Genomic DNA, 288,358 nt, shown 5'->3' on the forward strand with positions numbered 1-288,358 from the left:
TGATCTTATTTGTCAGAGAGGCCTCAGGAATATTGCAGATATAAGGGATTGCTATTTCTATCTCTACCACTAAACCACATTCATAAAGCAATGCTTGGTCACATTATAGTAAAACACCAGCATTTTTGAAAATGCTGCAGTTTGTGAATTGGGTTTGTATTTCTAGTAATGCCAAATATTAATCTAAGTCAAAAAGAAACTGAAGCTCCTCCAGTCAAGTCCAGTGAAACCAGAGGATTACCAAAGACAGAGAAGTAGTTTTTTCTGTAAGCCAGTACCCCTGCAGCTGCTGTTACAAATGCAAGTTGAACGCAAGTGTACACAAGCAAGTCAAATCTTTCCTTACAAGCACTTACAGAAGAAAATTCAGCAGCAGCACCTGAATTCCACTCACCTCATGGCAGCATTCAGATTTGCTTTGTAAGCAAATCAGCAACAGCATTGGTTTTGCTCCACATGCCCTGGAACACCACAGGCAGCCCTGTGGCCTGACACCCCAGAACATCACTCACCTCCTAGCTGCAAGTGAGTGCTTTCATAATTTTTAATGCCGCTGGTTTCACCTTGAGCATTAGGGGAAGCCATGCAACCTCAGCCAGACACTTGCTACTTTTTCTTAGGGATTATTTAACTGTTGGAGTTCACTAAACTGCCCTAAGACATTGCCTTTCTTTTAATCCTAGTTATTAGAGCTAGCCCCAGGCATGCCAAGGGCACAAGACTACTGAAGTGACAGTCCCCAGCAAAGCTGCCTGGACAGCTGCAGGCACCAGACAGGGACGGCCTGCCACTCACTGCCCACCCAAACAGGGACATGCTCCCAGATCCAGTCAGTGATGGCAGCTTTCCAGCCCTCCAGCAGCAGCAAGCTGATCCCCTTTCTCCTCTCCTGGCTGGCCCTGCTGCCACCCCCTTCTTCCCTGAGCCTCAGGAGCTGAGGCTGGCTCAGCTGAGCATCAGCCCCTCAGACCCAGGCAGCGACTCCTGGGTTTGCCGACGCTGCTCAGAGCCTTAGGCAGACTCTGTTGCTTGTTCTGTAACTCTTGAAAAGGAGAATATTAGCTCTCAGCCTCAGCTTCTGTTTAGTTAGATCACACATGCACGGGTGTGATAGCTAAAAACTCAACAATTAGATTGCTGAAAGAAAAATGTGAACTTTAGCAGTGACATGAAATGATCCGGTGGGTTGTCAGTTCTGTTGCCCTTACTGCATCAGTGGTGTGCTGCTGGCCCAGGGACATGGCTTCACTCTGCCCCCAACTTTGCCTCTTCCTCCTCTCCCAGCTATAAGCTTCACTCACAGTATCACAGGATTAACTAGGTTGGAAATACCTTTGAGATGACCTAGTCCAACCTATGACCTAACACCACCTTGTCAACCATACCATGGCACCGAGTGGCATGTCGAGTCTTTTCTTAACCATCTCCAGGGATGGTGACTCCACCACCTTCCTGGGCAGCCCTTTCCAATACCAAAGCGCTCTTTCTGTGAACAATCTTTTCTTTATGTTAAGCCTAAACTTACCCTGGGGCAGCTTAAGGCTGTCTCATCTTATCCTCATGTTGATTGCCTGGGAGAAGAGCCCAGCCCCCACCTGGCTGCACTCTCCTGTCAGAGAGTTGTAGAAAGTGATGAGGACTGATGAGCTTCCTCTTCTCCAGGATCAACAACCGCAGCTCTCTCAACTGCACCTCAGAGGACTTGTGTTCCAGACCCCTCACCAGCCTTGTTGACTTTCTCTGGACATGCTCCAGCCCCTCCATGTCCTTCCTAAACTGGGGGGCCCAGAACTGGACACAGCACTCAAGGCAGGAAGTGGAACGAGATGGGGTTTAAGGTTACTGGCCACCTAAACCATTCTGTGATTTTATGATAGATGTGGGAATAAAGTGTGGCTTCTCTAAGCAGGGAGGAGTGATGCTCTCCAGTGTGGAAGAAACCAACCTGGTCCTGTGTTGTCATCATATTGTGAAGCTCCCATACCTTCTCAGTGATTTCTCATGGCCAACTCCTCACAGCACTGACTCCTCCTCCTTCACAGTACAGCCAACAAACTCCATCTCTCTCCTCAGCCAGCTAACCCACTCTTTTGTAGCACTTGTCTTCTTATTGGACGCAGCTGTGGCCCATTCCTAATCTTTGGTGATTAGCACAGCTGCAACTCCTCAGGTGTGAGACTACCTTCTGCACTATATTTTCTTACATTCTATCCCTCCACAATTCCCCCTTTTCTTTTAATTACAGAGTTGCACCATCTCTGGAAAGATATGTTTGAGTAAATTGATATTATAACATATTCACATATCTCACTTAGGACTAACAGTATACAAATGTTCAGGCAACATGTCACAGCAAGAACATCAACCTAAGGCTTTTAATAAACTAATGTTGTGTTTACTATCTTTTGCAGGGCCATTTGCAAAAGATAGTAAACCCAGTACAATCATCTTTTGTGTAATTTCTGTTTAACTCTGGAATGTGTCTGTGGGCTGACCTTGATTTATTACTCAAACTTACATTACATATTATCAGAAACTTACACTTCTAGAATATTGACAATATCCATAGATGTACAACTTATAAGGCAACTCACAAGAATAAGTTAAAGGCTATGTATTAGGATAGTAACAAATCAACAGTTACAGAATTTTATCAATAGCTATAGAATTTGAAGAACATCGATCCAGTATCTGTCGAGTGTACTTATGCTTATGGAATATAAACTTTTACATTTATGCCTAATCAAAGATTAATAGTTGCCATTCACAAACAAAATGCACGTTTCATCAGCAAACAAACACACCGTACTGAATGATGGAGCTACTCTGTCCCCAGCTCCAACTGCTCTTTTAATAATTCTCTTCTTTCTTCTACAGTTCTTTGTTGTATTAGTTGGCCACCTCAAGCCTCTCTTGCTCTGTTTTCCATGTTGATGAAACAATCTATTCTTCACTTGATATGTTATTTCCCATTGTGTCTCCCGCGGCTCACCTGTGCTCCAGGTGTTGAAATTCATCAGGTGCGGACCAGGCAGCATCCCCTGCTGCTCTCAGTGCTGCGCTGGGCTCCCTCTCTGGCTGCACCTTGCCCTTCAGCCCAATCCCCAATCACACCGGGCTGCTGTGGAGATGGCCACGACACAGTTTTAGAGAACTTCTCTTACGTGCTGTCTGTTCACGTAGTAGCGCCTTTCCCATTGTGCCCTGCTGCACACACTGCCACTCAGGGGGAACCCGGCACCGTCCTGGGTCCCCTCTGGACTGCAGCCATACCTTGGCAGGGGGCACGGGGCTTGCTCCAATGCACCAAATAAGCAAAGTGTGTGGCATCTACTCCTCATATCCAGCACTCTTCTTCTTGGGGGTAATATCCCATACATTGTCCCAACTTCTAGGCTCCCAGGTCTGCCTAGCTAATGCTCACGCGGATTTTTAGGCACTCAGGCTCTTGGTCTACCTGACTCCACTGTCTTACTTAAGTCCTTTTTCCCCAAACCACAACAGGATCACCTCCTTACTGTTCTCTCTACAGTTTTCTACCTGAATCACCACAGGATCATGTCAGAATCATATCAGGGTCGCCAACAGTTGCCATCATATTGTGAAGCTCCCATACCTTCTCAGTGGTTTCTCATGGCCAACTCCTCACAGCACTGACTCCTTCTTCACAGCACAACCAACAAACTCCATCCCTCTCCTTAACCAGCTAACCCACTCTTTTGTAGCACTTGTCTTCTTATTGGACACAGCTGTGGCCTATTAAGGGCAGGCCTGTTCCTAATCTTTGGTGATTAGCACAGCTGCAACTCCTCAGGTGTGAAACTACCTTCTGCACTATCTTTATTTTCTTACATTCTATTCTTCCACAGTCCTGTACCAGGGAATACAGCATGCAGGGACCTGGAGAGTCCTTTCTGCCAAGGACACGCTGTATGCCCATGCCCAGCTCCATTTTGGCTCCTCTGGTGACTCCCCTGGGCCATCAGTGGCACAGAGCTCTGCTGTGCTCGTGTAAAGATGGCTCATGGCTGATTACATGTGACCTGCTTGCTTGCTGCAAACTCCAGTGTGTTTTCCTTGTTTCTAGTAGGTGTTAGGGAGATGGTGGATTCAGCTTGGGGCCACAGCCAGGAACTATTTTCTTGTATTACCATTAAGTGCAGTCCAGTGGCACAGTATAGAAAAACACAGCAGATATATCCCATCCGAGCCTGAAAACGCTAAACTAATTTGAGGAGGGAACATTTTTGTTCCTTCTTTTATAGAAATGAATAAATACAGTGTGACAGGCCAAGTGGCATCAATACACATTCTGTTTGTCAGTAGCTTAGAAAAACAAACACTCTGAGAACAAGCATTCGTGTCTTCAGTCCAAGATATAATGTTGCTGTGAACACTCACAAAAGCTATCTCCTCCAGCATTGTTTGAGGCTAATCAGAACAATTCCAGTTAAGCAGACATGGCCTTACAAATTCATTTATTAATTTCCTTCTCCTAATATCTACTTTTTACAAATGTCAGGATATTCATTCTATACCTGGTCATTCTCTACCAGAGATGAGATTTATATTTTATAAACTTCAAGCAAACAGAAACAGAATGGTTAGGGGACCTTAAAGTCCATCCAGTTCCACCCCCTACACTGGCCAGGGACACCTTCCACTAGCCCAGGCTGCTTCAAGACCCTCCAGCCTGGCCTTGGACGCTCCCAGGAATGGGGCAGCCACAGATTCTCTGGGGAGCCTGTGCCATGGCCTCACCACCCTTCTAGTAAAGAATTTATTCCTAATATCCAGTCCAATACTGCCCTCCTTCAGTTTACAGTTGCTTCCCCTTGTCTTATTGCTCTATACCGTGGTGAATATCAAGTAAATTTCCCTCATTTCAGAGAAACACCACTCACTTGGTGGAACCGGCTCAGAACCTGTCCTGAACCACTGCGCCTTGGTAAGGTTGGTGTGGTGAAGTTGGCACATGTGATCAAATCCTGGGGATCTGATCTGCATAACTCAGAAGAGGATTGAGCTCATGTGACACCAGCAAGTGCTTCAGACCCTTGCATGAGATGCATATTAGATTTGCTTTTATCCTTTCAAAACAGCAAAAGGAAGCATTCTCTAAGGAGCATAGTAAAGCGTTAGTGTACTGTTCCTGAGTGACAATTTCATTACAGACTTATAGAAATGCATTATTATCCTAAACCTACTGCATACTTCAGAAATCAGGGAAGAATTGCTAACATGCCACAAATTTGACACAAAATTGATCTCAGGCAAAAAAAAAATTAGCAGCTATTGGAATAATACTGTAGTGTCAGGTTTTCTCCGTGCTAGGAGAAATGGCGGGAAATCCACCGTAGAGGGAAAACATCAACTATTTGCAAGCCAAGACCAATGAAAACCTGCTGGGTCTTGTCTCCAAATGTGGCGCGGACATCGTGCTCAAGTTTCTTGTGCATCTAGGGACAGCAAAAGCTGTGCTGTAAATCGCTGACTATCTCAGTCTTGGTAGGTAGCAGAAATGCTTGAAGATCAAACAAAACTATATGGTTGGATCCTCAGCTAATTCAACAGAGAGCTGTAATGAAATCCATCAATTTACACCAGCCAAGGAGCTGCCTAGTGTCCATTCTAGCAAATAAAGATTTCTTTTATTTTATGGTGGACGCTCAGTACTTTTCACAGCTCTGCATTTCCTCCGTGAAATTTTAAATGGATTGGTGTGTCACCACATTTCTCTTCACAGAGAAAAGCAAGGCACAATTCTTCCCAAGCATATTTCTGCGTTTCACATTCTCTGAACCTCAGAGAAAGGAAAAATATTTTTTGTCTCATTTGCTGTGCCTGTGTTTGTATAAAGGTAGAATGCAATATGGAGATTGTTTACCCAAAGTGATGTTTTGTTTCCTTGGCCTATCAGGGCCGAGGGAGTGTGTGTCAGGACTGTTAGCTGACAGTCACAAGATGCTGTGCAGTTGTGTGCAGTTGAGTGCTTGGCAGATTCAGTTTAGATGTAATATAATATAGTGTAATATAATATAGAATAATATAGTATTATAAAGTAATTAATTAGCCTTATGATAAGATGGAGTCCTCCCTGCCACAGAGATCCCTGCAAATACTATATTGTTGCAATTCTATTAAGCAATTTTTATTTTAACCTTTTGCACTTTTCAATTCACATAATGGATTTGTCAAGGTCTCTGAGTGGTGCATTCAAATGTAATTGCACAGATGCTCTGCAACATTGTTAGTTTGCTCATTTAGCAAAGGGCAGTGATTGAAGGATATGCGTACACATGTCCAGCATCAACTTCAAAACAGACTGAACTGATATTGGTTAATATTTCTTCTTCCAGCTGGCTTAAGGGACTGAACAAGGGAAGTATTGCCCACCAGCAAAGCCCTGGCACATCACTATTGTTCAAGACAGTCAAAATGGCACAAGATGCTGAAAAAAGAGAATATTCAAGTATCCTTTGCCCCAGATATAAACAGTCTGGGACAGAAATGTGAGAAAAAAAATTCCCTGCCCCAGCATCTGCCCTTGACCCACCTCATGTCCTGTGTGGCCAAAGAAAAGAGACTCAAGGAGGGGAAATAAATGTGATCAGAGCTACCCAGCAAGGAACAAAGAAACAGACTCTTTAGTTACAGAATGAGACACCTGGGAAGACCCAGGAGAGTTCTGTGCAACCTCAGGGTCCTGAGGAAGGTTACAGGGAAGCTGTTCAGTGCTGCTTCCCAGGCCAGGCCTGGAAGGTGCCAGCACTACAGATTCAAAAAAGGGAAGAACCTTTCTAGCCAAAGTGGGGTTTAGGTACAGAATTCTTTGACACAAGATATTGTGGATATTAAAAAAACAAAAATTACAGTGAAAAATATAATTGGCTAAGTTCTAGGTCAGAAATCCTCTACGGGGTTATTAAAAGCCAGGCCATCTCTAGCTTGGGATATCTTTGAGCATCAGGCAGCTGGCAGTCACACATGTTCCTTCACATCTGCTTTGGAGACAGGTTCCTCACCTGGCTAAGCTGTGTGCTCTGCGCAGGTACAGGTGCTCACCTCCCAAATCGACAAGCCTCATGTCCACATCAGTGTTGGAGAAGGACATACACACAGTCTCAGTGTGCTCCAGCACACAGTGACTACTTTGTTCCGTCTCTGAAGATGCTTAAAATGGACATAAAAACATATCCCCCATTTTCACTGCTCTACTGTATTTTATCTCTCTGAGCAGCTTCAGCAAAAACAAGAAACTCACAGCTTTGTCATCTTTCTCTCTCAAGAAGCTGTGAGCATCTGTCAGTGACAAGGAATTCCATGAAAACAAAAGATCTGGGATTCCCTCCCTTGCATCACCTTTAGAAGCAGTTTTACAGACATGTATATGATTGTCCTCCCCTCGTGAGGACTCATGGGGTTCAGATTTAAGAAATAAATTAATTCTTCCCTGTGAGGGTGGTGAGACCCAGGCACAGGATGCCCAGAGAATCTGTGGCTGCCCCATCCCTGTGAAAGTCCAAGGCCAGCTTGGGCACTGGGGCTTGGAACACCCTGGGACAGTAGAAGATGTCCCTGCCCATCGTAGGAGGTGGAACAAGATGATCTCAAAGTCCCTTCCCATCCATACGATACTGTGATTCTATGATTGAGCAAAAACCCTTATTTGATCACAACCAGGCATTGATATGGTGGCACTAGTTCTCCTAAACCCTCAGTCAATGAACCCTGTGTAACCCATCACAGCTGGAAGATGAGTAAACCAAATGAGCACACTGAAATCTAGCCTTTTATAAGACATTAAGGCAAATAATAAATAGTCCATCTGAATGGATCAGTCCCATTTGCCTCTGTGAAAACCTGGCCCAGATTCCCTGGTGCTGACGGTCTGCAGCAGACACAGCAGATTTCCCAGTTTTCTTGTTTCTTAGTAGATTTGTCCATGCTGACTTTGCCCCTGATGGACCCTGGACACAATACCCCTGACACTTTAGATACCCGTGAGCAATCTGGGGCCAGAGATACTAAAAGGTCACACATCATTTAGCAAAACCCCAACTTCCTTCTTCATCATTTTGAATGGAGACACTGATTTCAAATAAAACCTCTTAACTGACTGGTTTGATTTTTTGTAGTCTTGGTGTTGACAGTGAGTCTCGTCCAAGCTCAAAGATGACAGCGGTAGAGCTCAGGTATTGCTTGTACAGTACCAAAGGCTCAAATGTAGGTGAATCAACTGGATCCAGATAATTTCTGGAATGCTGTGTTTCTCAGAGCTGTAGTTCAATGTCGTTCCTCATCCTGATCGCTTCACTTTCTCACCATCTACAAAATAAGCCACCCACCAACATGCATCCCACCTCCAGGAAAGAAAAAATAATTGGATACTGGCCCCGTCTGTCTGCTCTGTCACTGCCTTTTTCTCTTGCCAGTTCTTTGTATTTTTGCCTTTACCAGCTCTTATTTCTGAAGGCATAACACCACATTTTAATAGGAAAATTAATAAATAAACACTCAGAATGAAAAATTTGTGGAAATGAGATTAAATACAGCTAATTGATTTGTTAATGAAATCTTCCTGAAAGAAATCCAGGGTTGTTCAAACCCTTTATCTGTGATTGCCAATTTACAGAAAAAAAATGACAGACATCAGTTTAATTCAGGCAAGAGATGATGGGCACCTTGAAGAGAGACAGCAGCTCCTGGAGCAGCAAAGCAAAGGAAAGGTTTATCCAGCTGTTGACAGGAAGGACCAAGAAAGCTCTCTCAAGATTTGTGAGGTTTAGCTCCCAAACACAGCAGAACTTTGGCATCCTGCAGTGCCTGAGAGCCCAGAGCACCACAGCTTGGTTTAATTCTGCACCAGCCATGCTCAGAGCAAGAATGTTGTGTCTATCTGGCAGGTAGGGTCCAGTGCCTTGACCTGACAGGCAGATTCAGAAAGACCTGGTGCGTTTTACTTCATGGTTGCAAGCAGCAAAGTGGAGAAGATTTGTTGGTGCAGCTCCACAGGTCACATCCTTCATGCACAGAGAAGGTTCTTGGCTTATTGTGATATTTTGGCATATTTTGTGAAATCTGCTGATGTCAGGACACCACAGCTATGGGTATTGCGCTTTTAATCCCCACTTAATCAAAATTCAGTCCCCTGGTTGAACTTAACTGCTGCAGCCACATTTAAATTTTTTTTTCCTCAGGTCTCATCATGGCCAGCATATATAATTCAGCTCTATGCAGAGCTAGAAAGGGGCTATTAGCAGCTTAAATCTTATTTATGCACTAATACGAAGGCATATGTAGTATTTATGGGATGCTTAATCCCTGTGCTAACCCTCTGCACAGAAGCAGGCTGAGCTAAGCAGCACAGCTTTTATGACAAAGGAAAGTCTAAAGCTTACAGCTTTTATGACAAATACTGTCAGCAACACCTATTTCTTCAGCTCTGGGAGTTCCTACTTCCTTCCGAAGGAGAGAAGATGAGGAAGGAGAATGAAACAAAGGTCCTAACCCTCCAGCCTTTGATCTGGATGAGATTAGATCCTGCTGTACATTTAGGACAAGCCTTCAGAGATGTGTGGTGATTTCTCAGAGCTTGATTGTGGTTTCACAGCAGCACTGTATTCTGGGGCCTTGTGCTAGTCAGTCAGTGCCGACCAAGAGAGACTCTCCTACAACAGCATTCTGTAGCCTAGGGCTCTTCTCTGAGGGTGCTTTGCTCTTGCATTGCTGCGTGTTGGTTTGTTAATGTACTCACTATGCACATTTCCCTTGATTTGCTTAAAATCACAGAATGAGAGAATGCTAGTACATTGTAAATAAACAAAGAAACAAACAAAAAGCCCACCTCCAAACCAGAAATGTTTCTAAAAGAGTAAATTTTCAAGCACTCTACATCATTATATTTTCAAGGAAGCTTGGGAGAAGAAATAACACACACTGGAAAAAAATCCTATTCATGGTAAAAGCTACTCTTCAAGAAGTCTTTTCTGTGTAGACTGTTGGGAGAGGGTGGATAGGGAAGAAACATGCAAGTCTCAAGAAAATTTTCCAGTAGATAATCAAATACATGGCCTATAATTTTTTATCATCATGGACTTCAGATATATGATTTATTCACCAATGTAAAAAATAAACCAAACCCCAAACAAGGATAAGTCCTCTTCTGTAGGTCTGAAAAATACTCACTGATGCAGATCACTAATTTTTAATAATCCTAAAAAACTCTGTCTGTATGGAGCATTTATTCCTCTCTATCAATATCAGAAAATGTAGAAGGCTGAAGAGGAAACAAAAGTTAAACCAAACCATTAAAAAATACAGTACTGTGACAGATTTTATTTCATTTTGATCGATACTACATGCTTACTACGACTAGGAACAAACATGCCTTTTTTTTTTTTTGTTTGTTTTAGACTTTTATAATTTTTTTTAACCTATATTAAATGTTGACCTAAACTTTGCTGTGCCTAGGAAATCTGGCTCAGGAGTTAACTGCAGGAATTTTTATTTAAATAGATAAGCATTTATGTTTGAAAATAAGACAAAAACAGGTGAACAGGAAAATTAAATTACAAATTCAGTTCATACAAATATCTCTTACACTATGTAATAAATCCTGTTAATTAGCCGAGGTCTTTTAAAAATTCTTAAAATACTTATGAAACATTATTTACAAATTATATAAATAAAATCTAGGCCACTTTAATTAACCAATACAACAAAAAAGTCACTTTTTTGTATGGTATGTACTAAAAATGTTTTTGTTTATTGATCATAACCCAGTTTGCAGTATAAAATGTTTGTTCACTTACATCAAAATGAGTTCCAATAGAAGGAAGGAAGGTATTGTTTCCAGAAGAAAGCAATCAATATAATAAATGCTTAAAATCCATGAGACTTCTTAATGTTCTGTTCTGCACCACTTGCAGTCATTTTTAGAAGTCCCTTCTACACTATTTGTCATTTGAACAGCTCATCTCAAAACAGCAGAGACATGGTTTTAGCAACAGGAAAATACTCAGTACATTGCTCACACATCACAAAGACCTTACCGGGAGGGCGAGGCAGAGAATGGAATGTCAGTGGCCAGCACAAGCCTTTACAACATTTAACTTAAAAGGCAGCATTTATAGAACTAATCACAGAATATACACATCCTGCACTCAACAGCAATCAAAAGGACTGGAAAATATACATTTAGGAAAACAAGACTGATGATTTTCCATTACCTTTGTTAAAATTAATGCTTTGCTCCTTGCCTTTTGTTTTAAAACCAGCATCGACACCACCAACAACTATAACTACTTCTTTCTTTAACATAATATATGGCAGGTAACTACTGTACTTGAAAAATGTACAATAAAAGGTGAGAAACCACTGAACTTCCTATGCAGACACATGAAAATATAAAGCCATGTAGATTCCAAAGTGCCATGAATACCAAATTCAAGTGATGGTTTATAGCATGTAGGAAAGAAACTAAATGAAACTTGCTCTATGGGTTGCTGAGCCCTTCAGCTGTATCCTCAGTCTCTCCTTTGGCAGCTTTGGTGAGAATTTCCATCCATTTCATTTGCAGCTCTTCATCTTCTGCACTGAAATAGAGAGTTTGATGGGACTGGCAAAGCTTAAAAACGTGCTTCAGATCAAACTTCTCACCAGAACCTGGTAAACTGACTTCATAGCCAGGCAGAGGGATTGGACGTGGGCTTCGTCCATCCTAAAGGAGAGAAAACAAATGTGAGGGTTCAGGAGGAAATGCAGTCTGAGGTGGGAGGGGGGTACAGTGCATGGAGCCAGCAGGCACACACTGCAGGAAGCACACAGACGCAGTCCCAGCTCCTCGTTCAGCTGCAACGAAGGAAGTGGGACAAGGCAATACCGACTGCTCAGCTTAAACCAGCAAAAAGCAATGACCTAGTGGTGCTTTATTCTTACCTCACTGATTTCCTTTCACAGTAAATATGGCCAGGGATTTTCATATAATTTCATGTAACTTATGCGTGTGCCTTTTGCACAACTACCTCTGCATTAGGTACAGGCAACGGGAGCCAGCCTAGAAGAGTTTGATGTTGTCCCTTTTGAACATCATGGGATATTTTGTAGGATTGGTTAAAAGGAAGCAATTGAGCAAAGCTGGACCCTCTGAGATACCTAGGCAACTAAAGGGCAAGGGAAAAGTCTTTGACAGAAAAGACAATTTTTGATTTTCAGTAATTTATGATGCTTTTGGGAGATGTCAAGAAAGCCAGTGCTCAAATTCTTGACCATGCTTTCAAAGCCAGATTGACTCACAGATCTAAGGAGCAATACAGCTCTCTAACAGTCACATCTTGAGCATCAACCAACTCCTTTCCTAATCTCTCAAGAAAGACATATTTTAGCAAGGCAAGGTGTGCCATGGCCAAGCAACCTCTTCAACTGCTCCCAGCAAAGTGTTTCTAAAGATGAGTCCCCAAACTGAAGTCTGAATCACACAGGCATCAAGCATCTGTACAAAGCTACCTCCTTCTATAGCAGCTGCTTGTGTTGCAGCCCCATACCAAAGCTAACGAAGCATCCCACAGAGAGGTGGCAAAGTCATTCTTTTGTCAGCCCACACCAAATGCAGATGACTTGGTAAATCTGGAAGAGGACCAAAACTCTGAGAACAATGGTCAAAAAAGTTGCCTACTTTTTCCACATTTTGTCTAAAATAATTAAAGTACCAAAACTGCTCACATTAATGCAGACACATACATGAACTAAATTGGCAAGAAATACAGTAAAAAATGTATCACAGTTAATTAATAGTTTATCAATACAGGCTTCTTGATTTATTCACCCGTTGCTTGTTATTGTCATGCAAAAATGCCAGAGTCCAATTGCTTGAAGATCAAGCACTGTTCAACAAGATTTAAGGCGGCTTTAGACTAAACACTAAAGTTACACTCAGTTCCCATTTGAGTGTAACTAGTTGTCCTAAATTCAGCACAGTTTCTATTCCCTGAAACCACAGCAACATCCCTAAAAACAGGAAGGTCTTGCCCATGCAGAGGAACTGGCATGTACAGAGCAGCTCCTGCACACGTGGCACTGTTCAAGCAAGCAAACATGAGACTGATGAACACAAATGCACAAGAGCACATGCATGCTCAACCATGCCTGTTTCACTGGTCTTGGTTTGGAAGAGCAGACGTTTAGACTTGTCAAACGGAAAATTGTAGGTTGCCCATGACAATGACAAATGATATTATTTGTAGCCACAAAGTGCACTGTAGGAGCAAATTGATGTTTGAATTGTATGTGTTGCACCTACCCAACATGTGCAGACACAGGCAAATTAAGCAGTCTGCCTTTGGTCTTGCATCCTCCCTTAATGTGCTGCCCTTGACACTTTGTCTGTACCTGCCTGATCCAAAAGGAAGGGATTTACATTATCTCTGAAAAGCTGTACTACTGAGAGGTAAAGGTGAAGCACTTGGCCTTGAGGAACACCCCACCCCCAATCCAGACTTCTCTTTGGGACCAGCAGCATCCGTGCATGTCCTTTGCCGCTGAGCCCTTCCCTCCTACCTGAAGCCCAGCAAATCCAGCAGCTATTATGCACCCATGAGGAATTCCAGCCTTATACTGAGTATGTAAGTAGGATTTAAAGGCCCTATAAGAGAGATGAAATTCATGTTTTTAAGAGCCTACAGGATTTGGCTGGTTGGACTGTATTAAAAAAAAATATTTCTGTGTGCGACATAGTACAACTGCAAGATACTGGTATTTCATCAAACCAAAATACCCAGTGCTGAAAGAGCTTCACTTTAGGGCTGATTACAATAATTTTCCTCAGATAGTGTGAGTGATAGATAAAAATTTAGTGGATGTGTAATACTGTCAGCAATCACATGCACTGTGCACTCATCCTGGCTCTCAGCAGCACAACACAAATGGGTTATTTATCTAGGTCATTAGAGCAGCATGTATTTATTGTTTTGTTACGGCCATTGCAGCATCCAGGGATTAAGATTTGGGAACAGAATACTCAGGGTCACCAGACAGGCAGTTCTGTTTCAGGCACCCCTGCCTACAGACACACCTCTGGCACTGCACAGTTCTTTGCAGTGTATAAGCCCTTTGGACAACAATGACCCACCAAAGGCATTATCCACCTCCTACTTCCAAGTGGGCTTAGAAAATCCATGTTTTTTTCTACCCAAACTCTACTCTTTATCCACTCATGATCTAACCCCAACCTTACACAAGTCATCGAGAGACTTCTGTGATCTTCAGAACCAAAAAAGGGCAAGCAGAGTTTAGTGTAGGGCAAGGTAAAGCTTCTACTAAACAGGATCAACAGGCAAGCAAAAAACCCCAAACTTCTCAAAAAACCCTGAGGTCAATTTCAAACTTAGCTACTCCCTTATTTTCTAAAAGTAAATCACATTTACATGATGAATGGAAAATTTCTCTTCTTTATAAAGCAAAATTTTCTCTTGGATCAAGCCTGATCTGAGAGATATATAAATATAGCTATATATCTGATATATACATAAATATAGCTAATGTACTAGTACAGCTCTAGCTATACTAGTTTTACCCTTCATATTTCTTCAAAATCCATTACTTTTTCAGCTATCCTGGAAGCCTTTTCACATCTCACTCAGGTAAGTTCATGTCAGAGCTTTGCAAATAGCTGTGCATTTTACAAGGCCAACGGGGGCACACGGTCCAGGTGGAGCCCTTGAAAAGACTAATTTATCTTAAAACTGCTGCGCCTTACACTTGAAGTGGCCTTTGCTTATAAGTAAACTCTTATAATTTCACTGAGATGAGCACGACAAACAGCTGTACAAATTGTGACGCCATTTGAGGACAAATCAAATTCATATCATTCCCAAACCTAAATAAACTGGGAAACCTGATGCGTGAAGTCTTATGCAAGACTTGAACTGTGAATGCTCAGGAGATTAATTCATTCTCCTGGAACAAAAGAGTAAAAAGAGCAGTTTTCTTGCTATTTTAAATCTGTGAGTCAGGTTTGTACCTGCATTAGCATCCCTTCTTTGGCATGAGGGCCCGGGGCACAGAGGAAGAAGCTTTCACTGTATTCAAAGCTCCAGATTCAGCTTGGTTTGCTCCTTCTTCCCAAGAGGCAGCTATTCTCTATTCTTTCTGTTCTTCTTAACAATAATCCCCCGACTTTCAAACTTCTACAGTCATGCTTTACTCTATGTTTCAAGAGTTTAATAATATTGTTGGCAATATTATTCCCAAAAGACACATCTCAGGCACTGAAATGCTTCTTTGCAGGTCTAAAGAGGTCTGTGAGATCCACAGAGGTGGTTATGCAAAAAAGAACTATGCCTGGGAAAAGAATATTTAAGCATATGAGTGCCTCCCAACTGATTCCAGACATTCAGACACCAGTAATGAAGCTCTGGAAGAGATTTTCCTCAGAATTTTAGTGTATCCTGTGTAAATTAGAATTAAGAAGAATGTTGGATTAATATAAAGAAATAGAACTTCCTAATTTTTTCTTGCAGTTGGATGCAAATTGAAATATACAAATGGGAATGGCAGGCTCTTGAAGAAAGGAATAACTTCTTGTTCATAGTCTCATTCCTGACAGTAAATGCTGGTTTTGGAATGTAAGATAAACCTTGTTCTTTTGCTTTCTTGATACTTTATTGGGAGAATTCTCTCACCCCTGAAATAGTTGAGGACACTAACCTCTAAATTTAACTGTCATAAAATTGACAATCAGTGCCAAAGGCACCCTTTTTCCCTAAAAAAATAGGATCTCACTAATAATATCAGCAGAGGCTCAAGATCAAATTTGGCAGGACATGGACAAAGTACACAGCAACTGAAGCAGAGAAGTTCCCCCAGCTTCCATCTGTGGTTTTGCATGACTGTCAGGTGGGGCCTGCAGAATCATCGAGTTTGCACTGAGTGCAGGCGATTTATGTCCATGGATTATTATTCGTGCTGTAGTGCAACAATCGGTTGGGCAGTAAGAGAAATTCTCAATCATACTGTGTAAGGGGTGTTGCTTCCTCCCAACCTCTCCCCCACCACCTCTTAGATGACACACGTTTCTGTGTGAGGAAGGCTAAAGAATTTAAACTTCTCTCCCTCTATTCCCACTCTCCTTGCCCAAGTGTGAGGCAATCTGGCTCGCTTGTGTGGATGCAGGGCTTGCACTGGCCCTTGGCTGAGGCACAGCTTGCGCATCAGTTGAAAAGTTCTGCGGGTGAAGGTGTTCTCTCTGCTTGGCTTTTGAAAGCATTGTTCCTTTCTCCAGACCCTGGCTCCAGAGAAAGCCAGGCTGTTTGTCTGAGGCTGTTTGCTTTTCCAATGTATAATTTCAGCCACGCTGTCTGCAGGACAAATTGGAGGCTTACCCATTGCGGGGCTGGAACCACAGATGGAGCCAGGGGGCATGAAGCTCCAGATTCAAGCTTTCAGCCTTTTGGAGCACCATGTTTCAGACATTACACAAACTTTCTAAAAGCCAGAGCTGCTCCTGCTGACAGGCTGCAAAATGAACACAGCTCTAACGACAAGGTGTAGTATTTGTCAATCAGATAAAGGGTGAGCTTTACTCTGAAATGCTTTATAAAATCACAGGGAAAATTTATTTCCTTGACTGATCCTAGCCACAAGCAGACGCTAATAAAAAGAAAACCTTTTTATCGCTACAACTACAGCAAGGTAATTGCTGGCTGAATTCAGTTCCATTACTACTTCCATCCCACACAGGAGATAAAACAAAGCTGTGTATAAATGTGTCAAATGCCAAATGCAAAACTGGATATGGGGAATCTCCTTTCAGCACTGTTGTTCTTCAGTGCTAAGGAAGCATGAGAGATATTTCTGGTTTGGATATAGATGTTTCTATCCCTTGATTTTCATCACACACAAATGCTAGTTAGCTTCAACAGTACATTTAGAGACAAAAAACTTTTATAAATGTCAGTATTTCCCTTAAAGATAAAACCCCATGATGCTATGACAAGGAGCTTTATAATTTTTCAGGCTGAAGAACATCTACATTTTCACAAATTCCTCTATCTCATCAATCCAGAACTAGGTTTAAAAAAAAACGCCTGAACCAGCAGCTCCAGCAATTGCAATATCCAGCCTCCTTTGCAGCTCTATATATTTAACAGGAAAGTGCTTTCCCTAATGACAGCTTAATATAACCTTCGATTACACCTGTATAAAACCTTAAAAAAGCTAAAGCATAACCTAATTATCCTTGTTTTGTCCTCTTTTTTTAAAAAAAATTGAATGAAAAAGCAATGAGCTTTAATATTTGCTCACAATGGTATCAGCAGTAAGTACAGATAACAAGGTGTAACCTAAAATCTCTGAGGCTTTGTGCCATCCAGAATAGGAAATTCAGTTCTGTTGTTGAAACCAAGCCAAATCCTTTGACCCATTTCTCAGCTCGACATGTTTAAACTTATGCTTTTCTTTTTCTGTGTGTTAGCCCTCATAATTGCCATCTCACCTGGCTGCTTCCTTGCAGATACAGGACAAGAGGTTCACTCTTGGGGATGGTCACCCACATTTTGTTCCAAGTCTTCCCTTTTTCAAGGAACTGGAGGTAGCTGCTGAAGAGGCTGTTTTCAGCCACAAGGATGCTTTGCTTCTGGATGATGGGGAAAAAATTAAACAGAGCTGTTTCCATTTATGTTTAAGTGTGCAAAATACTTAAAATTAAATATAAAATACTCAAGTGGTGCAGAGTCAAATAACACTTGAGGGCAAATGTTGGGTAGGCCAAAACCAAATAAGAAATTAATAATTATTATATACAATTAAGAAATAGCATAATTCCATGCAACAGAGGCAGAACCACCATTCCCAGCAGACATGAAGCTAAATTCAACTTCCACCCAGTAAATTGAAAATGGTAATTAAGATGATGCACCTCATTTCTTGCTTAGCAAAGTAGGCTGGGAGATGACTTCAAATTAATGCAAAGGGTTTATTAACAGAACCTCTTGTGCATGGTGGAGCCAAATCAGAGTGCAAAACAAAAAACTGGAGGAAGCAAAGAAAATCAAAATTCCTGTTTGCATTAGGATTTGCACAGAAGCCTTCCAAAGATTTCTGGCAGCTGCTAACAACATTTGTTAAGTGGCAATCTCTTCAGATTCTACTGAGCTTGTTAAGAAAGTTTAACGTCAATAGAAGGGAAAGAAAAAGACTGACTGATCTTTTCTTTCTATACCCTGGCTTTCTTGCATTTTACCTCATCCTTTGAAGATTTAACAAAAAAACTAGCAGCCTGAGTAGAGGAGGGAAAAAATGATACTTTTCCTTGGGTTTTTACAGCATTTTGTTGTAATCTGCTTTCTGAAGTAAAGCCATGGGTCCCATTTCATTGGTTTGCTTCTCAGCTTTTCAGATCAACAGGGCTCTCTCTTCCTGTGTAGGTGCAGGTTTGCACTGAAATAGTGCTGCAAAGTTTGTCATGAGATATCACAGACTGTATTGGCACCCATAAAGAGCTCACAATCTGTAGTCACAGCTGGAGCATATATCACAGAATCACAGAATGGCTGGGGTCAGAGGGGACTGTAAAGACCATCTCATTCCAACCTCCTGCCTATCTGATACCATATCTGAAGGTTTTGATGGGGTCAGCTTCCAGATCCAGAACTTTTACTGCACTCTGCAGACCTGGCAGCTCATGCCAAGGGGGGCTTGTGGCTTTACTCCACCCTATTGCTGAGATCTTGGATGTGTTTAGGCACAAAACTGTCAAAACCCCCAAGCAACAGAGTTGCTACGTGGAATTAAAAGTGAAAAAACAGATCTTATTTTTTGAAAAGTTACTATGCACTGCTCAAGATTGGAAATACACCATAATAAAAAGAAGTCAGAGGGTTTTCCTTTTTTTTGTAAGTTTGGAAGCTGAAGCTTAGCTGCCAAACCTGTATGCATCCATGTGTGATGAGCATCCTATGATGAATGCTTACCATCTACAAACAGCATCCAGGCTACAAGCGTGTTCAATAAGATTTACAGGTCAGAGGATTAAATACCATGGTGGAGCAGAAAAGAAAACTAATTTGATTAGCTTTTACTAAATACACTAAAAAAAGAGAGAGTCTCACAAGGTTTCTTAGCCAAAGACTGTACCTCTGCAGCTAGTCTTTTCTTCTGTTCCCCAGCTGCTTCCACGGCAGGGCTGCAGGGGCTTGCAGGGAGCTGCAGGAAACACTCTTTACACACGCGGTTGTGGCGGCTGTTATCTGCAAGCGGCTTGAACTCAGAGCATTTTGCACAGATCACCTGCAGCAGACAGATGGTGTTTAATGGTGCCATGTTTAAAGCACAATCCTTTATCTAAGAAATTGACTTACAGAGTGGTTGTTAGTAAAGCAAAATTCAATGAAAGCTAATGTAAATGTAAGATAGAGAGATCAATAGAATATTCACTATATCTACCTCCATTAATAATTAATGTGCTTGTGATCCCATGCCATATACCAAAATACCAAATTAAGGAAAACTTATGTCTTTGGGGAGATACTGTATGACTAACGTCATGCAAGTTTGCTTTTCTTGCCTTTTCTTACAAGCTTTTATAAGTCAAAAAGAGCTTAAGTTGACAAAGCAATTAGTGCTTTTTAATGGTCTAAGAAAGACTCATTTTCAGAATGAAAGTGGCTGACATTCCTCATCAATCAAGGGCATCCTGGAGAACTGAGTAATCCAGAAAGCACCAACTATTTTAAGAACACAGTCCAATATATTATCCATTAAAAGTGATTTGTCTGTCCCAGCTGCCAAGAGCACGCAATAGCACATTGGGCCCAAGGAACCAGTGCTTGGAAACAATGCTGGATCTTCAGCTCCAGAACCTGTTCTCATGCTAAAAATTTGTCTCTAATACACCTGCTCCAGGGAGACAAACTGTCCCCAGGTGTCAGCCTGATGGACATCCATTCTGACTTTCTGCACAATAATAACCAAAAACCCACAGCACACACATATGTTGTTATATGGTTCACTGTAAGACTTTATTTACTATATGAAGAAGACTGCCTTAATTCAGGCAGTGTTACCCAAACAAAAGCAAGACAGCATTTTTAGCAACATGATAGTCTTTCCTTCAGAAAAATTAACTTCTTTAATTCGAATGCTATTGTCACACCACAAGGCATTGCACAAAAAATGGCGGTTTAATGATAAATCATTAATTTTGTATTTCTTCTTATCTCTTTGTTCCTGGGGGAAAGCCATTATTTCATTTCTTTAGTGGCACTGACTTTGCAATGGGATATTTTAAACCCCCAGAAATGTATTTCATGATTTAATAAAAGCAAACCCAGAAGACTGAAAATCCCAACTCTAGGGTAGAAATGCCTCCTCCACAATTTAATTTCAGTTGCTAAGACTGAGGTTTCCTTTAACACCTTAACTATACATTTAGATCTCTCTGCAGCTGAAAATTTATCTCTACTTCAAATTACTAACGTTATTTAAATAACATTACTCTTAGTTACATTAGGAACACTGAATGAGGTTTCAAATAATTTTGCAGAAACCCATCTCATCTTGGCCATAGTTGATTTACAGAAAACAAAAAGGGAATTCAGGCACTGATAAATGGCTCTAGGGGAGGTGGCTAAGGGCCTTCAGCAACCCAGCTCTGGGATGGATTTTCTTTGGTTTTTCAAGCAGGAGGAAAACACTTTTGCACAACATTTATTCAGGGAAAGAAACGCAGAATCACAGAGTGTGCTGAGTGGGAAGGGACCCACGAGGATCACCAAGTCCAGCTCCAGGCCCCACAGAGGGCATCCCCAAGCGTCACAACCTGTGCCTGAGAGCGTTTTCCAAATTCTCCTGGAGCTCTGGCAGATTTGGTGCTTTGACTGCTTCCCTGCAGAGCCTGTTTCAGTGCCTGACCACTCTCTGGGGGAAGAACCTCTTTCTAACATCCACCCTAAACCTCCCCTGACACAACTTCAGGCCTTCCCCTTGGGTTCTAGAAAGAGATCACAGAAAGAGATCAGAGTCTGCCCCTCCTCTTCCCCTCAGAGAAAGTTGTTGACCCCAGTGAGTCTCCCCTCAGCCTCCTCTTTTCCAGGCCAAAGAGAAGAAGTGCCCTCAGCTGCTCCTCACATGGCTCCACTTTGCCATCTTCATTGCCCTCCTTTGGATGCTCTCTAATAGCTTAATACCGTCTTTAATATTGCATGTTCAGCTGTTCATTTTAGCAGAGCTGCTGTCTGGGTGAAGCGAGGCTGTCTAAAGGCCACTGTTTCTGCAAGCAAACTACAACTCCCTTCCCAGGTATACGCCCATCCCCACAAAAAGCACCACCTTTCTTTCTGTCCACTGAGGCATTGAATTTGCCTTTAAACCGGCACAAACTAGGACCCTTGCACCAGTTTGCTGCTTTCCCCCCTGATATCCAGAGAGTAAAGCAAGTGGAAAAACCTGCTCTGTCAATGACTTGCCATGAACCAGGATGTCTTTTAGTCCCTGTACTGATAAAACAAAAAATTGTCTTCTATGGTCTCTGCAGAAGAAACCCAAGAGCTGAGCGTGCCGGGATACTTACAGCCCCACACTGCTTACAATGGTGCCGCCTCTTTGTGATGGAGTTGAAGCTCTCGCTGCAGCTCTTACAAGACTGCTTCTCTTTGTCTCGCTTGGATTTGGAAGATTTCCTAGAGGAATCACTCTGAAATTAAAAGTACAAGTATGTGGTTAAAAAATAATGGCAACATTGTTCGTAGATCCTCTTTGGGGTTCGCACCATTTTGGGAAAGAATTTGCATGACTCTGCTGCTTGCCTCAGCTGGAGGGCTGGCTCAACCATCAGGCGTCTCGGGAGGACATAATGTGGTCTCAGCCCCTTCTGCCCACTCATCTCCTTACCACCATGGAGAAATCTCCTCTCCCTGTCTGTCAGCACAGAGGTGGAGGAATGGCCAAGGTGGGCATCTCAAGAAAACTTCTCTTCCAGCACTCATCCCTTCCTTTTTCAAGGTTGACTTTGTGAGTGCGCTGTAAACTTCCCTCTCTTGGTGGGAAGGAGATGTGAAGATTTGGGGGAAAATGGCTTGACTGAAGAAGGAAATGGTATTAGGAGTGGACTTGGCACCACCCAACTTCAAATGCTTAATTTAGAAGTTTTCTTAGTCTCCCTCCCAGCACAAGATGAAGCATAAGGCTCCTCAGGAAGGCAGGGACACCTCTGCTGGGGACCTGCACTCTCTGGGACCTGCTGTCTAGGTGGCCAGGCAAGGTTAGCCTCTAAATCCAAGCCAATACCTAAAGTCACTCAGCAAACCTTATTGCACAATTTCCTGATAAATTGAATAGCATTACTGGATCCAGCATAAACTGGACTTCCCATGCCTGGACGTGTTTAAGGCCAGGTTGGATTCATCTCTGAGCAACCTGGTCCAGTGGAAAGCAACCCTGCTCATGGTGGAGGTTGGAACGAGATGATCTTTAGGGTCCCTTTCATCCCAAACCATTCCATGATTCCATGATTAACATGCCAACATGTAGATCACAAAAATACAACACGTCGTATAAAGATGTCTTTAAGTGTTTGAAGAATGGCAGCAACATTTCAGAGTATTTCTCAACATTGTCAGAATACAGTGAGAACAGAAGAGTTTTAAACATTGCATTGTAGCTGCAGAAAAAAATAATAAAAATGAAAAAGTCTTTATTACTTGGCAAATTCCAGAGAGCTATTATAAAAGAAAGACTTTTTCAACAAAATGTTATTTAACTACTGACACTGAAAAAGAATTTTTAAAAAATCCCTTTCCATTCCTGTGAAAAAGATGAGACCTTCCTGCACTGGCAGTGCCCTCATGCCACCCAGTGATGGCTCAGGTGACTTTACCACAGACTCATCACACGTGGTCTGAACAAAGGGGCTTTTGTAGCAAACAAGGATACGCATTGTAACTCACATTGTTCATCCTAGATAAATTCAACAGTCACTTTGCAACTGTGTCATTTATTACACAAGCTACTTTATTTACTGCTGATGCCTTTTAAAGGAGGTGCTAACACAGAGCTACCCTTGCTTCAGCATCTTGATAATAATGAGCTTGAATAATTGCCATATTGCTCACCTTTCTCAATATACCCAACTCTGTTTTGAAGCTGCTAAGTCTGACAGGAAAAAACACTCACATAAAATTTGTTCAGAGCCAGGATCTACTTCTTTCAGACTAGGCTGTTTTGACTGCTAATTTGCTTTTACTCTACTGCATTTAACTCTCTAAATCTTGACAGTTTCCTTGAATTTTAAAATTTTGGTGGAAAAATAGCATATATACCAGCAAGAGGTACAACTCATGTGACTGCAAGATGAAGGCCTGTGGCAGGCCTTCTTAGGTGAGCAGATATCTTGAACTTAGTGAACTATGCAGCCTCCATTTGCTTCTGAAATGCAGGGGAGAATCACCAAAAAGCTGGTAGGAGCAACAAGGAAAGCAGGGGGCTTAGGAGGCTGCTGTTAGCATTATTTATTACTTGCTATACAGCCGGAGAATCACGCAGTCCCAGAATGGTCTGGGGTGGAAGCGACCTTAAAGTCCATCCAGTCCCACCCTGCCTTGGGCAGGGACACCTTCCACTAGCCCAGGTGGCTCCAAGCCCCAGTGTCCAGCCTGGCCTTGGGCACTTCCAGGGATCCAGGGGCAGCCACCGCTGCTCTGTGCCAGGTATTTCATTCTGTCTGGGCTAGCAGGTAGAAATTCAGCCCCAATGTTGTTCATGTGACCCATAAATACAGTCTGATGAGACTCTAACATGAGCAGACACATGAGCTACAAAGCAGTTTCAATTCTTTTCCTTCTCATTATTCTCTTACAGGTGTATTTTTCATTTATAAATTAACTACCTGAAGCAGCCCACAATGGGGTTGCAATCAGCAAGTGTTTCTGGAAATGCTAACTATAAGTGAAAAATAATTTTAAATTATATAACAGATTTTATACTTTGTATCTTTTAGTTTGTTTCTCTGCATGCCAACATTATATTGGCAAGATTATGTGTAAGACGTTTTAAACACAGGCTCACATGTCCTCCTGCATACAGAAGTCTGAGCATAACCTGCACTAGCAGTGCAGAGCAGCAAGAGAATTCAGCAAAGAGGTACCATGACACAATAGACAAGCAGATGATCCTTCCTGCAGCAGGACTTCATTGTCTGGTTATGCAAGCGTGAACGAGAATGCTGAAGAAAATGCCAGAAGCCTCTCAGGCAGGCTGGGGAAGCACAGGAAGGAGCTCCCAGTGTGCTGGCCACCACTACCACCGAGTGACCACACAATGTATTGCTTGTGCTCTCACTGAGCTGCACTAAAGGGATGCCAGCACCAAAAATTCATATTTTCTGAAGCTGCAACTAACATTTTTATTCATTATTCTCTTGATATTATTCATTTTTAGCAAAATTAGAGCCCAGAATCAATACTAAAAAATTTGGGGTGTTTTTGTCTTTTTGATCAACTCCATTTTTTTTTTCTATGTCAGGAATTAAATTTTTCTTTAAATACATGATTGAAGGAAAATTACTTAACATATCAAGATATGCTATCATATGTAAATCACTGACACAAAAATTTATAATCAACTAAAAGGATACAAGTTTTTTATTTAATTACAAATAAAATCTATATACTTAAGACCACCCAAAATTTTTATGTAGGCTTGGGGTTTTTTTAATACTTTAAAACATATTTTTTTCTAAGTAGTTCACTAAATACAGCATCTACAACATAAGGCACAAAACACTAATCACAAAACTGACTGTAAATAAAGTAAAAATTGTTAAGTGAAAATATTAAGTGAAGACAAAAAATTAACCAGCAAGGAGCACACTAATCACAAACTCTTATAACTTGGTTTTTTTTATAGACAGGTTGCTGGCTTGTTTAACAGCTTTGCATTGACACTGTGCACTCTACCAGAAGGTTCCAAGCTTGGCCAGAGGTCTGGAGGTGCTGCTAAATGGCTCCTTAGTTCCTAAAATCATCATGCTAATACATAACATCCTACAGCATGTCTCTACAGGTAAGGGTATTTTTGGTGGTTGGGTGTTCTTGTCGAGGCTAATTTTTAGTAAATTCAACTAACCCTACGCATTTCCTGAAAATCTTTTATTCTAGAAGAGAGAGATAAGAACAATAAAAAATAGACCTTATTAAGGACTCGAACCCTTGATTTGATTCAGCAGCAGTTATAGCCATTTTACTGAGCAAAATGAATAATATCTTGAAAGTATATTTTGCTTCCGTGGCAGCCAGTGTTTTACAGGCCAGAGATATACAAAAGTACTATCATCTCTTCCTCTGCAGAAACATGGAAAGCATACTGTGGAAGAAGTGTTATTCAAAATGTGGTTCTGGAATGAAATCCTGAGTTATACAATGCAACAGCATTAATCAGATGGATTTCCTGGTATGTTTTTGCCCTTCTCCCTTCAATCGGTGTAGCTCCCTATCACAATTTAAATACATGCACATAAAGCCAAACAAACAAAAAAAACCCCACCAAAAATCGCCAAAAAACAACAAACAAAAAAAGCCCACACAAATCTCCCCCTCTCCAAACCCAGTGCTACAAACTGAAGGAATCAACTCTGATGTGTGTGCAGCATGTATCTACTACCAAAGGAGTTATATTGCTCTAAGAAGTCTATTCATGCTTTGAGGAGAAACCCCCTCACATCCAGCACTGTTAGTAAAGTAACGTCAACTTTCTAACCCAGCACATTGGTAGAAGAGTTTATTTCCTGGTTTTTGTGACGCATCTGAGCAGGATTCAAATTCCCTGATGCTGCAAATGGCAACTAGCTGTGGGTATAACTTAGCCAGGAAACTAATGACAGCACAGCTGAGGCCACAGACAGCCGGATATAAACTCTATAAAACCTATATTGAAGTATGATTATTTTTTCCTGCTATAAACATAACCCACCTCCCAACACAGCTCTGACTAAAGTATTAGCTTCAAATTACTCACCCCTCCTAATGCACCACCACCATCTGCTCCTGGCATTGATTCAACTGAGCTGGTGCTGGCTATCTGAGGAGAAAGAGAATGACACAGAACAGCTTCAACATGGACATTCTTCCTCAAATATATAGGGAAGGGAAGGGAAGGGAAGGGAAGGGAAGGGAAGGGAAGGGAAGGGAAGGGAAGGGAAGGGAAGGGAAGGGAAGGGAAGGGAACAAGGTGGGGGTGGTGGGGGGAAGAGAAAAGAAAGAGTTTGCTTTCAGCCCGTCAATTCTTTGCTTGTGAGCACACTTTAATTTATAGAATCAGATCACAGAATCATAGAATGGTTTGAGTTGAAAGGGATCTTACAGCTCATCTTGTTCCAGCCCCCTGCCATGAGCAGGGACACCTTCCACTACCCCCAGATGTACATGTGCTCAGCCATCCTCAAATATGGGGTGGGCTGTGATGTGGATGATTTTACAGATGGCACTGAACTGCCAACCTTCCTTTGGGTGCAACCTGTGCCTGTCCCTTACAGGCTGCAGAAAGCCAGTGCCAAAGTTTAAAGGACACTTTGGCTCTATTGGAGCCTGCCAGCCACACTAGCAAAAGCTCTGTGAAGGTACTTGATTCTGAGAGGAACAAAATTTACTCTATTAAAACACCACTCCGTTAAGTTTCTCTTCTTTGTAATCCATTTCAATCCCTAAATAAATGTGAAGTGGCATCTCCATTTATACAGTTATGGAGATGTAAATGTACTAAATACACATAGATGTTTGTATATCAATATATATATATTCCTATAGAGTTAATATATAATATTCATATATCTATATGTAAGCCATATATATACATTCAATACTATTCAATAGATATAAAGTGCAAATAAGCTTTGTACATTGAGTACCAAAATCACAGGCTACATTCTAAAAAGAATGGAAAACCACCTTATCTGCAAATGAATTTACAGGGAGTTTGCTAGTTTACACAAGGTTTTCAAACTATTAGATTCTTTATGATAAATTCTCCTGTTATTCCCATAGGTCATTCTTCCTTTGCCAATCAGACAGCATCTCTTATTTCAAGATTATCCAAATGGCCAGTGCATTTTGGCACTCTGGCTTCATTTCATTTTAAAGCAAGAAGGTTTAATCTCTGTTTGAGTGGCCAAATTGAAGAGCTATTCATTCTGATGCCTGATTGAGTCTATTTATATTCTAATACAATCAATCAACTCTTTAGAACAAGGAAAGGAGCAAATGCATCCCCTGGGACCAGGGCTGTCCCACCCTAGAGCACTTCCTAAGGGAATACAATTGAATTAAGGGAAGCATCACTACTCAGCTCTAACCAGCTATTTCTGCCTCTGCAAAAACCCAGCAACCCTGAGGTGTTCACATCATCTGTTCCTCAGTCCTCTGCAAAGGGGGGTCTTTTCAGTGGAATCCTAATCAACCCAGGGTTTTACTCTGCCTAGTAAAATGACATCTCTGTGCTGTGACTGGACTTGGAAAAAGAAAAATGTGGAGGAAAAACAACATTTGAAGAAGAGCTTGAGAAAACCCCCAGCAAATTTAGGGAAAAGAGTAAATTACTCTAGGTGCCTATTGAGATCCCCTTGTCTGTTTGTTTATTTGGAATAATGGGCTAAAAATCAAATACCCTCTACTCTTACCTGGAAAATATTTCAAAAGGGCTTCTCCCTGTTACATTACCATTACCACTCACACTGTCTCAGAGCTGGTAACAATACAGTTATTGACATGTTTGTCAGAACCACTCAGCTCTATGGGGAAAGAAACAGCAGCATCTAACATTCATGATTTAACTAACAGAAGCATTCTCAATCTCAGATCCTAGAGATGTCACTTCCACAGAGCTCAGCTCTCTGCAACACCTTTCCTTGCCAGCCTTCCAAGACTGCACAAATTGGGTCCATCACCACACCAGGTGCCTCCAACTCTTCTGAGAGGAAGCAGTGGTGAAAGAGGTCCTTTTCCTTGGGAACACTTTTAGATGGTTTTAAAAACACCTCTCACACAACCTGAAAATGCTGCAGGTGAAAAATGAGGAACTAAACCACAAAGGAACCCTAAAGCTTTCTAAAAACCCTTCTTAAATTACTACTGCTACCACACAAGCATGTTCAGAGTTGCATGCACTGGTCATGAACTGCAACCAGTCCTAAGCACCCTAACAGAGAAAATGTATGGCCAAGGATGGGAAAAAAACAATGTGACTCTTTTTGCACAGGCTAATTTCTAGTGGCTGTTACAGATCCAGACAGGAATCCATGAGTGCATATCCATTTCTTGAGAGAAAAACAAGGGTCACTTTTCCCTCTAAAGTTGCTGCCCAGTGTTCCATAGATGATATGTCTGGTGGATGCTACCTAGTGCAGTGTATTGCAGTTAGAATGTTCTCAGTATTTGTCCAGTTTTCCTTACAGAAATACTTTACCTGTTTTAACTGACAGCAATTTCTGTCACATTTAGCTGTGACATCAGTTTCAAAGCTGATTATCTAGAGAAGATAATCTCCTAAAAAGGCAGGTTAGTATTCTGGCATTTAAGAAATTACAGTACAGACTGCATTAATATCACAGCCAGGGATAAACCAGACTCCTGCTCTGCTTGGCTTTTATGAAGAGTAGAATATAAGTAGGAGGCTACACCATGAACACAGAAGCATAATCAAATTGAATTTACAAAGTAAGGTAATAATAATGAACTTGACCAGACGCTGTGTTTTAATTCCATAGAAAGAAATGTGTTTATTAGTTTGCTTGTGATTTGGGCTCTGAATGCAGCCTGGCTGTGAATGCAGCCATAAGTTAACTGAAAAATATGGGCATGAATTGACTATTTTCTATTTTTTTCCCCAAGTATTTTTAGCTGATGAATAGTTCAGGATAAGTAAACTACGCCAGATTCTGAAAATGGCTCATTGCTGGCAGCTATCAGTAGCAGTATTCTAGACTCTACAGTGTGTTCAGAAGATCTTCACTGTCAATCTGACTATGTGGGGAGGAAAGGCATATCCAACATCTCTCCTGAGGCCCCTGGAAAATCAGGCAGATAAAAAATCCAGATTTTTTATCTGAGTCACCAAATCAGTCCTGAATCTCCAAGGAGAGATGTCAAAAATGGTTAGGTACCAAAACAAAAGAACCCCAAACAAACAATTTAGTTGGCAGGGAATGGGGAAAATAAAAAGCTCCCAAAGTTCAATCTCTGCAGATGGACCTTCTCTCCCTCTGCTCCAAGATTCACCACGTGAAGTCATAAAAGTCATAGGCAGCACCATATGATATTCCTAAATATTTTGCTCTCTCAAGCCCCATTCCTCTTTAGTTTGTAGCAAACGCCTGTGCTAAGGTTATCACCATCATTTTCAAGTTGAATGGAGAGATACGGTCCTGATGTCAATACTTCTAAAACAAAATTCCTAGCAAACACAGAGTGATACCTTATGGCTGTAGAGAAACAACAAACTTTTAAGACTATATTACATATTCAGTTGAAGAGTATTTTTCTGAAATATATTTACTATCTAGAAGAACAGTATTTCAAGATCCTTTTAAAATGCATAATTTTCCTTCCGAGTCTTTAAAATATTTTAAATAATAATAAAATAACATAAAAGAAATAATCCCAAAATGCATCTCTGATGAGATGGGGAAAAGTAATGAATAATATCTCTCAGGGACACAAATAACATTCCAGACTGCTAAGCACTTATAACATTGAGGAATTATACCTGTTCTGCTAAAAAAAGCCACCAGCCTGGAAAACATGCCTGATGGGTCTCAGGCAATTGAATTGTCCTGGGTAATTTATTCTGTATCTGCAAGGCTGACTAACTGTGACTGATACACATTTGAAAGGCAGAGAAATGGAGATTACTACCCTGGAATGTCATATAAAAATCCAGAACAAGACTCCACTATTTTAAAGTTAGCTGTGCAAGTCTCAACTGCTGGTAAAACTGTTCTGGCAAAGGAGAACGAAGCACTGAAGTACTTACTGAGGAATCAGGAGGATGCTCCTCCTCTTGTGAAAAAGAGCTATTGAAAGCTCTGAAGGTCTCGCTGTTCTGTTTGTGCTTTTCTATTGTGGCTTGAATGACCTGAGACAAAGATGTCAACAAAGATAAGAAGCATCACAAAAAAAAAATTTCTCTCATAGGAAGATCGGTAGGATTACCATTTGGTGAAAAACCCTTACACTTCTATAAATGAAAGGGAAACTTAAAAGCCTTAAGTGGTGGTGTTAAACCCATTATTGTTTCAGTTAAAAACTAAGACTGCCATCAGACAGTATTTCTACAAGTCAAACTGGAAGAATATACAAGGTCTGGTGCCTCAGTCTCTTCTCATGGTGAGCTTGAGGAATGCAGGGAAGGGGAGCCCAGCTGGAGCCCCCAGATACTTTCTGGGGCCAGCTGGTCCGCACCAGGACCCTGACTGAGCTCCACACTTCTCCATGAGCAACTCCACCACACTGGCCCACCCAGCTTCCCTGCACAGCCACATTAATTCAGAACCCCAAAATGATGATTTCAACTGCTGCCTGCATGGTGATTGCCCTCCTTATCATTGGTGCTTTGTACTAACATGAATCCATTCCCTCTTCTCCTCTTCTGTCCTGTTAAAACAAAAGCAAAATACAGAAAACATCATTGTTCTACTTAAAACATTTTCAGTAAATTCAATTCACAGCTTCACAGCTTTATATCCATTAGATTTTTAGCTTTGCTACCCACTATTTAAAAAACATTATTGATAATTATTCACAGCAATTATTACCAAATTCCAAAAATCCTTGAATTGTTGACACAGCGGACCCTACAAGCACTACTATAAACACTGCATTCAATAAAGGCAATCAACACACTTGGACTTAGGGCCAACATTCTCTTACATATCTGTTACCCACCTCTGCTGCTCACCTCGTAATTTAAAGCTCTGTCACACTAGCACAGCCTGTAGATCAATTTCACAAACCTTCAAAGACAGAACAAGTATCATACCTGGCTTGCAGTTCCAATGATCTCTTTTTTCCTGTTATGGAAAATGTATGAGCCACATTTTGCTTGGCAATTTCTTGGACCTGTAAAAAGCACATCAGCTTTTTCACTCATTGAACTTGTCTTTCCAACATTTTTAATGACTTACAAATACAGTCATTCTTAGAAATGCTTAGTCAAAAAGATCATTTGGAATAAAGTATAGTAGTAGAAAAAATAAGGGACTGTTTCCATAGTTACTCGTCTTGTTGCAAAACTCGCGTGTCTGTATCACCAATCAGACACCTATGGCAGTAGGGGGAGGTGTGCCAGCCAGGGAACAAGGTAAGGCTCTCAATCCAAACATGTCACACAGTCACCATTACTATGCTCCCTTTTTGAATGATTCTTATAAAAATTTCAAAAGCCCAGCTGTCAGAGACTGAAATGTTATAATTTATGTCTTAAACATCTTCATGAAAGACTTTTGCTTGTTATAGCAAAACTGTACAAAAGATGCAGAGAAAACCACCAAAACCCTGAATGGAGCCCTACACTGCTCATTGATGAAGATAAGATAAAGTGACTTAGGGGAGAAGAACACATTCAGAGAGAGATCAAGCTTAGCACCTTCAGGGTGGAAGTCACAGCCCCAGGGCTATCAGCTGCCAGGCTGGAACAGACCCTCACACCAAAGGCTGGGGGGAGGAGAGGTTTTGGGTGTGTGATGAAAAAGCCTCTGATTCGAGCAGTGAACAGCCATCCTCCGCTGTGCAGAGGAGCTCAGCTCTGGGCTCCTTCACCCTGGCAGAAACCGCATCCACATGAAGGACAGCAGAGTCGTGGTCCATCAAACACCCCCCTACAAAGGGGTCCCCAGACCCTGCACCACAGATGATGCAACAGATCCATAGTGTTGCAAAGGACAGTGTCAAATGTGCCCTACTCAGGGGAGGCATGTGGGTGCTCCCACCTGGCCCAAACCACTTTCTCAATCCCCTGGATTCCACACTTTCCAGCAACAGGTGGCAGTGGGACCCTCACCACCAAGAAGAGCAGATGGAGGGGAGCAATGAGATGTTGTTGGGACCCTGGGAAGGGTGATATGTTTCCACCCAACTGGTGTCACCTTCTCCCTTTCTCCCCACCCATGCACACCTCTTTTTCTATTTCTGTCCTTATTTTCTCTTTCTCTTTGCCTCTTTTACTATTAAATAAAATATATAACTTTTTTTTTGGCACCAACATCGAACTTCATTTGGTTTTAATCACGTTTTGGGGTACATTTTGAACCTTTCTGGGTTTGATCCATTTTATTCAGAGGCTTAGTTTACTTTGGTCTTCTGTGTTAAACTGGTTCATAACACCAACCAACCAAAAAAATCCAAAAAGAGATAAAATCATAGAATCACTAACATTGGAAAAGAACTTTAAGATCCTCAAGTCCAACCATGAAAACAGCACCATCACATTCACCACAAAACCATGCTCTCAAGTGCCATATCCACATGTTTTTTCGAACACTTCCAGAGATGGTGACTCCACTTCTTCCCTGGGCAACCTGTGCCAGGTCTGGAAAACCATTTCAGTGAAGAAATATTCCCTAATATCCAACCTAAGCCTCCCCCAGTGCAACCTGAGGCCGCTTCCTCTCATCCTGTCACACGTTAGAAGAGGCCAACCCTCACCTGGCTACACCCATCTTTCAGGCAGTTGTAGAAAGCGAGAAGGTCTTGCTCCTTATCTCCAGAATCCCCCCAGCTCCCTCATCAGATTTGTGCTCCAGACCCTTCCCCAGCTCTGTTGTGCTTCTCTGGACACACTCCAGAACCCTAAGGTCTTTCTTGTCATGGAAAAACTGCATTGATCCAGAGTGATCCAAAGCTGGGTTTTAGAATTCTACTATATTTTTACATTCATACAATGTTATGTATTTAGATTCAGCAGGGATCCAAAGCTATCAAGAACATTAAAAAAAGAGGAAAGAAGAGATGCAAACCTGCAGTCCTGCAATGTCCATCTTCTCTCGGACACTGAACTTCTGGCCGATCAGCCTCAGTTTTGGCACACAGTACAGCACCATGCTGTTAAACTGCAATGAGGCAAGAGTTTAACTTAGGCAGTTACATGCTAGACACAGCCTGCACTGTGAAGGTTTAGGGCTCTGGTGTGTTTTACTCCAAGAGACAGCTCTCAAGAAGAGATTTAAGGTGAAAGTGAGACTGATGGATCATTACTGAGAGAAGTGGGCACACAGAAACACCTCAGCCAGTCACTTCTCCCTTCTGCCCCTCCCTCTGAATTGGACTGCCTTGAAAGCACGAGAGCTCTTCTCCCAGTGCCAGTGAGAGCTGGCCATCTCCTGCAGCAAGGTGGTTTGGCTGGAAACCACCTCCTGTGGCACTCTGCAAAAACTCAGCCTCTGAGGAGGGAGATGGAAAAGACCCCTTTGGGCCAGTAAAGGCACAGCATGAAAGAAAGAAGGAAATCCTTGAGGAAAAAACTGCAAGAGAAAACTGCTGCTCAGAAGGAGTAGCTGGGCTCAGCTGGTGAATGCTTTTTGTCTTTAAGCTTGGGAAGATGTAAACATACCACAGAATCATAGATTCAAAGGATGGCTTGGGTTGGAAGGGACCTTAAAGCCTATCTCCTTCCACTGGCTGCCATGAGTAGGGATCCCTTCCACTAGACCAGTGTGCTCTAAGGCCCATCCAACCTGAGCACAGCCCTGAAAATAATATAGCAGCTGAAACACTCACCAGGAATAAATACCTATCCTGTGCTGTGCCATTCTTTGCTGAAAGTTTCTGAATTTGTCCTTCTTTAATGAGCTCATTGGCTGGGTTAACAATATCCTCTTCACCACCCAGGCGCTCATAGACTTCCAAAAGTTTGTGCATCTTTTCCTGCCAGTACAAACATCGAGCAATTTAAATTAAAAAAAAATTATTCCATGTAGTCTATTTTCCACTCTTTAATTTCTGTGGTAAATGTATGTAAGTTGAAAGAAAACAGTCTTATAGCTTTGCATTTATATTGAAACGCATTGCATATTGTTCAGTGCTATTCCCCACTCTGGATTAGTCATACTGGATTAGTTATACTTGGATTGTACCATTTAATGACACTTTGAGATAAATTTATTTGATACTTTTAAACTATTACTATTCAACACTAAATATGTATTATAGAATCATAAAGGTTGAAATAAATCTCTAAGATCATCAAGTCCAAATATTAATCTTTGGAACTTTAAAAGCAATGTCCAATAAAATCACTGGCCAAGCTGGAGACCTGTACGCTACCAAATAATGGAAGCGTGATTTATTTCTTCTACTGCACCACAACAAGAGTAAGCGGCCAACAATTAATTCAACCCTCCACTAACTTTTGGGGATATTGCTACAGCATTTACTTTCCTTTCCGTCTGGCTTGGACCTCAAGCAGCAAAATTATTATAACAGCCTTTTCCAATGTGTTCTTGTGTACTAACAGAAAAAGCAACCGACACAGAAACCAATGAGCCAACGAGTTGTTTCATATTCCTGATATCTGCAGAGATACTGTACAAAGCTCCCAGGAGTTAAGAGGCCCAAAACCAGAAAAATTTCCACCAAAATATATCCTTATCAAGAGAACATGCCAGACTCAAATAGAAACAGATGGTTTCCTAACTATGCTTTCAGACATACTGGAAATACACAGACATCAGCTGGCTACTTCCCCATAGCAGCCACAGGAAACATGGTCTCATGGTGTCCCCACCAGCTGAGAGAGGAAGTAATGGTCTGATAGAGAAGTGAACATAAACCTTGGACCTAAGCCAGATACACAGCATTTCAGGTCTGTTTTATACAAAATATCCTGAGACACCTGGGTGCACCAAAGGGATAACATCTGCAGCTGTAAAGCCCATTTACTTTAACAGTAATGCACTAGTTCTTCTATATGTAAAACCTGTGCTAGTGTCCAAAATCTCCACATCTGACTGCCCAGCTTTTGAAGCACAGCTTTCTGAAGCTACTGATGCATGCAAAACGCACATTCTGTGCACTTAAGATGGGCCAAAATCAAATCAAAGCAACCTTCATTCTGTTGAAGAACTGTAGGACTAAAAAAACAGTGTGAAAATCTGCAAGGACACCTTGTGAATGGGTCTAATTGGAATACTTCCAACACTTCTCAAGGACAAGCAAATAACGAGTTTTATGAAGACTTCCTTTTTCAACTCATTGGGTCCTTAGGAATGAGGGAGGTGGAATTTAAGCCAAACAAGCCACAGAAAACTGCAGTTGCAATAAAAAGGACTCAGACATCCAACACATGTTTAAAGCCTGAGTGACAGGCAGATTTCCTCTCCAGTTACCATGCTGAGCCTGTTGCAACGGGAGGCCCTCAGCTGAGCCAAGTGTTTCAGTCAGATCACAATTCCGTTCTGGAATTGCTACTCACCATCTTCCGGATGGCTGCATTGGAATGGTTTGCTGCTGTTGATATCAGCTCCAGTGACTCTGCAATAAAGGTACCAAGAGTTATGCGTTCTCTAGATTGTATCTTTTAATAGCACCTTGGGAGACACGTTCACCTCTCTGAGTAGTTTTTCCTTCAAAATTGATGATACATAAGCAATTATGGACACAATCAGTTCTGCCTGTTCAACTGATCTATGTTTCATCCTTCTCTCCTAAAAATCTAGATGAGCCAAAGCACACAGTGACAAAGAACCCTCACTTTCTAGGAATCACCTATTAAAAGTCAAGTTTCACTTAAGTCTTCTCAAGCATATTTTTAAGATTGTTTTCCTAAAACAGGGATTGCCAGCTTATGGTGATATGGACACTCTTTTGGTTGCGAGCAAAAACTCCTTGTAATCAAGAGAAGTCCACTTCTCCTGTTTCACCATATAAACAGAGTCTATCTGGTTTTCTTGGCAAGAAATACACATTTAAATTCAATACAAATTTAAAACCATTCTTCCTTTCTTCCTCTGGCTACTGCAAGGATGTCTTCCTGTCTTTGTCCTTAGCCACACAATGGAGTAAACAAAAAAGTTAGATGTTCTACTACAGCAAACTTCAACATATTGTCACTGTTTGTTTGCCAAAGCTGCTTTCATTCCTAGAGCAGGTATTCCAACCCTTTTCTTCTCAACTCCAAAAGCATTCAAAATCCCTTTGCTTGGTAATAATTTGATTAATTCAAATCTCCATTTCTACCATAGTCCTGGCTGTAAGTATCTGAACACAAATAGAAAAACTGCCCAGGATTTCATTGTGCTTTTAGACAGAGAGGCGTTTACATGTACTTTCAGCATCTTTCCTGTCTGGAGATTCTTCTGGAAGTTTCTTTAAGTAGTCCTTCAGGAGAAGCTCATAACGAGGAATCCTTTGCACTGGTTCAAGCATATGATGCTGCAAAGTCAGGTTTCCACACACCTCCTGTTTCTGTAATGGAGAGAAAGCAAGAACAGGAGGGTTTGAATTTTTTTCTGCCTTTGGTGTATAACAGAATGAAAAATGACCATTCACATACAGCTAGAAGAGTGTACAGAAGCTTCTCAAGCCATCATAGTTTGACAAACTCATTAGGTTGGAAAAGACTGAGATGATCGAGTCCAAACATAAGCCTAACACTGCCAAGGCCAACTAAATCAAGTCCCCAAGCGCCACATCTGCATGTCTTTTAAATCCCTCCAGGGATAGTGGTTCCATCACTGCCCTGGGCAGCCTGAGCCAGGGCTGGACAACCCTCTCCATCAAGAAATATTTCCTAATATCCAATCTAAACCTTCCCCTGGCACAAATTTCCTTTTGTCCTGTCTCTTGTTCGTTTGAAGCAGAGCCCAGCCTACCCCACATCTGCCTCTTCCTGTCAGGGAGTTGTGCAGAGCCCAGAGGTCCCCCCTGGGCCTCCTTTTCTCCAGGCTGAGCCCCTTCCCAGCTCCGTTCCCTTCTCTGGACACACTCCAGCCCCTGCAGCTCTTCCTTGTTGTGAGGGGCTCAAAACTGACCCCAGCATGTCCAGCACAGGGGTGGGCACTGCCCTGGCCCTGCTGCCACGCCAGTGCTGAGCAGCCCAAGGTGCCCTGGTCCTTCCTACCCACCTGGGCTCCTGTTCAGCCACTGCCACAGCACCCCCAGCGCCTTGCCAGGCCCTCTGGCTCAGCCTGGAGCTGAGGGGGTGTTGTGACCCAAGGACAGGACCTGGCACTTGGCCTTGTTCAGCCTCAATCACTGGCCTACGATCCAGCCTCTCCAGAGCTGGAGAGCCTGATAGCAGATAACAGAGCTGGCAGCTTTTATGTGAATCTTCATCCCATGTTGGGCATTTTCTGCTGATATGCAACTATCTTCTTCCAGAAGGCTCAGAAAAGCTTTTCCCATCCATGGCTCTGTGCAGCATTGTTCTCCCAACTTCCTGAAATCACAATGCCCCCAGGAATGTACTGCTTGCCAGAGCTCACTGTATGAGCAGTAGGCACACTGCTCACACATCAGCTTTGAAAGGCAGAGCTCTCTCAAATTCTGCTTCTTTTTCACTTGGCCAAGAAGGGGAGGAGATTTGAGTCTGGTTACACAAAACATCATCCAATAAGGCACCAATGTGCTCTGTTTACAATGGCACTGAGTATTGCAGTGTACTTGTTTTCATAGGATCCCGTGAAGCAAAAGAATATTTTCATTTAAAAGAGGAGAGATGAGAATCTCAGTAAGAACCAGTAACTTGCTTTAAAGCACACAGGAAGTTTCTGCTAGTGATGTAATCTGACTCCACAGCAGCATGTTAACCACAGACACACACAAGCTCTTCTACACAGCATTATTTTTACATCAGCCCACTAATGTGGTCTGCTCTCATGTAAACAACCTCTCTATAACCATGTTAATCTCACTGTGTATTTCTCAGAGAAAGGAACTTCTTTCAAGCATCTGCAATTTCCTCATAAATATTCCAGCCCACACCACACTGCTGACTCGCTCCATTCTCACAGCAAGACTGGAGATAATGGGATAAATGTCTGAGAGAAAAATATTAGCTATCTTTCCAGAAATTCAAAGGACTGAATTTGGTAAGTCACAGTCATCAACTTATTAGTAACATTTGATTTTTGTTTTCTGCTTTCCCTAATTTAACATAATTAGTAACAGTGAATGCCTAATGCTGTATATTATATATACACTATTCCATTAGCAGCTTAGGCAGACAGTGCATCCCTGAAGGATCACAACATACTTCAACTGGTATGTTGAAAACTATCAGTGGCTTTTGATAGTGCAGAGATATGTCAAATAAGTGGACTAAGCATTCTGGGTCCAATCTCTGCCTCCTGCAGCTATAATCACCGAGCAACAGAGCAAAAGGTGCTGTGTAGGTGTGACTAAATAACCTGCAGTGCAATTCTGTCAGCAGCAGGCTTCCGAGGCGCATCTCCTGCCTGCATCACCAGTGCCCACACTGCCTGGCAAGAGCTCTGCTCAAGCAACAGCAGAGCTGCCCATGGTCTGCAACCGGTGTAGATCAACAGGTGATATACATCACTTATGTTGGAAGCTCCTTGGTGGGAAGAGACAGGTGACTTTTAGAGAAGGGAGTTGCCTGTGCTGTAGGGAAAACAGTCCCAAATGGATTACCCTGCAGAAAGCCATGGCTTGCCACTGGCTGAGGACAGCAAAACACAGTGCTGGTGTGTGTGCCTTAGTGGGAGCAGGATGGGTACAGGCAAAAAAGGGTAAGAAAAGGTCCTGTGGAGCAGTAGCGTGGCAGGAAAGGACCTCCCCCAGTCCTTGTTTCTCCAAACTTCTGTTTTGAGTCTCTGACACAGCCCTAAACCTCCACTCAGGGCCTCTCCTCTCCCAGCTTGCCAGGGGATTACTTGATTCCTGACAGCTGGCCCAGGCACAGTCCTCCCATTTAGGGCAGGCAGCTGTGCTCCCTGTTCAGCTTAACCCACTCCTTGCCAGCCCTTCCTTCCCAAAGGATGGTATCTGCCTTCCAAAGACTGCCAGAGAGATGCTTATGAGCATCCTGGAGCCTGCATCCATTCAGCTGGCCCAGGGGACGAGCAGGATAGAACAGTTTTATGGATACACCAGCATAACCAGAGCTCTTCCCCTCTCCCTGCACAGCTTTTTGTGCAATTATGAGAAAACACATGAAAATCCAACTCAAGCATTCTCCTGTGGAGCTGTGATCCTGAGAGCTGCTTGCCACTTTGGAAGCCTCAGAAAAACCAGACAAACAGCAGATGCTGTTAGTAAAATATCCAAACCTAAGCACACCCACCTCAGAATGAAACTGTATTTAATAATAAAAAAAAAAAAGTTAGAAATGAGGAAGACAAATTTAAAAGAGTCAGAATTACTGGGCCAAGGGTGAAGTTTCATTCTGTGATCTGATACTCTTCTTAAACCACAGAATCATGGAATAGTTTGGGTTGGAAGGGACCTTGAAGACCATCCAGCCCAACCCTCATCCACAGTCCCAAGTTGCTCCAAGCCCCATCCAGCCTGGTCTTGAACATTTCCACGGATCCAGGGGCAGCCACAGCTTCTTTGGGCAGCCTGTGTCAGGGCCTCACCACCTTCACAGGGAAGAATTACTTTCCAATATCTCATTTAACCCTGGCCTCTGTAAGTTTAAAGCCATATTAAAAAAAAAAAAAAAGTTTGAGTGGAATAAAAGCTGTGTGTGAAATCTGTGTACCAGAAAAAGAGAAGAAAGGAACGCTACTAAAATTGTGCAATTTTAGTATGTCTTATTATCTTGACAATGTGTGTCATTAACTGGGAAACAAATAAATACACTGAATTAACTGAGGATCTCTCACTCCTGGTTCTAGCCAGCAGAGCGTTAATTTTTTCCAGTAGCCAGGAGGGGTGTGGCCAGGGCCTCAGTGTTAGTGGATAACACCTCAGGTCATTGCCAGGCTGGAAGAGAGGGTTTCATTTCAGAGAAGGTTCCTTATGGTGGAGCAAGTGTGGCACATGGAGCAGTTTGGGTGATGCTGGTCCTGACTGGAGGGAGTGGTTTCGGTGAGTAGCTGCAGCTGGATTGAACTCTGCACTCTCTTTTTGGTACACCTTTATTTTTATTATTAATATTGTTGCTCTTACTGTTTGTTTTCTTATCTCATTGTTTCCAGTAAATTGTTCTTACCTCAACCCATGATTTTTGCTTTTTGGGCCTCCAGCTCTCCTCTTCAGATACTCCCGGAGGAGGGGAAAAGGGAAGTGGGAGAAAACAAAGGAGTAGTAGTGTGGTTTTGGAGTCTCTAAACTGGGGAGTATCATTCCTAAACCATTACAATCTCCCAGTCCTATTATGTGAATTAAAAACTTACCTGTATATTCTGAACAACATCTTTGAAGGGAGAGGACCGCTGCATACATGTGTTCACTATGTCCATTGCCCTGTCAAAGTTCTTTACATACTCTCCATACATTTTCAGAAAAGGAGCAAGTTTCTGCAGGATATCTCCTAGCCGTGGATTGACGCTCCTGTGGTAAAGAGACAGGGAAGTACTGAAATCTCTGGAAATGAATGGTATCTTCAGAGAGAAAACACAGCTGTAAGATTTCCACAGTTGTCTCCCACATGCAGAAGCATTTACACATATGTGCAATCAAGACAGGCTAAGTTCAGTTTATGGTAATCTATGCAATATCCTAGATGAAACTTCAAACATGAATCCTGTTGTAAAAGGGATGACATTTCCCCCCTCACTCTCTTAAGTGAAAAGCAGACTGACTATACATCATTAAAAGAACTTCTGCCCAACACAAAATCTTGTGGGAAACTTTTACTTATTAAAAATAATCTCTTCCACCACAGCCAAACATCTGAATTGGTTTTAATGCAAAGAGATGGCTCAGTTCAACAGGGTAATCCCTAGGGGCTAGTAACCCCAGGCTGGAGCAGCAGTAGCCACAAATCTCTCTCTGCCAAAGACATGGCCAGGCAGAGAGCCAGCCATTCTCCCCCAGTCTGCTTGCAAGCCCCTCTTTAGCCAGTTGACAAGCTTCTATCCTCCTCTGACTCCCAGACTCTGCAGTTTTCCTCTCCTCTGTTACAGCTGTCCCTGCAAGTGCAAGTCAGGCACAGAGGTGCTGGGACTCATTTACTCCTTCTGCTCACTGACAAACGTGTGAAGACTGGACTCAGCCAAGACAGAGGCAAACCCTGGTCTTGTCTTGATCAATCAGGGGACCTGCAAAGGTCAGCACTATCTGCACCTGCCACTGCAGGACACCATGCACCCAGTGTGTCCCCTCAAATTGGATTTCCTAGGTCTGACTTGCAATTAACCTTTCCACCTATCACTGTGTTTCTGCCTTATCTACAGCTTACAGCATCACAGAATCATTAGGGTTGGAAAAGACCTCTAAAACCAATAAGTTCTACCTTCAACCTCATTAAAGCAGCCAAATTTTAAATGGTATTCAAAAATATTTATTTCAGCTATGGGGCCAAAAGAAGCAATTTTATTCCTTCCTAGTACTGTAATTTCATAGTACTGCAATAATAGGAGAGTAGGAATGCAGTAAGGAAAACAGCTCTGGTAATACTTCCAACTATAAAAATGTTCACAGTGTATTCTGGAAGTTTTGAGTGCTCAGGCCTACTCCTTAAGTCAGAAATGTTTGAGAGTTAGTAAATAACTAATGTAACTACTGCATTAAACAATAAAAAATTTGGACTTAGACTAGGCCTTATGGTTGCAACAGTTTCTTGAAAATGTATTTTTTAAATAATTGTAGTGACAGCTACCTACCATTCTTGTGTAATTCTTGTTTTGAGCTCAGGAAGAAGAAATTGTCCATGGAAACAATAGATGGAAGAAATATTTGAGAAGATGCCTGTTATCACTTCAGATGAGATCCCTGCTTCGGACAATTTAGTGCAAAAAACCTGCAGAAGGCAACAAGACAGTACCAACATTTTTTAACGAAAAACAGTCCTAGACATGCTGATTTTAGATTGCAATTTTGCAAAGCTGACTGCTTAGAACAGAGCTGCAGATTTTCACCCCTGGTAGCCACTCCTTGGAGTCTTAAGGAGGTTCACAAAATTTAAGCGGACTGTCACCCAGAGTTAGATTTATCACTATAGGCCATTGAAAAAACTAGGAAATCTGAGCTATAATTCAAAAAAGATTGAAATGACTGGGAAGATCAGACATCTCATATTTGAGTGCAAGCTGCAAACATCATTCAGTCCCTGAAAAGCATTTACTGCTATTTACACAAAGCAAAATAAATAATGTGATTGGGTTTTTCTCAGTAGGAAAAATTACACTACACGGAACAAAACGAAAAGACATTCCCTAGATTTCTATGGTCCAGAAAAAGTTTCTGTTAATCTAATACAAGCACTGTAAGTCTTTCATACAGCTCCAAGAGTTGTAGAGTGAAGCATTCTCCAAGTTACAGCTTCTAACAGTATTTCTTGCCAGGTGACAGTTTTTTATTTTTTTTCTTCTACTCATTTTTAAAAAGCACTTTGCTAGAAATATGTCTCATCCTCATTTTTATTTCTTTCTTGCATATTCATGTTTTTTTTCTTTGAGGTAATTATAGAAATGTCTGAATTGTGTAGCGTCAACTCAAAGTCTATGGGGAAGAAAGTTCAGACTCATCACACCAGTTTCACTTCATCCCCATGTGTAAACATGATGGGCAACAATTACAAAACAGACTGGTAAAAAAATAGTTTGTTGTAGGCTCAGGGCTAACACATGTGGCCCGATTTTAGTAAAACTTCAACTTCTTGCACATCAAAGAGCAATCACAGATTTCATCATTTCTTAGTGCTTTCATTATCCCTGTGATTTCCTCTCCCCATACTCCCAGGGAGGAACCGAATGCTGGCAGTGTCTGTGTCTTGGACTGCTGCTTTCCCATTTCCCTTTCTGCCATCCCAATCCTCTGTTTCCTTTCAGAGAACCCTCTTGCTCAAAGCTCACATCTGGGATCCACGGCACACAGCCTGACAGGCAAACTCCATCTTCCACCTACACACAGCATTTGTACTGAGCTACAGCTTAGGCAGTGGACAGGAGACATCATTGCTGCTCACTGAAAAGAAAGGAGAGTTAATTCAGAATGGAATTACCTGGTCCAAGAGATGGAGTCTTTTAACATACGCTTCTTCTGTGTGGAGCAGCTCATTGGCGATGTTGAATAGCTTTTGGGGCTCTGTACACTGAAAAAAAGAGTTACAAATGACACAATCCATCTGCACTTCCACACTTAAGTTCCACTAACTGTTCTGTTTTTCATTTTGCCAGTGGCCTAAATCCTACCAGCAGAGGAGCCTGGAGTGAAAGAGGTTAACACATTCCAGAATCTGCCCCACATCTCTCAAAAGATCACTTTGCTCCAGAGATATTTTAATGCTGTTTTCTGAAAGAGCAATTAGTAATGCAATCAGTGTCTGGTCAGGACATCACTTGAGTTCATTACGGCTTTATAAAAAGAACCAGAAACATCCTCTAAACCTGGAAATAAGTCTAGTTAATTTGAAAAACAAGGCAATAGATTGTAAATAAACTGTTCTCGTTTTTGGATTCAGGTCCTGTAACTAAAATGAAAACTAGAAATCAGGCTGTTTGGCCAGATTTCTACTCTTGCTAGCACAGCATTACTCTCTATGGCATATTTCTAAGATTTTTGTGCAGCTTTATACACAGGCCAGTTCCCTGGAAAGAATTTTCATCAAGGTAACCCAAATTACTCAGTGAAGCCTTTCATTAAGCTCATTAAAAAAAAAAAAAAAAGAGAGAGAGAGAAAGGACTACTTAAAAACTCTAAATACAGTTTTAAAGCACTGATTTTAGGCACTGTTCAGCCAAAAGCTACATAGACCCTTCACTCCCTAAGTGCTTAGTAATACCTGAATTACTAGAATACAGGTTTGAGCTTCCCAACAATCTTTTAAAGTGTTAGACTTTAAACACCATGCCTACATATAATGAAACCAGTCCAAAACAGTGTTGGCTGGCTTGTGTTCAGGAATACAAGCATGGAAAATGGGCAGAAAGGATGATCAAATGTAGGGAAACTATACTGGGCTGGATCCAGAAAAAGACAAATGCACTGAAGGTAAGAGGTGCATTAACGATTCCTGGAATGCAGAACATTGACTGGGTGCAATTAATCACTATTTCTATGGGAAAACTGAAGGGCATCAAATAAAATCACCAAGGTGCTGCTTCCTCAAGAAGCACAACATTGCTGGCAGTAACCTTCACACAGGTTCACAAAAGAACCAGAAATATCCACAGAGGAAAAATTTAGCTGAAGTCTATTAAACACATGGGGCAATTGCCAGTTCAGGAAGTACCTGGGCCTGTCACCAGTAGCACTGCTCGACCCCAAATGTCTGTCTCTGGTGCTCACATTTGGGGCAAGGACTTGTAGATATAACCCTGTGAGCCACCATCAGATTGTTGGAAAACATCAAATAAAGGCTCTCTTTAAGCTTCTTCAACATTACCGTGTTTTGTTTCCAAATAAAGTTGATGAGAAAAATTTAAACACCAGCCCTCCACAGAGATTCAGACAAGCTGCAGTACAACTGAAAACTTCAACGGTTTTTCAAAGAAAGCCATGAACTCCAACAAATCAGACCCACAATTATCCCACATGGAATGAGGTGCCACTTGGCATGAAGTACTCATAGCTCCATGATGTAAGTATTATTGAAGGAAAGTAAATAGCTTTCCTTTATTTGAAGCAACATCAGACTTTCTTTGAAGCAATCCAGGCACAAATCTGAATATAGGCAAACATGAAGTTCTGACAGGGACTCTATCTGCCCCGCCTCTCAAATTATTCCAAGTCAAATACTCTTTTACACTCTTTCAACATGCTACACAACATCGTGCTCTGTTCACTATATATTAATATTTAGAGGAAGTGAAAAACAAAACAAACCACAGCACAATAAGTCTTGAAATTGTTCCAAGCAAATACATCTTATTACAGTTTACACTGCAGTGCTCTGCTGGCCCAGTCAAACCCAGTAACTACAAGGATCTCTTACTGAGAAAGAATTTATCTACTGGTGTTGCTGGGCACAAAGGAGTGCTCAAATGAAAGGCACTGATGTAACCAGCTGGCATGCCAGTCACCAAGAGCATCCTTTGAGTTGTTTGAATTCAGAATTGGAAAAATACTTATTGCCAACCAAATACATTGGTACTCAGAAGTAAATCTTTACATAGCACAGGTAGTTTTTTAGCTCCTGACCTTCACCATCTGCAATTCAGCTTATATTTCAAGAAAAACTTGCTGGCATCTGCTTAAATACCAAACAAGGGCTTAATAGACTCAGCTTGAGCTCAGTTTTACAGTGACTCTATCTTCAGTTGCTCTCTCTGCTAAGCAGAGAGGTAGGCACATTTTTCAGACAAATTTGCAACATATTTGCCTTTCAATGGGCATAACATTTTAAATGAAACTATAGATTAATTAAACGTGAGGCAGTCCCATTCTTCTAACTTCATTTTGTGCCATGGTGGGATAGCTTTAACAAAGCCCAAGCCATCATTCACTAGGAGCAAGATATTTCATGGTCCATGTTTCTAAAGGAAAAGTAAAACAAACCTGCAAATTGAGATTATGCTCTGCCTTGTGCAGTGTTCTTGCTGAGTGACTGCTTGCCACAAGCCACAGCATCTCCTGTGCAGTCATTCCCTAGAACCTTACACCTACTGCAAAGGCTGGACAGAACAGTGTGGCTGGTGGGGTGACAAGAAAGATGAGAAAATTGAAGAGGGAGGTGTTGACTTCACAACACAAAATTCACTCCAGTGCTCAAGGCAGCATGATGCACTTTCACTTTGTGAATGATTCAAAAATTCATTTTCAGCTGCAACTGTCTATAACACATTTTAAATAAAAAGAAACAACAGCCTGAAATCAAACAGAACCAGTTTCTAATGAAGGTCAGATTCACACTTGGAATGCATTTGCATCTTAAATCTTGCAGCAACCATTTTCCATACAATGGGTGTGCACAACTACATTCAGTCAGCATCAGTCTCACATAGGGCTTTCAGCAAATCTTGCAAGAGAGCTCCTGGGATAGAGCTTAGGTTAAAATAATACATGGTTATGTGTCAAAACTCCATCAGTCAGCTCTGCAAAGACCACAAAAAGTCACAGAAATATTATAGGCCACTTCCTACTCAACAATCCTGAAAATAATACAGAAAAGTTATCCTATGCTTGGTTGTCTTTGTTGCACTGAAATCACATTTTCCTTAAGATACTTAAATCATGATGATGTCATATCTGAATTTTCTCAACCAACATTATGACTAAAACATTGACATACAGACTTTTTTTCTGAATATACATGGAGATAATCTCACCCAAAGGTCATAGTAGCAGGATTACAGGCCAAATTTTACAACACACACTAGACAATGAAATCAGATGTGAAACCCCAGCCATGTACAGGCAGAATGGAAGCATGGGTCCATGAATGCATGAGACCCAAGGGGGGCTCCATTGTTACTATTTACACATCAGGAAGCATGACAGAGGGAGAAAAGCATGCTTTGGTGATTACAAATGAGCATATATGACTCTTAGTGAAAAAATGCCTAAAAAAACCCCTCTGAAGCACTGATACCCCTCCCAGAAGCATTACTCAGGCTCTCAGGCAGTCAGCAGAAGTCCTGGGACTTTGGAGCACAACAGTCCCTCAGTCTCACTTTTATGTCACTTCTTTTCTTTGCAACCATCTTTGTAACCATCCAGATTAATGTGCATCACTTCCTGGAGCTCCTGACATTTTCTGAGACATTATCAAAACTAATAACCTCCCCTTGGTTAATTTTTATTTTGATAAAAGATAACTGGAAATCTCAGTAAATCACTTCTGAGATTTTAAAACATAATTTGTGCTAATAGTGAGCCCTCTTAGACTGCTGCAGACTCCTAAAGAATCACTGCATTGCTAAGCCTAGACTAAATAAAACATTACCACTCACATATCAGGTAAGGTTACCTTCCCCAAGCATGAGCTGTGTGCAAGCTTGGGTGGAAGATAGAGGGATCACTGAAGTAGAAAAGAATAGTTATTCATGATCTTCACTTACACTGATATCCTAGGAGTTACTGATCCATCATTAAACCACTCTGCAGCTGTACTTATGATTCTCCTCCAACTGTAACAGCTTTCATATTTAATGAGACCACTGGCTACCTTCATGGTGCAGCTGCAAAGCCTGGTACTAGGGGTAGGAGGGGAAATGCAGGAAAAATGCTTTCCCAACTTAAGGTTTTTTGAAGGAGATGAGGGCTCCCCAGCTCCCAGGAGAGCAGCTGATGCCAATTGAATTCTGCCTTCTTTCAAGCAGGAAAATTATCAGTTTTGTCAAGGATGATGTGAAATTCCAGCCTAAGAATAACCATGGAACAAGTCAACTTTGAATCATGTTAGCTCTCCTTGCTGGAAGCTGTGGCCCTTCACTCTAACCCTGAGTCCACAGTGCCCCAAATCTGCAACAGAATCAAAGAGGGGAGCAGGAAATGACCTCAAGTTATGCCAGGGGAGGTTTAGATTGGATATTAGGAAAAAATTTATTCACTGAAGGGTCAGGCATTGGAAGAAGCTGCCCAGGGAAGTGGTGGAGTCACCAGCCATGCAAGTGTTCAACAGACAGGTAAATGTGGCTCTTCAGGACACAGTGGGCCAGTCAGTGTTTGAGTAGTGGTTGGACTCAATGATCTTCGAAGTCTTTTCCAACCATAATGATTCTATGATTTTATGTGGACACTTGACACAGAAATTAGCTTCACCCAATGTGTCCCCAGAAGAGGGCACAATCTTTGCACTGAAGAACAGGCAGCTGCTCTCTCAGCCTTCCTCCTCTATGTGACTGCAAAAACCAGGTAACTTAGTGTAGCTTGGTGAGCTTCAAAACTGCCTTTGGGAAGGGGAAATAAACTCAAACTGCATGGGAAAACCTGCAGTGCATCACATAAAGGAGGGAGGGTAATACAAAAATCCAAAACAAATGAGTTTTCTTCTGGAGATACCTCTCATAAATTTACCAGGTGAGCTCCAGAGAATTATAGCCTCATATATATGGACACATAACCTAAGGAACAAGACTCAAAACCAGCCATCAAATCATTGATATCATATGAAACAGTGGTATTTGTCATCAAAGCACTTCTTAATCAGATGGCAAAGTGTTCAGCTTGGGGTTGTTCCAGTTGGATTGATACAGCATTCGTAGTCCAAACTGTAAATTTAATTACCAGATTAAAGATTTTTAATGTAATATATTATTTTCCAGGAGTTGGTCTTTGATGATTGTTATGGGTTCCTACCAACTCAGGAAATTCTACAATTCTAGGCTTTCTTGCTGGCCTGTTGCAACTAATATCTTTCAAATAATATTTCAGTGGCACACATGCACATACATGCACATTATGAATATAAAACAATTAAAGTATGTCACAGTGTGTGTATGTAGGTATAAACACACTTGTGAAGCTCTGAGGTACAGAACTTGCATGCCATTTCATCATTCTTTTATTTATATCAGATGATTGACCTAGAAACTAAGAAATGCATTCTAATGTCCACCTTTCCCAAGGGACAAGCCCTTGACTGGCACAAATCATTATGTACTTGGTGATTTCAACAGAACCACACGATTTATAAAAACTGAGGTGTGGACACTGCATTTCACTAGCTACAGATCATTAGCTGCAGCTGCTGATCATATTCTTTAAAACACAAAAATCCCACATATTAACTTTACTATCATCATGGCTTGGGGTGGGGGGGGGGGGACCCTAACAAACCCAAACACCTGCAAGTACAAACAAAAACAGCCACCAAACAAAAAGTGCAAAAAGTGGAATATTTTGCAGATATTTTGCAATACTCTGCTCTGCTTTTCTGGAAAAATCGAATCCCTTTTAGCAGCACTATTACCAAAAATGACTGTCTTGATAAGCTGATAGTCAAAGGAATCTGTCATTAATCTTACATAGCTGCTGCAAACACACAACTGGACTACATTACTCCGGAATCAAAGAAAAATCTCTTTTCCAGCTTCAGTTTCCTGAAGAGTAATTTGACATAACTACCATTAAAACAACTTCTTTGCACTCAAGAAGTAGTCACATCAAAAACAGCAGAGGTTTCTGTAAAAAAACACTCCAAATTTTGTGTGAGACAAGATTCTGATCCTGCCCATTCTACTCAGATGCAAGGTCCTGACCCTGCAAGATGCACTAGCCAATTAACTCTCTGAACAACAGAGAGCTCCATGGAAAAGAACATGCTCTAACAAGCTGAACCTAGACAAACCCAAGCAACAAACACAAGGTAGGAGTCTTGGCCTACAAAAGTACCTGAATTTTAACAGCTAACCTCTGGCTGTGATGGATTCACTTATATTAAACCTTTTGAAGTAGCTGGGAACTTTTCTAAAAAACTATCTAGGTCAGAAACAAGTTAGGACCTGCATAAAGCAGGAAACAATACTGACTATCATGATCCTTTGATGAAAAACCAACGAAACAAATGATCCAAACAATGTATTAAAGTGATGCAAGTGTCAGGAACTGGTTTCTGAGCGCGCGATAGCAACCACCAACTCCCTTACCTTGTTTACATCCAAATACTCCAACTTTGGCACTTCTGCTATCTCTTGCTCCTCACTGCTTCCTTCATCAATGTCACTGTCATCATCCTGCGTGGAGTCTCTCTTCTGCTCCACAGAGGAAGGTTTGGTGCCCTTTCTGTCAGGTTCCATCTCTCCTGGGTTCCCAGCCGTGCTGGACTTCTTCTGCTCGGCCCCTTCTTCACTGGGGAATGTTTCCCCAGCCACACTACAAGAAGGACTGTCAATGCCACTGTCTCTGTTGGGAATTTTACCACTCCCATTCAGTTCTGCAGTTGAGTCTTTACTGCCAAGCTCTTCTTGGGACTCTTTGCTCAAAGTCACAGCAGTACTGTCTTCATGGCTTTTGCTATCACCTATGCTCAGCTCTTTAATTTTCATTATGTCTGTGTTAGTTAGATCCATGCTGCATGGTATGTTGGGCTCAGTTTCATCCAATTCAGTTTTGTCATTTGTGGAAGAGTCACTGGAAGCCACTGTGTCACGGTCACACAAGCTCATCTGCTTGGATGAGTCCAGGCCAGGTTCCATTTTAAGAGCTAAATTTAGCTGGTTTCTTTGAAGAATATGTACAGGTTGCCTGTGAGTGAAAACAAAGCACCGCAGTCATATTAATACTCAGGTTTCACAAGTGCCCTGAAAGAGAGGGTGTGATTGCCATTTGATTCAAGCATCCCACTGACAATCCCAGAAGGCAAGAGTGTGCACATTTGCAATAATAATGATCACCCAACAACACCCAGTGAGAAAACATCACCCCTACATGCTACTGAAATGGCACCATCAGAATCCTGGGCCTTTAGTGCTTTCCATGTACCTTGAAGAACAGTCTGGTTTGAGGGTTTGGAGATGAAATCGCCTCTAAAAAGAAGCAATTGGTTCTGGGCTCATTTAAACAGAAACTCTCATTCTTCAACAGAACCAAGCCCTTTTGGCAAGGTGTTTTCTGCCAGAGAGGATCTACTGAAGCATGAGAAGGCACTACTTTTCCTTTTTGAAAGACACCAGGTTCACCCAGGTGATAACACTCCAAGGCACAGTATGATGACTGTCTCCATCTCCCTCTTTGTGGAAAAAACCCCATCATTAGCTCCATCAGGCAGATTTGTTCTTCAGAAAAAGTTCTTGATGTGTTTGCAAATTGAGCTGGTTTTACACCAAAATATATATATATTTTATCCAATTTAGTGTCTTTCATTACAAAGTTTTAAAACAGCTGCTGCTCTACATGACATTGTTTCACAGTACCCTATATCCTTCCCTGCCTCCAAGAAGCAAGATCTGATGTTTATTGTATGTTGGACAAAATGCTAAATTAGTTCATGTCATAACAATCAAGTTCCTATTATGCAATTCCCACATCTAGCCAACTTAACAAAAGCAGAGTATGGGCTACTTGCCTTTGTTAGAACCTTAGCAAATTCAGCAGGTCTTAAGCTCCTTAAACATGACTGCATGTTACAAACTAAAATTTGCAGCTTGTATTAAAAATATTCTTTATCCTCAGTGAAACTTTGCACTTCCAGTAGAAAACATCCCAAGAGGACTTTCCAGGGAATCATTATAGTTAATGTTTTCTACTATTACATTCCAAGTTAAAAACGTAGAAAAGGGAGAGGAGAGCAGATCTGGCAAAGTCATATTTACCTAATACTTTCAAATTTCTCAATGAGCGTGTTGACTCCTGCTGATATCGGTATTTCTTCCTCTCCAGGTGCTAAGCTCCTTGATGACTTGGGATCAGCTGGCAAAGGCCGAGATGGTGCAGGAGGAATTCTTTCCTGCCCAGGTTTGAGATGGACAGGCTTAGGAGGTACTAATGAAAGAGAAGGGAAAAAACAGGAGGATAAATCTCCATCTTCTTTATCCTAAACTGGGAACAAAATCCAGACCAAGAGGTATGCACTCTTTCCTCATTTTTTATGAGCGGCACTGGAGCAGTCCTGAAGTATTGCTTACACCAAAGCAAGCTGCTAAAGAAAAAATGGCAGGCTTCTATTTTGTGTCTCTACAGCTGGCTTAGCCATGCTAGCAAACTGAGCAGCTTGCAGCACTGCACTGCTTCCTCATTACCAAACAGGATGCAGAGCTTACGCTTCAGTTTGCAAGTTTGCTTGCTATTTCAATCACACTAATGAGCTTCCCCTTCCATGACTTCTCAAAATTCTGGTACCCCATTGAATGTCTTATATTGGGAAAAAAAAAAGGTAGAGGGATGAACCATATCCCGAAATAAACCTTTAAAGCCCAACCCCAGCATGGATTTCAGTGCCTTGCGTTTGCTTGGTCCAAAATGCCACAGGCTGAACATAATGGCTTTTCTTCCTCTCCTTCTCTCTCCCCCCTCTCTTCTGTGGTGTACTAGTCTTCACAAATTTCCTTCCTCTTTTGGTTCTGTGTTGCGTTGTATATGGTATAAATAAAACAAGTATTGTAAGAACACTCACATTCCTCTTCAGGACTCACAAGGAGGCCAAGGTACAAAGTTTAATACAGTATTTTTTAAAAATGGCATTAAAATGTAATGTCATTCTAAAAAGATTATTCAGATCTTACATTAGTTGCAGAGTAAATTATTTAGCATAGACAGGCAGTAACTCATGGCAACAAGTTCCCATGCTGTCATGGTTTCATATAGGGAAAACAACTCCCATAGGAAAAAATGACATTGGAAGGCAGGAAAACTGGCTGTGGGATTGCTCCCAAAGCACACACTGCATGGAGTAGACTGCCAAGTGTGCCCTCCAATCTAGACTATCCAATGAGTTGACACATTATGTGAGGAAATTCTAACTACATGTTGTATTTTGAAAAAACATTTTTGAAAACAGTTTCTTCCAGCCGTTTCTGACTCTGATCATCCAGTTGGGACATGTGATCAGCATTGTAAATGGGGCTTGAGTTGACAACTGTTCTGAATGTAATTCCAGGGTTACTTTCTTTAGGAGGATAAACTGAGGCATATGCGCGCAAAAGGTAAATTCCAATTGTCCCTTTCTTGCATAAGTCCCTTCATTCTGCATTTGTTCTAAGATCCACATCAGCCCAGATGTCTGCCCTGCTCCAGCCAATGGGGAACTGCCATAGTAGTCCATAGCCAGACAGCGTCTGAGGTCAGTGATGAAGAGGTGTTAAAGCATTTTGGAGTTTTGAGTATAGGTCAGATTTTAGACTTCCTACATTACTGAGTTTATTTCAGCATGAAAGAATAAAATCAAAATTTTTAAAGATTTGAGCCTTAAGAGGTCACTTCCTATAAGAGGACTGATTTGCCCAGTCTCCAAAATCATCTGAAATTCCTATCATAAAACAAAGATGTTAGGACCTCTACAAGCCCTATCTTATACAGGAATAACAGGGAAACAGGAGAAGAAAATCTTCTTGCATATAAATGGGATGGTAAAAATCTGTGTTTTGTTCACCAGGTTTTCAAGTGCACACCACGTGATCAGTGAGCGTCTGACCACGTTTCTCCATGTAAAAATAAAAAACAACCTAAAAACAAGTAACCACACAGCCATCTGGCCCATCAACCAAAGATAAGCTCTGTGCTCCTTACAGAGGGTGCACAGTGCAGCAGGCAGACATGTCAGAACCCACCCCACATACCCCATCAGGCCTTCCATACACCCAAGGTTTTATAATAATATCAAAGCATTTACACGGGGTCTCACTGCTGTCCATGTAAACATTTGATGTCTTTCCTGTTAGTGGATTCATCTGAATCACATCAGACAACAAATTCTGCACTGGACCAAAAGGAAGCAGGAAAACACTTTCGTTAATTCTGAATTTTTACCTACTGAAGTAATGTTGAGAAATGAAGACTTCAACATGGAGGCAAAGCCACTAACCCTACCAAGGACTACTTAGCAAGCAAAATTTCAGCCACACCAGATGTTCAAGGCCACCTTGGTTCAAGGCCAAGTGCACCTGTGTCAGGGCAATTCCAGATGCAGACTGGGTGGAGAATGGATCAAGATTAGCCCCAGGAAGAAGCACTTTGGGGTGTGGCTGTCAAGATGTTTCACATGACCTGAGCACATGCACTGACAGCCCAGAACCTTGTAGTGTCCTGGGCTGCATCCCCACCTATAGCATGAGCACCAGGTAATGCAGATTCTCTGCCTCTGCTCCATTCTGGTGAGACCCCACCTGCAGCTCTGGGGCCCCCAAAACAAGAATGATGTTGACCAGTTGCAACCAGATGAGGCCACAGAGATGCTGCAAGGGCTGCAGCCTCTCTGCTCGGGAGCTGGGCTGAGAAAGCTGGCAGGGTGTTCAGCCTGGGGAAGAGAAGGCTCCAGGAAGAGCTTAGAGCCCCTTCCAGTGACTAAAGGGTCTCCAAGAAAAGCAGAGAGGGACTTTGGACAAAGGCCTGGAGCACTAGGACAAGACAGAATGGCTTCCTGACTGACAGCAGGGTTAGAAGCGATATTAGGAATTAATTCTTCCTAATTCCTAATTAATTAGGAATTAATTCTTCCCCATGAGGGTGGTGAGGCCCCGGCACAGGCTGCCCAGAGAAACTGTGGCTTCTCTGTCCCTGGAAGTGTCCAAGCCAGGTTGGACAGAGCTTGGAACAACCTGGTCTGGTGGAATGCATTCCTGCCTATAGCAGGGAATGGAACAAGATAAGCTCTAAGTTTCCCTTTCCACCCAAACTGTGATTCTTTGGCTCTAATTAAAACTAGAAGTTTGCTACATGGGAGATACCAACATTACAAAGCACTTTCAGGTGCTGCCTGAAGGCTGAAGCCATGTGCTGGGAAGGTATCTCCTCATTCCTCCTTCTCCTGAAGGTTTTACACAGCAGCTCATGGCTTCGAATCAAGCTATCTAGGGCCCCTCCAACTTTCTGAAATACACACATAGAAAAAACATCCTCAGTGACTGGAAATCAGTGCCCATGAATACAACAGCAAAGTATTTGCACCAGATGAATTCGTTCCAGTTCTCACTGAACAGACACTTTTGCTATTCCTTTTTGTTGCCAGTAATAACAACATTCATGGAACAATCATTAATTAAACTTGGGCTACCAAGACCTCCAGGTGAAAGCTCCATAAAGACACAGACCTTGTGAGATGTTTCAAGCATGAAGTAGTATATTAATTTAATGTTTAAGGTTTACTTCCAGAAGCAGAAAATACTATGCTTTCTTTGTTGTTGTTTAAGGCTGAATTGCTTTTGTATAGATATTTTAATTGGGATGGGGTGGTAGTGCAATGGCTTAGAGTGTACAACACAAGAATATCTTCTTTTTCAGATGACAATGACCATCTATCACATGAACCCATATCTTCTAAACATTTTGGTTTATGAACTTAGTATCTTCTTGAGGCTTAGCTTCCTTTGTTCAAATACCTTTCAAGTTCCATGCTTTTTGCATCTCCAATTCCCTTTAGGCAAGCACCCATTACACACATTAGTGTAATTAATTCTACAAAGCATGGGGTGGTGAGAGTAGGACTCTTGGCAAGCTGGCATTACAAAGACGACACATCATTTCACTGATGAAGAAACATGAAAACAATTTCTACTCTTTCAAGAATCTGCAATCTTTTTTGTAGAATTCAGAAGCCTGGGGAGACCAGAACAGCTGGAACACACTACTTCCTGGCTCCTCTTCCATCATATTTTGGGTGTGCCATCTATTTGACTATTAGCTGGCAGTTCTGTGGAAGTACCACAACCCATTGGTGATTGGTTTACCTTCTACGTTATATTTTCAAAATACATTTGCTCCATTTAGGCATTTCCTGTTGCCATATGTAGTTCTTAAAATAAATGGAAAACAGACCAGGTTTTGACAATAAGATATTATTACCTAAAATACTTCTAAAAAAATTTATCAAAAATATAAACAATGTTGTTAAATTCAACTTACAATTCACAGCTGCATGAGGTATACCAACAGGACAAGAAATATAAAGTGACAAGTTAAGTAACGAGTTATTGCTGAATCAATTTCTTCTTGAAGGGTCCTCTACATGGTTATTTAACATTGGGAAATGAAGATAATAAAACCATCCCAGCTATACATTAGAATGCAAAAGTAACTGGTTTGCTGTGACTCAAACTGAAGCAATAATTTTAAAATATTATACTTCCTGTGCAATAGAAACTTGTACAATTTCTAAAAGGACAAAGCCACCTACCTTGGGGTTTCTGTAGAGGATGCATTTTGGCCAGTGCAGTTTTGGTTTTGGGCTTCCTTCCAGCCTGATGGAGACATTGTGCTGAGCTGATGTGCTGCAGTTCCCCACATGCTTCCAACGCAGGACTGGAGTCAATGTGACACTTGATTTGAAAAGGAGAACAAGGGCAACCTGAGGGAGGGAGGGAAGGAAGGAAAGGAGGGAGGGAAGGAAAGAAGGGAGGAAGGCAGGCAGGAAGGCAGGCAGGAAGGCAGGAAGGAAGGAAGGAAAAAAGTTAGTATATGTTCTGTTGATCCTGAAGAAAATTTGTGCTACTTCTGGAATTATATCACTCATTCAAGTTCCTGAAGAAGGGAAGGGGGAAAGGAGAGGGATGAGCCATTCACTCACAAGTTATTACAATCAATATACCAGCATTAATAATCCTGTTAAACTGCCTGACTGATAAGACAGGCAGAATTTCCGCAATCCTGCCTTTAATGAATTATTTACATCTTTACCATAGGCACCCATAATAAAAGAGAAAATATAAAAGTTAAAAAACATTTCAAAATGATTTCTCCAGAAAGAAATACAAGTGTTGTAGCATATAATGTTCTGTTACTTGATAAAATACAACTGTATAAGGATGATTCAGAAATATGTTTCATGTGGTGGGAATGGTACAAGTGCCATTTCTTCAGATTTAATCCCTCCAGTTAATTATTATTCCTCCTTATGTAAAAGATTAACATGCCTGGAAAAGCTCCAGTGTAGAAGATGCCATTAAGATACAATCCAGTGGCAACAGAGAGAAAGAAGTGATTAATATGATTGTTGTTTTTTTGTTTTACATTCTTGATTCAATTCTGTGAAGACTCAGCAAACAAACCAACATGGACCCCACAGTATTTAATTTGGAGTTTTTTTGGATTTGTGGCAAGACTACATAAAACCCTTACATCAGCTTTTCTAGTGTGTGATAAGAAGGCTGAAAAAAGAATTTAAAAAGGAATGTGTTTTAAAGTTGCTGCTTTTGAACATATAAATATATGGGGTTCTGGCAGTATTCAGAAATGGAAAACACATCAAATTTAGAAATTTGACATAAATGCACAAAAAAATAGCAAAGAAAACATTCTTTCCCTATTACTGTTTTGAAATGGACTAGCTGAATTTACCGGAATCTCACCAGAGTGGAGGGTGGCCTACATCACATAGAAAGAATACATCTAAAGGTGAAAAATCCGTCTTTGCCTTTCTGTGATATCTTCAACAACATGGCTTTAGCTTCAAAAATGCAACCTACTTTCTCCCAGATTCCTATTAAGATCAAAAGCCTGAAATGAAAAGCACTCCCATTCACATCAACTAAATTTTCCTATATTTATATTAATGGTATTAAATCAGGATGTGACCTTTTGAATAAAGCCCCTGGAGTCTGAGCCATGCAGACTGCAGATTTTGTTGTCAAAAATAGATTCAGATGGCACAAATCTACTTACTGATCTCTGCCACCCAAATATACAATCCCTGAATTCCCCATGTATGGATGCCAGTTGCTGCTGGTCGAAGCTTCATTAGCATTTCTACCACAAACATCTTTTCAGCAGATTTGAGACCAGCTATTAAAACATCCTTCCAGCTAAAACCAGGAAATTTTAAGTATTAAGTTCTATTCAAATATAATTTCATTTAACAGAAAAATGCGGTGAAAACAGAAAGGATTATTAGAGCAGATTAATAGATTACTGCAAACACATCATCACTGACAGAATTTACGCTGATGGCTTGGCTCTGGGTACCAAAAGCTACCTGTGACAGTAGCAGTGCTGCCACAGGCCAGATTTTAAGGGGAGGGACTAGAACTTCTTCCTTATGAACAGTAGCTCAACACAGCCAGAAATTAAAATAGTGCACAAGGGAAAAGCCTGAATTTGAGAAAATTAAAAGGGCAGCATGCAGAAAACAGAGCCCAATATTTCAGCAGGTATTTACTAGCATGTGACTGGAATGCAATCTAGCAATGTTGTATGTTCTTAAAAACTGCTTCAGTGATCCAATTCCTCAACGGACAAATCTCTGCCCCTACCACAGCTCTAGAAAATATGAGAAGACCCCTCTAATCTGTGCTCTGTTGTGTGATGACACAGGCACAGCACTGGTTTCAGATCTGGCAAAGCACTGAATTCCTGGTAGATGCCAGACACGTCCACAGTCCCCCACAGGCGCTGAAGCAGGAGAGCCACAGCTTCTCCTGCCCTCAGGCACCACATCCCCAGGACATCCCCAACTGGACATCCTAAGCTGAGCCCAGCTACCCCATGCTGGCTTGGGATAAAGTACCAGTTACCCTAAGCATTCCCCATTCTTTTTCAACCACTGTCACATGTTGGTATCATTTTGTGAAATTTCAAAAGGAATTAAACCCCAATTGCTGTTTCTTTCCTCCTGGGATTCATTGCTGTGAGCCACCTTACATTTATACTGAAAACAAAAGCTAGTGGTTCCTTCATTGGTTTAAATGTGTGGCACCACCAGACACCCCTTTTGTCTAGGCTAAAACCTCTTACGAGCTACTTACAGTACTGCAAAGTAGCTGTTTTGACCCTTATTTTATAAATTCACACATTAATTCTTCGTCTTATGCTGCTTTATTAGCTCCAGCATTTTGCTCAAACCTACTTAAAGCTCACCTCTTCCTCCCGTCCTCCTGCTGAGACTTCGGCAGGGGTGTAAGGCAGTGTTTGTGCTGAGGCTGTACAGCCCCGCTATAGAACCCAGCTCAGTGACACTGACAACAATCAGCTTACATTTTTCAGGCATTCCAAAACATCAAATTCAGCAAAAAGAGTGATAGCAGAGATACCACCGTAAGCTTTCAGAAACAGATGCAATCAAACAAACATTGTGTTCCAAAGCAAGCAAGAATCTGGCATGGACTGCAATTCCCCACCAAAAGAGAGGCATATCACTTACTTGTGCTTGAGCAGAGACTCACACATTTTTTCTTACTTGCTTAAGTTGTAAGACAAGTAAAAAGAAGGAAGAGCAGCTCCTGCTGCCGCTTTCATTTCATGGGTTAAATGCCATGTTCACAGGAAGTGACCTCCCCCAGCTCACTTCCGACCACCACTGCGGTTGGTGAGTCAAAGCATATAAACGTGGCAAATGCCCATGGAGGAGCTGTGCTAAGCACAAGTCACATGAGATTACTGCTGGCTTTGACTTTCAAACCATCTGAAATGCGATACAAAGGATGTGGATGGTTTAGAAGCCTGAATCTTCTGAAATAGAAAAGAGAAAGCTAGATTACGGAATCATAGATCCTCAGAATGGTTTGGGGCAGAGGGCACTTTAAACAAAAACTATCTTGTTCCAATCCCTTTCCATTAGACCAGGTTGCTCAGAGTCCTATCCAGCCTGGTCTTGGATGCTTCTGGGTATGGAACAGCCAGAGCTTCTCGGAGCAACCTGTGCCAGGACTTCACCAACCTCAAAAAGAATCTCTTCCTAACATCCAACCTAAACCTAAGCTCTTTTAGTTTGAAGTCATTCGCCCTTGTTCTATCACTACATATCCTTGTAAAAAATCCATCTCCAGCTCTCTTGTAGGCCTCCTTCATATTTTTATAGAGTTTTTTAATTAAATATAGTTTGACATTAATGCAAGAACAGTCAGTAACAGTAGTAACATGTCATGGAAACCAACAAAAACACAGTTCTCAGCATGCAAACTCTCAGTCTGCTTCACAGCCTAAGAAGGGAAATGAGGGACCACAAAAGTGACAATAAGTGCAATTCTGCCAGCATGGGATGGAGCTTGCTCAAAGATTTACATCAAATGTCTTGAAGATGTTCAAAGATTCTTCTCCTATCCTGCTCTCCCATCAGAATCTCCATGGGAAATGATAAAGGATGAAGCAAAATCTAAAATTTTTGAATGAATGCTGCATTTCAGGGCAGACTCCATCTTCGAGGAGACACAGAGGGGCTGCTGCTTGAACTCTTACAAAAAACCCAAACGTGACAAACCCTAACAAATTGCTCAGTCTGAGCAGGGCTGCCAGAAATTTGGTCTATTCAGTTCATCTCACCCCACCACGGAAACACAGACACAAAAAAAGTTTTTTGTGAAAGAAGCACATTGTTGAAATTAACAAACTTGTGCATGCAAAGCACAAGAAAGTACCAAAAGCTTCCCTAGACCTATAACACTAGTATTTGGGAATTTGGGATTTGGTGTACCTTTATCCTGCTCTGACTAATTTTAACTGCCTTAGGTGAGAATGCTTGCTCTAACAGATGTTTCATAGCTTCTCAAGTGTCACTACTGAACATCATTTTCATTGTATCTTCCATAAATCTGGATCACAATACCCCGCCTTTATTCTCATTAGATTTTCCTATGGTACATTCCTGCAAGCTAATCCAAATAAAGGCTGTGCTTTACCAGCACTAGCACACCCCTTACATCTCATCATCTGAATCACAGCAGGCATATTCCAGAGGAGTTTTCAGCTCTGACTTCTGTTCTCCTCGAACAGGTTTTTACATACAAAGAGTAAAAACCTCTTTTACACACTCATTTGAGTGCAGTCTCTGTATCTGTCATTGCATTCTTGTTTTTATTGCCCTATCCAGAACAGCACATAACCCAGGTACCTGTGCAAAGCTTTTCCAACACTTCTCTGCCTCTGGGACATTTCATACTTGATCCTGCAGCAAGGGATTTCTCCACAACTGCTTTAAAGGAAGCACTACAGAATTTTCATTACTCTTTTAATCTGGTATACTTTCAATTGAAGAATTAGCTTTTCAAGAGAAGTACATCAGCCCTTTCCTCTCAACAATAAAGCACACTCCTTGTCCCACTCAATGCTCCCTAGACAGGGTACTACAGTACAGTCCTCATTTTCTATCTTGCATGTAAATAAAAAAACTTCACACTGCAGACCCTCATTTCTCCAGCTAGAAACACTCCTGGCACTGTTAGTTCTACATGAAGCAGGAATGCAGTGTCAGTACAGGCTCTCTGGCCCCCCACCATTGCAGGGGCAGCTTGGGCACTAGGGCTTTTCTCTTAGATATGGGTTAGCTGGCAAACTGCTATTGAAAACTGGTTATAAAAGTGATTCTTAAGTGTTTACTTTACATTTATATAATTACAATGGTCAGGAGAAGATTTCTGAGTGACATAAATGAGAAGCATCCACATCGAATTCTTTATTGCAGCACTAGTTAACACAAATGTGTGAACCAAATTCCTGACAAAATCTTCATACTTACTCAATTACAAGGTAAAGAAAGACAAAATTACAAGCACATCTCAGAAATCCTGCTGCTATAAAGTCATTACATACAATTTTACACTGGGGCAAGGAAAAAAAAAAAAAACAGACAAAAAAAATCAAGCAGGCACTCTACTGTTAGGTGTTTTATGTTGCTCTGAGTGCAGCTGGCCACTACATCCCCCACAGACAGCACAAAGCAAGGATCCTTCCAAGGCCAGTCAAATATGCCCCATAATTTCTACCATAGTGGCAATGATACCATCTCTTGAGACATAATACAGAATCAACTCAAGTTGCCACTGAGTTGCCACAGAGAAAAATTAAACTCTTTTCCAGAACAAAAAATCAGAATCTGTCACTAACTGTATGGAAGGTCATCTTTCCTTAGTTAAGAAGGAAAGTGGTATTTCTTATTTTATTTTTATTTTGTAGCAGGCTGCCAAGAAAATTCTGTCCAAAAAATGAGTGAAGGGGAAAACCACATCAGCTGAATGGGAAGGAGGGCCAGCTTCCAACCCTAGGGATTCCAAGGGGGCCTGAGGAGTGGAAGCAACAACCAGAAAAGCCATACTGAGAACAGAATAAATTCACTCAAAAGGAAAATGAGAAAGAAAAAGCACCACAGAATATATTCTCCTCCAAGACTAAAAACAGGCACAATAAAGCCTCAAAACAAAAATATTTTTCTTTCCTGTATGAAACAGGATGTGGTACTGCAGTTAGCAAGAACTTACCTTCGGCTCCTGGGGTTATTGGTACAAAGTTAAAAAAAAAAGTCTTGTGTTTGTACTGACTGTGTTTTGAGTCCTCTGTTAACACACACACAGACTGAGGACATGCAGTCTGCTGCTCAGCCCCAGCCTCCCTTCAGCCACAGCAGTCAGCCCCAAATTACAGGGCTGCACTGAAACCTCTCTGTAAGAGGGCACCTGGCTCATCCAGCTGCCACTCCAGGGACGAGTCCAGCCTGAGGATCTCCTGCAGAGAAGGAGGGACTGTGGTGAAGCAGCTCCTCCTTGTGCATCACTGTTATCAAAGCTCTACATGGACCAAAGTCCCAAGAGTGGAAAACTCCACATGTAATTATTTCTTTGCTAATAAACTTCTAAGTGATTATAATCTAAACTCTGCTGGAGAGTAGATGAGGATTAATGGATTTTGTGGGGGCTTGGGAGATTTTTTTAAGTAGTCATGTGGTTTAACACAAATGTTGTAATTTCTAGATCTATGTCTGCAGTGCTGCTGAGCGTGATAATGAACTACACAGTAAATGTCCCGAACCAATGTCAACGTTGTGTGCTTCTCCACAGTATCACAGGATCACAGAATGGTTAAGATTGAAAAAGATTTCTAAGAGCACCAGGTTGAACCATCAATCTCCCCATCATCTGCATGTTCTCCACTAAACTATGTCCCCCACGTGTCACCTCTACACATTTTTTTGAACATTTTTGAACACTTCCACTTTTTGAGCACTCCACCACTGTCCTGGGAAGCCTGTGCTGGGCTTGACCTCCTTTTCAGTGACAAAAATTTCCCTAATATCCAACCTAAACTTCCCCTGGCACAACTTGAGGCTGTTTCACCTTGTCCTGTCACTTGCTACACGGGAGAAGAGACTGACACCCACCGAAGTGGCCACGCTCAAGTTCTTCCATGCTATTCTGTGACAAACTTGTACCAAAGTTATTCTTTCAGATTTTGTTTATATTTGAATCCCTTTGGAGAGTATCAGTTTGGCCTTAGGTTTTGTCTCTCAGTTGACTTGGACACAGATGCCCATCAGTAACTTTTGCATTAGCATTTCTGTCATATCTCAGAATTTGCCATATCTTTACAGATCTGGTCCCTGAAACTTTGGCATTATGATTTCAAACCTCCAGTGACATTCCCGTACAGGAAACAGACAAGGCACACGGGAAACAGGTTTCCAATTTGAAAAAAACATGTTTATTATCTTTGTCTAGGGCTGGACACTATTCATTGGTAAGCAAATTCCTGCATTTAGCCATAGTCTTCTCAGTGTTTACATTTGGCCTGCTCTTCATATTGACATACAGAGAATGGATGTTAGGGGATACTGAACATCAAATCCCCATAAATGAAGGCAGTTACAAACTTTTATGATCTAACAAAATATAACAAAGAGGCTGTGAAAATCTCATTCTTCTGGAGGAAACATTTAGCTGATTTTCCCCCTCAAATGAGGAAATGGTTTAATTAGGCAAAAATGATCATCACAGTTACTTTCTGTGACACAAGATCAAAGGTAGAAGAGAAAAACCCCTGAGACTCCTCCATCTAGTAAGAAAAGCAGGTTAGATGACATAAAAAGACTGAGGCATAAAGAGTGACAAAGAAAAGGAGAAGGAGCCTGGGGTAGGTGTCAGCCTGGTTGACATTGAAGGAGACAAAAGCCCTGCCAGAATGCTGCACACAACAGGAGATTCAGCCATCACATGGGACTGTCAAACACTGTTCCTCTACTAGAGAAAATGGAGGTAAGAAGGGATGACCAGTCAGACTCATTTCTTTGGTGCACACAAGTCTTGTCTTACTTTTGTGTGATGAAATGCAAAGCAACTTGTTTAACTTCAGCAGTAGATTTCAAGACTTAATTCCTGCATTGGCCAAGGTGCAGATGCCAAGGTCCAGATATCAAAGTCCATCTTAGGTTGTTGCATGTGCCTAATTTAGAAGGGAAAAGGGGAATTGGTTTTCATTCATATATTTCATTATAACTAACATGAAACCCAGAATTCATTAATTTGAAAGACCGTGTTTTGTTTTGATTTTTTCTTTTGCAAAAGGATTCATTGAAGATGGAAGATAAATGGGCCTTTCTCTAATTTTTTCCTGAGTTCAGGATTGAATATTGGGCAGATAACATGCACAGAGTAAAAATAAAGTAAGCACTTGTAACAGGCTAGAACTCTCTCAAAGGAAGTTCTAGTTATAGTGAAGTATTTCTGACCATAATTTTACCCTCATTGTTCTTATTCTAGCCAGGTGAGCATAAGCAAGGGCATTTCTCTGACTTACAGGACAAGTCGCACACACCACCACTTTTCAGTCTTTCAGCATCAGCATTTTAACGTATCTTTTCCTCCTCCTGCCTCTTTCCCATTCAAACTCACTTTGCATCTCATGTTTCTGGTAATTAACTTGGTTTAGCTCTGGTCTCCAGATTTAGTCTGGCTGCTTCCTCCATGACACAGGGATGCTTACCCACGGACAACTCCTGGTCTCCCAGAAGGGAACACCCCATACCAAACTGATCTCTCTACAGTGTCCCCAGAGATCAGCCAAAGGCAGCTGAGCATGAGGTGCAGTGTGTAGCTGCAACTATAAATGCATTTTCACCACGGATTTTCAAAGATGAAGCTATCATTTTGCCTGACAGCCTCAGAGCCCTCACTGATGTCAGATGTCTATACCACCTCTAAGATGCCCACACTGGATGAGCCTCCTGTAAGATGCACAAACCAGATCCTGGTGAAGGGATGCAGACAGAATCTTTATTCAGAATTCCTGAGGCTTTCCTCTTAGATGAGCACAGGTTTGTTTTTTTTTTTTCTTTTTCCCCTGACAAGTAAAAGGTTTTTCATTATGATGAAAGAGTCCCAATTAATAATTACACTGATTTCTGATTTTGCAAATCAATGAACTATTTCAGCCTAATAATATACCCACAACTTCACATCTGTACTACTTAAACACAGGAATTGCAATACCAAAGCGATCCATTACTGTGAAAACCTAAAGAGATTTATTCTACAAACAAATTACTGCAGTCAAAGCCATCTCAATTTGTTCCTTTCAGGTTACCTGCAGCTGTGTGATTTACTGTCTTTGGGATTCTCTCCCAAGAACAAAGAGAAAGATGGCAGATCTCCAATTCCCAGAGTTGCAGGAAGAGTTTCTCTGTTCTCCGAACAGAGAAAAGCATTACACTGCCCACCTTCCAGTGATTTAAAAGACAAAATGATGAGAAACAGCCCAGTCAAGTCCTATGAGCAAATTCCAGCCTTCATTCAAAACCATGTCAAAAAATGCTTTGTGTGCTTTGTTTCTTCTCTTACTGAAAGCTTACTAAATTATTCCTAATGACAAAAGCAGCATGCAAGGATCTCTCTTTCTGCTCAGCAGATGTGCCTGTGCATCTTCTTAATGCTACACATTGCAATGTGTAAGATCTTATTTAACCAGCAAGATGAGTAAAAATTACCCTCCACTTAAGATTTAATGACAATATAATTCATCTCTAACAGTGTCCCAACCAACTCTCTTTCTCTTTATAATCCTGAATTGTTTCATTAGTTTTAGTAAACCAATAATTAGCCTTTGCTGATTTAAAAGTCTATTTAGGTACTAAATAAAAGCAGGTAAGTGAAAAGTAGCTCAAAACTGAGCTCAGGTTCTTTGCTACAGAAGCAAGCTTTGCAGGGCAGGTCTAGCTTTTCTGTGTGATCACAAAGTGCTGTCACTCCACACTGCAGAAATTAAGAAAATACAACTTCATTATTGAAACACACAAGGAGTATTTTTACACTATTTTGACAGCAGAGCTGCATGTTTCAAAATCCAGAACAATTTCAAAATAATCACTAGAAGAAGACATATTTCAGCTCTCAGTGTGGCTCAGTAACATTCTACTTGAAGTTGAGAGCTTTGATAGAAAATGGCCAAGCCACAGATTCTTTGAGTTTGGAAGGAACTTGTGGAGATCACCCAGTCCATCCCCTCTGCTCAAAGCAGGGCCACTCAGAGTAGGCTGCTGGTTTGACTAGGTCAATCACACATATTACAATGTGACATGTATAATATTTTTTGTCCCATTTAAAACAAATGTAACAAAATAATAATGTAAATTACCAATAAATAACGTTCTCAAATATTGACTCCTATATGGAGAAAAGGACACAGAATAAAACTGAATAAATCAGTCAGATTTCTGACTGATAATCTGAACATGGGCAGCAATGAGAAGCAAGCAGGTCGCTGTGGTGCCTCGGCTGTGGACTGGGTGATTGAGTGCCACGTGGGCTCACAAAAGCACAGTCGCAGTTTGGAAGAGCCTTTAAGAGCCTGGACAGCACTGAGAGGCTAACAGCAAAAGCATCCCTAGTCCTGTGCCTCTTTCTCATATCTATACTTCCAACAAAGCAATCCCACACAATGACTGCAAATCCAGCGCAAGAAAATGCCACTGTGAGTCTCTACTTTTTGGAGACTTGGAGCAGCCTATGACATTGACCAAAGGTCCACACTACACTGCACTGATTTCTCAGCTGACTAGAGAACACCATCTTTACCCTTCTCTGCGGCCTCAGGCTCTGCAGCCTGCTCCTCCAGAGACCTGCACACCCAGGTTATCCCAGAGCCACTCCTGAGGTCAAACTCCACATCTCTTCCAGCTCTGAGGGGACACACAACCACGTTCTGTACATTGCAGATGGAGGAACCAAGAGCAAAGAGCACTCTTTCACTTGCATGACCATCTCCTTCTCTTAGATGAATGCTTCCTCACTCTGTGATCCACAGTCTCTAAGATCCAAAGTGAGAGCAAGAAAAAGAACCTGGGAAAGGTTAAAGGTGTCCATGGGAACAGCACACAGATAAATAAAGTGGAAGAGACTGAAAACCACTGAACCAGCTCCAGTATTTTGGATCCCAGTCACAGGACAGGATAAAGTATCTTTTATTTCAGCCTGACAAGCTCCAAAGAAAGTAACACCAGATCAAAGGCCTGTAATACAGAGTACAGAGAAAAACTGGAGTAAAAGGAATTAGTATTAGTTTTCTCAACAAAACTTCAGTTAATTAATTATATCTATAGCAGCTATTCCATCTCTCCAGTTATCTACAATTGCACTTTCATCCAATCCATAGCCAGTACAACATGAAAACAAAGGACATTTTTCAAGAACCCTAGTTATCATTTGGGACATAACTTATAAATCACAAAAAATAAAATCCGAGTGAATGACTGCTAAATTTTCATTCTAAAGAAAAAAAACCCCACAATCTCAAAACTGAATTTCAAATCTGCCAGAAATTACTTTAAAATAATTTTTTAAAATAAATAATTTTTTTAAAGCTGGACAAGAACAGGCAACAATTTCAGAATCAGATCATTAACCCAAAATATGCATTCAAATTATTATTGTGAAAATAGTACACATTCTGCCTTGCTTAGGTGATAGCTTTCAATTCTGAAGTTAACTTAGAGTGTGGTCTATCATTACATAAAATATAACAGGCAACTAGCATTTTCCAATATGTATGCATAGCTAACGTGGATAATTATAATCTATGTCACTTGCACAGGATAGCTGAATGTTTGTGTTTAAAATTATATTGCATAAAACAGCACATACTGCATGGCAGTCATGTTTCAATAAATTACTGGTTTCTCTATAATTTCTGCAACGTTACTCCATATTATTCTTTCACTATTGCAGAAATCTCCATGCATAAAATGTATGTTTGTTGGCAAAGCTGCATTATTAAGAAAGGATGACTGGAGGGATTTAAAAATAAAAGTCAATAGAGAAATTTAGATGCTATTATGAAAAATGCAAAGAATTTTCACTGTACAAGAAAAACAGTAAAAGAAAATCACTACAAGATTATTTCAGATAATAAATGACTCTTGTAATGAATTTACAATCTTGAGCTCCTACAATAATTGACAGTGAAAGCGTAATTTAGTAATAACATCATAATCCTATCAGTTGCTTAGAACGGGTTATGGATAAATAATTTTTGTTTGGTTGGAGTTTCTTCAGATCTATTATGGCATATTGGCCCCAGAGAGCTTTAACTACTGCCAACTTCACAAGGAGAGGAACAAGACACCTTTCAGAGCAATATCTTTACATGTAAAGTGAGGATCTGAGTTGGCATCCATCAATAAAGAACAAAACAGTAACATTAATACAACTCCCAATTGCCTAGGACACTTCCTGATTCCTTTTGCAGCATGCTGGTGTCAGCAAACACCACTGAGCCCTCCATAGCCCTTCCAAAAAAGAAAACCAAAAACCAGCAAACACATGCATACACGAATTGCAATAAGGCCTGATTATGCCCTGGCCACCCTGCTCCACTCTGGGAATGATTGACTCACCCCAGCTCACGGACTGCCATTGATCACGACACTGTGGGGCACAGTCCTTAGCCACACTCCCCTGCGGCAGCTGGGTCAGCTTCTGCACATGATGGGCAGGCCCCTTAAAACACTGTGATGATTGTCACCACACAAAGTTACTGCTCAAAAGGCACCTTAAGCCACATTATCCTAGCTCACAAATAAACTGAGGCCAATTCAGAGATGCTTAGAGCTCAGATGTCATCCCTCCACATTCAAATCTGGCATTCATAAATGTCTGCACCAGCCATGTCTCCCCACCTGCGCTGCTCAAGGAGGACAGCTCTCCTCAGAGAAGCCAAACAGGATTGCTGCAGTTCTGGCAATTTCTAAGTTAGGCCAGGTGCACAGCCTGTCGGGCACATCCTATCGTGCACAGACCGGCACACAGTCCTGCTGCTCCCCCACCCTCACTCCATACCACACCACTGTGCTGTGGGGCCATTCCTCTTCTGTGTTCCCTGCAAACACTCCACAGAGACACACTCAGAGGGACCAACCCTGAGCTCCAGTGCCTACTGGCTAAAGCTGTGTTCTCAAAATGGAACACTTTGATCAGTTTCTGTGAGGTACTGTGGCAAAGGAAAAATCAGACTGTCAAGCAAAATAGTTGCTTCAAGATGGTTTTTAACTGAAAAGCCCATTTGCACTAATGGTCAGGAAGAATCAGGTATTTTGCTCCCTGCAGAGTTATAGAATCACAGAATGGTTTAGGTTGGAGGGGACCTTGAACTGTGTCTTGTTCCAACATCTGTCATGGGCAAGGACATCTTCCACTAGACTAGGTTGGCCAGAGCCCCATCCAATCTGGCCTTGTGAAAAAAAAACCAAAATAAAACTAGAAGCAAGTTGAAAATCCTAGGTAATCTCTCCAATTTTCTGGTCACAGACCCAAGAGTGTCTTCTTTCTTACCATAGTGAACCTCCTCTTCCTGCCCAGATATTTGAATGCAACTCCTACAGCACTCCCAAACCCAATATCTACAAAGAACATTCTTGGACCAAACAGATCCCTCTTCCTCTCAGAGCAGCCAGTTTGGAATTCTCAGATGCACAAAAAGGCAACATCCCCTGCAACAGATATATGTTCAGAAAGGCATAGAGCACAAGGTGCACTCTACTGAGGATACTATATTCATCTTATACTAATCTTCTACAAGGAGATACATTTGATAATAGGAATGTGTGACTGGGTTAGTATAACAAACATTAAGTGCATCAACCTCCAGTTCTTTTTGCACTTAATAAAAGTGGCTACCCAATACATGTTGTAGCAGTCTTACAATTCTGTACCTGTAATTTAAAAACATTAAATAACATTAGAATGCCAGAGTGTATAGCATACACAAAGCATAGGCAGTTTTCAGAATAAGTGACCCAACCAGGGATGTTGTCCAAATATTTCAGTTTAGTGACCTCATCTGATGATGGAATTACAACAGCTATATTACAGTTCCATGAAAGAATTCATTCTAGCTATGAAAACTATACAAATTTCTTAATATCAAGTAAAATTCAATTTATCACACATTCTAAACTATTATACACTAGGGGTCCTCCTTCTTCTGTACAGTAAGATATGCTTTATTTCAAAACATTTTAAGAATTAAAAATATAATAGTTATATACAAGCCATAACAATATATTGGCTTCTTTGACTAAAGAACCTAAATTGTAATAACTTTTAACAGCATAAAGTTCCAATTCACTCAGCAATCTATTAGAAATACACATGATAATGTTAAAACTACTGGGTTTTGACATTTGAAAATAAAATTTAAACAAACAAATTGTTACATTTGATTGTTTAATCACCTGAAAGTGACAAAGGCTCCAAGCAGTTCTGGTGTTCAAAGAGGATGCAAACAGGCCTTTTAAAAGTCACCACCATCTGGGCATCAGGGACAGCAGGCAGGAGTTGCCTCACTCCCCAGGGACATACACACAGTGTAAGCTCATCATTACCATTCTTATGCAGATCACACCATGGATCTTCAATGACATTTTACAGACAGATAAGACTAAAAAGTCCTGCCCTTAGGAACCAAAGCCTTGGAGGACAGGGCAAAGCCTGCATACCACACTTTTCAAACTGGAACTATCCATGTCAGTGGGAAGTGATTTATGGGTCAGAGCCCAGCAAAAAGTCAGTAAGACATTGAATTTTGTAACCGTTTCCTCAGAAAAGACTACAAATGAATTACCTGAAGATTAAAGGTAATCTTCAAAATGTCTGCGATTACTAGGAAGTCAGCTCCGACTAGTGCTGCAGGACATGATGAAAGACACAAGTAATGGTTCTAGAAAGCCCATTTAGAGACTTACTGAACATCCCACATCTTGCAAAGCAACAGCAGTGCAACTAAGAACATAAACACAACAGAAACTACAATTACAAAGTCAAAGTCTGGTGCTACTACTCGACAAGAAGATATTCCCCAATCCATTACCAACATAAACCCCCCTGGCTGTCAGTAATGTTCTGTATTTCTCCAGTCTCAGTCCTCCATGACCTAAATATTCACTGATTAATACTTCTGTGTATTTAACTCTTTGAGGGCCCTTCATATTTTTCCATCCAGGCTGGTCAGAAGAAACACAAGAGCACTGGGCAGCTCCTTTGGAAGGGAAACTCAACACCTGGTAAGACCAGCACACTGGCACCACGAGCATTCCATGTTTTGTATCTACTGTCATTCTGCTTCTCATAGCAGTACTTTCCATTTTAACAAACCAGACCAAACACCCAATTGCAGAAAGAAATGGTAAATCCTGGGCTAAAGGACAGAATTTTACACAGGTGCAAGATACATGTGGTGGGACTAATGGTGCGGTTTAATACTACCCGTAGCGTCCTCCTACTGAAAGAGTCTTCCTGCCCTGCTCCCCCAACCACAGGCATTACATTATTCTTACTTGGAAGGTTTTGACCCAGCTCAGAACTGATTGAACTGATCCCATACACAGGGCAGTGGTGTGAAAGCTGCACTCAGGATGGAAGCCAGTAAAATCACAGGCAGCAGAAATAGGAATTGGGCTTGGAGGCATCTTCTACAGTGGAACTGCAAGCAGGGCTGCTGTTGTAACAGGTCCTACACTCTGCAGAACCCTGGGAATGACATGGTTTACTGCAACTCAACTGGCCAGCAAACAGAAACACTTCATCTCAGTTATTATTACCTAATGGCATGGAAAAAAAATATATCAAAACCTCTTGTTCTGCAACAAAATACTTTTTCACTGGGAATCAGAAGTATTGAAAGAAGTATTCGAAAACTGATACCATTTTTTCCTCTTAAAAGCAAAGTCACCTTTACAAGGAAAATAACTCTAGTTTGATCTTTCCACCTTCTCAGATCATAGCATTTTTGCCACTCATTCACTAAATAAAACCCAAGTTAAAGCAGTTTGTCTTTCATAACCAAAGAGGTCAAGACCTTGAGCCTTTTCAGTGAAGTGTGTTTTATAGACATCTACAATTTTTGTGGCAAGGGTTTTTCATTGCCATATCACATTTACAGGGGAAATTAAACTTCAGCTGATCCCATGCTTAAGTGAAAAGGCTGAGTTTTGGTTTCCTGTTGGAACTTGCATATGCAAAAACTTCTTTTTTTTTTTGGGGGGGGGGGGGCAAGGCAAAGAACAATAGCTCTAAAAAAACCAAGATTCAGTTTTAACACTGAATTGTGAATTTATACACTATGATGAAGTCTTCCCTTTTTTTGAAGGGGTGGTAAGTGGGACCCAGTAAGTGGGAAAGAATTTTCAAACTTTGGATGTAGTTCTTCATGGCAGTCCATACATCCACACTCTCCATGTACTAGGAAGGGACAAGAAGCAGGATTGAAGTGCAAGTTAGTGCCAGTCTCTGATACACAGCAAAACCAGGTTGTTCCTAATAAAATACTGCAAATTAATTTAATCCTATTTTGTAGGACTGAAACCAAGACTTTTCTTTCCCCACTTAGAAATGAAAAAAAATTATAAGAAAAAATAAGTACAGATGCCTTGATTTCAGGTGACTGTCATTGAGCTCTTAGAGCACTACTGCTGAGAGCAGGTGGAGTAAAAAGCATCATTTTCATCCTCAGAATCCTAAAGTACCAAGACTGCTGTAATGGCATCACCAGTGTCACTCTGCCCTATCCCCACCGGATTTTCATATGTTAGAGCTATTTCTTTTGGTGTTGATTTCCTTACAGCATCAAGCTTGACTCTAACCCTAGAAGTAAGAAGAGGTTTATTTTGTTGTTTGCAGTTGGAGATTTTTGGCAGGGAAAGGAAGGGTGGGTTTATGTTTGTTTTGTTTATTAGCTACTCCTAAATCTGGGACTTTCAAGTTTTTGCCTCTAATATTATGTAACTGTAAGAATCTTGAAAGCAAGGTATGTAACCACAGAAGTCTATATAACAAACTCCACCAGTCTCTCGCTCTTACTTGTTTTTTCTCATAACAGATTTATCTCATTATTTGAGCCTCTAGCTCAAAAGAAATCTTTTCTCAGAAATGTGAGATGGATTTCTGAAGGACTAAATTTTCCTCACATTTTCTATATTCAAAATTATAACATCAGGTAACTTCAAGAAAAAGGGAAATTAGGCTACATCACACAGACATACTGCTCTTCAAAGGAGATAATCCTACCCAGATGTAGAAAATTTCTTTTCAGCATTACTTGAAAATTTTGCTCCAGCTTAAGACAGAACTCAACATTTTTCCAAATTAAAAAAGTCATTTTATTATTCATTTGGCATCAAAGGAAACATTAGATTAATGGGTGTCAAGAGGAAAATGTGTGGTTCTTCACATTCTCATGTTGAGATGTAGTGTAATAATACAAGGTGAAAGTCACTGTCATGTTGTACTTACTTTTCAGTTGCCCCAATACTGAAACATACAGCTCTGCCACAAGGGCAAGTAAATCCATACATTCTCAGAAAACGTCACATACCTACTTTCTCTCCAAGTTTAGATAGGCACAAGTGACAACTGCAATGACTTTACTTTCGTTTACCCAAATTACCATGGCTTTTTTCCATCAAGTATGATGATAACTGAGAAGCATGTAATTACCTTCCTCTGCTGACACTGAAACACCACCTCCACAGAACATCTAGTACATTATTCCACCAAATTCACTATCAATTACATAGGTTGCTGCTACAAGTATGAAACAAACACCTCTCCAACCCTAGTAACCCTGCCAGGAGGGAGCAGAAGATAGCACCAGGGAGATATCTATAGGTAAGATGTCTCCTCCCCAAAGTAAATACTCTTCTAGAAGATTCCTAAGCTGGATCACCCTAAAATATTAACCACAAAACAGGCACATCTAGTTCCACACACGTGCCCATAGCTGTGCAGTGGAGACCAGAAATCAAACTCCACAACTCCCCATCAAAGCCTTTTACTGTGCTGACACCACTGCCTTCCCTGCACACCCTCTCTAACGTGGGGAGTCTTTCATTCCCTTCTGAACAGTGCCAGGGCTTCAGGAGAGCTCAGAATGCCCTGTATGGTCCAACTTCTCACAGTCTGTGTTCACCACTCCAAAATCTGTAAGTGGTGATGGAGAAAGGAACTGAACACAAACCTTACTCCCCTTGGGCCGCATTACTTCACTATGTCCCAACAAGTGCAGAGGAACAGCCAGCAATATATCTCACAAAACCCTCTTCTTCCCTGAGAGCTACACTCAGCATCCCTTAGCAAAGGAGGGTAGAAGAACTGTTTGTTTCTTGACCACGGTCAGTCCCTTTTATTGCTGTCCCCGAGAGCTTGCCCCTAACTCCAGGCACTCTTGTACAAAGATTCTCTTACACCTTAGCTTGCACATAACTTTCAGGAATCTCCAGGCTCTGGGTCCTACATGGGAGCACCAGACAGGAATCCTCAGGACCATGGAAAAGCTCATCAGAAGTTTTCAGATCTGCAACACCAAAACTGCAGTAAAGGCAGACCCTTAACTCCTGCTGAAGGTGCTCATGTCCTTGTTTAGATCCTACCTTAATTATACCGCAAACTGAATAACACATTGGACTGAGCCAAAAAAGCCCTGCAGAAATAATTTACTTTAAGAGCTGGATATCATTGAAAGTCCTGTACCAACAGGAGCTGTAAGATACTCTCTCAAACAGCTTAGGGAATGCCCAAATAACAAATATTAAACAACAACAACAAAAAAACAAAACAGCATAAGCATGGAGAGAAGTCTGATCCAGGTCCCCATGTTGTCATGGTGACTTCCCAGTCATTTATGTACTTCAGACACATTTAGAAAAAGGCTATATTTTCACCCCTCCCTGCCAAATAATGTAAGAATGGAAAAAAAACCCTGCTAGCTTGTCCCAAGCCAACCAAATTGCAACCAAATCCTTTGATCAGGCAGCACCCCTGAAATATTTTAACCAATACTTTTCCTGCACTGTGGATCAGATACTCAGACAACACGGAATACATAAGCAGAAAATTCTAATTAATAATGCATCCAATCCCTTTATCATACAAGACTCAGAACACACTTGAACCAGACAGGTTTCTGCTTTCAGATTATTAAAAAAATAATTACTTACAATATAATTTAATTCATCCCCCATTTGCAGACACTGTTTGCAAGCAATTGGTTTTCTTTTACCAAGTACTATGTGTTCCACATGCCGCTGTTATCATACAGAGCAATCAAACAGTCTTAGCCGGTTCAAAAAGCATAAAATCCTCTCAACATTTACATGCAAATACTGCATAAATATGGATTAAAAAAAGCAAAAAATCAATACAGCTCATTATGGCGCTGTACAGAAAGAGCAAATGTTTTACTACCAGTACTAAATTGCTCACACTCAGCAAGCACTGCCCAACACTGCCAAACCCCCCCACTTCTACACCAGGAAAAGGCTAATGCATAACACAGTCGAGGAGGAGGCATCTAGTAAGACACCATTTTCTACATCATACCTGAAAAAGCATTACAGACTCCACAAGAAAGCGCTATTTGAACAGATCACAGCATGCACACTTACCGGCAGCTCGCCAGCCCAGCCTGGCCAGCCATCTGCCCTTGCCTGCCACCTCCCAGCATTCAGGAAATCACTGCATTTGCTTCACAGACAGACCATTCTGATGACCGTCACCCTCCCCATTAATCAATTAATGAAGCAAGACTTTTCCTTACTAAGCAATGTACGGACACTAAGCCACTTGAAGGTTGCCTGTTCCTTCCTGCTGCAGGGCCTCCCAAATAAAAATTGCCCAGCCAAATTCAGGCTTTTGCTTTTTTTTATATTCATTCAAAGCTGTAGGAATACACTCAGCCCTTGACAATGCCAGCTTGCATGATGAAAGAGCAAAAGTAGTTTTGAGGCTGCAGAATGCCTTCTGTGGGTTACCATGGAAATAAATGTGGGAAGGGGAGGGGGCTTCACTGATGGCAATTGCTGCTACTCGGTGGAGATGTTCTAAAGCCAGACTGCGTGGGAGTGTAGTCCAGGAGAAGAAAATGTATTTTACTATTACTACTATAATTTTATCTGCACTTCCTTTCATTTGCACCAGATTTCACATAGTTGAAAAGCATGAAACTTCCCTGAGATGCTGAGGGGATGCTGGTTGAAACAAGTGCGGTGTAAGATGCCTCCAATGAGGAGCTGAAGAAACTTTATTTACATATTGGAATTTACACAGATAGGAATTAATGCTCAATCGCAATTAAAACTTGATTGACAAAGATGAACATGTTGCAGAGCTGAGGATGTAGCAAGGAGGACTAGTTTCACAAAGGCCTGATAAGAAGCATCACTTTATCATGAAACTACAAGGTAGCCTTTCCTTTACAAAAAATTCTCGGATATAGTATGAGACAGATCACCTCAAGGATCTTGTCCCTTGTGAAACTGAGAAAAGTTCATCAACAAAAGCAGGGTGGACACTGTGGCACACTGCTCCACAGTGCTCCTCCATGAGATCCTGACTCACACCATCCCACCCTTCCCCTCCTTGTGTCTTGTCAGGGTCCCCACGGAAAGTCAACCAAAATAATCCATGGGAGGTGGAAGTCTGGCACCAAAATCCCAGTGAGAACAGCCATTACGATTTCATCAATATATTCATTATATTTTATACAAATTTAATTAGTTTTTTTAGGATATTATTAGTAGTATTTTTTAGATATTAAGGAAATTTCTTTCATTGAAACAAAATGGCTAAACATTAGAACAGGCAAACCAGAGCAGTGGTGGAGTCATTGTCCCTGGAAGTGTTCAAAAAACAAGCAAACATGATGCTTGGTGACATGGTTTACGGGCCATCATAGGATTCAGTCAAATGTTAGACTTGATGATCTTGGAGGTCTTTTCCAACCTCAGAAAGAGGTAAGAGCTGCTCACTACAGTGACATTAACACATTGCTCCAACCAAAGTGCAATACTCACTGTCTAATATTTGCCACACAACAAAGCAACTTCCACAGTCATCAGCTTACCACTGATTATTACCAATGTAATTTAATTTTGCACATCAAAAAATTCTCCAAGCACTGTCTCTCTCTGAACACACAGAAAACGTTTTTTAACAGTAGTTAATTAATAGAGAGCTCCACCTTGGCACACTAGCCAGACCTCCTCCTTCCTCAGCCTCTCTGCAGAGGATACCAAGAAGCCTGCACCAACACAAAGACCACTTTGATTTGCAAGAACAGCAGCTAAAGGCAATCCACTTCAAAATCCACCGTTTATTTACTTGTCAATTCCAATGGGCTTGTTTAGAAACTTAAGCCAAAAAGAGAGGAGGTAAGGAAGTTGTGGGCCATATAAAAAGACAGAGTAAAGCCGGGGTGGAGATACTGTGAGAGCAATTACAAGCCAGCTGGGCACAAGGCTGGAAAAAACCTGTCAGGCTTTGGAGTTTCTTCTGAAAACCCCAGTGCTGGCTGTTCCACAGCTGCTCTAGCCAGCCCCCACGCGCTGCCTGCTCCCTGGAGCTCCCTCATCTCTCCAGTCCCATGTCAGAGAAAAGGAGACACCACTGAGGCCCCAAGAGAAGTGGCTGATATTGTCTACCAAAGTGGGACCAGGGGAGAACTGGTTTGAGAAGTAACCTAGGCTAGGTCCCTTTCTGACTCCTCTCTCACTTGCAGCAATTTCTGTCCCAGTCTGAATTCAGAGAAAGAAAAAAAATATGAAAACATGGTTTTTGCAACATGTCACAGCAGTAAGATGAACTAGTACATTACATTTACACATATAAAATCCCTAGAACACACACTGCCGGGACCTGAGGAAGGCAGGAGCAAACAGTCCAACCCATCATTTCCACCTGTGTTCCTCCTCAGCCAAATACAAGTTCAACATTTCTTTACAAGACCACAAACCAAAAACCCTAATACAAATAAAACACAAATCTGATTTTATGGTATCACAATAAAAATCAGTTTTGCTGATCACACCTGACCCAGATCACACCTGACCCAGATCACACAGTACAACTCTCCATGCTTTCCCAAGTTCCTCCAGGCGGCCTCGCCATCATGTCTTTATAGCTGCCAAGAGCAAAATTTCACTCACAGCAAAATCTCACTTCATACGCAAAGTCAAGGAAGAGCAGAATTAAATCTGCCAATGCAAGCCCAGCAAAGTGCTATAAAATGCTAGCTACTACACACAAGCAATGGAGAAAGGCTGAAAGGGCTTAAAAATCCAAACAGCCGGAAACCAGAGCAAGCCAAAAGCACAGAGCAGCTCTGCAGGGCTCACCTGGCATGGGTTACGTGTTTCTAGCCACATTGCCTCACACCATGCCAGCTTTCCACTGTGCCCCTCTCCCAGCTCCAGCAGGCACCGAGCGGTGCAGGATGGGGCTAGTCCAGAGCAGCTCATGTCCACTGTCCAGCTGTCATCCTGGTGCTTCTGCCCGCTTGTCTCCTCTCTAGGAACCAGTCTATCTGGCTAACAGACTTTAGGGAAAAACAGAAAGGAAAAGGAAAAAAACATTTGCTTAGCTCCTTAGCCCTTCTGTTGACCAGTCTGAAATGAGCCCGAGCAGGAAGAAGGGACAGAAAGCACAATGCATAAACCTCACTTACTCAGGAAACAAGATTAAAAGCCACACCATCAACTACCAGGGAAGATCAACAAGACCAGGGAGCAGCTCAGATTGATTATTCTTTTCTTTAAAAGGCACCTGCTAGGGAGAGACAAAGGTATACAGTGAGGCTGAGCAGAAGGCCAAGAAATTGCAGGGAGAGCATATATTGATTATTAAAAGTCAAGAATATATTGATTTTTATGCGCATCATACATACCCAGGTATGTCTTGGAAAGGGCAGCCAGGAGATTTCTTTGAAGCCACCCTGAACAAACAAAAAAGCATCACTGTTTTAGACTTTCTAACAGCTAAATAGCAACAGACTGACCGGCCAACATTTCTGTGATTATGTGGCTAAAACCTTTGTGCTCCAGGAACATACACATCATAAAAATCATACCTCGTCTCCTAATAACAAGGCAAGGTATCAGATGTGCAAAGCTGAGGGGAAAAACAGACTTTAGTCTTTTATTGCAAAAAAATAAACAGAACAAAACTGACAAATGATTGGCTATTCATTATTACATGATCCTCCTGTAATCTTATTGAAGCTTTTTATCAGAACACTGCATGTGCAAAGAAATGAAGAGTTGATCTCATGGGTGGTGGTAGCTTTTAGATGACTGATAACCTCTTATTGGAAGAACAGACATAAAATTACAAAAAAAACCCCAAAACCAAAAAGGAGACATTGTTAAGGATAAACTACCATTTCAAATAATGTACCCAGAAAAACAGGGAACAAGTTGATAGCTATTATTTGTTTACCTTATTTTTTGTGTTCTGACAACTACATTCATCTGCCAATGAAACAAAGGAGAAGTCAGCTTGCCTAACTCCAACATCTGATGCAGACACTTGCATTGCTGTATATTCCTACTTTCACTAGTTGCATGCACCAAAGTTAAACAAAAAACCAAACTAAGAATATGCAATAAATCTCTCAAGCCACAGTGGAGCAAGACAAACAAAAGAGCTTTTTTTTTTTTTTTTTTTTTTTTTGAGTGGAATAATATCTTTTAAATAATCAACAAAAATACATACAATTACTGATCTGTCTAAGAGCTGCACAAGTGCATCATGTTATCTGGTTCCCAAATAACACCGCTAAAGGTGAAATGGTACACCAGCCCATGGAAATGTAAATTTACAGAGGTCCCAGTTACATCCGAGGACACACTGTGGTTTGCAATATGTATTTTTATAATTTTCTCCTGTGCAGAGCTAACTGGTTAGAAAGGCAGAACGCTCAGGGTACTTTTGTGAGCCGCACAGGTTTGCCATATATTTCAACCTAGTCCAAGTCACCTGAAAGGAAACAGAAGTGATTTTTTAAAAGATGACTTTTCACAATTCTCCTTGAGTTTTCAACATTTTAACACCATCTCTGCTAACACCCAGCATTTCCTTCTCATATGGCAGCAGAAAAATTCCTCATATGCACCAATAACACATATAGGTGCTACCCTACAGACCCTGGCTGCTATAAATAGCAATTTTAAAAAGCTATATGATACAGTGCTCGTTAATTATTATTTCCCCTGCATGTGCAATCACTACAGGGGCACTGCAACTTTAAAGCTTGATCATTCCGATCCACTAGGAGTTACCTTAAAGGCATTAAGACAGCAAGGGGATTTTATCACTGTTCTGTTGCAAGAGCAGCTTTTGAAAACCAAATAACTTTTGAGAAAATAGAAATAGTTCTGCTGTCAATCACTTCTGCTGCCAAAATATATTCCTTTAAGAACCCAATATCTTTGCTCTTTTAGTCTTAAACAAACTAAACAGGAATTTTTGCCTTGGTCATACAAATTTCTGAAACTTATTTTAGAAACTCCCTGCATTAAGGCCTGCAGTAAAAATAAAGAGAGAGGTTTAAATCACTTACATGGTCTAAATGGTGCCAAAAAAAGGTGAAACACCCAAATAACTTCACCTACTTAAACTGGGTAATTTTTCTACTAGAACAACCAAAACAAATACTCCTCAATAAAGCTAGAAAATGGGTCTTCAGACACCTTTGATCCAGCCATTTCATACCACATCTTCAATAAGTGCATTAAATTTCATTGTTCTAATAATAGGCTATAATTGCTATTATCATCACTGACAACAGACAGGCAGTGCTGACCATTTCTTTAAGCACAAACACTTCTGAGTTTCATCCTGGAGCTGTGTGTCCCCAGAGTGTTTTGCTCTGGAATCACACCAGGAGAAAACCCAGAACTGAGCCAGCATGAAGTGGGGAACAGGGGGAGCTGGAAGTTCAACTCAATGGAATCTGTCAAACAAGTATGAGAGGTATGAAGTGCCTTTTTCAACTTTCATTTTATTTTCATAGTCAGAAAATGCTTTGAAAGTAAATAGAACTTATTTGTATGAGGTCACTGATGGGAGCGTATTTTTCTTCCACAACATTTGGAAAAGAGGAACCAGACTTGAAAGCAGAAACTATAAACTATGACATGCACATTTATTCACAGTTGACTTTGCAAGTTCCAGTTTGGTTTTTATCAGGACAAAATCTCATGGTCTCATTTCCTTCAGTTTACAGTGAACTTCATTATTAAAACACGAGGTTTAAAATAGACCATGACTTCACCCAGAAAACAAAGGTAGTCTTTGTGCAAGGGGAACAACAGTTGTATGCTCTGAATGGTGCATAACACCACACAGCTTTAGTAAGAGCATGAGCCAAGCCAATTATTCTTAATTTTTTGTATGTAATTCTTAATTTTCAATACCTGTATATACGCATCCATACACTATACATATATATATGTACTCATATACACCTTGACAACCACTCCTTTTAATAATTTCAAACTTAAGGAAACATAGTTTGCTAATGTTACAGTAATTGTTCATGATTAATTTTATGTATCATCTCTTTAAGAAAAATATTAATATAAATCTATCCATAAATAACATCACTGAACAATTTTCTTCCCAAAATCCCTATCACTGCTCCCATAGCAGACAGCACACAAGAGCAGCACTCTGTGCTCAGGTCTGTGACATACTGAAGTGACCAGAGAGGAGCATGAATCTCTGCAATTAGCTGAATACGTGCGAATGCAAAATGAAGCAACTTGCCGTCTGCATTTCCAGGGATTTCACAGTCTTTTGGAAGCTCAGGGATGTGGAACATCAGGGCTTGCTCTTGGTGAGAGCCCTTTGATAGCAGCTTGTTGGACCACTGGCTGTTTCTAATTTTATTATTCCTACAAAGGCACACAACAATCCCAAAAGAAAGCAGAACCCATCAAGATAGGCACTGTACAAATACTTACTAAAAACAGGCTTTGTTCACAGTTCAATCAAATAATGCTTTAAAATGGAAGAAATTAAAAAAAAAAAAAAAAAAAAAAAAAAAGAGTTAAGTGTTGCCAAGGTTTCACAGCAGGAACAGAAGTGTAGCACGGACTCCTGGCCAGTGTCCTAGCCAGCTCCTGGGCCAGGGCTAACTCCCTTCAGCACTGGTTAGCGAGCTGGTAGTATTGTTTCAAATAAAAAGAAGTAAATAGGAACCTTTGTTCTCCCACCCCACAAAGTAAATAACTGAAGTATATGTATTCTTGGTGCACACAACTCCTCCACATGGGGGAGGCTGGGGAATTCTTGTGGGAATCCCCTACTACAACACTGGCAGAACATCACTGGCACTACAGTAAGCAAATCTGTACATTAGTCACAGCCCTATGCAAACAGCATGCACAATTCTGCAGGAAAAAAAATAAAAGGGAAGAAGCACAGAGAGACTGACACCATGCAGAGAAGTTAGTATCGTTTCATGCAAGAAGCAGTAAAAAGAAGAGAGTAGTATCCCATATTGATTCAGTTGCACTGAGCAGTAAGAGTATTTGAAAGAAATCAGGTTTAAATCAGTTCATCCAAGCAAAACCTCAAGTTTTTCAAAGAATCTAAATCCTCTTCATGGCACACTAAAACAGGGTCATCCCACTGCTGCCATACAAGGCTTAATAGATCAAAGATTTTGTCTTCCACAAGTAGAAGACCCTTGGATTGATTGTCACAAGCCCATTAAAATTGTTTTTAAAGATACGTGTTAGCACATGGAGAGTGTCAGGTGGGCTCATATAAGGATTTATACCAAAGTAACACTATCCAGAACAGAAACCATATTTCTGTAACAATCTATAATGTAAATATGGGATGTCCAAAACAAGGGCCAATTCCCATCCAAATTCCATAATACAGCAGCCTTAGACAAAAAGAAGTGTAAGGATTCATTCAGTTAACATCTATTCTTCATGACTAAGGGTGACAGAACACTGCAATCATAGAATCATTAAGGCTGGAAAAGACCTGGAGATCATGAAGTCCAACTGCCAATCCAGCACCATCACATTCACCATTAAACCACATCTTCGAGTGCCACAGCAACATTTTTTTAGCACTTCCAGGGATGGTGACTCCACCACTGCCCTGGGCAGCCTGTCCAATGCTTCACTTTCAGTGAAGGAACTTCTCCCTAACAGTCAATCTAAATCTTCTCTGGTGGGGAAGAGGTCATTTCCTGTTGTCCTGCCTCTTGTTCCCTGGGAGCAGATCATGATTTACCTCTGGCTGCCCCCTTCCTGTCAGGGAGTTGTGGAAAGAGAGACAAAAAGTCTCCCCTGACCCTACTTTACTGCCCCCATCTCCCTCAGCCACTCCTAGCGCTCCAGACCCTTCCCTAGCTCTGTTCTCTTTCCTGGACACGCTCCAGACCCTCAAGGCGAGGCCCAAAACTGAACCAAGGATTTGAAGCACAGCCTCATCAGTGCTCAGCACAGAGGAAAAGCAGACCTCCCCTCTGGGCTTCTGCTGGGCTCAGCACAGCATCTCCTGCTGGAGCAGGCAGAATGCTTCACTGCTTTCCTCTAATCAAGCATACAACTGGACCACCAGCGGTCCTTCTTTCTCTTACTTAGTTTCCAATTCAGAAACACCAAAATTGGTGTTAAAACAAAACACTGCAGAAATTTGCACAGTAACAAAGAGCCTGTGATTATATCAGCAATTTTTACATGGACTATTGCTCTACTTCTGGTTTATGAAAAAAGCTTTAACACTCAAAGCTTTATTCTGCAGCTTTTGTAATTAGTTGTATATATGCATGCTTTCATGAAAAACAAAGAAAAAGTCTTTTTGTTCAAGTTTGCCTTTCAATTTATCCTTTGCTGTAAAGTAAATGGTTACAATTTACTCAATTGGTCATTTCTCTACCAGGCCTAAAAGGTACAAATGCCCTTGTTTCATTGCCAGCAAACAGCAGCAGCACACTTACTTGACATGGCAAATCCATGCATCTCACTCCACACCAAAGGAAAAGTTTAAGCTTTATAGATACAAATTTAAAAAAAAAAATTAAAAAGGAAGAAAAAAAATCTACTAGTTTCAGTACTGCATTGATCCAAAATCAGTGCCTGTACAAAGATCTGCAAAATTCAAATCAACTCAAGCCTGTAGTTTTTAGAGCCCTCATCTTGGACTTTTAAATGTGTTCAATCAGAATAAATCCGGCTTAATAATAATCTTAATATACAAAAGGTGTTTTTCAAAACCCCCCAAAAATCCCAAAGCACTTCATGAAGTAACATTTCCATTCATATGAAACAATATATCAATTACAGACATTCAAACACCTCCTAGCTGAGATTTTTATAAGCTTTTGGTGAAGGCGCCTAGACAAAGAACTACAAATCAAAAGACTCAATTTTGAATTTTGCCAGCTGCCATTTTGGGCGCTGAGCATGGCAATTTGGAGAGCACTGCTCTGTGACCAGAGCCTGGTCTGAGATGCTCTGGACCCAGAACTAGCTCAGTACCTGCAGAAGGAACATTTACTTTAGTCCTTTGATTTTTCAAATAGCCATGAAACTGCACCCTGGCTTGAGGAACAAGGTCACAATGCATTTGTCTTGCACTGAGTTCTCTATTTTATGGCACACAGGGCTTCTGGTTTGAATGTTGCTCTTTTAAGCACAGCCTCTCACACAGGTTTAAATGTTTGGCACAAGACAGCCCAAAAAGCTCTTTGTTGTAGCTTGCTGCCAAGAGGTTTGGTCTTAGGATGGTTATCATTTGTTCCCTCCATACTAGTGACATCCTTTAGACAAACATTTGGCAATGCACTCTTGGCTTAAAAAAACTCACATTTTCTCAAGAAAACATCCTTCCAAGTTAAATGAATATGAAAAATTAGGATCTCTGTATGAAAAAGGTGGAGAACTACTGTACTGGTTATGAAACTTGGACCTGTTGGACTACAGGAAGAAAAGCAGGGCACAAGTGAAGATAGAAAAGGCAGAACACCACTTCCAATAAATTCCCAAGTTTCCCACTTTGAGAAAATGTGTGCAAATGCAGTCAAACAAACCACCCATGCCCTCAGTTAATGCCAGCAGCACTAAAACAGAGCTGCACTAAACCACCCTGTGACTAGTGTCCCATTCCACTCTTCCTCGACCTGTAAAACATGATTTTCCACACAAGTAATTTCACATTCATATTAAGGTAAATATTTTGTTGTCCTTGGAACATTAGAGTCTTCTGCCTGCCTTTAAGAGCTCTTCAGATCCTCTTTAATCCAAACGAAAATAAATTTTATGCATCTTTTGCCCCCTTCAGTAATACACCTTGAGAATATTCTGGATTTTTTTTTTTTTTAAGTGAAACAAGTTGATTTTAAGACAATTTTCGGGACGCTTGTAGTAAACCTTGCACAGCGGACAGAGCCCCAGGACTGTTGGGACTGGCCCTGCAAACACATCACAGCGCAGCTCCTCCAGAGTCCCACAGGCACCCAGGAACTGCATCTGAGGCAGCAATAATCTGCTATTACTTATTAAGTTGGGCTTCAACAGATGTTTAAACAGGACTGAGGTTTATCATCAATAAATCTGTCATGCTTACTTAGCTTTGCCTCTAATTAGGGATGCATAAACCTCCCCTTGTTCAATTTCAAATCTCTTTTGAACACAGTTTAAAAGCTCTGTTTGTCTCACTTACTGCTTTATGGTTTTGGTCTAATTCTTTTATGGAGTTTTGAGACAAAACTGAAGGGAACAAAAGAGTTGATCATGAATACTATAAGAAAAGTTGTGAAAAAAGAGTTAAAGTGAAAAAGAAAAGATTTGGGGAACAGATGGTAAGGGAGGAGGGAGGGCAGCAAAGAACACAACAAACACATAGCATGGCCTGTAAACTATGGCCTGTAAAACCCCAGCCTGGAGGATCTGTAATTGCTGCCAATATTGTGGTAAAACCTGCAAAGGCACCGGGGCTCCACCACACTAATGGATATTAAAACTACTCACATTCTGATGAGTTTAACAGGGTAAGAAAACACCCTTCTGAGAGTCTTTACTCCCACCAGTAACCTCTCATTAAACAAGAGTATAGAATCATGGAAGGGCCCTCAAGGTTCATCTCATCCCATACCCTGCCATGGGCAGGGACATCTTCCACTAGCCCAGCTTGCTCCATGCACTGTCCAGCCCGGCCTTGAACGCTCCCAGGGACGGGGAGCATCATTTGTACATACCCCTCAAATTTTACAAGTATCAAAAGAAAACATTTTGGAAATAAGATGATCTGAAATTTTTTCTAAATCAACATAGGAATGCAGAATTTTTCATGCAGGACCACTCATGTTTTCATCCTTAAGCATCAAGTGTCATCTGGTGGACTGACTCAGAACTGCACCAAAGAACCTCACACAAAAAATTTTGCTAGGGAGGAAAAAATAAATGAACTAAACAGGGACAATATTTACCTATGGCCTCAGAAATGTAAAGAACAGCAGTACAAACCTCTGCCAGGCGCAGGTATTATGAAATCAGCCATACGATTTTTATAACACATCCAGGGATGTGGACTTAGCTCTCTGAAATTTGGGAAACGCAATTTTTTTTTATGACTTACTGTCTAAAAAGCTGTATGCCTCCAACAAAAACATTGAAAAATCTCAGTCAAATATTTATTTAGTTTTTTAATCTAATCTGAGATCCATAAGTAACTACCTGAATCTAGAACTGGAGCTTTAAAGGAAATCTGTCACCTTGGGTAAAATGTCAGGCTGTTTTCCCTCATCAAGAAAAAAAAAAAATTCAAAGGAATTAAAAATCAGATGCCTTAATCAAGGCAAACAGAGATGCTGCAAACCTTTAAATAAAAGTAAATTTTTAACTGGAAATCAAGCTTTGTATTTCTTTCTGTGCCTTTGAAACGTATATCCTGTGCTTCTGTCTCAACCAATGTTAATTAGCTCTGATATAATGATTTTTAAAACCAGACATCCCCTTTTTTTTCCACTAAAGAGAAGTAAGAGACTGAGCCAAGAAGAAAAAGACAGATTACAAGAAATTCCTACTAATGAAGCTCCTGGAGACAAATAAAAATAATTTTTTTTAAAAAATGAAACCTAAATAAACAAACAAAAAGGAGCAATTGCCAGGATCACCACAAAATTATTTTCTATCAGTTTTAATGCTTCAGTTTTAAAAGTAATCCCCCCTCCAAATGAACATATTACTTTAAAGACATTGATTGTAAAACATATTTAGCAATCTTGATAAGCAAACAATGGGGTATACACCTCCAGGAAACACTCCAGTTTATAGGAAGAAGACAAGTGTTGATCAGCTTAGGAGGCAGAAAAAACAGCAACATCTTCCTGACCTTTCAAACAATTTCATTGCTTATTGTGGAAGGTCATGGCTACTGATGGCACTAAAGCAAGTTTTAATTGCTTGAAATCACAGCAAAAGCCAATTGTCAGAGAAGACAGCCCAGCCCTCACAGCATGGCTTTATTTGTCAAGGTCCTAGAATGATTTGGGCTCAATGGCATTTAAAGATTGTTTCATTTCAACAAGATATTCCTGCCATGGGCAGGGACATATTCCACTGTCCCAGGCTGCTCCAAGCCCTGTCCAGCCTGGCCTTGGACACTTCCAGGGATCCAGGGGCAGCCACAGCTGCTCTGGACAACCAGTGCCAGGGCTTCACCACTCCCACAGACAAGAATCTCTTCCTAAAATCTAATCTAACTCTGCCTTCTGCAGTGGGAAGCCATTTACCGTCACTGTCACTCTAGGCCCTTTTCCAAAGTCCCACTCTAAATCTCTTAGAGACTCTTTAGGCACTGCAAGGCACTCTAAGGTCTCCCAAGAGCCTTCTCCTCTCCAGGCTGAACGCCTCCAGCTCTCTCAGCATAGCTCCAGCCCTAGCTGGTACAATCATGGGACTGTACGCTTTTAATTCCTCTTGTTCATTTCCCAGGCTGTATTCATGTGCATAGGGGAATTTAAGCTGGGTCCTAATGATGCCAATCTACTGGCTTGGAATTGCTTTGCACTGTCCTTCAGATGCTCTCCTGCTGACCTGTGGTCCATCTCCAGGCTCTGGGTATCTTTTGCTGTCACTGCCATCAAACCAGAAGGAGTGCAATGGATTGAGGTTCTCCTACTTTAGTTTTTGGGTCTAGTGGCTGAGTTCTGTGTTAGACTGGCTTGTTCTGTGTTATGCAGTCAGACATTTGCAAACATCAATTTCATCATTATCCAAAGTCAATTTGATGAGCAAAGAACACCTTACAGACACAGAATTAATCTGCTCTCTGACGCTTCTTTCCTATGTGGGATCAAAAAGAGCGGCCAAGGCTCAATTTGAGCCTTGAGTCATGGCCCCACCAAGGTGGCTGTCAAACTCCACTGTGCGGGTTTTCCAGGGGATGACAAGTGATATGTCACCATTGATCCCCATCAATGATCATTAAATGATCCCCATTTTAGTGCTAGCCAGAGGGGTCCTTTGAAGCTATCTCCCACCTCACTTCATACTACTGTGCTTTGGTTTGTAGCCAAGCACAGCCTGGGAGCATATGACCTGCTCTCTCTCAAGAGGACAGGCATTCAGTGAGTGTGCAAGCACACAACAGCAGCTGACAGGCACGTGGTCTTTCAGGGCCTACCGTGAGCTGATCTCAAAGCCCTTCACGCTCACACCCACCCAGGGCAGATGGTGAACCTCAGCACCATCCTCCTTCCACAGATCCAGTTCCACAGGCTGATGTAGACATAGCAAATACAAGCTATTCTTCTTTCTTTGATATTTTGAAGTAAACATCTTACCTAAGCAAAATCTACCACTAAATACCAAAAAACTAAGAATACATCCCAAACAGAACAATGTCCACTATAACTGCTTCTCGCACCTCAATCAGAAACAGAAATACTCCAAGAATTTTTTATACTCCTCCCTTACAAGCCAAATCCAGTCTTTCCCCAAAAATGACACAAGAGAGAAGGCAACCACCAAGTCCAGTCTTGTGAGAGCAAGTGAGATCAGACTTCTTATCAGGAATTTCTAACAGGAAGCATTCACTAAGAAAAGGTTTGTAGAGACTGTTAGTCTCTGCATCCCAAGTCACAGTTGCCACTAATAAATGCCAATGCTACAGAGGGAGAGAATCCATCCAGCTGCAAGGGAGAGCGTGTATCTGCGCACTCTGGATCAAGCTGAAATCTTAAAGGCTATCCAAAATGCCACTAGTTCTTCATGCCAAGAGGTGTCTTGCTAGCAACACACTAGCCTAGATATCCAGCCCAATCTTTTGGGTAGCCTTAAAGCTGATCCAAGTCTAACAGGGTTTTCCAGACAGCTCAAATAACCTAATCCTATTTTTTACAGACTCCAAATAAAGTCCTCAACTGACTAAGATGAATTATGGAAGAGACAAAAAGCTTCAGGAAGTCATAGGAAACACAGCCAATCCTCTTCTTGACTTTCTCAACTGCTGTCAGAGGTCCAACTGAGCCCACAAAGACCAAAAAGCATTACCTCAAAGCTCAATTCAGAAGTAGCTGATTCAGTCAAAGTGTAAGCACTGTATACTAATACCTAAAAGTGAGTTTTTCAATTATACAGTGTAAGTCAGTACTTGAAACAGGACAAGCTTCTGATTCTCCTGATTAGAAACCCTCAAGCAACCAAGTGCAAAACATGGTCTGCCTAACTGCAGAGAAAGCTAGAACACTAGAGCAGCACCTTACCTCTCAGTAATCTCCTAGTTCCATGCCTAGTTGTTTTGGGTGAAATCTAAAAATACTCTAGGTAGCTAAAGAGGTTAATAAAATTGTTAGTTGGTTTTTTTTGTTTGTTTTGTTTTGTTTTTTAATCAGTTTACTGCAATATACCATGCATTTAGTCCTGGTGCTCCTATGTAAATATGATCTTGCTATTAGTCTTAGCAGAATAAAACACTCTCTATACATAATAAGAGGAGTCCTCCTCCACAAACTGCAGGGCAGCAACGTGCCAAAATTAAGCTGTGTTACCTCTCAAGGCATCAGAATGTCTTACCACAGTGCCAAGGAAAGCCACTTCAGTGAGAAGTCTTCATGCCCAATTAGGGACTTCAAACCCTCTGTTTAGATGCATGGAAAGAAGCCGAGAGATTTACAAGAATTAGCAGGACCATGTTGAGTTTCCTACAACATCCACTTTTTCCAGTGAAGGAGGTCTGTGGTCTTCTGATGACTCCATCAAATGCCACTTTATCCAATACAAAAAGATGTAAAGCCACCATGACACCAGCTTCTAGCTCAAGGAATCTTTTCCTGACATACATCTTACAGATTCATTAAACACACATCTTTCTAGTTTTGCCTTTGGCGCTGGTGCCAAGACTGCTGGCTGCCAGCACAGTAGTAACTCAAGTTTGTAATGGGGGGGGGGGGGGGGGGGGGGGCAGAGGACCATTCCGGACAACATTAGCAATTAGGAGTTTCCTGTAACACCAGCAGAGCACTGACTGGTGAACACCTCTGAAATGCAGAAAATTATTTTCTTCTCTCAGACCTGATCAGCCATTATAAGACAACCTCTGTTACCACTGTGACTGCAGGACCCCGTGAACTCTGCAGAGACAACAGTTTAGATGTTTAGATTACTCACCAATGAATAAGACCATTACAAAGCTCTTTTCTTTGGCAGAACTCAAATTCTCCCACTTTTCAGCATCACATTTTTCCCTTGCCTTCATGTAACTATCTTAGCCACTGATCACTAAATATCCTTTGTTTACCTCAAAAATGACAGATACCTTTCTGTGACTGCTGCAATTTTTTCCTATTCTCCCAAACTGAAAGAAATCTAGTGTTTCCAGATGGACCCATGTGCTTCACAAGCTGAAGCAAAAAATAACTTCTTCAATCAATTTCTACTGTAACAAACACACCCCTTCCGACAAAGAGAAAAATGAAGGGGGGGGGGGGGGAGACAAAATTTTGTTCCTACTTTTATTTTCCCATTGGAACAGAGTGGTGTAACAGGCAGTAAAGATTTTTTTTTTCCTGTCATTTCCTGCTCTTATGGACCAAAGTCTTTTATGCCACATAAACAATAAAACTTCTATCAAGCCTGTAAATACAGAGTGGAAAAGATAATAGAAGAACTATTTAGAATAGCCTGGGCTTTTACCTAATGATATTGACATGTTGAAGACAATCCTCAATTGCTAAGCACCCCAGATCTTAAACTAAGATTATTTTACAATCTGTATCCTCAAACACTTTTAAAGATTATCTAAGGAGATTACCCAACATTTCAATGTGGAGAACACTCACAACATGACTTGTAGGGAACTCTACATTTAGTTCAGATCTCTGAGCATACTTGGGACCTAAATCTGGAGAAAATAAATATCTGTTTTCTTACAAAGCTGAATCTGCAAGGGAATATACTGAACCCCCATGAACTCAGAAGAATATTTTTTTTCCCTAACAAGACACACACTTTTCCTCTGCGATACTGGGTCTGCTTAGTATTGCAAGCTGACTACAGTACTAAAACCTCAAGTGTCAGTACTCATTTCTGAAGCGTCATCCCAAAAAGAACACTTGTCCTGGGCTCAAGCCAAGACAGGGTTAATTTTTACTGTAGTGCCCAGAGGTTACGCTGTACTACTTCACATCATTTTCCAGGATGGGGGAAGGAGTCCCTTCCAGGTGGCGCAGCATGGTGTGGTCAGGTATTGTCAAGGGTCCTGCATGGTGATGAGCACATGAATTGTTGGCCTCTTTCCTGTTCATTCTGTATTACCATTGCTGCCTTTACTGTTAATTTTCTAACCTCATCGCTGTTTTCAGTAAATTGGTCTTCTCTCAACTCATGATCTTTATCTGCTGCGCCTCCAATTCTCCTATCCAGCTGCCACAAGGGAGAGAGAGCAAGTGGAGCACGGCTTGGAGAGTCTTGGTGGGAACACTTAGCTGGGGAGTACATTCCCAAGTCATGACACCATGAAACCGAGCATGTCGACAAAGAGCAGAAAACACGTAACCACAACCCTGGTTACATGATATAAAACTATGATGTGCCCACATTTACAAACACTGCAAGCCAACTTTTAATAGTGGGCTAGGCTACCTGAACTCAGAAGATAATGCTTCTTTTCTAGTGGAAAATCCATCCAGGGATCAAAAAACATATAATGGAAACTAAACCTGAGCTTTACTATACTGAGCTATACTGCCAAGGATCTGCTGCTTGCCTTCACTGGGATGAAGCTATTCCAGCATGTATAAAACACATATTGTTATTTTTTAAGGTCTTCTTAAAAACCAAACACACTAAAAAACTCAAACAAACAAAATAACCAAACGAAACAAAACAAACAAAAGAAAAACCCCAAACAAAAAAAATATCACACAAAACCAACCACATCCTCCTCCCACAAAAAAACCCCACAAATCACCCAACAAAAACAAGAAAAACACCCCCAAAACAGTACTTGTAACAAAGATTTCTTTATCTTCCCAGGTAGAAGACCCTTAGCCATGCTGGCTAGACTCCAGGTGAGTTAACAGGGACAGCCCCAAAAAGGAAGGAGCTGACTACCTGCAAGTTGTTTTAGCAGAAGAGAGCTTAATGAGTGCTCCAAATCTGGAGACTAGCACAGGGAAACAAATGAAATCTAGACACAAATAGCTTTTTCTACATGGTCAGTATGACAGAAGCTGCGGGAAGAAGAAACTGGAGGTGCTTGCATTAGCTTTCTGGAATAGTTAGTGTGCTGGGAATGTATTCAGAAGCAGGTCTGCATGATGGAGTGTGGATCTGTCAGCTCAGATCTAACATTCAGGAGACAATTGCCAGCACCGAAAAAAAAATAGAAAGAAGGAAGCCATACTCCTGATTTCCCTCAAAAAGCAATTAGTTTAAAAAAAAAATCCCAACCCTACAAGACAAAACCCTAGTCAAAAAACACACTAGATTGAATATCAGCAATCAACAAAACCAGAAAATCAGAACAGATATAATGTGTAGGATTGACAGAGAGCAGCAACACTGACCTATCTAGGTTAACTCCAAGAGACCAGAGATGTCAATATCTTTATTGAGTATGCTACCTATTTCAGCCAAACAACAGAACCAAACACTGTCACTATCTAGCCTCCACAAACATTTCTACGCTTTCTATAAACTGCTGTAGAAATCCACAGCTGAGCTACACTTCAAATCCTGCATAAATCAGCCTCTATCATTACTGTCATTAAATAAACCTAAAAATAACAATGTAGAAAAAATACAGACTCCCAGTTTTTGAACAAACTAGTTCAAATCTTGCAACTGTGACATCCAGCTCTTTAAAAATGCATTTAATGTATTCCAAAAGGAAGAGGAAAAAAATTTGGGCACTACAGTTTAATCAATATCAGCAAGTGGAAATGAAGACTCTACACCACATCTTGAATAGACCAGCTGGGTGCAGGGCATGGGGACAAATTCAGAGTCAGCTGAAGAGTCAGCTAAAGATGCAGCAACACATTTTCATCACTGAAAACCAAACCCAGTACAAGTCAAAGCCAAAACAAGAACGTATAACAATCTACATCCAGTTTCTGCATATTCATATTACAGAATTACATATGGTTTGCATTGGAAGGGACCTTAAAAACCACCACATTCCAATCCCCTGGCTATGGGCAGGGACACTTTCCACTAGACCAGGCTGCTAACATAGAAAAGACAAACCTATTTGATAAATGCGGTCCTTATGAAGAAAAATCTTGTTAATTACATTTCCTCTACTCTGGACACTAATTACACATTTATTCAGTAGACACATTTACACAAGTCTATTACCAAGTTGCAACATGATCTAAAAATACATAAAATTAAGATGCATCATTTTAAGCAGAACTCTGATTATAAATCCATCCGTAAGTTGAACGTTACCACCATATTTCCAGTTCAGGCTCCCTTTTGGATAAGCATTTTTTCCAACAGATTCCCCTTCTCTGGGGATGCAATCTGGGCATGCAATCTGGCTTATCAGCTCTAGTCCTGCACTGGTTACCCACTGACATTGGAAGACATCGAAGGAGCAATACCCAGGCAAATCTCTGCCTACTCTGTTCAGAGAAGGATTTATCTTGCTCCAGGCTGTGTTAATCCCTGAAAGTGTGACTGCCCTCCAATAAATCTACCTGGCCGCAGAATCATCAGGGGGAAAGCTGTAAAATTTCTTTGGGTTGTGTCTTTTAACACCAAAGTTGCTGAAAAGCCTACTCTGCTTCTAAGTGAAATAAATTACAGTAATCTTCACTACACCAGACTGAAAAGTAAGGATTTGGATTTGAAGGTCTGCCACAAGCCTTCTCAGCAAGGGCACACCATTGCAATCTCCAGCATCAACTTAAAAAATCCTTAAACCACCATCTGATTTTCAAGTCTTAAAAAAACAAACAAAACCAAAGTGGAAGTTAGAGAATCATATTCTAACTACTCCCCCTTCTTTAAATGTGATCCCCTTGAAAATTCTTACTAACATTTTAAAAAGAAAAAACAATTTTATTTCATAAAAAAGTATTTTAAGGCCTTTACTGCAAATGATGATTCTGCAGTATTTTTAGAACTAAGACATATGTTATTTAAACATGTTTAATGCATTTCAAAAGACAGATCAATATATTGATTTACCAATCAAATGGATATTAGATTAAGTCTCATCTTATTTTCCTCACTATCTGGTGAAATAAAAAAATCAGCTTTTAGTGCCAAGCACCTCCTCAGTAGGTGCCTGAAGGGATTCCCTGTGGGATGCATGGTACTAAGGAATGACAATGACAATGGATTTTGTTATGTATCATATCACCACACTCAGAATTCTTCAAGCTACACCAAGAGATTACATGCTCAAAAACTCTCATTTAATATGCAAAATCACTTCTTCCATCACAAGATAGAGGAACATAAATTCAGTGGGAGGTGGGAATTAAATGAAATAAAATTTAAAAATGAGGAAAACAGCAGCACAGAGTTATCATAACTCCACAAACACAATCCATCTAAACCTCAATAAGTTTTGGATATGAAACTAAAAGTTTTAGAGGGCAGAAAGTAATGCACAAAAATGTGCATTTTTGCAATTTGGTCTCCAGAAGGATCTGAAGATCAAGGCTAAATTCAGCTCCAACTGCAGTAACTTGGGGTTTATTAATTTTTATTAGTCCGCCAAGTAGACGCAACAGCAGAAACATTTTAGAACAGATGTCATCAGGAATATCTTGGAGCTTCCATAGAACTGTGTCACTCAGAACTGAATATGTCAGAGGGAAGAGACCAAGAATAGTTGGAAATGAGGAAAAAAAAAAGTGCTAGGTTGATGCTAAGCCACATCAGTAGTACTCAAGGATTCCTCAGGCACTATGAAGTGGGACAAACAGATGACCAGGACTCAACAGGAGTCTGATGTTCATCCTATAAAGCTAATGGAACAGATCAGGAACCAGGAGACAGGAAAATCTAATGTGTTTGGCAAATTTGGAATATAGTCTTAGCAGCCAAGACCTTTGTGGTTGGCAGACCCAAGCGATGTAGGTGCAAAAGCAGATGTCGGGGAATCAAACAGCCACATTTAAAAGCCGTGTTCTCATAGTTTAAGATTTTTAAGGGCATTTCACCAAGGCTCTCCCAGATTACAGGCACCACCTATGACTCCTGGGTTTCTGACCCTCCATGGGAGAGAGAGGAAGCCACCACCCTATGGAGGCTCTGCTGTCATCAAAAATCATTCAGCAAGATCCTGCTCAATTCTCCATGAAAATCCAACAAAGAGGGAGCAGAGAAAAGGGGGCAATAAAACCGTGCACACTGTGCAGCTGGAGGCAACTCACCTGCGGGTTCCTTACAGCTTTGAATGAATCCGCTCAAACCCAAAACTCAACGCTTTGTACAGAGGAGTGGGTTGGAACATCCACCCCACCCTCCTAATATATTGTCATGATACAACATTTTAACACTTCAAACATGCAAGTAAAGCAACTTGGCACAACTCTGTATACAGCTTCTGAAAGACTAGAAATTCTTTACCAGCCATAAGAAAATGTCCATTTCTGTGGAGGCCGTGAATTCTGTGAGTCAATGAACCCTCTAGCTTTAAGACACAACGGAATTTTTAAACAATTGAGAGTAGGGGGAAGAAAAGAAATAATAAAACCACCTCTTGCTGCCAGTTATTCCATAACCATTTGCTGCAAAGGTTTTCGGTCTGTGGCCAGAGCCCCAAAGTAGATGGACAAGTAATGCAGCAGCTCTCCTATACTCAACATTTGCTTCGGCAGTTTCTTTGTCCTAAGAGGATTAGCAGTTTTAAAAATAACTTTTGGGACTTGCATGGTCTGGAAAATACCAATAAAAAACCAGACTATCCTTTCAAGTGAATAAGAAAAGCATCTGTTCTGCATTCCAAGTGAAGCAACTTTTTTGACTGCACAGCCATCAAGATCAAGCAGCCATAACTCCAATCAAAGACTCAGTTCCAACAACCCCACACAGCATGGATGAGGCAGGACTTTCTTAAATTACTACTTTTATTTTACTATTTTGAGGAAATCTTACTCTCCCCTAGCTGGGAACACTTGCACTTCCAACAGTAAATTAGAAATGGCAAAGCAAGGCATGTATTTGCATAAGATGAAAAAAATTTTAAGAAATGCATTTCTCAACCATGCCACAATTAGAAGGGGACTTCTCCCCACAGTGCTGATATTTGGCCCCGGAATTTCTACAGCCAAGAAACAGGCTGTAAGAATTTCAATAGCAATTAGTAAAACAGATCCAGGAGAGTACAGCAGGCAGCACCCTTTGTTCCTCCGTGGGAAACTTCTCTCTGAATGGATGACTCCCACAGCCAGTGAAAGCGATTCACAGAGGTGGCACACCTGGCTCCAACAGGAAATTGGAATGGCTGAAGTTTCCTCCGGGCAAAATTCATCTACCCCCAGTGAAGGGCTTTGCAGATATTCAACAAACAAGGAAAAAAAGGGGAAAAAATTAAATAGAAAACCCATATTTGTTACTTTAATACAAACCTCTAAGAGTTTCAAGATGTACACTGCTACAGCCTGGGGGCTAGGCCTTAATCACTGTCAGTTTTTGTAGGTTCAGCACAGCTCCAGTACAACCATGTCACCCAACAGTACAATTTTACCTATGGGGGCACAATCCCCTTTTCCATCCAATTTAAGAGGGAATACAATGCCCAGCTTGTACTGGATTATGTGTTCAGCTATCCCATGCAGGTGCACACAATCCTGCTCTCCTGGCAGCTCACCAGCAGCAGCATGGAGCTGCAGCGTGACCCAAGGGCCACACCACTACCAAATCTCTGCAGCTCCAAACACATCTCAAAAGGTGTGGCCAAGGTGGGCTTGTATGAGGAAGCTCCATCCTCCACCAAGAACCTCCATGAGAAACCTTGCATATTTCTCCCCCAAAAGGTGTGAGAACTGAGTACACTCTCATCCCCTGTCTTTCCCAGAAACACTGCAGCCAGCACAGGGCACAATGCTGGATTGAAACAGCAAAATCCAGGGAAAAAAACCAAACCCACAGGAAGCTGAGATCTGGTGGTATTTTCATTCACTGGTCTGCAGAGAGATCACTCCTTCCTTTACTGCATTTATTCAGCTCTCTGCTGGTGTTACCCTGGAGAACTTTCCCCTCACTTCTGCGGTAAGGGAATTCACCTGCCCACAGGTTAATCTCCCAGAGCGTTTTGTACAGGTTTCCTTTTCCACAAAATTCAGATTACTTACTAATTTTGACTTTAAAACCCTCTTTCTTCAAAATCTCTTCCTACACCCCTATGAGGTTTTTTTGCACGGTACTAACTTTTTCCTTCTTTTTTTATCTCAGTCTTCTATTCTACTTCTTCATTCCATTCAGTTTTTACACAAACAGTTTTATTCAGCTTTTTAAAATTCAAATCACAAGCCCCCATCAGACACATAGGGCCAGTGGCAGAAAACACGGTATTTCTGTAGATCTCGTTCTGGAAGTGATAACCAAATTACACTTAGCAGGTGATTCATATCAAACATGGCAAACCCATGGCTGGAGGCTTCTTTGGTCTTCCTTTCACAGTTCCTTGCCCCAGTGTTTGGTACATTAACTTTCACCCTGTCCCAACCTCACGGTTCAAAATGATTACTGAAGTAGCAAGAATCTCATGAATGTAAATATTTGCTCAGGGTTAAATTACCAAGAGAGAATTTCTGCTCAGAGCCTGCAAGCCCAAAAAGAAAGAATAAAAAGAGGCCAAGAGTTTAAGAAAACTAGAGCCCAGTGATAAATTCCTTCATTATAGTCAGACACCTGCCTGTTTTTCAGAAGTATAAAATAAAGAGGAGAAACCTCCGACATCCAAGTGATATTTAGATGTCACCCTGTCTTTCAAAAAATACTGGGACTACTGGGTTCCTCAGACTTTAAGAAATTAGATTCTTTAATATGAAGACTGCTATCCTCCAAAAATCTCCATCCAGATTGCCGTGATGCCACGTAGAGGTGTGCATGCTGTTTGCACACACTGTACCCAAATGCTCCATCCCAAGGATAGAGGCTGGGCTTCCAATAACAGGCTGACATCTAACCAGCATCAGCTTTGGACTCTCTATTAGTGTTTTAGCCATTCACATTAATTAACCAGCTCGATGAGTATCAGAATCTGCCTGTAAAGGTACTACACTTCTAGCAGTGATTCTGTATACTTCAGTGGAGATTACTCAAAATGCTTCAAGAGAGAAAAATAGCAAATTGCATGTGCAATTGATTTGTTCAATAGTCCAGCATAAAAATGCTCTCTCCTTGAATATTCATTAAACAAAAGAATTTCTGCGAAGCAGCATCAAGTTAGATGAATAAAGAAGAAATAAAGAACCAGAGCAATCTTGCAAAAGGGGACATTTCAGGATTTTAAAATGCAATTATAGTAAAGTACTTGCTCATGGCCAGGCTGAAATGTGCGAGGACCTAAAAAGTTTCAAAGCTCCTCACCTCTCACAGCAAAGGTCAGTGGTCTGCTCTGTCCCTGCTAGTACCTTGAAGGTTCTGTCATCCCAAAAGATGCATTTTTACTATGACTAGGAAAAAAAAAAATCAACAGATTTGAAGACCATTAATTCTACCTTACTCTATTCACTGCCCAATGACTGCTTCTGACCCAGCCTCAAGAGTGCTCTCTGAACAGCTATCAATACTTCCAGCACATTTAAATGTACTCTAGAGGCCTATGAAATTTTAAATTTAGAAACAGTTTGCTAGTTTTGCTAGTTTACTAGTTGCCTCTAGTAACTCTGAGCTCTCTAGAAATTCACCAGCATTTAAGACACCAAAGCTGGTAACACTTGACATATTTCTTTGAGACACAAAACATCCTTCTCAGGCTATTGGTGCCCATCACAAGCACAGAGAGGGACCAACAATGCCTCTTGGGGATGCCTTGTGACAGTGAAGCCAGATTTACTAGGCCCACCATTAACATACGTTACATCATTCAAGCACTACCAAGCTCCTCAACAAAGGAGAAAAATCCCATTTTAGCACTTCTGCAACTTTTTTATGCTGATGGTTATCTGTGGAAGAGCTGTTGGTTTTTAGAGTCCACAACCACAAAGTTAATTACACTAAGAGGGAGAAAAGAAAGACTGAGGGACAAAAAGTATTGTGCCCATATCTGAAAGGTTATTAAAACGGCCTGGCTTCACAATAGGAATTTCATCCCTCTGTTAATGGAGGTTATTACAGATGAGGAGTTGATGAACTCACTTTGCTGAGCCCCTTAAGGATCCTGCAGGGAGTCTTGTATGCCATGATTGAGATTAGGCTATGTCAACAACCTCCACTTCTCAGCCTTCCACCTCAATTCTTCACCTAGCCCTTTCACAGCAGTTGAATCACTCGCTTTCTGTCCCACACAAGGGTCTTAATCCCAGACAAATAGCAAGAAAAGTGCAACCCAGAAAACAAGGAAGCAGGTAATACCAATAAACTCTTTCACAGAACAACAAAAAAAGCAATGGAAGTCAGTAAAACCAGAAGAAAAGGCAGGGAGAACAGCATTTTGTGAGGTAGTGGTCAGGAACCACAGAGGCAATGTGCTTTAAATAATACCACTTAAACTCAACAGGTTATCCCTGAGAAGCCAGACCACAACTGCAGACCTGGGTATTTCTCATAGAGGACATGGTGACCACTGACAGAAAAGGTAACAGCCACACCACCAAGGCAGTGGAGATGCGCATGAGGCTGTCACTCCAACGAGCATCACCAGCAGGGACAGCCTGTACCAGCACATCTTCCTGCACAGGCTGGCACAGCACTCGCTGGGTACCCAGGTAAAGCAAACACTCAGTATTGTAATATCAGGAACTCCTAACTGCAGGCAGCACAGATAGAATGAACAGCCACAAACTGTGAAATAAAACCCAAAGACCCATTAAATTTTAAGATGCTGCAAAGTGTAAAATGTAAATCAAGTTATAATAACCCTTGCTTTTAGGACCTGGCTGTGAATGGGAGGGGGGAGAGTAGAGGGAGGGTAAAAAGTTCTCCTGGAAGCACTTTCCAGTATACCTCACTATTGTTCCACCAACAAAGGCATCTCAAATTTCACCACTCATAACCTCCAAACCAGCCAGAGTTCCGTGCTGTGACTTGACTGCCTCCCAAATGCTCCAGAGAATGCAACAGTGAGCTGCAGACATCTATTTTCAATTTCACATGGATTTTCACCATGGAGGTCTGGGGTCCTGTGCTCAGGGGTGCCAGGCTCAGCTCTCAGCAGGGTGTTCAAAGGGGTTGGCAGAGAACAAAAAGAGAGCCCTGAGAGCTGGTGACGGGCATGCAGCATGGCTCAAGAGCTGTCACATCATGGAAACGACTTCCACGATACTCCCTCCTACTTTCCTCCTCCTCTCTCTCACTCATACCCAAGTCCATCTTAGCTCAGGTTATGTCATATGCTCTGTTCCCACATCTGAAATATATGAAGTCACATTATTTTTTTACCTAAAAGGAACTTTCAGCTAGTTCAGAGAATTTGAAACAAGAGACATATTTTCAAAAGAGTATCAATATTCACCATTGTGTAAGAATCACAAGTCATTGTCTCTCAAGTGAAACATCAAATTTCACAAATCTGATGCTGCCAATACAAATGGATACTACAGTAGTTATTACTGATTTTATCCACCACTGTTCATTTAACTCAAACGCAATCAATGGCTCAAATGTCTAACACAATATCTGTATCCAGGGAGCTAGAAATATTAATTACTTAGGTTTTAACAGTCACCTCTTTTAGTTTCAAATTGAGTTTTCAGTAAATGAAAAATTTAAATTTAAAAATTAAAATGTAAATTTCAACAAAACAGCTTGAAGAAGAAAATTAATCTTACTCAAAATCTTGCTCAAAAGCATTTCAGAAGTTCACAGCTTCTGTGCGCTATGTGGTAGAAAGCAGTGCACAGTCAGAGGAACTAACTAAAGCATTAATCACATCATTGCTGCATATATACTCCCTGCCCTTTCAATTCTCACATAGACCCCTTGGTCACACTCACTGACCAAAGCAGGACTATTATTGATCTCCAATAATCTTATTAAGATCCCTAAAAAAAACCAACCAGACAATCTGGAAAAAAACCCCATGCATCCATAATTATTAATCTTGGTCAGCAGGAACAGACATGCTTCAGTTAGGAAAATTCAGTGTTTTTTAAGCTTATCGACACATGGGAAGACATAGCTGTTCCCAAAACTTCCTGCAGAAATTAGTTGTACATTTTTCATTGAAAAGCAGTAGGAAACAGTTGGACTTTAGGTCAGATTTCAGAGAGCAGCCCTGCCCACACCACTGCACCTCACACAGCTTTTTTGAGAACAAAGCTTCCTCAAAACCAAACACATTGAACCTGATCAGGGAATTCAGAGTATAAAACCATTGGAAAACCATGCGACAAAAACTGCCTTGAAAACAATGCAGTGCAAACAATGCACAACTAAAAAATCGTCACCTGGGATTTTGACTTCTCAAGTCTGTCACTCCCGGTGTCACAAGGTTTCAACATCCCACTTCCACTACCACTGACCTAAGGCAGTCGTCCTCATTCTGGACCACGCTACAGAAGCTCATCCCACACAAAAAGCCATGGGGACCATCATCACTATGATTCTACTGCTTTTATTGTTTCGAATGTAATATTCTCTCTTGCACCACTGAGACACTCCAAGACCAAATACACTCTGCAGTCCCAACCTTGTCCTACATTATCACCTCAGCCATTGTTAGGAGCTGGGGAGACACCCACAAGAATTGTGTCGGTCAGTATTTCCGTAGCATTCGCACACTACACTGGATTTCCTTAAGGAAAGGGCAAGCTAGTATCAACTCCATCTTTCTTCCTGCTTCTGTAGAAGATACCTGCCAGGCCTTAGATCTGCACACTCGGCAAGAGGCAAAGGTCCTCTGGAAAGAGAAAGTCCTGACTCCACTTTCAGCAAGAGTTTTAGACATACATTTAAATGCAGGAAATTGTGGCAAATATGACCGAACAACAGCAATTCCAGCTCCATTCAAGAAGGATTCCAGCCAGGACTATGCAAGCAGGGCACATCAGATCAGAGCCACAAGAGCAAGCAAGCTCTATTTCCCTTATATTACCACACTGAGTCCCCTGACTCTGGAAACAGGAGTAAGGCTCACTGGTTGATGCTCTTTAGCGAGATGCACCACACTCAAGGAAATCACAAACACACACATACAGAGGGACACATATTGCACCAATCTACAAGCAACTGACATTGCAATTACATACTGCTTGTATTGCAATTCACAAGCAATTGACATGAGAGCCCTGACTCTCACTAACAGAGCAGGAGGCTGCTAGCATGGGCATTTCACTACCTCAGGCTCCAACCCATGTGGGAGGACCAGCCTCTAAAAATTAATGTACTGAAGATTGGTACACAAAGTTCAGGAGGTGCCAGAAGTCAGATTGCCTGAATATCTCTGGATCCAGGGCAGGTGGGGAACTTCAGCAGCTCAAACTCGCCATCATCTTTCCTAGGTTGACCCAACTTTTGTAGGTAAAAACAGGACAGAAAACTTCCACTTCTTAAAAATAAGAACTTATTTCTTTAAAAGGAGTTCCTTCAAACTCAGTGTCATTTTTATAATTTTTCTTTAGCATTATTAAGGTAAGAACACTTACAACATAACAAACTGGGTCACAAATGAGCTAAATCAGGAACAACCCAGCTTGATTATTCCAAGGGATATTATAAACACAGCTCTGCTAGATGGAGTACGAACTCTAAAACATCCTCCTAGCATTGTGAAAAACAGCTTTCTATGAAAGACAAACTTCTTCTAAAGAATGCAAGAATCCTTTTATCAATGTATTGGTCGCCATACATAACCCCTTTCCATTCTGCATGCTTCTCAACAAAACCAATTCTGGTCATTAACAATTGCCAATAGTCTCTCCGATTCCTTGGTGCCGCTGTGTATCAGGCACTGCAAGATTCTTTTATGTTGCAGAGCTGTTTTCCTTTGTGTTAAAATTCCCTAAAGCTTGCAATGGAAAGTAGAGTATATCCCTTTAACATAGTTACACCACTCTTAATATTTGGAATGGAAAATGTGACATAGGTACTGAGGTTTAAAAAACAGCTACGATGAATGTGGCCAGTTTTCTAAACATAAATCTCTTCAGGGTTTTTTGGGCTTTTCCCCCCCTTCCTTCCTTGTTTCTGTTTTTTTGTTTTTTGGTTTTTTTTTTTGGTTTTTTCTTTCCCACGAGAATCCTGGTTTTACAGAGGCAGCCAGCTAAACATAGCAGATCATTATGGTTCAGAGATTTCCAATTTGCAACTGGAAATGGTTTATGTTTAGAGTACTAACAGTTCCAAAAGGTATTGAAAAAGGAGAGAAGGAAAAAAACCTCAGCATTTCATAAGTGCCTAAATATGGATTGGCAGGAAATAAATCTAATCTCCACAGTTAATAGCAGTCTTAATGAAATTAATGTTTAACAGAACTGACTTTGTGTGGTTTTACGAGAACTAAAAATATATTTACACAACTCAGTGCTGCATTTACTCAAACATGGATTCCCTGGCCATTGTGAGGCGCACAGGGACGCCGGGTCCGGGGTGCGTGTGCGGGGGCAGCTCGGGGTGAGCCCGCAGCTGGCGCCTGGGAGGCCGCGGGCAGCGCGGGCAGCGCCGCTGCGGGTCCAGCCTGGCGAGGGCGGGCCGGTCCCCCGGGCGATGGGTTTGCATCAGAACCGCGCCAGCCGCTCGCGGGGGCAGGGAACGAAAAGAAAAAATCAATTAAAGAAAGAAAGTTAGCTGAAGGCGCCTCCGAGTCCGTGCGAGCTGCTCCGCTGGGCCCCTGCCTCCCCGCGGCGGAGCGGCCCGACCCCAGGCTCCCCGCCGAGGGCGCGGGCGGAGCGGGGCCCTGGCGCCAGCAGAGCCGGCGGGACCGCGCCCGCCCGCCAGCCGGCCGGCGAGGGGAGGGCAGGGGAAGGAGGCGGCGGCGGGCCCGCACACCTGGAGCGGGGCCGGCCCGGGAACCAGCCTCCCGCCCGCGCCGCAGAGACCCCGCGGCCCGCCGGGACCACGGCGCCGCCTCGCTCCCGGCCCAGCTCCCCGCGGCCGCCGCAGCCTCCACTGAGAACTCCCTCGGAATCGCGGCCGGGCCGCGGGGAGCGGGGCGTAGCCTTACCCTCCGGCTCCATCTGCTCCCGCCGCCGCGCTCCGGCGCTCCCCGAGCCGCTGCGCGCTGAGCTGGGCCGGGCGGTTACAAAGGCGGCCGCCGGGCGAGGGGGGTGGGTTTCCTCTCCCTCCCACTGCAGCTGCATCGCGCCATGAGGCGCCGCCAGCGGGACGCGGCGCCCCTGAAGGCGGCGGAGGCGGGATGCGCCCCCGCCCCGGCCCCGGCCCGGCTCGGCCCAAGCGGTAACGGGACACGCCGGAGGGGCCGCCCCGGCTGCCAGGGGACCAGAGGCTGCGCCCGGCCCGGGGGCAGCGGCGGGGAAAGGGCGCACCCGCCGGGGCTGGCCCCTCCCTAGGGCCGGGAGCGGGGGCCAAGGGGAGGGGGGAAAACACCCTTTCCTGCCCCCTTCCCGCCCGACCCTGGGGAAGCAACGGCTGCCGCTTGCGTGCCCCCTTGCGAGGAGCTCCCGCTGAGCCAGACCCGTCCTGGGCTAACCGTGCGCATCCCACTCGCCCCTGAGCGAACCAGCGGGCTCCGGGATGCAGCAGCAGGGAGCAAGAGGCGCTCAAGCTCCTCATCATTCGCATGCCACAGGGGTGTTTATAGGCCCCTCAGTGGACGAACCCAGGGCGAAGCTCAAAATCACGTTACAAGGATTAGGAAAGGAAACCTGAGGGCCACAGGCTCTACCCCGGCTGTTGCCCTTGGAGGCAAAAGCTTCTCGGTGCAGCTGCTGGGGGCGGCTGTGGGACACAAGCCGAGAGGAGAGACCCCGGGCTGTGCATGGCTTCTCTGGCTGACCTGTTATTAAATGGACGCATCAGAGAGCAATTCAGATACGAATTTTGTCTGAGGGAACCAAACCCTGCCAGCCTCTTCCCAGCTCCCAGAACCGCTCCAAAAAACAAGAGCTTCTTAAATAGCCAGACCTGAAAGCCCACCTGACACACTACTCTGTGCCTGGACAGGGAGTAGGATGCTGTAAGTAGGAGGGATTGCAGCAGAGTTGGAGAGCGATGTTCTCTTTTGTAGCCCTGGTGCAGTGCTCCTTCCACAGAGGTAAAACCCTGCCTCTTCAGGTGAGACACATATTTAAAGGAGAGCTTTCTGAGATTTCCCAGCTTCTCATCACAAGGAGTAAATAATACAAAGAAAACCAAAAGTACCTATCAAACAATCTATCGCTGAAAACAAAACATATGTGAAATGGTCTTCACAAAGGCATTTACTTTCAGGAAAAAAATAGCAAAACACTAAAATGAAAAGTTATCTGTGTTGGGCTTCAGTCTATTTTTTATTACCCAGTAGTTCGTCATTGCTCTTTACCTTCCCCCTGAAATAGCCAATGTTGATGCAGGCATTAGTGTGGAAATATACTGTCGAGGACTTCAATAGTGTGCTGGAATGGAAACACAGTTTTGCAGGGACATTCCCAAAAATAATTTCCACGGACTAATCATTCCAGAACAAAAGTAGCTGTTCTAGATCAAGTCTATGAATAAATAGGGTCTAGATAAACCAGAGTAAGAAAGCAGATTCATCAGTGATGAACCAATCTGGATTTTTTGTCACTTTGAAAATCCAACCTGTTACTTTCCAAATCCTACCTTAAAGCCTTAATATACATACACAAATTTAATACACAACAAATTATTTCAGAAATATATTACTGTAAAAATGGATATGGCTCTCTTAGATTAGTCCTGTCCTTTAGGTCAATGAAGTGGGTCTTCTCTATAGCATTTTCACCAGGTTATCAGGTTTCACCTGGTTATCAGGTACAATGGAGATACAGCAGCAGAAACAAACTTACAAATTGTTGGAAATTTCCCAGGTTCTTTGCTCTCATGGAAGCAAGGTCCATGCTATAAAGTGTGAAGCTGAAACAAGATTTATTTTAAGCATTTAACTTGTTAGATATAGCACCAGAACACCAAATAACCAGCATCCCTTAAAATTACCTATTTATATCCCATCCAATTCTTTCCCCACCCTAGCCAGCATTTTTATTTGTTTTTTTCTCGAGAATTGGACCATTTTTCATTTTAGGCACTCAGTATCTACAGTCTGGGTTCTCTGCAGCATTTGTTTCTCTGACCAGAATCAGTGAAGTTATTCTGGAATGAGTTAACAATTTAAGCAAGTTGTAGCCATCACTTTTGAGCAGCAAAATTGTAACAGAGGGCCAGTGTCAGTTTCTTTACATCTGGGAAATAAGCCCTGTCTCCAACCAAGGTAAATTGTATGGTCTCAGAGAGAAGTTTCAGCAGGTAAGTAATAAAGAAGGGCTCTGTTTTGCAGCTCTGCTAGGAACTGGAGGGAATAAAAGCTAAGAAAAAGGTGGTATGACACTGCCAGAAAAAGAGCAAAACAGAACAGATTTAGGAAGACAAAAGAAATTGCTGGGACACCTCCCCTGAATCTGGAACTTTCTTCCCACCTGAATTGAAAGGCATGCAATCCTTTAAAACTGTGAGGAGCAAAATGTTCCTGAGATCATTTACAGCACAGTTTGTAATGGTGGCTCTTGAGTAACAAGCACGGGATGCCACCTTTCTCTGAGTTGCTGGCAGTAGATATATATTCAGCTCTATAGAGCCCTTTTCTTCTAACCTGTCTCATTAGGTTAGAAGTTGTTACATGAGCTGTTTCCCTTCATGTCTTATGAAGGAAGTCATAATAGAAACAAGTCTGCCTTGTCAACATTTCTGTGATTTCTGCCATTCACAGTGTTAGTCTCAAAGAAGTTGAAGATTCTTTTAAATAGATTAGAAACTGGTTAGAAACCTCCTGCAGTGACCTGGACCTTGCTGAGGACCTGAAGGTCTTTGTTTTATTAAATTTTAGCAGTGAATTCTACTTTGGGCCCAGTACAATGGGCTTAAAGCTTTTTTAAGCTTTAAAGCACTGGGCAATGTCATTGAATATGGTCCTTATCTTGGGCCGGTTTTAATTGTTTCAATCCCTTGGTATCTAATGCACATGTGTGCAAGGGTAAGAGTAAAAGGCCAATAAATGCAGTGTGAGCAGTTAGCAAAGTTCATACAGATATTCTTTCTCTCCAAAAATAAAAAACTTGCCTGTCATACTGCATTAAAATTCTGTTACAAGATGAGCTGTCTCAATACAAAGTAAATTTTCTTCATGATAGGCTTTGCAGTTCAATGAGGATTACCACTGCATGTCCAGGAAAGATAGATTTAATGGGGGAAAGAATAACCTCTTCTATATTTAAAAAGACATTGGAGACCAAAAAGCCAAGGCTTTGCAAATACATGGGGATTTTCTGACATGCTTTTCCTGTAGGAGATGCATGTTGTGTTTTGTTCTGGATCACATAATCCTTGGGGTGGCCTTCATGTGCTTTAGCACATGACACTCTACGGCAAACACAGAGTTCCTTTGTGCACAGAGTCCTTACTTATAAATCTTGGAATTTTGATTGGAGTTTCTTCTCATTCTGAAAAGACTATTTTTCATGTGAAAATTAAGATTTGAAGATTACTGTGATGTCTTTTGAGTATTTGTGCAATCTCATTCTCATTAATTTGAGGCTGGGCCTTTGCACTTGCAGATAAAGCAGAACTGCTTTATTTCTCATTACAGACTAAACAAGAAAATGCAATAAAAACAAATAAATTTTATGGGAGCACTGAAACTTATTCTGTTGCTTTTAAATTTGAAAAAAACAAGTTTGAAAGAAATGATTGATCAAAGCTAGTTTTCAAGGGAAAATTTATTTAAGCCAAAACTCTACTGTGGTAGGATTTGGGTATTGTTTTAATGATATCTTAGGCAATAGCAAGTCTATTCCTTATTCACCAACCCCTCTTACCACAGCAGCCAAGAATCCAGAAGAAAAAACCCACAGAACAATATACAGAAATAAGGAACTGCAGATAAAAGTAAAGCAGCCCTCCATTTGGGACACGGGTCCTGTGGCAGCCTTTAAACTCTTGCATGAGGTTTTTATAGCAGACTGGAATAGTATTTTAGCTGCACATCATGAAGTAATTGAATGTAAATATTTACTGGGGCTTGAATGTTAATTTTTCTTAGCAATGAGGCATTTCCAATCCTGGACTTTCTAATATCACTAGTATTCTTTATACACTGACTTCACAGTTTGTTTGGATTTTTTTTTATTTTTTCATTTAAATTGATTCAGATATTTCTAAGGTAATACACCTCTGAGTTACTATTTGGGCTCTCTGAAAGTAGAAGTAGGTTCATACAACAGGTAATGGAATGATCAGTGCATCACCTGTTTTTGGAGCCTGATCTTCACAACTGAAAATGTCCTCTATGTCCAAGGAGGGCACAAGAGCCATTCTTCACCTTTTAAATGCTGGGCTGGGTAAAACAGTAATCCTGTTGCCATTGCTTGACAAAAAACCACTGAGCTACAATACAAGGGTGGTGGATTCATTCACTTTTGTCTCTGGGGTATAAAATGAGGGTGGATCATTAGGGGACTCATAATATGCTGACCAGAAAGGCTACACTTGATGTGTGACTGTCCTCACTGGAGAGGATGATGAGGATGAGGGGGTGTTACTGACCAATAGCTAACAGCCAATATGTGTGACAGACACCAGAATCCTCACCTGTTCAGTCAGTGTCTTTCTGTTTATTGTCTGTTACCAGAATACCAGGGCTGAACTCATGACAGAGCAGAGTAGCGTTATAGAAACTTCTGTGTATAGATTAGGTTCTGTTTACTGTGGGTTTGCATTATATTTTGGATTACTTAAAGCTGTAGACTTGTCAGATGTGCACATTAATTTGCAGCAGTGGGGGTGAACTCAGTGACCCAGAAGATTTTTTCAGGTCCATGCTCATAATTTATTCTTGTATCACATTATAAAGTAAATGAGGAGCTATAGCTAGTCACCATTCAATTGAACACTTTTAAATGACACTGACTTTTGCATTACCTTCAAAAACAAGATGTGCTTTAAGAATTGAATCATGCATCAAGGGTGATGTGTTTTGCAGTCAATGACTTTCAGGAACACAAATCTCATTCAAAAGGAAAATGCACAGAGGTACCCAAGTGCTTTTAACAATGAGCAAATTAGAGTTAAGCCCTTTCAGAAATTAAATAATCTAAAGGACATTGCAGATTTTGCTCAAGATTTTCAGCACCCTGAAATCAGCCAAACTGAGGTTCTGTCAGATTGCTGCTTTGATTAGAAAGGTAGTAAAACTGGAATCTCTGTCAGACAGGAGAGGTAAATACTGTTTTTTCCTGGGCACCACTAGATTAGAAATTTACTCCAGAAATTTTGATTTCTAATACATGCCACAGTGGTCTGGCAGACATAAGGTATAGCTTTTAAACAGAAAGAGGGAACTTTCAGCACTTGATTTTTGTCACCCTAGTCACTGTTAATCTGGGTTCAGAAACAAACACTGACTCATTTTGAATTCTGATAAAAGAGTTCTCATCTCTTTTTTTTTTGTTACTCTACGTACAATTCATCAATTATGGAATCACTCCATTACTGAAGGGTGACCCAGCAAATTAGCTGAAGCCAAAATATTTAGTAAAACTTAGCTCTGAAAAAAACCCAAAGCAAAATAGTTAGTACAATATTTCTGTAATCTATTATTAAATTATCCAGAATAGAGATGTATGCTTTTTGAAAACAAGATTCTCTATGACTTTTCATGAAACTACGCAAAGGTTCTCATAAAGTTTCACACCAGCCATCATCAATTGCTCTTCTCACAGACTTGGCTGGTCTATGTGTTACCAGGATCTTGGTGATTTCAATAGTGTCATGAGCTATTCAAGCATCCCAGGGTGATCACCAAATTCCTGCCCAGCCTGGGCTGGGCTTGGCAGAGTCATAAAGCAGAGGTGGAGGGAAAGGTCTACATACAGCCCTGCCCTGCAATGACATGCCTGTCTTCTGTCACATGGGAGATATAAATTATATAAAGCCTGAACTTCCTTGGAAGTTACAATCTGTGGATTTTTAGCCAAAGCACTTTTATTTCTAGATATTTATCTCCCAAAATATATACTAGATTTAGTTTTTACCTTGTGTATACTTAATATATATACTTAATAGATATACTTAATAGACAGGAGATGTTAGACTGTTTGTCTTCACATCTATATTTTCTTAGCTGTCACTATTATGAGCAAAGGCAGGCTTTAAGTAGCGTGGTCTTCACTAGCAATCCATTTGTGAGGCTTAAATACCTTTCCACCAGCAGCAACTGTTCCACCATATGACTTCACTCACAAGTAAAAAAATACAATTGGAGATGAACTGAAGATCCAAGAGTGGAGTTTCTGGTGGAGTTCCTTCAAATCTCTGAGAGAAATCAAATCTTTCCCAGAGTGCTATTAGCCTTTAATTGTTGGTTAAATAATAGAATTATTTACTACTTTTCAATGTAGCAGGTTTATCTGCTAGTGAGAAATTACACCAATTTTCGCAGCTATGCCACTGGGACTTATTGCAGCTTCCACATCAGCTCTTGGCAGCAAAACTGCCTAAACTAATGAAACTAGGCATGTATGCAGTGTGTATGTGGCCGTGCTATTATTACCTAATGAGATTTTTGATTGATTTCAGTAATTTTAGCTTTGTTTCTCTCTGTACAGTAGGATGATGTCTGCTGCAGGACCCTCAGCATTGCCTGCCTGGCTTCTTACCTTTCACAAAGTCCCCCCGCAAGCTGGCACCGCCAGTGAGTGGTGAGCTGAGAATATGTGGAAGCGCTCACTTACAGGTAGCCGCATCTCCCAGCCTGGCCGCTGGCTGCTGGACTCAGCTGGGATCAAACCTTGGCCATGCTGATTGAAGCAGTGCTCTCAGACTTGGGGTTATGGATGGGCAAAGGGGAAGGTGCGCACCGAACTCACAGTGGTTGCCAACCACTCTGTCAAACCTGTGACCTGACACACAGCTGAAGACAGCTTTTGCTGCCCCAGCCTATTCCTGTTAGGCACCGAAATTAACAAGCAGTTAATTTGTGCAGCGTTCTATGCCCAACAGATCCTGCACGAGCCCAGAACAGTTATGTGAAACACGGACAAACGGTGAATACTCAGGAAGTGAACTGTGTTACCAGAGCAATTAAAAAAAAAAAAAAAGAAGACGAAAAAAAAAAGCTTCTTCACAATTGTGGTTCCATTTATTGTCTCTCATGTGACTCAGGGTAATCACCTGCAGCACTGGCATCCATCCATAAAGCTTCATACCCCTGAGCTGCCAAGCCAGTAACTCGCTCAAAGAGCAAGGAATATATCTAAGGTGAGCTGTACAAAACCACAGGTAACCATGGCAAACCTGAACAAAAGGGAGAAGGGCAGGGGTGAAGGGGAGAATTCTTGAGACAAAAGTCAAATCTCTTAGTGTAGAAGTGTGACCAGCTTTGATCTGCTCTCAGCTCCCATTTTCCTTGAAGCAGCAGAGGGTCCTGTGAGTTGATGAGTCCTGCTGGCTGGTGCTGCCTGGCCCTGCCTGGCTCTCTGTGTCTCTCTCTGGTGCTGTCTGGCACTGCCATCACGTGTTCTTTGCCAGAACTGCTTCCTGATTCCACACAGCTGCCAGTAATTATATTTTGCATGTTCAGGCATAAGGGCCACATCCCTTTTATGTTTCTTACTATTTTTCAACTCCCACCACGGATTCTCCTCCCTTCATGTAGAACACAGTCAATGTTATTTCTCCAAGCTGACTTCCAAAGGGAGCTGCTCTGGACATTCAGCAAGTGGGTAATAATGTGTACTGGTGAGAGCTGGTAGCTGGGAATTCTGTCCACTTGGAGAAAAACAAAACTACAAGGAACTTACTTTTACAAACTGAATCTTATTTTTGAGACTTGTTACTAAACAACCTCTTGATTACCAGCTAAAAAGAATTAATGCTTTTCCCATCTTAATAAGGCACAGTAATTTTAGGATACCCCTTAGAGCCAGGTAAGATCACATGATAAAACCTCCCTCCATCACTGTCCATGGCATGTCAGCACTGCTTCCTGGTGGAGACATCCTGCTAAACAGGAGAGAGGTTTCTGCACCAGCTCAGGGCTCTGATACATGGCTCAATAAATGTTTGTTGTTCATCTGGCAACAGAAGGAAGCTGATGATTCACTGCTGGATCAATTATTTCATTCTTTATCCTTTGATAAAGCTTTGAGGTGCATTAATTTGAATTCCAAGGTAGAAGCCGCAGAGGAAAAAAAGCTAAGCAATATTTGAGATTGGTAGAAGCTGCCTGAATGTTTAGTCAATATAATCAGAAATAACTGTCATAGTTAGTAGCAGTCTCACCACCTGAAATTAAGGGGAAATTGTTGGTTATTACAGAACTGCCAAATTGAGTTTTTTCGCTAAATGTGAGGTAGCATGTGTCTGAATGCTGAGACAATGTTGAAAATTTCTGTGTAAAAAATAGGGAGTAAGGTTTTGTGGAGAAAATATAAAATAAATTATGTCAAGCAATATGAAGAAGCATATAGTTAAATGAATTGTTTCTTATTCTCTCCTTAAAAATGAAGGATTGTAATTCCTCAAATAGATTACTGTTTGAAAAGCAGAAATGATCAGTTTCAAAAAAAACCTTAAATGCTATTGAGAATGGATTGTGTGATTGCTAGTGAGAATTCAATTTTACAAGTTTCACTCTTTTAACATTTTTTCTTCCTCTTACGATTGCTTTAAAATCATATACTAAATTATCAGTATGGAAGTTTCTCCTGCCTGTTAAGCCTGCTACAGTATTTTAGCCTAGCACATTCAGAGCCCAAATGTCCACCTGCTGATATTTCTTTTAAAAGTAACATCAGAGATGCTTCAAATATATAAAATTGTTCAAAATTCTTGCAATGTAAAGATAGTCACAAGGGTAGATATTTGGCTACATACAGTGTACTTCTAATATGACACGAATCAGTCAAAAGCTGCAGTATTTGGGGGTTCTACCCTGAAAGTAATTTTCAGCTCAATTAAATTCATATTCTCATGAGGCTGATGGGAGGTCTGGACATGCACTAACTCACTTCAGCCTGCCTTAAACTCACCTCATTTACATCTAGCTAACTCAAGCTTTGCTCATGTATGTAACTTTCAACTGCAAACAACACATTACACACATTGTCCTGGTTAGATGTCAGTATAGATTTGGTCTAAATTTTAAAATTTTTCTCAGGTTTTCTCCAGCACAGTCACAAAAATCAGCTTTCATTATACTGCTCCCACTCAGTGTATTACCTTTGCTTCAGAAGTACTCTAGAATCAGATCCAGATTGTTAGTTGGCTTTCTTGGGCTTTTTGAGATTTTTAAACAGTTGCTGGACCTAGGGCATTTTACAATCCTTTCACTTGATAACTATCAAACCTGATGGCTTAGTTCAGGAGCAGTGTGTCCCAAAGTGACAGGGCCGCGTAAGGTAAGGGGCAGATCAGCTTTCAGGTTACCTCTGAGATACCAGTAAGGATAAGGAAAAACATCCCCTCCTCAGCTGTGATTACTTCCTTCTTGGGGAAACTTGCATTTGCACTGGGAAGCAGTATCCTCCCCTCCTTTCCTGGGAAAGGACAGATGAAGCTATCTTTTGAGTGGTTTGAGTGATTTTCCCAACAATCACTAATGAATGTTTGCTTGAAACTTTTATAGATAAACATTCAAAATAACACTCAAAAATAACAACACACTCAGAATAATCACATTAACTAGCACTTTGCTTAGTTATGAGCTCCCAGATGTCTCTTTTGTTTTTAATTGTTTCTTCAAAGTTCTATGCAAAAAACACCTTTTCCTGTAGGTCCATCTACTGCATCAACCTTTAAAAATCACAAGAATGTGAATTTATTTTTAAAACTCTAACTATTGTAATTATTTGTCTAGCTGAATTTTCCCATGTTATCTAGTGGGATCTCCAAAAAGCACCTCAGTCTTAATCTTCATCCAGGTACCTGGGAACTTCCAGGTCTCTGATCTTTAGGCATCTTGGTACATCCAGAAATCTGCCCTGTTCCTCTTTTGGGAAGCGAGCAACTTGTTTTCAAGCCTCACTTGCAAGAAACAAAGAATCACTGCTGGATTACTGACTCCACAGCAAACAGGAGTGTGACATTTGCTGGCAGATTCCTCTCCCAGAGACTTAACTCCAGCCACATCTGCAGTTGGAATGCTGAACCCACCCTCCATCTCTGCAGAGGCAACATTTCCCCCAGGGCTTAGGGAGGAGATTTTTCTACACAGAAGAGAGTCAAAGAAATGAATGTTTTCATTAATAGCCATTCACCAGACAACCTTTTAATGTAAATACTCTCCTTTGACAGTTTTCTCATTTTCTTTCTTACTAAAGCATTCTTGAATCCTGTTTTACTGTTTCACAGGTCTGCTCTCACATGCATGCAGATGGATTTACATGTTTCTTCTGCAGATTATCCTGCAGGCAAAGCTCCTGTTATAGAAAATGCAGACCTCTACAATCAGGGCAAGTGTCCCAGCACACATGCTCTGCTAGTTCATCGCATACCCCTGAACAAGTGTTTTCAATGCCCAAGGAAAAACTGGCATCTTGCGCTCCAGCTATAATTTATGTTGATGAGCTGGTGTCATGCAGCTGACTGCTACCAGATAGAGAAACAACCAGCAGAATGGTTCTGAGAATCCTGCCTGTGGGCACAAGAATTGTTAAACTAGAATATAAAACTATATTGAATGTTTCTTGGGGACAACATGAAGTCACTGCCCCAGGAATATCTTTGTATAGATGGGGCAAACCTCAGCCTTGCCCTCAGAATTTTGGCATTCTCTTTCAGGGGCTTTTTGTGAGTTTGTTTGCTAATTCTACTGGACAAACATCAACTTAATGGATTTTCACTGAATCCCTGACTGGTTGGAAGGGACTTTAAAGACCATCTTGTTTCTCCTCCCGCCATGAGCAGGGACATCTCCCACTAGACCAGGGTGCTCAGGGAACACTGCCAAGCCAGAAAATACTTCCAGGGACGTGTTCAGGGCCAGGCTGGATGGGGCCCTAACAGTATGTGAGTATTTTGGAGAGTATATGAGAAATTAAGATGCAATTTCAGGATGAATTGCCAACACTGATACCATAGTTCTACCCTTAGTTTCCCTGTACAAGTGTTTGCAAGGGTGTTCAGTGACACACATTAAACCAGTCGGATCCAGGCCAAAACTAACCCATGAAGATGTCACAGAATAGGAGAGGATGGTGCTTCCTGAACATGAGCACAAATAATTAATTTTCTAGTTCTGCAGAAAACTTCATGTGACGTATTCAGTTTCTTTCAGATAAAAATTAATATTTATTTGGCCCCTGGCTGAAAATCCCCTCAGCCAACTACTTAAACCAGCACCTTCTTAAATCACAAAACCAACAGGCAGAACACGCAATTCCTTTTGTCTTTTATTGCTCCTGCCAATGTGACTACCTTTACGCAGGCACATTGCTTTCCTAGATTAAAAACTGTTTTATTAATCTGGAAGCAGTGTTTTGACCTCCACTCCTCCTCCTAAGGTTATCCAATTAACACAGTTATCATTTTAAGAAGCATAACTTTTTTGTTTTTCCGGTCTGTGTAAAGGTTACTTGGCAAGAATACATGCACAGGACGTTAAATGGAGACCAACCCACCACTAAAAGGTAATGCACATGGAACATAATACAGTACTTTGACATAATTTCAAATAAATACCCACATACAAATGTAGTAATTTTAAATGCAACAATATTTCTTATGAATCAATAGTGTAACAGAAGATGGAAATATAAGTCCCCACATCTAGGAATAATAATGCTTTTTCCAGCAAACAGAAATCTTCTCTGCACTTTCAATATTAATTCAATTTGTACTTTTTTTGAGAAGTGGGAGGGCTCCCCTCCAGCAAGTACCAATTAAATCATCCACATGAGCCTCACCAAGCCATTGAGAACCTGGCATGGCTTGTTGATGAGCTTCTCTCTTTCTGTTTGCTGAAATCACAATTAGATACAACATGCAAAGGAGATCCAATGTGCTGCGGTTCACATATGCACACATGTGCCGTGGCTCCTGCCCCCACCACCGCCCACAGTCAGCAACATTCCTGACACATTCCCAGACTGATACCATAAATGTGGCCATATACTGCTCATCTGCTCAAGATGAGTCCATCTGGCTCCCAAAGTGTAGTCATGTTTGTTCAGGTTTGTGGTTTTGATTTTTTCCTGTCTATACTCCGAATTTGCAAGGATTTGCATGATGAAATATCATTGACTAACAGAATTTTTTACAATTCCTTGAATATATAAACTCTATAGTAAGCCTACCATTAAAAATGTGCGAAATGGGAGTTCACTTTGCACTTATTGCTCCACATCTTTAATAAATTCCAAACCAGCCATTCCATTCCTCCTAAGTGACAGGACTTTAACCTACGCTACTCTAAGAGTCTCCTTTCAAATTATCAAAGGCACTACTGGCAATAATGAGTGACAGAAAGGCGCTGACAGATAACACCCTATCACTGACCACTTTAGAATTTTTCTTTCTAAATGCACCATAATTTGGCACAATAAAATGAAAAAGTAACAAAACAATTCCAATTTGGAATTTAACTGGTATAGTTGTATAAAATTCTGTTAATCGATAATACTTCAACTTCCTAAAACCCAGGAATTCTGGAATTTATATGTAATACTACTTATTTAATATTTTTCAAGTGCCTATTACTGTTTTAACCAGAGCAAAGTCAAGTTTTCTTCTTGTTACATTGAACTATTCCTAAGAATAATAATACAATATGAAAAAAACCCCAGAATTGGAATACCCTGGATTTCTTAATGAACATGGCAGTTAAAAAAAATCAGTAATTTAAACATATAAAGCATAACATTTTAATAAAAAAAAGATGCTGAAGCACAGCACATAGTTCAGCAGAGTTCCTGCTTTTTGTTGAAACTCTTTTCTAATCACAATCTAGAGCCCCCCCCCAAATCTCTGCCACATGCTGATATATAATTCATAAGTCACAAGTTTCAAATTGGAGAGAGACTATGAGCACAAACCACTGCATTTATATAAACCTTCTACATAAGGAATTAAAGAAGCTAAAGAAAAATATCAAAAGTGCACAGGTTTAACAATCAGGTAAAAATGAGCATCTGCAATGAAGTAAATTCCCCCATCCAAGATTTCTAGGACAGCACAGACTAATATGGTGAGGATTACATTTGAAGTAGGTTTCTTCAGCACTTGTAAGGTTTCTTACTGCAGCAGCACTTATAGGTAAAGCTTGTTTGTTTTATAGCTCCAGGCAGAAAGGGAAGGTTTCAGGTAGTATATAGCAAAAGGTGTTTTCAAAAGTTAGGATCAGCTCAGTGGTTTCCATTCTGTGTGCAATGGGCCACCACTTTGAACCAGAGTGAGAAGGGTTAAGAAATGTGTTGCACTGTTGGAAAGGCCTTCTCCAGGGACTACTCTACAGCTGAAAAATGGAAAAATAAAATAACATTAGGAAAAAAAAAAATCAGTGTTTATTTCTCAATCAACTGAAAACTTAACCCCATCCATGTGCTACACAGGCAGGTTAGTTGGCTGAGGGTCTGTTATCTGGCTGGGGGAACAGCAGCCACTCCAGCTCGCAGATGCCTTTCCAGTGGGTGAACAAGGCTTTGTGGGCTCAGCCTGGAAGCAACAGCTTTGCAGAAAGAAGGATTCTTACAAGTACTGATTACAGCTTTGCTATTCAAGCATAAGTTAAAAGCAGTGAGTGTGCAAGAAAAGTTTTCAGTGAAGCTTTAGGTTCTCCAGAAACATGCAGGTCAGAATATCATGCAGGCCCATGCAGAGAATCATTCAGAAGAGCCTGCTTGCAGAGGTAGGTGATGGCTTAAGGAATTTTCCATGCTTTACCCCAACCCATTGAGACTAATATGAAAGACTTACAGTAAATTAACATCTCAAGAAATTGTTAATCAAGAATTAAAAGACTCAGTCTTAAATATTACCTAAAAATACAAACAGCAGGATCAAGTCACTTTACACCATTCCTCAGTTCTTTTTCTGACAGGATAAACCATTACAGTGATAGACTCAAACAGCAGGCTGGCTGTTAAGGTTTTTTAAATATTTGCAGAAATGACTGAAGATGGAAATGATCACTAAGGCTATTGGGCTAATAGCAAAACTGCTCACACTTGGAACTGACAGAAGGAGCCAAGCCTGAAAGCAATAGTCACTGTCTGATAACACCAGAATTGTTACAGAAAATTCCAACTAATTCAAAGAAAAACCTAACAATGCATTCAATTAGTTTCTCCAGTTTACCTTTTTGACATCAGTATTTTGCAAAAGTACTGTCACTAGAGACATGGAAGCAGTGAAAACTGTGTTAAAGCTCGCTACTATGGTGGAAGCAGAATTGTAACTGAGTCTATTAGAGCAGAGAAAGTTAGCATTCAAAAGCCTGCTTTCACAATGTATTAAATTGTACTTAATGTAGGAGTGAGAACAATAAAGGCCTTTTGGAAGATTGTGCAGCAAAGAGAAAAGCAGGACTGAAAATTATAAAAGGTATCTCTTCTAAAATATCAAGCCTGCTATTTAGCAATATTAAAGCTCAAATTCAGGCGAATTCAGTATTTTCTAAAAGTAGTAACAGACACACAGGGCCTAGTTTCTAAAACCAGAACTAAAATTTATTTAAGCCCCAAGAAGTCATGTTTTAGAAATGTATTAGAATTTAATCACTTGAGGTTTTTTGATTCTTCCCAAGATCATTAGATGAAATTCTGGTTCTGGGCTGCAGTATTTCCATGGTTCCCAGCTTTGAAGCAAAGTTCCATTTGTTTAAAATCTCACTGTAGTAATTTAGACTTTCCCCCAACATGCCTAAAAATATCTGGGAAGCCAAAATTTCCCATGGTTTCTCTTCAGTGGGAAAACCAGCCATGCTCTTATTAGCTTCTGTTAGCACTGGATATCTCCTGCGTGTGCATGGGCAGCACACGGAGCAAGCTGGGAGCAAGGACAGGGACAGGCAGGGGAGCACAAGCACAGCACAGGGTTAGAATGGCTTTGGGAACCATGCTATCAAGCACTCACCAGCACAGGCTCACATTTCTTTTAGTAACACTACAGGCATATAAAAGTATTTGAAAGAGTACAAAATGAACAGGGCTTTACATTAAAATAAAGTCTGAGGCTAGGCACTTCAAACTCCAGGTTAAACAAAGAACTGTGCCTTTCTGTGCTCCACAAATTTTCCACAATTTTAGATGCAAAGATTTTCAATCTTTTTCTGTTATGTAGGCACCAATTAGAAAGTAAACTTCTATACTGTCAAACATATTGTAATTAAGTGGGTAGAAAGGCCCCTTAGAAGTTCAATATCAGACAAAGGTTTATTAATTTTTAAACATTAATATGTGCACTAAGCTACTTCATAAATTATTAGCAGGATGATCTGGATCAATTTCCTGTGCCTCTAATGTACAGCCCTGTGAAACACATGGCTTGCATATGGAATGCAGTATCTTCCGTGTACTTAAAAAAATGATCAGAGCTCTGAAATGCTACCTATTTACGTTAATACTGAGAGCTGAGAAAAACTGTTTGTGACCAACAATGCTAGACCATAGTCACATTAATTCTACACATACATGTTGTGTGGCTACTTTCCTGTAAAGGGTATCTCAGATGGGTTCTTTCCAAAGTGTTATGCTTGCAAGGAGCAACATAAGACCACACAGAACCTTTCAGAACATAACTTCTTAAAGTGGAACTATCTACCAGGTAGAATCCCAATTATTAATATTTTAACTTTTGTATCAGATGGAGTTAATATTGCATATTTTTAATATAAATGTGCAAGTTTCTTCTGATTATCCCTCTGAAGAGAGGGATGCAGAGTGTCCCTAATGCACCTGGTACTGTTTTAGCTTTTATAGCCTATAAAAGCTTTAGGACTTTGGTTAGTGGTGATACAACAGCAAGTATTTAACATCCGCTACCACAGGCAAATTAAGTTTGACTCCAGTTTCCAAATGCTCTGAATTCTGGAGACAGCTCTAATTTTAACCTTTGTTTTTCACTACTTAAGCCACAGTAACAAAGAAGGTTTTCCATTTGTTTCTGCCTATGAAAGCATTTACTGAAGTATGCTGCAACCCTGGAGAAGGGATCACATTTGTGCTATACAAACTACAGTAAGTAACACCAGATACATACTCTATCAGGCGTACTCTTAACACTTACCATAAACAGCAAACCCCAGATATGTTAATTGTGGAAAAAGCTAACAGGTTTCCACTATTAACTTGTTAATAGCATCCCCATACTTATGCATTAGTTACAGTTACGACCACTGTAATACATTTGTATTACCTGGTTCAACAACATACTAGTAGGAGTCAACTCATTGTGACATTAGACATCGGGGATTTACGCTGACAGTTACAGCATAAAATAAGATGCAGAATATGGTTTTTCTAGACATGTGTCCTAGTCACAACAGATTTTATATTTCTCACTACAAAACACCTGGTTGCTCAGGACAGATCCTTCAGACCTGTCCCCACAGGACCGAATGGGACTTACACTGGGGTTACTGCCCTTGGCTTTGGAGGCAGACTTTGTGCGCACCCTTTTGGACTGCTCGTGGTCCAGTTCCAAATGTTCCAGGCGCTGGGTCAAGGCCAGTTTCTGTTGGATAGCCATCCGAAGCAAGGAGTTCAGAGTCTTCTTCTCATCCTCGGCTGCTGCAAGTTGCCGCTGCATTTCATCCAGCTGTGTGACATACTCATCACATCTGCAATGAAATACATCAGTCTTTAGCAATACTGGTTCCATTATAAACACCTTCCAACATAAGCCCATGTGTCCAGCCTATACAGGAGTGATAGCTTTGCAGCTGCTTATATACAAACTCTTAAACAGGAACTTCAACTAAACTTGTAGAAAATCACAACTACTTCTCACTGGGGTTCTAAGAATCCCACACTCAGCACTTCATGTTTGTGGTTTTCAAGATGGTGTATAATTAACAGCCTCCTTGGAGAGAGGAAGTGTGGAGCCTGATGTATCTGTACTCATGCCTGAATGTCAGTGAGATGTCCTCCCACAGCAAGTAGACCCCATGCAGTCATACTACTTTTGTTTGTGCTTACAGAGTGGTTCTAAGCTTCAGGCTGGAAAGGGTCTGAGGGCAGCAACAGGAGCATTGTGAAATGGCCACCTGAACTGTGCTGTTTGTTACTTTACACAAAGTCCAAGTAAGAAATCTTCAGCGGTGACTGAACAGCGCTATTAAAAACAAGCATCCTTCAGAATTCTACTTTAACCTACTCTGATTATGCTGCAAGTAGTGGCTGTCTTCTCAATAGCAAGTGGCCTTTATTTAATTGATCTCACCATCAAAATCAATTTCAGAACAATTAAAGGAACTATGTTAGTGTGAAGGCTGTGGTAAAGCTATATGAATGCCTCAAGCTGTTCCATCTACAGTCATTGTCACTGAGTCTGGAAGCTGCTTAACTTAAAAAATTAAAGTCTACCTGTAGATCCATATAGAGACAACAATTATGCATATGGATAGAGAAGTAAATATTCATAGGTACCAGCTGAAATTTACCATCTGCAAAGTACAACTTCTTCATAAAAGCAGAAATATCAGGAGAGAAGTTCCTTTAAATTTTGAAATGGAAAAGCCCCTGACTTAAAGGGACAGTTATCATTAGGTAATATAAAGCAGACTGCAAAAAAACCCACCACAAAACAAAACCCCATTGATATGCAGATTCATCAGCTGTGCTTATGCTATCAAACTCTAGTCTCCCTGACTTTAAATAGGAGGATTAGGATTATATGCCTAATTATATTTGCTTGGGAATATAAATAGGAAAAAGAAAATCCAGATTTTTATTTTTGAATACACAGAGATGTTAAATAGCAACTCAGTAATATGAACATATAGTTCATATGCATGAACTATAACTGCACTGCAGCTTTACAGACCAGGAAGTCTGGGTGAGTTTGGGGCCCCCACATGCACAGGAATCTGTCCCCTCGCCTCTCTGGGCATCCTGCTCTGGAGTTCCTCACAGCCTCTCCCACACTGTGCAGTCCAGGAGAAACCAGCATGTGAGGGGTCTTTCTTAAAAAAGAAAACAAAAACAAATAACCAAACCCAGGAACCTTAAACTTATTGGAACACCGACACTCGCCCTTCTCAGTGTGGTCAGATGGACTTATACCAACTGCTACACGCCAGGGAGTGGAAGCCAGACTCTGGGCCAGATCTTGTCCCATTGACCCATTTCAGCTCTAGAGACAAAGTAAGATTGAAACAGCCCTGGGAAGTCTGAAAAGACTAAAATAATCTTGAAAGTGTAAGAGTCTTCCCCTCTGAGGGAAGGTGTCACCAGCTTCAGAAGGAGGGTGTGGCCACAAAACTGAACAGCTCCCAGCATCCTACTGACCCTGGGCCCTGCTGCTCCAGAGTGTCAGAGAGGTGTTTTCTTCCCCTTTGGGGTGGGAGCAAGACACAGGCTAAAGATTTCTGGGAGGACAGAGAGGCTGTGGGGTTTCACCCTAGCTTTCAAACCCACTCATGCCATCTGAGCTGAAAAGCAAGGTCTGGTTATATTAGAAGTGAGCTTTCTGCTATCTTTTCTGTGCACATCTTGAACCTGATTGTTTCCAAGCTCCACTATTGCAAACCAGGGGGATGTCCAGAATAACATTACCAATTCCTTGAGAAATGAAATGTGATTGCTTCAGCAAAATATGATCTGGCACTGGAGTGACCTGTCCCTGTTGCCCTTGTTCATGCTCAGTATTATAGTCCCAAAAAATCTGGGACGTGTAAAAAAATATGCAGAGGTTCCCCCCCCACTCTCTTCCAGCTTCTTTCTTGTGAATGAAAACATATCCATATTTTTGTACAGAACACATAGTTAATGTAGTCCCAAAACTTGCAGCTCAGTGAAACAGCACCAAGATTGCTGCTGTCTTGATTTGTCATGCAGCAGAGAAGTGTTAATCCAGGCCAGCTAAAGCAAGGGGAAGAGAACTCTTCACCACCATCCCATTTGGAACAAAAAGAGATAAGGAAGAGAAAACCAAACCATTGCAGTAAAGCAGAGCAGGGACTTCCCACACCATCTTACTTATGTTCTGGTATCACTCCTGCGTCTTGACCAAGTACAGCCAGTTGTGCCAAAGCCAATGGCTCACTGGCCTTTCTAGGCCTGGCATCTAGCCTAGAAAGCAGTGAAGTCTTTCCCATGTGAGCCAAGCTGTAATTAAAGCCAGGATTTTGACTCCAAAAGATTATTGTAGCAAGTCATTATCTCACAGAGCTTCCTGTTAGCACAGAAGTTTACAACATCAACTTACTGTCCCTAGAAATTACAAAGTATTCACTATTTCAAATACCTAAATTGGTTGTTTGGTTTTTTTGTTTTCCATAGAACTCTCTTCAGGGAGTTTTTCCTTTCTTCCCCACAAAAAGGGAAGCGTTGTCAGTAGCATATGTGCAGCTGCAGCTTGTAACTGTACCTGAGCGACCAATTTCTTCTATAGAAGAGACAACTAGGGAGAAGCAGGAGCATTAGCTACTCTGCCTACACACCATCCTTCACCCTGAACCTGCTTTCCTGATTCTTTAATCCAAAAGGAATAATATAGCCGCATACTCAAACCTTGTCCTGGTGCAAGCACGGCTGTCCTGAGTCAAGGAACATCACACTGCACAAAGCACAGCAATCATTTACTGGAACAAGGGGATAAGAAGTTTTCTAGAAGTGGCTGTAGATGTTGCACACAGAGGTGGACTGGGGTCTGCACTACTTTCTTCCTTCACACTGCTCACTGACTCTCAATTTCATTTTCCCAAAAAAACCCAAAGCAAAACCCAGCAATGTTGCCTCCCTAACCATCTAGGAAGACACAGGCTCTGGACCTGCTTTAGCTGGTGGCAGCAGCAGCTATAGCAGCATATCTTTGTGCCCTGTGTATTTTTACTGCTTTGACAGAACAATAAAGGCTCTTTCCTCTTTTACCATTCCATTTGTCATGTGGTAGGCTACTTCCCAGCTATATATTCAATAAAATCAGAATAGAAGATGTCTTTCTTTTAAAAACACCTTTGAAAGAATATAATTTGGCTTTCACGCTTTTAGGAAGAATGTGAAATTAGTATCAACCTGCTATACTTTCACACATTTGCAGCTTTAAGTAGATAGTGAACACAAGGCTCTGATTCTGCCCATTTTCTTAGTACTGGTAATTAACAACAACAAAAAAAGAAGCTTAGGAAACATCAACTAGATTTTTAAAAACAACACCAGCTATATACAAATATATACACCGAGAAAATAAACATTCTGAGTGTTAAATATAATGGTGAGAAATAAAAACTAAATCTTCTAAAACTCTCTGAAACCAAACTATTGAAAAATCTAACTTGGCATTTTCCAAACCCGCATATGACTGCTTCCCACAAACATTGGTTTGGCCTTAGCTCTACAGACCACTTTATGTAAGGCTCAGCATGTAATAGTTTTAATACCATTTATATGTAAATTCATTAGTAAATCAAGCCCTGTTCCAGGAAAAAAAAAAAAAAAGTGATGTAACCAAAAGCACCTGGGCATACCCATTATCTTTCCCCTCTTCCCTGCAATCAATGAAGACCACATGACAACTTCCAAGGAAACAAGACAGGTGACTCAACAGTGACTGAAGGAGGCACCAGAGAGAAGCATCAACTACGTCTACCTCGAGAGATTCTACTGTCAACTCACTAAGGAAATTCAAACATGCAGGATTAAAATCACAATTTCTCAGCTTTATTAAAAACTGGGAAACGTATTAGCAGAGACACAGTTAAAATGAGATTAAAATGAGCACTGACAGCATTCAGCTGTAAGAGATCAGCCACCTGCTGTTTCTAACTCAATCTTCATATTAGAAATTAATAGTAAAGACAGATTTTTAACACCTTCCCCCACCTTTCCCTTACCCCAGGCTCTAATTCCAAGCTCTTCAGCTCTCCCCACCCCACGCCACCCAAGCCGTGCATGTGCTTTGCTTTTTACATCATACAAGCACTGACACTTTCTATGAATTGTCAAACATAACCAGGACTTGTGAATCTAAACCATGAAGACAAATAGTTGTTGCTGCAGTAACCCCCTGTATTTTAAAGTAATTCACTTTCCACTTTGATTAAAACCAAAAGCACAGACAAACTGCCAAACAAGAGCTGGCACAGTGTACTGTGTGGAGCTCTCTGCACCATTATTATTTCACAAGAATGAATCCTGTGGTTCACTCTCTTAGCACCAGTGTTCAAGCAAAGCACCAGGAACATGGGAAGGTGGTGTGACATAGACACTTCAACAAATCTCTGGAAGAATGTTACAACCCAGGTCCAGGGCCTATCTACAAGAGGCAGCTTCACCAAGGTTGAATGTCAACATACAGCCTACATTTTAGTTCTCAGACACAGAGTCTAGAGCAGGCACCTCAGTGCTGTAAACGTGAGTGTGTGCACAACATCATTTATGGGGTTTTGTAGCATGCCCATTGGATAGTGAAATGCCTTTGCCATGCCTGCACATCTCCTTGCTTTCACAGGGATGCTGACAGCCCAGACCTTTTTTAGTCTCTAGATGCCATTCATCACCTCCGGATCTAGCACCAGGAATAGGAGGTAAATGCTGTTATTCCCATCTGGGAACCCCTTTCTGGAAATGCTCAAAGTCACATCTTCTGTGTCTAGCTTTTCTGAATATTAATGAGGAACAGGTGAGGGAGCTGGGTTTATTTAGTCTTGTCAAGAAGCGGTTTGAGGGGATCTCATCACTCTCTACAACTGCTGGAGAGGCAGTAGTGAGGTGGGGCCAGTTTCTTCTGCTGTGCCTGCAGTGAGAGGATCACAGGAAATGGCCTTGAGCTGAGACAGGGGAGATTCAGAGCAGGTATTAAAAAAATGTTTTCACTGTTCAGGTGGCCAGGCATTGGAATAGGCTGCCCAGGAAGGTGGTGGAGTCATCCTCCCTGGAGGCGTTCAAAAAGCATCTGGATGCAGTGCTGGGTGATGTGGGTTAGAGGTTAAATGGTAGTGCTGGGTTGGCAGTTGGACTTGATGATCTTAAAGATCTCTCCCAAACTTGATGATTTAGTGACTCCATTTATCACACCATAAAGCACAACTAAGAAGCAGAAGCAAGTTCCAAAGACAAAGCAATCAAATCATCTGACACAGGTCAGTGAAACGACAGATGCCAATTGCAGGATGGACAGCCTAAGAATACCAGGATGTTTGCAACATCTTTACCTCTTCCTAGATCATCAACGTCAAGCATCCCATCTTCCGTGTACAATAAATGCTCATTTTCCATTGTTAAAAGTCACTCCTCCTCAGAGCTAATCGCTTCAAGAACCAGGGAAAACAGGTAATCTCCCAACCAACTTGAATAAACACTGCCACAACAGCTTTATGTTTTGTAGCAGCACACTATATCCACACATGTTCCTCATCAACAGGGGCATATCACAGACACACACACACACACTGCAAGCAATGATCTTGGGAAGAAGCACCTACTGCTTCACTCTCTGCATGGTGGATGGGAAGGATGTTCAACTCTTCCCCACACAAGCAAGGAATTAAATTTTGGGGAGTTCATTATATTTGTTACCTTGTAGCAAACATAGCTCTCAGGGAAGAGAAGGTGGCAGCATCCTCCTTCAAAGCCTTCAGCTCATTTCTCAGCTTCATCATGGTCTCTGTAACCATTGCCTTCTCATTCTCATACTTGCTTTTTAAGTTGGCAAGGGCTACTTCTGCAGTCTGTTGGTTACCAGGGAGAACAGAAACATAACATTTAATGAAACTCTTCATCAAATGTCTGGCTAAAAGATTTTTAATCACTATTCACATAATGAAACATTTACTTTGTACTGGAATGTTAAACTTGTGGTCAACCTATCTTGTATAGATAAAATTTCATTTCTGAACACTGGGAATAGACACAGTCATCTCTTACTCCCATTAACCATGCAGCAGCATTAAGAAAGTTACAGAATATAGATGTAGCGAAACCTATCTACTAGCAACACAAAGGAACAAAACAATCTACTTAGTATCTCAATACTTAAATGCATTTGTCAATCACTAGCACAGTTCTCTCTTATAGCATCTTACTTATCTTACATTTGGGACACCTTTATTAAAATGTGCAAAAGAAAACTTAATGTGTTTATCTCATTCTTAAACGCCACTAGTAGTTTAGTAGACTAAACTACCTTTTTTAAGACCATTTACATTTAAGTGCAGAGAAGAAGATGAAGCATGTCACGCGGTTCTCCAATGGCAGTTATTTTCACCTACTGCATTGCTAATGTTGTTGTAATGTCCAATCCCCAAAGACTATTTTTACCTTTCACCTCTGTTATTTTGACCACATTCTTATATCACATTCTCATTTTGGAAGGCTCTCTTTTATTTTGGAGTTTGAGAGAGAACAATACTTAAATTTCAGAACTCTTTTAAGGGTAACTACTAGAATTCTTTCAAGTAGAAAATAAGATTACCTCTTCATTTTAGGTGTCCTGCGTTAAAAATAACAGATCTAATTCAGACAGACAGTAGATTGAAGCTACCTTAACCTTAAAAAAGTCTCAGGAGTACGTGAGAAGCTGAAATCAGTTACAGCCCCAGTGCTCATCTTTAGATGGGACAGCTGGGTGCTTCTAATGGAACAGCCAGCTTCAGCCTCAGACTAGTGAAATAACAGCAACGAAAGCCCCACAGAACTGAGGGAATGGCAGAATGAATTACAAGAAAAATTTTCTTTTGCTTATGACCTAGTTGCCTAACATTGTAACCTTCAAACCTCTAAGACCCGGTTACCTGTTTGTTGGCTTTCAGCACAGTTCTCAGAGTTGCTATCTGTTCCCTCTTGGTGCTCAGCAAGGATTTCAGCTTCAGGATTTCTTCCATAAGAGCTTCCTTGTCTTTGTCCACCACTGGGCCAAGCTCTTGAGTAGCAACGCGCTGCCTGGACAGCTCAGTTGTTCTGTCCACAGCAGCCTGCAGGTGCTTGATCTGATCCCGAATGATAGCAATCAAGTTGTAAATGTTCATCGGTTCCTTCCGAGGATCTGACACAGGGGATGGCAGAGATGACACCGGGGATGGGCTGCTGTCACCACTTCCATTCTCTGCCTTTCCCAGCTCAATAGTTAACAGCCCTTTAGAAAGAAGAATGGGAGACCTTCTTCCCTTGACGTCTGGACTACTGCGTTCACCTTTACCTTCCTTGTAGTAGTCCAGCATCACTCTGTTTGGAGTTTCATTGTTGCACATGCAGACATGGTGGTACAAATTGGCCAGCTCTTCACTGAAGGTGACTAGTTCATCTTGAGCCACGCTGAGGCTGCCCTGTGTTTCTCCAGCAACATCACTGACCTTCTTCAGCTCCTTCTCCAGCCTGACCATCTGTTCTCTATCATGCCTACTGGACTTTTCCAGTGAAGTGATCTTTTCAGTGAGAGCTTGGCTCTCAGTCTCATATCTACTCTTTTCTTCCTCATACTTAGACTCACATTCTTTGTATTTTGCCTTCAAATTTTTGAGCTCTTCCTTCAGGTCAGTAATTTCTGCCACAGCCACTTTGTACTTGCATTCCAGGATCTCTGGCCCATTGATGTCAACTTCATAATAGTCTCCATCTTCATGGCTATCTCGGTCCTTCTCGTTATCAAGGGCAGACTGACGCTCCTTACTGGCCTGGAGCTTCTTCATGGCATTCAGATTTTCAGTAAGCCTGCCAATTTTCTCATGCTGCTCTGAGAGGGCCCCCCGTGTATTTTCCAGCTGCTTCTGAGATTCCTGCAGCGTTGTTAACAAGTTAACCTTCTCTCTTTCCATCTGAAATGCAGGAACATAGACATCTATGTTAAGGGAATTGTATCACTTAAATGGTTTTAACTCTAAGAGACAGCAACTTAGCCAACAGTCCATATGGTTACAGAAATTCAATCACTTGCACATTATAAGAAAGTCTCCACAATGTGTTCTAAAATTATCTCCAGTTACAGTGTTCATAGCCAATTCTTTCTTATCTCCTGGTCAAAATGCACATTTTTACGCATTTATTCCCTAGGTGATGGTCTCATTGTGAAAACTTCCTTTCAGCTAACAACAGGCTAAAGTTCATTGCTATCTTCTAAATTATCAAGTAAATTCTAGAAAACACAGAGTTACTCTATGGTGAAAGCTTGGAACTTCATGAAAGACTCAGAAATACCAAAACCTTTTCAAGTTTCTCTTCTTAAATTTCTCATTTTTAAAAATTCTGACAGCTTTTTGCATAAGGGCTTTTTCTTACGGAACATAATTTAAAACACATCTGACAAAATATTAGTAGGAAACAGAAAAGTGCACCTTGTTTTAAACTCTCCAATTTCCTAATTGCACAAATATAGCACAGAAATGCTTGGTGCTGATCACAAATATAGCACAGAAATGCTTGGTGCTGATTAAGACTTTATGCTCTTTGAACTAATTACAGAAAATATGAGTACAAAACTTCTTTTGATGAAGGTGATTGGAGTACCTTTCAATTTTGAAACAAACCACTATTGTTCTTGGTAGTGACATAATTAAGTAGACACAGCAAGTATTGCACAGGAGATGCATTAGAACTTTCCACCAAGGAAAGGACATGACTACCAACTCCATTGCATTAAAAACAAAAAAGAAAAGAAAAGAAAAAAAGCTGTGGTTTTTCACTGACAAACATTTAACACCCTCAAATTCTAAAACAATTAAAGCCTTTAAAAATACAGTATAAACAGTACCATGTGAGATACCAAAAAGACTGAAATTACATCCCAAACGAACTTTAGGAACTATTTGGAAGTAGACAGCTTTTAGGAAACCCATTTACCTGTACAAGCTGCTGTTTCAGCTTCTGGATTTCAGAAATGTTTAATTCACTCAGAAGATCTGAAACCAGACTTGGGGCTGGCGGGAAGCTTTCATTTTTCTTGGGCGTTGAAGTGCTGTTTTTGCCATTGCTGAGTTTGCTGAGGCAGTTTTGTTCAAACCCATTCATGATTTCATCATTATTGGGCTCTGTGGCTTCATCGCTGAACTTCAGCCCATCCAAAGAGATGTTTAAGTGGCTGTTGTACATGGAATCATTGATGTTCATGTAGTGAGACAGCTCCTTCCGAAGGTTGTTCTTCTGCTCCCGCTCTGTCTTCAGTGTTTCCAAGGCCTCCTCAAGTTGGCGCTCAGAGATCTCCTTCAGCCGGATGGCATCTTCCAGCTGGCTATTGAGAAACTCGGTTTCCTCTTCCAGCCTTTTGATTTCATGTTTCAAGCCTTCAAACTCCACCTGGAGATATACAAAGTGGGGGGGGAAATCTCTGATGAAAATGTCTGCCTGCAAGGCACTGAGTCATTTTGCTTTTGAATGTTTGATGTCAATTAAATATTATAGAAATAGAATACTTTTTTAGTTTCTGGAGTCTAGTTTTAGCACTATGACTGTAAACATGGCTTACGTAATTTACCTTTACAGAGACTACAGAATAAATTCACTAAGCAAACTGTCAAATGAGCTTGTCTATTCCAGCTCAATCACAACAGGTGGGAGATACAGTGTGTCTGATACAGAAGCATCCAAAACCAGTCTTTCCTAGCTCTACATGCAAACATTTGTTTGATTAAAAATTCCCTGGCCAGCCTTCCCACAAAGTTAAGCTTCACATTTCCAAAACTGGCACGATAAAGGTACACTTTGACACTCTGCTTTACTGCCATTCAAATACACACCACTGGGTTAAAACTGTGATCAAGCTCTGCTTTGATACATTTTAATTAAAATGTTTTAACATTTCCCTCATTATCATTTCAGCACATCTTGAAAGGGCTACAATTCAGATTCTACACTTGATATTCACATTGATGAGTTTGATGGCATGCTATCTATCACATCTAGTACTGGACTTTTCTAAATCTCTCTTGCATTGAAATTACGTACACAAACAATTAATGTAAAATTTTTAATCACTTGGGAGTAGCAGGGAAGCAAACAAAGAATATTCTTCTTTGCTCTGAAAGAAAGGAACTCATGCCATATGATATCTCACATTATTTATTTTTTGCCAATTGCTAAATAAATTTTAGATGTCAACATAGAGCCACCTGGGAGTGTGGACCACACCCAACTTATAAACCAGGAATCAAATACGTTAATTCAGTGTTGCCTGGGAAAACTTGATGGCTGCTTCTAGTTGCATGAGTAACTAGAATAATTAAAAACTAGCATAATTAAAAGTTCATCAAGTAGGATTAGGACAAGGTAGAAAATTAATCCACTGCCATGAAAAGAACAAGCTCTTGGTTCTGTATACTTCCACTAAGATAAAATACTTCAGACTGTAGTCTATTTTCAAAGTTTCCAGAATAAAAATACAGCAGTCAATAACTACTAGCAAATATTGAGATAGCATCTGAGGTTAAATTTAGCTCAGGCCAGAATGGCAGCATTCTCCAGTATTGTTATTCTAGAATGAGAACATGGAGCTGGGAACTTTCACCTGCTGCTCTGAATATGATGAATGAGAAAAAATGGTAAAATCCAAAAGCAAACAACTACATAGGTTTGATTTTGCCAGTTCCCTCTCTCTTCCAGCCTGCATCAAGAGCACAACAGCCCCTTTTGTCTCTACTACAGGATGTCAGAGTGCCCAAAACTGCATAATTAAACCAAATATATGCAGATGAGAACAAGTCCAACCTGGAATCCTGTTTTGCACAGTGAGGCCCAGAGTAATAAACAGAGATACAGAGTTTCACTTGGACATAAATAAAATACATTCGATACCCCACATATCTAGCCTGACAGGGCAGCTTTCACACTGAAGGAGTTCTGCAGCAAATTCTACAGAGATTTTACTATGTGCTAACCACAACAGATCGTATTAACATTGAGTTTTCTAAAGAATTTTGATTTCAGGAATATTTTCATGGAATTGTAGAATCAGAGAATAGTTTGGGCAGGGAGGGATCTTAAAATTAATCTCATTCCTCCCCCTTCATGGGTAGGAACGCCTTCATCTAGACCAGGTTGCTCTTCCAAGCTCTGCCCAACCTGGCCTTGAACATTTCCAGGGATGAGGTAGCTGCAGCTGCTCTGGGCAACCTGTGCCAGGGCCTTACGACCCTCACAGCCAAAAATTTCTACTTAATATCCCATCTATCCCTGCCCTCTGGCAGTGGGAAGCCATTCCCCCTTGCCCAAGGTCCCTTTCCAGCTTTCTTGGAGCCCCTTTAGGTACTGGAAGGTCTCCCTGGAGCCTTCTCTTCTTCAGACAGAACACCCCTAGGTCTCCCAACCTGTTTCCAGAGCAGAGGGGCTCCAGCCCTAGCAGCATCTACGTCCTTCACTTTCCCAGCTGAACTTTATTTATGCAATGGAACTGACAGCTACCTGAAGAATAAAAATAGGAAGTCACACACTGATAGATGAAGATAAGTGAACCATGCCAAAGACCACATCTATCTTAACTAGCTCCACAAATGATAACTCAGGGAAGCTCTTAAGAAATTTCAAGAATGCAGTTTTCTAAAACTCTGGAAATAGCTGGAACTGTACAATTAAACATGGCCTTTCAGACAAGCAGTCACACAGATGTGACAGTGCAGAGCAACTATAACATCATTCCAGGTTTATTGAAAGTAGATAGAAGAGTAGCACAGAAACGGAGAGAGAAGATAAGGATAAAGTAGCAATTAAAACATGTTTCAGAAACATTCCTATTTCCAGATACTGTAGAAGGGGAAGGGAAGGTTCCGGGAAGGTTCTGGGAAGGTTCCGGGAAGGGAAGGTTCCGGGAAGGTTCCGGGAAGGGAAGGGAAGGGAAGGGAAGGGAAGGGAAGGGAAGGGATTGTAAAGAGACACTGAAAAACTGCAGCAAAAGGACTAAAACAAGTAACAAAGCAGAGTGATAGAGACTTTTCTTTCATCAGAGAAAGAGAAGGCAATGGAAGGACTTGGAAGCCAAAGTATTATGAAGTATTATGACTGTGTATAGAGTCAGAAAGGACAAGTCTTGGTGCTAAAATGTAGAGCTTATAGTCTCAGAAGTAGTACAAAGATAGAAAATAAGTAGGTGTATGCTCAAATGAGACAGAACCATGCTGTACCACAGGAATTAAGTGGTACTACCAAAGCAATGCCCACTGGGTGGAAAACTTGCCTGACTTTGCTTCAGGACAGACACTTGTTTCTGGAGACAGATGTTTTCCTCTTCAAGTTCAGTATAGTCTTGCAGCAAACGTGCTTCTCGGAATTTATATTCCTTAATATCATCTCGCAGACGGGCCCTTTGGATCTCCACATTTTGGTTGACCTGGGAAAACAAACAAAGCAAAACAAAAATGGTGGCACTTGGATCAACTACAATTAAATTGCAAAATTTTATATATTTTTTTATCTTTTTTATATGCACAAATTCATTGAATTATATTGAAATATATTGAAATTATATATTTTCCCCTCACCCTCCAAAATTACAGAAAGCCAAGTCATTTACACAATAATTAGATTTTGTATTCTTGATTTTCTTACAAATTCTCACTATTGACTCAAAAGAAGTCAAGAAACAAGCAGGGAAAGCAGCATTTACACCTGTGTTGTTTCACTGGCTGTAGCAACCAGCAGAAGTTTTCCAGACCAGAAGTCAGTACCCAAATCTGTTTCAACTTTAACAAGAAGGGCCTTTTCACAAAAGAAAGTCAGAGTCAGATGAGTCCAGATGTTCTTATTTGGACATGTATTTGCTGCTGCTTTTCAACAGGCATTTTCTTTATAACCAGAGCAATAAGTTGAAAACATGAGAGAATTAATTCTTCTGGAGAAAGACACTGAGTTAAAACCCATGAAGCCTAAGATCTCAGGTTGAGAAAAAATAGAAACTAGTTGACATAAAATACTCCCGTCCCTTAGCCCCAAGACTTATGCAGGACTTAACAAAAGACTTAAAAAAAAAAAGTTAGCATTGTTTTGAAAGATAAGAAGTAAAAACCAATATATTGGTGTAGTATCACCTTGGGATCTTTCATGAACGTACACAGACACTTGAATAAATTGAGCTGGAACATAGAAAGCTATAGAAATGGCTCACTGCACTTATTTTTGATTTTTTCCAATATTATTTTCCTTCAAGTCCTACCTTCAAACACTTAATTCATACAAAGTGAAAAAGTATGTTCTAAAACATTAACAGAATCAGCTTCAGATATAGGCAAACAGGGAATACAGTTGCCTAAAAAAAATAGTATTTTTGTAGCTGTGCCCATGATATGATGGAGTAGTTTTCCACACTTCTAATTCAAAACCACTGCTAGCTGCTGACAGAGGCAGCCTGTCACTTCAGCTGGCATATGGGACCTGCTGCCTGATCTCACCTATCCTGCAGCCCAAGAAAGCTTCAGCCTCAGGCCTACAAACTCAGATTCCCTCTGAGCTCTTCACTCCTGGCCAGACACAGGCATGTCAGTGATGAATAAATATGGTCTCAGCCCTTGAGAGTGTGCAGCAGGGTTCCACTGAATAACCACACAGGTACCAACAGGCACACACAGCACACTGAGATAAGGGAAATGTTTGCAGCTGGAGGATGTGCCAAGAACTGAATCTGGCATGTTTTGAATACAAACACTGAATCACCTGCAACTGTTAAGACTAATAAACTTAAATTACAATTCCCTCACACGTTAGGTAAAGATTAGACTATATAAAATTGTCTGTTTGTTTTTAGCCTGAAAAAGAGCACAACTTCACAGCACACCAAGAAATCAAAATTGCTGGAACCAGACACTACAGTACACCAATACAAATTACAAGTGGCTATAGCCCATGTTCCATGCCTGAGTAAGTGTTGTCTCTCTATCTTTGCACAAACCCAGGGCCACAGGGAAAGCTAAGGGCTGACATGAATTCACATTTTTATGTCTCCTTAAAAGGTGACTGGAATGTGGCAGTATCTGGAAAGAAAAATCGCCTCCAGTTGCAGTGACACTGGAAGCAGACCAGAAATCTGCTGCTCAGCACACTTTGAGAAGGAACCAGAATCCCTCACAGACACTGTGCTGCCTCTGGAGTGGGCAGTTTTTCTATTAAGCTAGTCTTAAAGGTTGGGAAATACAGACAAAGAGTTGTGTCTGTGTTTCTAGAACTGCTTCCCTGTCTAAGGAGAAGGCATGATTCCAACTCTGTTCCACAAAGTTAAAGGAGAAGTTAACCGGCATGTTTGATCACTTGTGACCGCTTGTACCACAAATCTTCTCTGTCATATCCCAACAAGAAGCATCAGTGAATCCCCACATCTCCAGAAAAGTAACCCACATTTCCTCATTGATTTTACCACCAAATATTATCCCCATATTTGTTACTATGTCCTAAAGAAATTACATGAGACACTTGCAGCTGAGGTCACATGGAATAAGTTGAGATTCAGGTGTGGACTCTCGGATAGCCTTCCCTCCTGACAGGGGAGGTCAGTTGATTAGCTTAGGACTAGACAAGATTAGACCCCAGTGCTTCAAAGGAAGGTGCAAGAAAGCTCAGGAGTAATAACTGCTGACTGTTTTATCCATCCATCTGTGGTTTACAGTCTCTGTATTTTACCAGACTGAATTTAAGCAATAGTTTGAGGTCTCAAAACAATAATTTCTGCACCAGTACCACAAAGACTTCAGCTGAACTACAGATTTTGTAAGTATTAAACTCCTTAAGTAACTTCTCAGCAATTACTTCCTCTTAAAAATATGTGGTTTCAATAGCAAAACAATAAAAGGTTGAAGCGATTATGTTTAAGCAAGCTACATAAGTGTAAAAGCCACCGCTTCATGAGAAAAAACTCAAGACTATAAACTTTCCTATCCCTCTCCTTGTGCATTTCAGTGTTTTGTTATAATCCCACACCTTCAGAAATTAAGGAGGAAAAACAGATAAAAAGGGAAATGATGCCACAAATATTTTGCAGCCAGAAAATCTGCATTGGGAATGAAGCAGCAAAGTACATCCAAGGGTCTCTGTGCTTGGCCTAAACAGGTTTCTCTGCTTTTTAAGGCAGCAATTAGGGAACTGATGTGCAGTACCCACAGGACCAGCATGACCAAACATGCAGCCATGTGTCTGTCAAATCACCTTTCAGCTCAGGAATCTTCCCTTTTTTTGGCTACATAGTACCAGAAAATGTAACAAATCCAAGCTGCAGTGAACCCTGTGCATCTTCGCTCACCTCCTTCAGTTCCTGCGCAACAGAATTAAGGCGTTCATTTTCAGACTGTGTGTTGGCAAGGACATTTCTTATCTGTTTCAATTCTGTCTGCAACTCCATAACCTTCTTCATGTAGTATTCTTCTTTGGTAGCTGATTCTTGAATCAAGGTTTCCTCTCTGCTCTCTCCATCTGCTGCTACTTTCTTGTGGTTGGTATGGGCCTGTCCAAAAGCCTAGGAAAGTCAGAAAACACATTTTTTATCAATAAACCTATAATTCTGCATAAGTAAATTCAATGTTAAGTAGCTGAAAACATTTACCCTCATATAGTTCTTCAAGGCAAAGGAATGTAACCTCTTCCTACATCCTCCAACTCAGATTTACAAATCCTAATAAGTTGCCAACACTGCGTTCTTGAAAGTAAACCACAGCACCTAAACAGTGTTTTTTGATGCAGAATGCTTAAATAGAACCTCATATAAACCCTTGTGGGAGGGAACAACAATGTAGTGACTCTGCTGTTGAAACACGACTGGCTTTCAGCCAGATGACTGCATGACCAGACACTACTGCACATGCATATTCTCTATAGTGGGGTTAGATTCACTTCTGCAAAACCAGAATCACTGAGAACACATTTGGCATTAGCAGTCTGTTCCCTTTCCCAGGCTGGGAGCTCCAGCAGCTGCTCCTGGCTGGTAGATTACAGCCCCCTCCCTTTGGCTTGAAGACGTTGGCAGGGCTGCTCCAGATCCAGGCTAAGCCAGTAGGGTCACACTGGCTGAAGTAGGTCAGCGGACAATCCCCCAGCCAGCTCGAGACATCAATCCCCAGCAGTGTGCCAGCAAAGGTAGTCAGAGGCAGGTCAGAAGTCCAACCCACTTGGCACAGCCTGCCTCTGGCTAGTCCTGACATTGGCATTATTTTGTCTCCTCACATTTCTTTTGGGGGGGGGGTCTTCATTTTGCTTGAAACCCTTGCAGGTGATGGTCCCTGTGGTAGTGTTCTCCACACGTGCCCCCAGCCCACACAGACACCCCAGCTGCTGCGGTGCGGAACAGCCTGCGGCTGTCACTGGCACGTGTTGGAGAGCAGAGCTGGCCACTTCCAGTAGTTCTATTTGTAACACACAGCCCAGCAGATGGGCCATATTCAACAACATTAAAAATGTGATCTTTTAAGTGTTGCACACGCTTGCACCACAATTCAACCCAAGGCACACGCTTGCACCACAATTCAACCCAAGGAGCTTTCAGGTGCCACAGTATCTTTTCAGGATGCCAAAACATGGCAGATTTTCCCAGTCAACATTAATATCAGGTCAAGTCAAGGACAGAGAAGCATCTCATGAAACTCCTTATCTAGTGATGCATTTTCAATTGATGCCAGCTCTTCAGAAAAATACTGTCAGAGAAGAAAAAAAATCTGCTTTGAAGAGAAACAGATTTCAGTGTTTTATTACTTCTGTATATTGCAGCAGGCACATTAATAGCACAGAAACTACTGATTATACCAGGGCTGAAACAGCTGATCAAGTATGCTAACTCTGCCTATGATTAAAGGCACACAGATATTGCTCCTATCAGACTAAATTTTATTTCAAATAAGCAAGTCAGAGATACAGGAGACAAATATCCATTGGAGAAATTCTAGCCAGATTCGTCAAGATAACCTACCGGAAACTAAAAAGTGCCATATTTCAGACAAAAAGCACCATCTGGTGCTGTCAAGTCCTTGTCAAATGAATTTCAACAAAGCAGCTTAAAAGCCTAATACCCAAGATCTCCATAAATGTTAAAGGGATAACAAAAAGCACACTAGCTCCTCAAATACACTATTTTTTTTGTAATAAACTAAGATCCACCTTTAGAGATCAGTATGGATGACAAATCTCTGGCACAGAGAAAGAGACAATGGGTATCTCTTTGCCCAGTGAAGTAGCACCATTTGCTCAGCTGCAGGATGCCAAAACAGCAAATGGAAGTTCAGGATGCTTAAAGCCACAGCTGATCACCCAGACCTCAGAGTCCAGGCATGATTCCATCAAGGAGCTCAGTAATGTCACTAAAGGAGGGATTCTTAAGAATAATTGTGGAGACTCTGGAGGGCATTCCCTGGTTTAGGGACACACAAGAAGCCTCCCTCAAAATGCTGTTAAGACCCCATTGTCTCCTTCCCTTGTTCCTATGTGCCTGAGCCACTCCTATTCCCTGATGGGCCCTTATCTTTGTACTGCCCCAAGACCAGGGTCACCCTCAGGGTCCCTTGGGAGAGAGAAACGTGGACCCTCCATGAGCGCGTGCCTGGGACCTGAAAATGTTACCAGGCAGCTGAAGAAAACATCTGTGGATACCATGCAAAGGCCCTTTTTGCTTCCTTACCCTGGACTTTATTAGCAACAATAATGGCTGCAACAAATAATGACTAATTTGCTTGTGAAAGTTCCAAGGCAGATGCTAGGCCATGGGTTTCTTTGATATCTGGAAAGAAAATGTCATCATTTTGCCCAAGTCACAACTGTCAGGGAGTATTTAAACACAGAAACTGCCATAGAGGACGAGACTTTTAAAAAATCCAATATCCTGTCTTCTACAGAGGCTAAGGCCAGATGCTTCAGAGAAAGGTGCAAGAAACCACATAAGCTCTTCAACCTGGGGATTACCTTAAACTTTAATGGAGAATGCCTAATTTAGGAAAGCTACTAACTTTCAGTTACCCATGTAAAACACCTCCTTATTTTCCAAAGGTTTATGCATTTTTTGGCCTCAGTAAAATCCTACAACAATGAATTCTATATATAAAATCTTACTCTTACATGACAGCTTTTCATCAGTTTACAAGTTTCTCACATTTCCATAAAAGAACACATATTTTTGCTCAGGCTTGAAGGTGTGGTGTTAATCCCATGGTCAGCTGTCAATCACTCACTATTTTTTGAGACATAAATCACAAGTCTCTAGTCTCTGGTGATGGCAAGGTGAAGTTCAATAAGTTATCACTACTTTTATGTGTGAGAGGTTTTTCCATTCACTACAGCAGACTCCCTTTACAGAAACTGCCTTTTATTATGGCATGTCCTAACAGGTTGACCCAACCAAATGGAACTGCTCACACACAGTAACTGCAGAAACAAGCTCATGGTCACTCCTACCAAAGGATGCTGCTCCTTGTGGGCTCCAGTTATTTCTGCACAGTAAGGCTGTTATTTGCTCTTGGCCAGCATGCTTGTGAAGTGTCAGCAGAAACCCTGCCGTTAGCTTGAGTATTGCTGCCTGGAGTACAGAACTGTGTGTAAACAGCCTCTGACATAGGCAGAACACGAGAAACCTCCTTCAGAGTCACAGCCATCAGGACAGACAGCCTGGAACAATGCAAACTGCGTGCATTTATAAGACAACACTTGAAAAGCACTTCCATTCCAACCAAGCTTTGTTATCTCTCTTATATGTATTTAGAAACAACCTCAGACATCACTGTTACAAGCCATTTTCATAACTCCTATGGAGAACAGGAAATTACCTTTTAACAGGACTGTGCAAAATTACAGGGCAAAGCAATTACCTGCCATAGCTACAGCCTAGACTTGTCTTAAATCAAGCTAGGAAAACTGACTTTTTACTGCTATACACGAAACCCCTAAACCTTCACACATGCTGGAGTCCAGCATGTGCCCATTTACTTTTGCTTTAACATTATCTAAAGCACAGGAACAGAAGTCAGTTACCTTCCTCTTCCTCCTCTTAAAAAACCCCTACTTCCATCTACTAGGGAAGAAAACTGTTCACAGTTATACTGGAATGATACACTTTGGAGTATCTCTTTACAAGATAAAAGCTTCTGATGCGAGGGCTGCAAAACATCATGTTCTGCTCAACAGCTGCCTCTAGGAATTACGAGACATTAATGTTAAGGGATTATCAAAATTCTTATCTTCCAGATTCCCAAGACCAGGGCAAAAGCAAAATCAAAGAGTTAATGAACCAAAATGCTGTCTTACTATTTGCCCAGCTGTGCTTGTCAGTGCACTGGAAAGCACTTTTCTGAACAAGGGTACAATCTACTCACAACTATCTCTTCAGAGAGCTGCACGGGACACACATCAAAAGCCCTCCTTGGGTTTAACACTATCTGAAACCAACATAAATGAACCTCTATCCCCAACACACAACGTCAAATTCTGTCATACACAACTCCAAATTTTGTATAGCCACTCACCTCTGGACCAGGCAAACATGGAACATTTCCCAGTGGGGACTCGCAGTTATGTGGTGCAAGTGCATTGAACGATTCAGATGATAATTTTTGGTCCTCACTCATAACCTGCTGCCAAAGCTGCAGATCAGCTCAAACCCTGTCAGGTTTCCTTTGGTCAAGCTGCCATCCCCTACCAGCTACGCCAGTCTGTGAGGTCCTTCTCCTCTTCCTTCAAATACACTAAGACAGCATTGCCCAAAGGCCAATTACAACATCCCTGACACATACAGAAAATTTACCATAATTTGCTGGTGAAGGTTTACCAAAATTAGTATTGAAAATGCTATTAAATGCACTTTCATGTTTAGAGAATTACTTACATCAGCAGACTTAAGGCATGTAGAAAATACATGCTATCATATTCTTAAATAGCCCAGAAAATATCATTGCTAAATTAAGGAGATTACTACAAATTTCAGATGATAACATCTTAAATCTCAAGAATTTAAAGCTCTCCACAACAATTATGAATGGAAAAAAGAATCTGGACAGCAAATGGATGAGGCATACTCATCCAGAAACTGCAATGCTATATAAAATGGTCAAACCCAGTTCACTTCAAATGAAGCCCTGGATCAAGCTACATTTAGACTGAGTTTAAAGTACTGATTTCCAAAAGACAGACTTAAGAAAAGGTGACGCTTCCTCTAGGTTTGATGATAATACAGATTCATCTGTTTATGTTGCAGGAGGAACAAGATCCCAATCATGCAGATGCAGATAAGCTTTCTGCATGAAACCCAGTACACTGAAGGAAGCTTTCATATAAAACTCCAAGCTTTGAGAAGAAAGTTTTCTCAGTTCTGTGAAGTTTAGCATACTGCTAACATATTAAATTCTTAAAAACATTGTTAAAATTTTAAACATGATCTTTTGAAAGAAGTTCTTTATCACAGTGCAGCTGTTCATGGAACACATGAAAGGCGAAGAATCTCTGAAACACACTTCTTAGAGAATTCCAAATACTTCTCTCAGAACAGCTGCTGTGATATGGGAGATGCACAGATTGATCTCAGCCATGCTCAAAACAAGACTCTCAGGCCTTCAGGAAAATCAGAACTGTTCTGCCTTATTTGCCTCTATAATCTGTCACACCAGACCTCTACTTAGCCCAAAAGTCATCCAAAGTATGCTGGTTATGCTTCCATATTTTCTGGGATCCTGAACTAGACTGCTAAAAACAAGAGTAATACAAAATACTGGGATGCCACTATCAAATAAAACCTCCCAAAGAGATGCTGGAAAGGGCTTTTTCTGAACAAGCCCTGTATGATCTCAAACCCTCTACTAACCTCTGCAAGGAGGCAATGTTCCTCATGGCCTGCCAAGAGCTGATCAGAATCCGGATGCTGCACAGGGACTCTAGGGGGCTCTGGAGGCTGCCCTGCACTGTTTCTAGAGCACTACCTTCACCTGTACCTGTCTTTTTACACACATCAAAACACAGCAACTAGGAAAGGGCAGAAAGAGAGTCTCATGGATACTTAAAGCTGACATACTAACAAGGAAAGTCACAACCCACTGGCCTTGAGATGACACAGATGAACAGAGGAAGTGACATCCCACTCATACTCAGTCAAAATCATAGGGAGGTTCCTGTGCCATGCACAAATACACCCAAACAAACAGAAAACAACACAAATATTTCAGTGAAGGAGTTTCATAAAATAAGTTGCTTAAAAATTCATTTATCATCTAAATCTGAACTTGTATTCTCCATTTAAAGTAGTAAGGAGGGAGCAGAGAGAGACAATTGCTTATACACAAGATGAAAAAATAATAAAGAGGGAGAAAAACCTTAAAAGAGCACAGAACTCCACAATACAAATCAACTTCTGGACATCACTGATCCCCATGCTCATTTCTTCTCCAATGAAGACTCCTTTGCCTGTGCACCTCATTTCTTCCCATTTTCCAAGCTGTGCATCCAGCCACACATGATGCTGAAAATGTCAACCAGCAAGGGCAGTCCTCAGCAAATGACACACTAGCCTTTTCTCAGCAGTGAAACACTGCTATATGATGCTAACCATCCTCAACAGATGAAGCAGCATGAGGCATTAACCCTTTCCTTCACTCACACAGTGATGTTTAATTGATGCTTCAGCCCTTCTTGCTATCACAGTCACATTAACATGGCTGCTGCACCACCATAAGCAGACTAGAACATGCATAAGTTCCTCAAATAAGCACATTAGGAAGAAGAGGAATTAGTTTTAAACTCATTGACAAGAAAAGCTGACATAAACACGAGAGAAAGGCAATAAAGGAGAGCTTGTCTGAAAAGAGTCCCTTGCCTTTCTCAATCAAATTTGAAAAGCAGAGTGATGCCCATGTGCATGCATGCACCAGAAGAGCAGTACCATGTACATCCACCACCAGAGGAAACACACACAGCAGTGCCTATTCACCTTTGTGGTGAGGTTTGAGAGCACTCTAGTAGATGTGTTTCTGTTTCTTTTGTACTGAAGATCAAGAAGGATTTGCAGAAACTGCCCCTTTTAGAAAGCTATGATTAGCTACTTTTGCAGTGAAAGAATGGTTTACCCATAAAAATTAAACAGAACCCAAGCCCCCAATAAAAAAGGTGCCAATAATCAAGATGTCCTTTTTTTAAAAAAATAAGGATAAAAGTCATGAGACTAAACATTAAACAGGACATTTTCCTTCAGTTGCTCTCTACCACTACTCAAGAGAGATTCAAGTCTTTCTTCAGGAGGCTTTCTATCAATTAACAGATATTAGCACTCATCCTTCCCCTCCTAGCAGCAGGCAACAAACTGTGATCAAGGTACACATGCTCTCTCCCTTTGGTGTAAGGCAATAAAGCCAGCCCTGCCAGGAGTCATTTCTGTCCGCTCTGAATTCCAAGCAGAGGTCCTGGAAAGCCTGGAGTTAAAAGCCAAGGACATTAGTCACAAAGTATTTAATCCACCACTGTCATTCATCACAGCCAGGAAAGACTGTGGGCTTCACTGCTCTTGAAGATGTGAATGCTACTTTTGTTTCAAAGTTTGTGCTATAAATTAGCTAAATACATATCCTCCCAAAAGGTGGTCTCTGTCACTTATAAACACATGTGACTACTGACATCAAAAGTACATTTCCTGACATGATGGAGCATTTCCTCATCCCCAGTGTCCTGCTCTGGGGACAACCGGCGGGATGGTGTCCCCATGGCCACCTCAGAACCTGCTGCTGCCTTCATCATTAATCAACTTCCCAGGAAAGCCACACAATCAGCAGACCCCTGCACAGCCCACCAGCAAGTCCAGCTGTTGCCAGCAACTTCAATGGGCACTCAGCCAAAGCCCGGGGTTTCAGTTTTGGTTGTTTTCCTTGTTTGGTTTGTTTGTTTGGGTTTTTTTTAAGAAAAATTCCTATAACTGTAACAGGGAAGTAGAATTAAAAAGGACCCAATTGCATTCTACTGAGTTTAAACCAGAGAGGAATGGAAGTTTTGGTGAGCATTCATTTCCGCTTTCTTAAAAATAAAGAAAAGGTGCATGAGAGGGGTGCATGAGGTGGAATGACACACAAGTCAACAGAAAAAAGTACTCCTTTCAGGATAATTTTAGATCTGATGGGCTAAGAAAGAACATAAAACAAGCTATCCTGAGGCATCGTTCCCTGCTGTGCATCATAACAGATCAATGAACTACTGCAAGGAACATCTACACAGCTCCAGACCAAACCTCAAAGAAAAGAAATATGGAAATGTGTAGGAGAAGGAGTTGATGCTGCTGAATATCAGCACTATTTAGGAGCTAGACAGCAGAGGAGAATAGAGATTTCTACTTACAAGTCCAAAGGCTCCCTTTACCTGCCCACTGTGATATCAAAACATAGGTGAGACTCACTCTTCCCAGACGTCACACTGCAGGAAATTTGATCAACAATTGCTCATTTTTAAACCCTTCTGCTAAATTTGATGGAATTATTAATTTGTACAGGCCAGTTCACAACGTTGGCTGATCCTGTTAAGCAGGTCATTGGGTCATCTTCCCCTGCATATGAAAGGAGAAGTGACTGCAAATGGACTCTTTACAGTAGTGTCTTGTTAAGACTGTGTCTCCACTGCAGGCACTTGAGCTAAGCACCTGTCAGGACACGCATTACAAATAATTGTGCAGAAACTTGATGTGGGTATTATCTACAATGAAATATTTTTTAGGAACTGAAAATCAGGTGCAGTGATCTGTAAGTATTACACTAGATCTCTAGCAGCTGATCTCAAAGAATAATTTCAATAAAGCCATAATTAGTCCTGAGAAGATATGTTATGAACCTTCAGAAGGTGTAACAGAGGGTGCCTCGCATAGCCTTTATTGTAAAAATTCCTAGAAGAAAATCTTTCATCTAGTGTTAATAATCAAATGATACCCATTGCTGTTCAGTAAGTGCCTGATCAATAAATCACTGGAAAGTGAGCAAATGCATCATGGAGTACCTCTGCTGACACCCTTCTGCCTTCCTTCTCATCTTCACCTTTGATAAGAACAATAGAACAATACTTTTTTTACTCTTGACAAATAAAGGGAACAATGCAACCTTGGAGAAATAGATATGGCTAACAAAGCAGAAGCCATGCAAAACAATGATATTACACTTCCTCAAAAGTGAGGGTTGAAAAACAGTCGCCTAAAAAGGACATCACAAATTGAAGACCACAAAAGAAGACCCAAAGAACACATTAGGACCTCCAATAAGAAGGGCAACTATGTAAAAGAAAGTATCACATACGCATCAAGTAAACAGGCACAGCTAATGAATATATAATCAGAGTTTACCATTAATCCTCTGTTTACCAGGGCACTCAATCAGAGCAGGAATTCTCCAAGTGACCATGGCTGCAAAAAAGAACACCTGCTTTCTAATACTCAAAACCGTGTTAGACAGTTTCCATCTGGCTAATTCTGGTACCACCTTAACCTATCCTGTGGCAGTGTGGGGCTTGGAGGCTGGATGGACTTAAAACACAACATTTCCACTAAAAGGTCCTGCAACAGCATGAAAGAAAAATCAAATGAGATCTCAGTCCTCTAAACATGTATGTGTCTGTCTTTAAAGTTAGGAAGAGTTATACCTACCTAAGACAACTCATAAACTTACTAAAACCAACTTATACTTAACAGAGCCAGTATATGCATTCTGTCCTTCACATTAGACCAAAACGGAAATAGTTTAACTGCCCCCCACATGACTTGCATGAAAAACCTTTCTTTTTCTATCTGAACACAACATTTTGCCTGCAGTCTGTTAGGCATATGCACTGGAATGTGTGCAGCCTTGCAAGTAGCAGGTGTGACCGAGTTCCTCTTGGCAACTTGGATCTCTGGACCAGCACCACTACCTCCTTCATCCACAGCCCAGCCCACACACAGCCCGTGGCCAGCCACCACTTGGGTGCCAGTACAGCCACACAGATCTCAGCTCCTCATCTGCTCCTCACCATCGCAAAAGCTCTCACACTTCCACGAGTTTGGGAGTAGGCTCTTTCTCCCACACACAAATATCCCCAGGGTCCAAACACTACCATAAACTACACAGCAGGTGTAGATTCACAAACAACAGCTCGAAGGAGATTTGGTACCTTCAGGGAAGTTGTGAGGCTTTTCAAAACATTACATCACTTCCCACCACCTCAGCCCACTCCATACTGACATACACCAAGCATCTTCCAAATCATCATGCAACAGTGAAGATTTGTGCACGCTCCAGGAAAGATTCCAGTCCCTGATCTGGCTTTCATTTTGTTAAAACAATGGTCTACACTTTCTTTGGAGAAAGCCCAGTTAACACAAAATAATTCTAGACTGCCTTCCATAAAATGTTGTAGTGTGAGCTGGAGAAGGATTATGCCTTCCAGAGTGTCCCGGCAGCACAACCCTAGAGCAGAACTCAGTTCCCCTTAGGTACCTGTTAAGTAATACACTGTAAGGAAACAAAGTGACATTGTAGAAATTTGAAGAATCAGGCTACCCATCTACAGCTGTAAAAGCTTGCTGAACGTGCCTCAACATGATTAACTCCAGAATTCAAAAAAGCTGCTGCAAGATTATGAACTACTTTTCTATAAAAGGAATATAAAAATAAAGCACAAGATATAACATTGTTGCTCCCACACAAGAAAGATTACTTATTACATATGAGCACAATCCACTTATGCAACCGATGTTGAAGTGTAGGCTTCTACAAGGTCAACCAAGAGTTTAAGCTGGCACCAAAGGAACTGCTCCCTGGCTCAGCAGACAGTCCCAAGAAATCAAGTTTAACCTCTCTCTCACCTCCTCTGCCCCAACCCAGCACTTGAAATTAGAAAACCAAGAAGACAATTGTTTTAACTGGGAGCAAGATTAAGAGGTTCAGGATGAGAAGACACTCCTTCCACTCACTCTTTAATTATCGGTAACCAAAGGAGCACACACACACAGAGGTGATAGTAAACATTTTCCATCCTCTTCACTGGCTTTGCTTCCCAACCAAGGATGTTTTATCTGTATGGATAACAGTAAGCATGAAATCCTCCAGTGACATTCAACTAAATGTTTTCCTTTTTTTTTTTTTTAATACAATAGCTAATAGCATACAGCTCTCATTGCAAGAGGACTCCTCCTAAGAACAATGCTTGCCTGCTGTGCAGGCACACCCACTCTAGAAATAACACAAGGAAGTAAGTTGCATCCTGCAAAACATATGTAATGTACAGCTTATTACACTGCTGCTTATTTACCAGCATAGTGGCTTCCCCTGGTTCTGACAATAACAGAAGCTTCCAGGAACAAACTGGAGGAGTCAGAAATATGGCTGCATAAACACAGCCCAGTACATATAAATACCTATTAGTTGTTGGTACCAGAATGAACCAGGGCATGAGGCACTTTGCGGGGAAAAATATTTTACAATCTCTGACTAATTATTTAAAATACCTAAGCAGATTTTCAATTACTGAAGTATTAAAGGAGACTAATACTAAGTGTGGAATTACTTCCTGCATATGTCAAAGTTACCAGTGCTCACGTGAGCTCTGTTGTTCATGTACTTTCATGCAGAGAGCTTTATAAAAACCAAAACTACCCGTCAGGCTTTCTGGTTTTAGTTGTCTTCAATCATTCTCACAGAGGTGTGCACACGTACACGTGCACAGCTGCACAAGGCATTTCATCCAATGTACCATTGGTAGCTAGTTCTGTGTGGCAAAACCAGACATTTTCTTGTTATCTAATTGCCCTTTAATTATGACCTCATTATACCTGAATAACAAATTTATTTCTCCCCTAGAACCTAAGCGAAGGTCCAGACAGTTTAACCCAAATACAACTGCATAATCTATTGTGTCCTACTAGCACAGTATTTTCAACAAACTCCAGAGGAGTCTCTCGATTCCTTCTGACATGTTCTGCTTGTAACCTACATCCAGGAAGAGTAGACATATTTGAGCCTCTATTTTAAGGTTTAGGTTAAAAAGCAAGAAGGGAGAGGGACAAAACCTGGCCTTCTTCTCGCAATGCAATTTCTACAAACACCCTGTAGAGGACAACTGCCAGCTGCAACAGCCACATGGCCAAGTCATTGGCGCGCGCCAGTTAATCGGGAGCACAGAGCTCAATCGATACTTGCTGTGGCTGGCGAGGCACTGCCAAGTGCTCTCCGATGTCTGCCTGACAGTAGTGTCAGTGTCAGAAACAATTCAAGGACGGGGTTTTACCATCGCTTAAAAAAGGGAGGACAAGTGCATTTCCATCTGTTCAACTCTATGAGACACTTTCTGGAGTAAAGGAAGGATTAGGAAAGAGAGACACAAAATACAGGAGGAAGTGAAGCCCTGGTGCATGACTTAAACACTGGCAAACAGGAAACAGAGGCCTCCCTTAGGGCCTCATCCCTGCAGGGGTCCCAGCAGCACTGCACAGGAAGGGAGAAAGCCCCTCAGCACATGACAGCACCAGCACGCTGGCAGCTGTTTTTACAGGGCCCTGTAAAGATTATAGCAGTCACTGCTCATTTTGGAGCAGAATACCTGTCAAAAACAGAGCAATAAGGGGCACTGTCTTTGCTGGCAAGAGCAGGAGTTTTGGCAAAAACAGACAGCCCAACAGAGAGATCTGCACACTGTCACACACATGCTGAAGATGTTATGGATCCTGCTCCTTTGTTCAAGCCCGTTCTAGCAGCATCCAGCACATCTAAAGAGACTACAGGTTATCCTGGGATGTGTCACTGCTCTGTGGCCATCTGAGAGGTCCTACATCACCATGACACTACCAGTTGCAAAGCAAGTGCCTCTTCTCTCCAAACATTCAAATACCCTTCATTATTTAAGTTTAGCTTTGTTTTCTACCTTATGAGCAAATCCACAGTCTCCAAAGTTTAGGCCTGATGGTACCACGGGAAGTCAATGAGTCTCACTGCTTGCAGGACAGAGCTGCCAATTACAATGGGAAACCTTACCTCAGCAAGGCCCAATGTCCAAAATCAAGATAAACTTGGGAATTTGCTAAATTGGATGTAATCTGAGAAACCCACTGATAGCTTGTGAACACAGTCTGTTCCTGACTTCAGAAATCTTTCACAGAAACTGTAACTAAAAACAAAAAAAAAAAAAAGAAAAAGAAAAAAAAAATTTAATCCCTGCCAGAAACCAAAATGGAGCTTCAGAAAACACCCAAACAAAGCCCACAATGTTCTGTCCTTGCCAGGAATGCAGCAGCAAGCAAGCAACAGCAAAGGGTCAAGAAAAACTGTCCTCAGATTTCAAATTAATCAAACACAATTGCTGGCTACTGAAAAGGGAGCAGAATTAGTTAAAATAAATGACTGAATAATAACAGGACAAGAGCCTGATTATTATTGGACATGGTAAAGGGTGATCTTTTTTTGGTTAATTACAAGACTGTAAAGAGAAGTTGTGTAGATTTTTAAATTATTGGCTGAACTGCATAACACCTTGTCAAAGAAGAAAAACACATAAAAATTTCTTCAAAGTGAAAAGATGCATAAAAACTCACAGGATTCAACACAGAAAAGATGGAATTACCTAACTCTTCAGTAAACTGCACAGCAAACATTAATTACACACACAGAACAATTAGCTACAGTTAGAAATTAACAAAAATATGGATCATAACAAGTTCCAAAGGATGTCTTGATAAAGCTCTGTCTTGGGAGTCCAAGGCCAAGGTCTAAAACCTGAAATGACAGCAGTGCTTCAGAGGATCCAGTGAAAAACAAGGAAGAGTTGGAAGAGCACGATGGATTCACACACAGTGAGAAACTGCCAAAACCATTAGAAAGGAAATTGTCAAAGACAAGAAACTTGAATAATCTACAATGTTATTTTATCCTAAAGCCTTGGACATTCAGAATTAAAGGGCAGTAAATGAAATCTGTGAATTTTGGAGATTTTGAAAGCAGATCACAGAGCTCCTAGAATAGCTTTACACAGCTAAGTCAAACCATAAATAAATCTTATATTTCATTAAAGAATTAATTTACAAATAATAATATTGAGACTTTGTAAGTACACATAAGGGAATTATTTTCTTCCCCCTCCAGACAAATTTAAAAATAATTACAGGTTCTTCATCATCTCAAGAGATAAGAATCTCCACGGTTATTCACTTCCAACTGCAAACCCAGGTATGAAGTGCTACTGATGCACGTCCCATATGATTCCACACCTGTGTAAAGGTGTGCAGAACTATGTGGTCTGTGTGGTAGGAAATAAATACAGCCACCACAAGAAAAATAAAATCCTGGCCACGAAGAGCAGGCCCCAGAGTGCAACAACACAAGACAGAACTGCATACACAGAGGTAAGGGCTAAGTTCAGACTCTCTTTTTATAAGGAGTACTAATGAAGAGACAATAAAGTATCACTCAAAAATAAAAATGAAGTATCTTTCTTCCAAATAATGGATCTGATTTTATTTTGTACTCATAATTTCACCACACCCCTGATTTCAGCAGGGCAGGACACTGCAGCAAAGCAGAGCTGAACAGCAGGAAGCAGAAGGAATGTTTACATTCCTGAGCAGTGCTCTCACTGCCAGATCCACTGAAAAGAAATCAATGTTATTATCATCTTTTAAAAAAACGCATACAGGAAACCTCATTTGGAATTTTGGACATGTAAGGGACTATCACTGCTTAATTGTTCCAAATTAATTCAAAGGCCACTTGTGACCACAACAGCTGTTTGACCAGCTCTTCTGTTTTGCCTATGTTTTTTTTTTCTTAGATGGGGAATGTCTGTGACAGACTCATTCATGTCTGTCACCATCCTCCAGCAAGAGGCCCTTCATGTGGTTGCTAACTGAAAATGCATTTTAAAACAAATAAACACATCTTGACTTAAGTTCTGATCTCATGTTCAGTAGGAACGCAATGCAGGTTTTGTTGCCTCTATTAATAATTTAAACATCTCTATGAAGGTTCACTTGCCCACTTTAACACCTGAGGAGGTGATATATGTGAACCCCTCTGCCAGCACCCCTCACTCTTGCACTTGGGTGAGGACCAGACTGTTCAGGAGCCATCCTACTCCTAGGCCACAGACAGATCAAGAAGGCCCACACCAGGTCTGATCTTTGTAGTAATGGTACAGACACTGCTATATAGAATAATAAGTGAACAGGATGGGAAAAAAAAGTCTTACATAATAAGGATTTTAATAGAATTTTATATAGTAATATATTTCAGATGCTATTGCTAGAATCCCACTGAAAATCTCCAAATTACTCTTTTCCCCTCAAAGAACTTGCGTAAAAACATGGAATCAAAGCAAGCTTCTGGATATGTTTCACTGATAAGCTGCCCACAAACTTCTGTCCCCATTACTGCTTCCTCCTTCCATCCTATTTGACTGCATTTCTTTAAACAAATCCACATATTTATGAGCAAGTAAACATTTTGACTGCATCTTGCTCTACACAGTAGTTCCCCCAAGGAGAGGCATAAAAGCCTAGTCTTAACCTGGGCTCAAAAGGCAGTCTCCTCCTGTTCCCAAAGGTGAAATTTGTTATTTAATAATCCAGTTCAGCAATTCCAAGAGCAGTGAAAAGTTAACCCCCCTTCACTTATTAATGTTGTGGCAGTAGCCTCACGCAGTAACAGTAATTTAAACTACAGTTTTACACACACAGCTGCCTTGATTAAAACAAACCAATCCATACTGCCAGGACTCTTTGCTTTCATGCAACACTTATACAGCGCATGGCTGGTGGCTGGTGAGTGGACAGCCAACAGCATGGACCCAGCACACACAGTCACAGGCAAAGGCATCTCCCATCACCACAGCATCCAGGGTCAGGACTTCAGCAACAGCTACCTCCCAAGTTTCATATGGTATGAGCCATACAAGGTAGTGGTAAATAACTACTTCTCCATAGACCTCATAGGGGACTTTGGAGTTGTGTCTACAGGCAGATCAATAAAAAAGCGTGAGTCCTCTCCACACACAAACCATCCCAGGACCATTGTTGTACAGGTTGGTTGGACAGTGGCCCAAACAATAAGCTGTTTTCAGAAAACCAGGGATTCATCCTCTTATGTGGCATGAGGGAGGGATTAAGCCTTAATTTAGCACCATTTAGAAAAGATTACCCTTTAATTGCAATAGGAGTTGGCAGACACTGGCAGCAATGAAAAGCCTTTATCCTGCAAAGCTTCCAGGCAGTCAGTGACAGCTCCCAGGCCAGCAGCAGAGAGCCAGCCCATGCTGTCCCCAGCCAGCTGCTCAAGGCCACTGGACCGATGGGGCAGAATGCGGGAGCCACACAGCTGCATCACAACTGCAGGGACAAACCCCTCATTGATTGGCATTCATTGGGTAGGGTATGTGGGGCTGCCACAGTGCACTGAGGAGCCAAAGCTGTCAGAAGGGCTCAGCTGCCAGTACCACCCAGAGCTCTGCCCGGTGGGACCCAGCTGGTTTGGGCAAAGATCCAGTACTGGGGATCTGCCCACTTCCTGCCTTCTGCTATCAGTCTGGCCCAGTCAGCAGAGGAAGATCCCCACTGACCTCAGCTCTGCTATTCTCTGGTGACAGGGCAAGAGAGGTGTCATGCTGTATTTTCTGGCACTGAGAACTCTGCTAAAGCAGATACCTGACATGTCTCAGGTGGAAGGTTGGCAGATCCCTGCCAAGGGTTCCCAGTAGCCCATTGCTGCTCAGGAGCCTGTTACAAATGTCTTCTGATTTGGAGCAAAGCTAAATGATCTTCCAAATTGGCACCCAGGAAAATATAGTTCTTGTTCAAACAGATTTTGTTGCAGCAGTAACATGTGTTTTAGATCTGTGCTGGATTAATCCAAGTTTAGGCTGGCATAGGACATCCCAAAGCCTACAGCAGTTTAACTCAGGTCAGCTTTATTTTTAAAGGTTCAGTGAAAAGTAACAATTTCTATGCATAGACAAGGCTTTATATCAAGGTTTAACCCCCTTCCTTTCCACTTCTTACCCATGCTGGGCAGCGCCTGGCATTTCTGACAGCCTCAGGCCTGAAAGATGAAGCCACTGCTCAGCCGGCTCAGCTTACTGGGAACCAGTGAGGGGAGAAAGAGCTCTGTGGCATGGAGGCTGGGAGCTGGAGAAGAAAACTGTGTGACTGATTAGATGAGGAGCCATGAGAAGTACTAGTGTCAAGGGAGAAAGCAGGTCTTATAAGGAAGAGGCAAAGAGAATGTGTCCAAGGGAAAAGATAAGAGATGACAGTCAAGACAGTGGCACAGGGCAATAGCAGCAGGATGAGGATAACAGCAGCAGGATGATAAGCAGCTGCAATGGAATTCAACAGGAAACCAAGGAAGAGGAACAAAACCAAGCACAGGATGAAGTAGGAGTGGGAAGAAGAGACATGAGCCTGTAAGCTGCTTGTCCACTTCAGATATGAAAGGGCAGCCTCATCTTCTTTGTGTCCTAACTCCTTCCAGTTTCTTAGCCTGTGGCTGAAGTTTGCCTCCTACCCTGGAAGAAAACCTGACCAGTAATTGTGTAATTTGCTCAGGGCATTCTTTCTAAAAAACTTTCAAGTTTTGAAAGTTCAGCACCAAGTAGTCCGGCATTGCACTCAAGAACATCTTAGAAAAAAAATTCAAGAGTATTAGTTATCCTTGGACATTATTACACTTTGCATTCACTGTCACTGCTACCCTTGCTGCTCATTCTCAAATGAAACACTGGATACAATCATACAGGACTGATGTCTAAAGCACAATTATTCCAAAATAAAATTCTGATCAGAACACAGAACTGAGAATTGCATCTTGTACTCTATGACACACTGAAGCAGACCAGTGTTACTTTTTAAGAATACAAGGAAGAATTTTGTCTCTCCAGGAGTTCATTTCATATTTAGAGCTTGAATTTCAGCAAGTTGATTTGTTGCATTATAAACAGACGCTAGTTTTAGGCACATAAAGGCCATAAAGTTAAAGAAAAAATGAAAGAAATTGAGTAAGAGGAACCCTAGCCATCCACACAGATGTTATTCAAATTCCTCAAACATAACTTTTCCATTATTACTGCAGTCTTCGGCACTACAAAAACAAAGAGAAACAGACATATACCTATTATCTACAGACCTGAAATTTCAAGACACTAGATCAGTAATCCAACAGCAGAACACTACAAACTACACTCTGCTGCAGCACCAAAGGCAGCATTAAGACAGTTCTTAAAACACAAGAAGAGAAGTTAAACAATTCAAGAGTTAAACAACCTAAGCCTGAACACTGGAGAGCATTCCTGGGTCCACAGACACCAAGTACTAGGCTGTTCCCGATAGATCTAGAATCCTTTAGAAGTAAAATCTAGCTTTAGAGACTCATTGAACTTAGAGGCAATGCAATAAAACTTGGATCTGCATGAACTCCACATCTCATGGAGACACTGTTTTCTTGTTGAGCAATGCCTACTGAAGATTAAGGCCACATTCTTGATACAAAGCCTAATGTTACGTGCAGTAAGACAAAACTAACACATGACTAGCACAGCATGGTACCAGGCAACAAATGGAGCTCATGGCAAGAAAAATACTTTCATCAAATTAATCACTTTCTATGGAGATGACCCCTGCCACAGAGAACAATGATAATAAAACAAGAAAATACATTTCTCATAAAGCACACATACAGTGTCAACCTTAATGCTCTTTCAGGTCTACTACGGGAAAAAGAGCATTCACAGCTCCATTGAGAGCGGCAGACCACAGGGCTGATAAATGCTCTTTAAGGCCTGTTCTCACAACTCCCAGAGCCAAGAACCTTAAAAACAAACAGATGCCTCACAGAGGCTTCACCAGCCCCAAAAGCTTCCCTGGATGAGCCAGATTCCAAGATGCTCCCCAGCTGTAGTCTGTCACACTGAGGAGCATGAAAGGAATTTGTGCCTTACTATCCTCCCCAAAAGCTCTAACAATAGGGAGGTAAAAGGGAACATCAGATCAATTTTCATGTTAACGGACTTTGTGTCACATTAAAAGGGCCCATTTGCTTCAGTCCCAATAAGGCATCTATATTTTAGGGCACTCGGCCACACAGGCTACACTAGAACAACCAGCTACAAACCAGTGGAGTAGCTATTTTTCATATGTGTGTGTACATATATATGTATATATATGTGAGTCTGCATATAATAGCTGCTCTGTCCCACAAAATTCCTTTACTGTACTCTTATTGTTTGGCTTCTACCTGTTTCCCAAGTGAAATGAGTAGGCATTTCTCCCTGTCTCCTTCTACAGAGAGAAAATAAGACTAAGCTGATTTATTATTAAGTGCTCAGATGTAAAAGCTGTCTGAAACATAACACTGCTAGGAAAGCTGCACTCTTCCTTTCCATGAGAGCCTGGAAAACAGAATATTTCAATGGGAAAGTTTTCCTCCAAACTTCCAGGACAGACAATGCTCAAGTCCACTATCCCAGCAGCCTTGACAAAAAGTCTACAAGCCACCCCTCAGAGGCCCTCTCTAATTCCTAAAACCCTCCCAGATTTCAGAAAGAAGAGATCGCAAGGTATGTACTTAAGCCTCAGTCAAGCCATGAAGAGTCCTAGCTATGGTTTTACTCCAATTCACTACTATGCTTACCTCCACTGTGAACCCTGAAGGACAGAAAAGTGATACATCTTACATGAGTGAAAACTAGTCCCGAAATACAGGCTTTCCCCACCCCAGAACCCCACAGAAGTTAAAGGTAACCACAATTCATTCACATGTATTGTATATATCACATGTATTGTATATAATGTAACTCCTTATTTAAGGAGTTACATTAGCAGTTTACAAGTATAGAGAATTGAATGATGCAGAATACACACAGACGTGAGAGGAGGGCATCAAAATTGCCAAACAGCAGAGTGATTAATAGGATCACAGCAGAAGTCTACATGCATGAATAAAACTATAAAATCTATGAAATGCCTGACAATGACAGATAATTAACTCTTCTCTGCATTCCTTTCCTAAGGGGTAATACTGCAAGTATCACAGTAGACAGCATTCCGTCAGCCCCCCTGAAGTCCAGACACACAACTAATACGTCTCATGTGCTCCACTTGGTAAAATACAGATTCAGCTACTCAATCCTTCAGTGTGTATTCACTGACTAAATAGAGCAGGAGGGGATAAACAATACGAATTAGTTCAAACTTCAGAATTTAAACTATGGGGCATATTTTAAAGCACAGTATGTAAAAAACATACATACGTAAGCAACAAAGTAACAGAATTGTAGATACTGAAGACTGGAAGGAAGCTATTGAAGGTTATATACTCCAACCTTCCTGCTTAAATGCAGGGTCACCACTAAAAACATGCTCAAGACATTGTCCAGTTGGGATTTCAGTGATCCCAAGATGAAGGCCACATAGCCTATGGGCAAAGAATAGAAAATGAGTTACATATGGCACATTGTGTTTGTGGTCACTCATGTGCTCAGTCTTTAGTTTTTATGGACTGCTCTGTAGCAACATAAATAATACTGGAGGCTAGCGCTGAACAACTCCTCAGCTTGATTTCTTCCAAGTGACTCAAATCTGGTCTTTAAATATTTCTATGATTACTGAACGATCTTAGAACAAGACTTTTTTGTATCCACTGTGGAGAGGGGGAAATGTTTTAAAACAATCCTACTTCCCAAACACTGCTCTAATTTAGCCATTAAGTGCAAGTGGTCCTGTTTCCCAGGCAATAGTTTGGATATCTTGGCTTCAGCCCACCTTTAAGTAGCTTCCTGAATTGGACTCAATTAGTATAAAACATACATGCAAAAAAAAGAGGTATCAATAACCCCTAAAGAAGAAACTTGCAAAAACGCCTTCTATTTTGCATTTTGTCTCTGAGTCAAATGTGTCTGAAAGGCAACCTGACAGAGCTTCAGGTGGAAGCAGATGTTATACTCAATCCTGTAAACTGCACCAAGAGCCAGAAGTGTCTAGTGCATCCATATGAACCTTCCTACCAGCAGATGCTCCTCATCAGCACCCTCGGAACCCTTTTCATCTATGCCAACCACTATAACATGAATCTCACTCAAAAAATACAATCTCTCATCACTTTCTAAATCAGCTACGTGCTGCAATGTGGCACCTTCCCAGGGAACATCCCATCTCTGCTGCTCACCGTCACAGCACCTAGCACACTTGCCCCAATAAACCACCTTCAGCAAGAGAACACCAAGCTATTAACAGGCAAATCTGGTGTAAGACCAACATCAGCTCTCCACCACTGACAGACTTGACTTATCTGTCTGCAAAATCAAACTTTCATGTGAGGCTGGCTAGCCATTTCTTAGTTAAAACCATATACTTTCTGAAAGCATTCCCAAAAGGGAGCCAAGTGGAATTGCTTTGCACAGCTATTGACCACAGTGAACCAAGACACAAGTAGGACAGAAGCTTTTATTCACATAGATACAAGTCTCATAAAGCTACTGCATTATACTGAGCCAGAGAAAAATTCAAATCTAGACTGCTGCTGCATGATTTCTGCTGAATTGGAGACCTGCATTTATTAGCGAAGAATGTTTTGGCAAGATGATCTTTCTTTGTTTGATAGTATATACCAAAGATGGGGGCACATGCTACATGACACACTCGTTACTGCTTGTGACCTGTTGGGGACAGTCACACTCATCCAACAATAGCCAATTCCTATTTCAGAGGCCAAATGCTCTCTCCAAATGACATCATAGAAAATCACTAAATAATTATATACTGATTGCTTGAAAATGCATTTTTCATTTCCTTCCTAGTATCACACTGGTGAGAAGTTTCACCCACAGCTTCCAAGAACTAGAGGGCTGAGTGGACTACAGATACATCATGCGGCAGCCAATTTGGACATCACAAATTTCTCCCTCAAAACACACACAGCCTTGTGCAGCAAGATGCAAGAAAATCCCTTCTGGTTTAGAATCACCCATTCATACAACAGAACAAGCTCCAAACAAACACCATTCTTCATCCTCAGAAAATACAGTGGATTCTGGCCTTGGAAAATCAGATGTAGCAAATTCTCTGTGCACAGGAAGCAATGAATCTTGTTTGATTTGGGCAGGCTGGATCCCAGTTATGGTACTAGGTCAGTATACTTCTCTGCCTTAGAGCCAGAGCTGAACTACAGGCCCAGTTCTGTACAGCACTGACACTGAACATGCAGAAGGACTTCCTAATGAACTTACCAAATACTGTCTCACTGCCTACAGCACAGCACTCTGCACCATGCTGGGAGCTTGCCAAGCCCCACACTGCACACTGGCAACAACTGAGGGGTGAAAAAAAATCATTTAAGGAGACCAAGGACTGCAGCATGCTGCAGAGTCTGGGCTATCCAGCACGACTCAGCACCCCACCAGACATACCACTTGTTTCAGCGAGAGCTGTATAGGGCCTCGCATGGCACAGCTGCTTTCCAAACACGGACACAGGACTGCAGAGAATTCATATCCATTCCCACAGTGAGCTTCAACTACGCTGGGGCCGAACACCCCAAGTTAGCCCCATATCCCTGCTTGCTCAGAGTCCCAGTGGCAAACCTGTCTGTCGGCAAGACACACTACACCTTTTAGAAGATTCCTCAGGTAAGTCCCCACTCCAAAGTGAGGTGAGCCTGACATCCGCTGCCTGGTGTATATTTCAGCCAGAAAACAGCAGAGAAGAGAGGAGGGGAAGGAAAGTAGGAGGTGGAAGGAAGGAAGATGAGCTGGAGAATGGGGAAATGAAGAAAAAAAGCCACAGTTTACAGCTATTATACCTAAAACTTTGGCTCTTCCCTGAAATGGAGGGTCTTCCATTCATTTGGATGGCAAAGTTGATCTATGTCATTTCCCTCTGCTGAGGTTTTGTAGGCGATATTTCAAACCCACACTATATTCCTCTGTTGCTGGGTTACCAAATCTGAACAAACAATTCTCTGCAGTCTGCCAAAAGCAGAGAAAGCAAGCAAATGAATGCCTGGAGTATGCATCACCCTCTGGAAGCCATCTTACAGCCCAAAGCTGCTACAGATTACTCACAAGCTTACATACCATAGAGTGAAAGAGGAAATGGTGAACTTATTAAGTCTGGGGGCAGTGCATAGACTTGAGAACTGCTGCTCCCACTCTCCTGCCTCCTCCTAGTAAAATCAGACAATTTTCCAAATCATTAGAATTCTCCTGCAGACTAGAAGAAAGTCTGGTCAAAGGGATATTTTGGATATTAAGTCAAATATTGGGCATTAATACCCCTGAAACTAGCAAGCATGTTTCATAGATTTTGAAAGGATGAATCAAGATTTGAAATGAGGAAACCGCAACAGCCCATGTGATGAAACACCAGCGACTCTAGGTTTAAGACTTTCAGTTTCCAGACAGGACATCTGCCACATCAGCAGTTGCATAAAACTTCCGCTTCAGGGGAGTGGGAACACATGGATATCCCCCACTGTGAAGCCCTCTGAGTTCACTCCAGTCCTCAGCAATATTGCTTGGAAGGAATCTTCCCCTGCAGCACCCATGCAGAGAAGCCACAAGCGTGCAGCATTTGGTCTAGTGTTTTGTATGCGAAGATGGTCTGCCCCTGTTCTCCGAACACCCAGGCAGCTTCCCATCCCACCTTCAAGCCCCAGCTCCCAGGTACCCTCATGGACTGCACATTGAAGGATGCCAAATGCAAGGCTCTAAGGAGCAATTAATTTGTGTAAATACAAGAAATGCTACAAGAGAGACTATATCCCAGGAGAGACCTCAACCAAAGGCACCAGCCTGAACAACACTGCCACTGCAGTATTCCCAGGACTGCTAATTCCCAGCAGCCAGGCCAGACAGATCCCGCTCGCTGTGCAGCTGCTCTCTGTGGTGTTAAGGCAGCAGCTTCGTCGCCAAGCTCAGCAGAAAGACTAGCTGAAGCTGCTCTTCTCATTCCTTGTTTGCTGCTGCTTTAACACACTCTAGGTGAGGTGGTACCTGCACAGCTACGTACAACACGCCTGTGACACAAACTGGGGTACTGACCTAATTTAAGAACAAAACCAAAAGAAAGAAAAATAACAAAGAAAATTTGGCACAGTTCCACAGCATAGTTTTACTATATGCCCTCCACTGGACAGCAAACACTCCATGCTGCCACACCTCCAGGGAAAAAATAGGTAGCAAATTGCACTACTGCTGACAAACATCAAAACCTCGGGTTAAACTTAATGAAGAAACTTAGAAACAAATTATCTAATGTCTACTAGCAGTCAGGGACAGACCTCATTTTGGGCCAAGGCACAGACAAGCATCACAAACCAAAAGTAAAACATGACTTTTCCCCAAGACCCAGCTCTCAGCTGAGACTACAGCAATTTAGGGAAAACTACTTCTGCAGAAACGTGGGGGTTTTTAAAATAAGTTTTAAAAGTTCCTTATTATTCATCCAAATACTTATGGTTTTTCTAATACATAAGGTACATTAATTTTATCAGAAAAAGACCAAGAAGAACATTCAGCAATTTCATAAAATAATCTGAAATAATAATTTCAAGAATATTATTTATTATTTTTAAGAAAGGCAGTTCAAGGAACAACAGCAAGGAAAATAAATTTAGTAACATGAAACATTACAGGTTACTATTTCTGTATTTCTGAAATTACTATTTCCCAGGAAGAATTGGAACATTTAATTTTTCACATTTTGGTTTCTTCCTAAATAAGGATATGTGAGAAAAGTAGCTTTTCCAAAACATGGTACTAAGTGTCTATACCACTGCAAACATCAGATTAATATCAGGGGTGCCTCAATTCTTCATATAAAGCAACTACAATTTATCAAAATATAAGAGGCTTAATTTACACAGGAATATTTTGCTTACCCCACCCACAGCTTTCAGCCTGATTTGACAGTAGAGACAGCAATTGTGTTCTAACATTTCAAGTGTGGCAGGTGCTGAAGTCCAAGTAACAATCACCACTAAGTCCCCAAGACAGATTCACCAAAGCATAACCGTTTTCACCTAACATGCGCAAATTTGCTATCAGTTTCCTAAATTCAATTTGCAGTTGTACGTTTCCTACTCCAAATTTACATCTGTATAACCAGAATTAAATTTCACCTAAGCTGGCCTATTTAAGTAAACATTTATTTTATTAAATCCTTTGATTTTAACTGCGCTGCAAAGTTAGAGGCAATCTCAAAAATATTAGCATCCTTTCTTTTCAGCAGGAATCAATATATCACCTGAATATTTAATAGGAAGAGGCTGCAGATGTGTACCTAAGGCTTAGAGGTACTGAAACTGAACATCATTATTTACCATAATTAAATACAAAGACTTGGTCAATCCAGCATTGATTCATGTGCACAGAGGGTCTAATCCCAGTCTGTCATGAGTTTGTTAGGTACCTTTAGCCTAGCTGTTTCTTCCCTCTTTGCCTTTATGTTCTTACACACAAAATGAGAACAGCAGTACAAACTGGCAAAAGGTACTGGATAAATCCAGTGGGGAAAATCACAGCTACTTCAGCAAGCAGTTTACAATGTCTGTCTACAAGGTACACAGCACTACATGAGGTAGACAGGAAAGGCAATGATTTCTCTTTCACTTCTGAAGAAGCACAGTTAAACATTCATTAATAAAATGTAACATAACGAAATGTTAAACCAGCCTGGATGAAATATAATGTACCAAATTAACCAGTACATATGTAAGTCAATTAAGTAAAACTTCCGTCAGCGATCACAGATCTTCTACACCCCACCTCAATATAAATTCAAACAGCAGAAATATTACAGCCTGGGACCCATCACCTCAGCTGCATCATACACCCCACTTGGGCTTCATGGGAAATGAAGCAGCAAGGTCTTATCTGAGTGTGTCTTTTAAAGTCAGCTTGCAAGATTATCCAGGAATCGCCAACAGAGAAGTCATAAAATGGCATTAAAGTCAATACATGATTCTTAGAGGCAAAAAACAGAAACAAGGGCCACTGTTACCATACAAAGAAATTAAGAGCCCTGTAGAGATCTTGTAAGCTTGTTCCCTCCTTAAAAACCACAAACCATCTATGTTACGCTAACTGTGACACACTAACATATGCTTTTAGACTTCAAGGATAGACATAGTCCACTTAGGAATTTTTACATTGTTACAGAAATGATTAATCATAATGCCCATGTTTTCCAAGGGTTTAAACACAATTCTACAATCACCAATACAAGAAAACCTCTTAATCAGAAAGGAGCTTTGGACAGCAGCCAGTTTCATAACTGAGCTAGTAGCTGGTTATGAATCTGACATCTCAAAGCAACCCTGAAGTACTGAGCAAAGCCAATAACCTCTTTTTCAAGCAAACCTTCCATGCTACATTCCCCCACAAATCATCAGGAAAGCAATAACTGAATCCTCAGACAATCACTTTGTGAGCTGGAGTGCACAAAGGTGTGATCATATGTATCATCCACGTAAGAAGTGTCTCTGCCCAGGCATGTAGTCAGCCCTGTCATTTATATAATTGGCAATATCACAAAGGCTTGCAGGGTGACTTACCAGCTGAAACAAAGCCTACAGAAAAAACTTAAGTTACTTCATCTCCTAGAGGGAGTGAAAAATGAATAAAATTATATGTTCGCAACACAATGTAGTATTTTACTACAAGAAAACCAATATCTTATTTCTCTGAACTAGGGAAAACATTTATCATAATCTTTACTACAGTTTGAAATTAATTCCTTTTTACAAAAGCAAATAACAGTAAGTCTTCCTGGGAAGACAATTTGTATTTCAGTTTTGTTCTGTCAAATAAAATGACAGAAGAAATGCAGCAGAAAGTACCTTAAAAGACATATGAGATCAAGTCAGCACACATACAAGTAAAAGAACAAACTTAGAGAAAACCTGACCCCTGTTAAAAAGGGGTTGGTGTGGAGGTTCAGCACAGCAAGGACAGAGCAGCTCCCCATTTTCAGCAGGACAACTTGGATTGCAAATACTGAGAGTACACTGACACCTTTACCAAACGGGATACCGCTCTGACAATGCCATTCACATTTACCAAAGGGATACAACAGTGGAGGTTAAGGCTCTGAATTTCTGACACATTGGAGACTGGGTGGCAGGGAGGAGAATCTGGCCAGAAAGATCTGATGACTACAGTAGAAAAGCCTGTACTTTCAACAAACTGTATCATAAAGTTCCTACGCTCTGAACACGTTTACCTATGGTATGAATAGGACCATTATACAGGAGTTATAATATTAAACTAATTAAAGCATATCCAAATCTACAATACCCAGCAGGACAGAAAACCACCGCATGCTTGCCCCACACCCTGCCTAACATGGCCTTGTGCCGCTTAGCTCACTCAACACAGATGAACAAAGTAAGCTCTACAGAGACTAAAAGGGCTATACATTAAAAGGCTGCATGAAGTCACGGTTAAGAAGCAAGAGATAGAAAGCAATACTGTTCTAGTTTCACATCAATCTCCCACATTCCCCAAGAACAACTTCAGTAACCCAAGGTGGAGTCTCTTTAGGTTGGAGCGTGACATGTAGTAAGTCTCATATGCAGCATTCCTCTAACTGAGTGTGGGAAAAACAAGAAGTTGCATAAAACAGCAACAATGATAAATTCCTTCTACAAGCATATGCTTCATACATCTGCTAAAGGTTTACAAGATCTACAGCAAACCAGATTCCTGCACAGCATCACAAGAAAGCTAGAGGAGCAATGCTCTTTCCCTGAGTAGGCTATCAGAGTACTCAAGCTGTTCCCAGAATTGTCTGCTTCCCAGGTTTTGACTTAATTAGAGCAGGACATGAACACACAAAGCAAATCCTTCAAAATGTTAAAAGCCAAAAAGAGTGAATCATTGCTGATTCTGCCATTTTTTTTCCCTTTTTAAATGCTTTTACAAGCTTCTCAATTGTAACAGCCCTAAATGAATAAAAATACAGTATCATCAAGCTTTTTTCCATCTGCAAGTCAAAACATGTAGTGCCCAAACACACATAGCACAGCCCAGTGACTAAAGACCTACCTGTGATGGAGGCATCTTGGCTCCCACTGGTGTGTCAGGCACTGCCCTGCCGAATGAGGTTGGGCCAGTCCCATAATGTCTCCATGCTGTCTCGCATTCCACCTACCAACTAGGTTTACTGACTTTTCTCTCCCTTGAGCTCAATTCTACAACTGTCTCTGCCCTTGACTTCCAAGTTTCTGCTCCTGTATGCTGCTGTAACTGTGCTGGTCTCAAGTGGCTTTAGGAACAGCAGCATATCCGTTCAGCTTGCATATTTAGTTAACAAGTTTATAGCCAAGTAATTCAAAGTAATTAATCTCTTTGCTTATACTTGTTTAATGCAATAAAAGCAAAATAAAGCTTTATTTACAAGACCAAAAGATATATAGTAAGCAGGAAGGGAAGGATTTCACCAATTCAGCTGATTTTATACCAGTCTGTTACAAGCATTTATTTTTTCTTTGAAATACTGTATTCTGATTTTATTTTAAATCCATCTCCAACTGAATAAACAAAAGCTAAGTCCCACTGGATACAATTCGTACGGGTCAAATCCACCTATATTCACCTCTTAGGCTGTATCACAAGGCAAGGCCTTAATCAGCTGAAAAGCAGCACAAGGTTTGCCTGCATGCCAAATCACTGAACCAAACAAAGCTATACGCAGACAAGTTCCCATGGGCCATGCTCTACAGTGGGCTGACAGGATCAGCTCATAAGGAGCGCAAACCACCACTATGCATTCTCTGACTGCTCCCCCGACAGCACTTTTCCCACATTCCACACCTAGAGGAGATCTTGCATGAGAAGAACTCAATGTGCAAATTGCCTAATACAGCGTTTCTACTGACAAACTTTACTCTCCTGTACAGATTGGGTCTGGAATTTCCCTTAAAATAGAAAGTAATAAAAAATATGCTAAGGGCAGGACCTGCACCAAAGCTATACGAACTGAAGTCTGCTGTATTATTTTCGTGGTGGTCCCCACTGAGTAAGTGATTAACACCAACGTACGATTTCTCCTTCCACACAAAAGCTGGCATATGACAGCATCGCCACCGCACCTTGGTCCCGGCCCTCGCCCCCCGCCGCCTGCTTGGGTTTTGCTCGGGGGCGCGGTGGCGGCAGCCCCAACCCCGGGGAGGGGCAACCCGACCCGGCTTCTCGCCCTACGCAGCCCTGGGGCGGCCCACCCACCGGATCCCGTGGCGGAACGGAACGGGACGGAAAGATAAAGAAAAGCATCTACTCGCTTCCCCTTCCCTCCCTTTTCACCGGAGCGGAGGTTGGAGCAGAAAGGCCTTTTTTTCCCATCCCTTCCCTCTTCTGGGCCGGCCTGCTGCCAGGCACCTCGGAGCTGTCATTTTGGGGAGGGGGCAACCGCCCTGCCAGAGCCAGACGGTCGCCCCACAGCACCCCGGGAACCCTCAACCTGCCGCCCCCCGACTCCAAAGCGGCCCCGTTCCCACCGCTCAGCGCTGCCTTCGCCCTTCCACCCGCCACGGCCGCGCTTAGGACCAGGCCGCCCACCTGCCGCAGCTCCGCCTCACCTCCTTCAATTGCTCCATCTCGGTGCGGATGGTCTCGTACTCCAGCTCCAGCTCCTCATACTGCTGCTTCAACTGCTGCTTCTCTTCCAGCACTGCCAGCCCGTACTCCGCCGCCTGGATCTTCTCTCGGGTGGTCTCGCCCAGCTCCTGGAAGAGACGCTTGATCTCGCTCCGCAGCCACTCGGGCTCCGACTCCATCACCAGCCGGGCGTACTCCTCCTCCTCCATGGCCAGCGACATGTCGGCGGACGGACCGCCGGCCGCCGAGGCGGATGGGCGAAGGGGTGAACGCGCAGGCCGTTTACCACTCCTAACAGCGGCACGGCTCGCAGGCGGCCACGGCAGGGCCCGCTCGGGCCGCCATCGACGGGCCAGGCGCGCGCCGCACCCGCCGCAGATCCTCCCTGGATCCCGCCCGCCGCCGCTGCACTCGCCGCAAGCGCCGAACGCAGTGAAATCATTCAAAAGGCACGGCCGGGCCGGTGCCCCACGGGACGCTGGGAGTGGGAGTCCTCAATACTCGCCGCGCCGCGCTCCGCGCGGCTTGCCGAACTACAGCTCCCTGCAAGCATCAAGCGACAAGCGAGGGTGGTGGCGGGTGAGGAGGAGAGCGACCTCTGCCGGGCGGCGCGGGGTAGCGCGACGGCGAGAGCGTAGGGCCGGCGGTGCCCAGGGACGGCCTGGCCGGACAGCACCCCGGCCCCTCCCAGTGACCCCGGATACGAATTCGGGCACAGGCCCCGGGATCACGGGCACGTACTCCGTGCACACAACCCGTGTACACGCCCTGGCGGCCCAGACCACGCTCAGGAGGGCTTTCGTGGCGGGTTTGAGAAAGCGTCGGGATCAGCTAGCTATGAAAGATAAGGCCCGAGCACCACAGTGTGTGGGGGGGAAGACGTTCCGGTGCGGCGGGCGGTGCCACAGCAGCACGGAGAGGACAGAGGGTCACAGAAGACTGGCACCAGCCCCACACCAGCCAGCCCCACATGAGAGCTTCCAGCATCCCACTGTTCCCGGCGATGTGCATCTAGGGGTGGAATATCTGCTACAAGGAGTTCTCTACTCACCGACCGGGACCAAACCATGTCCCCGAGTCATCCTGAGGATAACCACGGCCACGGGACAAGGTGTTCCTCTATGGCTGAGCTACCTGATGAAAGGAGGGATAGGTTGCATCAAGAGCCAGTGCCGTAATTAGCCACGGAACAGTGACACTTGGGCAGCTGTAATGTGCTGCCTGAAAAGGATTTGCATCCTGTGAGGAAAATGGCATCAGTCTTTGCCCCAGGTTACACCCATTGGGAACATTTGGTGGCAAAAGCACAGGGACTGGGACACTCATTGGGGCACCACGAGTAGAACTAATTTCTAAAGCATAGTGATGACTGAACAGAGACAAACCTCTACTAGTTAGACCATTGCAATTCCTAAGCAGCCCCATAAAGGTGGGGTGTGTCCCCGTGGGGTGGGGAGATGCCTCACTGCCATGGTCAGGAGCCCTACAGCTTCATCATCCCTTCATACAGCAAGTGCTGCTTGGATTTTCTTCCAGTGTCAAAAACAATTGGTAATGAACTGGTGAGCAAATAGCAAGCATAATAAAAACAATAATGTGTTTGAACACTCCACAATGTCTCAAATATAAAGCAACGTATTTACTCACAGCTGCAGGGTTTTTTCAAGCTACTTTAATAAGCTGTGTCATGGCTGAATGCTGCCTGTTAGTCATAAAGCTGTCTTGGTCAATTTTTCTTCAGGGTCCTGACACTGTCTGGAGCTCCCTGTGCTTCAAGTGCAGGTATGCATTTGTCTGTGAGCACCAATGTGGCACTCAGGCACTCAGACCTTAGAAGCAGCAAATCAATGTCCGCAACCTAAAGTGTGCATGTGAAATTCCTTTAGTTTTTTACTTTCAGAATTCTCAGTAGAAGGCATTTTTACTCTTGTGTGCCTCTGTACCATCATGACTGTCACAGAATGTTTTTAGGGGTTTAAACATTCTGATTCTTTGATAAAGATAAGTGGGAAAATAACAGCATTACCTCTCCTCCACACACTGTTTTTCAGCATCAGGACTTCTTCACGGCCTTTTATGTTTTTCTTCTGTCTGCCCAAGCAGGTAGTATCACTAGTCCCACCCATTCACAACTGATTCATCATTAAGATATTTTTAATAATAAATACTGGCTTGTTTTCTTTTACCTCATACTTTCAGAGCCTTCATTCCAGGTTTTCTCTGCAACTCTGTGCTCAAGCACATTAGCTACCCTTCAGTGCTCCTCCCTCTCCTAAACTGAAACCTGCATGTAATGACTTGCTCTCAGGACACAGAGCTTCAGTCCACATCCTGAATATTTCTGGGATTACAAGTTAATTGTGAGATTTAAATGCTTTGAGGGGTTAATAGAGATGAGCTGATGAACTCATCATAGCACAAGAGACTTCACTGGGTAATTTGTTTTCTAGGTCATATCTAGAACTATTGCTTTTTTCTAGGTTTCAAACTTTCTTATTTTATAAACTGCCCAAGATGCAAAGGCAGCAACTATAAATACTGCAATAGCTAATTTGAAAGCATTCCTGCCCATTTTCAGAAAACTGCAGTAACTTGTCAAAGTTAAGGTTCCCATCTTCCTTCAAGGTAGTGATGCAGGATGGTAAAAGCTTGTATAATGAGTGGAGGAGTACAGCCTGGCTAGTGCCCACCACCTGCTCCTGAGCACAGCCAGAGACCATTGCCCATTTCCCCGGGTCACTGTCCCCAAACTCCATCAATGCAAAGACTTAGCTGCCACCACACTGATTTAAGGTGTCATGGCCAAGTGTACTTTGGTGATATAGACTTACATGACAGCTGGAGATTGTTGCTCTTCTTTTTCCTGTTGAGATTTTAAAGCTATCAACTGAGAACAAAGTGGTAGAATTATACAAGAACCATCTTGAATGCTAAAATAAATTTCGGTAGTGTTTCTTCTTGTGGAAATTAACCTGCAGAAAAAATTTTCCCTAGTGTAAAAGTAATAGCAAAGGCAAAGCCCTGCAATGCTAATTTTATTTAACCTCAGTCCAAATCCCAGAGCAGGTAGGCACACTAATCCAATGCTGGAAAACATTCAGGTATCTGAATGTGTAAACCGATCTAACCTGTGCTTAAATTTGGGGTCACTGCAGACAGGAAACTCCTTCTAGATGTCTTTCTTTTCATACATTACTTTGGATAAATTCAATTGTACCACAATTAGGGTGGTACAGCACATCATAATTTCAATCTCTTTTTTTATCCACTGCATTTGTGTACAGCTTAGCTATAGCAAACACCAGAACAATAAAGTCTTTAAGTTGGCCCTGAAACAGCCATAAGAAACCCTAGCAAGCTATTCCAAATTTCTCATCTTCTTTTCTACAGGAAAAAACCCAACTTTAGGCATAAGACTTTGGGACTGCTTAGATCTTTGTTAAAGTATGGTAATGACCCTAGGCAAAAACAAACTTAAAATCCTCTAGACTGTTCAGTATATGTAGCCTGTGTAAGAGTAAAAAAAAACCCATTATTTTTCAAAGTATTAAAACTCATTCTGGAGGGAAAAAAAGAAACTGCATGATCACCTTGAAAATACTCAAAGGGGGTTTTAGGAGAGGAAAAGTTTTTTCCTTCTCTTTTACACAACAAGAAAATTCCAGAGAGATAATCTGTCAGCACCAAGATACTTAATGAAGATTGGTGTAATGACTTGAATGCTCTTTCCCTGTTTGTCACAGCTATGAGGGTTAACAATTAACATGCTCTTGTTCAGTACAGTATGTATTTCTCTTTGGTTGAGATCTTTATACACAGACAGTCAAAAGAAATTTTTTAAAACCCCAAAACACAGAACCCCCCCAAAATAAAAATCCACCCTGCCAAAAGACAAGTAGCATGAAGGAAACCAGATCCTAGTACTGAAAGGGCGCTGATATCTCCATCCTCATTATCACAGGGACTCTGATTGTTGACTTAAGGTGACCTCTGTCATCTACAACAAAATTTCCAAGCAAAGAGCTAAATCAGCTGATGAATTAGCACAAATTCTCAGATCACTCTGGCTGGCGGGAGAGGGAGAAATAAGAGAGGAAAAAGAGAGAGATATCTTCAGATTTCAGCTTTACTCTAGTATTCAAGTTCATCTGTGTTGCCCTCAAAATTACAGTTGCTAGAGCTGCTACTGCCTTCAGTTTTGCTCACTGCCAGTTGAAATGCTGCTCTTCCCATCACAGACAGCCGCTGCTCTTGCCAACAGCATGAGAAAGGAAAAGCAACTTCCAGGTGGCAAACTGTCACCTCCAGTGGCAAGAGCCCTTGGTCCAAGGCTTCCATGGCAGAACTGCTGTCCTCCATCCATCTCTCTGCCATTCCACATGATGCTGCCTTTAGGTCTGGGGAAAAATACCTTGAAAACATCAGACACAGCCCACTTCCACAAGCACAGATGCACAGGAACTGCAGTCCCAGTACAGACCATTGGGAGTGGGTAGCAAAAGTGAAGCTAACTAAAGCTATAGTCAGAGAAACATTCCAAGAGAGCTGTATGAACCATGGACGTGGGTCTGAGCTGGTGGAAGGTGATGTGGTGTATGGCGCTGAGTGATTCTAGCTGCTAGGTAAAATAAGTATGCTACTAGTTCAGACAGAACAGTAAAACACCCTAAACAATACTAAACAATACAAAACAAAACCACCAGAAAAAGGGCTAAACTGAGGTAAATAGTAATGTCAAAGGATTAATAGGATCCACTGGGATTCCCGGCCCTTCTTTCTCTGGCATGTGTGATGATTGTCTGGTAAGTTGCTGTGGCCTTGAACATAGAGTTTAAGAGCTTCTTATTTTACCTTCAGGAAAGCACAAGAGCAATTAGGGGTCAAGCTGGCTGTAATAATTTGTTGGATGCTTTTAGTGTGTTTACCCCTATTTCTATACTGGAGGGAGAAATAGGAAAAATGTCTATTTAGTCACTATTGGAGAGAAATTATCTATTGTCCAATTTTGAGACAATTACTAAAATTTGAAGCATGTTTACAGAAGGAAATATCTGGAACAAGTAATTTTGCAGCATGACTGAAACAGTTTCTGCATCCTTTCCCAGTCACTCAGTTCTGGGATCATGGTGCAGGCAGCTCTTGTGAACAACAAGCATCAGCCCTGCACCTCTTAGAGAGATTTCAAGAGGAGAAGAAATAACGAAATAGAGAAGGCAATAAAGAGACGTGTTTTTAACCAAGGATGGATGTGCTTCCAAAATTCAGGCCAGAATTTACTAAGTTCAGATTATTTGTAGGAAACAAATGACAGAGAGATGGCTCTCTCTCCTTATCTAAATATGTTTGCTCCAAACAGGAAGTTTGGAGCAAACATATTTAGAAAGAACAATTTAGGTTTCTCTGCCATAAATTGTGGATGCAAACACACTTTCCACTGTGCTGAACTGCTGTGGAAAGCGTGGAAGGGAAGGTGGTAATTCATTTTTGCAGGCCAGTAATAAGGTAGTCATTGCTGAAGAATGTGATGGAGAAATTGCCTAAGACAGAAAAATTTAACAAGCAGGTCTGGAGAAACTGGCATACAGTGAAAAGCTTAACAACCTGCAGGCAGAGATGCACATGGTGTCTCTCCCATATGGGGAGTAGTGGAGGGGTCACCTACATCCTTCCATGTGCTCTCAAAACCATATCAGGTTATTTGACCAGAGCATGCAAAAGGAGGGAGGATTAGGTCCTCTCCATTTGCTTTAGCTCCTTCTCTCTAAAATGGGGCTCCAAATATCCCATCCCTCCACAGGACTGAAAAAAGATCCTGTGAAACCTGTGCTGTGTGCAATAATCAGAAGGATTTGGTATTTTTTAACAGTTATCATGGATGCAGGAAGTAAGACTTGAGTTTCCCACCGGGAGTGAAAAGAAGGTAATTTATTAACTACTTCATCATGATTGCTCTTTGCTGCCTGGCTTGGTTGAGCTGAAGGAAGTCCTGAAAAAACATTTATTCCAAGAAAGGTTCCAAAGCTGACAGTCGTTCCAAACTTCCACTGGGACATTGAGAGAGGGATCTGGAATGTATATGCAGTCCTGGGATCAGGAGGTTTTTAATGGCTAATGCCTTTTCTGCAGATGTACAAATCTCATCTGACATATGTATACTCCACGTGGATCTTATTTCCTAGTAATTGGAGTGTAACTGATAGGTTGCTGTGCTTCTTGAAAAGTGTGTGCCTTGATTGGAAAGTATTGGGGTCTTCAATGCCTTTAAGGGGGAATAGAAAACTTGTATCTAGACAGAGATATCACCGTTTGGGATTGTTAATTAGGTGTTAACAACTTAGATGAGTGTCACAGACATCTTTTGTGACAAATCCTTTCTTTAGGATTTTTCCCTCTTCTGGAAGGCTGAGGCCCCAGAAAGAGAATGTAAACAATGGTTATCTGCTGCTGTGGCATGCAACAGGTGCACCTGTGATTGGCCCATGTTCCGCATTTACAATTAAGGGCCAATCAGAGACTGAGCTCTCTCTGGGAGAATCAGAGAGAGCTCCTTTGTTGATTCATTCTTTTTCTATTCTTAGCTTAGAGGCTTCTGAGACTTTTCTCTCTATTCCTTTTAGTATAGTCTTAATGTATTTTATATCATAAAATAATAAATCCAGCCTTCTGATCATGGAGTCAAGATTCTCGTCTATCTTTCTTCACTCCTGCAACCCTTGCAAGCCCAGCAACAGGTGGGAAAGCATTTTCTGGGGATTAGTGACCATCTGGGAGAAACCAATGGCCTAAGAAACCCTGATCATTATAGGGTTTTAGATCATTATAGGCCTGTATAGGCCTTGTTCTTATTCAAGGTCATCAGTAGGGCTGTAGGGTGTGGCTGGATCAGAATTTAAATATCCGTTCAAAGGCACCTTCTGACCCCTGAGAAGTTTGTCCCTGCTTTGCAGCCAGCTGCAAATAAACTGGTATTAGTGAGAAGGTTTTGAAAGCATTCAGAGACCCTGTTTGAATGAGGGATAAAAGGATCACAGATCAGGTAAGCTTTAATCTCTTCAGTTTATAATATCCATCAATTAATTTATTTTACAATAAAGGCTTTACCCTGGAGCTCATTAGAAGCAGTTTTGATGGTGTCAGTCCCCAAAGATGATAGTACCTTGGTGTCTCAGATTTCTGCCTAGCATATCCACTAGCAAGAAATGTTTCTCAAAAGAGGTGGAAATTGCAGGATAACCCACCCAAACAGGGAAATTTTATTGCTTTGGTATGAAATTTAGAAGTTTAAATTTTCAGCAGTTTTATATACATGCTTTGTATTCATACATATAGGTGTGTGCACCCAGAAAGAGAGAAAGAGGGAAACAATGTCATGACAATGAGGTCCACAATGCTCTAATCATTCTGGACCAAATGGTTGGGTTATTTCACTATGTCATGTCTCTCCGGCTCCCCAAGACAGGGGATGGAGCATGGCTTTGGGTTTTTAAGCAGGCCTGATAATTGCAAACATCTTCCTGGCTTTTTGCCTTTATCTTGAAATCGGGAGCTGAGGTGAGAAACGCCTTGGGCTCATCCCCGGCTCTTCGGTGCTGGGTGTGGCTGAGGGTTGGATCCGGGGACATGCGGAATCGGCAGCAAGCCACAGCGAGCGCTTGGAAGCTCAGGCCCGGGGTTGGAGGGGGCCGAGGGCAAGGACTGGGGGTCCGGGGCAGCCCCACCTCCCCGCCGGGCTTGTCCCACGCTCGCCCGGTGACCGGTGACGTAGGAGGAGCACGAATGGCATTGGCGAGCGGGCCGTGGCATAGCCAATGGAGGCGTGAGGCGGGAGGGGCAGAGGCGCCGGGGATCTACCGGGCACCAGGTGACGTCAGGTGCAGTCCGGTCACCATTGGCAGCTCGCTCGGCAGCGGCCCGGCAGGGACCCTGCTGGCTTCAGGCAGCTGAGCAGAGATGGTCCCCGAGCAGCCTGTGGGGAACACCTTGGGGAAACAGCTGTCCTGCAGCAGCACATGAAGGTCCACACCTGCAGAGATCCACCTGCAGCGTTTGGAGGAGTCCAGTGTCATAGAAGGTGGGTGTGCCTGAGAGAGAATGTGACGCTATGGAGACACTGTGCTGGAGCAGATTCCTGGCAGACCTTGTGACCCTGAGTGCAATCCGCACTGGAGCAGCCCGTTCCCGAAGGAGTGACCCCATAGAAAGGACCCATGCTGGAGCAGTTGTGAAGAACTGCAGCCCACAGAAAGGACCCATGATGAAAACATTCGTAGAACACTGTCTCCACAGTAAGTGGGACTCCACACTGGAGCAGGGTGAGGAGGAAGGACCAATGGACAATGCAAAATGAACTGATGACAATCACATCCTGCTGTGGGGTGTGTTGCTCAGAGCCTCAGCATGGCTCTTTCATAGCTGTCAGGCATAGTGGAAGGGTGACGATCCCCCATCTTTCCAGCTTTTACAGCGACAGGAAGGAAGCATGGGGGCAGGAGTCAGAAGTGGAAGAGATCCTGATCTAAAGGGTGAGCTCAGCCCTGGAGATGGAGCAGCTCAGTGTGCTCAAAATGTGTCAGGGATGTCAGGGGTGTTACTTAGTTCCTCCCTTCCCTTGTCTCGCCAGTGAAGAGCTCACATCTCTCCACCTATCCCTGATTTGTGGCCTGCACCATCACACATCTCACTCAGCAACCCCACAGTGGTCTGGCCTTGGGTTGTGACTGCCCTGTCAGGAATAGACACTGGCCATGGGGAGATGTGGAAGGGGCTGTCAAAGGACTGGCTTCTCCTGACATGCCAGATCGAGACCAACCAGAGTCCAGGAAAAGGAAGAGCATCTGCCTGCAATAGGGAGTATCTGTAGTGCACAGAGGAGTTTCCTGAGAAAAGCTCCTGAGGGGGGAAGAAGGGTGAGAGACACAGGAACCATATGTATCAGAAGAAGTTCATAGCTGTTTAATGCAGTTGTTTTCCAGAACAAAATCGTGTTGGTGCTTATGGGTCAGGGGTGGGGCATGAAGTAAGAACGGAGAGCAAGCAGCTGTTGCTGTGTGGGCAGCAAGGCCTCAAATGATGAATTCCTGGGTCTCCCATGTAGCCTCGTTACCTTTCCTGCAAAGACTATGTGTAAGCTGTGGTGACAGTCAGGGACTTCACCCCTACAGAGCTGCTGCAACCCCTGAACCGACCTATATGCCCATAAATCTTACAGCAGGAGGATGGGAGGGAGAGCTCACCTGCGCTTCCACCACCAAAAACCCCCAGCAAATGCTGTGGCCACAAGAACCAGCACTGCAATGGTGATACTGATGGTTGGAGCTGCACTGTGGTTTTCTGGGACAGGGAGAGAAGAGGGCAACTGTGTGAGGGTGGCAGCGCCAGTCAGGAGCTGCCACCCTCACAGGGCTCAGGGCTGGTATCTGCAGCCTGCACCCCATCCCCCACGGGTGGCACCTACCCCATGGGATGAGAAGGCTGCGGGTGCCCAGGCTGTGGTGGCGCACACGGCAGACATAGCTGTGCCCATCACGGGGGGCCACGGCCAGGACGCTGCGGAGCTGGTAGGTGAGGTCAGCGTTGGGCAGGACGGTGCTGGTGTTGAGCGCCGGGCCCGGAGGCACCTCCTGGCCATCCCGCAGCCAGGCCACGCTGATGGGACGGGGGTAGAAGCCAGTGACATGGCAAACAAGCAGCAGCTGGTCTAGGCTGGGGGTGCGGGCGAAGACCGTGGCCACAGGCAGCTCTGGGGAGTGAGAGCAAAGGGGTGGGGCACAGCTGGGCCCCAGTGTGGGGGCCTGTGGGCTGGCTGTTGCAGGGTCAGGGTGGTCTCACCTTGTCTCTCTAGAATTTCCTTCCCATACCTCTTCAGGGTGAGGAAGTTGCTCTGGCATACCCAGATAGAGAGAAGGTGCTCCAGGAGTATTCTGACAGACTTCTGCCTGTTGAGGCTCTTGCTGACCAGCTCTGCCATCTGGGATGACTGCCGGGCCTCCCAGCCCTGTTTATCTACCTCAAAAGCTACGAGGTCTCTGCCATCCCAGCCAACATTCAGGAAGCCCTGGCTGGTCGTATTGGGGTACAGCACACAGCCTGCACGGAGCTGAACCACCAAGGGGTCTGTCAACAGCAAAGCCAATGGACAGGTCCCATGAGTGGGTGGAACGTGGGTGGCATGAGGTGGGATGTGTCTGAGAGCACATACAGGGATGCAGTGGAAAGCAGGGTGCAATGGGCAGCAGGGGGTAAGGCCATGCTTCAGGAGACCCCGGACACCCTGCAAGCCCTCAGGCTCCTTGGAAGAATGGAGTGGAGTGGTATGGAGTGCTTGCTTAAAAAGAATTCTGTCCCCAAAGTATTTGCCCCAGTTTTCTCTTTCATGATCTTTGCTGTGTCAGTCCTTCAGCTCCACTAAATTTGGTGGCAGCTCCCTGATATACACAGGGGTTCCTTGTGCTAGATGGCAGAAGCCCCAAGGGGTATTTTTGGTCTGCTGCCCTACCCACTCCTGCTAGTCATATTCCCCAGCAGCTGCAGTGTTTCAGCAGCTGTTGCACCCTGTGAGATCCCCCCAAATGCCATCCTGGTGGGGAGGAGGCCACAGCCAAAACCTGAGGAGAAGGACTAGGGGTGTGGCAGGGCTCATTTCTGTACTCACAGTGCTGTTTTGTCTGCTGAACTGTGTCGTGCACAAATCGGATCATATTGCGCAGAGCAATTTTGTACTGGGACATCATCTTTTCCCCATCATCTTCAGCTGCAGCCTGGCTGACCCAGGGCCAGTGGAAGTGGATGCTCCAGTTGGCCGGATCCAGTGTAAAGATGGCTATGTCCCCTACGAGTGCCACACATGACACCTCAGCAGAGCTGATGTTGGCGAAGAGGCTAGTCAGGAGGTACTGGATAACCTGTGGCTCTGCTAGGAGAGAGGATGGAGACAGGAAAGGGTGCAGGAAGGAGATGAGTGGAGGTGCTAAAGGGGAAACACGAAGTGGAGGTGCTGGAGGGGAAACAGGGGATCCAGACTAGATAATAAGAAAGAAATTTTTTAAGTGCGGGGTAGTGAGACACTGGTACATGTTACCCAGACATATGGTGGATGTCCATCCCTGGAAACATTCCAGGCCAGGTTGTTTGGGGCTCTGAGCAGGGAAGGTGTTCCTGTCCATGGCAGAGGGGTTGGACTTAATGGCCTTTAAAGGTCCTTTTCACCCCAAATCCTTCTGTGCTTCTATGATTCTATGCTCTTCATCCTGCTCAGGGTTGCTTTCCTGTCTGAACTTCCTCTAACTTCACTGCTCTTTTTCCTTCTCTATTTTTCTTTCAGCAAAGTGGTTGTCTCCTGCAGAGGATTTTAGGCATTTTGTGCCCTCCTTTCCATGCCTCCCTCCTGGCCACAGCTGCTGTATTACTGTGCAGAGCAGATGAAAGGGCACCTTGCTGCTCGTTTGGAGTGATGTTTCCCCCCAGGAGAAACACCTGTGCAAGGACCTATATCTGCCACAGATCTGGACATGGTACAGAGGATATGGAGGATGGTTGATAGAAAAGGGCATTTTGTCCAGATTTGGGGGTCCCTGATAGGCCCAGGACACCAGCCAAGCCCAGAGATCAGTCCTGACTTTTTGTGTCTGATGCTGCCTGCCCCGGAAGCGTAAGGTCTCGCAGGGTTGTGGTAAAACTCTCTGTGTGACAGCAGTGCCCAAAAAGCCCTCTGGCAGGTGCAGCTCCCTGACGAATGAGAGGCTGCTGGAAGAGGCCCTCAGCACCATGTGGAGCTGAGATCTGCCTGGCACCCATGGGCTCCCTGCAGGGGGAGGACATCTTGCAGGGTAACTCCACACCCAAGGCCTGGCTGGGGACCACTGTTGTCTCTTCTGCTTGTGTGCCCAAGGCCTTGTGTTGGAGCTGGTGAGGCAGAAGTCCTGAGCTGGAGGCAGGAAGGGTGGGCAGGGACAAGGCATGTTTGGGTGGTGCACGATGGGAGGTGGCCCTCTGATGCTGAGAATCATCCACCCCCCCGATATGGCACAGTGGCCTGGCCATGCCTCCCCTGAGCAGAACTTGTGGGGTTCTCTGACAGGGTGGGGGTGGTAAGAGTGGTTGAGGTGAGCCAGGGCTCCCACTTACCCTCTGGGTCTGCCCACATCCCAGGGAGGAGGATCGGGAGAAAGAGGAAGAGGAGGAGGTGAGGGGGCTGCATGGTGCACGCGGCAAGGCTGGAGAAGCAGCGGCAAGTGACTGTGGGAGGAGGAAGAACCTGTGGGAACCTAAGCTTCAACCCAGCCCAGCAGTCACTGCGGTGGCTCTCCACCAATTGGAGAATCAGTGTGTCAAGGGAGGGGCCCAGAGGTCCCAGGCTGAAAGCTGGGGATGTGTGGGAGGGACAGAAGCTGAAGTAAGGTCTTGAGCACGAAATGCCCTGACAGGCTGGGGCTGGGGAAATCTCAGCCAGAAGGAGAAGGTGGGGAAAGAGAGACCAATGAAACAGGACTAGGAAAATAGGTATTCAAGCATCTAAGCTGGGTTTTCCTGACTCCCCCTCCCCACCTGTTGTCCTATCCCCGTTCTTGTGGGACGCATCAGCACCAATGGAGGTGACGATGGCTTTTGGATTTCAGCTGTCTTCTTAACCCCTACACAGGGAGAAGGGATACCCCCTCCCTCTCCTGGCACCTCCAGCTCAGGCTGCTCCTGCGTCACTTGCCTAATTCTGGGGATGGGGCTCCCAGGGAGGAGGCAACAAGCTGTTCCACCTACACCAAAGCTGTAGGACACTGCTGAGGAGCCCCTACTCTGCTCTAAACACCTGGGGGTGGGGCAAGCAGCTCCCCTTTCCTTCCCAGCAGCTTTGATGAGGAATCCAGTCCCCCTCCCCAAGAGCCCCTTGTGCATGGGAACAGAAATGGTGGCAGCCATGCCCCTGCTCTGTCCCCATTGGCAGCAGTGCCCAGTGCTGGAGGCATCATGGGGGGACCAGAGCCAGCCTCTCCCCACAATGTTTCCAATCGACTCCTCTCAACTCCTCCCCTCAACATGCAGTTTCTCTTCCCCTCTTTTGGGTAGTGCCTGCCCTGGGGGCAAAGGCAGAACCAAAACCACAAGGAAGGGCAAGTTTGAGGAGTTCAGCTCAGTAGTGTCCAAACACTGAATACTTTTGTTTCCATGGAGCTTTTGAATACTGTGGTCCCAGAGAGAAGTAGGGATGCTGTGGTGGTCTGGTAGGCACAGAAATGACAAAATGACACCAACTTCCCCAGCAGCATGACGCAGGGGATGTCCAGCTATGGCATCACAAGGTCCACATCCTTCCCACTAGTCCTAGACCCAGAGGAGACTGTTTGGCTGTCAGGATGGCAAAGTGCAGCCATGGGGCAGCCAGGGAGGGAAGAGACAAGGGGGCTTTTGTTTCTGCAGTCCTGTGAGGTGATCACTTGTGCCCATGGCTTCCCCTGAGACGACTGCTGGTCACTTCTTGCTGAGCAGCTGAGAGGCCATACGCAGCCCTCTGTCCCGTGAGTTGCCTGAGTTGCTCTTAGGACAGGAGCAGGCACCTGGCTTGTGTGGGTGGTCACAATGTGTCCAGCCCCCACAGAAATTCCTTCCATGTCTCCCACTCTCTCAGTGGATCTGCTTTACAGTTCTGCTTTAGCCCTTCCACTTCTCTGTTGAATGTACTTCTCATGTCAGGAGTTTTTTTCACTTCCTTTTTTGCTCACAACTTCTTCCTCCTTCATATTTTCACTTCTCTGGTCTGGAAATGACCCAAGGAGACAGGGGACTGACTGTAGGTCCACACAGTCCGTTGGTCCTCAGAGTCCTCTCAAGGGACCATGGTCCTCAGAGTCACACCCAGGTTACCACTGGTCTCCACAGTTTCCTCAGCTGACATCAGTCGGTCCTTACATTCCTCTGAAGTGATTACTGGTCCTCACTTCCCCCCTGCCCTAGAGCACTATTGGTCTTTGAGGTTCTCATGTGGCCACTGGTCCTCAAAGAACCCACAGGTGACATTGCTCCTTACAATCTCCCCTGAGGTGGAGTCTGTAACCCCCCCCAAGCTGGGCCTGGGGGAGTTGGAGTGGAGGGAACAGGGATGCAGTGCCTCTGGGTGCCATACTGGGCGTGTGGGTGAGCAGCAGCAACCACTGCACTGGGCTGTGATGGGGTGCCTTAAGAACCCTCTAAAATGCCTGGATGGGGTGTGTTATTGTAAGGTCTCTTAGGGGATGTGAGCAAACACTTGCAGACACCCCTCTGGTACCAGCTGTTTGTGGGTGTGGAACTGTAGGGTCTCTTGGGAGGTCATTCACATGAACAGATTTCCTCAACAGGTTTCCTGACTGGCTGCACCTGATCTCCAGGTCTGCCTGGTATCATGAGTGCTGCAGGATGTTCCACTCTGCTTGGGAGAGGAATTGCCCCATTTGCCCTGCGGGTGCCAAGGCCACAGGGAGGCATGCCCACACCTAAGTGTTTCATCTGCCTGTCCCAAGTCAGCAGGAGCTGGGAGAGGCTTGGTGTCACTCCTCTTGCAGTGAGTTCCTTGAGCCATGTGATGCCAGCAGGTGACACTGGCTGCTAGGGAAACACAGTACTTACCCCAGCATTGTTGTTTCCAGGTTCTGGCCAGGGCGGAACAAACACCATTGGATTTGTGATGGATATGGCCACAAGACAGCCAGGTTTTCCGGCTTGCCATTGCTGCCAGACTTATCCTGGGAAACTGCAGGAAGTTGTCCAGTGAAACCAAACCTTTTGAAGCTACATGTTCAAGTTGATTGGGAGCATGAACTACATGCCTTCCTGTGTGTGTGAACTCTGCTATGTTTCATGGGACATGGGCTTCTTTTTTTCTCCTTTATTGGGAGCCTTGGGGATACTTTACCGCCATGTGCTCAGTTGTTTATTTCCATGCAATATCTGAGAACATGTTCATATATGCACAGGCACACATGTACTGTATTTCCCCGATGCCTTGGTGCTTCCTGCAATTTAGTGCCTATAATTCAGTGGTGTTTCAACTTGCATACATGGCTGATCAAAACCTCTCCAAGCCCATTCAACTGCTAAGGAAAGGCAGATTACTTAGTGAAAATATGAATGGTTTATTTTCGTTTCATACACATATGCAACTCCCACACATTACATCAGAGTTTCAGTATTACTCAGCACTTTGTAAAGCCATTTCTGACCAGGTTCTGTTAGTCTATGTGGAACAGTTCAGTCTCAGCACAAATATTTCTGGAATATGGCTAATAAAGGCAATTTTTAGGAAAAAAAATTACCAGAAAGTGACAGTAGAAGGGGACATCTTTCCACCTTCTGACAAAAGTGTTACTGAAGCAGAACCAGGAGGATTTGCCATTGGGTATTGAGGTGCCCTACAGCATCAGTGGGTGGACTGGCCAGTGCCACAAGCGAAGAGACCATCATGTGTAACAAGGGAGGAAGTCACAGATGTGCACTTACATCTGTTTAGAAAATTCAGGTGAGTCAAAAGCTCAGATTTCTCTCGCCAGGTTTCTTTTGTGCATCTCTGAATCAAGTTAGTCTTGCAATTGGCAATGCCCAAAACTTAGGTAAAGCAGAAAAAGGCAGTTCTCGTTACTCTGTAGGCCGTGGGAGGGAATGGGAACTGTTAGCTCTCTTCTGAGCTAAGCTTCTTTGCTCAGGATGGAGTTCCTGGACTCTGATTCCTCAATCTGCTGGTGCTTTCTGAAACAAGAGGGAGATGGGTGGATGCTGCATGGCAGAGACCTTGTGGGAGTGCAGACAGCATCTGCCAGGATCCAAGCAAGAGCTTTGCTGCTCAGTGCAGAAATCCCCACAGCATTCCTTTCTCTCCTCTCTCAATGCCGCTCCATGGGGCAGACAGGGACTGACCTTTGTCTCCACACCCAAAGCACCGACATGGCAGCTACAGCCATGGCTGCAAGCAGCCCGGCCATGAGCCCTGTGATCAGCACCACTTCTGAGTTCCCTGGGAAACATAAGGAGAAGCTGCCATGAGCTTTCTGGGGTTTGCTCCATCTTGTGGTGCGGGGTGGCTCAGGACCCCCATCTCATCCCCCACGGGTGGCACCTACCCCATGGGATGAGAAGGCTGCGGGTGCCCAGGCTGTGGTGGCGCACACGGCAGACATAGCTGTGCCCATCACGGGGGGCCACGGCCAGGACGCTGCGGAGCTGGTAGGTGAGGTCAGCGTTGGGCAGGACGGTGCTGGTGTTGAGCGCCGGGCCCGGAGGCACCTCCTGGCCATCCCGCAGCCAGGCCACGCTGATGGGACGGGGGTAGAAGCCAGTGACATGGCAAACAAGCAGCAGCTGGTCTAGGCTGGGGGTGCGGGCGAAGACCGTGGCCACAGGCAGCTCTGGGGAGTGAGAGCAAAGGGGTGGGGCACAGCTGGGCCCCAGTGTGGGGGCCTGTGGGCTGGCTGTTGCAGGGTCAGGGTGGTCTCACCTTGTCTCTCCACAGCTGCCCTCCCATAGTGCAGCAACATCTCCATGTCATCGAGACAAGTATAATTGAAAAGAGTTTCCACCAGCTCACTCAAGGCGGTGTAGTTCTGGAGAAAGGACTGGACATACCGTGACAACTCGGTGTCCTGGTAGAGGGTCCAGGTGAAATTCTTTGTGTCGAAGCTGAGGAAATCCTGACCATTGTAACCCACATAGCCAAAGGCCAGGGAGGTTCTGTTGGGGTACAGCGTGCAGCCTGCTGTGCACTGAACAGCAAAGGGGTCTGGCGGGGCAAAGAGGAGAGAGAGGTTGCGTGAGGGGCTGGGATTTCCTTCCTCTAGACATGGTCATTGTCTCCTACACAGCGCCAGCACTATCAGATCCTTCCCCACCTCCCAGCTGCTTTTCAAGAAAGGGGATGAAGTGAAAACTGAGCACTTACAGGGGATGTCCTTTTGTGTGGCCCCTTCATTGATTAGATGGTTGAACTGCTGCAAATAGATCTTAAGCAGGTTTTCAATGGTGTCCCAGTCAGCACGGGGAAGGGCTGGGCGCACCCAGGGCTGGCAGAAGTGGATGGACCATGTGTGTTTATCAAGAGAACCAAGTTCGATGTCTTCCAGCAGGCCCAGCCCCTCTGTGTCTGCAAATGAGGTGTTTTGGAAGGTGGTAGTCTGGAGCAGCCGGACAGTGAAGGTCCCTGCATGAGACAAGGGTTGACAGGGATGGGACTGGGAAAAGAGGGCTGAGGAAAGTGGAGGAACTGAGGGATGGGTCCTTGATATTGCAGGGATCTGTGGGTTCCTCATAAGCCCCTTACAGCATTTGCAGCCCCAGTTCCCATCTTCTGCACCCACATGGGGTGGCTGCATCCCTGCTGGGGAGGAGGTGTGAAGCCAGGGGACAAGGAGGAGTGAGGAAGCAAGTGCCCAAGGTGGGTGTGAAGCAAGAAGCCTCTCCCCTATGGAGTCCCATGGAGGTTGATGTGTATGAGCCAGGGGTCCCACTTACCCTCCAGGTTTGCCCATGTCTCAGAGAGGAAGAAGAGGTAGAGGAGGAGGGAGAGAAGGCAGCAGCAAGGGGACTGCATGATTTCAGCAGTGGGTCCCAGAGTGTGCAGCAGTCAGTGCAGCAGCAGGAAGAATAGACTGTTGAGAGATGTGGCCTCAGATGTCTCCTCAGGCTGGCTCTGCATGGGCAGCTCTGCTGGTGCTAATGGCCCTGGCAGCCAATGGGGCTGGCACTGAGGTTTAGGGGAGGGCTCTGAGCTTCCCACTTGGAGTGAGCTGGGGCATCTTGAGTATGGCTGTGAGTGCTAGGAGAATTTGATTGTGAGCAAAGTTGTTCTATTGCATGCAGGAGCAGTCCCTCATGGCTGCAGCAGTACCTTGACAATCAGGGTGATGTGGGTGAACTGAGTCCTCTGTTCTACCTCCCTTTCAGGTCAGTGTGTCTCTTGGCCATGTGCTGCATCCATTGCCCTGATAGGAATATCCTTTACTTATGTCTGGCTTATCTGGCCCTGCATAGAACAGACACTGCCACCTGCTCTGCCCTGCCAGGTGGGTTCACAACAACATGGCTGTTTTTCTCATAGGGCAGGCAAGCCCTATTCTGACCCCAGGGCCTCATGCCTGGGCTCTATGTGCCCCAAGGCTGTGCACTGGTCCCATGCCTCTTTGTCACCTCCCAACCATCCGACAGCCAGGCCACTCTGATGGGCCACAGGTATATAAGCCAGTGATGTGGCAAACCTGCAGGAGAACTGGGCCATGGCCTTGGAAAGCTCAGAGGGATAAGAGAGTGAAGGAGAAAAGTTGATGGTTATATCCCTTGACACCTCAGCACTGCTGGTCTCATCCTGGGGAAGGGACTTCCCAGAGTTGAGGCAATGAGCACTTCCAGCCTGGATCACAGCTGTGGGGTCAGGGATGGCTGAGGAAGCAGTTCTCCAGGAGCTCTTCTTGGGGTGCAAGAAGTGAAGGGAGTGGAGCAGCTATAGTGTGGTGGTCCCCAAGGGGAGAGATAGGCTGCAGGCCCTGGAAAGGACTGTTTCCCACTGACAGTCATCAGACTCCTGGAGCAGTGGCAGTGACAGGATCTTCAAGCTGGGATGAGGATGGGACCCCACCATCAAGCCCATTCCAGGGAGTTGCAGTGGATATGCAGCTTCCCCATTTCCAAAGAGCTCTATCCAATGCCATGGGATCTGGGAGTTGCCTCTATGTTTCCCTGCACCTCACAGTGTAGGGGAGCCTGAAGTCTGCCCTAAATGCCCCAACAGGGGAGGGTCTGAGGATTGGCTGCAGCCTAGCAACTCCCCTTTCCTTCCCACCAGCTTTGCTGAGGAATCCAGTCCCCCTCCCCAAGAGCCCCCTGTGCATGGAAACAAAAATGGTGGGAGCCATGCCCCTGCTCTGTCCAAATTGGCAGCAGTGTCCAGTGCTGGAGGGACAATGTGGTGACCAGAGGCAGCCTCTCCCCACAATCCCATATCCACTGCTCCTCCCTCACCTGCAGTTTCTCTCCCCCTTTCCTAGGGGTGCCCATGTTGAGGGTGAAGGCAGAGCTACAACCATAGCCAAGGGGAAGTCTGAGGTGGGGTGCCCTGATAACAACCAAACACAGCAGAGGTATCCATGTTAGTATGTGACCCATTCAAGCACAACTGGGATCAGGTGTCACTGTTCCATGTCACCATTTTTGGTGTCTCCAGCTGTAGGGACATGGGGAAGGCCCATATGTGGATGCTGCAGGATGAGCTCCAGCACCCCATGACACTGAGTCATATATGGTTACAAAAGGACACCGAACCCCTTCCCTTCCATGGAGCTGTCCCAGAGAGAAGTAGGGATGCTGTGGTGGTCTGGTAGGCCCAGAAATGACACCAACTTCCCCAGCAGCATGACGCAGGGGATGTCCAGCTATGGCACCACAAGGTCCACATCCCTCCCACTAGTCCTAGACCCAGAGGAGACTGTTTGGCTGTCAGGATGGCAAAGTGCAGCCATGGGGCAGCCAGGGAGGGAAGAGACAAGGGGGCTTTTGTTTCTGCAGTCCTGTGAGGTGATCACTTGTGCCCATGGCTTCCCCTGAGATGACTGCTGGTCACTTCTTGCTGAGCAGCTGAGAGGCCATACGCAGCCCTCTGTCCTGTGCAGGTGCATGTGACAAAATTCAAATAACATGCAGCCCCCTATACCTCAAGATGAGGTCCAGAGTACACAATCCTCTTATATCTACTCATATTTCATTTCTCCTTACTGGTGGAAATAATCACTAGATACAAAACTGCTAAATCCCACAAACTCCACAGAAACAAAGACAAACCCAAAACAGAGGGTACTCTCCCCTTTCAAGATGGCATCTGCCACAGACAACCATGTTTAGGGAGACAAAGGGAAAATGCAGTCAGCCTTCCTCCCTGCTTATCTCTCCAACAGCAAAGGTGGCTGGCACTTTCCACAGGTGATACTTAGCAAACAGCTACAACTCATGGAGAGACTTTGCCACACTGGGGCAGAGGACAGCAAGGCAAAGCAAGGCAAAGCAAAGCAGCTGGGCTGGGTGACTTTGTGCCTTTTTGCCTCAGTGGGGCACTGCTGGGAAGCTGTGGGCAACTTAGACTGGAGCAGGGCCACTCTGTTCCTTCTGCACAGCGCTGCTGACAGGCACTCCTGGAATTTGCCTTGAGGCAGGCCAAGATGCAAGAGAGGAACAAAAGGGAGGGGGAAAAAGAAAAGCCCCAAAGATTCTGCCTTGAGCAAAGATAACAAGGCAAGAAGGGTGTGCCTGAGAGACCCCTGACTTTGAAAAGGGGTCTTTGCACCTTGCATGTCAACTTTCATCCATGGCACTGGATCTTAAAGAGACAGTAATAAGTTTGGGCACAGATAAATATGGACTACAATAACATCTTGGGTTACCCAGGAAACATGCTTATTTGAAGTGAGCCAATCTTCCTTCCTGCCCTTTCCCAGGCTCAGCTTGCCCTCAGACTTCTCTCCTCCTGCTCATTACAGCTGCAAGTCATACTCCATGCTACTACCCAAGTGCAGGGTACAGGGTCTGTGTACAGTGTAGGGGCTCTTGCTTTGCCTGTGCTCCCACCTGGCTTCTCTGCAGACTGCAGTCCCTTAAGGGGTGGGAGGGGGTGGCCCTGGCTGGCAGGTGACCCCCCCATCCTGCTGCCCACTCCCACTCCCTCAGGGGGACAGGAGAGAGACTCACAAAGGCATGAGAAAACACTCATGGGTCAAGACACAGACGGTTTAACAACGGAAAGAAGCTCTCTCAGGAAACACTTTCTCATATCACACTGTGGCCAAGGATGGCAGGAAACTCTGGGGACCATTGGGCCCAAGCCCTTCTCCAAGCAGAGTCACCTATAGCCCAGCTCAGGAGGTCGTTCAAGAATGATAGATAATTTAAAAAGCATAAGCATGGCAACAAAAAACTGCCTGAGTGTGGCCTTGGCATGTCTGAAATCTTCAATTCCAACCTCGTCCCATTACATTTTGAATGCATAAGTAATTACCCAAAGTGTAGTGTAGTGGCAATATCTAATGAAAAATGTTCAATTTTGACCCTTTTAAAGCTGTGAAGCATAGTACTGATGTCCATCTAATACTAGAAACCTCTGCTGTTTCTTTGAGGGAAAGAGTATCTTCTACATGGGTAAGTCTGATTAAAATAACACACAGTTCCAAATTGATGCTTGTTTTATTAGAATACCAGATAACATGAAATTCACAATTTATGACACTTAAGCATCAAAATCCTAAAGTTTCTTGCTTTATTCCAAAACCACTAAGATGTGAAGAAAAACCCAACATATTGTTCTAACCCAACATCTTCAGAATGTTACTTTGAAAACATTAGCAAAGTAGAATTTAATTTAAAACATTTAATAGCTGAGATAAGCAATGCATGGAGAAAGGTTTACAATGCTTACAGAAGAAACAGTGCAACCCAATATTCGTACTACAAATCTACCTTTCCACAACAATTAGTACTTCCAGGTCAGTTTTTTCCACCAAAAAGATGTTGTAGTGGCGAAAAGATGATGCTGGGGAAACAGTAACAACAAGAAGAGCACGTTAGACTTAAAATACTTCTCTGAATATCGGGAAAAAAGCTGATTTCTGTGCGGAAGGATAAAATACTAGTATATAACAATAGAGAGGGAAACCGAAAAAAATAGAGGAAACATTGAATAAGTTGTGCACTAATGGTCTGGTCTCAGTCATTAAAGGAATGGCACACTTTACAATTAACAAGGAGTTTTATTTTTGAAAAAAAACCCCAAAAACCAGCAGCTGCCAATATCCACCTGGTTCTGTGCAGTGATGGCTGGCACTCACAGGATCCAGCCTCAGCCGCATGAGAGAACTCCTTTGGCCAGCCAGCAGATGTCTGAACAGTGACACTGATTTCCATTTAAAATGGTGCCTTTGGGAATCAAAGTCCAGATTTGTTCAATGGCCAAATGAAGGTCACATGCAGCTTCATGGGGCTGACAATCTGTCCAGGAAGACCCTTTTAGTTGGCACTTGCAGCTGAGAAAAGCCACTTTGTATAATGGCTGTGATGGAGATTCAGTCACCCTCTCTCATCAGGAGTTTTTTCCCAAAGACAGCTCAGAAGAGGAACATTTAGTGGTAATGCTGCCCCTTAGCATGAGATAAAATGACATCCCTTTTTTTTTGCCTTGGGAGACTTTGGTTTAACCACAGAAAAAATGTCTCCGTCCTTCAAAATTATGGAGAACAACCTGGCACTGCCAGAATCAGCCTTTAACACAGCCTTGGACAGAGCCAGGACTGCCTCTGCTCATCAGGGTAGGATTAGTACCTTCTCCAGAACTGTGAGAGACCTCTTCCTTCTGACTTCATGTTTCCTTTTTTTCCTGTTTGGTCCACTTGCTGCAGCAGCTGCACTGTACCCTCAGCCTGATTGACTGCTCTTTTTTGTTCAAGGGCAAATTCCACAGGCCCGCCTGTAAGAAACAGCAGCAAGAACAAAACCACAACCTCGCTCTCTACACACTCCCTGTGTATCCAGGGCAATGAAACTCAGTGGAAACCAGGAATTCCTTACTCACAGAAACTCAGTTGGTCACAGTCTTTAGTAAGGGATGCTGTGCTGAACTCAAGCTCATTTGCTTTGGAGGAATTCTAAAAGGAAAAGTAACCCAAGAACTATTACATAGTACTAAGTTCTATTGTACAGAGATTTTTGTTAGCCTGCTTCCTAAAAGTATTAAAAAGCAAGGTTTAAGTCTTTGTTGTGTGGTTTCATTTGGGGATTTTTTTCTGTTACAATAAGGACTTTCTTCACCAAGGTATTTTTACACCTCCTTCACCAGGACATTACATAAAGCTGTAATTTATTTAGAAGATTTTAGCATACCAGATAGTGAACTAATAGTAGCTATGGAATAGGCAGAGATTTCAAAAAACATCAACCGAAGAGCTGTGGGAAACGACAGCCCCTGGACAGTGCAGGCCCCTGGAAATTCATCCTTCTAGGACATGGTCCCGGGACACAGACTTAATTCGGAAGGGTCAAAAATGAAATGTTCCAGAAGCAAGAGGTGGGCCAGGAATACCCATTAGGAAGGTGATCAACAACACAAAGTACCACACAAAACAAAATAAGCATATAGAAACACAGCAAAATCAGCAGGTAAGCTTCTAAAAGAGAGTAAACAGGTCCTAATGGTGTTTCCCTTGCACTAATCTCAGAACCATTTTGGTTGGAAAAGCTTTTTAAGATTGAGTCCAGCTGCTAACCCGCCATTGCCAAGGCCGTCACTAAACCATGTCCCCAAATGCCACATCTCAGCTCAGGTTAACACAAAATTCCAAGCCTCTGATGGCCTGAGATCTTTGCAGTTTAGTCTGAGAGCATTAACGAAGTTAGGAAAATTCTCTGGAGTGACAGGCTGAGTCTCTTTATTTGACTCTTACTGGTGAACTGTGTAAGTGAAAAGACATGCAGGTTTGACCACATTCATCCTGACCAGATGTCACCATCACAGGCCTGGGAGACATTTGGATGACAGCTGAAAATGCAGTCTATTGAACAGTCATGTGCTTGTGGAAATTCTTTGCTCCTCATTCCAAATCCAACATCCCTAAGTCGATCCCACACATACTACGTAGACAGATTTCCTTCCTGCTTAATGAAACCCTTCCCTTTTTGAGAAGCATTATGAAATAACAGGTGGATTTGAAACCAAAGCCATACACTGTTGATAAATTGAGAAGAAGCCTTGGAAGAACAACAAGAAAAACTCCAACAAAGTATAGGAGCTACTGACATGTTTTTATCCTAAACCTAATCTTTCTTCTCATCCTGAATTAAAAGAAAAAAACCAAACAAAACCCAAATGGAAAGCATGTCACAGAAATATTTGGCTTTCATCTTCTAAAAATGCGTGTCAGGACTTAAGAAGAGGACTTCTGCCCATGATTTCACACAGTACTTGTGACACCTGACTGGTGTTTATCAACAGAACAGTCTGCGTCCAGACAACCCTCTCAGTTTAACAGTGCCTTAACTAGTGCAATTTCGAGGACAAGTCATGATGTCACAAGCAGCTGTTCCAGAGAAGGTTCTTTTCACCTGGATTGGTATTTACTGAGTTATTTTTATCACAGTCCCAGTTTACCTGGAAAGTGCTCATGACATGCCCTCCCACATTAGTTAACACAAGAAGAACTTAGTGTAACATCTGCCAACTGTCATACTGTTTCTCAGAGTCCAAGCTGCTAACCTGGAGCTCCAGCATTCAAGGACTCTAATGTCTTGAAAACTGTATAAACAACAGAGGAATTCTGATGACATTGATTATATCAAAGTGGAGAACAAAAGAAGCATCTTTCAGAAAATGATCCTTATCTCACCAACAGTGTTTGCTGTACCTGAGGAAAGAAGCCAGAGAGGGCACGTGTAGAGACCTGTCACTTATACTGCAAAGATAAGCAGAGGGGGGTCGGGAAAAGGGATACAAGTTTTACAGACAAATAAACCTGCTTTTTTTAGGTAAGTTACTCTTTACTGAATGCTCCCAAGGAGTTATTAGTCAGTCTTCTTCCTATCCTGCAAATCCAACAAACCTGCCAAAAACCTTGTTCTAAAATAATGTATTGGGCTTCTTTTGTGAGCAAACCCAAGAGAAATGTGTTTGCCTCCTTGAAAAAAATTCTCTTCCAAAAAGCTAGAGAGGGGGAAAAAGCCAGAAAGGTGATAGTGTAGTAGGGATTTGAATTAAATTTAGAATGGGTATCCAGAAAATATATGATGTGCATTTGGAAGGATGTGCAACATCTAGGAGGACACAGCTGTTAAGGTGTGACTAAGAGCAGCTCTATCTGAGCAGGCTTGGAGCCTGTGGGCTAGAAGAAAAAGAATCTTCTCCTCCTAACAAGGTCTTTGGAGAACACAGAGCAACAGCCAATCCCTCCGGAACAATCCTGTCATGAATCTGCCTTCTGGTGACGTAGTGAGAAAAGGCATGGCACTGTTTCAGGAACAGGGTGATGCCTGCACAGCCATCAGCAGAGAGAGGGACACTGGTGGGGAGTGGCACATGGTCACAGCAACGCCAGTGACAAGATGCCAGCACTCACTGTTGGCCCTTTGTGGAGTTCTCCATAAAGGGGCATGTGAGATGACAGACGACTGGAGTCCTGGAGAGAAGGCAGGGCATCCCTCAGGCTCACCTCTCAGAGGCTGAGCTTACCCCCGTGCTTGTAGCTTGACAATCAGAAAAGTTTGCGTAATCTCAAAAAAAATGTAACTCATCCCTTTGTTAAGTCTCGTGAGGAGTCAAAAATGATGAGGGCGATGCAGGGAAAAAGGGGACAAATTACCTGCAGGCATTTTTATGCTTGCCACTGTAAGGGTCCAGGACTAAATAGGTGATGTTGTTTCTTTCTGAATTTTCTGTAGCTTACCTTTTCAAATCCTTGCTCTGCTTTACTCATGTGGTGAACACAGTCAGCTCCAGTTCTAAAGAAAAGTAAGTAAAAACTGAGTTTACAAAAAGGAAGCAGCCACTCCAAGTACTTCACTAGAAACAAGGACTTTAGTAGACTCTACTCAACAAGATATATACCCTTAATCTATATTTGTACTCATGTTTCAAAGTCTTCCTTAAAAATGAAAATATGCACTCATTCTGCTTTTCTGCTGTTGGGAAGGATGAAAGTTTGACAAGAAAATCTCACAGACATGTATGCTTGGCAGAAAGGTTTTTAAATGTAGAGTCTGATGAAGGAATAGAGATGGAAGCAAATTTTGATATAGAAGAAAAGAATTGCTGAGCCAGTCTTACTGGATAAACAAGAAGGCAAAGGGGTTAGTCAGAAGGGGTTTTTATGACTTAGAGCAAAGGATAAACCCACCTCAAACAAGATCTTTTTACCAAGCAGAAAGATAGCACAGGCAAACAAGTCAGCAAAGTTGCAAGTAGAAAAAAGGTCTCAGAATTTTCCACTGCAAGAAAACTGAAAAACAACTTCTAGCTTAGACTGTAATGTACTGACTTTTAGTGATTGGAGAATAGTAACATGAATATGGTAATTACAGTAGTTATGACAGGCTATAGATAATAGTTAAGGTATAGATTGGTTCTACTGTACTAAGATGCTAAGCAAAGAAGAGTATATAATACAATGTAAACAAAACCAAAGGGTCTCCAGGCCTGCCTGCAGCTGGGGCTGACAGCTGTAGGCACAGGCTCTGTCACCCACAATCTTGGACTGCTGTAACATCTTGGATGGAATAAACTGCATTTTGGAGAGCTGCCTGGAGTCCCTCATCTCTCATTTAGGCTCTTACATTCTACGATGAAAAACAAGCAGTTAAAGAGAAAAAGCTTTACCTGAATAGGGGGATGAGCAGAGAGTTGAGAAAGCTTGTGAATCCTACAAGGTTACAAGGGCAGGTAGTAAAGAACCACAGAAAGATCTTGCAAGACTTGGTCATGGGGCATTAAAATGGCAGAGGAAACTCCATATGGGGAAGTATGAAGGGATGCATGTGCAGAAAAACCACCCTGGCTTCACTTGAGGTGATCAGAATCACTGGGAGTGCCACTTGGAGATTCTGATTTCTCAACACTCAGTAGCACCCCAAGAAAATCCAAATTCCCCAAGACAATTTAGGAGCAAAAGAGATTGCCCAGAAAGAAGAGAAGACAGAGAGCTGGTCTCATTGCAGCAGACACACTCCTTCCTGGGGCAGGGAAGATGCTCAGCCTGAATGAGCTCTTCAATCTAACAGTCTAACCGGAAAAAATGACAGAAGGCTTGAAGCTAGTGCTCACCAATTTGATTTTGAATTCAAGCATACACTTAAGAATTACAGATTGTTCTAATCATAACTGCTGTGGCAAGATTCAGGACCTAAAGAGAACTGCCAGACTGGATCATGAAATAGCCCTTTTTGACCTTGTATTTTATTAATCTACAACTTGTGTCTTTGGCTAAAAGAAATAAAATTCTGAATCCTGGGCTCATTCCTCCCTCATATTCAACACCTGTACTGTGAGTAGAAACAGACATGGGGGATAGGGGTGGGATTAAAGGAGTACATTTGCATGAGCAGGAAAAGAACTGGCTTCAGACTTTGTTAATATCTCTGCATGAAACATGCTTGGGAATTGGGTAGGATATAAGGCACCAAGGTAGATGATTGGATATAGTCTGTACATGGGAGGGGAAAGGTGCGCACTGATGGATCCAGGACTGTTTGCCACAAACTTGTGAGGATTCAGCATAGGTATAGATTTTCTTCTTTTAAAAAAATACACTCTAAGAAGAAAGAAGTCTGCCAGCCTGTAAGTAACTGGATATCTGAGAGGTAGTCAAGAACTAAGCACAAGGTTCACCAAGAGCCAGCCCTGTACCCTCATGCGGAAGAGTGATTCAGCTGAGCTGACTGATTCACCCTGACCTGAATTAGGCAGAGCTCTGCCAAACCTCTGCCCTCAAGCAGTGATCTCTCCCCTCTGCTCAAGGCTGCTGAGACCCCTCTGCCCCAGTATGGACTGAAAGCCCCAGCACATGAGTGGGACTCACAGCAAAGGGCCAGATGCAAACATGATGATGAGATTGGGGAATTTTTTTTCAAGTGGAGAAGCTTTAAGAGACGAGGCTGTTTAGCCTGGAGAAGGCTTGGATGGGATCTTACCAATGTACACCTGATGGGAGGAAATGAAAAACAGAGAGCCAGACTCTCCTCAACCTTCTTGTTTTCTGGCAGGACAAGAGGTAAATGGCACAGACTGCAAAACATGAAATTAAATTTGAACACAAGAAAAACCTTTTTGACTGGAATTGTGGTCATACACTGCAAGTGGCTCTCCACAGTTGTGGTGGTTCCACCCTCACAGTCTACTCAAGACCTGAGGGAACTTGCTTTGGGTGACCTTGCTTGAGCAGAAGGGGTCTGAACCTTGATATCAAAGGACCTGTCCAACCTCAACCATTCTGTAAAATCCAGTGACAGAGATCTACTTGGAAATCACCATGAGAAGTTTAGCTACTGAAGAAATATGGTGAAGTTGTGTGAGAATACTCACATAATGCATGCAATTTCATGAGACTTTAAAGCACTTGGAAAAGAGCAAGTTCCAAGGTGTTGCCATCAGCCTCAAGCCAAGAGGGCAGCATTTATCAGCTGACTCAATGGAGCAGGCTGGGAGGCAGGTGGAAAACTGCTTCCAGTTCTTCCCTTGCTGTCCTGAACTCAGGTGTGTAAGCCAGTGCACTGCTCTGTCTGGCCGCTGAGCTATCACCTCACTGTGACTCAAAAGGTGATGTGAACACAGAGGAGTTAAACAGGCAGAGCTCTGGTCAATAGTATGGGAACTTGGAAAGTACGGGACCGCTTTTTTCCCAATATGAGCAATGATGCTTAGATTCTGTTAGCCAAGGAAGAAAAGGAAGAAGGAAAATGGGGCAAAGGATTGCACAGAAATGAAGCATGAAGAAGGTACAAGAGACATTAAGAATATTAGTATGTGTCCTGGGAGACTCTTTTGCAGTCAACTTACCTGTCCATACAGGACTGTGGGCATGAGGTATCATCTCTGATTTCCACTCTTCTCCTCTTCACTGCTTCTTTCATTGCAGTACTTTCTGACATTTCATTTCTTTTCCTGACCTTCAAAGGATTGCAAGTTTGGTATTGGTAACAATTGATTTTGACTTTTCTATTTTAGAACAAAATTCCTAGTTGAAGTACATTCATATTTTGCAAAAATTGTTCCTGCTTATACTCTGAAAACAAATAAAAAAAGGATTCAAGACTAAAACAAGCACTGGGAGGTCAGCCAGAGAATTATGCTCAATAGTTTTAAACAAAGTATTTCTTTCTAGGGACATCCTATTTCGTCCATTTTCAGAGGACTGCCAAGGAATGTAAATAGCAGGAATGCAGAGATAGAAAAAATTCTTTAGGGGAATTTGGACACTTCCTTGGGGGAATTTGGATTTGAATTATTCTTCATTAATTCACTTCAGACACTTACCTATATTGAAAATAATCCTATCCTGAACTCTCATTACACAAAAACTTCTCAAATGAGCATAACTTTGCTGTTTATGACACATTACCTAGGGAACTTAATTACTCAGAAATATCAACCTCACAGATCCTTCCAGTGATGAAAACACTGGACAGCTCACTCAGTCAGGCTTGCAGAAAATCCGTAGAACTGAAGGCAGCAGGCTCTTAGGTCCTGATACAGGACTGCTTTCCAAGCTCAGCAGAACTGTCAGAAGAATGTCTCTCCCCTTGGTTCTGCATGAGAATTCGGTGCCACTTTACACTGCCTAACTCCTAGTGGTAGGAGAACTCTAGCATTGCCTAAAGGCATAGATTCTGTTTCTCAAGAATACTTAGAACATATATTAAACAACAAAATAAAACCAAATGCACAACTTACAAGCTCATCACTGCCCTTGTTTACTTCTTTACCTGCAACAGAAGTATAAAACTTGGTGAATATTTGGACTCAACTTTCTTTAACCAACTGAAAAGTATATTTTTGCACTGCAATTTCTCTTCCAGGAGCAAGATAAACTACTGTGAAACAGTCTGGACCTGCATATGATACACTGAAATAGAAAACGTTCAACTACAGCTCTTTCTGAACTGGAATTCCTGGCTATGAACACCAGATATCATTGGGATGGGACAACTGCTTGTATGAAAGAAGTCAAAGGTATCTTCAGAAGAGAAGGGCCTGAAAAACAGTTAGCATCTCGCTGTGCTTTGGGCACCAGATGGAAGATGAAAGGACATCTGGATCACAGCCTCTAGAGAATACTGGCCAGCTGTAGGATGTATGGGATTCACACATATTTCCCTGACGAAAAATCCCCACCAAGAGAAATGTGAGACTTCAAGTCTGAAAGTAACAGTGCCTTACACTGCTCCTAATTTCAGAATAGCAATGCTGTACAACTATCTGGATAAGGCAATTAAATACTGCAGCAGGTGTGCAGGGAAGTGAGTGAACTCTCCATGGTTAGAAGTCTTTACATCCAGACATGGTACGTTTGATAGGAAATGCAAATAGGCGAGACTAAGAAAGTTGGCCATCTTATAAAGATCCCATTATCTGCTAGGCAGTCATTAAAGAAAAACAGTAAGTTTTTCCAGAGACTGATAATCACAGCAGGAAACACTTTAAATACTCAGTTTTCACATCAGGGGAGTTTTAATGTAGAGTCCCACAGAGTCCTTAGCTGTGGCTTGAGGTTGTTCAGAAAATTCGTAGAAAACCTGGAAACTGAGACACTGTTGAGGTGAAAATGTTGGCTAATTGTATAAAAGATATTATTAACATGATTACTATCATTTGTTTTTTACAAAAATCTATTATTTCTTTAGGAACATAGCAACAAAGAGTGTGATTTTCTATGTCAACAAATGTAGTCATGCACAAGGAAGAAAAACATGTGTCCCATATACATTTATGTGCTGGCTCCAGCCCACTGACTGACATAAAAAAATGAAGGTTGGGAGCCACTGGGCATAGCTTCATGAAAATACCAGCTAAAGAGTCACCAGTGGTTGGAAAGACAAAGGGGAATTCAGGGAATTTTAGACAAGCAATATGAGACAGTAAGGAACACCCTCTTAAGCACTATTTCAAACTCATGGTACAGGCATCCCACATGCAGTTTTGCTCTCTCCGATTCAGATACAGTGACAAAGGAAAAGAGAAAAGCAAGACATAGATCATAGATGTTTACAGAAATTACCCAAACATAATCACAGTGACTTACCACAAGATATATTTTGCTGAAATGAGTTCAATTCTAGATACAGCGTACAAATGTAGGGATAAGGCATGAGATGGACATTCTCATGTTTGAATTTCATTTTTGATACTCGCTCCCATTTACTCAAATCTGAGAAGAATGGTAAGACCAAAAAACACAACACTAGCATTTCAAGGAAACATGAGTCCTGAAAATGTCTTCTAAAGCTTCAGAAATCACAGCACACTGTACATGTGCACAAGGGAGCAAATACAACCTGTTCTATGAACTTGTGAAACTGCACTAGTAACACACTACAGGAAACACTTATCCATTTTTATTTATCCACACTGTCCCATCAGTCACCTGTATTAACAGTGTTCTGTTCCCTTAACTGTGCTTGCCTTCAGTACTAACACCCTCCTGAAAAAGCTAACCCATGGCCTTCCAAACCTATAAATGAAAAAAAAAACAACCCTTCAACAGTCTTTCTAATTAAAAAGGAATTATTTTAAAATTTTATTTAAAAATTAAAAAGGATTTGGATTCATAGAAGCAGCACGTCCGGGTTTGAAAGGGAAGTGAGTTTTTCAGGATGCTGTGGTCAGACCAATAGGTGCTCAGATTTGAACATTGGCACCTGGTGTGGCCACTGAGAACATGGATACGCCTCTGAGAACACGGGGTTAAAAGCAGAGAACTCAGGGGGAAGGTCTCTTGGGTTCCGTCCATGAAGGAGGTCAGAGCTGCCCTGCCTGGCTGCGGGCTGGGAGGGAGAGGGGAAGCTATGTGGCCGAGTGAGGTGAGCCGGGCCTTGGACTGAGAAGGGAGGTGATGGTCCCTGAAGGATGGAAGGGTGGAGGAGCACTGAGAGACATTGGGCAGCCCCTCCCCTCCCCCAGGAGAGAGAGAGAGACAGAGCCGGTGCCTGTGCCTGTGCCAGCTTGAAATTTGATAGTATGGCCAGCTGAGAAGGAAAAGGGGGGGGGGTACAGCAAGATGGTGCCCGGCAGGGCAGCGTGGGAGTTCTGGACAGGCAGAGCCTGAGATTTTTAACCCTTTTCTTGGGTGATGGAAACCTTACAAAGGCTGATCCTCCTGGAGTTGAATGAGAAGAGAGATAGAGATGAGATAAGAGGAAATAGGCCAATGTGATGCAAGTTTGTGCAAGTGAAAGATGTCCAAGAGAAGTTGAGAAGAATCCTAGGTGGGAGGAGATGATGGAGTGGCCTTTGGCTGGACTTGTATAGCCATGGATAGAACCATTTTTCCTGTGACACAGAGACTGCATTTAGCAGGAGGCAATGGCTTGGAACCAAGAGAGTGCAGTGATGTTATAAGAAGGAGTGCATGAACAGAGACGAGGTGAGGAGGGTGGTGGTGAGGAGGGTGGTGGTGTCCTCCATCTTCAGGGAAGAAGAAGATCTCTGTTCTCGAGACCCCCTCGGCCCAACGGGGTGAAATTTGGGGGGGACAGGTGTCCCAAAAGTGAGGGACTGTGCTTTTTTTTGGAATTGGGCAAAGCATCCTCAAAAGGGGAACCTCAGAAGCAGCTCTGGTCTGTGTGCAGTGGTGAGAGCACTGGGCATGGAAGGAAGGTGTCACAATGGCAGATGATCTCCAGGTGGTGCCACATGTGACATGGAAACACAAGAGGTCTCAAATGTGTTCCCAGGGGAAGCCTATGGTACAAGAGGGACTCCTCTCTCCTTGATGAACCAAGAATTATCTAAAGGGTGGTGATGGACTGAGAGTTGGTGATCTGAGGGGTACTAACGGAATTGAGAATCCAAGGTTCTGTACTACTGTAATGTATTGGAAATTTGGTGGGGGGAGGAGGAATGTTTTTAGAGGGTTTTCATTCTGAGTTCTGTGTGTGGTTTTTTTTTATATAGCTGTAGGTTAATAAAGTTTTTTTTCTTTATTTCTAAGTTGGAGCCTGCTTTGCTGTATTCCTGGTCCCATCTCACAGCAGACACCAGGGAGAATATATTTTCATGGGGGCACTGACATTGCACCAGTGTCAAACCATGACACAACATCATTAAATTTACTTCACAGTTCAAAACAGGGGAAAAAAGATAATTGACATGACAGCCATTCCTTCATGTGAGTGCAGTTCTGACATGCAGGAGCTTCTGCTTGGAAGGTCAAATGGTGCTGGACATAAGTCTCCTTACACACCTCTGATCTCAGGGTGAAATGAATACTGTTAGTCCTCATTTGCTAGGAGAAACTAATGTCTTGGGGACAGAAGACGATGAAACATTGATACAATCGGTTCCTTTCAGGACTGAAACTGCCTGATTTTTAGCTTGAGGGACTCATCATCGGGGATTAACAAAGACACTGTCACTCTGCAGAGAGGAGCCCGACACACCAACTGTCAGACAACCCCTCATGCCAGGCCTCTGAGCTCACAGTTCTCTTCCAGGCCCAGTGCTGGCTGAGCATGTGGATGGACTTACAAGTTCTAGAAATACAAGTTTGTAAACCAAACACTCTTCAATACACAGACAGAACTGGTTGAGCTTTAGAGCAAACTAATAAAGTTGGTTGGATTGGGTGTCTTCTGTATAATGATGCTCTTGGCTACCTTATCTTCTTGACTAACATAAGTAAGTTGCTGTCATATGTACCTGCTTCGGACAGAGAAAAAGGATGGCCTCATTTCTCATTCAATTATGCCTGCTATTAGGAGGCATAATGTAGTCTTCTAAGACAGGAGGGGAATGCCTCAGAGGTTTTCATTACTCCAGGGCACTCAGAATCACAGGAAGTGATGCCAGATCTGATCCAAAAATGGACACACCTTTAGGACTGGAAAACTAACATTTAACTGGATTACTTTTCTCTTCAACAAAAGTCTCAGGAGAGTAAATTCTCAACCTAATACACAACAGCAACTACTAAGAGAAATACTAACAGTTACCATCTCTTTTATCAAGTGACTGTCACTTTAAATTAAAAATCTGCAGAACATGTAGCAAACATGACTAAATTCTGTCCAGTTGCCCAAGCCAGAAGAAAAAAAATGAAGGCCACTTATGTATTCTGATGATAGAACACCTAGAAAGAGGAGAGCCTGTAGTACAGCCACTAGCTAGAATAATCCAATCTCAAATGCCTCAGCACTTCTGTATCAAAAGTGAAATCCTGGGAAACTACACTCCTCAAAACCTGTGCTTCTATATGACTATGCTGTGCAATTGCACACAGCTTTTACAGCACTGTCTGTGGACAGCAGGCCAGACTGACAGCAGCTCAATGCCTCTGCAAACTTTAGGGAAGACAGAAAAGATCTGCTGACTGGTCCCATAGGGGTGAGAGGCATGAGTGCAGTAAAGCGAATACTGTGCCAATGACATTTGCTTCACAATTGTTTCTAGGCTTCAAGGACTGAAGAGGGAACCAGGATAACTGGATGACAATCCTGCAGGCTTTGTGTGTTTAAAAGCCTGTCTGGACTTCCAATTATCTTAGCTCAACTACTGCTTCTTGTAAAGCTCACTCTGTGAGGTACTTTTGGCTTTTCTCAGCCATCTCTGTGGAGACATGAGTGCAGATTCACACTTGCTCCAATCTTCCATCCCCAAAGGCTCATGGTGGTTTAACCTTGAGGGACCTAACAAAAACAAATATGTGAGTTTCCCTGCTCATGAGACAGCATTGTTGGGCCTGTAAGGAGTGTTTTACATTCCACGAACCTTTGGGAAAAATGCACCGGCTGTGCTTCTGAGCACATGAGATGGGCTTCCTGGCACTTTATGTATACCTTTGTTTGCTCTGGCTAAACCTGATTTGGAACACAGGGCTGTTTGGATGAAAACACTGCAAAACACTCTTGTCACATCAGTTCTCTGGTGAAGGCAACACCTGAGGTGCTCACAATACCTTCAGCCAATGTCAAACTGCAAAGATTGAAGTAGTACTACTCCAGCTAAAGAACTACACACTCCTACACATAAATGTTGACTTATGCAATGCCCAAAAGATACAAGCCATTGAATCTTTTTTTTTTTATGAGTAGGACAGAAAGGATACATGGAAAGATGGTGAAGTGGTCTGTAGAAAATGGATGTAAATCATCAAGATTTCCAAGGATTACTCGAATCACTTCCTGGAGAGGCCAAAAAATAAACAAAGGAAAAATATTAAAAACATAGTGACAATTCCACTGTCAAGTACACTTTCAAGACTTGGGGAAAAATTAACATTACTTTACAGTTTGCATGAATTGTGGAAGACCAGGTTCTAGATATTCTGCCTTTCTTCCTCCCCTTCTTCTCCCCACTCCCTCTCACCATTTTAGAGTGTACTACACTGACAGACTCATAGAAATTTAGGTGAATGAGTACCTTAATCTTGAATTAAAATAGAAGAATTACTATGGAAAATGGGGGTGTGCTTTTAAATTTAAGGAGTGTAATTTAATTTTTCCAGCAAAACACACACAGCATTTACTTACTCCTCTTTCTCTGAATATTGACCCAAATCAGTTATAAGGCAAATGCAGTTAAGCCCCAACAAACTCCTCTACAAACACAAAACATTTTCTAGTAATACCTTTCAACATTTTCAAAAGTTAAAAAAATTATACTTCTTCATATAAATTAAAATCAGCACATTTCCTTCATTAAGGTTTTCAATGCCATTACTTTACTTTGAAGTTTTTTAGAAATTAAGTAATAGGGAGGAGCATTTTTAAGCAGGCAGTATATTTGTTTCAATTTCTTAGAAATGGCAGGGGCCTTCTTCTGTGTCAGGAAGAAGATGACAACAACACAACTCATCCATTGTAACCATCAGTTTGTGCTTGGACACAAAGCAATGGCATCATTAAAAGAACACTCATTGGTTCAACAGTTGCAAGGAAAGCACATGCAATTTAGCATTTGATTAGCCTCCATCGAGCCAGCTCACCATACTGCCACAGCTCCTGAAAAACCAAGACGGATTAACAGCTAAGTCAAGTCTGACAACTTGAAAGTTTCGAGGTTGAGACTGAAATCCTGGGAAAGAGCTCCTGCAAGAATGACTCTGAAGAGGAATCAGACAGGAATTGGGTGCGACTAGCTCAAGAAAGAGGAGTTTCCCTTTGTCCAATTTCAACAGTCAGTAGCTTCTTTGGAATATTTCAAACAAAAGCATGACTCTTCTGCACTAAATTTTGCCTGTTGAGGAACATTTTTCATTTGTGTGTTTGTTTTTGGTTTTTTTTTGTTTTTTTTTTTCATGCTCAGATTCTCCAGGGAAGTTTCCCCTATGTTCCCCATTGCTCACACTTGAAATGCTGCATTTGACACAATGTTCTCAGTCCTGTAACAACCATATTATTTGTTTAGACTAACACCCATCTGAAGTCCTATGGACCTGCCTCAGCTCCTACCTCCGACTCCTTGGCAGCGCTTTCAGTGAGACTGAGATTGGGAGAGCTGTGAAACAAAGAGAGAATTGGAACCATCCCAGTCAAAATGCAATGAAGTTACATTTCAAGTAAGAGTTTAAACAGAAACAAAAGATAATTTCCACTGAACAGGAAAAAATACTTAGTGGGCAGATTAATTCCTAACCTATTACTCTTAAAAAACATCCCTTGTTCACAAGGATTGTTCTGTGTGACCCTTCTATCCACCTGCGTTTTGTTTTTTAAGGTTGTGTATTAACTCACTGCCACATGCAGCCAACAAACAGCAGACTGACTTCTTGGCTTTAACACACATACCTGTTGAAGTTGCCATACCGGATTTTAAATTTGTACACATGCCTGCCAGCATGAAGAAATCTTGTTTCGGGCAATGGATAGGTGAATGGTTTCAACGACATCTCTCTCTCTCCCTGAATGCCAGACTAGGAAAGCAGGACAGTCAAAGGTTAATTCCTAAAACCCCTCACCACATCTCTTTCTGTCGTATGGAAAGATTATATGCAGTTTTTCTTCCAGGGGACATTTGCAGAGAGAACTCTCCTACCAGTCAGCAAACGGCTGATCTGAGTGTCCCGTGTCAATAGCGCTGTGTTTTTGAGCAGGATCCGAGGACAGGCCTAGAGCAGACGGTCACCTCGTCTTCAGCTGCACTGCCCTGCAATTGCCTCTGCCGAGGTCCCTGAAGCTCTACGGGACTCGTGCTACGGGGATGGCGAGCCTCCTTTCCGCCCCCCGCCCCCGCCCCCGACTCCTCCGCGTAGCCCTGTGGGGCCCGTGACCGGCACCAGATGCGAAGGAAGCCGTGGATCCTGGCTACCCCCGAGAGTCCGGCCCGCAAGAACTCATTGCTCTCCACTCCACCGCACGTCCCCGGTGCCCCCCAGCCACTGCAGCAGCAGAGAGCAGTGCCCGGTCGCCCCCGGGCTGGGGCGGAGAGCCCAGGCCCTGTGGTGCAAGGCCTGGCCCTGCTGCGGACGCCGGCACAGCGTCTGGCCTGCCAGACGCGACATACCGCCGCCTTTCCCGAGTCGGGGGCGGCCTGAAAGGCCTCCGGACAGCTCCAGCGCCTACCGGCCACCCTCCGCTCCACGTCCAGTGGTCCCACTGTGCCCACCAAGCCCTCGCCTATGGCGGGGCCGAGCCGGGGCTGCGGTGCCAAGCGGTGCCGGGCACAGCCAAACCGATCCAAATGGAGCAGAACCAATGAGAGCCTAGCCGAACCTAGTGGAGCACAACCGAACAGAGCCAAATGGAGACGAACCAAGACCAGCCCAGCCGAGCCCGGCCTGATCCCGCCGAGCCCAGTTGAGTCCAGCTGCAGATAGGGAGGGGAGGCATGGCCCAGAACGGGTCCGCAGCTCTGCAGCCCCTTTCCTCGGAGGGGTAGCGGGACCGGACATCCTGCTGGTGGGTGCTGGAGTTGGCCGGGGTGCTGAGGTGGCATTTCAGATGAGGCAGAGGCACCAGGAGGCTCCAGGAGGCACTAGACCTGCGGCGAGAGGGGCTAGGGCTCGATCCTTAGCTCATACAGCACTTCTTTCTTTTCCCTTTCTGACTCACACAGCTCCCTCCCTGCTCCACTTCTGCTGCTTCCTGTTGTCCTCCCTTTATGTAGCTGGAATATTTTATATACTACATCTCTTTAAGAAAGACTGGAATTGAACGATCCTTCCTTTTCTCACAGTGTTAATTGTGACGGTGTTCACAGGGGTTCCGTCCTCACAGGATGAGGGAAGAAGAGACGAGGATTTGACTCCATGTTTCAGAAGGCTTGATTTATTGTTTTATGATATATATTATATTAAAACTATACTAAAAGAATAGAAGAAAAGGTTAGAAGGCTAAGCTAAGAATAGAAAGGAAAGAATGATAACAAAGGCAGCTGTCTCGGACTCTCTGTCCGAGCCAGCTGGGCTGTGATTGGCCATTAATTATAAACATCCAAGATGGGCCAATCAAAGACCCACCTCTTGCATTCCACAGCAGCAGATAACCATTGTTTAAATTTTGTTCCTGAGGCCTCTCAGCTTCTCAGGAGGAAAAATCCTAAGGAAAGGATTTTTCATGAAAAGATGTCTGTGACAGTTAATATCCAGGGACTGATACAGCATCCCTTGCTGTTCAGTCAGTGAGGTGAAGTCCACTTCCTATAAGCAGTGGCATGATGGTATCCCTCAGCATTGGTAAAGACATGATGTAGAGAATAATTCAGCAGCTGCAGAACAATTTTGAATTTATTTTCACTATCTTTTGGTTTAAAAAAAAAGCAAAATAAGCTTAGGGAGTCAAGAAGTAATTGATGCATTGATTTCATGCACAGGCAGGATATTGGTAACTACCAATGTTCAAGCAAGCAGATAACGCAGTGGAAAACACGCCTTCACTAACTACTCTAACCTTCTCTAAAGATGCTGAACCCACCCTTCTGGGTGCATCTCAGCAAAAAGGGCTATGTCCTGTTTGAGCTGCTCTTCAATAGCAAATGAGAGGCTCTAAGTTGGCTTTACAGTAAAACAGCACCCTCAGGAATCCCTTCAAGAAATCCTTGGGGCACACCAAGAGAGTCCTCAGCACTAATGGATCTTGCAGATAGGCAGAGTCCCATCTTGCCACGGTGTCACAAACTGATGCCTGAAAATTGGGAAAGAAAACAGTAGTCCATAGTATAGGGCCTACGGAGGAGGTATTTGTTTAATTGATGCCAGGAGTGAGGGGGATAGCTCCACCACAAACTCACTTGTCCATTCTTTGCACAGTACTACAATTATACTTTTTTACCTAAGTTGTATATGATACTTTTCTAACCTTCATATTGCAATGTATTTTCTAATTATATGATTATGTAAGCCCTTGTAGCACATGCACGGTTGCTGCATGAGATGATCGTCAGGCTCCTGGTGGTTGCTTTGGATGAAGGCTCGTAAGTCTTCCTGGGGTTTGAATTTTTCACCTCTGTTTTCGGTGCAAACTGTATAAGATTGTCTGCTCAAAGAGCCATTGGTTAGCTTTTGCAGTTAGCTTGTTTTGCTAAATTTGCTCATTTCACATACCCTGTTCCAAAGTAACTACACTTTCTGCATAGCTACAGCCTTTGCATAGCTCAAGCATTATCTTGTCACCTAGCCATCAGCACAAGGAACTCAATGTACATTGTGACACAGCACAGCCTCATGGCTCAGCAGACCATTGTGACAACCTGAAATCTCATGGATCCAAGCATCTACTTGGACAAAGTAGGGGCTCGTAGGACACAGGTGCCACTGGGACATTGCCACCTCTTGTAGAATCCAGTGTCCATTGTGACACAGCACAGCCAGATGGAGACATGGAGACCATTGGAATGGAATCTGATGGAACAAAGTGTCAATTGTGAAGACAGCATGGCCTCATGGAATTCAGGGGCAACTAGGACTGGACCATGGCTCATGGAAGCAAGGGGCCATTGTGACACAGCAGGGCCTCATAGAAACCAGGAGAACATTGTGGGACAATGGAATTCCATGGAAACAAGTGTCAATTGCCAAAATCTCGGGCTTCATGGAACCTAAGTGACCATTGTGACTCCATGGCACTGCTCATGGAAGCAAGTGTCCATTATGGCACAGCCAGGATTAGCAGAATGCAGGAGACAATTGTGATGCAGTGGAATCTCAAGACACCAAGGCTCCATTGTAACACAGAGGGGCCTCATGAAACCAAGGAGACTGTTAGGCAATGGAATCTCCTGAAACAAAGTGTTAATTGTCAACACAGCAAGGCCACATGGAAGCCAGGTGCCAATAGGATGTTGAAAGGTTTAAAAGCATCATGCCTAGGCATACTTGGGCAAGAATAAGATCCATTGTAGCCAATATAGAACCTGGCAAATCCTAGCCACAAGCTGGACACAGGATGAAACTGGGCAAAAAATGGGGAACAAAACTTCAAACAATGCAGTACAAAGCTTGCTAAAACCGGTGAGAAAATTGCTGAAACAGCTAACAAGAGACTGCTCATGCCTAGAGGAGAAAGGTGAAATGGGCACGGTGATAAAGACATCCAGCCTTCATCAGTGGACCACCAAGGAAGATGCAGAGCCTTCCTCAGTGAGACCTGGGTGCACTGTACCTCTGTTTTGCATATGCTAATGATAATGATGAGTTCTAAGAAATAGTTTGTATAACCACAACTTTTCTAAGGAAAACAATGCATGAAGTATAAACATGTATTGTAATCTGCTGTGTACCTTGGGTGTGGCGATGCTAGGAGGATTGATCCCTGTGCACCCAGCACACTAAATAAAGCAAATACCTGTTTCTTGGACTTTGTCTCAGAAATATCTCTTGGCCTGGTTTGGGGCGATTCAACATTTCAAAGGCTCATGCAAGCAAGTGTGCATTGTTGAAACAGCTGGGCCTAATGGAACACAATAGAACATTGTTACACAATGGAATCTCATGGAAGCAAGTGTCAGCACTTAGACACTGGGGCCTCATGGCACTGTAATGCAAGGAGTCTTGGGGAAAAAAGTTTCAATTTTGAACAACACAGCTCCTCATGGAACACAGGTGCCACTTGGATAATGCCAGGGCATGTGGAACTCAGTGTCCATTGTGACACAGCGCAGCCTCATAGAACTCAGCTGACCATTGTGACACAATGGAATCTCATGGAGCTAAAGCTCTACAATGACCAGGGTGCCTCTGGGACATTGCCAGGCCTAGCAGAAATAAGGCTCTGTTATTGTGCAGCAAGGCCTTATGACACCTGGGAGGCCACTGTGTCGCAATGGAATCTGATGGAAGCAAGTGTCCATTGTGACACAGGAGGGCATCATGGCGCCCAGGAAACCACTGTGACACAATGCAAGCTCTGGGAATCAAGAGTCAACTGCAAACACAACAGGATCTCCTTGAAGCCAGATGCTATTTGGATATTGGCAGGGCAGGTGGAACTCGGTGTCCATTGTGACATAACACAGGCTCATCAACAACAGGAGAGCACAGTGACACCATGGCATCGTGGTGAACCAAGCATCAATATAAACACATCAGGCTCTCATGAAACTAAAGAGAATTTTGTGATGCAGTGGAATGTCATAGATCCAAGGTTCTAGTTTGGGCAAGATGGACCTCATTAGACACAGGTTACTCTGGGACCTTGCCAGGCCTAGTAGAAACAAAGCTCCGTTATTGCACAGCAAGCCTCATGGGACCTAGGAGGCCACTGTGTCACAAAGCAGTCTGATGGAAGCAAGTGGCCATTGTGACACAGGCAGGCCTCATGGTATCCAGGTTGCCGTGCGGTGCAATCCCTGGGAACCAAGTGTCAGCTGCAAACACAACGGAGCCTCCTTGAAGCCAGGTGCTACTGGGATATTGCCAGGGCAGGCAGAACTCAATGTCTATTGTGACTCCAGTGTCCATTGTGACACAGTGTTGCCTTGCAGAAACATGGGGACCCTTGTGACACAATGGGATCTCATGGAACTAAGTGTCAATTGTGAACTCAGCATGGTCTCATGGAACCCAGGGGCAACTGGGGCTGTGCCATGGCTCATGGAAGCAAGAGGCCGTTGTGAAATGGTGTGGCCTCATGGAACTAAGGAAAACATTGTGAAGGTATGGAATCCTGAGGAAACAAGTGTCAATTCTCAGAACAGCGAGGTCTCATAGAACCCAAGTGACCATTGTGGCTCCGTGGATTATAATGGAACAAACTGTCACTTGTAGCACAGCATGGCCTCATGGGACACAGGCACCACTGGGACATTGCAACTGTACATGGAACCAAATGTCCATTATGACACATCCAGGCCTGATGAAACACAGGAGGACACAGGAATATTGTGATGCAAGGGAATATCAAAGACACCAAGGCTCTCTTGTGACACAGAGGGCCATCATGGAACCAAGGTAACCATTGTGAGGCAATGAAATCTCATGGAAAAAAGAGTAAGTTGTCAACACAGCAGGGCCTGATGGAACCCAGGTGCCAATGAGACGTTTCCAAGGCTTGTGCAAACCTCCATTGTGACACAGCTGGGCCTAATGGAACACAGGAGAACATTGTTAGACAGTGGAATCTCATGGATGCAAGTGAAGTCTTTTGCAGCAGGTCCTCATGGAACCCAGGAGACCATTGTCATGCAAGATATCTTGGGGAAAAAAGTTTCAATTTTGAACAATGTGGGGTTTCATGGAACACAGGTGCCACTAGTGTACTGCCAGGGAACGTGAAACTCAGTGTTCTCATTGCAACAAACCACAGCCTCATAGAACTCAGCAGACTACTGTGGCACAATGGAATCTCATGGATCCAAGGCTCTAGTTTGACCAAGACAGGCCTCATGGGCCTCAGATGCTACTGGAACATTGCCAAGCTTAGTAGAAACAAGGCTCCATTATTGCACACTAAGGTCTCACAGCACCTGGGAGGCCACTGTGTCGCAATGGAATCTGATGGAAGCAAGTGTTCATTGTGACACAGGAGGGCATCAAAGCACCCAGGAGGCCACTGTGACACAATACAAGCTCTGGGAATCAAGAGTCAACTGCAAACACAGTGGGGCCTCCTTGAAGCCAGGTGCTATTTGGATTTTGCCCTGGCAGGCAGAACTCAGTGTCCATTGTGACATAACACAGGCTCATGAAAAACAGGAGAGCACAGTGACACCATGGAATCTTGGGGAACCAAGATGGTCTCAACACAAATCCTTCCAGGAGTAACTCTTGCAAAAAACAGACTTTCCTTTGTCTTCAATGGCCTGGAATATTTAGCTTTGGAAAATCAGCTCATTTACAAATGTAATTGCAGGGGCAAGCCACCATTCTTTTAATTAACCTTTATATGTGTATAACCCTTAGTGGGGATTCATCCTTGTGACACACTTCACATTTTCTAAGAAAAGAGGCATCATTTATTTGCTTTAGTGAAAAAAATCTTGAAGGTACTCTGAATAGAATTAGAATCCAAAAGACTGAATATATAAGGAACAATTGAGATATTGCCTGGGATAAGATGCCTTCTAGCAGCTTCACTTAAGGTCCCAAATTCTCCATCCAAATACTGGCAGATTGGTCAGAGGAGAAAGGCATTCTTTTTTATTGGTCCTTTGGGAAGACAGAGCTTGCAGGGAATTTGGTACTTTCTGGTCTACTGCCTACATTTCAAGAATTTTAAATACTAAAACAGCCTATGGAAGATGAAGTCATTATGAATGTGAAAGTCCAGTGCATCGCAGTCTCAGAAAGGAACCCATCAAAGCCCTTGAAATCCCAACACACGAGTTGCGAGTTGGCAGTGTATGCTAACCAGTTTTTAGCAAACCACAGAAAATGCAGATGAAAAAACAAGGTCATTAGATCAGATACAGTATGAAGAAGAATTAAAAAAGGAAAGCAGAGGATTGCAGCAACTCTGTTAAGTGGTATAAAAAATGTCAGTATTCCTATTAACATTAGCAGAAATTTGCAGCCAGTCTGAAAATTACAAACTAAGCAAAAGAAAAGGGGACTGATGACTACTCTGGGATAGGGTTTTCTAACAGGGATTTTCAAAATGTACAGATTGTATCATCCTTTAATCCAAAGGATGTTATTAAAATGACAGTAAGGAAACTGCATCAAATGCTAGAAAGACTCAGGACAGCATACATATAGCTAGAAATGCCACTGATACACTGAGAAAACTGACACCAATGCAGCAACTTTGTACTAAACTCCACAAATGTCCATTGCTTCACTGTCTGGCCTTTCATTAATATGCACATAGCAGCTCTGCAACATTCCTACTGATCATCTTCTTGGCACACCACTAGTTTCTTCAGTGCCAAGATTTTAGGTAGACGATATTACAGCTACAAATCTATGGCCTTCAAGTGAAACATAGTGTGGGGAGAAAATCCTGTCTGAGATGTTCAGTCATTCAATTTTCTAGACAGACCAAATAAAAAGAAAAGCAAGCTCTTGCTATTACAAAACACCTTCTGGCATCTGAAAATAAACTAGCAGAAAATATTCATAAATGGCAGTTGAGGCAAAGAAACCTTTGAAGAGAATGATGATGTGATAAATAAATACAACACATTTCCAAGCTATCAAGGTACTTCAAATGTAAGAAAAGGATTGAGAGCAGAGGCTGAACTAATGAGGAAATATTAAAAGAATCCCAAGAAAAACATGACCAAAAATTCTGAAAGATAAGGACAACTGACATGTTTAAACCTTCACAAAATTAGTGACCAAGGATTTAGATAGACAATTAAATCAAGCAATTTACAGGTGCACCTTCTGCTCCTTTTTCACCTGGCAACATCACAGGGTGAATTGTGACCACAGAGTCAAGATGATTTGGATTATGTTTTTTGCTTCAGGAGAGAAGTACAGCAGCTCAAGTACCTGTTGCTGATGTGATACCCAGGAACACAGAGTTGACACATTTTATTAATGTCCAATCACAACTAGCAATACCAAGAGGATAGGATTGGCCTCTTTTCATGATGCTCTTCTTTTTTTTACAGCCTGCTCTGATAGTGATCCTCTTAAATAGTTCTCTCTAAAAAGGAGAAAGTCCGATTAAATTTCCCTCCCTACTGGTGGAGCTTTGACATTTGGTTTGTTCAGCCTAAAAATGGAAATGGAACTAGCAGGAATTACTGTATTTAGATTTCCATCTCAGTTAAAAGCCTGCATGCTGTTGACTAAAGAATGTTCTGTTTTCCCCAAGATGAAATGCATGCAGTTTCATCAAACAGTCTGTAATAAACCCCAGCAATACCAAAGAGTCACATATAGCAGGAAGAATTATTTCACCATTTAAGGAATCAACCTTCTCACCCTCTTCTGGAGTGAGCATAATCTGGTAGCTGAAGAAATAAACTTGACAACATAAATCTCCCTACTACTGAGAAGCTGCTGACACAGGAACCACTTAAACTCTGTGACTTTCTCCTTTACATTCACTTATTCAAGCTTAGTAGCCTATATTGGCAATGGAGACAGATGGGGACAACTGACTGGTGGTCAGAATCCAAATTTATTCTGGACTACATATGCTTATACACTATTCTAGGAAAGCTAGTGATTTTTTATTACAATGATTGGGTTCATCATCACAAAAACAAATGTCTACATTTTGCAACATCTCTTGCTTGCAGTAGTTGATTCAATCTTCTTTCCTGTCTTATCCAATTTTCTAGAAATCTTCAAAGCTCTGTTTGTTCTTGACAAGGCATCCTGGTTATCAAATCTCTTATGCTAATCTGGTCCAAAGTACATCAGCCTAAAATTGACCCAGTAAAACAACCAATTTCTGATATCAAACATTTCACTTCTGTAATGAACAATCATATCTATAACTTAACACATGGATTGGATTTGGCAGCATGAGCATCTGAAGGCTCTGGGCTTTGCAATGGCACTCTAATGCATTGCCAGAGGTTAATATGAAGAAGAATTCTAGAAAAGCACAGGAAAAATTGCACCCAGTTTCCCTGAAAGATACATCCCAGGACATTTGGCATCACTTGTCAGAAAAGTGCATGGAGTTTTCTTGATAGCACAGCAACTGTTTCTTTTTTCTTCTTCTTCTTCTTCATTTTAGTCCATATTTTTAGAAACTAGCAAATATGAGGATTAGTGCACCATGAAATCACAGACCACTGCAACAGAAAAAAAGGCTTTAGTAGATTACTAGGAAAGCAATGTCATTCCTTTCCCTGGAGTTTTCCTGTTGTTAAGCGAGTCAGTAACATTTGCTTTGCCTTTTGTATATTTGTTTTGTATATTCTTTTGCACAAAAGGACTCATCTTTTTCTTTGCTAAAAACATGCACAGAGGAGCATATTGGTTCTTGTTATGAAATATTTAAGAGCAAAGGCTAAGTCATACAAGGAGAATAGTAAAAACAAAACACTTCTGACAGCTCTCTCGGCTACTTTTAACATCTTGGAGGGGTGGCAGGAAATATGGAACAGTGGTGTGAAGTCAAGTCTGTCCTTAATTCTGTCACACTGACAAGGCTTTCCCCTCTGGTTCTCCAATGCAAAGAAGAATTTCAAATGGATGCACTCCAAACACATGCCGCCACTCGCTCCTGCCTGGGATGGCTTCTTACAGCTCAGCTCTTCTGTTGACGGGTTGTACAAAATCACAGGACTATGACAAAAAGCAGAAAGGCAGATATTGGAAGTCACCTACAATATGTCGGGCAAGTCTCTGATCTCCCAAAATAGTGAATACAAGAGTGAGACATTAAACAACATGAGCCCCTACGCATTGCCCAGCCCCACTGCCTCTGGCTGGGAAACTTCCATTAAAAACAGCCAGTCACTCTTCCCTTAGAAACATGGTGGCCAAATCCAATTGCCTACTGCATACAATGGGTCCTGGATTCCACTTTCCCTAAACCATGCCTGGGCATTGTCTCTGCTTAACAGGCATAGATTCAAACCTGGAGTGCTGGTACAGCTGCCGTAACTAAGGATGTAACCCCACTAGATGACAGCTAGTTATAGGGCGTTACCACAAGTCAGAGAAGACTGCTTGCAAGTTGCAAAATAAATACTCAGAAAATTAATTTAAAGCTGAAATAACTCATGCTAAGCAGATAATCCAACATAATTTTATTATTATTATTATTATTATTATTCACTAAAACTTTATACCCTATCAAGTAACAAAAAAATTTTTAATCAACACCGCATATTATTTTGTAATGGATATTCTTTTCTATACCATTGAAAAATGGCTTCACAAATTTTCAAGTTGAATTGTTTGTTTATTCTTACACTTTTAAAAATAACTTCTATTTTGAAGGACTCCCAAAGCACGACACCAAGAGTTAACATATATCTCAACCCCTTCACAATACACAACACATTTATTAATTGTTTTAAACTCATGCACCATCTGACTTTTAACTCCACTGCTTGCAACTTCTGCCTACAAGGAGCAAGTCTAAGGTCAAGGCAGCAAGAAAAAGAGCTCTTTTCTCCAAAGTCACAATCTAGTTTTCAGTCACAAAATGACCATAGGTTGAGTTTCTGCTAAATGACTGCCAAGTTTCAAAACATGAAATTAGAAATCAAAGAAAAAAACAAACATCTACATTTTAACTTCATCTGTCATTAGAGAAAAAAAAAAGTCCTTCTTGTGTAACTTTTCTAGATCATGCCAAAAGTGTGAACAAAAAGCCACTCTGTGCTCTATATGTTGCTGGAATCCAAAACTGTGGCAGATTATCATCACCCCAGCATGGTATACACCTACTTATTTCCTGGAGAGCGAGATTTTGGTTTGCTTTGGTTCATTTGTTGTTAAAACATTTGTGAAAATAATTTAAAAGATTGAAAGAAATACCATCAAGGCGATATTTTAGAGGACTTGCTAACTGGTACCTTCCATTTTATCAGAAAACAATCACAACGCTAATGATTCAATTGAAATTATTCCTTTTAAAAATGGAATTATGGCTTCCTATGAACTAGAACTAGATGTGATTAAAATTAACCATTTCTCAAAACAAAAAAAAAGTTTCATGGCAGTCACTATGAGGGAAGATATGGCTCAGACCTTCACTCTAGACTGTTTTGTTCCCTTACATCATGGTTACAAATAATCTGCAGAAGAACATTTACACTGGAGAGCAAGCAGGAGTTCCACAGATTTCCATCTTGAAAAGTGTCACAATTCAAACAAGTTCCATCAGCAAATACTTTGGAGGAAACAAACTGTCTGACAGATGATGAAAAGCATCTTGAAAGCTCTGCATCCGTCGTAGAAACAGTCCTGTCAACAGGCAGTGCCTGTTAGCTTAAGCGTCCAAGAATGTAAACTGTCCTAACAGCTAAACAACATATGGAGCCCTCTAGAAATTAAACTCCCTACCCTGAATGCAATCTAGAGACAATGAAGTGACTAGACCCACAAGAATAGCAAGTACCATGGTGAACATAGCTAATGCAACTTAAAATACAAACACCCTTAACAGACACCTAAAATATAATAGACAGCAGATCTTATCAACTGTACCTCAACCACCGTACAGAACTAACTAAAAAACAACATATTGCAATTCCTCCTATGTCGAAGGAAGGGGACCAGGACACCAGATGGTTCATCACAGGTCCGGTTTATTGAAGAAAAGCATCAAACACTTATACAGCAAATAATAAGCTTATGAATATTCTGTAAGCCAAGCGATCTATTGGTTAAACTATACCATCGACTCTTCCTCATTCCTTTGGGCCTACATTCTCTACTTCTCGTGTCTCACCCACTTCGCTATGATACTCAGCTAGGCCCAAGGACACGCTATCTTGCAGGTGCAGGACTTGGAATTAGCCACGGTTTTGTACTTTTCCAGTCTCTAGTCAGCTAAATTCCCAACACTCCTAAGAGTGGCAAAAAATGTATTTTCTGCTACAATATCAGGTTCCAAACTATAGGCTGAGTAGTACAATTTATGATTAAGCACTTCAATCTAATGAGGAACTCTAATACATCCCAGGGAAAAGGAGACCTGACTGTATAACAGAACTGTTTAACACACCATAGTTTCCAAACCACTCAGAGAACTGGTCAGTACTGGCCTTCTGTATGGATGAGAACTGGAGATTCACCACTGCTAGGAAGGACTCATCAAAAGTCTTAAGAAGCCACCAAGAATTACAGAATGAGAAATTCCCAAAAATAACAGAAGCAAAATAAATTGAAAGGTGCACATCTGACCCATCTTCAAATTCTGGAAGCATGTGTAGAACAAATCTGAACTGCATGAGATTTTTTTGCTCCAAATTCTCCTCCAGCATATCAACAGTGGCACACACCTGCTGATTCATCATGTTACATAGTCTCTCCTTCGGTCTGTCATACACAGTTAAGAAACTGCTTTTCTAATAAGATAAGGTGTCTTGTACTTAAAGCATTTGGAAAACCAACCAAACAAGCAAACAAAAAGCCCACTTTCCATCTCTTACCCAATGTGTCTGTATTCTAAGTAGAATCAGTCACTGAGCAAGAAGTTCTTAAACTCAAACCTCAAAGGCACAAGACAACTCTACTGAGACGGACTAGGGCTCCTGAAGCAGCTGCTTCTGGTCCATTGAGCTGGTTGGCAAAAATTAGAGGAGAAAAAACTCTACAGAAAAAAAAAGGCCAGAATTTGTCTTGAAGAGGAAAAACTTTAGATCAAAAACAAATACAGCCCAATTGTAGTGCACAAATCAGAAGCTGCTAAGCAGTCTGTAGTGACATGACTGGGTTAACCATGTGAACGTGACTAGCTTCCTCAGGAGGTATCAAAGGATATTTAGTAAATAAGACAATTTTAAAGGCATAAGTTTCTTGCTCTAAAACAAGCTAAGTCACAGCTAAGTGATTAGCACAATTCATTTCACAGGCTTTTTAATCATCCAGGAGTAGCAACACTAGTTCTGGAGAATTGTTTGAAGTGCTATGAGGACAGAAGAAGGGAAGAATTCCAGCAAACAAACAAAAGAACAAATACAGAAACTTCAGGATTAAATCTATCTGCATTGTTGAAAAGTATCACCAATATGAAGAGACTAGGAAGCCAAGGGAATGTTTTTCCTAACACCTTTGTTTCTTAAGGCAGCTGGTAATTAGTTTATAAAATGGCTTCTATGTATTCCAACATACATGTTGTAAGATGACATGTAACAACAAAATACTGCAAAAATTGAACACTGCAAGTTCCTGGAATGCAGGATAAAGCCAGAAACACTGGCACAGAAAATTGCGATCCTATGTACCAGAAAATGGAAAGTAGTGCTAGGAGTTGTGACACTGAAAGAAGCACTGTAGTCACGGGTTCAAACGGAAGCCAGAAACACTTCCATGCATGTTCCAAGAACTGTTTCAGACACTGGAGTACCTGAAAGACCTGCACAGGCTGCCAGATATACCACAGAACTTCAAGAACACTCTCATTTTCTGGAGCTGCTCCTTGAGGTCACACAAGGGTGAATATGGCAAACTGGGTCTTCAGGTATCCTTACTGCAAGTGAATGAAAAGTGCCTCCACAAATGCAGACCTTGAAGAATATATTCTGGGTTTATCATATAGAAGTTGAAATAAAGTGAAAGGCTCAAAGAAACATTAGTTAAGTGCTTCACTTGCTAACAAAATCAGAATTTTCAGCCCACAGATGTTTGCTTACATCTCTAGCCTGGAGTATGCTACTCAGTTTTATCAAGTCAACCTAGAACACATTTCACTACAAGTAAAAAAAGGCAGTTAAGAGGAATACTAAAACTTCAAGTTGAGGCCAAGATTTCATCAAATTAGAACATCCAAGATCAAATACAAACAAAGGAGAGGAATAAGCATTATGGTTTTTCCCTTCACCCACACAAGTGAGGCCCAAACAGTTCCTTTTTTAGCTAGAAGTTCTATTTATGTATTTATACTGAGTTGAAATGGTATAATAATTTTTCTAAGATTTCCGTACTGAAACCTGACAAAGAACTCTAAAAAGTGTCAAATACATAAAAAACCCCATCCAAGCAGGCAAACAAACATGAGGTCTTATAAGAAGAGCATTGAAAAAAATAAAAAAATTGAAAATAATCTTGTGAAGGTCACATGGATGCTCAAACATTGTTGACCTTTTAAGGAATTGTTTAATCCCTGCCTCTTTCCAGAGACAAAAACCCCAAATCTAGTTTGCACATTTATACAGAAAAAAGAACTAATCCAACTTTTGCATCTGGTTGTCTCCCTAGTACCATCAGAAGAAGCTAGGCCATTTATTTGCTTGAGTGAAAACAACCTGGAGAAACAGTCCTATTGGTCTGGACTCCAGACCACAGGATCAGGTTACTGAATACATCAACAAATTGCATTAGTTTGGAAAAGGACTGAATGACATTTCAGTCACGACTTTTCAGAATTTCAGCATTCTCACCAAATGAAAGCACCTCCAGATGGAGCGGATGTAAGGCTCCATGTGAGTGAAAGGAAAACCATACTTTTACTGCAACATGTAATAGATAGGGACTCATATTCATCTTCCTGATCCCTCAACTATATCTAGTCTTTCAATATAATAAAATTATATGATTACATTTCCAAGTCTTCATTTAAAATGGCTTCCAGAGTTAAAATATGCATATAAGTCTGGCCCATTACTATTTTTTGGCTAAGCAATGCAATTGTGTAAATTAATAGATTAATAGAACTGATTTTTCAAAACAGGTTTTTTTCCCCTCTATGTTTTGTCATAACATTAAAGGAAGAAATTGTCTTCAGGTTTCCAAAATCTCCAAATTACTTTCCTCCTTCCTGCATCAGACAAAATGTAGGATTACTAAGGGTTTTTAAACCCAAAATTATTCCAGGCAGGAAAAATGAAGAAGAGCAAGTAACAGAGAGGGATTTGGACATCAAACCAAAAATGGCTGAGCACTAAGGGCAGTCAACTTGAAAAGAAAAGACAAAGCATTAAAATTCAGGTCTCCTGCATGACATGGATGAGACAAATCTAATAACTAAGTTACATCCTGTATGATTGTCTTGGGGTGACTTTGATGTTGAATTGTATCCCCCCCCATTCATCTGTTTAGCCCAAAATTAAGTTTTACACCTTTAAGACTAGTTCTGAGAGCAAAGGAGGGGGGGAAAAGAAGCATGCAGTTTGTTTCTGAAACTGCACTCACTTCTCCACATTCCAGCTCCCAGACTGTATTATCTACAGCACAGACAGACAGCAAGACAGTGCTCTCCTTTACTTTTTAGTTTGCTTTTAGCTAGCTGAAGCAGATAAGTTCCCTCAACTATAGTTTTTCTTTTTCCTTAGAACTCTTTGATCCAGCTCTAAACTGAAAAACCAGAAGAGCACCAATAACTCGCACCTATTAACTCACCAAGCCTAGCCTAGGTCTTAACATTTCGCAATACCAGAAAAACTAATAAAGCACTACGTAGACCCAGCACGAAGGGCAGTCAACTTAAAAAGGAAAGATGAAGCACTAAAATTCAGGTCTCCTGACATCTTCTGATGTGGACAAGACAAATCAAATAACTGTGTTACATCCTGTAACACGATGTATGATTCTCCTAACCACTCACTGTAATTTCAGTGTGGATCAATTCTTCTTGCTTGAAGCATTGATGTAGCTTATTTAAGCATGTGCCTGCCATCCACTAGCCATGCAAATTATTTACCCTGCTTTACAAATATTACACCTGGAGAAAGCACTCAAATATCAGCATGTCCTCCACAGAGCATTTGCCACCATCCATGAGTCAGTGCAAAGGCAGAGTGTTGGCCACTTCTCTCATTCAGCCATATCCAAAGATTTAAGCTTTAAGCTCTGTAACCTGACTGGATCCAGCTTGTCCTTCAGTGGCTTCCACAAGTTGTCATGTAGGACTCCGTACAACAGCTATCCATTTTTGATGCATCTCTACAATATGGCAGGAACCATCAGTAAAGGTAGAATGACACTTTTCATTTTCTGGTCAGGGCCTCCTTAGCATGTGCCACCTTCACCTTTTCCCCTTCTGATGATAATCTGAAATTTTTGCCTCAGGGCCAGTTCGTAATGACTTCCAAGAAGCCTTTCCCTTTGAACATCCAGCCCAGCACTGGCAGTCAGGTGCCAGTTGTTATAAACAAAAAATCTGCCAATTTTTTTTGTGAAGAAAAAGGTTACAAAAACTAGTCAGGCCACTGTTGCTGCTGAAGCAACCTGTTTGTTATGATAATTACAAGTCGTTGTCGTTAATGGTTTGTTGCAGAATGAGCCATTTGTCTCGGTGCAGGGAAGGCTCGAGACCCTCAATGTGAGTGTTCAGCAAGCTCCGTTTATTGAAGAGAGCATCAGACATTTATACAGCAAGTAATAAGCTCATGAATATTCTGTAACCGTCCATTGGCTACACCACAACATCAGCTCTTCCCCATTCCTTAGGGGTCACATCTCTCTTTTCTCATGTCTCTTTCACTATTTGTTCTCATACTACAGCTAGGCCCAAGGACACGCTATGTTGCAGGTGCAGGACTTGGAATTAGCTACGGCCTTGTACTTTTCTAATTCTTAGCTACTCTCCCAACAATGGTTCTTTTTTGGTATCAGTAAAGACCCCGGCTGGGGCTACGTTTATGGCTCTTCTCCTGAGACAGTGAAGGGCGGGGACCTCCACCGACAGTGAGGAAAAGGGACAGTAAGGAAAAGGGACATAGAAGGGGGAGCATGCAAAATAGCCTCAGGACCAGCATGCCATGAGAGGCTACTACTCCAAACGTAATGAAAAGACCCCCAAAACAACGAGCCGATATAGAGTTGGGAAATTGGAGTGATGTCTGAACATGAGGAGCAAAGTGCTTGAGCCTGCAGAGATGCTGGAGACCTTCGTGGCCCCTCACCCTGAGCACGAAAGTCATCCCGAAACTGGAAGCCGGAGAGGGGAGACTGCAGGGTTCAACATCGCCGCCGCCACGCTCAAGGCTCCCAGGAGGACTGGACCCCCCCCCCCCTCTGCCCCTAGTGGACAAAGCTGCACATTCCTCCTCCTCTGAGTCGCCCTGGGAGAGAAGATGGAGACTGCAGACCCGTCGAGCTTCCCAATCTTGAGCTGATCACTTTTAATAAAGGCATTAAAAGGAGAAAAAGTCTCCTGCCCTGTTTATTTCACCAGTAGAAGTTGTGCTTTGGTGCCAATCACTTCTGACATAGATGGAACCTCCTCATAAGCTGCCAGTAGCTGCAGTGTGGTGTAGGGGTACAGCTGGACTCTGATCCTTTGTATCCCAGAGTCAAGAGCCATACAGTGGTCCTCAAACTTCCTCAGATCCCTTCTGGCAGAGGCTCCAGGATGGACCATTCTCCCTGGCTACAGTGTGGAGCCTGTTTTCCACACCTTGTCCTGTCCTGACTGGTCCAATGGCTACTGTAGGAACAATCTCCTCTTTAATTTGTTCAAAAGCTTGTTGCTGTGAAGGCCCTCACTTGAAATCAATATTCTTCCATGTCACATGATAGAGAGAGTTTACAATCTGACTGTAACATGGAATATGCATTCTCCAAAATACCACAGTGTCAAGAAAGCCTGTGTTTCCCTCCTCTTGGTCAGTGGGGACATGGCTGCTACTTTGTTAACCATATCCACTGGAATCTGACAATGTCCATCTTGCTATTTTCCTTCTAAAACCTGAATTTCTTGGGCAGGTCCCTTGACTTTACTCTGTTTTATGGCAAAACCAGCCTTCAGGAGGATCCGTCTCCCCTCGCACCGAACAGCTGCCCCCATCGAAAACCCACAGCTGCCCCGCCACCACTCCATGTGGCCATAGCAAGCCATCTGATACTCGCTGCCTGGCCCCGGTCAGGGCAGCCTGTGGAACCGGGGCCGAGGGTGGGCGGGTAAGGCCAGCAGCCCCAGGGCACCGCTGTTGCCAGGTGGGTGGGCAGCCCCACCGAGGGTTGGCTCAGGGCCGCAGTCTGGGCAGTGAAACCCACTCACTGCTGCCGCAATAGAAGCCTTGTGCCGGCAGTACCTGCGGGCACCAGTCAAGAGAGACTCCCGGGAGGGGGCCAAGGTCCAGCATGGCTGCCAGAGCCGGGAGCAAGACAAAGCTCGGACAGCAGCGCCCCAATACCAGCAACATGTCCAGCAACAGAAACACGGACCCACTGACAAAGGTAAAAATGTCCTTGCCCTGAATGTTTTGGGGACAGTGAAATGGTTCAATGTAAAGAACAGATATGGTTTCATAACCTGCAATGTTAACAAAGAAGATGTGTTTGTACATCAGACTGCTATTAAAAAGAATAACCCCAGGAAATACCTCCACAGTCTAGGAAATGGAGAAATCGTGGAATTTAATATAATACAAGGAATAAAAGAGCTCCAAGCAGCCAATATGACAGGACCTGGTGGAGTTCCAGTGCAAGGTAGTGAGCATGTACTGAACTGCAAAACTGCGAAATATTATCCACACCATAGAACTCCTCCACACACCTATCAAGGAAATAGAACCCAAAACCAACAGCCATCAAACCCCTGCAACAGCCTAGAATCCAAAAGGGCACAGAACACCAACGAGCTGTCTTGCATTGAAAAGTCCACCTCCATAATGACTGAACCTTCCAGTTGGATAAGTCCCACTTCTTCCCATTTCCCTAATCCCTGTGGCCTCCCTGCCCCTCTCCCACTTTCCCCTTTTCCTTTCCATTGTCCTATTACCCCTTTTTTATGTTCCTACAAATTCCTACCTCCTCTTCCCCCTTTTCATGGCCTCCCTCCACTAATCCCTTTCCCCAGTGTCCCTTCATAATACCAGAGGGAGCATGACTGGGAGGGAAAGAAAAGAATGTTTCCCTAAAGCAACCATCTTTTTCTTAAAAGATAATAATTTCTATTTTGGAGTTTTCAACAGGCACACCACCACCTACACTACATAATACAGAGCCAGTCACAGACCACAACACTGCCGCAGGTGGCAGAGAACCAGTCCCTGCTGAAGGAACCTTCTCCTGACTCAGTTTCCAGATAAACCATACTCAGAAAACCCTACATCCATCTTGCCAGCTGTAAGAAAATAAATTTGGGATTGTTTGCATTTTGAAAATTGTCTTATGAGTGCTTTTGATTGTTTTTGTCATTTTATGTTGATTCAATTGATCCTTCAGAGAAGCTTTCTTAATAATATCGAAATGGGGAGTTGTGGAGACCCTGGGGGGCATCCCCTGGGTTGGGGAAACACAAGAAGCTTCCCTCAAAAAGCTGGTAAGATGGCATTGGCTCCTTCCCCTGTTCCTATGTCTGTTCCTGTGTTCCTGAGCCACTCCCTCCCTATTCCCTGATTGGCCCTTATCGTTTAACTGCTCTGAGACCAAGGTGACTCCAGGCCCCTGGGGAGACAAAAACCTGTACCCTCCATGTGTGTGTGCCTGGGACCCAAACATGTTACCATGCGACTGAATTAAACATCTGTGGATATTATGCAAAGGCCCTTTTTGCTTCTTTACCCTGGACTTTACTAGCAGCTATTCAGGCTGCAACACTGCAGCTGTGCCAGGTCACCAAAGGCATTGGCAGGGATGGCCGAGAGCAAGTTCTGTGACAGGCAGAGCAAGCGCAAGGCACTGAGGCCCTGGAAGAAGCGTTGTGGGACCACACGCATCCCCTGTGGCTGCTGCGCCTGCAGCTTCAGCTCCCAGAGGCCGTGCAGGGAGTGGAAAGGCGGCAGCTGATGCTGGTGTGGGCTCAGGCAGCGCAGCGCATTGGCAGCAGCTCCAGCGCACCCAGGGTCACCTGCACCAGCTGCACTGTGGCCACGCTCACCTCCAGCAGTGGCTGCGGGCCAGGGAAACCTGGCAAAGCTGCGGGAGGCCCTGGAGTGATCACGAAATAATAGAGCTCTCAATATTTGGTGAAGTCAGGAAGAGCACCAGTAAAACTCTTGCATTGGACTTCCAGAGGGCAGACTTTGGCCTGTTTAGGAGACTTATTCAGAGCGTCCCTTGGGAAGCAGCACTTAAAAACAAAGGAGTTCAGGAAGGGTGGGCATACCTCAAAACAGAGATCTTGAGGGCACAGGAACAGACCATCCCTGTGTGCCGAAAGATCAGTCAACGGGGTAAACGTCCAGCCTGGCTGGGCAAGGAGGTTTTGGAGGAACTTAAGAATAAAAAGAGGATGTATCAGCGTTGGAAGAAGGGTCAGGTCTCTAAGAAAGTATTCAAGAAGGCTTCTAGAGTATGCAGAAAAAAAATTAAGGAGGCCAAAGCTCAGTTTGAACTTAGAATGGCGACTTCTGTAAAGGATAATAAAAAATGTTTTTACAAATACATCAATGGTAGAAAGAAAGGTAAGACCAGCCTTTGTTCTTTATTGGACAAAGGAGAGAACTTAGTATCTGCAGATGAGGAAAAGGCAGAAGTGCTTAATGCCTATTTTGCCTCAGTTTTTAGTGGGAAGATGACTTGCCCTCAAGACACGTGCCCGCCTGGGTTGGTTGATGGTGTCAGGGAGCAGAATGGTCCCCACATTATCGAAGAGGAGGCTGTCATAGAACTACTGAAATGTTCGGATATTCATAAATCTATGGGACCAGACGGGATCCGCCCCATGGTAATGAGAGAGCTGGCAAATGAGTTTGCAAAGCCACTCTCCATCATTTACCAACAGTCATGGCTCACTGGTGAGGTTCTGGATGACTGGAAGCTGGCCAATGTGATACCCATTCACAAAAAAGGTGCAAAGGAGGATCCTGGTAATTATAGACCAGTTAGCCTGACCTCAGTACCTGGCAAAATAATGGAACAGTTTATATTATGCGCCATCACGCAAAATTTACAGGATGGCCAGGGTATCAGACCCAGCCAGCATGGATTTAGGAGGGGTAGATCATGTCTGACTAAGCTGGTCACCTTTTATGACCAGGTAACCCGCCTAGTGGATGCAGGGAAGTCTGTAGATGTTGTTTACTTGGATTTCAGCAAGGCCTTTGACACTGTCTCCCACAGCATACTCCTAGACAAACTTGCAGGCTGTGGCTTGGACAGGAGTAATCTTTGCTGGGTTCAGAACTGGCTGGATGGCCAGGCCCAGAGAGTGGTGGTGAATGGTGCTGCATCCAGCTGGCGACCAGTCACCAGTGGTGTCCCTCAGGGGTCTATGCCGGGGCCAGTTCTGTTTAATATTTTTATTGATGACATGGATGAGGGTTTAGAGTCTTTTATCAGCAAAATTGCAGATGACACTAAACTGGGAACATGTGTTGATCTGTTAGAGGGACATAGGGCCTTGCAGAGGGACTTGGAACAGTTGGATGGATGGGCAGAATCTAATGGGATGAATTTCAATAAGTCCAAGTGCCGAGTCCTGCACTTTGGCCACAATAACCCCCTGCGACGATATAAGCTAGGGACAGTGTGGCTGGACAGTGTTCAGGTGGAAAGGGACCTGGGAGTGCTGGTTGACAGTCGGCTGAACATGAGCCAGCAGTGTGCCCAGATGGCCAAGAAGGCCAATGGCATCCTGGCCAGTATCAGGAACGGTGTGGCCAGCAGGAGCAGGGAGGTCATTCTTCCCCTGTACTCAGCACTGGTGAGGCCTCACCTGGAGTATTGCGTCCAGTTTTGGGCCCCTCACTTTAGGAGGGACATTGAGATGCTTGAGCGCATCCAAAGGAGAGCAACGAGGCTGGTGAGGGGCTTGGAGCACAAGCCGTATGAGGAACGACTGAGGGAGTTGGGGTTGTTCAGCCTGGAGAAAAGGAGACTCAGGGGTGACCTTATCACTCTCTTCAACTTCCTGAAGGGTGGCGGTGATGAGCTGGGGGTCGGTCTCTTTCTCTGGGCAACAACAGACAGAACAAGAGGACACAGTCTCAAGCTGCGCCAAAGGAGATACAGGCTAGAATTAAGGAGGAAGTATTTTACAGAAAGAGTGGTCAAATACTGGAATCATCTACCCAGGGAGGTGGTGGAGTCACCATCCCTCGAAGAGTTTAAAAAAAGACTGGATGTGGCAGTTGGTGCAATGATCTAGTTGAGGTGTTAAAACATGGGTTGGACTCGATGATCTTACAGGTCTCTTCCAGCCTAGAATTTCTGTGATTCTGTGAATGCCGCAGCTGCCCGGTGCCGCAGGTTGTTCCCGCCCAGGCCAAGGGGCTGCAGGCAGTGACAGAATGACCCCCTCAGGAGATGAGGGAAGGGCCATGGATGGATATTTATAGACAGCAGTAAAGCCTTTGGTACTGGAGAAGCTGCTCATGGATTGGACAAGGCAACTGTTTGCTGGATGAAAAACTAGCTGATGGCCAAGCCCAGAGAGTGGTGGGGAATGGAACTAAATCCAGCTGGGGCTAGTGTAGCGGTATGTGTTCCCTGCCACAAAAGCTTGCTAATTGGTGAAACAAATCACTAAAGACTGCTTGTCTCGTGGTTATTTGGGTGCCATGGAAGCAGCACTTGTAGCTGACAATAAACATCTTGCTGTGGAAACAAGATTGTGGAAAGATATGCTGGAATTTCTGACAGACACTTTACTTCACAATCTATTAAAGCTATGTCAAACTTTCACAAAGTAGAAGTTTTTGCACATTCCCTGGAAATGTGTGGGGCTTTTCCCCTAAAGTTGGGATGCTGGTTTTGTGGTTCCTCTCTTGAGGGTTGAGTGAAAGGACTCTTTGTACACTCTTGCCAGTTTGGTGGTAAGTTACATTGACTTCTAATCTATACTATTTCTTTTCTAGCTTTGATATAGGTACCTTAATATTGTGAACTGTTTTATGTAATCTACTAGTAGTTTTTCTGTTTTATACCGTGTAGCAAGTAACTCCGTTCAAGACCTTTTGTCTATTATCTCCTGTCTATTCAATAAATAACTAATTTCATAATAGACCTGATCTGCCACTCTTAGAACTTGCGAGCCAGAATTGTTTAGGTGCAGGCCACCTAATTCAAGTTGTACCCAAAAATATTAGCCAAAGACAGGGCTTGTCTGAAGCTCCCATTCTATCCATAACACCCAATTACTTGTAGGTGACCCCAGGAGTCAGTGCTGGGTCCCGTCCTGTTCAACATCTTTATTGATGATCTGGATGAGGGGATCAAGTGGAAGTCAAACTAAGTTCACAAATGACACCAACTTGTGTGGGAGTGTGGATCTGCTGGAGGGCAGAAAGGGAGAGGATCCCTGCAGAGGGATCAGGGCAGGCTAGATCAAGAGGCTGAACCTGTCTTCTCCCCCATTGGGATGCCTGTTGTGTAGGAATCATGCTCCAAGTGCCTCCACCTGAGGGACTGGAAAGGGCTGGAGCAGTTCCTGAGAGACTCATGCCCCCCCAACCCATCTCTCCCAGGAGCTTTCTCATCAGGTTTTCTCTTGCTGTCTCTTCCTGAAGCGTGACTGATGGAGCAGCCTGGGAGGGCACCTGGGGTCAGCCAAGGTTTCCTACCCCAAACCTCCCCCACTTTTAGAATCCCAGGCTGGTTCGGGTTGGAAGGGACTTAAAAGGTCATCTCCATCCACCCCCTGCCATGGGCAGGAACATCTTCCACTATACCCAGGTTGCTCCAAGCCCTGTCCAACCTGACCTTGGACACTTCCAGGGATGGAGAAGCTGCAGCTTCTCTGGACAACCAGTGCCAGAGTCTCACCACCCTCACAGGGAGGAATCTCTTCCCAATATCCCATCTAACCCTTCCCTCTGGCAGGTGGAAACCCTCACCCTTCATCCTGTACCCTGACAAAGACCCTCCCCAGCTCTCCTGGAGGCCGCTTTTTATATTATATTTTATCTCTCTATCAGATTTATATCTACATACATATTGAAATAAACAGGGCCAGGAGATTTCTTCTCCTTTTTAATGCCTTTATTAAAAGTGATCAGCTCAGGATTGGGTGGCTCGACGGGTCTGCAGCATCCGTCGTCTCTCCCAGGGCGACTCAGAGGAGGAGGATATGCACAGCTCTGTCCACTAGGGGCAGAGCTTGGGGATCCAGTCCCCGTGGGAGCTTTTAGGGCCTTGTAATCCCCGCCAGATGTTGGTTCGGTCTGGGTCTCGCTTCCTCCCAGACCTGGCCCGGGGGATCTCGAAGACAGGGTGAGGAACAATGAAGGTTTCCAGCATCTCTGCAGGCCCAGCACTCCGCTCCTCACATCCAGACATCACTCCAGTCTCTCAACTCTTATTTGGCTCGTTGTTTTTGGGGTCTTCTCAGTACAGCGGGGGACCCACACAGCATTCTGGTCTTGGAGTCACTTTGCATAACCCCCCTCACCTTCTCAGGTGTCTTCACTATTTGGGAAGGTCTCCACTCGTTACTGTATCAGAGAAGGGCCATTACCTCGCCCTAGCCAGGGCTTTTACTAATACAAAAACAACCATTAACGACAACGACCCGTAATTACCATAACACAGGCAGCAGCCCAGCAGTAGTGGTAACTTTTTTTCTCACAGAAAAAAATCAACTGAATCAGCCCAAAAAGTGGCTCAGGCAGTCCACCTGGGGTAGCCCCTTTTGGGGGGTGCGGGGGGGTACTGAGGGTTTGGGCAGATCTATGGGTTATTTTAGAGAGCCTCAGGAGATTTTAGAGGGAGGTTTGGGAGGGTCCTGAGGGTTTATAGGGTGTTGGGGAGGGAAAGCTATGGAGCATTTTCAGGGGATTCTGAGGGTATTTGGGATGTACTAGGGAGTCTGTAGGGGATGGAGGGGGGATCTCTGGGGTTTTGTATACACCAGGTCCCCAAAGTCCTCTCAACCTGTTCTTCATCTGACAGGATTTGCTCCACTTGTCAGGGAAGTTCACTACACAGACTCTGAAATAAACAGGGCAGGAGACTTTTTCTCCTTTTAATGCCTTTCTTGTGATCAGCTCAGGATTGGGCAGCTTGACAGGGGGTCTGCAGTCTCCCGTCGTCTCTCCCAGGGTGACGAGAAGGAGGAGAATAAGCACAGCTTTGTCCACTGGAGGCAGAGCTGGGGGTCCTCGTGGGAGGCAAATGTTGATGACTGCTCTTTTTCTCTGGGTCTTTGGCATCGGGACGACCCCTGTGCTCAGGGTGAGAGGGACTACGAAGGTGTTCAGCATCTCTGCGGGCTCAGCACTCTGTTCCTCACGTCTCGACATCACTCCAATCTCTCAACTCTACGTTGGCTCGTTGTTTTGGGGGTCCTTTTAGCAAGCTCAAAGCAGTAGCTTCTCATGGCATGCCGGTCTTGGGGTTATTTTGCATGTCTTCCCCCCTCCTAAGTCTCTTCTCCTCACTGTTTGGGGAGGTTCCCACCCTTCACTGCCCCAGAGAAGAGCCATTAACTCGGCCCCAGCTAGGGCTTTTACTGATCTAAAAACAACTACTAACGACAAGGACACGTAATTACCATAACACACAAGCAGCACCCCAGCAGCAACAGTGGTAACCTTTTTCTCACAAAAAAAATTGGCAGATTTTTGTTTATAACAGTTTCTCCTCTTTTTCTTTGATCGAGCTTAAATTTAAGCTCGCATCAACTTACAATTTTTACTCATGAAGCTTCATATTTAGTTTTTTGTATTGATTATAAATTTCTTGAGCACTCTGGTAATCAGGGTTACTTACTTCCTTACCTTTCTTGGTTTCTTTAGGTTGGTCTGCATGGCCAATACTACTTTAATGAAACAGGGAAACAAGCATAGTAAAAAGAGCAATCCTCCAAGTATACACACAGTGAGAAAAACTTTTCACCATACATTCTTATTGAAAATCCATAGGTATCCCACCAACTGGAATCAACTGTAGGAGTTTGTTCTTAGTTATTTGCACATGCTAATTTTTTTTATTTCATTTGAAATGTTTCTGATAATTGCGTTCTTTATTTTTAATACTCCCTGGAGCCTGATGATTCTGTTTAACACAGATATTGGAGTCTGAACTTGGCTTTTACAATTTTGGATTTTCTCAATTTCTATTGCACTTTGCTTCTTCTGTTTGGTTTCTCCTAAATCATTGTATATAGGAACTCCTAAACTTGATCCAGTTTCTTTGGGTAATAAGAAGAAAGCTGGTTTTATTATTTTAGCTGTGTAGCTGCCAGAGCAGTCTCCTGACAATCTAGTGTATGCTGTAGTACTAGAGATCAAAACCAGGTGTTTAGAGCTCTCCCGAAATGTGTTATCGGTTTCTGTTGGGCATTCCTTATATTTACACATTTCTTTCATTTTCCAAGAGGGGTTTATCCCTTTTTCAGTACATTCATAACATTCATATACTTTATAGTGGGTACACTTGTCTCGTTCTCTTTTCTCAACAGACTCTTATTTGTTTGGATCTCTTGGGATCCACTGGGTAGCTGAATACTTTACTGCTAAATACTTGTTACAAACCATCTTTCTTACTGTTTTTACCATTTCTTTTCTTTTTACTACATCTACTGAGCTTGTTTCAGCAGCATCACATTCCAAGCACAACCAGGCTTTTCCTGTAGGGCACTCTTCCAGGAGTGGCTGCCTGAAAGTGGCAGTATTCTGGGCTATCCAATGCATTCTCTTATTTTTCTGATAAAGGACCAATTGGGAGAGGTTAACACAATTTGGGTTAGAACTGATGTGGACTCTAGACAAGGAGCTCACTTCTTCCTCCTCATAGCGGGGTTGGTAGCATTCACTGCACGGCTCAGCTGGGCTTCCCAGAGCACCACCAGCAATCAGAGCCATCAGTACTACCCTTCCCAAGAGTCTGGTATGGGTCATCTTGCACAGCCTGCCCACCCGGCCTTGCCTCTTGGGGAATTTTACTGAGAAGAAGCTTCCAAGCTCTTTAGAGTCCCTTCTACCAGCTTCTCTGGTTAAACCTCTCTTGGTCTGTTCCCTACCAATTTTGGTTTCTCCCAGGGGAGTGCTCTGTAGAGGATTAACTTGGAGTCTTTAGAACCAAATTGGGGAACTTAACCAGAATTACTTATTTACAGACTTAAACTTTTTACCAACATAGTTTACACAGAACTGTCTTGAAACATTTTAAGCTATGTTAGAGCTGCGATACCAATTATTTTCCCATACAGTTCAGTCTTTTTGACTCTTCCTTCTGAGAGTCAACTTAAAATCTTTTGGTCCTTTTACCAAGGTATACTCAGGTGAATTAACTTGTGAAGTGGATAAATCTTGTCCAGTGCCCAGAGGTGAGAGTGATGTGGATTCTGGTCCAATGCCAGAGGGAGAAGCTGATGTTGGACCTGGTCCCGTACCTGGGGGTGAGACTGGCCCTTTTATTCTTGTAATGTGAGTCCAACCTTTTTCTCTGGTCCACACAGCTGAATTAGTGATTAGGAGTACCTGAAAGGAGCCTTCAAATTTAGGCATTAATGGTCCCGTATTCCATGATTTTATCAAAACCCAATCTCCTGGGCTAATGTTATGAACTTTCGTGTCAAGAGGGGAAATTTGGGGGAGGTATCCTCTCTTTCTAAGTCCTTCTAGAGTTCTTCCAATTATCTCTAAATACTTTCTGGTAGCCTCTTCTCCTTCCAGATAGTCTCCTGTGCTATAAGGTGTTAACAAGAATGGCAGCCCAAACATCATTTCATAAGGTGAAATTCTTATGTCAGCCCGAGGTCTTGTTCTGATGCGCAATAGCGCTAGGGGCAAACACTTCAGCCAATTCATTTTTGTTTCTTCAATCAATTTAGTTAAGACATTTTTGAGAGTTTTGTTCATTCGCTCTGCCCTCCCAGAACTCTGGGGGTGCCATGGAGTATGTAATCTCCATTTCACTCCTAAAGCTTCAATTATATTTTGCAATGTTTGGGACACAAAATGTGGACCTCGGTCTGAGTCTCTGGTGTTCTCCATTCCATATCTGGGGATAATGTTCTCTAGGATTGCTTTTGCTACGACTTGAGCAGTTTCCCTTCTGGTTGGGAAGGCTTCTACCCAATGTGTGAGATGATCAACTATAACCAGTAAATATCTGTATCCTTGCACTAGGGGCATCTCAGTGAAATCTATCTTTATGCTTTGGAAAGGTCTCAAAGCTAATTCTCTCCTTCCAGGTCCTACTTTTCTCACGACTTTCTGGTTCACTTTTTGACAAATGACACACCCTCTTGTAATGGCTTTAGCCAGGCTATATACACCTATGCATAAGTTATTTCTTAAGAAATGATCACATAGTCTGTTAGCACTGTCCGAGCCAGCACTTTATTCAAATACACCCGTCCATCTGAGCTTAACCACTCTCCTTGTTGTCCTTGTTGTAACTTTAAATCTTTTATAGCTTCTAATTCTTTTTCACTAAATACAGGTTTTTCCCTTCTTTCCCCTTCTTCAGGTGTCATTATTGCTTTTAAAATTTTTACTGGATCCCCTGGTTCTAAAGCTGCTTCTTTGGCTATCTGATCAGCTAGTTGGTTTCCTCTAACTTCAAAACTGTCTCCTCTTTGGTGCCCCTTTATATGGACCACTGCTATTTCTTTAGGTTTCTGTAGAGCTTCTGACACTGCTGTGACTAAGTTCTCATTGACTAAGCTTTTTCCTTTCGAACTTAAATATCCATGTTCCTCCCATATTTTCCCAAATATATGAACTATCCTATGTGCGTATTGGGAATCTGTATAAATGGTTCCCCAGTCCCCCTCCAGTAAGTCCAGTCCTCTTTTCGGGGCATATATTTCACAACTTTGGGCTGACCAATTTGGAGGTAGTTTCCCTTTTTCTTCAATTTGTAATGTTTCTCCATCTATAGTGGAATAACCTGAAGCTCTTTTTCCATTTACTACCCTTGAAGAGCCATCTATGAATAAGCTTCTTCCAGTTGCTAGAGGCTGATCTTCTAAATCTTCTCTTACTTTTGTTTGGAGGTTAACCAATTCAAGACAATCACGTTCTAAATTCTCTATAGGCTCTCCCATTAGGAATTGTGCTGGATTGAGGCCATTGGATGTGATAAATTCTAAGTCTTCTGTGTTCATTAGTATTATCTCATATTTCAATATTCTAGCATCAGTTAGCCACTGCTGAGCCCTCTGTCTCAGTACTGCCTTAAGATCATGAGGAGTATGCACTTTAATTTTTCCTTGTAAGGTCAATTATTTGGGTCTCCTCTATCAGGATTGTGGTTGCTGCTACTGCTTGTATACACACTGGCCAGCCTCTAGCCACTGGATCTAACAATTTGGAGATGTAAGCTACGGGTTTTCTGCAACCTCCCCACACTTGAGTTAATACACCATAGGCTATACCTCCTTCTGCACTCACAAACGGGTCAAAGCCCCTTCCTGAGGTTTGGTAAGCTTAGGACCGGGGCAGAAGACAATTTGTCTTTTAGGTTTTCAAATTGTTGATCATCTTCAGCTGTCCAAATTAGGGGATCTGGAGCTACTAATTTATTGTATAGAAATTTCACACTATGCGTGTATTGATCTAACCATAACTTGCAATATCCGAACAAGCCTAGGAATTTTCTCCCATCTCTTTTTGTTTTTGGGGCCAGGAGAGCTAAAATACCTGAAATTCTGTCAGGGCTTAATTTCTTATACCCTCATCCTATTATGTGCCCCAAGTATGTTACTTCTGATTGCACAAATTGTAGTTTTCCTTGGGAAACCGTTAGTCCTTTCTCCCCTAGAAAATTCAAAAGCTTAATACTAGTTTGTCTGACCTGATCTTTTCCCTTTTCTGACACCATCAGGTCATCAACATACTGCAAGATCTGCACTTCTTCTTCGGGGACAAATTGTTGCAACAAACTCTCTAAAGCTTGTCCAAAGAGATTGGGGGATTCAGTGAACCCCTGTGGTAATCGGGTCCACCTTAGCTGTTGTCTCCTTTTTGTACTCGGGTCCTCCCATTCAAAGGCAAACCAATCTCTACATTCTGTTGCCAGAGGACACACCCAGAAAGCATCCTTCAAATCTATAACAGTGAACCAAGCATGTTCTCTTGGAATTCAGCTTAGGAGACTATACAGGTTGGGCACAACTGGATGTCTGGCAATGGTTCTTTTGTTGACCTCCCTCAAATCTTGTACCCGCTATAATTCAGTTCAGCTTTATTAACGGCCAGTATAGGGGTATTATGTGGTGACATGCAGGGTTCTAAAATTCCCTCTTGTTCAACGACTATAGCAAGCCCCTTCTTTCCTTCTAGGGAAATCGGATACTGTTTAACCTGTATGGGTGAGGTATCATCTTGCATCTTTATTGTTATCAGTGGAATGTCTAATAAGCCTCGCTTTCCCCCTTCAGCCCATACCTCAGGGTTTATCTCTGAGACATCTCCTTGGGATAACTTCATCACTTGTACTACCATCCTCCCTTCTCTTGGAACAATCCAAACCCCCAAATGAACTTGCAGATCCCTTCCTAACAAACTTTTTTCTAGCTTAGGCGGATAAATAAAATTAGCTTCACACTGTCTTGAGTTTCCAATTATTTTCACATCTTCAGTCACTGACGCTCTAAATGGTTTCCCTTCTGCACCTAACATTTCACAAAATTTTCTCCCAATTTCCATACCTTTTGGTATTTTGTTGAGACAGGACTTATCTGCTCCTGTATCAACCAAAAATTCAAATTCTTCATTTAGTGCCTGACCCCTTTGTCAGGACTTACTTTGCCTGCAGGGCTTGTGAGCTTACCCGAATCCTTCTTGGGACTTACAGTCTGCCTGACTTCCCTCTGTCAGGACTTTCGGGGGTGCATGCCGCTCATACAACTATTCCCTCCACACGCCCGGGGGGGGGGGGGACGGGACCCTTTTTCCCCCTTAGGAGACGACTCACGCTAATTCCACGCGCTTCCCCCTGTTCCCGGCTGGCTCCTTCGCAGGGGTCCAGAAACGCGGTACTGAGGGTCCACTTTCACTCCAAAAGTCCAGCTGCCAACCTTCGTCTCACTCACACACACACGCGCTCGTCTCCCGCTCCCGCCACCGGATTTCTCACCAGTCCGGTGCTCTGGTGCTCCTCTGCATCGCTGATCCTGAGCCGATCTCTCTGGTCCTGGTAGCCAGCTGTCCTGGAGGTCCAAGATGGCCAGTCCTGGTGTCCTCTTCCGGCGTGGCTATCCCGGACGAGGTCTCAGCTGAAATAAACAGGGCAGGAGACTTTTTCTCCTTTTAATGCCTTTCTTGTGATCAGCTCAGGACTGGGCAGCTTGATGGGTCTACAGTCTCCGTCGTCTCTCCCAGGGTGACGAGAAGGAGGAGAATAAGCACAGCTTTGTCCACTGGAGGCAGAGCTGGGGGTCCTCGTGGGAGGCAAATGTTGATGACTGCTCTTTTTCTCTGGGTCTTTGGCATCGGGACGACCCCTGTGCTCAGGGTGAGAGGGACTACGAAGGTGTTCAGCATCTCTGCGGGCTCAGCACTCTGTTCCTCACGTCTCGACATCACTCCAATCTCTCAACTCTACGTTGGCTCGTTGTTTTGGGGGTCCTTTTAGCAAGCTCAAAGCAGTAGCTTCTCATGGCATGCCGGTCTTGGGGTTATTTTGCATGTCTTCCCCCCTCCTAAGTCTCTTCTCCTCGCTGTTTGGGGAGGTTCCCACCCTTCACTGCCCCAGAGAAGAGCCATTAACTCGGCCCCAGCTAGGGCTTTTACTGATCTAAAAACAACTATTAACGACAAGGACACGTAATTACCATAACACACAAGCAGCACCCCAGCAGCAACAGTGGTAACCTTTTTCTCACAAAAAAAATTGGCAGATTTTTGTTTATAACAGGCTCTGTTCCTGATTCCCATGAAATTTTATGCACACAACATGCAGGAATGCTTTTCCTGCAGTTTCCCTGGCTCCAAGAGGGACCACGGGAGTGGCATGAAAAAGTGTGGGGGCCTGTCCATCCTCCACATAGGCAATTGCAGTTTTGATTCGAATTTTAATTAAAGGCTGAAGTTTTGCTGATACTGCGATAGAGTCAGGGTCTTTCTCTACATTGTCGTCATCACGCCAATTCCCAGGAGACACTTGAGGGGCGCTTTAAATGAGCCTTGCTTGGTCTTATCCTATGCAAGCTGTTACAGCTCCAGAGCTCAGTCCCCAAGGGGACTGGGTGCTAGAAGCCAGCTCGCTCTCAGACCAAGGCCGTGGGACAGCCCTAGCAAGCAGGGAATATTCAGCTCTTAGTGATTAGGCAGCTCTTATGATTTCAAGCTCTTTGCTTGCTAGGTAGCTTTTCCCTTGGCCTAAGACTCCAGCAGACGGTAGAGAGAGGAGAAGCAGAAGACACTGGCTGTTCCACGAGTATGGCTTTATTGGAGGGTCCGTGAAGGGTCTCAGCTCTTCTTCTTCCAAGTTAGTAGGGGTACAGTATGCTACATTTATACCCTTGGCCCGGATCCAATCCTGACCAATGGCAAAGCTGTTAGAGTGACCATAAGTGACCAATAGTAGGGTTAACAACGTATTGCCTTACATCGCTATAGGGATAAGGTACAAGGCGGATGTCCCTGGAGACAGGAAACTTCTTTGCCGCTGTGTCAGCATTCTATTCTCCAAGGGGCCCTGGCTAAACCTGAGGGGTTTACTACAGCACTTGGAGGCCAGCTGGGGATGCTTGCGGGATCATTAAAGGGTCTGGAGGGGTGCTTAGGGGTTGGAGAGGCAGCTGGAGAGCACTTGGGGGTCCAAAGGGATACACAGGGGGCATTTTGGGGGCAAGTAGGGGACCGACAGAATTCGGGACCCTGAGGGGCACTTGAGGGTCAAAAGAGGCAAACTGGCAGTACTTACGGGGCCCTGGGGTGCATTATGGTTCAGGGAAGCACTCGGGGAACAGCTGGGACGGTACTTAGGGGACAATCCCGGCCCTGACAGGCCTCTCGCGAGTTGCACAGCATGACGGGAACCGCAGTCCCAGCTCTATCGGCATCCTAGGGGCCCTGCGGTCTTTCGGGAGTGAGTAAACTGGCATGAAACCAGTGGCCAATGGGAGGCGGGGAGGGGGGCACAAGGGATTTTTGGGGGCTCAGGGGGAGCTTCTGATTCCCCCATGACCCCCCCCCCCGCCCCCGTCCAGCACCCTAGGGGCAGAGGGACACCAGAACCCCCTGGTGCCACGTCAGCCATGTGAAGGTGAAGAAGACAGGTGAGCCCCACTCCCATGGATTTGGGTTTGGGGGTTCCCCTCCCCAAAATGCTCAACAAACCTCCAGACACCCCTATAGACTCCTAGTCCCTGTAGACCTCCCAATGCTGTTCTGGGCCCCCCAAAACACCCCACAGACTCCGGGACCATTAAAGACCCCCTCAAAGTCCTACCTGGACCCCCAATATCTTTCACAGATTTTCCTCGATACTCCTAGAGTCTCCCCTAAAAATCCCACAGACGTCTTCTAGATGCCCTATAGATACCCAGTGTGCCCCTAACCACTCCCGATTTCCTGCACTCCCCATACAACCCTCTAATCCCTTCTGAAGTAAATAATGTAGGAGATCTTTCTCCTTTTTAACGCCTTTATTAAAAATCAGCTTGGGTGGGGAGAACCACACGCCACCGCTGTGCCCAGGAGTGGCACAGAGGAGAAGAAGGAAGAGTGCAACTGTGTCCACTGGTCTGCAGGCAGAACTGGGGTTTCCATCCTCAGGGGAGCACCAGGAGATTCCCTGGTTTCAGGCTGACATTTGAGGTCCTCTTTCTGGCCAACATCTTTTAGGTTAGGGTGAGACGTAAAAAGGATCTTAGCAGACACTGGATTCAGTTCCTCACCTCTAGACATCACTTAGATCTCTTAATTCCATGGTGGCACCTTGTTTTAGGGGTTTTTCCTGCTAGATTTGGTGAGGGGTTTCCTCATTTGCATGCCTACCCCAATGTCACCTCCTCCTCACAGTCCGGGGTGCCATTTTCCAGGAAGCAGCAGGATGATACTCGAAGAAGAGGGATTTATAACCATCAGCAAAAGGTAATTAAAAAAAAACTATTGACAACAGGTAATTACAACATGAAATTATTAACAACAAAAAGTTAAAACTCCAACTTAGCAGCAATTGGTTTAACCTGTTAACTCTGCAACCTTTTTATAAAAAAATGGACAACTTTTTTACTCATAATACCTTCCTCAGCCTCTGAGCCCCTCCAAACACCCTAAAGACCCTCACAGACCCCCTAGAGACACCCAGCACCCCACCAACAGCTGCTTTTGAGACCCCAGAAGCCCCCAAATGCTCTTGCAGCCATTTGAAGGGAGAAGGGACTGGGGGCAATCCCAAAGGTGGGGGAGGTAAGGGAGGCAGTTTTGGGGGTCTTCCCATCTCCCGGGTGCAATTTTGGGGTGTCATTGCTTTATTGGCCCCACCATGGGCTGGAGGTGCCCAGGTGGGCATTCCAAGAGAGTCTCAATGCCCCTGGGTGAGGGAAGGGAGAGCAAATGGGGAGTTAGGGGGACCTGGGGGATGCGCAGGGGCAGACCCCTGAAATTTGGGGGCAGGGATGTCTTACCAAAGACTTGCCCTTATGGCCTGGCGGTGGCATCGCAGCATCCAGAGGAGGAGGTCCCCAAGAGGACCTGGGGGACTGCATGTCAGGGGGGTGGAGTCCCACAAGTTTTCTCCCAGCCCCACAAGGGACTTTCTGAACCATAAGTGTCTCCCCAACCCACAAATGCCCCCTCACCCCCTCAAGTGACCCCTGACCTACAACTGCCCCGCTGGCCCACAAGTGACCGCTCCAGCCCACAAATGACCACCTGAGGCCACAAGGGCGCATCCAGGCCCATCAGTGACCCCTCTGACCCACAAATGCCCCCAGCCCCACAAAGATGCCTCATGACCCTCAGTAGCCCCCAGCCTTCGAGTGACTCCTGGGCTAACAAGCAGCCCCCATGACCCTCAAGGATTTCTCTAGTTCCTCACCCATGGCTGCTGCCATGGCGCCCCCTGTAGAGCATCACATGCACTGCTTCTGATTGGCTGTGGGGCCTCACGGGGGTCACATTGAAATCAACATGGGCAGGAGACTCTTCTCCTTTTTAATGCCTTTATTAAAAGTCATCAGCTCTGGGGGGGAGAACTGACAGGTCCACACACTGCTGGTGCTCTCCACCGCTGCTCCCAGGAGTGACTCGAAGGAGGAGGAAGAGTGCAGCTTTGTCCACTGGTCTGTGGGCAGAGCTGGGGATTCCATCCTCATTGGAGCATCAGGAAAATCCCTTGTTCTTTTGGTTTGACCTCCAGGGTCCTGCCTCTAGCCGAGGTCCTCCTTGGCTAGGGTGAAGGGCAAAAAAGGGTCTCAGCGTCTCTGCAGGCTCTGGACTTTGTTCCTCATGTCTAGTCATCACTTTGATTCATCAATTTTGTGTTGGCTCATTGTTTTATGGGTTTTTGGCTAGGTTTGGTGAGGGGTCTGTCCCGCTGCATGCTGGATCCAATGTTATTTGCATGTCGATTCGATGTCCCTTCCCCTCACCCGTCTGGGTGTCATCTTCTAGGAAGCAGCAAGGTGTCACTCTGACAAAAGGTGGAATTCTTAACCATCAACAACAGGTAGTTAATGAAAATGACTGGTGATTACAATACCACAGTTAGAACTCCACCCTGGCAGCAACTGGTTCAACCTGTTCACTCTGCAACCTTTTAAAAAAATGGGTGACTTTTTTTACTCATAACAACATGACCTCAAGCCTGGTGCAGGGGGTCAGGAAGCGCATCCCTTGCAGGGGCTCAGGAAGCGCCTCCCTTGCAGGCCGCAGGACATCCTGGGAGCTGCGTGACTTCCAATGTGGGGTGCACCACAGAGGCCCGAGGCAGTCATGTCACCCCCAACATGGCTCCTGCAGCAAAGGCTCATGGGACTCTTGCTTCCCATTGGGTGGTGCCCCCTGATGCAGAGGTGCACAGCAACTGCTGCTGATTTGCCGCGGGGCATGGTGGGAGTCACGTGACAGTGAGTATAGTGCCCCCTGCAGGGTATCCAGAGAGCTGCTCCTTATTGGCCAGAAGGTCTTGTGGGAGTCATGTGGCCTCCAACATGGATCTTGCCACAAGGGTTCCTGGGAGACAGCCTGGAGTGAAGATGCCCCCTCGTGCTTGCAGAAGTGTCTCCCGATTGGCCATGGCGGGGGGCCCTCAGGTGGGTCACATGATTCCCAGAGCACAGATCCCTGCAGGGTCCTGGAGGTCATGTGAGCTCCCTGGTAGCACTCCCTGCAGGGAAGCCCGGGAAGCAGCAGAGCTCAGCAGGGCCCTGGCCACCAGGGGCATGCCCAGTGCTGGCTACTCCCCTTGGCATCGCCTCAAGCATCATTGGACAAGGGGATCATCGAGGGTGGAGCTGCAGGGGGCAAAGCCTCTGCTTGGCTCCGCCCCTTCTGGCCTGCAGGGGCGGGGCATGAGCAGGGCCTGTCTGGGGTGGAAGAAGAGAGTTGGGGAGGGGCAAGGACCCTCGAAACGCTGACCCTGCACTGACCTCGTGGGGCTGATGGTCTCAGGAGAAGTTTGAGGGGCTATGGGATGCACTTATGGACAGAATGGTGGGTCCGGGGTATCACCTGGCATTGGGAGGGGTATTTGAACATCCTCAAGGCGCTGTTGGGGAACACTGGCACAAGGGAGGGAATTTTCAGGCATTTAGGGGTCTGGGGCAGAATTTGAGGATCGGGGGAGCACTTGCAGTGTGGAACAAAACTGAGGGAACGGGGGAGGAGACTGGAGCCTGAAGAGGGCGCTTGGGGAACCCATAGGGCACTTGAGGATGGGCGGCTCTTCCACCTCCTTTGCACCGGACACTCCGTTCCCTGCTCCAGGCTGAGCCTCTGCGGGAGATATGCAGGAAGTGACGTGGGGTCCCCCCAAGCCCCAAAGATTCCTCCCTTGGTCCCCTCTGGAGCCCTCAGGCCTCACCCGCTCCATCGCCCGTGCTCTCGTTTGGTTCCCCCCAGCGCTCCGAGCTCGGGCGATGATTGGTTCAAGGCGGAGATGGGCGGGCGCTTCGGCTAATGGGAAGCGAGGGGGGCGGAAGGCGGGGGTGGGGGAGGGGGCCATGGGAGGGCTTTGGGGATACCCGGAGGGGTTTGGTGGCTCTGGAGGCACTGAGGAAGGCCCTGGAGTATAAATAAGGGTCCCTGGAGGGGTTTGTTGGTCTAGGGGTGCTGACAGATGCCATGGGAGTTCTGGGGGCCACAGGCCCCCGAATACAAACCTAGGCCCTTTCCCCTTGCAAACAAAACTCACCTGTCCCGCTTCCGGATGGCAGATTGCAGGAGCCACTTGGCACTGTCAAACCAGAACGACTTGGAAGTGTTACCACCTTGGGTCTGGGAACGATCCTGCGTATCGTGGGCTTTCTGGAGGCAGCCGGCCACTCCAGGCCACAGGGCCCCGAACACAAACCTTGGCCCTTTTCCCTGGCAAACAAAACTCAGCTGCCCTGCTTCTGCATGGCAGATTGCAGGAGCCAGTTGGTACTATCAAATCAGCCCGACTTGGCACTGGTGCCACCTTGGGTCTGGGAACCATATTGCATATCAATGAATTTCATGATCCTGCCGTCCACTCTCGGCCACAGGCCCCTTATCAAAAATCTCGGCTCTTTTCCCTGGCAAACAAAACTCAGCTGTCCCGCTTCTGCATGGCAGATTGCAGGAGCCACTTGGCACCGTCCAACCCGCCCGACTTGGCACTGGTGCCACCTTGGGTCTGGGAACCATATTGCATATCAATGAATTTCATGATCCTGCCGTCCACTCTCGGCCACAGGCCCCTTATCAAAAACCTCGGCTCTTTTCCCTGGCAAACAAAACTCAGCTGTCCCGCTTCTGCATGGCAGATTGCAGGAGCCACTTGGCACCGTCCAACCCGCCCGACTTGGCAGTGTTGCCACCTTGGGTCTGGGAACCCTCCTGCGTATCAGTGAATTTCAGGAGCCAGCCGGCCACTCTCGGCCATACACCCAGAACACAAACCGTGGCCCTCTTCCCTTGGAAACAAACGCACCTGTCCCGCTTCTGGATGGCAGATTGCAGGAGCAACTCGGCACTGTCAAACCAGTCAGACATGGCACTTGAAATAAACAAGGCCAGGAGACTTCTTCTCCTTTTTAATGCCTTTATTAAAAGTGATCAGCTCAGGATTGGGCGGCTCGACAGGTCTGCAGCATCCGTCGTCTCTCCCAGGGCGACTCAGAGGCGGAGGATATGCACAGCTCTATCCACAAGGGGCAGAGCTGGGGATCAGATCCTCGTGGGAGCCTTTAGGGCCTGCTGATCCCCGTCAGATGGTACTTTTGCCGGCTGTCTTAGCAGGCCCTCATCTCCGGGGGCTTCTCCCATGGTCAGGGCGAGAGGGTCCGAAGGTGTTCCGCGTCTCTACAGGCTCGGCACTAGGCTCGTCACGTCCAGACATCACTCCAGTCTCTCTACTCTTATCTGGCTCGTTGTTTTTGGCATCTTTCCGTGGGTTTGGAGTCGGGGGTCTCACAAAGCATTCTGGTCCTTGGAGTCACTTTGCATAACCCCCCCCCTCCAGGTCCCTTCTCCTCACAGTTTGGGAAGGTCCCCACCCTTCACTGTATCAGGAGAAGGGCCATTAACTCGCCCCAGCCAGGGCTTTTACTAATACAAAAACAACCATTAACGACAATGACCCGTGATTACAATAACAAAACACGAAGAGCTTCGGCAGCTACAGTGATCTGGCTGCCTTTTATTGTAACTTTTTTCTCAAAAAAAATATTAACCGAATTTTGTTCACAACAGCACTGGTGCCACCTTGGGTCTGGGAACCATCCTGCGTATCGTGGATTTTCAGGAGCCAGCTGGCCACTCCGGCCACAGGCCCCCAAACACAAACCTTGGCCCTTTATCCTTGCAAATAAAACTCACCTGCCCCGCTTCTGCATGACAGATTGCAGAAGCCACTTGGCACTGTCAAACCAGCCCGACTTGGCAGTGGTGCCACCTTGGGTCTGGGAACCATCCTGCATATCAAAGAATTTCAGGAGCCAGCCCGCCACTCCCAGGCACAGGCCCCCAAAAACAAACCTATGCCCATTTCCCTGGCAAAAAAAAACTCACCTACCCTGCTTCTGGATGGCAGATTGCAGGAGCCAGTTGGTGCTATCAAACCAGCCCAGCTTGGCACTGGTGCCACCTTGGGTCTGGGAACCATCCTGCGTATCGTGGACTTTCTGGAGCCAGCCGGCTACTCTTGGCCACAGGCCCCCAAACACAAACCTTGGCCCTTTTCCCTGGCAAACAAAACTCAGCTGCCCTGCTTCTGGATGTGGATGGCAGATTGCAGGAGCCACTTGGCACTGTCAAATGAGCCCGACTTGGCACTGGTGCCACTTGGGTCTGGGAACCATCCTGCGTATCGTGGGCTTTCTGAAGCCAGCCGGCCACTACAGGCCACAGGCCCCTGAAAACAAACCTCGGCCCTTTTCCCTTCGAAAGCTAAACTCACCTGCCCTGCTTCTGCATGGCAGTATTTTGGAGCCACTTGGTACAATCAAACCAGCCCGACTTGGCAGTGTTGCCACCTTGGGTCTGGGAACAACCCTGCGTATCGTGGATTTTCAGGAGCCAGCCAGCCGCTCCCGGCCACAAGCCCCCAAATATAAACCACAGCCCTTTGCCCTGGCAAACAAAACTCACCTGCCCCGCTTCTGGATGGCAGATTGCAGGAGCCACTTGGCACTGTCAAACCAGCCTGACTTGGCACTGGTGCCACCTTGGGTCTGGGAACCATCCTGCGTATTGTGGATTTTAAGGAGCCAGCCAGCCACTCCCAGGCACAGGCCCCAAAACACAATCCACGGCCCTTTGCCCTGGCAAACAAAACTCACCTGCCCCGTTGGTGCATGGCAGATTGCAGGAGCCAGTTGGTTCTATCAAACCAGGCGGACTTGGCACTGGTGCCACCTTGGGTCTAGGAACCATCCTGCACATAGTGGATTTTCAGGAGCCAGCCTGCCACTCCCGGCCACAGGCCCCCACACACAAACCTCGGCTGTTTTCCCTGGCAAACAAAACTCACTTGCCCCACATCTTGAGGGCAGATAGCAGGAGCCACTTGGTACTGTCAAACCAGCCTAACTTTGCAGTGTTGCCACCTTGGGTCTGGGAACCATCCTGCGCATCGTGTATCTTCAGGAGCCAGCCGGCCACTCCTGGCCACAGGCCCCCCAAAAAAAAAACATCGGCCCTATTCCCTGGCAAACAAAACTCACGTGGCCCGCTTTTGGATGGCCAATTGCAGGAGCCACTTGGCACTGTCAAACAAATCCGACTTGGCACTGGTGCCACCTTGCGTCTGGGAACCATCCTGCATATCAAAGAATTTCAGGAGCCAGACAGCAACTCTTGGTGACAGGCCCCTTAACACAAACCTTGGCCCTTTTCCCTGGCAAACAAAACTCACCTGCCCACTTCTGCGTGGCAGATTGCAGGAGCCACTTGGTATTTTCAAACCAGCCCGACTTGGCACTGGTGCCACCTTGGGTCTGGGAATCATCCTGCATATCGTGGATTTTCAGGAGCCAGCCTGCCAGTCCCAGCCACAGGGCTTTGAACATAAACCTCGGCCCTTTTCCCTGAAAAACAAAACTCAGCTGTCCCGCTTCTGGATGGCATATTGCAGGAGCCACTTGGTACTATCAAACCAGCCCGACTTGGCAGTGGTGCCACCTTGGGTCTGGGAACCATCCTGCGTAATGTGGATTTCCAAGAGCCAGCCTGCCACTCCCAGCCACAGGCTACCGAATAAAAGCCACGTCCCTTTCCCCTGGCAAACCAAACTCACCTGCCGCGCTTCTGGATGGCAGATTGTAGCAGCCACTTGACAGTGTCAAACCAGCCTGACTTGGCCGTGTTGCCACCTTGGGTCTGGGAACCATCCTGCGTATCGTGGATTTTCTGGAGCCAGCCAGACACTCCTGGCCACATACCGCCAAACACAAACCACAGCCCATTGCCCTGGCAAACAAAACTCACCTGCCGTGCTTCTGCATGGCAGATTGCAGGAGCCAGTTGGTACTGTCAAACCAGCCTGACTTGGCACTGGGGCCACCTTGGGTCTGGGAAATATCCTGAGTGTCGTCGATTTCCAGGAGCCAGCCGGCCACTCCCCGACAGAGGCCCCCGAACACAAACTTCGGCCCTTTTCCGTGGCTAACAAAACTCACCTGCTCCACTTCTGCATGGCTGATTGCAGGAGCTTCTTAACACAGTCAAACCAGCCCAACTTGTCACTGGTGCCACCTTGGGTCTGGGAAACATCTTGCATATCAAATCATTTCAGGAGCCAGCCGGCCACCCCCAGAAACAGGCCCCCGACCACAAACCTCGGCCCTTTAAGATTGCAAACAAAACTCACCTGCCCCACTCCTGGATGGCAGATTGCAGGAACCACTTGGCACTGTCAAATGAGCCCGACTTGGCACTGGTGCCACCTTGGGTCTGGGAACCATCTTGCGTATTTTTGATTTTCTGGAGGCAACCGGCCACTCCCAGCCACAGGCCCCCAAATCCAAGCCACGGCCCTCTTCCCTGGCAAAAAAAACTCACCTGCCTTGCTGCTGGATGGCACATTGCAGGAGCCACTTTGTGCTATCAAATCAGCCCGACTTGAACTGGGGCCATCTTGGGTCTGGTAAGCATCCTGGGTATCGGTAAATTTCAGGAGCCAGCAGCCCTCACCCGGCCACAGGCCCACAAACTTAAACCTCGGCCCTTTGCCCTGACAAAAAAAACTCACCTGTCCCGCTTCTGGATGGCACATTACAGGAGCCACTTTGTACGATCAAACCAGCCCAACATGGCAGTGTTGCCACTTTGGGGCTGGGAACCATCCTGCGTATCGTGGATTTTAAGGAGCCAGCTGGCGTCTCCCAGCCACAGGCCCCCCCAAAAAACCACGGCCCTTTTCCCTGGAAAGAAACCTAACCTGCCCCGCTTCTGGATGGCAGATTGCAGGAGCTACTTGGCACTGTCAAACCAGCCCAACTTGGCAGTGTTGCCACCTTGGGTCTGGGAAGCATCCGCGTAGCGTGGATTTTCAGGAGCCAGCTGGCCGCTCCCAGCTGCAAGCCGCTGAACAGAAACCTTGGCCCTTTTCCCTGGCAAACAAAACTGACCTGCCCAGCTTCTGGATGGAAGACTGCAGAGGCCACTTGCTACAATCAAACCAGCCCGACTTGGCACTGGTGCCACCTTGCGTCTGGGAACCATCCTGCGTATCGTGGATTTTCATGAGCCAGCTGGCCACTCCCAGCCAAAGGCCCCCACACACAAACCTCGGCTCTTTTCCCTCGCAAACAAAACTCACCTGTCCCGCACCTGGATGGCAGATTGCAGGAACCACTTGCCTCTGTCAAACCACCCTGACATGGCAGTGGTGGCACCTTGGGTCTTGGAACCATCCTGCATATCAAAGAATTTCAGGAGCCAGCCGGCCACTCTCACCCACAGGCCCACAAACACAGCCCACTGCCCTTTTCCCTGGCATATAAAACTCACCTGCCCCGCTTCTGGATGGCAGATTGCAGGAGCCACTTTGTGCTATCAAAAAAGCCCGACTTGGCAGTCTTACCACTTTGGGTCTGGGAACAATCCTGCATGTCAAAGAATTTCAGGAGCCAGCTGGCCACTCCCGGCCACAGGCCCCCGAACACAAACCTCGGCCCTTTTACTGGCAAATAAAACTCACCTGGCCCGCTTCTTGATGGCATATTGCAGGAGCCACTTGCCACCGTCAAACCACCAACTTGGCACTGGTGCCACCTTGGGTCTGGGAACCATCCTGCATATCAATGAATTTCAGGAGCCAGCTAGCCACTCTTGGCCACAGGCCCCCGAACACAAACTTCGGCCCTTTTCCGTGGCATACAAAACTCAACTGCCCCGCTTCTGCATGGTTGCTTGCAGGAGCCACTTGACACTGTCAAACCAGTGCCACTTGTCACTGGTGCTGCCTTGGGTCTGGGAAACATCTTGCATATCAAAGAAATTCAGGAGCCAGCCGGCCACAGGCACCCGAACAAATACCTCGGCCCTTTTCCCTGTCAAACAAAACTCACCTGCCCCGCTTCTGGATGGCATATTGCAGGAGACACTAGGAACTATCAAACCAGCCCGACTTGGCACTGGTGCCACCTTGGGTCTGGGAACCATCCTGCGTATTGCGGATTTTCAGGAGCCAGCCGGCCACTCCCAGCCACAGGCCCCCGAATCCAAGCCACGGCCCTCTTCCCTGGCAAACGAAACTCATCTGGCCCGCTTCTGTATAGCAGATTGCAGGAGCCAGTTGGTATTGTCAAACCAGCCCGACTTGGCACTGGGCCCCCCTTGGGTCTGGTAAGCATCCTGCGTATCTCTTATTTTCAGGAGCCAGCAGGCCACACCCGGCCTCAGGCCCCCAAACTTAAACCTCGCCCCTTTTCCCTGGCTAACAAAAGTCACCTGCCCTGCTTCTGGATGGCAGATTGCAGGAGGCTCTTTTTACGATCAAACCAGCCCGACTGGGCAGTGTTGCCACCTTGGGGCTTGGAACCATCCTGCGTATTGTGGATTTTCAGGAGCCCGCTGGCCTCTCCTAGCCAAAGTTCCCCCAAAAAAACCACGGCCCTTTTCCCTGGAAGAAAACCTCACCTGCCCCGCTTCTGGATGGCAGATTGCAGGAGCCACTTGGAACTATCAAAGCAGCCTGACTTGGCAGTGTTACCACATTGGGTCTGGGAACCATCCTGCATATCAAAGAATTTCAGGAGCCAGCCGGCCACCCCAGACACAGGCCCCCGAACACAAACCTCGGCCTTTTAAGCCTGCAAACAAAACTCGCCTGCCCCACTCCTGGATGGCACATTGCAGGAGCCACTTTGTACGATCAAACTAGCCCGACTTGTCAGTGTTGCCACCTTGGGGCTTGGAACCATCCTGCGTATTGTGGATTTTCAGGAGCCCGCTGGCCTCTCCTAGCCAAAGTTCCCCCAAAAAAACCACGGCCCTTTTCCCTGGAAGAAAACCTCACCTGCCCCACTCCTGGATGGCACATTGCAGGAGCCACTTTGTACGATCAAACTAGCCCGACTTGTCAGTGTTGCCACCTTGGGGCTTGGAACCATCCTGCGTATTGTGGATTTTCAGGAGCCCGCTGGCCTCTCCTAGCCAAAGTTCCCCCAAAAAAACCACGGCCCTTTTCCCTGGAAGAAAACCTCACCTGCCCCGCTTCTGGATGGCAGATTGCAGGAGCCACTTGGAACTATCAAAGCAGCCTGACTTGGCAGTGTTACCACATTGGGTCTGGGAACCATCCTGCATATCAAAGAATTTCAGGAGCCAGCCGGCCACCCCAGACACAGGCCCCCGAACACAAACCTCGGCCTTTTAAGCCTGCAAACAAAACTCGCCTGCCCCACTCCTGGATGGCACATTGCAGGAGCCACTTTGTACGATCAAACTAGCCCGACTTGTCAGTGTTGCCACCTTGGGGCTTGGAACCATCCTGCGTATTGTGGATTTTCAGGAGCCCGCTGGCCTCTCCTAGCCAAAGTTCCCCCAAAAAAACCACGGCCCTTTTCCCTGGAAGAAAACCTCACCTGCCCCACTCCTGGATGGCACATTGCAGGAGCCACTTTGTACGATCAAACTAGCCCGACTTGTCAGTGTTGCCACCTTGGGGCTTGGAACCATCCTGCGTATTGTGGATTTTCAGGAGCCCGCTGGCCTCTCCTAGCCAAAGTTCCCCCAAAAAAACCACGGCCCTTTTCCCTGGAAGAAAACCTCACCTGCCCCGCTTCTGGATGGCAGATTGCATGAGCCACTTGGCACTGTCAAACCAACCCAACTTGGCAGTGTTGCCACCTTGGGTCTGGGAACCATCCTGCGTATCGTGGATTTTCAGGAGCCAGCCGGCCACTCCAGGCCACAAGCCCCAGAACAGAAACCACGGCCCTTTTCCCCGGCAAACAAAACTCACTGGTCCGTTTCTGGATGGCAGATTGCAGGAGCCACTTGGCACTGTCAAACCACCCCGACTTGGCCGTGTTGCCATATTGCGTCTGGGAACCATCCTGCATATCAAAGAATTTCAGGAGCCAGCTTGCCACTCTTTGCCAGAGGCCCCCGAACAGAAACCTCGGCTCTTTGCCTTTGCAAACAAAACTCACCCGCCCTGCTTCTGGATGGCAGACTGCAGGAGCCACTTGGTGCAATCAAACCAGCACGACTTGGCGCTGTTGCAACCTTGCGTCTGGGAGCCATCCTGCGTATCATGGATTTTCAGGGGACAGCCGGCCACCCCCAGCCACAGGCCTCCACAATCAAACCTCGGCCCTTTTCCCTGGCAAACAAAATTCACCTGCTCTGCTTCTGGATGGCAGGTTGCAGCAGCCACTTGGCGCTGTCAAACCAGCCCGACTTGGCACTGGTGCCACCTTGGGTCTGGGAACCATCCTGCATATCAAAGAATTTTAGGAGCCAGCCGGCCACTCTCACCCACAGGCCCCTGAACATAAACTTCAGCTTTTTTCCCTTGCAAACAAAACGCACCTGTCCTGCTTCTGGATGGCACATTGCATATGCCACTTAGAACTATCAAACCCGCCCAACTTGGTGTTGATGCAACCTTGGGTCTTGAGAGCATCCTGCGCATCGTGTATTTTCAGGAGCCAGCTGGCCGCTCCCAGGCAAAGGCGCCCAAAAACAAACATCGGCCTTATTGCCTGGCAAACAAAACTCACCTGCCCCGCTTCTGGATGGCTGATTGTAGGAGCCACTTGCCACTGTCAAACCAGGCTAACTTGGCTGTGTTGTGCACCTTGGGTCTTGGAACCATCCTGAATATCAAAGAATTTCAGGAGCTAGCCGGCCACTACCGGCCACAGGCCCCCAAAAACAAACCACGGCCCTTCTCCCTGGCAAATAAAACTCACCTGCCCTGCTTCTGCATGGCAGATTGTAGGAGCCACTTGGCACTGTCAAACCAGCCTGACTTGCCACAGGTGCCACCTTGGGTCTATGAACCATCCTGCCTATCGTGGATTTTCAAGAGACAGCTTGCCACTCGCATCCACAAAACCCCAAACACAAACCACCGGCCTTTACTGTGCTGGCACAGTTTCCCCTAGCCAGGCAGAATGGAAAAGCTTTTTACTAAGATGTGTACGAGAAGAGACGCTAAAGACGATGGTACGGAGCTGCCCGGAGCTGAGAGCTGCTCCCGGACGTATTTCGACAGTAGCCGCGCGCTGGAGAGCACTGTGACCGGTACAATCGTCTTTGCACGAAGAAGCCGCCTCTTCGCCTCTGGGAGCCGGATAGAGCGGCAGCTTCGGAAAGGTGAAGAAGTAAGCTGTACAACACTGGGATTTTGTGCAGAGCTTGTCAACTGATAGGAAACACTACCTTACCACTCTCCTGCCTTTTCCAATCACATGAATATGTGATTGGAAACTGTTTTGGACAACTTTCTTTCTCTACTTGCAAAACACTCGGCAGACCTCCGTGCAACTTCTAGAACATGACGGGAAATGTTTTCTGTGCTGGCACAGTTTCTCCTTGCCAGACAGAGTGGAAAAGCTTCTTGCTGAGATGTAGACGACAAGAGACACTAAAGACGAAGGTACGGAGCTCCCCAGAGCTAAGAGCCACTCCCAGGCGTGTTTCCGCAGAACCCACGCTCCGCAGAGCACTGTGAGCGACACAATGTTCTTTGCGCGAAGAAGTCGCTTCTTCGCCTCCGGGAGCTGGAGAGAGTGGCAGACTGGGAAAGGTGAAGAAGGAAGGTGTACAATACTGGGATTTTGTGCAGAGATTGCCAACTGATAGAAAACAGTGCCTTAACACTCTCCTGACTTTTGCAATTACATGAATATTCGATTGGAAGCTGTTTTGGACAACTTTCTTTCTCTTCACGCATAACACTCGGCAGACCTCTCTGCAACTTCTAGAACACAATGGGAGATGTTTTCTGTGCTGGCACAGTTTGCCGTAGCCAGACATAGTGGAAAAGCTTTTTGCTAAGATGTAGATGCCAAGAGGCGCTAAAGACGAAAGTACGGAGCTGCCCCGACCTTAGAGCTGCCCCTGGGCGTCTTTCGGCAGAAGCCGCGCTGCGGAGAGCACTGTGAGCGGCACAATCGTCTTTGCGCGAAGAAGCCGCTTCTTCACCTCCAGGAGCTGGAGAGAGCTGCAGGTTGGGAAATGTGAAGAAGGAAGGTGTACAACACTGGGATTTTTTGCACAGCTTGCCAACTGATAGAAAACAGTACCTTACCACTCTCCGGCCTTTTCCAATCACATGAACATTCGATTGGAAGCTGTTTTGTGACAACATTCTTTCTCTTCTTGCAAAACATTCTGCACACCTCCGTGCAACTTCTAGAACACGATGGGAAATGTTTTTTGTGCTGGCACAGTTTGCCCTAGCCAGACATAGTGGAAAAGCTTTTTGCTAAGATGTATACGCCAAGAGATGCTAAAGACGATGGTACGGAGCTGCCCGGAGCTGAGAGCTGCTCCCGGACGTTTTTCAACAGTAGCCGCGCGCTGGAGAGCACTGTGACCAGTACAATCGTCTTTGTGCGAAGAAGCCGTTTCTTCGCCTCCGGGAGCCGGATAGAGCGGCAGCTTCGGAAAGGTGAAGAAGTAAGCTGTACAACACTGGGATTTTGTGCAGAGCTTGTCAACTGATAGGAAACACTACCTTACCACTCTCCTGCCTTTTCCAATCACATGAATATGTGATTGGAAACTGTTTTGGGCAACTTTCTTTCTCTTCTTGCAGAACACTCGGCAGACCTCCGTGCAACTTCTAGAACACGATGGGAGATGTTTTCTGTGCTGGCACAGTTTCTCCTTGCCAGACATAGTGGAAAAGCTTTTTGCTAAGATGTAGACGACAAGAGACACTAAAGACGAAGGTACGGAGCTCCCCGGAGCTAAGCACCGCTCCCGGGTGTCTTTCGGCAGAAGCTGTGCTCCGGTGAGCACTGTGAGTGGCACAATCGTCTTTGCGCGAAGAAGTCGCTTCTTCACCTCCAGGAGCTGGAGAGAGCTGCAGGTTGGGAAATGTGAAGAAGGAAGGTGTACAACACTGGGATTGTGTGCGCAGCTTTCCAACTGATAGAAAACAGTACCTTACCACTCTCCTGACTTTTCCAATCACATGAACTTTCGATTGGAAGATATTTTTTGATAACTTTCTTTCTCTTCTTGCAAAAAACTCTGCACACCTCCGTGCAACTTCTAGAACACGATGGGAAATGTTTTTTGTGCTGGCACAGTTTTCCCTTGCCAGACATATTGGAAATCCTTTTTGCTAAGATGTAGACGAGAAGAGACGGTAAAGAGGAAGGTACGGAGCTCCCCGGAGCTAAGCGCCGCTCCCGGTCATCTTTCGTCAGAAGCCGCGCTGCGGAGAGCACTGTGACCGGCACAATCGTCTTTGCGCGAAGAAGCTACTTCTTTGCCTCCGGGAGCCGGAGAGAGCGGCAGGCTGGGAAAGGTGAAGAAGGAAGGTGTACAACACTGGGATTTTTTGCGCAGCTTTCCAACTGATAGAAAACAGTACCTTACCAGTCTCCTGCCTTTTCCAATCACATGAACATTCGATTGGAAGATGTTTTTTGACAACTTTCTTTCTCCTCTCGCAAAAAAAACTCTACACACCTATGAAACTTGTAGAACACAATGGGAGATGTTTTCTGTGCTGGCACAATTTGTCATTACCAGACATAATGGAAAAGCTTTTTGCTAAGTTTTAGACGCCAAGGGACACTAAAAACGAAGGTACGGAGCACCCCGGAGCTAAGCGCCGCTCCCGGTCATCTTTCGTCAGAAGCCGCGCTGCGGAGAGCACTGTGAGCGGCACAATCGTCTTTGCGCGAAGAAGCCGCTTCTTTGCCTCCGGGAGCCGGAGAGAGCGGCAGGCTGGGAAAGGTGAAGAAGGAAGGTGTACAACACTGGGATTTTTTGCACAGCTTGCCAATTGATAGAAAACAGTACCTTACCACTCTTCTGCCTTTTCCAATCCCATGAACATTTGATTGGAAAATGTTTTTTGACAACTTTTTTTCTCTTCTCTCAAAAAATTCTGCACACATCCGTTATAGTGCTATAACACGATGGGAGATGTTTTCTGTGCTGGCAATTTGTCATTACCAGACATAGTGGAAAAGAGTTTTGCTAAATTTTAGACGCCAATAGACGTAAAGATGAAGGTACGGAGCTCCCCGGAGGTAAGCGCGTCATTCGGCAGAAGCCGCGCTCCTGTGAGCACTGTGACCGGCACAATCTTCTTTGCGCGAAGAAGCCGCTTCTTCGCCTCCGGGAGACGGAGAGAGCGGCAGCTTCAGAAATGTGAAGAAGGAATCTGTACAACACTGGGATTATGTGCAGAGCCTGCCAACTGATAGAAAACAGTACCTTACCACTCTGCTGACTTTTCTAAACACATGAACATTTGATTGGAATCTGTTTTGGACAACTTTTCTTTTCTTCCTGCCAAACACTTGGCAGATGTCTCTGCAACTTCTAGAACACGATGGGAGAAGTTTTCTGTGCTGGCACAGTTTGCCGTAGCCAGACATAGTGGAAAAGGTTTTTGCTAAGATGTAGACGAGAAGAGACGCTAAAGACGAAGGTACGATGCTCTCCGGAGCTAAGCGCCACTCCTGGGCATCTTTTGGCAGAAGCCGTGCTGCGGAGAGCACTGTGACCGGCACAATCTTCTTTGCGCGAAGAAGCCGCTTCTTTGCCTCCGGGAGCCGGAGAGAGCGGCAGCTCGGAAAAGGTGAAGAAGGAAGGTGTACAACACGGGGATTGTGTGGGCAGCTTGCCAACTGATAGTAAACAGTACCTTACCCATCTCCTGTCTTTTCCAATCACATGAACATTTGATTGGAAGCTGTTTTGGACAACTTTCTTTCTCTTCTTGCAAAACACTTGGCAGACGTCTCTGCAACTTCTAGAACACGATGGGAGATGTTTTCTGTGCTGGCACATTTTGTCATTACCAGACATAGTGGAAAAGGTTTTTGCTAAGATGTAGACGAGAAGAGACGCTAAAGACGAAGGTACGATGCTCTGCGGAGCTAAGCGCCGCTCCCGGGTATCTTTTGGCAGAAGCCGTGCTGCGGAGAGCACTGTGACCGGCACAATCGTCTTTGCACGAAGAAGCTGCTTCTTCGCCTCTAGGAGTCGGAGAGAGTGGCAGCTTCAGAAAGGTGAAGAAGGATTCCGTATAACACGGGGATTGTGTGCGCAGCTTGCCAACTGATAGAGAACAGTACCTTAGCACTCTCCTGCCTTTTCTAATCACATGAACATTCGATTGGAATGTGTTTTGGACATCTTATTTTCTCTTCTTGCAAAACACTTGGCAGACGTCTCTGCAACTTCTAGAACTTGATGGGAGATGTTTTCTGTGCTGGCACAGTTTCACCTTGCCAGACATAGTGGAAAAGCTTTTCGCTATGATGTAGATGATAAGAGAGGCTAAACACTGGATGGAAGCAAATGACACCTATCTTCAAAGAAGGCAATTAGGAGTGCTCGGAAGAGTCTAAACCAGCCTGCCTCTTTTTTATCCGCAGGAAGTTGATGGAGCAGCTTTTCCTCGATAGCCTTTCCAGGCACATGAAAGATGACAAACTAATGTAGTCAGCATGGATTTTCCAGGGGATTTTCATGCTGGACATCTTTATAAACTCCTCTGATGAATCAACTTGACTGGTAGATGAAGGGAATTATGACTGCCTGGGCTTCAGGGAGGTTTTTGACATTTCTCTACATGGCAGCACACATACATACCGGTAGCAATATTGAAAAGGGGAGGGAACCAGTGTCTTTTCAGTGAAGCTGTGTGAAAAGACAGGAGGCAGTGGGCACACTCTGAAATACCGGAGATTGCCTTTGAACATCAGCAAATGATTTTTTTACTGTGAGGGTGACTGAACCACGGCACAGACTGCCCAGAAAAACTGTGGAGCCTGGATCTTTGAAGACATTAAAAGTACACCCAGAAAAAATCCTGGGCAAGAGGCTCTAGGTATCCTGGTTTAAGCAGGGGGGTTGGGCCTGGTTAGCCCCACCAATCCCTTCCACTCTCATTCATTCTGTGCTAGTGAATTCTCTTCGAGATGCATTTCAAGCACTGGCATGACAAAGTTCTGTGCAGACAGAGGTCCAAATGGACATGGGATCAAAGTATCTGAAGCAGTGTTCAAGAAGAATGTAAAACTCTGGGACAAGTGTCTCTTCCCTAACTGAATCCCTTTCATGGGAAAATTCCCAGCTATAGAAAGATCTTCTGATATGCGTGCTTTAGACTGACACTGGCTGAGCAAATTTCTCCCTATGTGTATCTATGACCAGTTAGGATCTTCACCCAAAGCATTGTCAACATAGTCACAGAATGTCTATTGTTAAGAAGTGACAACTTCCATCAGAATGGCAAATATTGGTCCACAAAATGGATTAATGGATGGGAATTATCTACCTGGGTTAAAAACAAGAATAAAGAGTTGGTCTTTATTTATCAATTTCATTGCAATATTGATAAGGGAAGAAAAAGACCTAAGTCCTTGACTTTCTTAACTCGAGGAAAGATTTTAAAAATTCCTTGTAAAAATGTATTATCACTATCAGACTATTGAAACCATTTGAGTTGGGAAAAAAGTTCCAAATTTGTTTAGATAGTGGCAAAGAAGCCAAGAAAATAGGAAAGAAACAAAAAGAGAGCAAAAGAGTCAGCTTCAGTGTACAAGCTTGTTCTAGAAGTAGTCTGTGGGGAAAAGGAACCCCCAGTTGAATTTCCAATGTATTCCTGCGCTGGTTTCACTAACTGGTCAATGTAAAAACCAATCCTTTTGTACAACTTCTCCCAGCAAGAAAAACTCCAACAGGTTGACACCACCATCATGCCTGTTCCAGACATATTTAAAAGAGAAAGGATGATTTTCTTGAAAACCTACTTGCATAAAAGTTGCAAGACGGTGGAGGGATTCCCACATTCTCCTTCCTCCATCTGGCTTGAAAGTATTTTTGATAAAATATGCAACAAAGCACATGATTTATAAGGTAGAGTCAAATGGATGATTTGGGAATGGATCTCTTGTTGATAGTAAACTTCATATCCACTCTGTGTGACCTTTCTAAAACAAAATGTGGAGCGGAGGCATGAATCTGCCACAACAAGTGTTAAGCAAACATACACGCTCCCCTTCACATGCCCCCCCATCCACACATACCTAGGCACACACAGAGATCAGCATAGCAGATCATGAACACCTTGGAAAAGACTGAAATGCTAAATGCCTCTCTTTATGGGCAAAAGAGCTGGTGCAATAGTTCAAATGCCTGGTACAAAAATTCTGCTGAACATTTAGCTCCTATTTAAAACACAGCTTTTAATTTAATTCTATTTACAATATATTTTCATTTCATTTGTTTCTTTAAAATTACTTAGTTCTCACGTGTTGTATGTCTAGGAATATTTTCTTTGAAAAATAGAAAAAAATAGGTGAGACCTTTTCAGCACAAAACATTGCTTGATAGAATTTTCAACCATCATGATATGGAAGAATTGTTCTGTCCCTCTCTAAGGTGGAAGAAGTATTTGGATCACAGATCATCTACAATGAAATACTTGACATGTTTAAGATGCTTTCAATCCATTTTGATCCTCAATTGCTTATGCATTGTAAACAGTAATTTTTCAGTGAAGGGAAAGTGTGTGTGGTGTATCTACATGATGTTCAAACCCAATTCCTACTAATGGCCAGGCTGAACTCCAGTAAATAATGTCCCGAATGATATTTTGCCGCCTTCTTTGGCACTTCATGAAATCTTACCATGATGAGGTGCTGAAACACAGAGATTTTCTCTTAGAGAGTGTCTCATGCTGTAACCCATCCCATGGATTTTATGCTGTAATTCTTATCTCTTTTAAAATTTGCTATCTTCTGTACAGTTTTCATGAAGCTTTCTGTTACAGTAGTGAAAATCACGGATAAATGTCATTTTGTACAACTTTGAATTGACCCCAAGAGCTGAGAGAAAACTTGCTCCTATCCTTCAAGCCCAGTTTCTTCTATAGTCCAACTTTGTTTCTCTACCATCAAGATTCTCCTTTGTTGCTGCTCCAAGCCCCGTCCAAGCTGACCTTGAGTACTTTCAGGGATGGGAAACCCACAATTTCTCTGGGCAACCTGTTCCAGTGTTCCAGCACTCCCACAGTAAAAAAAGCCTTCCTTTCATCTCATATGTGTAGGAAATCATAAATCTAGGCATAGAAACTTGGAGTGCAAATTTGAAATTCTTTTGATTTGAAGCACATTTTAGATGAATACTGACTTAGAGATGACTAAAAGATGTTGATGGGCATTTGAGCTGACAAGTTTTGAAAAAGTGCACGGAATTTAAAATTGAAACCAGTAAAATGAAAAACTTCTTGCCATTTTCTTTTTCCTCTCCTATTCAAAATTGCATATGTCAGATATCAGTGCTTCATGCAAACTGCTCAGATGCTCTCAGAGAAAAAGTTTTTCTTTCAGACTAAGTTGCAGTTGACGTAGAGTGCTAGTAGTAGTGGAAGTTTTTCTGGGAATCGGGGCAACACCTTCTCTTTGGATGTGTGTGAAGAATGCATTTTATCCATAGAGCCATGCCCCTCACTGCCTGGAGCCCTGCCCCTCACACATGGAGTCCCACCCATCACTGCCTTGACCTCCGCCCCTCAATGCCTGGATCCCCACCCCTGACAGCCTGGAACCCCACCCCTCACGCATGGAACCCCTTCCCTCACTCATGGAGCCCTGCCCCTCACTGCATGGAGCCCTGCCCATCCCACATGATGCCCTGCCCATCACTGGTTGGAGTCCTGCCCCACACACATGGAGCCCCTTCCCTCACACATGGAGCCCTGCCCCTTACTGCCAGGAGTCCGACACCTAACACATGCAGCCCCGCCCATCACTGTCTAGAACCCTGCCCCTCACTGCCTGGATCCACACCCCTCACACGTGGAGCCGCTTCCCTCACGCATGGAGCCGCTGCCCCTCAAACATGGAGCCCTGCCCATCCCACATATAACCCCGCCCATCCCTGGCTGGAGCCCTGCCCCAAACACATGGAGCCCCTTTCCCTCACCCATGGAGCCCTGCCACTTACTGCCGGGAGCCTGGCCCCACACACATGGAGCCCCGCCCATCACTGCCTAGAACCCTGCCCCTCACTGCCTTGATCCATGCCCCTCACATGTGGAGTCCCTTCCCTCACACATGGAGCCCCGCCCCTCAAACATGGAGCCCCGCCCATCACTGACTGGAGCCCTGCCTTTCACACATGGAGCCCAGCCCTATCCACTTGGAGCCCCGCCCCTCGCACATAGAGCCTTGCCCCTTACTGCCTGAACCCCTGCCCCTAACACATGGAGCTCCGCCCATCACTGCCTAGAGCCCCGCCCCTCACTGACTGGATCCCCACCCCTGACATCTTGTAAACCCGCCCCTCATGTGTGGAACCCCTTCCCTCACTCATGGGGCTCTGCCCCTCACAATTGGAGCCCCGCCCCTAAAACAAAGAGCCCTGCCCCTCACTGCATGGAGCCCTGCCCATGCCACATGGAGCCCTGCCCATCACTGGCTGGAGCCCTGCCCCAAACACACGGAGCCCCTTCCCTCACACATGGAGCCCTGCCCCTCACTGCATGGAGCCCTGCCCATCCCACATGGAGCCCCGCACATCACTGCCTAGAGCCCCGCCCCTCACTGACTGGATCCCCACGCCTGACAGCCTGGAACCCCACCTCTCACGCATGGAACCCCTTCCCTCCTTAAAGGGGCCCTGCCCCTCACGATTGGAGCCCCGCCCCTCAAACATGGAACCCTGCCCCTCAACGCCTGGAGCCCTGCCCATCCCACATGGAGCCCTGCCCATCACTGGCTGGAGCCCTGCCCCAAACACACGGAGCCCCTTCCCTCACACATGGAGCCCTGCCCCTTACTGCCGGGAACCCGACCCCTAACACATGGAGCCCCGCTCATCACTGCTTAGAACCCAACCACTAACTGCCTGGATCCACACCCCTCACACTTGGAGCCCCTTCCCTCACACATGGAGCCCCACCCCTCAAACATAGAGCCCCTCCTATCTCTGCCTGGAATCCCACCCCTCAAACATGGAGCCCTGTCCCTCACAAATGGTTTCCTGCCCCTCAATGCCTGGAGCCCTGCCCCTCACACATGCGGCCTCGCCCTTCACACATGGAGCCTGGCCCCTCACACATGGAGCCCCGCCCATCACTGCCATGAGCCCTGCCCCTAACTCATCGAGTCCCGCCCATCACTGCCTAGAGCCCCACCCCTCACTGACTGGATCCCCACCCCTGACAGCCTGGAAACCCGCCCCTCACGCATGGAAAACCTTCCCTCAATCATGGGTCCTGCCCCTCACAATTGGAGCCCCGCCCCTCAAACATGGAACCCTGCCCCTCACTGCATGGAGCCCTGCCCATGCCACATGGAGCCCTGCCCATCACTGGCTGGAGCCCTGCCCCACACACATGGAGCCCCTTCCCTCACACATGGAGCCTTGCCCTTCACTGCCTGGAGCCCTGCCCCTCACTCATGGAGCCCCGCCCATCACTGCCTCGAGCCCCGCCCCTCACTGACTGGATCCCCACCCCTGACATCCTGGAACCCCGCCTCTCACGCATGGAACCCCTTTTCTCACTCATGGGGCCGTTCCCCTCACAATGGAGCCCCGCCCCTCAACCATGGAGCCCTGCCCCTCACTGCATGGAGCCCTGCCCATCCCACATGATGCCCCGCCCATCACTGGCTGGAGTCCTGCCCCACACACATGGATCCCGTTCCCTCACACATGGAGCCCTGCCCCTTACTGCCGGGAGCCCGACACCTAACACATGCAGCCCCGCCCATCACTGTCTAGAACCCTGCCCCTCACTGCCTGGATCCACGCCCCTCACACTGGGAGCCGCTTCCCTCACGCATGGAGCCCCTGCCCCTCAATCATGGAGCTCCGCCCATCACTGCCTGGAGCCCTGCCTCTCACACAATTAGCCCAGCCGTATCCACATGGAGCCCCTTCCCTCACACATGGAGCCCTGCCCCTCACTGCCTGAAGCCCTGCCCCTCACACATGAAGCCCTGCCCATCACTGCCTAGAGCCCCGCCCCTCACTGACTGGATCCCTACCCCTGACAGCCTGGAACCCCGCGCCTCACGCATGGAACCCCTTCCCTCACTCATGGGGCCCTGGCCCTCTGTGAGAGTCTGTCAGAATTTTCCCTCAACTGCCTCACGTTCGTCCTTGGGAGACCACTGATGAGAAGACCCCCCCCGTCTATACCTGGCTCTGAAGGAGTAAAGTCACACGCCACGGCCCTGAGACCTGAATGCTCAGTGTTAAGCTATTTGTTTTCACAGGAGTGTTTGCTGTATGCTAAGAAGAGGGCACCATGCCCCGTTTGCAACAATAGCAGCTCTGGAAGCTGTCCCACCTCTCGGCCTGCCTGGACTTCTCCTGAGTTTCAGGTGGTCTCCCACAGACGACCCTCCCCTGTTTTACAACCACCGTGACAGACAGACTGAGATGTAAGAAGCCTCTCCACCAAGGACTGAGACATGAAACTCCTAAAAGGCCCCTCTGCTCCTTCCAAGGACTGGGACTGAAACCCCCAGCCCGGGGGAGGTGTGTGGGGAGGCAAGCTGACCAAAGCGAGATGTTTGCCTGCAGATTGTGGCCACTGGAGCAAGAAAACAATGGCTCTCGCTTACTGCTGAGAACAAAGACTACCTGTTACATCTATCAAGCTCATTTACTGCTGAGAACATGGACTACCTGTTACATCTGTTCCCTATTGTATCTGTTACCCCCCCTCACAATTTTCAGTAATAAAAACCTCTGAGTTAGCTAGAGCCTTTGAGATCTCCCCAGAGTAGCAGGCGGACCTTCGGCTGGACTGCACCAAAGGACTCCATCTCTGCGTTGGTAGCTATATCCTCTCTCTCTCTCTCTCTCTCTCTCTCTCTCTTTTTCTCTCCCTTAATCCCTCTATCGCATTTTTGCTGTAGTTATTTCAATAAAACTGCATTTGGTTTGATTATAACTGCAAACCCCCTTGTACCGTGTTGGTGTTTTGCACTCTGAGATCATTCCTACGAACCATCAGGTAATCTGTCCACTTCGGACGGACCCTGACATTAAATTGGTGTCACGGACAGGATTCCAGTAGACAGAGGGATTTGCAGGCAAATCCCATGCTAAATTGAGTGCTCTGTCTCTGGAATTGGCCCAAAAGATCTCTCAGTGCAAAACAGGGGAAACTGTTACTGTCACTACTGTTGCTGACTCTGATACCGGCACTGACACAGACACTGATAATTCTCCTGATCCTGATATTGATGCTGTTATTGATATTGATATTGATATTGATACTGTTGTTGTTGTATTTGAGTTTAATCTGAACCTGTTACTGTTGTATTTGAGCTGAATTTGAACCTGTTACTGTTGTTACTGCTGTATTTGTGTGCCTGGACTGTCTAAAAAGGAAGGGACAGACCTGAAGAAATTAAGCTGTGCCTTTTAGACAGATATTGTCCCTTCACCTACACAGGGGAGTGAGGGGTGACTTAGCAAAGGCTGCGTGGCTTTCCCCCTGTTCTAGGTTTTGGTCCTCTCACAAAGAAAAACATTTGTGTGTGTGTGTTCATGTGAGTGTGTATCTGTACTGTCTGGGAAGGAAGAGACAAATTTGAAGCAACCTCACAGAGCCTCCCAGACTAATTTTATCTCTTCAACTACCCAGGGAAGCAAGGGGACAGTGAAAAGGTTGTGTGATTTGTGTAACTTAACTCCCTGGTGTAGCTTTGGTCCCCTCACAAAATGACTAAAAACTTCAGTGCAAAAGGTAAAGCTGAATTTTATGCTCTGCTTGCTAAATACAATACCACACCTTCTCCGGGGGCAGAAGAATGGGCAAGCTGCAATTGGTATAACTTAGAAAATGTTATTGATAGAATATCTTCTATGCAACATGAATCAAAATTCAAACTGGGCACAAATAAATCCATCCTCTGCTCAGTCTTGGGCGCCTGCCTAACAGCAGCCATAGAAACTCACTTTAAGCGAAAAAGTGAGGAAAATGCTATCATAGACTCCCTCCAAAACCTAGTTGAAGTTTTGCAAAAACAATTGGATGAAGAAAGAAATGTAAATAACTTATTACGGGCTGCCCTGAGAGAGGAACAATTTAAAAATTCACAGAACACTGATTCCTCAAAAGAAACAGAAGAGAAAGAAACTCCTCGCATTAATCAAAATTGCCCTCAAAAAGAATTAGCCCTGATGGAAAACTGCGGGAAACACTGCTGTAATAACATAAAACCTCTAAGTAAAACAGAATGCAACTATATCAATAATGAAGATCTTAACCCACACATAATCACTAAAGAAATCCCATACACTGCTACTGAATTAACAAAACTTACAAAGCAGTATGGGCTTCTCCGTCAAAAATCTGAAACAGAACACATTTGCCAAGTGTCTCTCGCTGGGGGAGATCAGATTCTCTTGTCAGAATGAGAAGCTGATTGCTGCTGGGGTCATGGGGTGTTCCTAACAACAGCCAACAGACGCATCCCATGGTGCCTAACTCAGCACACTGCTCATTGGGCTGAGGGGCTTAACCCCTTGGGAAATAGAGACCCTTTGGTCGGTACCCCCAATCAACTCCTGGAAAACATTCACAAAGCCGGCTGCCTGCAATCGATTAATGAAAATAAATTAATTCCTGGTCTTGAATCTCTAATCCAATCACCTGTAAAGCCTGAAATTATGACCTCTTTAACTCAAGGGCTTCCAGGAACACTTAAACCTACAGCAATTCTCCTTCAGAAAACCATAGTAGCTATGTCTCCTATAGAAAGACCAGATAAACTTCTTAGTAACCAGAATGACCCTTTTGTTCCCCTTTATGACTTGCTGAGAAAAAGAATAAAATGGGATTGGACTTCTTCTCAGAAGGAAACATTGCAATTGCTGATTCTTGAAGTGACAGCTCATCAGGCACTGGACCCTATCAATCCTATAGACCCCTTTCAGGTGGAGTGGGGATTTGCCTCCTCACAACTTTCAGTAAACATTTGGCAGCAAGGTCCTGAGGGTCTGACAAAGTCTGTTGGTTTTTATTCCTGTGGTTTCAAAGATGCTGAGAAAAGGTACACTACCTGGGAAGGGGTGTTTGTGGTTGGCTTGGCTCCCAGGGAAGTAGAGGAGAACTGGGTAATCCAAGAAACTGGGAGCTTGGGTAGCAGCCAAAATAAACCTGCCTCTGTGACTAAAGCAACCCCTCCTCTCTCCCCTGCTTCTGCTAACAGAGAAGAAGACAATGCCCAGGTTGGGGAACTGTTAACTGTTTGGAGTATTTTCCAAAGTGAGGGACAGAATTGCTTTCTTGTCTGTATTAACACCAAGTCCTATGCTATGTTTATATTTGGGTTGCTCCAGGCCGATGCTTTTAAAAGAACTACTGGAGATAATACTGTTAAAGCAGTGCAAGGGTGGTTTGGGATTTTCCTAAAACCACAGGAAAATCAATCTCATAATGTTTCTCTCTTTACTGTCAAAGGTGTGCAGGATTGGGCAGAAGGTGAAAAGATTAAATGGACTTCTCACACCTCTCACTATAGATGGGGGGTAAATGGGTGTTCCAAAATCACTGCTTTTTGCCCGACAGCTCCAAGCACAATTCCTTCACTACAGAGACCAGATGATGATTTCAAGAATCCAGCACATTACCCTCGACAACCTGCTTTTGGTGGACCCCCTGCTGCTGTAAGGGAAATACCACTGCTGTTCAAAACCTCTCTGACAATTCCATTGTTCTAACCTTTTCTGCCTCTTCGTGGCAGAGTCTGTTGTGTTTACTTTTTCAGAAGAACTCCGAGGGACATGAAGACCTGATAAACCATGATAACACTAGTGATGGACAACAGAAATAATGTTTTCCCTTCCCCTTATGGTAACACCAGGTGATGATATTACACATGACATGTAAATTAATTGAACTTGAATAAATTGGCTGTCACAATTAGAGATTTGACCAAATTACAGCAACTACTGCAGTCATTCTTATTGGCTTTTGCGAACACACCAGTGGCTGCTATCAAACATAGTACCAAATTGGGAGAAGGTAAATGTAAATGATCACAAATTGATAATTGATGCACTTTGTGCTACACAAAACAATGTTTCTTTGGCTCTCAGCTGTATCCAGGCACAATTATGGATGCAGTCAGTTGCTGCCTCAATTATAAGAGAAGGTGAAGAAGGCACTTTTCCCACTGAAATTTGGAAAATAATTTGGGACAGTGCCACTGACTTTGAAAGAGAATTCCAATCCTGGTGGAACCTGGTGAACTTGACCTATGATCCCATTTTAAATACAGCCACAGCTTTTGTGTTAACCATACGCAATGCCTCAGTGCATTTGACTTTCCCTGTTATAGCATTAGAACGGAATTACGACGGAGCTATACTCTATCTTTCCAAACATAGAGAATGGGCCCGTCAAATTGGTGAGAAATAGCAAACTGTTAATTTGGAATCTTGTATTGTCTGAGAACAACAAGAGTTCATCTGTGAAAGCAATGCAATCATAGTTCAAGACATTTTCTTAGACACAGAGCAAAATATCTGTCATTTTGAGATTTGTCCTAATGAGGCTTCTGAAACAGTTCTTATATACATAGGCAATAGATGTGTATGTTTTAGAATTATTTGTGATTTTGTGCTCATATAAAATGTTGTAGTAGATCCTAAAAATAATTTAAATTTCTGTGCTTGTAACTTTACTAAGATTTCAGGATGTGATTTTTTTTTCTTGTGAAGCTCCAGTCTCTTCTCACTAACTATTGCAATACAACTACACACTGATTCACAAGCTGATGCCTACTCCTATTGAGATGAATCTTACTTTGGTAAGACAACTGCTGCTCCATCAGAACTTGGTTGAAATCCTGGAGAAGATCAAGGAAAGCGGACAGAAGACCCTGGTGACTGTTCATCATAACGTGAGACAGACACACCATGTCATGGAAAGAGTTTACAAAGATGCTGAGCACCGGTGGTGCGATGCTCTTTTGGGCAGTCTCCTACTGCTACGAGTGTCTTGAACAGTGTGTGTCATCTCATTGTAATCCTTTTGATTTTAATTCTGTTTGGTTTTATTTTATCAGCAATCCTAGTCATTATGAATTAGAAGGTGGTGAAACAGCTGACAAGATTGACGTCCATAGTTAATGCACATAATTTGGCTGATGTCCCCTGCACTGAGGAAATCCCCAAGACATTTGACACAAAGCAATTATGAATCAAGCATATGTGTTTTAGAGTAATCCTGAGTACCCTTTTATGATTTTGTGAAGATTACTTTTGATTTTTAGTGAATTGTTTTAGAAAATTATTTTAAAGTTAATGCTTATATTATGATTTGTTTATTGCTTTTGCTTTTGATTATTTGTGATTTGTTTTAACCATTTTTTGGAATTGTTAGACAAATAATATTGTTTTGATTAATTAACCATTTCTTTGAAATTGTTATAATATTGTTTAAATTAATCAACCATTTGTGAAAATTGTAATGACAATCAATATTAATTATGTTTGTTTATTGTCTCCCTTTTCCCCTTTCTTTTTCCTATCCTTTCTTTTCCTCCTTTTCTCGTTTCTCTCTCTCTGTCATACGGTCTCTACTTTTCTGGGTATGCTACCAACGTACGGCAAAACTGATCAGCGACAACCCAGAGCCCTGCTGAAGAAGATCCCTTCAAGACAATCGTGAGTCATGGGGTCGTGTGAGAGTCTGTCAGAATTTTCCCTCATCTGCCTCACGTTCGTCCTTGGGAGACCACTGAAGAGAAGACCCCCCCCGTCTATACCTGGCTCTGAAGGAGAAAAGTCACACGCCACGGGCCCTGAGACCTGAATGCTCAGTGTTAAGCTATTTGTTTTCACAGGAGTGTTTGCTGTATGCTAAGAAGAGGGCACCATGCCCCGTTTGCAACAATAGCAGCTCTGGAAGCTGTCCCACCTCTCGGCCTGCCTGGACTTCTCCTGAGTTTCAGGTGGTCTCCCACAGATGACCCTCCCCTGTTTTACAACCACCGTGACAGACAGACTGTGATGTAAGAAGCCTCTCCACCAAGGACTGAGACATGAAACTCCTAAAAGGCCCCTCTGCTCCTTCCAAGGACTGGGACTGAAACCCCCAGCCCGGGGGAGGTGTGTGGGGAGGCAAGCTGACCAAAGCGAGATGTTTGCCTACAGATTGTGACCACTGGAGCAAGAAAACAATGGCTCTTGCTTACTGCTGAGAACAAAGACTACCTGTTACATCTATCAAGCTCATTTACTGCTGAGAACATGGACTACCTGTTACATCTGTTCCCTATTGTATCTGTTACCCCCCCCTCACAATTTTCAGTAATAAAAACCTCTGAGTTAGCTAGAGCCTTTGAGATCTCCCCAGAGTAGCAGGCGGACCCTCGGCTGGACTGCACAAAGGGACTCCATCTCTCCGTTGGTAGTTATATCCCCTCTCTCTCTCTCTCTCTCTTTTTCTCTCCCTTAATCCCTCTATCGCATTTTTGCTGTAGTTATTTCAATAAAACTACATTTGATTTGATTATAACTGGACACCCCCTTTGTACCCTGTTGGTGTTTTGCACTCTGAGATCATTCCTATGAACCATCAGGTAATCTGTCCACTTCGGACGGACCCTAACACCCTCCCCAATTGGAGCCCTGCCCATCAAACATGGAGCCCTGCCGCTCACTGGCTGGAGCCCTGCCCCACACGCATGGAGCCCCTTCCCTCAAACATGGAGCCCGGCCCGTTACTGCCGGGAGCAAGACCCCTAACACATGGAGCCCCGCCCATCACAGCCTAGAGCTGCCACTCAAAGACTTAATCCCCACACCTGACAGCCTGGAACCCCGCCACTCAAACATAGAGCCCTGCCCCTCAATGACTGAAGCACTGCCCCACATAAATGGAGCCCCTTCCCTCACACATGGAGCCCTGCCCCTTACTGCCTGGAGCCCCACCCATAACACATGGAGCCATGCCAATCACTGCCTAGAGCCCCGCCCCTCACTGACTGGATCCCCACCCCTGACATCCTGGAACCCCGCCCCTCACGCATGGAACCCCTTCCCTCACTCATGGGGCCCTGCCCCTCAAGGAATTGAGCCCTGTCCATCCCACATGGAGTCCCACCCAACACTGGCTGGAGCCCTGCCCCACACACATGGAGCCCTGCCTCTTCCTGCCGGGAGACCGACCCCTAACACTTGGAGCCCCGCCATCACAAACTGGAACACCACGCCTGACAGCCTGGAAGCCCACCCCTCACGCATGGAACCCCTTCCCACACTCATGGGGCCCTGCCCCTCACAATTGGAGCCCCGCCCCTCAACCATGGAGCCCTGTCCCTCAATGCCTGGAGACCTGCCAATCCCACATGGAGCCCCCGCCTATCACTGGCTGGAGCCCTGCCCCACACACATGGTGCCCGTTCCCTCACACATGGGGCCCTGCCACTTACTTCCGGGAGCCGGACCCCAAACACATGGAGCCACGCCCATCACTGCCTTGAGCCCTGCACCTCACTGACTGGATCCCCACCCCTGACAGCCTGGAACCCTGCCCCTTACGCATGAAGCCCCTTCGGTAATTAATGGGGCCTTTCCCCTAAAACTTGGAGCCCCGCCCCTCAAACATTGAGCCCTGCCCATTGATGCATGGAGCCCTGCCCATCCCACATGGAGCCCCACCCATCACTGGCTGGAGCCCTGCCCCACACACATGGAGTCCTGTCCCTCACACATGGATCCCTGCACGTTACTGCCAGAATCCCGACTCCTAACCCATGGAGCCCCGCCCATCACTGGCTGGACCCACTGCCCCACACACATGGAGCACCTTCCCTCACACATGGAGCCCCGCACATCACTGCCTAGAGCCCTGCCCCTCACTGACTGGATCCCCACCCCTGACATCCTGGAACCCCGCCCCTCACGTCTGGAACTCCTTCCCTCACTCATGGGGACCTGCCCCTCACAATTGGAGCCCCGCCCCTAAACCATGGAGCCCTGTCCCTCAATGCCTGGAGCCCTGCCCATCCCACATGGAACCCCGCCCATCACTGGCTGAAGATCTGCCCCATACACATGGATCCCGTTCCCTCACACATGGAGTCCTGCCCCTTACTGCCGGGAGCCCGACCCCTAAACATGGAGCCCCGCCCATCACTGCCTCGAGCCCCGCCCCTCACTGACTGGATCCCCACCCCTGACAGCCTGGAACCCTGCCCCTCATGCATGGAACCCCTTCCCTCACTCATGCGGCCCTGCCCCTCACAATTGGAGCCCCGCCCCTCAAAATGGAGCCCTGCCCCTCAATGCATGGAGCCCTGCCCATCCCACCTGGAGTCCCGCACATCACTGGCTGGAGCCCTGGCCCACACACATGGAGTCCAATCCCTCACATATGGAGCCCTGCCCCTTACTGCCGGGAGCCCGACAACTAATACATGGGGCCCCGCCCATCACTGCCTAGAGCCCCGCCCCTCACTGATTTGATCCCCACATTTGACAGCCTGGAACCCCGCCCCTCACGCATGGAACCCCTTCCCTCAATCATGGGGCCCTGCCCCTCACAATTGGAGCCCCGCTCCTCAAACATGGAGCCCTGCCCCCTCACTGCCGGGACCCCTGCCCATCCCTCATGGTGCCACACCCATCACTGGCTGGAGGCCTGTCCCACACACATGGAGCCTCTTCCCTCACAAATGGGGCTGGCCCCCCTACTGCCGGGAGCCCGACCCCTAACACATGGAGGCTCGCTTTTCACAGCCTAGAGCCCCGCCCCACACCGACTTGATCCCCGCTCCTCACCTTCTATTGCCCTGCCCATCCCACATTGAGCCCAGCCCCTCACAGCCTGGACCCCTGCCCATCGCTCATGGAGCCCCACCCATCACTGGCTGGAGCCCTGCCTACCACACATGGAGCCCCCTCCCCTCACACATGGGGCCCAGACCCCTACTTCCGGGAGCCCAACCCCTAACACATAGAGCCTCGCCCATCACAGCCTAGAGCCCTGCCCCTCACTGACTGGATCTCGCCCCTCACCTTCTGCTGGTCTTCCCATCCCACATGTAGCCCCCGCGCATCACTGCCTAGAGTCCCGCCCCTCACTGACTGGATCCCCACACCTGAAAGCCTGGAACCCCGCCCTTCATGCATGGAACCCCTTCCCTCACTCATGCGGCCCTGCCCCTCACAATGGGAGCCCCGCCCCTCAACCATGGAGCCCTGCCCCTCCATGCCTGCAGCCCTGCCCATCCCACATGGAGCCCCGCCCATTACTGGCTGCAGCCCTGCCCCAGACACATGGAGAACCTTCCCTTACACATGGAGCCCTGCCCCTTACTGCCGGGAACCCCTCCCCTAACCCATGGAGCCCCGCCCATCACTGCCTAGAGCCCCGCCCCTCACTGACTGGATCCCCACCCCTGACAGCCTGGAACCCTGCCCCTCAGGCATGGAACCCCTTCCCTCACTCATGGGGCCCTGCCCCTCACAATTGGAACGTCACCCCTCAGCCATGGAGCCCTGCCCCTCAATTCCTGGAGCCCTGCCCATCTCCCATGGAACCACGCCCATCAATGGCTGTAGCCCTACCTCACACACATGGAGCCCCTTCCCTCACCCATGGCGCCCAGCCCCTTACTGCCGGAAGCCCCACCCTTAACACATGGAGCCCCGCCAATCGCTGCCTAGAGCCCCGCCCCTCCCTGACTGGGACCCCCACGCCTGACAGCCTGGAACCCCATCCCTTACGTATGGAACCCCTTCCCTCACACATGGGGCCCTGCCCCTCACAATTGAAACCCCCGCCCCTCAACCATGGAGCCCTGCCCCTCAATGCCTGGAGCCCTGCCCGTCTCACATCTAGCCCTGCACATCACTGGCTGGAGCACTGCCCCACACACCTGGAGCCCCTTCCCTCACATATGGAGCCATGCCCGTCACTGCCAGTAGCCCCACCCCTAACCCATGGAGCCCCACCCATAACTGCCTCGAGCCCCACCCCTGACTGACTGGATCCCCACCCCTGACAGCCTGGAAACCCGCCCCCTCATGCATGGAACCCCTGCCCTCAATCATGGGGCCCTGCCCATCACAATTGGAGCCCCGCCCCTCAACCAAGGAGCCCTGCCCGTCAATGCCTGCAGCCCTGCCCATCCCACATGGAGCCTCGCCCATCACTGGCTGGAGCCCTGCCCCCAAACAGATGGAGCCCCTTCCCGCACACATGGAGCCCCGCCCCTCACTGACTGGATCCCCACCACTAACCCATGGAGCCCCGCCCATCACTGCATTGAGCCCCGCCCCTCACTGACTGGATCCCCACGCCTGACAGCCTGGAACCCAACCCCTCATGCATGGAACTCCTTCCGTCACTCATGGAGCCCTGCCCCCTCAATGCCTGGAGCCCTGCCTATCCCACATGGAGCCCCGCCCATCACTGGCTGGAGTCCTGCCCCACACAAATGGAGCCCCTTCCCTCACACATGCAGCCCCGCCCCTTACTGACTGGATCCCCATGCCTGACAGCCTGGAACCCCACCCCTCATGCATGGAACCCCGTCCCTCACACATGGGGCCCTGCCCCTCACAATTGAAACCCCGCCCCTCAACCATGGAGCCCTGCCCCTCAGTGCCTGGAGCCCTGCCCGTCTCACATCTAGCCCCGCACATCACTGGCTGGAGCACTGCCCCACACACCTGGAGCCCCTTCCCTCACATATGGAGCCATGCCCGTCACTGCCAGTAGCCCCACCCCTAACCCATGGAGCCCCGCCCATAACTGCCTAGAGCCCCGCCCCTGACTGACTGGATCCCAACCCCTGACAGCCTGGAAACCCGCCCCTCATGCATGGAACCCCCACCCTCAATCATGGGGCCCTGCCCCTCTCAATTGGAGCCCCGCCCCTCAATCAAGGAGCCCTGCCCTTCAATGCCTGCAGCCCTGCCCATCTCACATGGAGCCCCGCCCATCACTGGCGGGAGCCCTGCCCCACACAGATGGAGCCCCTTCCCGCACACATGGAGCCCCGCCCCTCACTGACTGGATCATCACACCTAACCCATGGAGCCCTGCATATCACTGCCTAGAGCCCCGCACCTCACTGACTGGATCCCCACGCCTGACAGCCTGGAACCCAACCCCTCACGCATGGAACTCGTCCCGTCACTCATGGGGCCCTGCTCCAAAAAATTGGAGCCCTTCCCCTCAACCATGGAGCCTTACCCCTCAATGCCTGGTGCCCTGCCCATCCCACATGGAGCCCCGCCCATCACTGGCTGGAGCCCTGGCCCACACAAATGGAGCCCCTTCCCTCACACATGGAGCCCCGCACTTCACTGACAGGATCCCCACGCCTGACAGCCTGGAACCCCACTCCTCATGCATGGAACCCCTTCCCTCACACATGGGGTCCTGCCCCGCACAATTGCAATCCCGCCCCTCAACCATAGAGCCCTGCACCTCAATGCCTGGAGCCCTGCCCGTCTCACATCTAGCCCCGCACATCACTGGCTGGAGCACTGCCCCACACACATGGAGCCCCTTCCCTCACATATGGAGCCGTGCCCGTCACTGCCAGTAGCCCCACCCCTAACCCATGGAGCCCCACCCATAACTGCCTAGAGCCCCCCCCCTGACTGACTGGATCCCCACCCCTGACATCCTGGAACCCCGCCCCTCACGCATGGAACCCCAGCCCTCACTCATGGGGCCCTGGCCCTTTCGATTTGAGCCCCGCCCCTCAACCATGGAGCCCTGCCCCTCAATGCCTGGAGCCCTGCCCATGCAACATGGAGCACCGCACATCATTGGCTGGAGCCGGGCCCCACACACATAGCGACCCTTGCCTCAAACATGGAGCCCTGCCACTTAATGCTGGGAGCCCCACCCATAACCCATGGAGCCCCGCCCATCACTGCCTAGAGCACCGCCCCTCACTGACTGGATCCCAAACCCTGACACCCTTGAACCCCGCCCCTCATGCATGGAAACACTTCCCTCATTAATGGCGCCCTGTCCCTCAAAATAGTAGGCCGGCCCCTCAACCATGGAACCCTGCCCCTCAATGCCTGGAGCCCTGCCCATCCCACATGGAGCCCTGCCCATCACTGGCTGGAGCCCTACCCCACACACATGGAGGCCCTTAATTCACACATGGGGAATGGATGGGACGGGAAGAGAAGGGAAGGGAAGGGAATGGAAGGGAAGGGAAGGGAAGGGAAGGGAAGGGAAGGGAAGGGAAGGGAAGGGAAGGGACGGGAAGGGGAAGGGAAGGGAAGGGAAGGGAAGGGAAGGGAAGGGAAGGGAAGGTTCTGGGAAGGTTCCGGGAAGGGAAGGGAAGGTTCTGGGAAGGGAAGGGAAGGGAAGGGAAGGGAAGGGAAGGGAAGGGAAGGGAAGGGAAGGGAAGGTTCCGGGAAGGGAAGGGAAGGGAAGGGAAGGGAAGGGAAGGGAAGGGAAGGTAAGGCTCCGGGAAGGTTCCGGGAAGGGAAGGTTCCGGGAAGGTTCCGGGAAGGTTCCGGGAAGGGAAGGGAAGGTTCCGGGAAGGGAAGGTTCCGGGAAGGGAAGGTTCCGGGAAGGTTCCGGGAAGGTTCCGGGAAGGGAAGGGAAGGGAAGGGAAGGGAAGGGAAGGGAAGGGAAGGGAAGTTTCCGGGAAGGGAAGGGAAGGGAAGGTTCCGGGAAGGGAAGGTTCCGGGAAGGTTCCGGGAAGGTCCCGGGAAGGTTCCGGGAAGGGAAGGGAAGGGAAGGGAAGGCTCCGGGAAGGTTCCGGGAAGGTTCCGGGAAGGGAAGGGAAGGGAAGGGAAGGGAAGGGAAGGGAAGGTTCTGGCAAGGGAAGGGAAGGGAAGCGAAGGGAAGGTCCCGGGAAGGGAAGGGAAGGGACAGGAAGGGAATGGAAAGCAAGGGAAAGGAAGGTTCCGGGAAGGTTCCGGGAAGGTTCAGGGAAGGTTCCGGGAAGGTTCCGGGAAGGGAAGAAATAGGAAGGTTCCGGGAAGGGAAGGTTCCAGGAGGGGAAGGGAAGGTTCCAGGAAGGGAAGGTTCCGGGAAGGGAAGGTTCCGGGAAGGGAAGCTTCCGGGAAGGATATAGGAAGGGAAGGGAGGGTTCCGGGAAGGGAAGGGAAGGGAAGGTTTCGGGAAGGGAAGGGAAGGATCCGGGAACGTTCCGGGTAGGTTCCGGGAAGTTTCCGGGAAGGGAAGATTCCGGGAAGGGAAGGGAAGGTTCCAGGAAGGGAAGGTTCCGTGAAGGGAAGGGTCCGGGAAGGGAAGGGAAGGTTCCGGGAAGGGAAGGGAAGGGAAGGGAAGGGAAGGGAAGGGAAGGGAAGGTTCCGGGAAGGTTCCGGGAAGGGAAGGTAAGGGAAGGTTCCGGGAAGGGAAGGGAAGGGAAGGGAAGGGAAGGGAAGGTTCCGGGAAGGGAAGGGGAGGAAAGGGAAGGGAAGGGAAGGTTCCAGGAAGGGAAGGGAAGGAAAGGTTCCGAGAAAGGGAAAGGAAGGGAAGGGAAGGGAAGGGAAGGGAAGGGAAGGGAAGGGAAGGGAAAGGAAGGGAAGGGAAGGAAAGGGAAGGGAAGGGAAGGGAAGGGAAGGGAAGGGAAGGGAAGGGAAGGGAAGGGAAGGGAAGGGAAGGGAAGGGAAGGGAAGGGAAGGGAAGGGAAGGGGAAGGGAAGGGAAGGGAAGGGAAAGGAAGGGAAGGGAAGGAAAGGGAAGGGAAGGGAATGGAAGGTTCCGGGAATAGAAGGCTCCGGAAGGGAAGGTTCTGGGAAGGGAAGGGAAGGTTCCGGGAAGGGAAGGTTCCGGGAAGGGAAGGGAAGGGAAGGTTCCGGGAAGGGAAGGGAAGGTTCCGGGAAGGGAAAGTTCCGGGAAGGGAAGGTTCCGGGAAGGGAATTTTCCGGGAAGGGACGGGAAGGGAAGGGAAGGGAAGGTTCGGGAAGGGAAGGTTCGGGAAGGGAAGGGAAGGGAAGGGAAGGGAAGGGAAGGGCAGGTTCTGGGAAGGGAACGTTCTGGGAAGGGAAGGGAAGGGAAGGGAAGGGAAGGTTCCGAGAAAGTTCCGGGAAGGGAAGGGAAGGGAAGGGAAGGTTCCGGGAAGGGAAGGGAAGGGAAAGGAAGGGAAGGGAAGGGAAGGTTCCGGGAAGGGAAGGGAAGGTTCCGGGAAGGTTCCGGGAAGGTTGCGGGAAGGGAAGGGAAGGGAAGGGAAGGGAAGGGAAGGGAAGGGAAGGGAAGGGATGGGAAGGGAAGGGAAGGGAAGGGAAGGGAAGAGAATGGAAGGGAAGGGAAGGGAAGGGAAGGGAAGGGAAGGGAAGGGAAGGTTCCGGGAAGGGAAGGGAAGGTTCTGGGAAGGGAAGGGAAGGGAAGGGAAGGGAAGGAAACGGAAGGGAAGGGAAGGGAAGGGAAGGGAAGGGAAGGGAAGGGAACGGAAGGGAAGGGAAGGGGAGGGAAGGGAAGGGAAGGGAAGGGAAGGGAAGGGAAGGGAAGGGAAGGGAAGGGAAGGGAAGGGAAGGGAAGGGAAGGGAATGGAAGGTTCCGGGAAGGGAAGGAAAGGAGAGGGAAGAGAAAGGGAAGGGAAGGGAAGGGAAGGGACGGGAAGGGAAGGGAAGGGAAGGTTCCGGGAATGGAAGGTTCCGGGAAGGGAAGGGAAAGTTCCGGGAAGGGAAGCTTCCGGGAAGGGGAGGTTCCAGGAAGGGAAGGTTCCGGGAAGGTTCCGGGAAGGGAAGGTTCCGGGAAGGGAAGGGTGGGTTCTGGGAAGGGAAGGTTCCGGAAAGGGAAGGTTCCGGGAAGGGAAGGGAAGGGAAGGGAAGGGAAGGGAAGGGAAGGGAAGGTTCCGGGAAGGGAAGGGAAGGTTCCGGGAAGGGAAGGTTCCGGGAATAGAAGGTTCCGGAAGGGAAGGTTCTGGGAAGGGAAGGGAAGGTTCCGGGAAGGGAAGGGAAGGGAAGGGAAGGGAAGGGAAGGTTCCGGGAAGGGAAGGGAAGGTTCCGAGAAGGGAAAGTTCCGGGAAGGGAAGGTTCCGGGAAGGGAAGTTTCCGGGAAGGGACGGGAAGGGAAGGGAAGGGAAGGTTCGGGAAGGGAAGGTTCGGGAAGGGAAGGGAAGGGAAGGGAAGGGAAGGGAAGGGAAGGGCAGGTTCTGGGAAGGGAAGGTTCTGGGAAGGGAAGGGAAGGGAAGGGAAGGGAAGGTTCCGGGAAGGGAAGGTTCCGGGAAGGGAAGGTTCCGGGAAAGTTCCGGGAAGGGAAGGGAAGGGAAGGGAAGGGAAGGGAAGGGAAGGGAAGGTTCCGGGAAGGGAAGGTTCCGGGAAGGGAAGGTTCCGGGAAAGTTCCGGGAAGGGAAGGGAAGGGAAGGGAAGGGAAGGGAAGGGAAGGGAAGGGAAGGGAAGGGAAGGTTCCGGGAAGGGAAGGGAAGGGAAAAGAAGGGAAGGGAAGGGAAGGTTCCGGGAAGGGAAGGGAAGGTTCCGGGAAGGTTATGGGAAGGTTCCGGGAAGGTTCCGGGAAGGGAAGGGAAGGGAAGGGAAGGGAAGGGAAGGGAAGGGAAGGGAAGGGAAGGGAAGGGAAGGGAAGGGAAGGGAAGGGAAGCTTCTGGGAAGAGAAGGGAAGGGAAGGGAAGGGAAGGTTCTGGGAAGGGAAGGGAAGGGAAGGTTCCGGGAAGGGAAGGGAAGGGAAGGGAAGGGAAGGGAAGGGAAGGGAAGGGAAGGTTCCGGGAAGGGAAGGGAAGGGAAAGGAAGGGAAGGGAAGGGAAGGTTCCGGGAAGGGAAGGGAAGGTTCCGGGAAGGTTCCGGGAAGGTTCCGGGAAGGGAAGGGAAAGGAAGGGAAGGGAAGGGAAGGGAAGGGAAGGGAAGGGAAGGGAAGGGAAGGGAAGGGAAGGTTCCGGGAAGGGAAGGGAAGGGAAGGGAAGGGAAGGTTCTGGGAAGGTTCTGGGAAGGTTCTGGGAAGGGAAGGGAAGGGAAGGGAAGGGAAGGGAAGGGAAGGGAAGGGAAGTTTCCGGCACGGGAAGGTTCCGGGAACGGAAGATTCCGGGAAGGGAAGGGCAGGGAAGGGAAGGGAAGGGAAGGGAAGGGAAGGGAAGAGAAGGGAAGGGAAGGGAAGGGAAGGGAAGGGAAGGGAAGGGAAGGGAAGGGAAGGGAAGGGAAGGGAAGGGAAGGGAAGGTTCCGGGAAGGGAAGGGAAGGGAAGGGAAGGGAAGGGAAGGTAAGGTTCCGAGAAGGGAAGGGAAGGGAAGGTTCCGGGAAGGGAAGGTTCCGGGAAGGGAAGGTTCCGGGAAGGGAAGGGAAGGGAAGGGAAGGGAAGGGAAGGGAAGGGAAGGGAAGGGAAGGTTCCGGGAATGGAAGGTTCCGGGAAGGGAAGGGAAAGTTCCGGGAAGGGAAGCTTCCGGGAAGGGGAGGTTCCAGGAAGGGAAGGTTCCGGGAAGGTTCCGGGAAGGGAAGGTTCCGGGAAGGGAAGGGTGGGTTCTGGGAAGGGAAGGTTCCGGAAAGGGAAGGTTCCGGGAAGGGAAGGCAAGCGAAGGGAAGGGAAGGGAAGGGAAGGGAAGGTTCCGGGAAGGGAAGGGTGGGTTCTGGGAAGGGAAGGGAAGGTTCTGGGAAGGGAAGGTTCTGGGAAGGGAAGGGAAGGTTCTGGGAAGGGAAGGGAAGGGAAGGTTCTGGGAAGGGAAGGGAAGGGAAGGGAAGGGAAGGGACGGGAAGGGAAGGGAAGGTTCCGGGAATGGAAGGTTCCGGGAAGGGAAGGGAAAGTTCCGGGAAGGGAAGCTTCCGGGAAGGGGAGGTTCCAGGAAGGGAAGGTTCCGGGAAGGTTCCGGGAAGGGAAGGTTCCGGGAAGGGAAGGGTGGGTTCTGGGAAGGGAAGGTTCTGGAAAGGGAAGGTTCCGGGAAGGGAAGGGAAGGTTCCGGGAAGGGAAGGGAAGGGAAGGTTCCGGGAAGGGAAGGGAAGGTTCCGGGAAGGGAAGGTTCCGGGAATAGAAGGTTCCGCAAGGGAAGTTTCTGGGAAGGGAAGGGAAGGTTCCGGGAAGGGAAGGGAAGGGAAGGGAAGGGAAGGGAAGGGAAGTTTCCGGCACGGGAAGGTTCCGGGAACGGAAGGTTCCGGGAAGGGAAGGGCAGGGAAGGGAAGGGAAGGGAAGGGAAGGGAAGAGAAGGGAAGGGAAGGGAAGGGAAGGGAAGGTTCCGGGAAGGGAAGGGAAGGGAAGGTTCCGGGAAGGGAAGGGAAGGGAAGGGAAGGGAGGGAAGGGAAGGGAAGGGAAGGGAAGGGAAGGGAAGGGAAGGGAAGGTTCCGGGAAGGGAAGGGAAGGGAAGGGAAGGGAAGGGAAGGGAAGGGAAGGGAAGGTTCCTGGAAGGGAAGGGAAGGGAAGGAAAGGAGAGGGAAGAGAAAGGGAAGGGAAGGGAAGGGAAGGGACGGGAAGGGAAGGGAAGGTTCCGGGAATGGAAGGTTCCGGGAAGGGAAGGGAAAGTTCCGGGAAGGGAAGCTTCCGGGAAGGGGAGGTTCCAGGAAGGGAAGGTTCCGGGAAGGGAAGGGAAGGGAAGGGAAGGTTCCGGGAAGGGAAGGGTGGGTTCTGGGAAGGGAAGATTCCGGAAAGGGAAGGTTCCGGGAAGGGAAGGCAAGGGAAGGGAAGGGAAGGGAAGGGAAGGGAAGGGAAGGGAAGGGAAGGGAAGGGAAGGGAAGGGTGGGTTCTGGGATGGGAAGGGAAGGTTCTGGGAAGGGAAGGTTCTGGGAAGGGAAGGGAAGGTTCTGTTAAGGGAAGGGAAGGGAAGGTTCTGGGAAGGGAAGGGAAGGGAAGGGAAGGGAAGGAAGGGAAGGGAAGGGAAGGGAAGGGAAGGGAAGGTTCGGGAGAGGAAGGGAAGGGAAGGGAAGGGAAGGGAAGGGAAGGGCAGGTTCTGGGAAGGGAAGGTTCTGGGAAGGGAAGGGAAGGGAAGGGAAGGGAAGGGAAGGGAAGGGAAGGGAAGGTTCCGGGAAGGGAAGGTTCCGGGAAAGTTCCGGGAAGGGAAGGGAAGGGAAGGGAAGGGAAGGGAAGGTTCCGGGAAGGGAAGGTTCCGGGAAGGGAAGGTTCCGGGAAAGTTCCGGGAAGGGAAGGGAAGGGAAGGGAAGGGAAGGGAAGGGAAGGGAAGGGAAGGTTCCGGGAAGGGAAGGGAAGGGAAGGGAAAAGAAGGGAAGGGAAGGGAAGGTTCCGGGAAGGGAAGGGAAGGTTCCGGGAAGGTTCCGGGAAGGTTCCGGGAAGGTTCCGGGAAGGTTCCGGGAAGGGAAGGGAAGGGAAGGGAAGGGAAGGGAAGGGAAGGGAAGGGAAGCTTCTGGGAAGAGAAGGGAAGGGAAGGGAAGGGAAGGTTCTGGGAAGGGAAGGGAAGGGAAGGGAAGGGAAGGGAAGGGAAGGGAAGGGAAGGTTCCGGGAAGGGAAGGGAAGGGAAAGGAAGGGAAGGGAAGGGAAGGTTCCGGGAAGGGAAGGGAAGGTTCCGGGAAGGTTCCGGGAAGGGAAGGGAAAGGAAGGGAAGGGAAGGGAAGGGAAGGGAAGGGAAGGGAAGGGAAGGGAAGGGAAGGGAAGGGAAGGGAATGTTCTGGGAAGGTTCTGGGAAGGGAAGGGAAGGGAAGGGAAGGGAAGGGAAGGGAAGGGAAGGGAAGGGAAGTTTCCGGCACGGGAAGGTTCCGGGAACGGAAGATTCCGGGAAGGGAAGGGCAGGGAAGGGAAGGGAAGGGAAGGGAAGGGAAGAGAAGGGAAGGGAAGGGAAATGAAGGGAAGGGAAGGGAAGGGAAGGTAAGGTTCCGGGAAGGGAAGGGAAGGGAAGGGAAGGGAAGGTAAGGTTCCGAGAAGGGAAGGGAAGGGAAGGTTCCGGGAAGGGAAGGTTCCGGGAAGGGAAGGTTCCGGGAAGGGAAGGGAAGGGAAGGGAAGGGAAGGGAAGGGAAGGGAAGGGAAGGGAAGGGAAGGTTCCGGGAATGGAAGGTTCCGGGAAGGGAAGGGAAAGTTCCGGGAAGGGAAGCTTCCGGGAAGGGGAGGTTCCAGGAAGGGAAGGTTCCGGGAAGGGAAGGGAAGGGAAGGTTCCGGGAAGGGAAGGGTGGGTTCTGGGAAGGGAAGGTTCCGGAAAGGGAAGGTTCCGGGAAGGGAAGGCAAGGGAAGGGAAGGGAAGGGAAGGGAAGGGAAGGTTCCGGGAAGGGAAGGGAAGGGAAGGGAAGGGAAGGGAAGGGACGGGAAGGGAAGGGAAGGTTCCGGGAATGGAAGGTTCCGGGAAGGGAAGGGAAAGTTCCGGGAAGGGAAGCTTCCGGGAAGGGGAGGTTCCAGGAAGGGAAGGTTCCGGGAAGGTTCCGGGAAGGGAAGGTTCCGGGAAGGGAAGGGTGGGTTCTGGGAAGGGAAGGTTCTGGAAAGGGAAGGTTCCGGGAAGGGAAGGGAAGGGAAGGGAAGGGAAGGGAAGGTTCCGGGAAGGGAAGGGAAGGTTCCGGGAAGGGAAGGTTCCGGGAATAGAAGGTTCTGGAAGGGAAGGTTCTGGGAAGGGAAGGGAAGGTTCCGGGAAGGGAAGGGAAGGGAAGGGAAGGGAAGGGAAGGGAAGGGAAGTTTCCGGCACGGGAAGGTTCCGGGAACGGAAGGTTCCGGGAAGGGAAGTTTCCGGGAAGGGACGGGAAGGGAAGGGAAGGGAAGGTTCGGGAAGGGAAGGTTCGGGAAGGGAAGGGAAGGGAAGGGAAGGGAAGGGAAGGGAAGGGCAGGTTCTGGGAAGGGAAGGTTCTGGGAAGGGAAGGGAAGGGAAGGGAAGGGAAGGGAAGGTTCCGGGAAGGGAAGGTTCCGGGAAGGGAAGGTTCCGGGAAAGTTCCGGGAAGGGAAGGGAAGGGAAGGGAAGGGAAGGGAAGGGAAGGTTCCGGGAAGGGAAGGTTCCGGGAAGGGAAGGTTCCGGGAAAGTTCCGGGAAGGGAAGGGAAGGGAAGGGAAGGGAAGGGAAGGGAAGGGAAGGGAATGTTCCGGGAAGGGAAGGGAAGGGAAAAGAAGGGAAGGGAAGGGAAGGTTCCGGGAAGGGAAGGGAAGGTTCCGGGAAGGTTATGGGAAGGTTCCGGGAAGGTTCCGGGAAGGGAAGGGAAGGGAAGGGAAGGGAAGGGAAGGGAAGGGAAGGGAAGGGAAGGGAAGCTTCTGGGAAGAGAAGGGAAGGGAAGGGAAGGGAAGGTTCTGGGAAGGGAAGGGAAGGGAAGGGAAGGGAAGGGAAGGGAAGGGAAGGGAAGGTTCCGGGAAGGGAAGGGAAGGGAAAGGAAGGGAAGGGAAGGGAAGGTTCCGGGAAGGGAAGGGAAGGTTCCGGGAAGGTTCCGGGAAGGTTCCGGGAAGGGAAGGGAAAGGAAGGGAAGGGAAGGGAAGGGAAGGGAAGGGAAGGGAAGGGAAGGGAAGGGAAGGTTCCGGGAAGGGAAGGGAAGGGAAGGGAAGGGAAGGTTCTGGGAAGGTTCTGGGAAGGTTCTGGGAAGGGAAGGGAAGGGAAGGGAAGGGAAGGGAAGGGAAGGGAAGTTTCCGGCACGGGAAGGTTCCGGGAACGGAAGATTCCGGGAAGGGAAGGGCAGGGAAGGGAAGGGAAGGGAAGGGAAGGGAAGGGAAGAGAAGGGAAGGGAAGGGAAGGGAAGGGAAGGGAAGGGAAGGGAAGGGAAGGGAAGGGAAGGGAAGGGAAGGGAAGGTTCCGGGAAGGGAAGGTTCCGGGAAGGGAAGGGAAGGGAAGGGAAGGTAAGGTTCCGAGAAGGGAAGGGAAGGGAAGGTTCCGGGAAGGGAAGGTTCCGGGAAGGGAAGGTTCCGGGAAGGGAAGGGAAGGGAAGGGAAGGGAAGGGAAGGGAAGGGAAGGGAAGGGAAGGGAAGGGAAGGGAAGGTTCCGGGAATGGAAGGTTCCGGGAAGGGAAGGGAAAGTTCCGGGAAGGGAAGCTTCCGGGAAGGGGAGGTTCCAGGAAGGGAAGGTTCCGGGAAGGGAAGGGAAGGGAAGGTTCCGGGAAGGGAAGGGTTGGTTCTGGGAAGGGAAGGTTCCGGAAAGGGAAGGTTCCGGGAAGGGAAGGCAAGCGAAGGGAAGGGAAGGGAAGGGAAGGGAAGGTTCCGGGAAGGGAAGGGTGGGTTCTGGGAAGGGAAGGGAAGGTTCTGGGAAGGGAAGGTTCTGGGAAGGGAAGGGAAGGTTCTGGGAAGGGAAGGGAAGGGAAGGTTCTGGGAAGGGAAGGGAAGGGAAGGGAAGGGAAGGGAAGGGAAGGGACGGGAAGGGAAGGGAAGGTTCCGGGAATGGAAGGTTCCGGGAAGGGAAGGGAAAGTTCCGGGAAGGGAAGCTTCCGGGAAGGGGAGGTTCCAGGAAGGGAAGGTTCCGGGAAGGTTCCGGGAAGGGAAGGTTCCGGGAAGGGAAGGGTGGGTTCTGGGAAGGGAAGGTTCTGGAAAGGGAAGGTTCCGGGAAGGGAAGGGAAGGTTCCGGGAAGGGAAGGGAAGGGAAGGTTCCGGGAAGGGAAGGGAAGGTTCCGGGAAGGGAAGGTTCCGGGAATAGAAGGTTCCGCAAGGGAAGGTTCTGGGAAGGGAAGGGAAGGTTCCGGGAAGGGAAGGGAAGGGAAGGGAAGGGAAGGGAAGGGAAGGGAAGGGAAGTTTCCGGCACGGGAAGGTTCCGGGAACGGAAGGTTCCGGGAAGGGAAGGGCAGGGAAGGGAAGGGAAGGGAAGGGAAGGGAAGAGAAGGGAAGGGAAGGGAAGGGAAGGGAAGGTTCCGGGAAGGGAAGGGAAGGGAAGGTTCCGGGAAGGGAAGGGAAGGGAAGGGAAGGGAGGGAAGGGAAGGGAAGGGAAGGGAAGGGAAGGGAAGGGAAGGGAAGGGAAGGGAAGGGAAGGGAAGGGAAGGGAAGGTTCCGGGAAGGGAAGGGAAGGGAAGGGAAGGGAAGGGAAGGGAAGGGAAGGGAAGGTTCCTGGAAGGGAAGGGAAGGGAAGGAAAGGAGAGGGAAGAGAAAGGGAAGGGAAGGGAAAGGAAGGGACGGGAAGGGAAGGGAAGGTTCCGGGAATGGAAGGTTCCGGGAAGGGAAGGGAAAGTTCCGGGAAGGGAAGCTTCCGGGAAGGGGAGGTTCCAGGAAGGGAAGGTTCCGGGAAGGGAAGGGAAGGGAAGGTTCCGGGAAGGGAAGGGTGGGTTCTGGGAAGGGAAGGTTCCGGAAAGGGAAGGTTCCGGGAAGGGAAGGCAAGGGAAGGGAAGGGAAGGGAAGGGAAGGGAAGGGAAGGGAAGGGAAGGGAACGGTGGGTTCTGGGAAGGGAAGGGAAGGTTCTGGGAAGGGAAGGTTCTGGGAAGGGAAGGGAAGGTTCTGGGAAGGGAAGGGAAGGGAAGGTTCTGGGAAGGGAAGGGAAGGGAAGGGAAGGGAAGGAAGGGTAGGGAAGGGAAGGGAAGGGAAGGGAAGGTTCGGGAGAGGAAGGGAAGGGAAGGGAAGGGAAGGGAAGGGCAGGTTCTGGGAAGGGAAGGTTCTGGGAAGGGAAGGGAAGGGAAGGGAAGGGAAGGGAAGGTTCCGGGAAGGGAAGGTTCCGGGAAGGGAAGGTTCCGGGAAAGTTCCGGGAAGGGAAGGGAAGGGAAGGGAAGGGAAGGGAAGGTTCCGGGAAGGGAAGGTTCCGGGAAGGGAAGGTTCCGGGAAAGTTCCGGGAAGGGAAGGGAAGGGAAGGGAAGGGAAGGGAAGGGAAGGGAAGGTTCCGGGAAGGGAAGGGAAGGGAAGGGAAAAGAAGGGAAGGGAAGGGAAGGTTCCGGGAAGGGAAGGGAAGGTTCCGGGAAGGTTCCGGGAAGGTTCCGGGAAGGTTCCGGGAAGGGAAGGGAAGGGAAGGGAAGGGAAGGGAAGGGAAGGGAAGGGAAGGGAAGGGAAGCTTCTGGGAAGAGAAGGGAAGGGAAGGGAAGGGAAGGGAAGGGAAGGTTCTGGGAAGGGAAGGGAAGGGAAGGGAAGGGAAGGGAAGGGAAGGTTCCGGGAAGGGAAGGGAAGGGAAGGGAAAGGAAGGGAAGGGAAGGGAAGGTTCCGGGAAGGGAAGGGAAGGTTCCGGGAAGGTTCCGGGAAGGGAAGGGAAAGGAAGGGAAGGGAAGGGAAGGGAAGGGAAGGGAAGGGAAGGGAAGGGAAGGGAAGGGAAGGTTCCGGGAAGGGAAGGGAAGGGAAGGGAAGGGAATGTTCTGGGAAGGTTCTGGGAAGGGAAGGGAAGGGAAGGGAAGGGAAGGGAAGGGAAGTTTCCGGCACGGGAAGGTTCTGGGAACGGAAGATTCCGGGAAGGGAAGGGCAGGGAAGGGAAGGGAAGGGAAGGGAAGGGAAGAGAAGGGAAGGGAAGGGAAATGAAGGGAAGGGAAGGGAAGGGAAGGGAAGGTAAGGTTCCGGGAAGGTTCCGGGAAGGGAAGGGAAGGGAAGGGAAGGTAAGGTTCCGAGAAGGGAAGGGAAGGGAAGGTTCCGGGAAGGGAAGGTTCCGGGAAGGGAAGGTTCCGGGAAGGGAAGGGAAGGGAAGGGAAGGGAAGGGAAGGGAAGGGAAGGGAAGGGAAGGGAAGGGAAGGTTCCGGGAATGGAAGGTTCCGGGAAGGGAAGGGAAAGTTCCGGGAAGGGAAGCTTCCGGGAAGGGGAGGTTCCAGGAAGGGAAGGTTCCGGGAAGGGAAGGGAAGGGAAGGTTCCGGGAAGGGAAGGGTGGGTTCTGGGAAGGGAAGGTTCCGGAAAGGGAAGGTTCCGGGAAGGGAAGGCAAGGGAAGGGAAGGGAAGGGAAGGGAAGGGAAGGTTCCGGGAAGGGAAGGGAAGGGAAGGTTCCGGGAAGGGAAGGGAAGGTTCCGGGAAGGGAAAGTTCCGGGAAGGGAAGGTTCCGGGAAGGGAATTTTCCGGGAAGGGACGGGAAGGGAAGGGAAGGGAAGGTTCGGGAAGGGAAGGTTCGGGAAGGGAAGGGAAGGGAAGGGAAGGGAAGGGAAGGGCAGGTTCTGGGAAGGGAACGTTCTGGGAAGGGAAGGGAAGGGAAGGGAAGGTTCCGAGAAAGTTCCGGGAAGGGAAGGGAAGGGAAGGGAAGGTTCCGGGAAGGGAAGGGAAGGGAAAGGAAGGGAAGGGAAGGGAAGGTTCCGGGAAGGGAAGGGAAGGTTCCGGGAAGGTTCCGGGAAGGTTGCGGGAAGGTTCCGGGAAGGTTGCGGGAAGGGAAGGGAAGGGAAGGGAAGGGATGGGAAGGGAAGGGAAGGGAAGGGAAGGGAAGAGAATGGAAGGGAAGGGAAGGGAAGGGAAGGGAAGGGAAGGGAAGGGAAGGTTCCGGGAAGGGAAGGGAAGGTTCTGGGAAGGGAAGGGAAGGGAAGGGAAGGGAAGGAAACGGAAGGGAAGGGAAGGGAAGGGAAGGGAAGGGAAGGGAAGGGAACGGAAGGGAAGGGAAGGGGAGGGAAGGGAAGGGAAGGGAAGGGAAGGGAAGGGAAGGGAAGGGAAGGGAAGGGAAGGGAAGGGAATGGAAGGTTCCGGGAAGGGAAGGAAAGGAGAGGGAAGAGAAAGGGAAGGGAAGGGAAGGGAAGGGACGGGAAGGGAAGGGAAGGGAAGGTTCCGGGAATGGAAGGTTCCGGGAAGGGAAGGGAAAGTTCCGGGAAGGGAAGCTTCCGGGAAGGGGAGGTTCCAGGAAGGGAAGGTTCCGGGAAGGTTCCGGGAAGGGAAGGTTCCGGGAAGGGAAGGGTGGGTTCTGGGAAGGGAAGGTTCCGGAAAGGGAAGGTTCCGGGAAGGGAAGGGAAGGGAAGGGAAGGGAAGGGAAGGGAAGGGAAGGTTCCGGGAAGGGAAGGGAAGGTTCCGGGAAGGGAAGGTTCCGGGAATAGAAGGTTCCGGAAGGGAAGGTTCTGGGAAGGGAAGGGAAGGTTCCGGGAAGGGAAGGGAAGGGAAGGGAAGGGAAGGTTCCGGGAAGGGAAGGGAAGGTTCCGAGAAGGGAAAGTTCCGGGAAGGGAAGGTTCCGGGAAGGGAAGTTTCCGGGAAGGGACGGGAAGGGAAGGGAAGGGAAGGTTCGGGAAGGGAAGGTTCGGGAAGGGAAGGGAAGGGAAGGGAAGGGAAGGGAAGGGAAGGGCAGGTTCTGGGAAGGGAAGGTTCTGGGAAGGGAAGGGAAGGGAAGGGAAGGGAAGGTTCCGGGAAGGGAAGGTTCCGGGAAGGGAAGGTTCCGGGAAAGTTCCGGGAAGGGAAGGGAAGGGAAGGGAAGGGAAGGGAAGGGAAGGTTCCGGGAAGGGAAGGTTCCGGGAAGGGAAGGTTCCGGGAAAGTTCCGGGAAGGGAAGGGAAGGGAAGGGAAGGGAAGGGAAGGGAAGGGAAGGGAAGGGAAGGTTCCGGGAAGGGAAGGGAAGGGAAAAGAAGGGAAGGGAAGGGAAGGTTCCGGGAAGGGAAGGGAAGGTTCCGGGAAGGTTATGGGAAGGTTCCGGGAAGGTTCCGGGAAGGGAAGGGAAGGGAAGGGAAGGGAAGGGAAGGGAAGGGAAGGGAAGGGAAGGGAAGGGAAGGGAAGCTTCTGGGAAGAGAAGGGAAGGGAAGGGAAGGGAAGGTTCTGGGAAGGGAAGGGAAGGGAAGGTTCCGGGAAGGGAAGGGAAGGGAAGGGAAGGGAAGGGAAGGGAAGGGAAGGGAAGGTTCCGGGAAGGGAAGGGAAGGGAAAGGAAGGGAAGGGAAGGGAAGGTTCCGGGAAGGGAAGGGAAGGTTCCGGGAAGGTTCCGGGAAGGTTCCGGGAAGGGAAGGGAAAGGAAGGGAAGGGAAGGGAAGGGAAGGGAAGGGAAGGGAAGGGAAGGGAAGGGAAGGGAAGGGAAGGTTCCGGGAAGGGAAGGGAAGGGAAGGGAAGGGAAGGTTCTGGGAAGGTTCTGGGAAGGTTCTGGGAAGGGAAGGGAAGGGAAGGGAAGGGAAGGGAAGTTTCCGGCACGGGAAGGTTCCGGGAACGGAAGATTCCGGGAAGGGAAGGGCAGGGAAGGGAAGGGAAGGGAAGGGAAGGGAAGGGAAGAGAAGGGAAGGGAAGGGAAGGGAAGGGAAGGGAAGGGAAGGGAAGGGAAGGGAAGGGAAGGGAAGGGAAGGGAAGGGAAGGGAAGGGAAGGTTCCGGGAAGGGAAGGGAAGGGAAGGGAAGGGAAGGGAAGGTAAGGTTCCGAGAAGGGAAGGGAAGGGAAGGTTCCGGGAAGGGAAGGTTCCGGGAAGGGAAGGTTCCGGGAAGGGAAGGGAAGGGAAGGGAAGGGAAGGGAAGGGAAGGGAAGGGAAGGTTCCGGGAATGGAAGGTTCCGGGAAGGGAAGGGAAAGTTCCGGGAAGGGAAGCTTCCGGGAAGGGGAGGTTCCAGGAAGGGAAGGTTCCGGGAAGGTTCCGGGAAGGGAAGGTTCCGGGAAGGGAAGGGTGGGTTCTGGGAAGGGAAGGTTCCGGAAAGGGAAGGTTCCGGGAAGGGAAGGCAAGCGAAGGGAAGGGAAGGGAAGGGAAGGGAAGGTTCCGGGAAGGGAAGGGTGGGTTCTGGGAAGGGAAGGGAAGGTTCTGGGAAGGGAAGGTTCTGGGAAGGGAAGGGAAGGTTCTGGGAAGGGAAGGGAAGGGAAGGTTCTGGGAAGGGAAGGGAAGGGAAGGGAAGGGAAGGGACGGGAAGGGAAGGGAAGGTTCCGGGAATGGAAGGTTCCGGGAAGGGAAGGGAAAGTTCCGGGAAGGGAAGCTTCCGGGAAGGGGAGGTTCCAGGAAGGGAAGGTTCCGGGAAGGTTCCGGGAAGGGAAGGTTCCGGGAAGGGAAGGGTGGGTTCTGGGAAGGGAAGGTTCTGGAAAGGGAAGGTTCCGGGAAGGGAAGGGAAGGTTCCGGGAAGGGAAGGGAAGGGAAGGTTCCGGGAAGGGAAGGGAAGGTTCCGGGAAGGGAAGGTTCCGGGAATAGAAGGTTCCGCAAGGGAAGTTTCTGGGAAGGGAAGGGAAGGTTCCGGGAAGGGAAGGGAAGGGAAGGGAAGGGAAGGGAAGGGAAGTTTCCGGCACGGGAAGGTTCCGGGAACGGAAGGTTCCGGGAAGGGAAGGGCAGGGAAGGGAAGGGAAGGGAAGGGAAGGGAAGGGAAGAGAAGGGAAGGGAAGGGAAGGGAAGGGAAGGTTCCGGGAAGGGAAGGGAAGGGAAGGTTCCGGGAAGGGAAGGGAAGGGAAGGGAAGGGAGGGAAGGGAAGGGAAGGGAAGGGAAGGGAAGGGAAGGGAAGGGAAGGGTCCGGGAAGGGAAGGGAAGGGAAGGGAAGGGAAGGGAAGGGAAGGGAAGGTTCTGGGAAGGTTCTGGGAAGGTTCTGGGAAGGGAAGGGAAGGGAAGGGAAGGGAAGGGAAGTTTCCGGCACGGGAAGGTTCCGGGAACGGAAGATTCCGGGAAGGGAAGGGCAGGGAAGGGAAGGGAAGGGAAGGGAAGGGAAGGGAAGAGAAGGGAAGGGAAGGGAAGGGAAGGGAAGGGAAGGGAAGGGAAGGGAAGGGAAGGGAAGGGAAGGGAAGGGAAGGGAAGGGAAGGGAAGGTTCCGGGAAGGGAAGGGAAGGGAAGGGAAGGGAAGGGAAGGTAAGGTTCCGAGAAGGGAAGGGAAGGGAAGGTTCCGGGAAGGGAAGGTTCCGGGAAGGGAAGGTTCCGGGAAGGGAAGGGAAGGGAAGGGAAGGGAAGGGAAGGGAAGGGAAGGTTCCGGGAATGGAAGGTTCCGGGAAGGGAAGGGAAAGTTCCGGGAAGGGAAGCTTCCGGGAAGGGGAGGTTCCAGGAAGGGAAGGTTCCGGGAAGGTTCCGGGAAGGGAAGGTTCCGGGAAGGGAAGGGTGGGTTCTGGGAAGGGAAGGTTCCGGAAAGGGAAGGTTCCGGGAAGGGAAGGCAAGCGAAGGGAAGGGAAGGGAAGGGAAGGGAAGGTTCCGGGAAGGGAAGGGTGGGTTCTGGGAAGGGAAGGGAAGGTTCTGGGAAGGGAAGGTTCTGGGAAGGGAAGGGAAGGTTCTGGGAAGGGAAGGGAAGGGAAGGTTCTGGGAAGGGAAGGGAAGGGAAGGGAAGGGAAGGGACGGGAAGGGAAGGGAAGGTTCCGGGAATGGAAGGTTCCGGGAAGGGAAGGGAAAGTTCCGGGAAGGGAAGCTTCCGGGAAGGGGAGGTTCCAGGAAGGGAAGGTTCCGGGAAGGTTCCGGGAAGGGAAGGTTCCGGGAAGGGAAGGGTGGGTTCTGGGAAGGGAAGGTTCTGGAAAGGGAAGGTTCCGGGAAGGGAAGGGAAGGTTCCGGGAAGGGAAGGGAAGGGAAGGTTCCGGGAAGGGAAGGGAAGGTTCCGGGAAGGGAAGGTTCCGGGAATAGAAGGTTCCGCAAGGGAAGTTTCTGGGAAGGGAAGGGAAGGTTCCGGGAAGGGAAGGGAAGGGAAGGGAAGGGAAGGGAAGGGAAGGGAAGGGAAGTTTCCGGCACGGGAAGGTTCCGGGAACGGAAGGTTCCGGGAAGGGAAGGGCAGGGAAGGGAAGGGAAGGGAAGGGAAGGGAAGGGAAGAGAAGGGAAGGGAAGGGAAGGGAAGGGAAGGTTCCGGGAAGGGAAGGGAAGGGAAGGTTCCGGGAAGGGAAGGGAAGGGAAGGGAAGGGAGGGAAGGGAAGGGAAGGGAAGGGAAGGGAAGGGAAGGGAAGGGAAGGGTCCGGGAAGGGAAGGGAAGGGAAGGGAAGGGAAGGGAAGGGAAGGGAAGGGAAGGGAAGGTTCCTGGAAGGGAAGGGAAGGGAAGGAAAGGAGAGGGAAGAGAAAGGGAAGGGAAGGGAAGGGAAGGGACGGGAAGGGAAGGGAAGGTTCCGGGAATGGAAGGTTCCGGGAAGGGAAGGGAAAGTTCCGGGAAGGGAAGCTTCCGGGAAGGGGAGGTTCCAGGAAGGGAAGGTTCCGGGAAGGGAAGGGAAGGGAAGGGAAGGTTCCGGGAAGGGAAGGGTGGGTTCTGGGAAGGGAAGATTCCGGAAAGGGAAGGTTCCGGGAAGGGAAGGCAAGGGAAGGGAAGGGAAGGGAAGGGAAGGGAAGGGAAGGGAAGGGAAGGGAAGGGAAGGGTGGGTTCTGGGAAGGGAAGGGAAGGTTCTGGGAAGGGAAGGTTCTGGGAAGGGAAGGGAAGGTTCTGTTAAGGGAAGGGAAGGGAAGGTTCTGGGAAGGGAAGGGAAGGGAAGGGAAGGGAAGGAAGGGAAGGGAAGGGAAGGGAAGGGAAGGGAAGGGAAGGTTCGGGAGAGGAAGGGAAGGGAAGGGAAGGGAAGGGAAGGGAAGGGCAGGTTCTGGGAAGGGAAGGTTCTGGGAAGGGAAGGGAAGGGAAGGGAAGGGAAGGGAAGGGAAGGGAAGGGAAGGTTCCGGGAAGGGAAGGTTCCGGGAAAGTTCCGGGAAGGGAAGGGAAGGGAAGGGAAGGGAAGGGAAGGTTCCGGGAAGGGAAGGTTCCGGGAAGGGAAGGTTCCGGGAAAGTTCCGGGAAGGGAAGGGAAGGGAAGGGAAGGGAAGGGAAGGGAAGGGAAGGGAAGGGAAGGTTCCGGGAAGGGAAGGGAAGGGAAGGGAAAAGAAGGGAAGGGAAGGGAAGGTTCCGGGAAGGGAAGGGAAGGTTCCGGGAAGGTTCCGGGAAGGTTCCGGGAAGGTTCCGGGAAGGTTCCGGGAAGGGAAGGGAAGGGAAGGGAAGGGAAGGGAAGGGAAGGGAAGGGAAGGGAAGGTTCCGGGAAGGGAAGGGAAGGGAAAGGAAGGGAAGGGAAGGGAAGGTTCCGGGAAGGGAAGGGAAGGTTCCGGGAAGGTTCCGGGAAGGGAAGGGAAAGGAAGGGAAGGGAAGGGAAGGGAAGGGAAGGGAAGGGAAGGGAAGGGAAGGGAAGGGAAGGGAATGTTCTGGGAAGGTTCTGGGAAGGGA

The 288,358-nt window shown here is 45.0% G+C and overlaps 5 protein-coding genes across 6 annotated transcripts; all 5 read right to left on the bottom strand.

The window, feature by feature from the left end:
- Window positions 1-9,844: 9,844 nt before the first annotated feature.
- On the bottom strand, window positions 9,845-104,899 carry FGD3 (FYVE, RhoGEF and PH domain containing 3). Its single transcript, XM_054281184.1, is given in 20 exon segments — window positions 9,845-11,722; window positions 17,492-17,632; window positions 19,132-19,284; window positions 21,566-21,688; window positions 26,005-26,067; window positions 30,013-30,114; window positions 30,602-30,632; window positions 31,018-31,097; window positions 32,993-33,085; window positions 33,753-33,899; window positions 35,446-35,504; window positions 36,299-36,437; window positions 40,334-40,490; window positions 41,765-41,901; window positions 43,105-43,194; window positions 49,631-50,228; window positions 51,296-51,464; window positions 55,810-55,980; window positions 104,405-104,785; window positions 104,788-104,899. Coding segments are annotated over 20 exon segments (3,171 nt in total). The 3' UTR covers window positions 9,845-11,497.
- Window positions 104,900-115,789: 10,890 nt separating this feature from the next.
- Window positions 115,790-166,347, bottom strand: BICD2 (BICD cargo adaptor 2). Of its 2 annotated transcripts, XM_054281186.1 has the most exons (8): window positions 165,974-166,347; window positions 136,711-136,923; window positions 133,663-133,815; window positions 130,341-130,793; window positions 128,300-129,319; window positions 127,086-127,237; window positions 120,976-121,186; window positions 115,790-117,862 (listed from the first exon to the last, which is right to left on the bottom strand). In XM_054281186.1, exons 1-8 carry the CDS (start codon window positions 166,211-166,213, stop codon window positions 117,857-117,859), a joined length of 2,448 nt encoding a protein of 815 aa, XP_054137161.1. In that variant the 5' UTR covers window positions 166,214-166,347; the 3' UTR covers window positions 115,790-117,856. The 2 variants fall into 2 exon arrangements, with proteins under 2 accessions (XP_054137161.1, XP_054137160.1); XM_054281185.1 differs by having other exon boundaries at window positions 115,790-121,186.
- Window positions 166,348-174,431: 8,084 nt separating this feature from the next.
- On the bottom strand, window positions 174,432-178,197 carry LOC128939854 (antigen-presenting glycoprotein CD1d-like). Its single transcript, XM_054281067.1, has 6 exons — window positions 178,116-178,197; window positions 176,644-176,901; window positions 175,821-176,105; window positions 175,447-175,731; window positions 175,226-175,322; window positions 174,432-175,100 (listed from the first exon to the last, which is right to left on the bottom strand). Exons 1-6 carry the CDS (start codon window positions 178,186-178,188, stop codon window positions 175,055-175,057), a joined length of 1,044 nt encoding a protein of 347 aa, XP_054137042.1. The 5' UTR covers window positions 178,189-178,197; the 3' UTR covers window positions 174,432-175,054.
- Window positions 178,198-181,947: 3,750 nt separating this feature from the next.
- Window positions 181,948-183,537, bottom strand: LOC128939638 (antigen-presenting glycoprotein CD1d-like). The gene is made up of 5 exons (XM_054280733.1): window positions 183,459-183,537; window positions 182,890-183,147; window positions 182,449-182,730; window positions 182,075-182,359; window positions 181,948-182,012 (listed from the first exon to the last, which is right to left on the bottom strand). Exons 1-5 carry the CDS (start codon window positions 183,535-183,537, stop codon window positions 181,948-181,950), a joined length of 969 nt encoding a protein of 322 aa, XP_054136708.1.
- Window positions 183,538-187,469: 3,932 nt separating this feature from the next.
- MAJIN (membrane anchored junction protein) lies at window positions 187,470-202,558 on the bottom strand. The gene is made up of 10 exons (XM_054281252.1): window positions 202,458-202,558; window positions 202,122-202,167; window positions 200,777-200,852; window positions 196,757-196,882; window positions 195,409-195,440; window positions 194,515-194,624; window positions 191,411-191,465; window positions 188,551-188,623; window positions 188,301-188,445; window positions 187,470-187,515 (listed from the first exon to the last, which is right to left on the bottom strand). The coding sequence occupies exons 1-10, from the start codon at window positions 202,556-202,558 to the stop codon at window positions 187,470-187,472; spliced, it is 810 nt and encodes a 269-aa protein (XP_054137227.1).
- Window positions 202,559-288,358: the final 85,800 nt, after the last annotated feature.

The sequence above is a fragment of the Melozone crissalis genome, unplaced genomic scaffold, assembly GCF_028551555.1.
Source record: "Melozone crissalis strain CALT ecotype California unplaced genomic scaffold, PUWL_Pcris_2 ptg000029l_1, whole genome shotgun sequence".
NCBI lineage: Eukaryota > Metazoa > Chordata > Aves > Passeriformes > Passerellidae > Melozone > Melozone crissalis.

Excerpts from the sequence above, each read along its gene's own strand:
- BICD2 (XM_054281185.1), bottom strand. The coding sequence starts at position 166,213 with ATGTCGCTGGCCATGGAGGAGGAGGAGTACGCCCGGCTGGTGATGGAG. Across the intron at positions 136,924-165,973 it reads AGATGGAGCAATTGAAGGAG|GCTTTTGGACAGGCCCATAC; the intron begins GTGAGGCGGAGC and ends TGACTTTCCTAG. Across the intron at positions 130,794-133,662 it reads CTGTCCTGAAGCAAAGTCAG|GTGGAGTTTGAAGGCTTGAA; the intron begins GCAAGTTTTCCA and ends GTATATCTCCAG.
- LOC128939854 (XM_054281067.1), bottom strand. The coding sequence starts at position 178,188 with ATGCAGCCCCCTCACCTCCTCCTCTTCCTCTTTCTCCCGATCCTCCTC. Across the intron at positions 176,902-178,115 it reads GATGTGGGCAGACCCAGAGG|AGCCACAGGTTATCCAGTAC; the intron begins GTAAGTGGGAGC and ends CTCTCCTAGCAG. Across the intron at positions 175,101-175,225 it reads TTTTGGTGGTGGAAGCGCAG|GAAAGGTAACGAGGCTACAT; the intron begins GTGAGCTCTCCC and ends TAGTCTTTGCAG.
- LOC128939638 (XM_054280733.1), bottom strand. The coding sequence starts at position 183,537 with ATGCAGTCCCCTTGCTGCTGCCTTCTCTCCCTCCTCCTCTACCTCTTC. Across the intron at positions 182,731-182,889 it reads CACACAAAAGGACATCCCCT|ACCCCTTTGCTGTTCAGTGC; the intron begins GTAAGTGCTCAG and ends TTGCCCCGCCAG. Across the intron at positions 182,360-182,448 it reads GGCAGCTGTGGAGAGACAAG|AGCTGCCTGTGGCCACGGTC; the intron begins GTGAGACCACCC and ends CTCACTCCCCAG.
- MAJIN (XM_054281252.1), bottom strand. The coding sequence starts at position 202,558 with ATGTCGTTGAAACCATTCACCTATCCATTGCCCGAAACAAGATTTCTT. Across the intron at positions 202,168-202,457 it reads CGGTATGGCAACTTCAACAG|CTCTCCCAATCTCAGTCTCA; the intron begins GTATGTGTGTTA and ends TTTGTTTCACAG. Across the intron at positions 188,446-188,550 it reads CTGTGACCAACTGAGTTTCT|GCGGGCCTGTGGAATTTGCC; the intron begins GTGAGTAAGGAA and ends TGTTTCTTACAG.